Consider the following 208,850-nt stretch of genomic DNA (forward strand, 5'->3'; position numbering starts at 1 on the left):
AATACGAGCCAAAAAAAAAAAAAAAACTTAGCGGTGATGTTGAAAGATACTGCATTACTTTACAAGTGCTGTGGTAACGAAGTACCACAAACAGTGGCTCTAATGTTTGAAATCTGAAACTAGGTATCAGTGTTGATAAAGGCCTTTCCTTTTCATGGGATGGGGGGGGGTTGACAATTGAAACACAGATTTGGGCATGAGTTTTGTCTTGGATGAAACCTACAGAAGTAATTTCTCCCTTTTATTATAACCTGAAGATCAAATCAGTATCTGTTTGCTAAGGCTTTTTGCAACTCTGCAGCTTCTGTAGTTGAGTTACAAAGGACTTCCCAGCATCGACCCTGATAATAGGGACATAAGTGTAGATGCTGAAAAAAATTAGCTTGAACAGTAGACACTGATCGCCAGTCTTTAAGGTGTGGTTAGTTTTTTAAGAGTCCTTGAGCTGGTAGTACCTGCCTAGCAAGCCTTAAGTTCAAACTCCAGTATCACCAAAATAAGCCACCTTTTTATTTTTATTTTTATTTTTTTTCATTTTTTTTATTATTCATATGTGCATACAAGGCTTGGTTCATTTCTCCCCCCTGCCCCCACCCCCTCCCTTACCACCCACTCTGCCCCCTCCCTCTCCCCCTCCTCAATACCCAGCAGAAACTATTTTGCCCTTATTTCTAATTTTGTTGTAGAGAGAGTATAAGCAATAATAGGAAGGAACAAGGGGTTTTGCTGGTTGAGATAAGGATAGCTATACAGGGCATTGACTCATTGATTTCCTGTGCGTGGGTGTTACCTTCTAGGTTAATTCTTTTTGATCTAACCTTTTCTCTAGTTCCTGGTCCCCTTTTCCTATTGGCCTCAGTTGCTTTTAAGGTATCTGCTTTAGTTTCTCTGCGTTAAGGGCAACAAATGCTAGCTAGTTTTTTAGGTGTCTTACCTATCCTCACCCCTCCCTTGTGTGCTTTCGCTTTTATCATGTGCTCAAAGTCCAATCCCCTTGTTGTGTTTGCCCTTGATCTAATGTCCACATATGAGGGAGAACATACGATTTTTGGTTTTTTGAGCCAGGCTAACCTCACTCAGAATGATGTTCTCCAATTCCATCCATTTACCAGCGGATGATAACATTTCGTTCTTCTTCATGGCTGCATAAAATTCCATTGTGTATAGATACCACATTTTCTTGATCCATTCGTCAGTGCTGGGGCATCTTGGCTGTTTCCATAACTTGGCTATTGTGAATAGTGCTGCAATAAACGTGGGTGTGCAGGTGCCTCTGGAGTAACCTGTGTCACAGTCTTTTGGGTATATCCCCAAGAGTGGTATTGCTGGATCAAATGGTAGATCGATGTCCAGCTTTTTAAGTAGCCTCCAAATTTTTTTCCAGAGTGGTTGTACTAGTTTACATTCCCACCAACAGTGTAAGAGGGTTCCTTTTTCCCCACATCCTCGCCAACACCTGTTGGTGGTGGTGTTGCTGATGATGGCTATTCTAACAGGGGTGAGGTGGAATCTTAGCGTGGTTTTAATTTGCATTTCCTTTATTGCTAGAGGGGGCTGGTAGAGTGGCTCAAGTGGTAGAGCACCTGCCTTGCAAGTGTGAGGCCCTGAGTTCAAACCCCAGTATTGCCAAAAAAAAAAAAAAAAAAAAATCCTTTATTGCTAGAGATGGTGAGCATTTTTTCACGTGTTTTCTGGCCATTTGAATTTCTTCTTTTGAGAAAGTTCTGTTTAGTTCACGTGCCCATTTCTTTATTGGTTCATTAGTTTTGGGAGAATTTAGTTTTTTAAGTTCCCTGTATATTCTGGTTATCAGTCCTTTGTCTGATGTATAGTTGGCAAATATTTTCTCCCACTCTGTGGGTGTTCTCTTCAGTTTAGAGACCATTTCTTTTGATGAACAGAAGCTTTTTAGTTTTATGAGGTCCCATTTATCTATGCTATCTCTTAGTTGCTGTGCTGCTGGGGTTTCATTGAGAAAGTTCTTACCTATACCTACTAATTCCAGAGTATTTCCTACTCTTTCTTGTATCAACTTAAGAGTTTGGGGTCTGATATTAAGATCCTTGATCCATTTTGAGTTAATCTTGGTATAGGGTGATATACCTGGATCTAGTTTCAGTTTTTTGCAGACTGCTAACCAGTTTTCCCAGCAGTTTTTGTTGAAGAGGCTGTTATTTCTCCATTGTATATTTTTAGCTCCTTTGTCAAAGATAAGTTGGTTATAGTTGTGTGGCTTCATATCTGGGTCCTCTGTTCTGTTCCACTGGTCTTCATGTCTGTTTTTGTGCCAGTACCATGCTGTTTTTATTGTTATTGCTTTGTAATATAGTTTGAAGTCAGGTATTGTGATACCTCCTGCATTGTTCTTTTGACTGAGTATTGCCTTGGCTATTCGTGGCCTCTTGTGTTTCCATATAAATTTCACAGTAGATTTTTCAATCTCTTTAATGAATGTCATTGGAATTTTGATGGGAATTGCATTAAACATGTAGATTACTTTGGGGAGTATCGACGTTTTTACTCTGTTGATTCTACCAGTCCATGAGCATGGGAGATCTCTCCACTTTCTATAGTCTTCCTCAATCTCTTTCTTCAGAAGTGTATAGTTTTCCTTGTAGAGGTCTTTCACATCTTTTGTTAGGTTTACACCTAGGTATTTGATTTTGTTTGAGGCTATTGTAAATGGAATTGTTTTCATACATTCTTTTTCCGTTTGCTCACTGTTAGTGTATAGAAATGCTAATGATTTTTCTATGTTGATTTTATATCCTGCTACCTTGCTATAGCTATTGATGATGTCTAGAAGCTTCTGAGTAGAGTTTTTTGGGTCTTTAAGGTATAGGATCATGTCATCTGCAAATAGGGATATTTTGACAGTTTCTTTACCTATTTGTATTCCTTTTATTCCTTCTTCTTGCCTAATTGCTCTGGCTAGGAATTCCAGTACTATGTTGAATAGGAGTGGAGATAGTGGGCATCCTTGTCTGGTTCCTGATTTTAGAGGGAATGGTTTTAATTTTTCTCCGTTAAGTATAATGCTTGCTGTAGGTTTGTCATATATAGCTTTTATAATGTTGAGGAACTTTCCTTCTATTCCTAGTTTTCTTAGAGCTTTTATCATGAAATGATGTTGGATCTTATCAAAGGCTTTTTCTGCATCTATTGAGATGATCAAGTGGTTTTTGTCTTTGCTTCTGTTAATGTGGTTTATTGCGTTTATTGATTTTCGTATGTTGAACCACCCCTGCATCCCTGGGATGAAGCCTACTTGGTCGTGGTGAATAATCTTTTTGATGTGTTGCTGAATTCGGTTTGCCATTATTTTGTTGAGGATTTTTGCATCAATGTTCATTAAGGAGATTGGCCTATAGTTCTCCTTTTTGGAGATGTCTTTGCCTGGTTTTGGGATAAGTGTAATACTGGCTTCATAAAATGTGTTTGGCAGTTTTCCTTCCCTTTCTATTTCGTGGAACAGTTTAAGGAGGGTTGGTATCAGTTCTTCTTTAAAGGTCTGATAGAATTCAGCAGAGAATCCATCAGGTCCTGGACTTTTCTTTTTGGGGAGACTCTTGATTGCTGCTTCAATTTCATTTTGTGTTATAGGTCTATTCAGGTGATTAATTTCCTCTTGGTTCAGTTTTGGATGATCATATGTATCTAGAAATCTGTCCATTTCTTTTAGATTTTCAAATTTATTTGAATATAGGTTCTCAAAGTAGTCTCTGATGATTTCCTGGACTTCCATGGTGTTTGTTGTTATCTCCCCTTTTGCATTCCTAATTCTACTAATTTGGGCTTTTTCTCTCCTCATTTTAGTCAGGTTTGCCAGGGGTCTATCGATCTTGTTTATTTTTTCAAAGAACCAACTTTTTGTTTCATTAATTCTTTGTATGGTTTTTTTGGTTTCTATTTCATTGATTTCAGCTCTTATTTTTATTATTTCTCTCCTTCTATTTGATAAACCACCTTTTTGAAGATGTACAATGAAATGTGATTGATTTTTAAAGTGATGGGAGGTGGACATTGGTGAGGTAAAGAAGCAAGATTAGCCATGAGTGTATTTTTGAGGTAGGTATAGGAGCATTTTCTACTTCTGTAAATACATTGAAAATATTCCAAGCTTTTTTTTTAAATCTAGAATTTAAAAAAAAAATTTTAAATTTATTTTATTCATATGTGCGTACAATATTTGAGTCATTTCTCCCCCCTTCCCCTCAAGCCCTCTCTTACCCCCCTTCCCTCTCCCCCCCTACCCTCTCACTATCAGGCAGAAACTATTTTGCCCTTATCTCTAATTTTGTTGAAGAGAGAGTATAAGTAATAATAGGAAGGACCAAGGGTTTTTGCTAGTTAAGGTTAGCTATACAGGGAGTTTACTTGCATTGCTCTCCTGTACATGTGTGTTACCTTTTAATTCTTCTTGAACTAACCTTTTCTCTAGTTCCTGGTTCCCTTCTCCTATTGGCCTCTGTCACTTTAAAGTATCTGCATTAGTTTCTCTGCATTGAGGGGAACAAATGCTATCTAGTTTTTTGGGTGTCCTACCTGTCCTCACCCCTCCCTTGTGTGCTCTCGCTTTATCATGTGATCAGAGTCCAATCCCCTTGTGTTTGCCCTTGATCTAATGTCCACATATGAGGGAGAACATACAATTTTTGGTCTTTTGGGCCAGACTAACCTCACTCAGAATGATGTTCTCCAATTCCATCCATTTACCAGCGAATGATAACATTTCGTTCTTCTTCATGGCTGCATAAAATTCCATTGTGTGTACATACCACATTTTCTTAATCCATTCGTCAGTAGTGGGGCATCTTGGCTGACTTGGCTATTGTGAATTGTGTCACAATAAACATGGGTGTGCAGGTGCCTCTGGAGTAACCTGTGTCACAGTCTTTTGGGTATATCCCCAAGAGTGGTATTGCTGGATCATATAGTAGATCAATGTTTAGATTTTTAAGAAGCCTCCAAATATTTTTTCAGAGTAGTTGTACTAGTTTGCATTCCCACCAGCAGTGTAAAAGGGTTCCTTTTTCCCCACATCCTCTCCAACACCTGTTGTTAGTGATGTGAACTCTGGACTTCCCACCTGCTAGGCCTGTACTCTAGGACTTAAGCCACACCTCCAGCTTCCTCTTTTTAAGTTATCTCAGGGATTTTGCTACAGTAGTGAAACACTAACATAGGCATGGTTTGCCTTTTATTGGGACTATGAAGAAGCCAATTTCTTTTTCATCATATGAATTTTAGCATCTAGCACAGTCACTGATGATACAGGTGCATTCCCTGTCATTCATATTGACTTTTCTAGAGCACTTACGCCCTGTGAGGTTCAGAGGCATATATTAAGAAGCTTGTGGGTGTACAATTATATGGTAATAGTAATAATTTTAAAAACGTGTGCGTGGCAGGGCGACTTGGTGGTCTGGGGAGTTAGTTTAGTGTAGAGTGCTTGCCGAGTGTGCGTAAGGCTCTGGGTTTAAAAAAGCCAAAAAACCCCTACTGTGCTTGAGATAGCAGTATTATTATAGCTATAATATTGAGACAGGTATTTTGGTTACATCTAGTGTAAGGAATTTGTTGAATTTTTTGTTGGTAGATCTTGAAGCCATTAAAAATAAAGTTCATCCTATCACCAGAGTTTGTTGCAGAGTAGATTTTATTAGCTACCAGTTTAAATTGACTATTAGCTGTGAGACAACAGGACTAGATTAGAAATTCAAGCATTAGCATTTTAGTAAGCAAGGAAAAAGATGACTGCCATTTTTTAAATTTAGTGTCTTTGGTATGTTCAAATCCCTGCCTTAGAAAAGCAATATATTAAAACATTTTTGTTGATACAGTAGTAACACTGCAGTTCAAAAAATTCTATTCTGAAATTCAACTTATTTTAAAACCAAGGAAATTTGATAATGGTAATTTTTAAAATAAAGAACTTTCATACATTTAATGTTTTCTCAAGTTTTATGTGGAAGTCCAGAAAATAATGAAAATGTAAGGCTAGTTAAAAGATGGGATAGATTATTGTGACTAGCATCTTTTTTAATGGAGAATTACTGAGGTTCATATAGAAACAAAAGATAGTACTACCATAAATGATGCTGACATAGAGCAAACCATTAGGCAGCTTGAGAACTTGAATAATAGTGGGGTCTAAAGTGAAGTATTGAACACAGGAGTTCAGGCACTGCAGGTAGATGTGGATGTTTGAAGTGCCTAAATAGCTTCAACATAGTTGGCTGGGAGCATGCCGGTCCTGCCAGTCCTCTGCACGGTGCCATACATCCAACCTTCATCAATAGCTTGAACATTTACAATAGCATCTCCATCTTTGAAGGACACCTCATCTGCATCTGCAGCCATATAGTCGTACATGGCACGGAAGATTTTCTATTTACAAGATGAAAAAAAGGAAAATATTATATACTGGATTTTAATAACCCAACAACTATTTATAAGATCTTTGATGATTTTTCCATGAATTTAAGTCACAAAGGAAAATGTACAACTTCCAAGAAAGTAAAAGCTCATAAAATAAGAGAAAATATTGGCAAGGAATTAACATTAAAAATATATAAAGAACTCCAACTCAACAACAATGACAAAAAGGCAACAGACATGAACAGACATTTCTCCAGAGAAGATACACAAATTACCAATGAGTGCAGAAAAAGAAGCTCACCATTATTAGTCATCAGGGAAATGCAAATCAAAACCATGAGATACCAAGGTGGTGATTATCATAAAAAAGAATAGCTTTTTAGAAAAGTTCCAAGAGAAATTGGAACACTTATATAGCCAGTGGAAATAGAAAATGGTATAGCCACTTGGAAAACACTTTGGCTGTCAGCACATGTCAAATATGCAGTTACTATATGACCCAGCAATTCTACTCCTAGGAATGTGTATACCCAAGAAGAGTGAAAACATGTCTGCATAACTTGTACAGCTGTGTTCATAGCATTATTATTCATAATAGCTAAAAGGTGGAAGCGACCTACATACCCAACAACTGATGAATGCACAAAATGGGGTATACCCATTTTTGTAATGAAGGATGAAGTGCCCATATATGATACAACATGGATGAACCTCAAAGCATTAAGTACAAGAAGCCACGTATCAAAGTTCACATATTGTGTGATTTCATTTCCATGAAATGTCTCAAACAGGCAAATCTATAGACAAAAAGATTCATCGATGTCTAGAACTGGATGGAGCAGGAAAGGAGAGAATGGGGAGTGAATGCTGATGGACACAGTTTTTGTGTTTCTTTTTTAAGGTTGATGAAAATATTCTAAGATGGTGATGGAGCAACTTTATAAGTGAAATAATCCACAGATTGCATATTTTAATGAACTCCATACTATGTTAATTATATACCCATAAAGTTGTGTGATGGTGCCCATAGAGAGGAGAATGTGCTAGTTTTAAATGTAGTGGTCTTTTTCTCCCTTTTGAGGAAGAGGTCAATCTTGTATTTTAGAAAAGAACTTGAGATACCATAGCAGTATCACACATGTGAAAGTTGCCAGAATCAAAGTGGAGTCACTTTTGTCAAGCTCTAACTAATAAAGCAAGCCAGGAAGATATGAAGAAAGGATTCTTAGGCCTAATTGCCTGAAAGTAACTATCACAAAAGACTGACAGAATGATAGCCTTGCACAGTCTGCTGCAACCTTACACACACATACACAAAAATACTTTAAGGCTAGGTGCCTTAAAGTGCTCATATCTGTAATCCTAGCTATTGGGATGCTGAGATTGGGAGGATCGTGGTTCGAGGCAACATGGTCAAATAGTTCACGTGACACCATCTCTGAAATAACCAGAGCAAAATAGACTAGAGATGTAGCTCAAGTGGTAGAATGCCTGTTTTGCAAGCACAAAGCCCTGAGTTCAAACACCTGTCACACAAAAACAAAACAAAGCTTTAAGGACATCTACTCAGCAATTGTCTATTCAGCCTCAGACTGGTGCTACCCTTATTGTTAATCCTTGTAGCCAAGGATTAGTGTTTCAAAATATTTTATAGAGTCTCATTTTGCCTTTAAAGTCTTCCCTTGACTCATGCTCTGAATATATCCATAGTTTATTATGGCATGCATATTATCACAGTGCTCTTCTATTCCTCAGTAAATAATGTGGAATCTCTGTTATTTTGGATGTCACATCATCCATTTCTCTTGGGATTTTGGGAGCATACCAGTAGTAAAAGTTTCTAAAAGCTATCCAACACAATGTTTTTTGTTGTTGTTTATTTTTTTTAAATGTAACACCTTGAACATAAAAATGCTGGGAATAGTCAGATTCCTCCTTGAAGCAGTCACTGGTTAGTGGTTTGGAATGTAGCCTATGAATTTTTTCTTGCACTCTGAGATACACATACATATTTATATTAACAGATTTTCCCTTTCCTTCTGCATAAGTGGAACAATACTATAAATATTACTCTCACTTGTCCTTTCCACTTAATATAGCTTGATAGTCTTCATATAAATAAAGTTCTCTTTCTTTTTGACTGCTGCAGAGAATTTCACATCTTAGTAATATCACAAATTATTTAGCAGAGTTTACCACTCTCCATATATGAAATAGCATAATGAAGCCAACCAAAAAGTAAAAGGTCATGGAGGTGGGGGAAGGTTAAATAATGGAATGACTGTGATTCAAGGTACACTATATGCATGTGTGGAAATACCACATTGAAACCTCTTTGTACAATTAATTTATGCTAATGAAGTTTACTACTCTAATGTTTGAGTATGATAGTTCATTGTTTTCATTTGCATGTTCTGGTTACTAGCCATAGTGAACATCCTTTTTGGCCATTTTTATTTCTTTTGCCATAAATTGTCTATTCATATTCTTCTAAGTCTTTCTTACTTTGAGGGAAGAATAATTTATCATTGAATTCTAAAGTGTTTGATGCTGTTTAAATACTAAATTTTTGATATATATGCTATAAGTATTTTCCTCTCAGTTTGACATGTTTGTTTTTGTTACAGATACATTTAAATTTTCATGGTTCATTATACTTCTAGATTTTGGAAACAGTTTAGGAAGACTTCCCTACCTTTTTGCAATCTTGTTTTTACATTTAGATATTTGGTACATATATAGATCTTCACGCTTTGAGATGAAAAAAATTTTTCCTGTTTTCCTAAATATGTGATTTGGGCATAACTCATCTAATTACTCATCCCTTCCTTCTGGCTTGTAAATTTTTTGGTTTTCTTTGTTTTTGGGACAGGGTCTTACTATGTAGCCAGGTGGGTCTCAAATTTGCAGTTGTCCTGCCTCAGCCTCCCAAGTGCTGGGGTTACAGGCATGTACCATCAAGCCTGGCTTTGTAATTCTTCTATAGTCCATTTCTGGAACTTAATCTATTTTTGAATCTATTACCATGCCAAATCCATATTTATTATAATAACCTTATTATTTTATTCCTTTATTGTTTAAGTTCCCTCCAGTTGTTATTTTCAAAATTTGCTTGGTCATTCTACTTTTTCAAATAAATTTTAGGATTAGCATCCAAATTTTTTAAAAATTCTATTGGAAATTTAACTGGAATTGCCTAGAACTTATTGATTTAGTTCAGAAGATGTGACAAATCTAGAAAATTTATTTCCTGAAATGTAATGGGTCTCAACACATATTTAGGTCTTCTATGTCCTTTAGTGACGATAGTTGTATTCATATAAACATTATTCACTTCAATTTTAAAGATTTATCTTTTTTATATTATGAAAGAGATCCAGGATTTTAAAGTAAGAGTTTTAAAATAGTCATGTGAACTGTATAATTTGGCTTACCTTTTCATTCTACATTAATAAGGGAGAGCTAAGACGTGACATATATGTATGTGCACGTGCGTGTATGTTTATACATCTTTGAGAATGAGTCCAAGCAGCAGTTATTTAAGATACAGTGTAAAATCAGTGAGCCAAAGCTGATACTTTGCCCTATTTTATAATCACTGAATAATGCTTTCATTAATTTAGGTTTTGGTATTAATGAAAGATTTCTGATATTTAGTAAGATATGCAGTAAGAGAACATATGAAATAAAATGTCTGGTTTAAAAGAAAACATAAAGACCAGAATACCTGCAATCATTTTGCACATATCAAAAACAAGTGATTTGAGTAGGTGGTTATTTACTTACTCCTGCGGTAGATGGGTGAGATGGGATGGAAGATAATGTCGTCTGTTGAGTAGCAACTGAAGATGATCGTTGTTGTGGGAGCTCTGTAGTTTTTACATGTTTGTAAGCTGCAAATTAGGAAAACAATAGTTTATGAAAGGAACATGGCTAGATGTTTAATCTGTGTTTAGCAGCTGAAAAGTGGCGTCTTTGAACTCCAACTTAGTGATTTCTAAGAAGAAAGGATCTAATAAAATTGATGATGATGAACATCTAACTTCATGAAACTATCCACACTTCTAATCTTTCATCACTAGAAGAAAAGATCAATATTTTGTTTCTTTTTCAATGTAAAGAATGTCTTACAGAAACAATCAGTGAGCTGACTGGCCATGACTGTCAGCCACCATTCTCCACTGGTACCTGTTGAGGTTGCAGAGAAGAAGACGCCTCCATCACTGTAGGTGGATTGGTGTTGGTTGGCAGCTTCTGAGTGCTCAGACTTCTCCTCACCCCCACTGATACTCAAGGCACTGGCAGATCGTGACTGCTCCCGGCTCCGGCGCTGAGCTTGGGCTAGGAGAGGTTAGCAGAGATGAAATTTCTATGGTAGTAAAGCCTAACAGTAATTGTGTCTTGGTCATGGTTATTTTGCCAAGCATAGCTTTAAGTAGTTTTCCACAATTCTTCTGATACACAGTCAAACTCATTTGATAGATGCGAGTGTAAGTAAATGGCTAAAGCGCACAGGACGGCCAAGCGGTATAGCCAAGTTTCAAATCCAAGAATCTGTCTTTGACTACCTACTCCTTTCTACCACCTCGCTCACTTTCCTGGTTCACCAAGTTTAAGCTCCATCTTCAATGTCTCAGGCATCCACCATACAGACCTTTAAAATCATATATGCCATGGTGTAACCAGGATTTGTTTGTTTCTCTTCGTGAGTAAACAAGTGATTCCTTTACTGAACGGTACTACATATGATTCTGCTTTTTTAACATAAACAGAAAGTATGAAGCTGTGCAGTGTTTTTGCTGAGTGAACAGTAGTCCTTGACATAGGAGAGCTCAGAAAGTTCCTAAATGTCAAATCCATTCTCTTCCTTTGCCTTTGTATTTTATCATCATCATTCCTCTTAACAGATTCACTAGTTTCTTTTTTTTAGGAAAAACTAGAAATGATAATAATGGAGCTGAAGGAGACATGACCTAAGGAAGTAAATCAAATCTTTTCCTAAGTTGAACTTCACTATTTTGACTAGCTAGTCAGTGGGTAACTGAAAGTTAAAAACTTTGGAGGGAAGGAACTTCAGGGCCTAAAGGTCACTGACAGTCACTAAATGATGAGAGTTACGTGGTAAGCCTCGCGGCATAACATACCATTAATCAAATGTAAACTTCGGGACTGAATGTTGTCTTCTGCTGGATCATAGTCAAAAACTGAACCCGGGTTAGTACGCCAGACACGTAAACCTGAATGGAAGATCAGGGATCAGAACAAGTGGTCTGCTCTTTCAGTAAGCTGGAAACTAAAGCATGAATTTAAACAACAGGACTGAATCGTTCTTATTCAAGTTAGGCTCTGGTCCTCTTCTCAGAGGGGAGGTCTCACCTTTGCAAACTGCGATATTATTAGGGGCTTGCTTTCACAACTCATGAAGTAAAATTTGGGGCCCTTTGTACTTGAACTTGGTGAAAACTTTTGCTCTCAATTACCTGTAATGGTCTCGTAATCCTGGTCATTCCGCTTTTGTTCCATTTCCACCACTTTCCTCTGAATGCCTCGGTAGTTAATGTCACTGAAGTCCTGTGTGTTCTTCTTTACTCGTTCAGTGATAGGATCTGTTACCACTGGTGTGAAGCAACCCTTGTGTTTCTCAAAGTCTTCATGATATTTCACCTGAAATATCATGAAGAAATAGCTTGAATTTGCTTTATAAAAAGATGGCATGACCATCTTTCCTTTTTCGTATTCTAGCAGGCCAGCCAACCATCCCTAAAGAATTCCTGACTCACCGTTGAGATGTTACGTTGGGTTTCCCTCACCCGTCTCATCTCTGGAGTATCCAACACATAGGCAGCTTTGCCTTGTATTTGTTTCCGGAAGCTGTCAGAATAAAGAACCTATGGAGGAGAGACCATGAATGAGGAGAGACCATGAATGAGTACAAATCAAGGTGCTGTCTTAATTTTTAACCCTCAAAAGCTTTTCAACAGATGGAGATGAAAGAAGCTGAGTAGGGAAGCTTGAGTCAACTGACAGACCCAAGCCCCCAGCAAGACTTGAAACTACCAGTACCAGATCAACATGAGGGTGGGTAGGGCTCCCATCTGAAGACAAGGACTTGTTTTAAGACTTTGAAAATAAAATACTCATTTTCAAAGGAGAAGGGGATGGAGTACAGTATAATTTTGGAAAAGAGGAAGAAAGTGGCCTCTTGAATTTGATAGGAATTGTAGCACTATCACCAGCATATTCAATGGTATTTGGCACTAAGTCTGATAGAGAAGGGAATTTGAAAAACCTATCCTTTAAAACAAGGAACCATTTTTCCTAGGTAATATCCAGATTGCATAAACCAATATGCTAATACAGAAGCCACAGTCCTTCAGACACAAAACCCCAAAATATCAAAGCCAATGACAACATCAGTTTCCAAGTATCACTCATTTCATAAAGTACTTTAAAAACGGAGAGAAGATTGAGGATGTTAGGAAGTCAATTTGTTATAGTATGAAAAATTACCTCAGAGTAAAGTAAAAGAGGAGGAAAACCATTGGTAATTAATTTATGTTTAGTATGATTGTTTGGAATTGAAAAAAAAGCATAGTTGTGTTAATTTTAGTATAAATTTTCAGTTGAAGAAAGTGCATTTTTATGGTGTTAAAATGTTATTTTCCAAAATATTGCATTTATCTCTTTTTCAATTTTAGTGCATTTTTCAATTGAATGAGGAAGGCACATTTTTTTGATGTTAAGATGTTATTTTCCAAGTTGTTGCACGACTCCTTTTTAATCCTAGAAAATACCGAGCTAATGTTTTCTTGGTTGCGCTTAGCTCTCTCCATCTCTGGAGTAACAGGTGTCGGAGTTGCTTTTCTCATATTCTCTTTGTATAAAACCTAGGGGAGCCAAGAGAGCATCCAGACATCAGAGACCAGAAAAAACAGTTCTGAAAAAACATCATTTAGCTGGTGTTATGGTACAGTGACATCACACTTTATAAGAAACACCTCAGGAAGAGAAAGCCATTAAAACGTTAGGATAGGAAGCCAAAGATAAGGAAGAAGTAAAACCAGTGTGAGCTAGTGGGATTGGTTTGTTTTTAAGTGGCCAAGGAAAAAGTTTTAAAGATACACAGAAGTCTTGAAAACACTGTGAGATAAATTAGTGATCTAGCCCTAATGGCTAGGCTTGTTAAAGTTTTAATGATTATTTTTTTCTTCCCTCTCTGAAATACCGAGCTAAAGTTTTCTTGATTGCGTTTGACTCTTTCCATCTCAGGAGTGAAAGGGGTGGGGGTTGCTTTCCCCATGTTCTCTTTGTATAGCACCTGTGAGATACAAAGTTGTACCTGACAGTCACTAGGAGGCAATATTCACTATTAAGTAAAATATAATTGGGGGAAGGGGAACATTAGGTTTAATCTATTACTATTACTGAGAACAGCTCTCTAGAAGAAAGCTTAAAAGAAGTTAATGGCAATGGTAAATGTAGTATGATATTTAGAGGAGATTCAGATTTAACTGGTATTAAGTTTGCTTTTAACCTTGAGTGGGTTAAGAACAGGCCAAAGTGCAGGGGTTACTTTGTAAGATTAAAAGCACTTTTGTTTCTCAAGACAATACCGAGCTAATGTTTTCTTGATTGCGTTTGACTCTCTGCATCTCTGGAGTGACAGGGGTTGGGGTGGCTTTCCCCACATTTTCTTTGTACAAAACCTAAGTGAGTCCAACAGATCCAAAAAGCCAAAAAAGAAAAGAAGAATTACAGTTACTAAAGGAGAAATGAAACAGGTAACTTTTGATGAGACCTAAGGCACCAAATCATCTAAGCAATAAGGTTAGATGGAAATCGATATATTTCCAAAATGAAGTTGATTGTAGTTACAGTAAGACACGTGTTTACAGGATAGAACACTACCCTGAAACTTTTGTAGATTGCAAGGGAGAACTGCAGTTTTCCCAAAAAGCGGTAGCACCACTGTCATTTTACTGCTAGTATATGAGTATCAATCCCCGCCCAGATCATCTCAACAAGAGTTGCAGGTATGGGTTCGGATCACCCTGAGGTTGAAGTGGCTCAAATACAGCAGCAGTTCCTGGATGCGGACAGAGGAAGCAGAGTTTCTCCTCCTCTCCCTCTATCCCTCCTGCTCTGCCCCTTGCATTCTTGTTTAGTTGCTCACACTGAGCAGGAAGGAGAAATGTTTTCAGCAGTTACATCACCATCGTGGTAAGTCACAGGGATACAGTAATGCATCTTGATAACTTCTCCACCCTAATGTCTCCCCTCATTGTGATTCTAGGGAACCTGGAAGGTTTGGAGAAAATGGCACTTAAGAGGAAAAATTCCATTCCAGTACTGGTTCTCAAAACGGAGTCCCTGGATTACTTGGTCAGTACCACCTGAGAACTTACTAGAAATGCAAATTCTCTGGCCCCATACCACAGCTACTGAAGGAGAACCCATGGGGGCCAGACCCGGCAACCTGTTTAACAAACCTCCAGATGATTCTGATGCATGTAGTATTTTAGAAACACAGCTCAAGGACTGGAGAAACCTGCAGACACTGTAAATGCTGAATATAAACCCACATGAGCCCCAACTCCCCGGTAATCTATAGATACATATGATATCACAGAGCACACGCTTATAGGAAATGGTTTTCCAAAGTTAGCATGTAAAGACCAAGATACAGACAAAAGAACAATAAAATAACTGGTAAAACAAAAAGCCTTTCTTGTGACAATTTCCTTTTCAAGTAAACTGACAATTGCCCAAACCACTACTCGGTCAGAATTTATAACATTATCCATGAAGGGAAGGATCAGGAGCTATTTTTCCCAAGGTCTTTTTGTCCACATCTGACAGGGTGGGGCTAGGGAGGTAGGTCAGTTTTAAGAGGTCCTGAGTTTGATCCTCAGCACCACAAAAAATAAAAAAATAAAAAATCTGACAGGGTAAATTAAAACCTAAAGTTATTAATATGAAATCATGATTCCAATATTCAAACAAGAACCTCATTATACCTATGCTATCCCAAATTTCATAAGTTTAAAAAACAAAGAGACCTTGGGTATAGTGGAGAGTAAGTTTGGGGAGAGATGAGCAAAAGACGAGTAACAGGGAAATCTGTTACTTCTTGATATTAGAACTTTAAGCTATGGATTAAAGCAATTTTGTTATTATGGGGTTAAGGCTAGGAGTAGCCATACAGCAAAGGACAAATGTGGTCAAGAAATTCACAAACTTGTCTTTTAAAAGTAGGATTAATATGTATTATTTTAAATCATTAAAGTAGTGTTTTAAAATCATTTAAGAAGTATTTTTTTTTCTTTTCTTTCCAGAGTACCGAGCTAATATTTTCTTGATTGTGTTTGACTCTCTCCATCTCTGGAGTGACAGGTAAAGGGGTTCCCTTGCCCATGTTTTCTTTGTATAGCACCTGTATGACAAGAAAGCATCAGAAAAACAGACGTAAGTGACATTTCATTTCCTGTGAAGTTTTAAGTGTGAGGTCAATTTCCTTGTTACAAAATGGCACAGTAGTCCAAGGAGCCAGGAGTTATTTGCTGACAAGATGCTGTGTACTACTTTAGTGAAAGCTGCTGGGGAGAGGCTGGAGTTATCCATACTATTTATTTATTTATTTATTTATTTTCCCACTTCTGTGAGCAGGGTGCCTCCTAAACAACACAGGAATTTGGAATGGTTAGAACTGTTTCATTATCCACACAAACTAGAACACTATTTCTTTTTTAAAAAATGTTTTTAAAATATCAGAAGCAAAAGAACCACAAAATTAACTACATTATAGAAATGAGAAAGTGTCCTTTTGCGAAGTAAGACACATTAGAAGCAAAGGAAGGGAAGAGGGTTTTAAAAAATTCTATTAAGTATCGGTTTAATTGTGAAGTTAAAAGGCATCTCTTTCCCTCTATCTTTTCAAAATACCGAGCTAAGGTTTTCTTGATTGTGTTTGACTCTCTGCATCTCAGGAGTGACAGGGATTGGAATTCCCGTCCCCAGGTTTTCTTTGTACAGCACCTGTACAAGAAAGCATCCAGAAGAAAAGAGCAATCAATCACTTGGTCCTCAATCTTGGAGCAAGTGGGAGTGGGGTAGGAAAAAGGGAAAAAGGGAGAAAATGCGTTAGAGAAAGGGAATATCAGAAGCTTTGAGGTTCAACCTGTACGAGCCTAAAGACAACGGAATGCAGGAAAGAGCAACAAAAACTAAGAAATATGAAAAGAAAGTCTTGTTATTTTTGCTGTTTGAGCCAATCTCTGCAGTACGGGACAACAAAGAGCACTGTGAAAGGGAGAAATTAGTCTTCCTCAGCTCGTTATGAAGGTTGGGAGGAATGGTAACAGATAAGACACAGAAACAAAATCAAGGAAGTTATTTTGGATTTGGAAGCAATATTAATAAACTACATAAGGATGTTTGGGTTTTTATAAATATACATAGGAAGATACATACACGCTTTCAAAAGAAGCCAAAGTATTTAATTTTTAGGTTGGGTGAACATATTGGGAAGAATTATTTTTAAGGCAATTAGAGAACAGGATGCTAAAAAAAGAAACTTCAAAATATCTATATCTATATTAAGTACCAATAGAGACAGAAGAGGTTAGACTAGGGAACAGGGCCAATAGATCTTTACAGAATTTTTTTAAGGTTTATGTTCAGATCAGATTTGCCAAAGCAAGATAAACATGGATGCTCAAACACTGATAACGTTACATTTTTAAAAGCTGGAGTACTGAACACTTTTTAAAAATTAAGTCAAACAATTATGTTTAACTAGTGGGGAAACTGGCAGAAAATTGCAGCATTAAGTTGGAAACAGATGGGTCAAATTTTTTATTGGGATAAGTTGATTAGATTTTAAAAATCTAGCCATTAATATTTTTAGAACATTTAAAAAACTAGTTAAAGGGATTTTTTTTTTTAAGTTTCAAATACCGAACTAAAGTTTTCTTGATTGTGTCTGACTCTCTCCATCTCTGGAGTGATGGGGATCGGAATCCCTTTTCCGAGGTTCTCTTTATATAACACCTGTATGACACAAAAAAGCATCCAGGAAAAAACAAGCAGTCAAAACAGCCCCTTGGCCTGTATTGCAGGGAGCCTAGTTCAAGTTTATAGACATTAAACAGGAAAGAGAAATTCACCAAGCCCACTGCTCTGTGTAGGCACAGACCCCAGTAAGTACGTTGCAGATGTATTTGAAGCTCATCTTTTTACTCTAACCCAGTAGGAATGTTTACTCCCTGTGTCAGGAATTAGGGTAAATAATACAAATAATTTTATAAGAGCACTAAAATGCTCATATATAAATTATAAATTTTCTTAGTGTACAATAGAAAAATTGTTTTTTTTTGCTGACAGTGACTTGAGTGGTACAGTGCCTGCCTAGCAAACCTGAGGTCCTGAGTGCAAATCCCAGTACTCCAAAAAAGAAAAAGCATTTTTTAAACTAAATTACCAAATATTTTTCCTACATAGAACATTTGTCTTATAGTATAATAAATATTTAAAACTACTAACAGAATTTGTGCACTATGGCAAAATTGGTCTCTGTTTTATGGTCATGTCTATATTTTAACATACAGAATTAGATACGTCTATATTTTAATACATAGCATTTCCCACAGTAACTAAAATGCCTATGCATCACTGGACAATTTTACCTCATAAACCTGTGTAAAAATTAACACAAATGGTTACTTTAAAAAAAAAGTCCAGGACCATCAGTTTCAAATATACATACATAATAATACATTGTAATAGAGAAAAACAATTAAAATATAATTTTGAAAACTGATGTAAGCCTTTCAGAAAGTAATAACAAACGCACAGGGAAAAAAGTGAATAAAATATTCCAAAAGACAGACTAAAGTACACTGAAAATTTAATAAAATTAAAAGGTTGTTAGTGAATAGAATTAAAAAGAAAACAATGGGATCAAAGGAAGTTACTGATTTAATTGAATGAAAGAATCAAACTTAAAGAAAAGCAAACTTTAAAAAATATTGAAATTGAAAATCAAAAGTTTTGGATTAACCCTTTACCCCTTCCACCAAAGTAAATCTGGTTAAATTTTCTTAATGACATTTGAGTCTCCATCTCAGGCATAAATGAACCTAATATCCTTATACAGAAGTATTACAGACTATTTGGGTATTAGAGTTTTTCGGGAATAGCAGTTAAGGAAAACAAAATAACATTAAATATAAATGCATGATCTGACTTCTAAAATTGAGGCTAAGCAAGGTGTCTGCCTATCTTCTCAGAACTTGGAAGATAGAGGCAGAAGACCATCTTGGCCAGTATGAGGGCAAGCTCTGGGCTACGCAGTGAGACCTTGCCTTAAAAAAAAAAAATCAGAAGGCCCAGATTTCTATTTATGAAATGACTTAGAACAAGTGTCAAAATACACATGCCTTGGGTTCCAATACTGAGCAATTTTCTTTCTCTGTACTGTTTATCTGGGTAGGATCTATGTTAAAGTCACTATTATTCCCAGGCAAAAGCCACTGTTTGTTTATACATGGTGGCCTCAGGCTCAGTATCACTTCTTGTAGCACTAACACAGAAACATAAGATGGAAAAGTTGCAAGTAAGCAAGAGTTTCAGGGTTTGGCTGTTTTGGGACATCAGTGATCTTCTAAAGTGCCAGCAGTGACATAAAGGTAAAAGGAAAAGAACCAATTAAAAGTTTTAAAGGACTATTATAAAAAGCATAAAGATGGTGAGTAAATGATCCAGAAATCAAGATTCAGTTGGTGAGATTTTAAAAAATAAGAATTTGTTAAATTATTACAAGGGGACAAATAGGAAGGAGTTTTGTTTTACAGAAATTATTTTTAATGTGGAGTTAAAGGAACTTTCTTCCAAATACCGAGCTAAAGTTCTCTTGATTGCGTTTGACTCGCTCCATCTCAGGAGTGACAGGCAGGGGGGTCCCCTTGCTCAAGTTCTCTTTGTACAATATCTGTGTGCATAAAATCAACACTCAATTAGCCTGGATCCATCTTTTAGGGAGACTTGACCCTAAAAAATTCCTAAAAGTATTTTTTGTTTGTTTCTATGATGAAGTAAAATAGAACTAACTTTAAGAAGCAGAGCAAATATAGACCACTCTTAAACCAGTACAATGTCTGTATTTAATACACAGACTTGCTTGATTTATCTATGCCTCAAAGACAGGGATTAGGCCTTATCAAATAGCATTTAAGCTGACTGAAATTAATATCTGTAATCAAAAGAGTAAGGAAAGACTTAGAGAAACTGAGTAAATATTAAAAAGCTAAATAAATATTAGTTTTTAATGATCCTGAATATATTCCAAAGGAAAGCTCACTTATGTCGTGCATGGCATACAAAAATAGCTAAGACAAGTACATTTATATTTCTGAATTACTATGAATTGCTCTGTTGTCTGTTTTAGACTCATAATCCACCAAACAGTACAATAAGTACAAATAAAATTCTAATTAGCATTGTTCTTTTGAAAAAGGTATTAAGATTTCACTTTTGACTTGTGCCATACCAGTTAGAAACACCTATTATTAGAGGAGAATTGGAGGAAGGAAACATTGAGTATTTTAGGTTTTTAAGGAAAGTGATAAATAGCTACAGTTTAGAAAAAAAAGTTAAAATTTTACATCAATACCAAAGTAAATACTAAATTAGATTTGGGTTGACAAACTTAGGTAATATTTGATTATCATTCCTTTTATTTTGTGAATTTAGTAATTTTACTTTTGTTATGTGCTAAAGTATTATTTTAAATGTTATTTTAATAAGAATTAAGGGGTTTTGGGTCTTTTTTGCCCCCTAAGAAATACCGAGCTAAAGTTTTCTTGATTGCGTTTGACTCGCTCCATCTCAGGAGTGACAGGCAGGGGGGTCCCCTTGCTCAAGTTCTCTTTGTACAGTATCTGTGTGCACAAAATCAACACTCAGTTAGCTTGGACCCATCTTTTAAGGAGACTTGACTCTAAAAAATTTCTAAGAGTATTTTTTTTTGTTTCTATGACAAAGTCAAATAGAACTAACTTTAAGAAACAGAGCAAATATAAATCACCCTTGAACCAGTACAATGTCTGTCTCTGATACACAGAATTGCTTGAGGTATAGGCCTTATCAAATAGCATTTAAGCGAATTGAAACTAATGTCTGTAATCAGTTGTTGGTAGCACTAAATTAGAAAACAGAAGAGAAAGGAAGAAAAGGCTTAGAGAAATGGAATAAATATTAAAAGCTAAACAAATATTAGTTTAGTTTTCAATGAACCTGAATATATTCCAAAGGAAAGCTCACTTATATTGTGCATGGCATACAAAAATAGCTAAGACAAGTACATTTATATTTCTGGGTTACTGTGAATTGCTCTGTTGTCTGTTTTAGACTCATAATCCACCAAACAGCACAATAAGTACAAATAAAATTCTAATTAGCACTGTTCTTTTGAAAAGGGTATTAAGATTTCACTTTTGACTTGTGCCATACCAGTTAGAAACACCTATTATAACAGGAGAATTGGAGGAAGGAAACATTGAGTATTTTAGGTTTTTAAGGAAAGTGATAAATAGCTACAGTTTAGAAAAAAAAGTAAAAATTTTACACCAATACCAAAGTAAATACTAAAGTAGATTTGGGTTGACAAACTTAGGTAATCTTTGATATCATTCCTTTTATTTTGTGAATTTAGTAATTTTACTTTTGTTATGTGTTAAAATATTATTTTAAAAAGAATTAAGGGGTTTTGGGGGTTTTTTGCCCCCTAAGAAATACCGAGCTAAAGTTTTCTTGATTGCGTTTGACTCGCTCCATCTCAGGAGTGACAGGCAGGGGGGTCCCCTTGCTCAAGTTCTCTTTGTACAATATCTGTGTGCACAAAATCAACACTCAGTTGGCTTGGACCCATCTTTTAGGAAGACTTGACCCTAAAAAATTTCTAAAAGTATTTTTTTTGTTTCTATGATGAAGTCAAATAGAACTAACTTTAAGAAACAGAGCAAATATACATCACCCTTGAACCAGTACAATGTCTGTCTTTGATACACAGAAGCGCTTGAAGTATAGGCCTTATGAAATAGCATTTAAGCTAATTGAAACTAATGTCTGTAATTAGATGTTGGTAGCACTAAATTAGAAAACAGAAGAGAAAGGAAGAAAAGGCTCTGAGAAACAGAATAAATATTAAAAGCTGAATAAGTATTAGTTTAGTTTTCAATGATCCTGAATATTCCAAAGGAAAGCTCACTTATATTGTGCATGGCATACAAAAATAGCTAAGACAAGTACATTTATATTTCTGAATTACTGTGACTTGTTCTGTTGTCTGTTTTAGAGTCATAATCCGCCAAACAGCACAATAAGTACAAATAAAATTCTAATTAGCGTTGTTCTTTTGAAAGGGGTATCAAGATTTCACTTTTGACTTGTGCCACACCAGTTAGAAACACCTATTATTAGAGGAGAATTGGAGGAAGGAAACATTGAGTATTTTAGGTTTTTAAGGAAAGTGATAAATAGCTACAGTTTAGAAAAAAAAGTAAAAATTTTACACCAATACCAAAGTAAATACTAAAGTAGATTTGGTTGACAAACTTAGGTAATATTTGATATCATCCCTTTTATTATGTAAATTTAGTAGTTTTACTTTTATAATGTGTTAAATATTATTTTAAATGTTATTTTAATAAGAATTAAGGAGGTTTGGGTCTTTTTTGCCCCCTAAGAAATACCGAGCTAAAGTTTTCTTGATTGCGTTTGACTCGCTCCATCTCAGGAGTGACAGGCAGGGGGGTCCCCTTGCTCAAGTTCTCTTTGTACAATATCTGTGTGCACAAAATCAACACTCAGTTAGCCTGGATCCATCTTTTAGGGAGACTGCTCAAGTTCTCTTTGTACAATATCTGTGTGCACAAAAATCAATACTCAGTTAGCCTGGATCCATCTTTTAGGGAGACTTGATCCTAAGAAATTTCTAAAAGTATTTTTTTTGTTTCTATGATGAAGTCAAATAGAACTAACTTTAAGAAACAGAGCAAATATAGATCACCCTTGAACCAGTACAATGTCTGTCTTTGATACACAGAAGCGCTTGAGGTATAGGCCTTATGAAATAGCATTTAAGCTAATTGAAACTAATATCTGTAATTAGATGTTTGTAGCACTAAATTAGAAAACAGAAGAGAAAGAAAGAAAAGGCTTAGAGAAACAGAATAAATATTAAAAGCTGAATAAATATTAGTTTAGTTTTCAATGATCCCGAATATATTCCAAAGGAAAGCTCACTTATATTGTGCATGGCATACAACAATAGTTAAGACAATTACATTTATGTTTCTGAGTTACTGTGACTTGCTCTGTTGTCTTTGAATGAAAATGTTTTAAAATCATAATCTTTTAAGAAAAGCTGCAAACATAAAGAATACATCAAACAGCACAATAAGTACAAATAAAATTCTAATTAGCGTTGTTCTTTTGAAAGGGGTATTAAGATTTTACTTTTGACTTGTGCCACACCAGTTAGAAAACACCTATTATTACAGGGGAATTGGAGGAAGGAAACATTGAGTATTTTAGGTTTTTAAGGAAAGTGATAAATACTATAGTTTAGAAAAAAAAAATAAGTCAAAATTTCACACCAATACCAAAGTAAATACTAAATTAGATTTGGGTTGACAAACTTAGGTAATAATTTGATATCATTCCTTTTATTAGGTGAATTTAGTAATTTTACTTTTGTAATGTGTTAAATATTATTTTAAATGTTATTTTAATAAGAATTAAGGGGTTTTGGGTCTTTTTTGCCCCCTGAGAAATACCGAGCTAAAGTTTTCTTGATTGCGTTTGACTCGCTCCATCTCAGGAGTGACAGGCAGGGGGGTCCCCTTGCTCAAGTTCTCTTTGTACAATATCTGTGTGCACAAAATCAACATTCAGTTAGCCTGGATCCATCTTTTAGGGAGTCTTGACCTTAAAAATTTCTAAAAGTATTGTTTGTTTCTATGATTAAGTCAAATAGAACTAACTTTAAGATACAGAGCAAATATAGATCACCCTTGAACCAGTACAACGTCTGTCTTTGATACACAGAAGCGCTTGAGGTATAGGCCTTATGAAATAGCATTTAAGCTAATTGAAACTAATGTCCATAATTAGATGTTAGTAGCACTAAATTGGAAAACAGAAAAGAAAGAAAGAAAAGGCTTAGAGAAATGGAATAGTTTCAATGATCCTGAATATATTCCAAAGGAAAGCTCACATATTGTACATGGCATACAAAAATAGCTAAGACAAGTACATTTATGTTTCTGAGTTACTGTGACTTGCTCTGTTGTCTTTGAATGAAAATGTTTTAAAATCATAATCTTTTAAGAAAAGCTACAAACATAAAGAATACATCAAACAGCACAATAAGTACAAATAAAATTCTAATTAGCGTTGTTCTTTTGAAAGGGGTATTAAGATTTTACTTTTGACTTGTGCCACACCAGTTAGAATTCACCTATTATTACAGGAGAATTGGAGGAAGGAAACATTGAGTATTACAGGTTTTTAAGGAAAATGATAAATAGCTATAGTTTAGAAAAATAAAGTTAAAATTTCACACCATTACCAAAGTAAATACTAAATTAGATTTGGGTTGACAAACTTAGGTAATATTTGATATCATTCCTTTTATTAGGTGAATTTAGTAATTTTATTTTTGTAATGTGTTAAATATTATTTTAAATGTTATTTGAATAAGAATTAAGGGGCTTGGGGTGTCATTTTTTTTTTCTCTCGCCTAAGAAATACCGAGCTAAAGTTTTCTTGATTGCGCTTGACTCTCTCCATCTCTGGAGTGATAGCTGTGGGGGTTCCTTTCCCCAAATTTTCTTTGTACAAAACCTGTGAGATACAAGAAAGTACCCAGAAGACATTCAAAACAAGCACAAAAAATTGAGGGAAGGAGGGGGGGAAGTGGGTGGGTGAGGAGGGTTTTTTTAGTAAGTTATATTTAGTAAGGATAATGTTTTCGTTCTTAAGTATTTTAAGGATGAACTCTACAATGCTAATTCTGAGAACGGAAAAGTGCAATAGCAAGCTAAGTATATCAAGTATTCCACTCTTGTGGAAATGCTACACAAGTATTTCGATACAAGTTCTCACAAGCCAGTTGTTGAAAATGTTAAACTATAGTCAGAAGAGTGGGGTAGATGATTTTGGTCAGATAATAATACACACAGACACACAGAATTTGTTAAGATGTTATTTTTTAAAAAAAGGATTATAGGTTATTCTTTTTTAAATGGGAAACAGTTTCTTATTTGATATATTTGTAAATACCGAGCTAAAGTTCTCTTGATTGCGTTTGACTCTCTCAATCTCTGGAGTGACAGTGGTTGGAATGCCTGTTCCCAAGTTTTCTTTGTACATAACCTGTAGAAAATAATTAGAATACCCAAAAAGGCAAAATAACCATCCATCCTTTAGATTACAGTTGCAGGTAGGCTATTTGGTGAGTACTCATAAAAATAGTTCAGCTTTCAAATATGATGCTTAAGGACTAAGGAAACTCAAAGTAGTCATTTTACTAACTTGAAAACTGGGCACAAAATTTTGCATTTTCTATAGCCAATACTTAATGCATTCCTAAAATGTAGTAAATAAGTAGGTCACTTATTTTTTAATCTTGTGATACTCTATTCCTTTCAGGGTCATTGAAAATTTTGGTATGTATGTTTTGCGTGTTTGCATGTATGGAACTGGGGTCTGAACTCAGAACTTTGTGCTTACAAAGCAGGTACTCTATTGCTTGAGCCACACTTCTAGTCCATTTTGCTCTAGTTGTTTTAGAGATGGAGTCTTTCAAACTATTTCCCTGGCTGACCCTGAACATTAAGTAGCTGGGATAACAGACATGAGGCCCTGGTCCCTAGCTATATTTTCTAATGAAAATTCTTAGATGGCTCCTAGTCTGTGGGTACCCTAGCTATGAGGAAACTTAATCTATTTATTTTTAGGGGTGTCTCAAAGGACTAAATTTTAATAAAAGGAGTAAGGAACTTTCACTTTTTGAGCCTCTTGCCTCCTTCTGTTAATGTTAACTTTCAGCCTAAAGGAGTGAATTAGAATCTGTGATGTACTAGTGCATGGGGTGAGGAACAACACAAAAAAAACCCTACAAATTTGTATTATAGATTAATTCCTAGATGCAGTGACAAAATAGCCGTGGCATCTTTGTTTTGCTAGGAAAGTTTGAAAACCTACCATCTTGGTAACAAAGTTGTATTCTCTAACCATTTACCAAGCAAGGCAAGTCATGGACAACAGAATAAAACAAAATTAGAGAAAAGCAAGAAGTTACAATTCAAAACCGCACAGAAGCCGTGGGCTAGCTTCCCCAGATTAGTGAACACAAAATGAAGTTTGTACCACAAAGAAGCAAGAGTATAAACTGGGAATGAGGTCTAACTATGACTGAAATTCCCTATGGACTTCTGGAAACTGTAGTGCCCCTTTAAGGACCGAGGGAGGAGTCACACATTCCCAAGGCATTATAGGCCCTTGGTAGAAGGAAGAAGGGATGGATGGAACTAGGGTAGCAATGGAGAGATGGCCAGTCACACAAACACATGCTTCAGTGTATGAGGCACTACCGAGCTAATGTGCTTCTGAGTCTCCTTGACACGTTTCACTTCAGGCAGGTCAGGGATTGGAGTTCCTTGTCCAATTGCTTCTTTATACTTTACCTAAAAAAAAATGGGAAAAGGAAAGGTATTATATGCTAAGTAGTTATTCCAACATTTGCACATGTTTGAGTAGTAGACCTACATAGAAGTGAGGCAGGGGGAAGTTCTGGGGATTGAACCCAGGGACTTTATGTGCTAAGCACACTGCCACTGAGTCACATTCCTAACAACCCTACAATTTTTAAAATCACAATTTAAATAAGACAAACTCTGTACTTAGTTTGGATGGGGCCACAATCTGATACTGGGCCAGAGAAGAGGAGCACTTGATCTCTCCTCTTGTTTTGTTGTGTGTAGAAGTAGGGATCCCTACTTAGAGTGTAATCCTCTGTCACTCCTGTATACAGGAGTCTAATCTAATGATCTCTAAAATCATAAGTAGTACCAAACCCTATGTATACTTTTCCCTCCATATACACATATGCGAATTTATTGCCTTTTTCATCTTAACTAAGCACTTATTCTGGGAGCCATATCTTTTGCAATTAATGGTGAGACAGCACAACTAGCATGAGTTTTCTTTTTCCTTTTTCCTTTTTCACCAGTTCATGGATTTCTCCTCTAGCTCTTAGCAACTTCGGCATATAACTTGATTAAGTAGAGAACTTTCACCTTTTCATTTAGAGGAAGTACACAGCTTCTCTTTGCATATCTGATTTGCCAGCATCACTACTCTTGCACTTTGGGGACATTATTAAGTAAAATAAGGGTTACTTAGCCAGGTGTGGTGGCAACACCTGTTATTCCAGCACTTGGGAGGCTGAGGCAGGAAGACTGCAAGTGCCAGGCCGGCCTGGGCTACATAGTGAGAACCCATCTCAGAAAAGGGTTACTTAGCAGAAGCACTGTCCTACTCAGACAGCGACCCAATAATGGAAATAGTGAGAACAGCTAACATATACTAGCGTTAACATGCTAGACACAGGGATGAGTCACATTCTGGGTAAAATGGAGTTGGAAGCCTTATGAATTGCTTATTTTTGGATTTTTCTACTTAATATTTTCCAGTTAAGTTTGAGGGATAAGTAAAACAGTGGAAAGCAAAACTGAATAAAAGAGAACTACTGTACTCCAGTGTTTTTGTACCTAACAGTTGATTTGATTGGGATATATATATTCACATATATAGCTCCAGGAAGGTTGGTTCTTTTTTTTTTTTTTTTTTTGGTGGTACTGGGGTTTGAACTCAGGGCCTCACACTTGAGCAGCTCTGCCAGCTCTGTTTTGTGTTGAGTACTTTTGAGATAGGGTCTCATGAACTATTTGCCTGGGCTGGCTTTGAACTGCAATCCTCCTGGTTTCTGCCTCCTGAGTAGCTACGATTCCAGGCGTGAGCCACCAGTGCCTGGCTGATCTTTTGACTCTAGTATATTCTGCTTTCTCACAAGCCTCTGTTTTCCATAGTTAACCTCCCTGGGGAAACCGTCACAGGACTGTGCTGAGTATGTGATGACTGTAATGACTGTACACAGCGTATCACGACAGTTGTACGCAGACACTCGTTTTAGAATACAAGCTGTTTCTTGTGACAAAGGTTGTCAATGTAACTCAGAGGTCGTTGTAAATGGTCAAAGGGAGGCAGGAAATACTGGAAGCAAGTCCATTGTCTTTACCGAGCTAATGTGGTCCTGTGTTTGCTTCACCCTCATCATCTCAGGTGTCTTTCCAATCGCTGTTCCTGGTGAGACATCCTCTTTATATAAAACCTGGACATTCAGAATCAGGAGAGTGTTACACAGAAGAAAGAAAACCCCAGCAATTCCCGGAGAAAGACTAGGACACATGGCTTCTGTGAAAACAAAAGACACTAGCAGTGTTCCCAGGCAAGAGGCAGAGGATTGCATCTGACATCTTTCCTGTCAGTAAGCAGTACCTCAAACCATATCTACAGTGCCAGCCACTCTGTAGATCTTGAGATTTCTTTTAAGATTATCATACCATATTAATACAGGATGAGAAAAAACAAAGTGTTGATTAACAACAACAACAAGCCCATTAAAGAAATGCACAGTCAATCAGTTATTTGGGGGAGGGATAATAAATCACATTGTCAAAAAGAAATCCATCTTCTTGGAACAAGACAACACATGTTACTGCTTTGGGATTAAAAAGTTTAAAAAGAAAGAAAAGTTACTTTGTTAGACTTAAGTTGTGATTTCAAATGGTCTCTGGAGTGATGATTTTGGAGCAAAGTGTGGGGAATTTTAACAAGTAACCACTAGTATTAGCTGGAAAGGTTAGATGTTAATTGTCTGTATCAGTGTGAGGCTAGTGTATATTTTTTTAAAAGAGGAGAATGGAATTATTAGGTTAGCATTAAGTGGAAAGTAAATAGTAAATATACCGAGCTGAAATTCTTTTGATTTTCTTTAACACGCAGTATTTCTGGTGTGTCTTGAACAACTGTAATTTTTCCTTTACTGTTTTTAAGATCACACTGGTATTGGAGCTATGAAGAAAGAGTAAATACTTTGTTAAGATTCCAACATTGTTTTACATATTTTCATATGTATGTTCTATATATATGTTCTATATTGTGCAAAGGAAGTTAAAATCCTTTATGTAAAAAAAGTCAATGACACAATAATCACAGTCTAATAACAAAAGGGAAATTCTTTAATAAGAATTCTCTGGTGAAGCTAATTTCAGGGTGGGGGGCAGGTGGGTTGCTAGGAATTGAATCCAGCATCTTACACATGCTTAACCATGTGCTTTACCACTATAGTACACCCCAGACATAGAAATTAAGTTTTAAAAACTTACAATATGTAAGATTAATTTTTTAAAGTATCCCTTGCCTAGCTTTAACTTAAAGACATGTTACCAGTAGTGAAGCTGTAATAGTTCATATTGCCTGACAGGAAGCCACCCATCTAGTAACAGATGGGACTTCATGCTATGGGTTGGACTGAAATTCTCCAAGGAAAGAGTGGAGTAGTGGAGGCTACCTGACAGCCCTGATGCAGAGGTGGAATCCCCAAGTGTGTGTGTGCCCATCATACAAGTGGGTTGTGCCTTAGAGTCAATAAAACTTACAAGGCTGAAGTTCTTTTGGTTCTCCCGGACTCTTTGCATCTCAGGAGTGTCCAAAACAGTCTCATAATATGACATGGACTTCTCTGCATCTTCCTTGTACTTTTTCTGGAAATAAAGTCCAGGAAATAGGAGAGTGAACACCATAAGAATATAGGTCAGTGGAACTTAAAAATAGCCCTTCTGGCTCCATAGAGGGAAGGTCCTTTACATTTTTCCTGACTGTCCAAGTATGTCGGGAATTACTGATCAAAGGTTCTCTTGGTTAGTGAGGGCCATTCCTGTTCTTTCCAGGAGAACTAAGGCTGAGCATTAATAGGACGCACTATCATGACAAAGCTGATGGAGAGGCCTATGCTGGTTGGTCCACGTGAGGGAGGTCACTGCTGATGGGGTTCAGAGAGGGAGACTGAGATGCCTCCAATGACCCTGCTCATGGCTACATTAAAGTTACTTAGCCAGGAGACAGACAGATGGAGCAAATCCGGAGGGTAAGAAGCCTTGGCCTCCTCCTGAAAGCCACCGTAGCTGGTGGCAGGTACATTCAGGGATCCTGACTGCAGGATTGAGCAGTCCCAAAATGTAATTCTAGTGCATGACTCTGAGGCTTCAGAGACTGGAGGCTCTACTGCTTAGATTAGAACTGAGGTCACCACTATGTCTAAATGGACAAAGCATGGCTCTGAACCAGCCATCACTTTTCCTTGGGCTTCCCCAACTCCACCAGTCTTTGGCCAGAGACAGGTATCCACAGAGGTTGCTCTTCTCCTGGACACATACACAGCCAGTCCCACCATAAAACTTCAGTTATTCTCTGAAGCAGAACACTTACTGTGCCTTAGAGCCTTTTGTCATTTGTCACTATGCCCTTTACTTTTTTCTTGAGCTTTACTTAGCTCCACTTTCTCCCATTTTTCAGGGGAGTTTGGGTATGTAGGGATAAGAAGGAAAGAGACTAGCTACATTTGTAATGGGGATAAAATAATCTATACATCTAAATTGTATTACATATGAATTATGCTTAGAAATATTGACAATTTTAATCTTCGAAAAGACAAAGAAGCAGTTTCAGCCACTGAGAACCTAGATTTTTAAAAAATCTAATTGGAAGCCATTTAAAGCAGAGGTTTCTGGAAGGAATAGGCAGGCTACCGAGGACAGACGCTTTGTCCAGGAGAAAGTCACCCAAATGACTTTTCTTAGTTATGCAAGCTCATAAGGAAAAGAGCTCTCATTTTCTTGGGAAATGAATACAAGCAGTCCTCCTTTTCTTTTTACTCTTTTTTTTTTAAAAGCTGCTCAACTGATTTGCAAAGCTCGTTTACCTCACAGAGATCAAGTGATGGTTGTGTAATCAATTTGTACATGGAACTTGAAAGTATTTAAGGAGGAAAGGCCCCTTAAATACTTTTCACCCCTTGGCATTAAAAAATATTGAGTATTGCATTCTTCTCAGCAGCCCTCGGAAACTTCTCCAAAATAGATCATATCCTAGGGCACAAAGCAAGCCTCAGCAAATATAAGAAAATAGAAATTATACCATGCATTCTATCTGATCACAATGCAATAAAACTAGAACTCAACAACAAAAATAAAGACAAAAACCATGCAAACAGCTGGAAACTGAAGAACTCATTGCTTAATGAACAATGGGTCATTGATGAAATAAAAGAGGAAATTAAAAAGTTCCTGGAAGTCAATGAAAATGAAAATACGACCTACCGGAACCTATGGGACACAGCAAAGACAGTCCTGAGAGGAAAGTTTATAGCCCCCATGAGTGCATATATTAAAAAGACTGAAAGATCCCAGATCAATGACCTAATGATACATCTCAAACCCCTAGAAAAACAAGAACAAGCAAATCCCAAAACAAAGAGGAGAGAAATAATAAAAATGAGAGCTAAAATCAATGAAATAGAAACCAAAAAAACTATACAAAGAATTAATGAAACAAAAGTTGGTTCTTTGAAAAAATAAACAAGATCGACAGACCCCTGGCAAACCTGACTAAAATGAGGAGAGAAAAAACCTAAATTAGTAGAATCAGGAATGCAAAAGGGGAGATAACAACAAACACCATGGAAGTCTAGGAAATCATCAGAGACTACTTTGAGAACCTATATTCAAATAAATTTGAAAATCTTAAAGAAATGGACAGATTTCTAGATACATATGATCATCCAAAACTGAACCAAGAGGAAATTAACCACCTGAATAGACCTATAACACAAAATGAAATTGAAGCAGCAATCAAGAGTCTCCCCAAAAAGAAAAGTCCAGGACCTGATGGATTCTCTGCTGAATTCTATCAGACTTTTAAAGAAGAACTGACACCAACCCTCCTTAAACTGTTCCACAAAATAGAAAGGGAAGGAAAACTGCCTAACACCTTTTATGAAGCCAGTATTACACTTATCCCAAAACCAGGCAGACACCTCCAAAAAGGAGAACTATAGGCCAATCTCCTCAATGAACATTGATGCAAAAATCCTCAATAAAATAGTGCCAAACCAAATTCAACAACACATCAAAAAGATCATTCACCACGACCAAATAAGCTTCATCCCAGGAATAAAGGGGTGGTTCAACATACAAAAATCAATAAACGTAATAAACTACACTAACAGAAGCAAAGACAAAAACCACTTGATCATCTCAACAGATGCAGAAAAAGCCTTTCATAAGATCCCACACAGTTTCATGATAAAAGCTCTAAGAAAACTAGGAATAGAAGGAAAGCACTTCAACATTATAAAAGCTATATATGACAAACCTACAGCCAGCATTATACTTAATGGAGAAAAACTGAAACCATTCCCTCTAAAATCAGGAACTAGACAAGAATGCCCACTATCTCCACTCCTATTCAACATGGTACTGGATTTCCTAGCCAGAGCAATTAGGCAAGAAGAAGAAATAAAAGGAATACAAATAGGTAAAGAAACTGTCAAAATATCCCTATTTGCAGATGATATGATCCTATACCTTAAAGACCCAAAAAATTTGACTCAAAAGCTCCTAGACACCATCAATAGCTATAGCAAGGTAGCAGGATATAAAATCAACATAGAAAAATCATTAGCATTTCTATACACTAATAATGAACAAACTGAGAAAGAATATATGAAAACAATTCCATTTACAATAGCCTCAAAAAAAAAATCAAATACCTAGGTGTAAACTTAACAAAAGATGTGAATGACCTCTATAAGGAAAACTATAAACTTCTGAAGAAAGAGATTGAGGAAGACTATAGAAAGTGGAGAGATCTCCCATGCTCATGGATTGGTAGAATCAACATAGTAAAAATGTCGATACTCCCAAAAGTAATCTACATGTTTAATGCAATACCCATCAAAATCCCAATGACATTCATTAAAGACATTGAAAAATCTACCATTAAATTTATATGGAAACCCAAGAGGCCACGAATAGCCAAGGCAATATCCAGTCAAAAGAACAATGCTGGAGATATCATGATACCCTACTTCAAACTATATTACAAAGCAATAACAATAAAAACAGCATGGTACTGGCACAAAAACAGACATGAAGACCAGTGGAACAGAATAGAAGACCCAGATATGAAGCCACACAACTATAACCAACTTGTCTTTGACAAAGGCACTACAAATGTACGATGGAGAAAAGACAGCCTCTTCAACAAAAACTGCTGGGAAAACTGGTTAGCAGTCTGCAAAAAACTGAAACTAGATCCATGTATATCACCCTATACCAATATTAACTAAAAATGGATCAAGGATCTTAATATCAGATCCCAAACTCTAAAGTTGGTACAGGAAAGAGTAGGAAATACTCTGGAATTAATAGGTATAGGCAAGAACTTTCTCAATGGAACCCCAGCAGCACAGCAACTAAGAGATAGCATAGATAAATGGGACTTCATAAAACTGAAAAGCTTCTGCTCAACAAAAGAAATGGTCTCTAAACTGAAGAGAATGCCCACAGAGTGGGAGAAAATATTTGCCAGCTACACATCAGACAAAGGACTGATAACCAGAATATATAGGGAACTTAAAAAACTAAATTCTCCCAAAATTAATGAACCAATAAAGAAATGGGCAAGTGAACTAAACAGAACTTTCTCAAAAGAAGAAATTCAAATGGCCAAAAAACACATGAAAAAATGCTCACCATCTCTAGCAATAAAGGAAATGCAAATTAAAACCACACTAAGATTCCACCTCACCCCTGTTAGAATAGCCATCATCAGCAACACCACCAACAACAGGGAAAAAGGAACCCTCTTTCACTGCTGGTAGGAATGTAAACTAGTACAACTACTCTGGAAAAAAATTTGGAGGCTACTTAAAAAGCTAAACATTGATCTACCATATGATCCAACAATACCACTCTTGGGGATATACCCAAAAGACTGTGACACAGGTTACTCCAGAGGCACCTGCACACCCATGTTTATTGCAGCACTATTCACAATAGCCAAGTTATGGAAACAGCCAAGATGCCCCAGCACTGATGAATGGATTAAGAAAATGTGGTATTTATGCACAATGGAATTTTATGATGGAATTGGAGAACATCATGCTGAGTGAGGTTAGCCTGGCCCAAAAGACCAAAAATCATATGTTCTCCCTCATATGTGGACATTAGATCAAGGGCAAGCACAAGAAGGGGATTGGACTTCGATCACATGATAAAGCGAGAGCACATAAAGGAGGTATGAGGATAGGTAAGACACCTGAAAAACTAGATAGCATTTGTTGCACTCAACAAAACTAGAGACAAGGGCAGAATAGTTTCTTCTGGGTATCGAGGGGTAAGGGGGGGTTAAGGGAGGGAGCAGGGGTTGGGGGGTGGGGGGGAGAAGTGACCCAAACATTGTATGCACATATGAATAAAATAAAAATTTTTTTAAAAATTGGGTATTGTATCCTGAATTTGTGAATGAGCTTACTACACTGCTTGTGTTAACTCCGAAGTAAAAGATTTAGAAGTTATAAAATACACACTTTCCATTAGAAATTGAAAAGCAATTTTGTGGAACACAAACATTGCAATCATTCAAAGATAAATGCTAATCTGAACTGCGGACAGAGAGTAATCTCCTGGCCATATTTTAAGCCTTGAGGAAGCAGCTTAAGAGAGCCCCAGGAGAGCAAAGACCAGTGGAGTTAAATGACTAAGCCCTTCCCAGGACAAGCCTGTGTGCTGAAGGTTTCCTCTCATAGCCAAGGAGTGTCGGGCTCCCTAGCTCTCCCACATCCATGTTATGAGACTATACATGTTAAAATATCAATTTGTTAATTATGAGTTGTATCATGAAAGAGTTCTTTAATACCTTAAAATTCTTTCTTAGAATCTTTTGGGGTTTATTTTTATTCAGTGCTTGAAATCAAACCCAGAGCCTTACTCTACCACTGAGGTACACTCTTAGCCTCCTTATCATCTGTTGTAAAGCTGAACAGAAATCTCATCTCTGTCTTAAGCCTGCATCACTGGTTCAACTGGGGAAAATTGTCATTTGAGGGATTTATTTTGACTGGACTGGGTTTGAATTCAGGGCTTCATGCTTGCAAAACAGGCAGTCTACTACTTGAGCAATACAAATGCTAGAAAATTGTCATTTGAGAGAGAGAGAGAAAAAAAATCCTCCTCAGGTATTAATGGGAGGAATATTGCTCTCATGACTGAGGTAAATGAGAGATATTCTGATGATGTCCTTACCTGGCTTGAAAGGTTCTTGACTTGTTGGGCATGAATGATCTCCGGGGTATCAACAACAGAAGTGAAATTGGCTTTTTCCATTTCTGCTGATTGCTTATACTTAATCTGTAAAGGGACACCCATAAGTTGGGTAAATATTTATAATACATACATTTGTTGGCTTGATTTGATTAAGAGGTAACCAATGTTTCTTTTCCAAGAGGGTTCATTTGACATTTAACAGACACATCTTCCTAGCTTTGTGTTAAAGAGTAAGATTCAGAAAAAAGGTCTGAATTGTTCAAAGATTTACTATCCAGTTAGATGTAGGATTAGGTATTGATGAGGAGAGAGATAGTCAATACATAGTAAGGTGTGTGTTGTTTATATAAGAGCTGGCAGAATGACAAGCAAAAAGCTTTATGCCAATTAGTGTTAGACAACATTGGGTGCCTAAAAGATGCATTTTAAATTTAGGCCTTGAATGCAGGGGAAAAAAGAACTCCCAAAATATACTAAGCAAGGAATTCTTGGTGCCAGATGAGGAGTGGATTGACCACAAAAACAAGGCTAAGCTGTCAAAAGTTGGCCCCAGCTCCATGCAACAATTTGGCTCCCCAACTTCTGCTCTTTTCTCTGAATGTCACCAGTGGCTATAGACTCAGAAAGGCAGACAGAAGCAGCCTGGCAAAGGGTCCGTGTCTATTCCATTGGAATAGAGTACAGCAGGAAGGTTTTCAAAAATGTTATTGTATGCATTTGACTGTCATGAACAAGAAAATAATGGATATTATGTCTTTATTATCACAATTACTTTTTTGTTAGGCAGGTACTTTACCACTTGAGTTATTCAGCCCTACAATTGCTTTTTTGAAAGATTGACATGCATTAGAAATGCTGACCTGACTGGCAATGTCAGTAGCATTCCTGGCCCGCATAAAATCTGGAGTTTCATTGGCCATGGCATTCAGGCCTCTTCCTTTGACTTCCAGCTCCAGGTCTCGCTTATATTCTTTCTATGGAAGAATTATTTAAAGAAAAAAAAAGTCACCTAACTTCTACTAGTAGGCACTAACCATACAGAGTGTACTGAATCTGTACAACATGCCACCTCAGTTGTCACAGGTAGTGTTCTCTTGTTAGCATTTACCTTCACTGTTCCATGTGATTAGATGGAGGGAACCAGTCTGTGCATTTGAGATCAACATAAGCCCTCCTTTTATCACTCTTTCTTTTTTGCAGGGAGAGAGGGGTGGTTTTAGGGTTTGAACTCAGGGCCTTGTGCACTATATCAGTTGGGCCACACCTTCAGCCCTGCCTTTATCATTCTCTACTTAGAAAGTAAAAATAGAATGCAAATTTTAAATGTGGCTCAGTACATAAGTAGAATTAAATTTAGGTGCACACCACTCTAGTGTGGTATGATGTTTTAATTTAAATGAGCACACTGAATGTATCGAATAATATTAGATAAATTATTGACTTTGATGCAGCTACAGAAACATATTGTTAGTATCTACTCATCAGAAATTGACATATTTTATTTAATAAGGTTAATAATTATGCTGGGTATAGAACTTGAAATTCAAAACTCTTTGTTTCTCTCTTTTGCCGTAACTTGGGCAGGAAGAAGATGCTCTGTTCATTATATGCATGCACTTGGCTGTGGTCTTACCTCATTGAGGATTTGAGTAGCATTCTTTGCTCTTAGCATGTCAGGAGTATCTTCCATTTCAGTGAGACCCCGTCCACGGATGCTTTCCTCTAGATCTTTCCTATACTCTTTCTACATCACAAAATAAAAGCAACAAAACTGACAATGAAGCATGGATTGTTCTCTTGGGTGAAGAGTCAAAACAACAACAACAAAAATCCAACCCTTCCAATTTTTTAAACAGCTCATGGTTGAGTAAGTAAAGATAAGAATGAAGGTAAGGTATATGCTTTATCAGTTAATATCAAACATTAAACAAAAGACTGGAAATTAATATAATGCTAAGATAAGCAAACTTTTTATTAGGTATTCCATTAAAAAATTAGAATTAACAGGGGTAACAGATTAGGTAGCAGACCCAAACATGAACTCAACCTGAAACCTGCAGTTAGGTGGTGATGGACGTGGCAGCAGGAGCACATTGATGAGTGTCATTAGTGTAATTATTTGCATCAAGAGAGGGATAGAAAAGACCAAGTGGCCACTACCTCGCTTGCTATTTTGGTTGCATATTTGACATGTAATAAAGCTGGCGTGACCTCCAGGCCAGTCAGGTTTCTGCCTTTAATGGATTCTTCATACTCTTTCCTATATTCTTTCTAATATGAGCAGGAGGGAAAGACAAGAAAGAATCTGTTATAGTTCATTTCTGGATCCTGGGAAGAAAAATATTACATTTTTTCTACGTATGGTCTTTCAACTCAATCACAGTTCTGCTAATGGTCACACATTTGAAATATGTCTGATTGCTCTGGAAATATTTTGCTTATGGAGCAAATGACTCCAGGGAAACTCAGAGGGTGAGAAACCCGCTCCCACCGTCTGTCTAATGACTCACTGGGACTGGCCCCACCAGAGCGGAAGCATGGATACATCATCAACTCTGAATCCACTGTCTCTCCTGAAATGGTCCCACATTTTTCTAAGGTAACAAAAGATTTTATCTCAGAATTTGAAGTGATGGAGGATGGGGACAGAAGAAGAAGAACCCTAAGGCCACTGATTGCCAAATTGGCATTTTTCATAATCATGACTTTTTTTTTTTTTTTTTCCTTTTGAGATGGGTTCTCACCATGTAGCCCTGGCTGGCCTTTGAATCACTATCCTCCTGCTTCAGCCTCCTAGGTGCTAGGATTATAGGTGTGCACCACCATGCTTAGCATGACTTATTTTTTTCTTTTCCAACAAACATTTTACCAGGTACCTAGTATATACTAGCATTGTGTTAGGCTCTGGTATTACAATGCCAGCCCATGTCCTCTTTGGCCCTAAGGCCTAGTGGGTAAGGAGCAACTGACTTATGACCTATTTTTTAAATCACTGAATAGATTAAGTAGGCAATGAGGCACAGAGGAATACTATGGTTTTGTTTATGGTTGAGAAAAAGCACCCCACCCCCATGTCCTGTTCAATCCCTGGGCTATGCTGTGCAGAAAGACTTGAAAAATAGGTATTGGAAACACATTTTTTATGTATTTAACATTTTTTTCTTAATTTTTATTAGCATATATTCATTGTTGTTTAAAATCTTAATAGAATTTTAAATTTACAGAAAAACTGCAAGAAGGAACAAGGAACTCCCATAGAGCCTTTTCTCAGATTTAACAGTTCTTTGAAATTGTTTTAAGCTTTTGGTTATCTGGAATTTTGCACACCAGAAAATCTCCACAAACTACTCTTTTTACTAAAAACCATTTATCTTTATAGTTAGAGATATGTCCCAAGGAGGAGAGGCAAACAGACATCCAAATAAACCTGTTTCCCAGTGGAACAGACTTTCTGAAATTCAAAATAAGATTCCATCCTCTACTCAAGGTTAAGAATGAAAAAGGTTTTTTTTTTTAAGTGCCTCCACATACAATTCAAGAGTAGAAAGAGGGTAATTTGAGTTCTGATTTTTCTGGGGTCTTGCTACACATTTTGATCACTGACTGGCTTTTGTTGGACTTGCAGCATCCTACTAATAATAGGGAATACCCCAAACCAATGATGCATGTATGTGGGGGGAACTTTCTATTTATCAGAGAAAACTTCAGATTATATTCAGTAGATGTATTTTTCATGTTAAGAATGGTTAGCTGTGTTCCCGTTTTATAAAAATGGTTGTTGAAATAAACCAAATGGTAAAAATCTACTACTTAGAACTTAAAAAAAAATAACTGAACTGTAGGATTTCTGCGATGACAGATTTTCACCATCACATGTTAAAAAAATTCTGCCATCTACCACTTTTGGATAATAGGAGGCTGGTTACAATTGTGGGCAGAGCCTGTGTTCATTAGCTTAATGGTGTCTCTGCTGTGCGGTGTGTTATAGGACTTACTCCACTCTGCATCTGCTGAGACTCTTTGGCAGTAATGTACGTTGGTGTCTCAAAGTCCAGCATAGGCTTTCCTCGTTCCTTTTCATATTTTTCTTTGTATTTCACCTAGTGATGAAAAGTCTTGTTAGATAGCTCTTTATTAGTTAGCTCCTACACAGAAACAGTTTAAGGACAGGACTTTAATTGATGCACTATGTCCAATTGATTCATTTCATTGCCACTCAAAACAGTTTTTCTGATGTGTTTTAGATCTAGGACCTTTTTGTTGCCTGTGGAGAACCATTGATGTTTGAAAGGTGTAACCAGGATTTAGATTTAATTCAAGAAGACAAAAGAAGCACTGATAGAAATGTTGCTGTAAGGAAACCCATGGGGAGAATTACCAACATCTGATGCATACATGTGGATACCTTAATAAACAGTGTTAACCAGTATTTCTGACAAAAATCTCCATTTTACTCTCATAAACTTTTACTACAGACCCTGGGTCTTGATTTAATAGCTAGTACATGCAGCTTTATGAGTAAACAACTCTCTCTGGGTCATAACTGGTCATATGTTTAATGTAGCCAAAATAAATTGGAATAGAAATGAAAACTAATTTATGGGCTGATTGAATTACTAATAAACCTGACATTCTCAAAAGACTCTGAAGGCTATTTTAACAGTAAAATTCCTTCATCCTTATAACATGTGATTAGGAATGAGGGAAGCATATAAATAGTCACATTTCACAGAGGAGAAATTGAAAGAGAGGCAAAGGCCCCTGTTCACACAGCACCTAATGGCCATGCTTGGGCTCAGCAATCATGGTTATAACATGTATGTACCTGGGGGTACATGCTGCCTTATACAGGACGTGAGGACATTTCTAGTGAGTTAGCCCTCTGGCTAATGCCTAAAGAGGACATAAAATAATAGTGATTTTGTGATGAGAATTTCCTCTGAAATTCTTCAATTATTTTATAAATTTAGCAATTTCTTAAATATCCAGAGACTCATCAGTGGATCATGTCACTTCTCTGATTAAAATCCTCCCAAGACTCCTTATTATCCATTAGTATTTCCCACCCTAGGGCACATCTCCCTCCTAACATAACCTTCATGCTTCTACCCCTGCATAACCTGCATAACCTACAGCATGAGTATTTCTCCACTGTGTGTAAATGCTGTTAACACAATTTCAAAATGTTACTAAATTCAAAGCCCCTTTACCTTTGGGTGGTTTTCAAACAATGGCTATAAAAGCCTTATTCCTATGGCTGAATGCATGACAGTTTTTGACAGTATAGATGAAGGTGCATGGGATGGGGGGAGAACCAGGCTTGATCAACTCACTATACTCTGTAATTCCGTGGCCTCTTTTAGGTGAAGCTGCTCTAGATTATCAGGTATGGTGTGGTAGTGGCCTTTACTCTTCTCGTAGTTCTTTTTGTATTGGTACTGAGGGGAAGGGAGAAAAAAAAAGGCACATCAGTGGCAAAGCTGCTCAGCCGTCAATTTTTTCTTAGACATTTTCACAATAGCATTTTCAAGACCAAATTAAATTAGCTAACACTAAATGGGGAGTTATAGAAGGCGAACACTCATGTTTAGAATTATTCATTAATACCAATGTGAATATTCAGGTTGTATGACTTCTTCGAAGTAGGTGTTGTAAGTTAAAAGCTAAAAGCATAAGAAACTATGTTTATGTAGTTTTATGTCTTTAGAAGGAAGAAAGGAAATGTTTAATTAAAAATATTTTAAATAGTAGTTTATTTTGTGGGGGGGCGGTGCTGGGGATCAAACCCAGGTCCTTGAGTATGCGAGGCAAATGCTGTACCACTGAGCTATACCCTCTGTCCAAATAAACATTTCTACCGATTGAGATATGTTAAAGTCAATGGACATTTGGGTAGATTAAATGTAATTAGAAAGAATACACTCAAATAGAAGAATGTTGTAAGAAATGGAGTGTATCAGTAGCAGAGAAGGAGACCATAAGAGCTCAGAAAAGAAACTGAGTTGCAAATAGGGAAAGCAAGTGGTTTCTGGAATAAATGATGAAACTTACAGAACTGGCAAGTTGGCTTGTATTCAGGACATGGTTCATTATCAGAGATTCCTTCATGTCAGTCACAGGTTTGTGAAGTTTCTTCAGGTCGGCCTTATATTTAACCTATATGTTAAGGAGAACAAAAAGGAAATCACATAAATAGAAAATGAAAAATAGCACTAATAGGAATCACAGTAAGATAGACCATCATGAAACAAATGCTAGAGATGGTTATGAAAGCCACCCAAGTGGAAACAACCCAAGTGTCCATCAACAAATGAATGGACAAAACTGTGTACATATGATGGAATATTATTCAGCTATAAAATGGAATGAAGTTCTAATACATGCTATGATATGAATAAATCTTGAAAATATTGCACTAAGACAATAAGCTAGAGAGAAAAAGACAAATATTGTATGTTTCCAATTATATGAAATCTGGGTCTGGGAGTGTAGCTCAGTGGCAGAGAGTTCACCTAGCATGCTCAAGACCTTGGGTTCAATTCTCAGCACCATCAGAATAAATAAATAAATAAATAAATAAATAAATAAATAAATAAATAAATAAATAAATAAAAGAGTAAACTAGTTATATGAAATCTATAAAATATGCAAATTCATAGAGACAGAAAGTAGAGGTTACCAGGAGCTTAGGGGAACAGAGAATGGAGGCTGCTTAGTGAATTTTCTTAGGGATGATGAAAAAGTTTTAGAAACAGTGGTGATATTTTAACAACACTGCAAATATTATTAATGCTACTGAATTGTACACTCAAACCTGGTTAAAATGGCAACTATTAGGTTATACATTTTACCACAATCCAAAGACATACCTCACTTGCAAGATTATTAGCATCTTTCATGGTTTTGTAGAGCTGGCTGTCTTTCGGATTGTATTTTGGTGTCTTGCCTTTGTCTTTGTCGAAATTTTCTCGGTATTTAACCTAACAGCAAATGAAAACATCCAAATTAATCCTGAACATCAATCAGTTTGGGACTGAGGAATAGTAGAAAGTAAAAACCAAAGAAAATGTGTGCTACATATAAAGAGCTCATATAAAGAATTACCCAAACTGGGATACTTTTAAGAATAAAAGGGGACACTATTAACAATTATGTTGGGGCAACAGATAATCAGGTATAAAAGCAAGCAATATAGCATTGGCTTTGCTCATGTTTATGTTGTTCAGAGGTATGAAAAGAATCAGCCCTCTCCAATGCAAAACAAAAATAAGTTTCAGGCTAAACTGAAAGAAGCTATTTAATGTATCTGACTTGGAGCATTTTGGCCTTCCCAACGAGCAAAACCAAAACCACTTTCTGTCTACTCTAAGGAATTGAATGAAGGATTTTAAATGATATAGAAGGTTGAGAAGTAAGAATCTGTTAAGTTAGGAGAATTTGTCTTAAACTAGTAACTTGACTGTGTCATTTAAAATGTCAAAATGCCAAAATGTCAAAAATGCCAAAATGGCATAACTTCTGAGTAAAAAAGTTCATGGATTAATAACTTTAAGTATTTCATATTTGAAGGAATAATTGAGAAACTTTAGGATAATGAAGTAAATAAGATTAAATATACTTTTAGGACACATAAAAGTAAGGAGATACAGAAGAATGAATAACCTCAATTTTAAAAATACAATGTCTGACACTATTAAATGTTCAATAAATATAATATGATTGAATGAAAGGAAGAGATGGTCATTAAGCCTAGGCAAAATATGTAAGAAGATGGTTTATTTATAGGAGAATTCAACCAAAAAACTGGGTGACAGAAATTTTTCCTTATTGAAGAACAGACTGATGACTTGGTCAATAATACGGGAGGATTAAGTCCAGAAATAGAATTCCACTAATTATTCACAGTAAAAAGAATAAAAATAAGCTGTTTCTAGAGGTTAAACCAGCTAAAAGTGCAATATTTGACTTGGAAGGAAACCTACAGTTTCTGTTGTTGGTAAGATGAATGTCTTACACTTATTCAAAGCCAGCATAGCAGAATGCAGTCACTGGGATATTTCACTCTTGGCATTTAAACCAGTACCCTTTGAACTTCATCATTGTGCTGCCCTTCCCCAAAACATGATGTATCCAGAGAACAGAAACAAGAGACAAACCAAAGGCTACAAACATTGAAACCTGCCACATGGAAGAAAATGCATTCACAGTGCTCAGACTCATTTTGGTTGACTACATTCAGAGTGGGAATGCAAAGGTAAAAAACGATCATGCAGAATAGTACAAGGTACGACAGGCACACTGAGATAGGCATGGGAGCTGGAGGCTGAAAAACCTCATCCCAGAAAAACAAATGGTGAGCAATGCTGCAAAGCTCTTCTCTGAAAGAAATGCATTTGCAAAATAAAGAAATGGAAAGCCTGTGAAGGAAATTCAGAGGTGGGAGGATGGTGTCTAGATCAAAAGGCAACTTCTCCCTAGGGAGATAGATCCAAAAGACTAGGGACTTACCAAAGCTGTGACACACTGAAGAGAAAATAAACCAGATACTCAGAGTCAAATAGGAAGAAAAGAAGCAGGTGCCCATCCTCAGTGAGAATAAAAAGCTGATTCTTTTAGAAGGATTCTAAAATTCCTCTTTCTTTTAGAAAACTCATTTCTGAGTTTCTTCAATTAATTTCAAGTTAACTTAAATTTCCCCACAAGAGAAATTTATGCCTCCCTTCTCCACGAGAAAGCCACCAAAAGGTAGGCGCCAGTGGCTCTCACCTGTAATCCTAGTTACTCAGGAGGCAAAGATTAGGAGGATTGAGGTTTAAAGCCAGTCTTGGGCAAATGGTTCACAAGACCCTATCTCAAAAATACCCAACACAATAAAAGTCTGGCAGAGTGGCTTAAGTCACAGAGTGCTTGCTTAGCAAGTGTAAGGCCTTGAGTTCAAACCCCAGTACTACCAGAAAAAAAAAAAAAAAGGCCACCAAACAAACACAAACAAAGCCTAGTGTAACTGCGAATATAGATCTGAATTCAGCAATTTGGGCCTCACATTGACTGGATCGTTTCATTGTTTGTTTTTTGTGGTATGAGGGAATGGAGTCCAGGGCTTCTGTGTGCCTGGCAGTCAACCACTAAGCTATAGCACCAGCCCCTTGACTGGAACTTCTTAAGAAGATGAGGGCATGCATCAGATTCAGGACTTCTGGAGTTGGTAGAATGGTGTTGGACTAGATGATAAGGGTGGTAGCACTGCACACCTGTGATATTATGGAGTGATAAAGCCTGCTTTTTCCTGTAACTCATGGAAGTCTACAAGGTAACTGCAATGCCATGAGCCAGCAAGGGGCAGATATTGGGCCTTTTGTGGATATAAAGTAGTTGTGAATTAATTTTCTTTCCAAAGCTTAATTGTATTTAAGGGTCTAACATCTAAATGGTCAGGTCTCTTTGGGGTGTTAAATTATATATTGGTGCTTCTAAAGACTAAAGAATGTGCCTAAATTAGAAATTTTTTTGCTAAATTTTCTTGTAAACCAAAGGTGAAAAGGCTGTGAGGGAAAACATTAAGTAGCTCATTCTGTTGATTCACAGTATGCCTAAATTGAGAGACTACTAAGTACCAGTCTCTAATGTATGAAGCATCATCAATGGGAAATGAGTTCAGAAGAAGTAGAGGTTTTCTTTATGTGGTTGGAGGTGAGATTCTTAATTTGTTGTCATTCATCTTTTAACTTGATCAAGTGTTAGCGCCCTAAGATATACCAGGAGGTCATCTCCACATCTTATCTATCTTCCTATTCCAAGTATGCTCCTGAGAGAAGGTCCACTCAGGAAAAAACAGTATACCCTTTAACAAATTTCCACACCATTCTATACATGTTCCAACACAAAGTCATCAGGGTGATTAAGATGTGATGCTGTCATGATAAAAGCGAGAGCACACAAGGGAGGTGTGAGGATAGGTAAGACACCTAAAAAATCAGCTAGCATTTGTTGCCCTCAACGCACAGAAACCAAAGCAGATACCTTAAAAGCAACTGAGGCCAATAGGAGAAGGGGACCAGGAACTAGAGAAAAGGTTAGACCAAAAAGAATTAACCTAGAAGATAACACACACGCACAGGAAATTAATGTGAGTCAACTTCCTGTATAGCTATCCTTATCTCAACCAGCAAAAACCCTTGTTCCTTCCTATTATTGCTTATACTCTCTCTTCAACAAAATTAGAGATAAGGGCAAAATAGTTTCTGCTGGGTATTGAGGGGGTTGGGGGGGAGAGGGAGGGGGCGGAGTGGGTGGTAAGGGAGGGGGTGGGGGCAAGGGGGAGAAATGACCCAAGCTTTGTATGCACATACGAATAAAAAAACAATAAAAATTAAAAAAAAAGAATGACATCATGGCATGGATCAGAAATAAAAATGCTATGAAAGGCAAAACAAAAAGATGTGGCGCTGTTCCTATGCCCTCTCCTTTGTACTTTGAGTAGTAACAAGATAGCAAAGTTAGAACAGGGAGAGCCTACACATAGTTGAGGTCCCCAGGGCTGGAGCTACACCATGAATCTACCAAACCTGAAGCAAGCATTTCACAGGAGACCCCAGGAAGAGGAGCTCATAAAACATTCCTGTTAGGTCCTGTTCTTCCTAACACAGGATTCACTTGGGATCTGTGATATGAGACTCTTGATTTTTAAAAACAGCAAAGATTTCAAAATTTCAAAATCAAGATCATTTCTGTTATTGAAAAGATTGCTATATTAATAAGTTCTTGTTATGTTTCATTATTCTAAGGAATTCATTCCACTGTGTTTTGTTAATCATTTTGTATCTTGTTCTCAAACATTATATGATTCCACTAATTTGTAATAAAAGTACAGCATATGAATTTTAAATACAAAAATTGTAAAAATTCATATTTGTCATCAGTCATGTGAACCTTTTATCTTTTCATAATTTCAGCTTGCTTTGTTACTTTACATTAATACTTTGTATCTTCCCAAAGTTTGGGATTGCATATTTGATATTTCAAGGTATTGTATACCTTGATCAAACATTGGTCACACCGGACTGTAATTACTTTCCTGTACATATGAAGTCTGAGACATTTGCTTATCCCTAACTAAGCCTGGCAAACAGTATATGTATGTTGAATGAAAGAAAAAATATTCATTCACATGGCTGTTCTTTAAAAGTTAGCATTTCATGATGTTTGCATGTTAATAAGTCTCCTATGGGTGACTCAATTATGAACCAGCCCCTTTGGATGTAAATCTTACTGCCTGGGAAGAGGTCCCCTTTGTCACATGACAGTTAAGCATAGATGCCAACATGCACACCCATAAATGGAAAGTGGAGAATGAGAATGGCCTTGACTGGTTAGCGGGAAGCAAGACAAGGCCCTCAGCACTTTTCAAAGCTCTGCTGTGTGATTGAAGACCCAGAGTCCCTTTGGTTGTTAATGCTGCACTTTCATTCTGGGAATCGCTTCTTTCTGCAAGGTTTTTACTTTTCTCACATTAGCATTGTTCCTCGCTTATCCGCATTACCTGGCTGCTCAGCCTGGCGGCCTTCTTGGCCATCTCAATGTCTGGGCGACCAAGCATGCTTAGCCCATGGCTGCCTTCCTTGCGGTGCTTGGCTCTATACTCCACCTGAATCAAAGAAAACCAAAATGGGAATGCAGTCTTGGTGATGAGTGCCTTGTATTACTTGTTGGCAGTAGCCACTGGGGAGCAGGAACATTTTATCTACACCCTTACCTCACTGGCCTGCTTGGCTGCCTGTGTGGCCTTCTTGATGTCTGGCCTATCAGCCACTGTGGTGTAATGCAAGTTCTCTTTGGCATCTTTTTTGTAAGCAACCTTTATTTGGGAAAAAATGTTTACTCACAAGATACACTCAAGCAACTTTTTACTTAAAACCAAGTCAATTCCCACCAACATATTTTAATAACTACCAGATACAGAAATTAGGACGCCCACACACTAGCATAGGGCCATGCATTAGTTTGAATTCCACTGCCTCAGCTGGGCCCTTGAGAAGTTGGGAGAGAACATACGTCACTCTGCTTCTTGGCCACTTCCATGGCGTGTTTCACCTCGGGAGGCTCCTGCATGATGGAGTAGTTGGACTTTCCTTTCTCCTTGACAAACTTCTTTTTGTAATTTGTCTAAACAGAGTCAGAATTACTCATGTGAGCAGAGGAAGCAGAGAATAAAATTGATTTACTTGAAGAACTCTAAGAAGATCTCCAGGAAAATCTGGGGCTCCACATTTTGGCATCAGGTAGGGATTTAGACCTCGGTTCCACATTCTAGTTCTTCCTTGGTGTTTCTGCCCTTGAGCTCAACACTAGAAATGTCCAGCAATCTTTGGGGAACTGAGTATGAGCAAAGCAAGCTCTTTCATTCAAAATTTCTACCTCTTAAAATATGTATGAAACCTTATGAGACAAAATATAATAGCACAACCACTATGGTATTATTGGCAAGGCTACAGTGGGCAGAGATTACTGAGGCCCACAAAGGTGACTTTACCTCTCTAAAATTGTTTAGTAGTTTAATGATAGGAGAAGCCACTTCTAATTGGCACTGTTCCCTCCAATAGGAATAGTTACATCATACATTGCTAGCTAACATGTCCTATGGCAAGACTCACATCTGCCATAATTGCTATAATTGGAAGGCCAATAGATATTGGATCTTTTTTTAAACTAGAATTTAGGATTCACATATAGATATTCATAGTAAGAGTGATGCTACATAAAGAAAAGCATTGTAAGCAAGACAGGCAGTATATGATATTCCACCAGATTATAAGTAAAGTGGTATTGCTGCTGCCACGAGCTCTGTGCCTGGGTACTTACGTCACTGACGTGCTTGGTCACTGCCTTCACGTGAACTGTGTCCCGTGTCTCCGGTAGTGTTGTATATGAGCCCTGGGCCAGGTGCTTCTTGACATGGTCCTTATACTTATTCTGGGGGAATCCACAGAGAGCTTATGAAGGTGTCTGCCTAGAACCTTGGCCTTAGACAGAAGCAGAGCATTTGGGCTGCTGGAGGGTTACCTCGGACACCAGATTGCTGACGGTCTTTGCCAGGAGGATCTGAGGAGTGTCAGGCACAGCATGACAAGTTCCTCTTTCCTTGACGTGTTTCTCTTTGTATTTCAGCTGTGGGGGGGTGAAGACAGCATTTCTTTAGCTTCTCTTGGTATCCTGCACTTTTTAAAAATTATGTCCCTGAATCATTAGATTGTAGCTGCAAGAATAGCACCACTGACAAAATAGGACACTAAACTCAATAAAAGATTTGAGGCTTGGACATCCTGGGAAATATTTTAAAAACCCATGCTGGTTTTTCCTTATTACTTTCAAATTGAGGTCTTAGTAGCAATCAAAATCTCATGATGAATCTTTGTGCAGATAGACTTTGATTCTAAGCATTTTCAAGTATGTCATGTGGCCCTCCCATCAGCCCTGGGAGGCACTGATATCCCCCCTCCTTTACAGATGAGAAAAGAGAAGTGTAGGAATAATATGATCTCACAGAAAAGAAATGATTAAATTCCCATGTAGAATCCGACCAGGCTTTCAGATTCCTAATTTATGCCGTGTGGTGGTGCAGTATAAACCAAATCACCTGGGTTCAAAAGCCTTTGCATGACTGTCACCCAGATCAACATCACAGGTGTCCATTGAAGGCACAGCCATGTTTCAGATCACACCTGAGCTCCCACCAAACAGACATGTCCTTTCCTAAGTGTCCCTGGATATGGTGCCACAAAAGATGACTCTGAGTGAGGTAAGACATCATGGAAGGCACTAGATACTTACATCACTTTCTATTAAAGAATTTCTGAGGGCCAGCACCATGTCTTTATCATCAGTGACAGAAAGCTTGCAGCCTCTGAGGAACTCTCGGTCCAGCTTATATTCAAACTGTGACAGAAGAAAGAGGGAGTGGGTCACAGACACAGAAGGAAGGTGGGCATTTGACTCTACCGTGAGTCTTCTTGTGGGGACTACCATGTTCTCTGGGGAGGGGCTTCCTGGTCCTTCACTGTCACCACACGCTGGGCTCCACCTTTCCACCCAGGGACTGGGACAAGGCCCAGGCTCTTCCCAACCTCAGTCAGGACTCTGAGCCTCAGTGTCTGAGTCTCACACAAGTTTGGTCCTTGAGCTGCCTTCACTCTCCTCAATCCTTCCCTTCTTAGATCTTAGACAAGTTCAGGATGACACCCACAACCGTGCAGAGTAGGAATGACTGTGTTCACGGCTCTCTTTCTTACATCACTTTGCTGCAAGGATGACTTGGCAGCCTGGATGAAGTCCGGTCGGTCAGGTGTCCACTTCCAGTAGGCTTTGTTGGCTTCATACTGCTTCTTATAGTCTAGCTGTTTTTAATATGATGGAAAGAAATCACTTCATTCAGTAGGCTGGCTTCATAAATACACAGAAGACACAGGGGGACTCTGGCCTTTATACCTACCACAAGTCATGGTTCATAGTTTAACAGAGACTCCTAATTAAAGTTTCTGTACAATTTATACAGCTAGTTGTCCACTCAGAAGTCATCTTTTGACACCTTTTAAAACTTTCAAAGGCCTTCAAGTGAAATGATTCTACAATCTCAACTTTGCCAATTTAGCCTAGTACTTTTAATTTCTAACCAAATTCAAGTTTAGTCTAGTACCTTTAATTTCTAACCAACTTCAAGTTTATAGGTATTTATGTCATGCCAGGAACTTTTCTAACTGCTTCATAAATTATGAAATTTTATGAAATCAAATAAGTTATAAAGGCTTATAAAATTATCCACTTAATCTTCACAACAGCTGTCTGAAACATACAACTGAGGAACTTCAGAAGGGTTAAGTAGTCTGCCCATGGGGAGGCAGTAGTAGGTGGAGGATCTGGGATTTAAACCACACTGCCTGACTTCAGAGGTCCTTGCACCCTTCCTGGACTTTCCTCAGGTCTGGAGAACTGGCTGCCTGGGACCCTCTAAATCAGAGTCACAGAAGTATATGGAATTGGAGTGTCTGGGAGGGGCCACACGATCAGGCACATTTCATCTTTTCCTTGCTCTTTTTTTTTTCTTAAGTTGTAATTTATACACAGTATAATGCACATGTTTTTATGTATACTATTTGATAAGTTTTTTCAATTTTATTATGAAAATTTTCTAATATATATGAGTTGTTAGAATATTACAAATACCCATTCAACCACCACCTGGACTCCACAATATACATTTAACTGCATTTGCTCTATCCCATATCTACTCTTCCATTCCTCTCCCTATCCATCAGCCTGTCCTCAGGACAGCCTGCAAGTCACCTTCCATCTCCTACAGGTATCTCAGTTTGCTGGCGTTGACAAATGTTATTAGCATGAATGGCATTAATTAGATCATTATGGTTTCATTACACTATTTATGCATTTTTTAAAAATACACATAGTGGTTTTTTTGTGGTTAAGGCTTTAAAATGCTCCAGCCAAAGAAATCAGTCAGTACAGGGAGGATTTGAGCAGGAGGCCACAATGGCACCAAGAGGCTCAAGTGTTTTCTCCAGAATTGCTTGTGGGCACAGTGGAGCCCAGGAAAAGAGAATGAAAAAGATGCTTAGACACTTTCCAAAATGCAGCCTTTAGTTCAGAATTAATGTCCTACTTCTCAGCCATCCATCATGTCTTGAGGGAGGCACTCTTTTTCCATGTCCTCCAGAGGACCAAAGGCAGGATTGAGTTTTCAGCATCACTACTCATGCTTCTGGAGCTGAGCTCCTGGAGTTTAGTCTCCTTCAGAGATGTGAAAGGAGACAGAAGGTGATAAATCCCTATGAGGCCTTGCTATGTTTAAATGGCCCCTCTAAAATTCATGTTGAAATTTAATGCCATTGTGACAATATTAAAAGGTAGAACCTTTAAGAGATGATTAGGTCACGAGGACTCTGCCCTCCTCAGTGAATTAATGTTATTATTGTAGGAGTGGGTTAATTATCTTGAGGGTGGGCTTGGTATAAAAGTGGCCCAATTTTGCTCTCTTGGTCTCTTTCACATGGCCTGTTGCCCTTTTGCTTTCTGCAATGGGATGATATAGTAAGAAGAGCTGTGCCAGATGCTAGAGCCACGATCTCCAACTTCCCAGTCTTTAGAACTGTAAGCTGAACACATCTCTGTCCTTTACAAATTACCCAGTCTTGGGTATTCTGTTATAGAGCAAAAACAACAACAACAACAACAACAACAACAAAAAAAAAAACAGACTAAGACAGGCTTGGGGGAAATTACTAGAACTTACATTGGTGTTGACTTTGTAGGCGTCCTTCGCTGCTTTGATATGAACGGCATCTGGCTTAATGGTGCAGTTAGATTTATTTCTTTGGTAAACTTCTTTGTATTTCAGCTGTGGGAGGAAACAAAGTGATGAGATTAGTTTTTTATAGTTTTAAAGACCAAGAAATTAAAACTCTGACTGTAGTACCCAATGCTTCCTAAGATAGAATATTTTTTAAAAATCTGCTGTGAAGAAAAGATGCAGCTAATGCAGAGATGAACCTTCATGTCAGATCTTAACAGCAGATCCCAGGGCACACTGAGAGTGGTTACCTGTGTGGCCACAAAATTTCCCACCATGAGCTTGTGCTGAAAGGGCAAGTTGACAGCTATCCATGCCAGTCTTCCCTTTTCCAAGTGAGGAAATCCTGGGTTCAGAACATCTTGAAAACTGTTGCTGGTAGAGAAGGTTTCTCCCACCAGCTTGTCTGGACAGAATGGTAGTCTTGCTCTCCTTCTGTGCTCTCATAGCTCTTTTTGTAATGTCAAGTGCATTTGTTTATTTGTCTTTTCTTTGTATGAAGCAGAATCCCTTAAGGCTGAAGGTTTTATGCCATCTATTGTCTTGTTTCTAGTGTCCAGCACATAGAAACTCAATGAATCATTGTTGAATGAATGAATGGGCCAGTGGAGGCAGTCATCACTACTATCAGTAGTAGGGCTGCATCTAGCAAGTTCTGGTGTGTGTGGATTTGCATGTGAGGGAGGGGCTCAGGGAAGGCTAAGCCTCCACAGGCCCCATGGGCAGTCCTCTCAACTTGGGCCTGGGACTTGCAGCTTCTCCCACTTTTGCATCTCCTAAAATTTCATGGTCCTGAGGACCACTCTGTAGTTTCTCACTAATTGTTGAAAAGGATCCAGGTTTTAATTAAGGCTAAAGTAGACTAAGGGAACCACAGTAGGGTTTATTAAACTGATCCTAAGAATGGCAATTTTCTGGGCTGCACCACACCCTTGGTTTATTAATACACTAATCAGTATCATTTGGGAGAAGGTCTGGAAATTAATATTTTTCATCAGTATCCCAGAATATTCTTATAACGAGAAAGTCTGGGGAAATGGATGTAGAAAGTCTTCATTTTCTGTGGCATTAGGGAGTGGGCTTTTTCACATTAGGAGCCTACTTATGCAGTCTGTTTATGTTTGTAGGCAAAAATTTATTTTAATATATTTCATATTTCTAAGATGTTTATACATTTCTGCCTTCTTAACCGGTGCACTGAATGTATTTAATGTTTTTCATGGTGACTCAAGGTCAACAGTGTGTCATATTTATTCATCTACCCATAGCACCACCTGTAGTCAAGGCTTTGGAATAGGGATGGACCAGGCCACGGTTGCCTGTACTATTTTTCTGGTGCCCAGAAGCTCATGTAGCCATGGAATTATTTCTAATTTTGAATCTGCTTTTTCGACCAAAATGATGATAGTTTTCAACCACAGAATCAAGTCAAATATCTGTTTGTTTGTTTGTTTTTTATATAGGTTTCACTATGTGGCCTTGAACTTGAAATCCTTCTGTCTCAGCTTTCCAAGAACTGGGATTATGCACGGGCCTCCATGCCTGGCTAAAGGCAAGTATCTGAAAATTTATTTAAATTTAGTACAAGTTCTCCTCAAATTCAGAGTATTAGAATACAACAACTAGTTTGTTCCTTTTACTCAAGATAAAGCTTATAGAGTATTAACAGCAGTTATAACAATTGCACTTTTTAGAATGGCTTCAACAATATCTCTCATTCCACAGGGTTTTCTGCAGTTGGCTTTGCCATTTGTTTGTCTGGAGCAAATATCTGTTTCTTCCTACTACAGTTTGGATCTGGAATGTCCTCAAAGGCCCATGTGTTAAAGACTTGTTCCCCAGTCTATGGTGCTGTTGGGTAGTGGTGGAACCTTAAAAGGTAGGACCTCATCAGAGGTCTTCCAATCATTGGGGCATGTCCCTGACCTTAGCGTCTTCCTCTTTTCATCCCAGCCATGAAGTGAATGGCTTTGCTCTGTCATGTGCTTCCACCATGATGTGATACGCTGCCTTGCCATAGGCCCAAAGCAACAGAACCAACCAATTGTGCACTATGCCCTCCTAAACTATGAGCCAAAATAAAGCTTTTCTCTTTATAAATGAATTTATCTTAGGTATTTGTTATAGTGACAGAAAACTGACTAACACACCCTAGAATCTGAGCATGTAAAAAATGGGAAAATGATCCATGTTAGTTCTAAGAATAGTCCTTAACTGAACTGGAAGCTTCTACTTCCTGCCATTAGGCTTGGTGCCCAAGCCCAATGTGGAAATGCCACATGGAAGAACTCCTATCTATACAAAAAGTCAAGCTCCCAGACCAAAGCAGTCATCTACTGTCAGCCATGTGAGTAAACCACATGGCTTAACATGACTGTAGCCATTGTGAGTAGGAATCACCATGACTGTCACAGAGTAACTCAGTTTTTTCTGCATAGTTTTCCAGCAAGCTACACATAGTCAAAATAAGAGTGGTATGTGGAACTTTAAAACCCTGGTGCCAGGAATCTACTTGACTAGTTGATATTAAGATATTCCAGACACATTCCAGTTTAGAAGAAGTCCCTTTTGTCCTGTCACTACAGCCCCCACTTCTGACATATATTTGTAGGAATCCACTTGGTCTCACTGCTGCCCAGGACCATGCTTCTGTCACTAAATCTAGCCAATTACTTGTACTCTGTGTCATATGGATCTGTCTACCTTTTTTCTTCAGTTTCACAGCACCTTGGGAGTAGTTCTTATATGCTAGGACTGGCTTGTTTCAGAACAGCTACCTTGGGTGTCCTGGCCCAACTGTGCCTCAGGTGTCTTCCAATAGCATTTGGAATGGTACCACTTGGCTGTGCCCAGTCAACTCACAGAATCATAGGAAAATAGATTACTGCGGTATTAATTCACTAAATCTTGGGGTAGTTGTTGCACAGGAATAGGTAACAGAGCCAAAGGTTTGTTACGTCACATTAGAAAGATATCAAGATGAGAGGGACAGATAAGCCATCAGGTACTTACATCACTGACTTCATCTTTAACCTTGCGGACATGCAGCAGCATGGGTGTGTCATGGATTGTGGTGTAGCCTCTGGGTTTGGCCTTGTTGTATTCCAGTTTATAAAGTATCTGAAGGAGATGAAAAAGCATAAAAGCACAATGTTATGCTGTCAACTTACAATGTAAAATATAAATGCAAGGTGGACACAAAGGAAAGAGAATTCTATAATCCGACAGGCGCTTTCACGCCGTTTTTCCACTGGTGTGTCTACCAGTTTGGGTGAGAGAATTATTTACTGTGAAAAGAGTCCCGTGCAAGGCAGATATGCAGCATCCCTGCCTCCCTCCCACTAAATGGCAGTAGTCGCCCAGACACGTGACCATCTAAAGTGCCCCAGAACCTGAGCTTCTCGTCAGTGTTTCTTGTACTTACATCGCTGATTTGTTTGTTGACTTTTGTGGTACGCAGGTGTTCTGGAGTGTCCACAATTGAGGTGAATTTGTCCTTTGACTTTTCATATTTTTTCCTGTACTTGATCTAGATTATGGAAGAATGAGTTAACTCTAAGAAGGGAGATAAACAGCTTTAAGAATCTCATGAAACACCAGAGTAGGAGATGGTGTCGTGATAGCTTCCCCTTTGTAATCCTAACTGGAAATGCTTAATGAAAATTTGTATTTGATAGCAATAGTGTAGTAGAGTGGATAGATAATAACAATAGTGTTTTCCAATATATTTTATACACATGGGAACAGATGAGGCTCAACAGGCTAGAAGACTGAACTAAGAACACATGTACAATGAGTCTCAGAGCAGGACTAGAACTTTCTTCTCTGAACTCTGTCAAATACTGTTCCACTCCAATATACTATGGAGAGGATGCGTGGTCTCTAAGCTATTTTCTTCCATATCAAACATGAAAAATGTTAAATAAAAAAGAGTGTATACAGTTTGAAAAGTATTTTATCATTTAAAAAATGCATTTGTTTGTAATTTCCAAGTCACAGTATTTTTCATGCACATAAGCTGCGTTAAGCAGGACAGGCACAGCGAGCACAACACAGTTTCGCGCAGTTACTTGGTGATCATGTCAAGGACAAGGAGAAGTTCAGGCTAACAGAATGTTTATGGGGAGAGCTCATCTTCCTCCTTTTATGCATTGATTTGATGGCAAACTAAAGTGATTCAAAACAAGTTGCTGATACAAAACAATTGATTTAAACCTTTTTTTTTTTTTTTGGTCTGGGAAAGTGGCATTTTAATAATACTACATCTGGTAGCTTAACAATTGTCACTGTTTATTGCTGCTCTGATTCAGCCTTCAGCCTGTGACAGTATAGTGTGTGTCAGCCAACCTTGTAGGAGGGCAGTGTTGTCTGTGACACTACTAACAAGTGTGTGGGAAGACAGATACACTGGAGGTAATCTAGCAATTCAGCATCACACTCAAGGGATCATGGATATACACAATATTCAAAGAGCTGCATGGTTACCTTCTCTCCCAAATGATTGCAGTGATAACTGAGCAATGGCAAAATAAGATGAAAACATTAAATATTCAGACCTTTAAGTACTACTGAATCTCCTAATTATCTTCAGTCTCTAAGGACTCTTATTTCTTTGAGGCAAATACTGAAAAATAAAAATGAATCTTATACCAACTTGGAGATAATGTTTGAAGGAGTCTAAACTAATATCACGCGTTCCCAAAGCATCTGATGCACAGATGATGGGTGTCCCAGCCTCACACTGGGCCTCATTCAGAGTCCATTTACAAGGAATGAATATTTATGTAGCTTCTATGCAGCTTCATCATGGGAAAGCAGCATGGGCAGGGGGCAGGAGAGAGACCAGTGAAAGCACAAAAGGGAATACACCTAAGGTCTAAGCCTCTTCTTCACACCCGTCAGACATTACCTGGCTCCACATGTGTGTATTGTAGAGAGCTGTCAACATATCTGGACGCAGAATTTCATTACATCCTTGTTTCAGAAGCATCTTGGCACTAGATTTATATTTTCTCTGTCCATGCAAAGAGCAGTTAAGCACAAAAGAGACTTATGAAGACAAAAAAGAACACGGCTCTATATCCCAGTCACCTCTGAGTGAAGAGATGTAGGCATACACACTTTGTGTCCTCATGGAGCACGGTGGATGAAGATAACACCAAACAGAGTGGCTATAATATTTATGGTTGACTGTCCATAGTCCTTGTGAATGGGCAATGATATCACTAGTCTCACTTATGTTATCTCCCAAATTGCTTTAGAGAGAAGATGTCATTGGAATAGAAAAAGAGTAGGGAGTTCCATCTTTTTTCCTTCTATATTTCTTTTGCAATTCAGTTTGTAGTTTACAGTTACAGTTTAAAAACAGGTTCTTCAGAAAAATAAAGTGTGTGTGGGCAGAACCCAGCTTTTCTTTTCATCTTCACTACTGCACACGTGAGGACACAGAGCATGGACTTGCACACTCAAATAGCTCTCAGGCTCTTTGGGTGGCTAGACAGATACTTTGAACAGAACAGCCCAATATCATAGGCAGAACCTATGACATCCTTGCAGCAGACGGAACAACACCTCATGGGAAACTGGAGCACAGTCCTGTCTGGGCCAGCCATCAGCTGGCCCCATCACTGTACCTGACTGATCTGGTCGCCTACGGTCTTAGCCAGCAGATGTCTAGGCTCATCAACCACCAGATGGTATTTATCTTTCCGCTGCTCATAATCAGCTCTGTATTTTTTCTGCTCAAACATCATATCAAATTATAGCAAGAGTACAACTTCAAGGCTACACAAAAATGTCACAAGATAAATACTCCAGAGAGCCAGAAACATGTCATTTCTAGAAGTGGGTTCCCCCAAATGCCCAGGGCAATAGAAACAGGGAGGCAAAGAGAGTCAAGGGGAAGGAAGATTGCCTAGAGAAGGCTGGAGCCTGGGAGAGAGCTGACTTATGGAAGGAAATTGGAGCACCTTGTGCCAAAATATTCTCCACCTTCTCATATGATGCCATTAGCCATGTCAGGTTTCATGTATCTTACATCATATTTAAAATAAGGTGCCTACTTTAAGGTATAGGATTACTGTATAAGGCTGAGAGAGTCCAAAAACGTAGCTAATGCAAAAACATTCATGGAAATTTTTCATTGTCTTCTAACACTAGTTTTTTGTTTGATTAGTAAAAAAAGACTTGGAAATCCTTTATAAAATTGAAACAAAATATATCAAGACTGTCTTCCTAGAAAGTTACTGACAATAATTCTTCAGAGTTGTCCAGTCTAAAAATCTATTGAAAATGAACTAAATCAAATAAAAATAAAAACAAAACAAAAAGTTATTCATTTAAACAAATATACCATTGATTACATTTTCATTATGAGATACAAGTTACTAATCTTCTAACATTTTTAGACTTATATGAATCCAGGGAAAATCTGAAAACAGAAAATTAAGTATTATTTTAATTATAAAACTATCCAAACATTATAAAACCACCCAAGCGTAAATGAATTTATAGCTTGCCTACTTCAGCTATCTTGAGCCATATTTCAGTTACTGCAAAGATGGCTACAAGAAAGACTGAGTAGAATACAAAGGGAACTTTTGGAGGCAAATGGATACTTCTGTGCACTGATATGTGGGAATATCAACGGTAATATATTTGAATGTGTGAATCACAACAATCCCCCATGATGTGACTGTTCTAACCACTTCCATTTTGGGGCTTTGTGGAGATACTAAATTAACCTTTGACTTCAAGATCTCCCAAAGCAGTTTAGCTGACAGCCCACAAAATTCTTCACCTCCTTACTCTTGTACAAACAGGGCTGAGCTGCTCTGTGTTAGTGAAGGCAGAGGTGCGGATGGCTTGGAGGGCCTTCTCTCCACTCAGAAACTCCCCACTTTGCATCTTCTTATTTATTGCTGTGGCAGAGCCCATTAGATGGTGGATATTACACAGTCTTTCCACTTTTTTTGGAGGGGGTGGGATAGCGTTTGAACTCAGGGCTTCATGCTTGTAAGGGAGGTGCTCTGCCACTTGAGCCACACCTAATTTTGCTCTGGTTATTTTGAAGATGGGGTCTCGTGAACTATTTGCCCTGGCTAGCATTGTACTGTGATCCTCCCAATCTTAGCCTCACAAGTAGCTAGGACAGCAGGCATGAGCCATGGGCACCCGGCCTTTCCAAATCTTTATTTTGAATGAACACTTAGAATGGCTTTCCTATCATTCTATATTTTAGATTTTAATCAAACAACTCTATAGATTTCTTAAGGAAACTGAATCAACTTAATTGAATTAGTTCAAACATACCTCGTTCATCAACTGAGTTGCATACTTGAAATGTCTATTGATTGGACAGTCAGCGACATACTTGAAATTTGACTTCGTCCTTTCGAATACTTCTTTATACTTATACTAGAGAAAAAGAACATGATTACTTGATAACATAAAAGAATGAGTCATGGCTGTTTATCTTATATAATTGTAATAACTTATTCATAGTGCTAACAAGTTTTTACAGAGTGTTTACTTGTCCCCCAAGGCAATGGTGGTAGAGCTGGCTGGGTGTAATGAAAACCAGCCAGAAATACATCACAGAAAAACACTTTCATCGAATGGCTATCATAGAGACAAGTTTTTCCATGTTGGACAAAAGCTAAAAGAATTTCTTCTTTGTTTCTATATATTGTGATTATTTTAGTTTGAAAGTATTTTGATATGCACTTGAAGGCAGTTTTTAGTCCATTTATGTGAATATAGTTTTGCAAAGCTAATCAGATAATTACAGAGCAGGAGCAGGTTATGGTGGCCTATCTAGCCTGCCAACTGTTTTTAAACAGCCCCATAAGTTAAGAATGGGTTTTACAATTTGAAGGGATTATAACAAAGAAGAATAGGGGCTAGAATAAATGTAGCCCACAAATTCTAAAATATCTACTATCTGGCACTTAGAAGAAAAAAGTCAGCCGAATCCTATTTTAGAGCTCAAAGGAAGCAAATTCAACTACTTTATTTTATAAATAGGAAAACATACCTGTAAAAAACTTGATTGATTCAAGTGTCAAGTCATACATCCTTTGTATATTAAAATAACCCCACTGTATGTTTGCTACCTTATTAGCTCTACCAAGATAAATCACCCAGAGACAGTCTAATGGGGATAGAATTATGGAAGAGTCATGAGGAGCTGAACTGAGATGACTTTTCATCAAATAAGTTCAGATAAACCATAGTTGACGATGTTAGCACTAAAGAAATTCCTAAGGCGAGCTAACAGTTCAGTATATATTCCAGTTATAGGGTCTAGAAGCAAGGATAGGGAAAAAGATTTTGAAGGCTATTTATTTCCTTAGTGCTAATCTCTTTATAGGTTTATATTGAGTGGATGCAGCCATCCTTCTTGATGTACCTTGCTGTAGAGAGTCTTGTTCTGTTCTGCCAATGTGAAGTCAGGGGTATCATAGGCGTAGCAACCAATGCCTTTAAGCCAGTTCAAATCTTCTTTATATTTTACCTGGGAGAAGAAGAACATCATCAAGAAGTTTTGAAACTCTGTCTCCAGGCCAGGTGCAGTAGCTGTAATTCTAGCTGCTTAAGAGGCAGATATCAGGAAGATCACAGTTTGAGGCCACCCCAGGGCAAAAAGTTACTGAGACATTTCAACCAATATGTTGGTGTGGTGGTATGCACCTGTAATCTCAGCTACTTGGGAGGAATAGGTAGAAGGATTGTGGTCCACAGCCAGCCCTTGGCAAAAACATGAGACCCTACCAAAACTAACTAAAGCAAAAAGGGTGGAGGGTGAGACTCAAGTGGGAGAGCACCTGCCTAGCAAGTGCAAGACCCTGAGTTCAATTCCCAGTGTTGCAAAAAAAGAAAGAAAAAGAGCAACCACCACCACCTATCTCCAATAGCTATAGGCTAGGATATACACAAGTGGAACAAATAGAAAATATTTGTTCCTGAAGTATATGGAATAATAAAGGATTAAAAACTATTATTTAAAGGATTGAAAACTATTATTGAAAATAAGTTTGTGCTAAGCTTATGAAACACTGTATTGAGTATTTAGCAATTTTCAATTTTATTGCCAATTAAAACAATTCAAATTTATCAGGCATTCTCTCCTACAGAGCTTGGCAGCTCTATTCTCATCTAGAGAGGTGAGGTTTCCCCCTCAGTGAGCATTGTTGTGTGTCTTCATCGCTCCACAAAACTGCCTCTTCAGTCAATCAAAAACAGGCACTTCATTTATGTAATATAATATCAAATAAGGAGAGGAAAAAATAAGTTTATAAATGCAGACATATTTTTCCCTCTCCTAAACTGAGGTTTACTCACTTGGCCATTGAATTTTATGATTTTAACATCCATACATAAGCTCTTAAATCTAGGCAAGTATTTAGCTAGTTTTCATACCATGATAGAGTTAATAAGTCACGTGAGAATGTGAATTTCTGTGTGAAAATGATGTCGATACTCACATCACTGACTGCATCAGTTACTGCCCGGTGGTGGAAATGTTCTGGGCGGTCAGGAATGGACCTCCAGATTCCCAACTGGCTCATATAATTCTCCTTGTACTTCACCTGGTGTGGAAACAAAGATATATAGCTATAAAGTCTTACTCAAAGTTAATGTAAAAATATGTACTTCTCCCTGGAAAAAAAAAAGGGAGGTTTCTTTAAAAAATAAAAACAGGACTCAACACAGGTAGATTATCTTGGGACGTACTTTACTGATATCGTCTGTGACTTTGCGGTGATAAACAATGTCCAGAGCATCCTTCACAGTGTGGTATTTCCCTTTGGTCTTTTGAAATGTTTCCTTGTAGCGTAACTGGAGAGAGAAAAAGTGCACTGATTATGAAGAGCACCAAGTCAAATAACTGAGCTCTTTTAAGCTTGAACTCGTGTTTTCTCTCTGAGGTTTTCCCATGAATAAATTTAGGAAAAATTAAAAGGATCATTTCTGATCCTGAAGGAGAAAAAGGACACTAAGGCAAACTAATAAAATGCAAACAAAGTATGGGTCAATACTGGCGCCAGTTGCCAGTGGCTCATACCTGTTCCTAGCTACTTGGAAGGCTGATATCTGGAGGATCATGGTTCAAGGCCAGTCTGGGCAAAAAGTTTGCATGACCCTATCACAACCAGTAGCTGGGCATGGTAGTATGTATCTGTCACCCCCAAGCTCTGAGGGAGACTGAGAATGAGAGGATTGTGGTTTTAGGCCAGCTAGACAAAAAAAGTTCATGAGACCCCCATTTCAATGGGAAAAGAACAGGTTATGGTCGTATACACTTATCATCTCAGCTGTGGGGGGAAGTGTTAAAATAGGACAATCCAGGCTGCTCTGGGCAGAAAGGAAGACACTATTTCTAAAATAACCACAGCAAAAAGCACTGGAGGTATGGTTCATGTGGTAGAGTGCCTGTCTAGCAAGCACAAAGTCCTGAGTTCAAACCCCAACCTACCAAAAACAAAAAGAGCAATGTTTCATTCTTGGTTCTTTGGTTGTGACAAATGTATGAAGGTAATGTGAATTTTTAACAATAGGAGAAACTGGGTGTGGGGGTACATGGGAATTCTTTGCACTGTCTTTGCTACTTTTCTGTAAATCTAAAACTACTTAAAATAAAACTTATGCAAATGCAAAATAAATTAATCCAAATTTTATGTGGAAGGAGAAAAAACCAAATATAGCCTTGTTGAGGCCAAGACATACAAAGTACATGAAAAGGGGAGAAAGACTCAGCTCATTCCTGCTGTCAAAATGAGTTCTCTACTAAGCAATCTTGAAATTTCATTTTATTATTCCAAGATCAAAGAGCTCTGACTGTAACCTAAGAATCTCCTGGAAGATTCATTTCATCTACACAAGATGGATCCTTCTCTGAGCAGTCTGTTTTCAACCTGAAGCAGTTCTTTTGTTTTGGGGTAATTGAGCAAATACATAATGAAAGATGTCTTTTCTAAAAAATTTCTTTATAAATTTTGTTAATTTTTTTTTGGTGGTCTGGGGTTTGAACTCAGGGCCTCACACTTGCGAGACAAGTGCTCTACTGCTTGAACTACTCCACCAGCCCTCAAACTTTTTCTTTCTCAGATGGATAATCTCAAGAGATTACCTGTGGGCATGGCCATGGTTGATACACTGAATTTGGCACCAGATCCCACCCTTGTTACATTGGACTATTTTAAAGATTATAGTTATCAGAATTAGCTCTGAGGAAGCCCTAGGGATGGAGCTGTCCAATAGGGTATAATAAGCCCCAGGATCAATTTCAATGTGTGACTGCTCCTGGACAAAGAAAATTATGTTTGGGGCAAATTAATATTCAACATTCTCCTTAAGTGATAAGGAGATGTTGCAGGAAGAATAAACATATCTTCTAAGGCACTTCGACCTCAGCTTTTCCTGTCACAACAGGAGAAAGAAGGGAGGAACATACATCACTGGCATTCCAGTAAGCCTGCTTGGCTCTGATGAGGATCGGTGTATCTGGAACTGGGGTGTACTTGTCCTTCATCTTTTCATATTGAATCTTGTACTTTTTCTAAGGAATAAAATAGAAGGGAGAGACAAACTTAAGTTCAAGTGTTTTAACCCTTCTAAATTCACAACCAAGTTACAGATCCAGTGGAGGGACACATACATTGTGTCACACTCTTAGAAAATAGCTTTTTGGATGGTGATGAACACAATTTATAGTAATCAACTCTCTGATCAGAGGCAGCAGGTGAAGGTTTTAACAATTTTTTTTCTTTACCCCAGTGCCTCAATGTCAGGTCCTCACCTTACCTCACTGACCATGTCCTTCACATCTTTAGCATGCTGTAGGGCTGTGGTCTGGTTTCCAGCATGATGATGGGGTCTCTCTTTAGTGGCAAGTTCAACATACAGATACTGAAAAATAAGGGAATGGGGAGAGATATATAAAGATGAAGCATTTGGTATATAGTATCCAGTCCTCTTCATTCATTTCTAATCCCTAACTTCTTTTTGTTTGTTTGTTTGCTATTTTTGTTGTTGTTGTTGTATGTGTTTCTATTAATTTGTTTCTCTCTGTGCCTGACACTTGAAAACATATATACATACTAATAATCCTACTGCTGAGTGAGGTCCAATCTGAAACCATGTGAGAAGATCTGATAGATGGCTCAATATATTTTCCTCTCAGTTTTGCCTGGATGCATGAAATGTGGTTTTATTTGTCTGTGGAAAATACATAGATCCTGTGGAATGACGAAATGATCATATCATCTTCACTATGTGGAGCCACAAACCAGTCACTCAATGACACAGTTGTACTGCTCTTAGAAAAGAAGAAGTAACATCCCTTGGTTATAAAATGTAACTATAATGGTCCAAAAGAAAGCTGCATCTTGAAGTGTAGTGGTAATGGGCATAAAGCAGCAGCAAGGACAACCGAGTGTGAGAGTCTGCTACTGGCCAGGAGTGGCCAGGTAGACATAACCACCCAGGTGAGGCCAGCATGGCAGGTTTATGAATATCCATTAATAACTGGTGTTACCTGACTCTGAAGCTTCTGTCCACGCTTGGCTCTTAAAAGGTCAGGAGTGTCAGGAACTGAAGTGAAGACAGACTTCAGTTTCTTCCCTGTAGCTCTGTACACCAGCTAGACACAAAAAAAGTCGTCACCATCATTTCTGTTTCATTCATATGGCATGATCTCTGTAGGGAACTTTATTACTTATGCAGAAAGGGAAGGGGCCCACCAGCTATACATCTCAGTTTCCTCCTGATAAACCAATGGTTTCTCATTATTCACTTTTTTGAGACTTACTTCTCTTCCTCCTCTTGTATCAAAACCACAGGTATTACCAAACTCACCCAAATTTGGCCCATTCTGACTTGTTTCTTCTAGATCCCCTGTACAACAATTATTTCCCTCTCCTTCATACTGTCAACTCTTCCTGTTTTCCCAGCTCTTCTATTCACCTGCAAACAAACTCAAGCCCCTTCTTTCACTAAACCTTTTCAGGTCTCTAGCCAATGGTTTCCTTCCTTCCTCAGCTAAGCCACTTATGTGTTTCTTCTTTTTCCTCTCTTTAATTTCTCATTGGCTTGAGACCACACCAATGAAGTCATTCTCATTAAGACTAACAAAAACTTTACTGTATTTGCTGTAATAAATTTTGCACACTTTGTAGCAAAAACTATTACATTTCATTCCTGAAAACTCTGTTTTCCATTCCCCCATCCTCCACTATGTGGCCTCCAATCTCTTCAGGCAGTCTTCAGCCTCCCTTGATTGTTTTGCTGTTAGATGAAGTTAAGCATTGGTCCCTTCATTCTCGTGGACCCTGTATGTTCTCCCTGTTTGACCTCATCTCTCCACTATCACTTTGAGACTGATGACTTGCAAATATGAAAATCCAGTGTCTTACCTGAACTTCCAGCCCAAGTTTCAACCACTTTCTAAATGTAAATTATTTATCATGCTTATCATCTTTAGACTAAATCTGCTCCTTCTTCTGTTTTCTCTCTTTTGATAAATGACTCTTTGATCTCCCAGTCAAGATTGAATCTTAGGGAACCATCCTAGACTCCTCCCTTATACCATATCAGAATAGTCATGAACTCTGTGCTCCTAAGTTTGTGATTATCCTGAAATCTGATCTTTCTACTATCCATCCATCCATCCATCTATCCATCCATCCATCCATCCATCCATCCATTTGGAGTTATTGGAGTTTGAACTCAGTGCTTCAAGCTTGATGCATTCTACTACCTAATTCCAAGAGCATAAGATGCCTAATTAGTAGCCATGAAAGCTATTAATATGCAGAAATGGTCTGACAATACTTGGCTGACCTTGATGAAATCCGATGAGTGAAACCATAATACAGACTGAGGGTAGCATGAGAGAATGTCCAGTGACTGGTCATTCCACATTTACATATGTGGAATATGCTTACCTTTGCAAAGCATATTAGTCATTTGCAAACATGGCCATATAACTATGGTCAAGGCACTATGGAGACTCTTCTAAATAAGATGGGGTCTAATGCTCAAGGAACTACTAACTGTGTGGGAGGATTAGCTCTGTACACAAATAACTTCCATAAATCAAGAAGGTAGGTAGATAAAAACGAAACCAAGTAGTTTGGGATTTACTGAATGGGCAGCAGAGCCAGAAGTCTTGAAGAATTTCAAAATGTCACTGTCATTCTGGGGTCCCCAATAGCAGGCATTAAAAAGAATATAATTTGAAATATGTTCAGGTTAGAGACTACAATAATTCTGTAAGACAGAAGGACTTTCTAATCTATAAAATCATGTCAAATCTCTCATCAGCCCTAGTCATAGGAAGGGCATGTATCCAATATCCTCATCCTACCATAAAGGACAAGATAAATAAATTGGACTGAAGTGAGGACTAGCTTGGACACTGTGGCCACTGCACAGTTAAGGACAAAAGGAAGATCTTTTACCTGATGTACTTGTCTGAAAACAAGAGGGGTACCACAAACCTTTCTGAGTAATTCAGTTTGTACTGGTCATTGTGGCTCTCCTGCAGTTACAAGTAAGCACACTTACCTCACTCAGATGGGTCTTCAGTTCCTGCACTTTTCTGTATCCAGGAGTGTCAAGTACTACTTGGTATTTGTCGCGCATCTTCCTTGCATTATCAGTATACAGGTAATTAGACTGAGAAAAAGAAATAAAAGTTAATCAATCATTTAGGGAACTGCATGTGATACTGTCTCTCAAATGGCTGACACATGCAAACTGAGCAGACCCTCTCTGTATCCTGGGATCTTCCCAGGTAGGAACAAAACCAATTGTCATTTAACTATGCCTATCATTTTTTATAGGAAGCACAGCTTGTGTTAAATGTGTCATGGCCTGCCCAAGTAAGTTGATGGCATATTTCTCCTTAAAAGTAGCAGCAGGGTAACATTCTTTCCTCCCAGGTCCCTAGGCACTGGTGATGGGGTGCATGGCACCCGGGCAGGTGTATTCTTACCCAGAGCTTCCTCAGGTGCCGGGAACGGACCATGTCTGGAGTGTCATACAGGAAACAGCCAAGTCCCTTCAAGATCCGCAGGTCCTCTTTGTATTTAATCTGTGGGGCAATTAGAAAAGCAGCTGGGCATGAGCAACTGTAAATTAAAAAATGGGGTAATAATTCTTCTTTTTTGATATACGCTAATCCTCCTTAACCAGTTTGCTTTCTGTGGCTTCTGTTATCCATTATTAACTGCAATCTGAAAATACTAAATGGAAAATTCCAGAAATAAGCAATTCATGTTTTAAATTACTTTTATTATAGTATATTGTTACTATTCTAATTTATTATTATTGTTAATCTCTCACTATGCCAAATTTATTTATTTATTTGTATTTGGCTTTGTACATTAGAATTAATACATTAAATACATTAAATTAATACATTAAAATTTATTTTTATTTTTGTGGTACTAGGGGTACATTGTGATATTTATAAAAGTTCTTACAATATATCATAGTTGAATTCACCCCCTCCATCATCACTATGCCAAGTTTATAAACTAAACTTTATCCTAGGTATATATGCATAGGAAAAATTACCCACAGTTTGAGGCAGTTACTGGGGGTCCTGACAGGTACCCCCTGCAGATAAAAGGGGAGCACTGTATCATTCATTTGGGTTCAACATGTCCACCCTAAGCTCTTAGTTTGCTTGCACTCAAATAAATTACAAGTTAAATCTCTAACCCTAAGCTGAGGAGAGACTATTGCTCTTATTTTATAATCATATTGATAGGAGAAAAACACAGATTGAATGGATTGATCTTTTAGGAGGAAGAAATAGCCAAAGAGAATTTAAAAAATGGCAACAGTATGTTGCTAGAGGGGGCAGGAGCAGGGTGAGCAGGAGGAAGATAGTAAACATGATCACGAGCACAGGGCTTAAACAGACAGCAGTTGGTAAGGGTTACATGCTGCATGTGGAATGGTGATCACTGAGTGATTAAGAGCAGAGGAGGCTTTGGTTTCCCCAGTGGTCCTTTCATTACTGTTCCCATGACTGGAGAAGGGTGGAGTTCTGTTTCTACACTGTTTCCCTTCCAAGTAACAGTCACTTGGCTAAGTACACTTAGTTTTAAGTATACTTAGTTTAGAGCATACAATGGAAAAGGCTGTTTAAAGCCCACTCGTTTTCTTAAAGGCAAGCCTATCTCTTGGTAAGGTTTGTCCAGGAAGAGCCCTAAGAGACACTTACATCACTGGTGATATCCCCCACATAGCGGCAGTGCAACACTTGGGGGGTGTAGGGCAGGGAGATCATGTGACCCTGCATCTTGAAGAAGTCTGATTTGTAGATCAACTAAAAAAACAAGAACAGAAACACATGTGTTGGAGACCAACTGGTTGACATTCTTTCTAGGTTTTGTGGCTTATCTTCTCTCCTAAGGAAATACTCACCTCACTGACTGCTTCTTGTGTCTTCTTGACTTGGCGGATTTCAGGTGTGTCAGGTGTTGTGTGAATCTTGTCTTTCAGTTTATGGTACAATTGTCGATACAGTCTCTACAGTGAAGGAAAAACCATTCTGGGTGCTTAGTATAGGATGCTGAGGGCATCTGCTAACTAATAAACAATCAAGTACTCTACATAAATATCCAGGAGAGGAAAGAGTAAGAATAAATAAAATGATTAAGACAAGAAGAAAAATGATATTTATTTCATTCAGATGAAGAATTCTGAGCACAGTCTTCTATGGTCTACCAGATGGTTGCATAGTAGGATCAGATGTACAAACCAATAATTGATGTAGAAAACCAGGATGTGAGTCAAACTAAAGTAAAATCTTATTAAATATTTTTTAATACAAATGTCAAAAGAAGGAATTATTTCCTTAGAAAATCTTTGCACCATAGTCTATGGAATTGGATCTCTTACTAAATACAGAAAAAGACTGCCAAGGATACCATATCAAAATAGTGACAAAAGAACCCTTTTGCACTTTGTGGATGTATAAGTTTCTGCTAAAATACAATAAATTCTTAAATGCACTGCAAACAAAGCTACAGTCTTTGAAATGCAGTAATTCCCACGGAGAATCAGCACTCACATACCTCACTAGTGACATTGTTGGCTCTCCGGACATGGACAAATGGAACATCCTTGGGGCCAAGTGTATATCCATTTGCCTTGATGTGTTCATAGGCTTCTTTGTACTTGAACTGCAAAAGCAAGGTCACAACAAGATCAGTGATGATTGTATAAAGAGCTGCATTGTACTTCTCAATTAGAAAGGACATGCCACCTGTATTTGAAAAATGTTTTCTAAACATGAAATATAAGAAAAAAACAGGCATGGTGGTTCACATCTGTAATTCCAGCACTCAGGAGGCTGAGACAGGAGTGGGAAGGGGGGAAGGAAGAAAGGAAAGAAGGAAGGAAGGGAGGAAGGACAGATGGAAGAAGGGAAGGAATGAAGGAAGAAGGAAAGGATGGATGGAAGGAAGGAAGGATGGAAGGGAGGAGGGGGAAGGGAGGAAAAGAAAGAGGGAAGGAGGAAGGAAGGAAGGAAGGAAGGAAGGAAAACATTTAATATTGTTCCAAGTCTTGAAAATTATTTGTTGGATGATAAAGCCAGGTCCAGAAAGGAAAAAAAAATTAACCTTGCTAGGTGAAATCTGTTGTAGGCAGGTATGCAAAATGCAAGATAAACTTGTATTTTTAGCCCCAATGTGGCTAGGGAGTTAGAAAATACAAAGATGGAGTAAGAGAATATTTTTTATTTTTTTGGTGGAACTGGGGTTTGAACTCAGAGCTTCACTCTTACAAAACAGGCCCTCTACTACTTGAGCCATACCTTCAGTCCATTTTGTTCTGGTTCTTTTGGAGATGGAATCTTATGAACTATCTGCCCAGGCTTGCCTTGAACCATGATCCTCCTGATCTCAGCCTCCCAAGTAGCTAGGATTACAGGTGTGAGCCACTGGTGCCCATTAATTTTTTAAATTGATGAATGACTTTATAGACTAACATGTTAGATTCTTATAGCCCAATATGTTTTGAAAACATATTGGGCTATAGGCTACTGGGTCCTGTCTGGCCAACAGGGTTCATTCCAGGACTCTTAGGATTATTATGGAAGGGAAAGTTTGGTCTCCAGCCAATGGTTGGTTTATGAGTAAAGTCTGCCAGGCTAGACTCATTGGGGTGACTAAAACTTCTCTAGGTCTTGCCCTTAGTAAATGCATCAAATCCCAATCTGGTACTTTTTAAAAAATGGAGAAGGGTAGTAGCGCCAACACCTGGGTAAGCTACAAGTAGTGATAACCTAAGGTAAATAGTGGGGGAAGTACAGAGCCAACAACTAGGCAAGACATCCTTTCTTTTTGAAAGGATACAGTGATGCGTGCATGAAGTGGTATTTCCAGTAAATGGTTTGGGATTGGTCAGGATGCTTCTGATCTAAGGCCAGCAGAAGCAGAGGCATCTTGATGCCATCGGCCCTCAGCCAAGGCTCCCATCATCCCATCCTAACTCCTGGGCTACCCAGGCACTGCTGGGCTGCAGAAGTAGCCAATTCCATCACATTCCCAGAAAACATGCTGTCTGCTGTCCGCTCTCCCATCATTCTATCATGTTGAACCTTGAGGGCCTGGCTTGAGGATAATAGACTATTAATATTAGTTCCTTCCCACCCCAACTTCAGACCCCAACTGAATAAGGAGACCACTTACATAGCTGCTCATGTACCGGGTGTCCTTGGAGTGTTTGAAGTGAGGGGTATCAACCGGAAGTCTGTACCCAGTGGGCAGGAAGCGCAGGCTTGTCTTGTACAGATTCTGCCGGGATGAAGAACAGATGAAGTGATGGATGGCCTTAAATAACTGATCTGACTTAAATGCCATAGAGCTCATGCTAGATTTTTGATCAGATCATTCATGTACTCATTCTCTCTGAATTGATTTCAAGCAGAACTTAAATCCAAAATGAGTCAGATTACTCTTAACCTACTGCTTTTGAAAAAGAGAATGCTGAGTGAAATGGCTTATAGGAAGTAATTCTTCTATGCTTCCATGTTGACTACCCAGCTCCTAGCAAGAATTTAGAAAATATAGAAAGAACAGGAAGCCAAGTACCACCTCAGCCAGTAACCCCACATTCAGGTGACATCCAAGCCATCATCAGTGAGATAGTTATAATTATCAGGCATATCTTTGTATTGCTCTATTCCAACTTCCCACAACCCCCTAAACACAGGATCTTGACATCAGGCTATGGAAGATGTTAGGATACACATATTCAAGACAGAAGGAGTGAAGGGAGGAGTTTCTGTTTGGGCCCTTAAACACTCTGGGAAGATACAGGTTCCAGAATAGTGGAAAAATAAAATCAAATTACTTCTCTTTAATACTAGAAAATTGAGATCAATGCACCACCACTGAGTAATACAGGTTAAGGAGATTAAACATATGAGTCAGGCCCAAATTCTTTCTCTTCAGAATTCTAACAGCAAGGTCTACCTTTATGTTTTACTGTTAGACTTTTATAATTAAATATGCTCTCTTTGAAATTTGATTTTAAGCTTTTTGAAAGCAGAGATGGTATTCTGGTCCTCTTTTTTATAACTTGTAGATATTGCTCAAAATCATGCCCATTTATTGTTTGTCTGATTGCTTGATAAGAGGATCCTACCAACCAAGAGGGAAGAAGAGCTATGTTCTATTTTTGATTTTCCAGCTCATTGAATGGAACAGCTTTTATACTTTACAAGGTCATATCAAGAGGATGTCCAAGATGAGATTGCTTCCACAGGGCCAGTGAGTGGCCTGGATTTCTGCTGGGCAGTCTCACTGCTTACCTCGCTTTGGAGCTTGTATGCATGAAGGGCCCGGTCTAGATCCACAGTTTTTGTAGTTGGAGCCACTTTGCCTCTGATACTGTGTACATAGTCATAGTGGTAGACAGCCTGTGTGCAGAGAGAGAAAGAGAGAGAGAGAGAGAGAGAGGCTTAACTGCAGAAGCAATGTTAGAATGGAAACCCATGTCTCTCTTTAAAACACATAATAAAACAACAGTAACAAAACCTGGGACTATAGCTCAGTGGTGGAGCACTTGCCTAGCATGTACAAGGCCTTGGGTTCTATCCTCAGTACCCAAGGTACACAAAAAAAGTACCCTGTTTCCTTTGCCTAGAGAACACTGATATGTTACTGTGCTGTGTCAATAGGATCAGAGCCAGGCTATGGACACTTCACTGAGAAGGAGAGAGAAAGAGAGCTCAGGTGGACATTTTTCCACCAGAAGTGCCAAAATAATACTTTCAACCTTCTAACTCACTAGTGGGATCTAATATTTACTTATTAACTTGTGGGTTTAATTTAACAAGAGCAGCTCAGTGAGCCTTTACACACACTTCCCCATTTTACACTTAGCTCAGAGGGATCACACGCTTTTCCCAAGCCTCTGGTTACACATGGTAGAGGTTCTAGCTTCAGAGCCTGCTTGCTTTTTATTCTCTCATTGTTGGCCCTAATTATTAGATCTAGACAGTGCTGCTTATGAGACAAAGTGAAATACAAAAGAAACTTTGGAAGTTCTAAAACATAAAGTATTCCACATACAGCTCACTCACAACTCCACTCTCACCAACTATTGACACTTCAGGTGTTTGGGAGCCAAGGGCAGAATCTTAAGCACTTTCTCTAGCACCAACTCTGATTGTCAACTGGGAAAGGCTGGCACTGCTTGTCTTTGATTGAGTAGTGGCCACTGTCTTTGTTACAGCCCACAGTAACTCCCATAGGGAACACTTACATCACTGAGCTGCTTCCCACTTTTGACAGCCTGAACATAGACTGGTGTGTCAGTCACCAACTTGTAGTCATTCCTTGTCTTCAGCACATGAGCTTTGTATTTGATCTGCAAGAGAAGGAAAACAGATGGGTACCTTTTATTGTACTAGAAACTGTTGGTTTTCACAGAGAGCTTAGTAGCTTTTAATTCACAATATTCACATTCATCGGCACTTATTGAAGAAAGAGGATGTATCTGAATTTTATTTTATAGAAATCAATATAACCAATGCTTATAGTCAATATGGGGCTTCCAGTGTCTTCTAGGAGACTTGATGGCTATTCTTCTAGGAAAAATTTTCTTTTGAAATCCTCATTGCAATATTAATTGCTGGAAAAATCTACTTTTTACAAATAAATCTTATGTATAGTCCATAAACTCTTAACAGATGGAATTTTCCTGTAATGAGAATTATTGGTCCCATTAATATATCCAAAATAGTCCAAAAGATGGAGAGAAGAGCCAGGAGTCCCTTCCTCACCCAGGATCAAAGTAAGCTGGACCACACTGTTTAACAGGAATGCCAGGTGCATGGCTGAGAAACAAATGCTCTGATCCTTGTGTCTTTCTCCACCTCAGCTCTTCTCAGCATCACTTCATACACAGTTGGTCTATGACAATGTCCTGTTTTCCATATTCTCTCCTTGACTCCACACTACGTAGAAATGGAAATATTCCAAAACACGAAACAAAGAAACTCACATCGTTGCGTAGATCATAAGCGTGCTTTGCATGGAGGATCTCAGGAGTGTCCCAGACGTAGCAACCAATGCCTTTCAGCCAGGTTAGGTCATCCTTGTACACAATCTAGAGGGGATCAACAGATGAAGGGGATCAGGAAAAAGTCTTTAACATAACTTTAACACTAAAAAAACAGATGTACCCTGGACCCAGAGTACACAGGGGAATAAAAAGCAAATGGTGTCATGCACTCTGGCTGAGGATGCTGAAGAAAGATGTGCTCATACAGCCCTGATTCCAGCGACAGCTCCAGAATCATCAGGCCCATGGAGAGTAAGAAAGCAAGTGGGGAAAACAGCTGAGGTGTACATACAGCTGAGTCTGCTTCTTTCTGGGGTGGGACAGTGGGATGAAGCAGGGGCAGGGGACCTTCCCAAGCCATGGGCTTACATCACTGATCTGATCTGTGACTTTCCTGACGTGGCTGTTGACTTGCAAGTCGGGGTGGCAAATCCACTCATGGAGGTGAAGACGGTAGTCAATCTCGCTGACTTTCTTCTGAGAATCCTTGGCAGTCACCATCTCTACCATGTCAGGCACAATGTGGATTTTCATCTTGTTCTTTTCATACACAGATCTGTACAGGCGCTGTGAAGTTAAAATTACATGTCAAATATACAGGAAAACTGTGTCAAGTCAGCATGGATTATGTGCTTTCCTTCCATACAAGAGAAGTCAGGGTATCTAGTTTAGAGCAAGCAGCTGGGGCAAGATGGGGGCTGGAATTTTCTGACACATTCTACTTGTTAATACTAGGAAAACTTAAAAAGAGAAGTGATACAGGCTGAGATGATACTCAGTGTCTTTACATAGGCACAGTTAGTGCCACGTGCCTGTCAGGTGGAAAATGATTTGATGGACAGCACATGGCTTTCACTTGGCTTCCCTATGAAGAAAGGTCTTTGAGGTAACTTACATCAATGTTAAGCTTGCCAACTCGGAGGCACCGTGCTGTGTTTGGATCGTCATCGACACTCTTTGGTAAAGTATAAAGAGCTTTGAATTTTTCATATTCTTCTCGGTACTTGATCTGTAGAGAAAAAGTACAAAGGATGAAATATAGTTATACAGAATGATAGATTGATTTTGTTAAAGGAGCATGAGACAATGGAAAAACCCTGCACTGAAATCTGGCTGACCTGGGGACACCGCTTCTCTGAGCTCATGCTCCATCTGCACGGAGACATAGCACTCTTAGACACACCATGGGGTCTATTGTGAGACTTAAATCAGGCCATATCTAAAAGTGCTTTTAAACTGTAAAGCACTATAGAATTCTAATTATTGTTTTTAAGCACCTAAATCAACATTTGTACAGTTGCTGTTACTATAACCAACTCATTTTTAGGATTATGTAATTTCTATTTTATTAAAATTATTTTTGTGGTTCTGGGGATCAAATCCAGGGCCTTGCATATGCAATGCAAGTGCACCACCACTGAGCTACATTACCAGCCCAAGATTATGTGATTTTTGAATAGTCTCTTTTGTGATAATGGCTTTATTTTTCTCACTATCATAAGTGAAAGATCAAAACTGCTCATGAATGTCTTTGTTTTGAATAACTGAAAAGCCTATGCCTAAGAAACATCATTCTTGAATTTTAGTTTCCACAAACTCTTCAAAAAACAGTGCAACCAACTTCTAATTCTTTATCTGTGTTGCCTATTAATTAATGATCCATGATTGCATGTACTAAGTGGTGATGATAAGGCAGAGATGAAATCCAACCTTCCAGCACCTGGTGATAAAATACAAACTCTCTCCTAACCCAGAGACCCACATCTCAGTGAAAAAAGGGAGATGGAACATTTGTATCACAATTCCCACAAAGTCCTTCATTGACTAGAGACCAACCTAAATTTCTACCAGAATTTTCCAGAACCGAAAATTCTAGCTTCTCACATCTAACCTATTTCTCAGCTATAAAGAAGAGAACATTCAAATGAAATGGTTTTTTTTTCTTAAAATATTTTTAAAAACTTTTAAAGGATTAATTTCTCTATATCCCCATCTTGTTCCAACAACAGTTCACCGAGAATCCTGCCTTTCTATAACTGTTTTCATGACCCAAGGAAAAAGCCAACACTGGACTTTGTAAATCCTATGTACAAAACTCTTCTTTCCTCATGAAAAGTTTGCTTCTGTGGCCTACTCTGCTTATTTGGGAATGCTTATGTTATAGCTAGTTATCATATCCCTGATTTCATTTTGCCCCAAAGCCTGCATAATTCTATTGAAAACTGCCTATTTTGTACAGTATGTCTTCTTTCCTCACTTCTGGCTTACACAGAGACTATCCATCCATGTCATCTGTAGACAGCCAGCCTAAAAGGCCACCTCTGTGTCCTTCTTACTGGTATTTGTGACTGCCCAGACTGCAGGGCCCCTAGAGGAGGCACTGAGCACGCAGACTCCGATGACCAAATACTTGACTGTCTAGAGAGGTGCTGGGAATACCATTTGAATCAGCCCAAAAAATTCTTGGAGTGGGGAGGATGGGACAGCAGAGGGCTGTTGTGTTTGTGCTTGACTTACATGGCTGGCCAGATGCTTCTGGTTCTTGGCATGTGTCAGGGACAAGGTGCTGGAAGGCAGGACATAGCTGGTGGCTTTCACTTTATCCCATGCTTCCTTGTACAGGTTCTGGAGGGGTTAAAAGTATTGAGAATATGCAATACACTATGCTTAGCTCCCAAGTACTGTTTTCCCTTTGTTTATGTCCTTCTCAGACAGTCCTTGCCACCCCCAGGACTCCCTTCAATTTGAGATTTATTTAACTGTACATTCAAGAATTTCATAAGATAAAGTAGGAATCTGAAGATTCTAAAAACCTGGAGAAATCTTTAGGGATAGGGTGATTACCCCATTTAATCTCTTATTGTCACTGAAGGGGAAAAGGTGGCACATACAAAAAATAACTCAACTCACACTGCTAAAAAGACTCTTTAGATTCTTGGTTCTGTCATAATCCACTGTTTCTAGAACTGTGGTATATTTGTCCTTAGTCTGATGGTAATTTTCTTTATATTTCACCTATAGACAAAAAAAGAAAAAGAGAATGGCTTATTCACTCCTGTTGTTGGGAGATATGTAAAGATAAGAAATAGGTTTGACCCTAGAAAAGAAGGAAGAAAAGCACACCTCGCTGGCATTGATGCCACTCTGCAGCGCAGTCACATGAAGTGGTGTGTCTGTGACCATGCTATAGTTTTTTAGATTTTCTTTACCTGCTGCTGTGTATTGTATCTGTGAAGAAAAAGAAAAGTCACCAAGACTGGTAAACTACAGGTATGTCATCAGTTTCAGCTGTTTGTGCCAACATAGATGTCCCTTCACTTATTTTTGGGTTCTGCTTTAATCCTAAGAAGCAGACTGTCATTGGGTAGTTCTGTAGTCTTGCAGTCCTGTAGGCTACCAAAACAAATAGCTTCTCTTGACCAAGAGTGGGGTCTGGATATTTGCTAGGATCCCTTCTCATTTTGTTGCCTTCTCCATGCCCATCCTTCACCCATCAGCAGCAGCCCCTCAGTGTCAACAGTCTGTTAGACAGTCCGTTAGGGTCTGTTACCCTACCAGAGCTCAGCCGTGTGCTGGCACATGCCCCAGAAGCTTATTGTTCTTCCTTCAAAATGTATCTGCCTGTGGTCAAAGTATACTTTTCATCCTACTCTCTGCAAGTGAAACTGGTCAAGGTACAGATTCTTACCTCTCAGGTAATTTCCTGTAATAAATGTACAAAATGTACATAGCCTTTAGCCATAGCAGAGACTCCTGCTAATACAGACCACCAGGGGAGGTTTAGTTGGGGCCAGGGTGAGGGGAGGAATTTGGTTCCCTTAGATTATGCACCATTACAACAGAGTCTCAGCCAGATCAGAGAGACAGCCTGGCCAGCAGCCAGCTGACACATTCATGGATTCTGAGGACCCAGAAAGACCCAGTCTTTCTAGGGTGGGTGGTGGCTCACCTGACTCTGGAGGTCATATGATTTCTTAGCATGGAGGATCTGAGGTGTATCCCAAACATAGCAACCAATGCCTTTCAGCCAATTCAAGTCATCTTTGTATACATTCTGCAAGAAAGAAAGAACAGTGAACCAGCAGGGAAGGATAATGGGGGGTGAATATGATCAAAGTACTTTATATATATATCTATGATAATATTATAATGAAACCCTCTAAAAGCTGTTAAAAAGGGGGTGAGGGATAGGGTTAGGAAAGATGGAATGAATTTGATCAAAGTATATGATATGCCTATATGTACATATCAATTGATTTATGCTAATAAAAATTTTTAAAAAGGAGAAAGAACAGTGAAAGGTAACAAGTATTCTGAATTTACAATTGAGCATTTATAGATTCTTATTGGTCCTCGATGTGCTCAGTGTTTTGAGGACAGAGGGTGGGCCTCTCACCAGCTGAGAGGTCTTTAGTTTCCTGGCCTAAGAAAGTCAGGAGGGGAGAATTCCTGTTATTTAGAATCTAGTGTTGAACAGATTAAATATTCAACACAGGTATCCTTTCCACCAAAGAGTGGTTACTCATGCCACTTTGTGCTGAAAGTCACTGGGTATGAACACAGGGACAACTGGAGCATGGAAGGTTATGGCAGGACTGGGTGAAACCAATAACTAAGTCAGGCTGCAGAAAGGACATCATACATCACTTAAGATCTCCTGGGCATTTCGGGCACGAATAATGTTGGGTTCTTCTGGAAGGGATGTCCACTGGTGAAAGTAGTGCCGATACTCCAGATCGCTGAGGATGTACTGGCACCTTTTAGCCAGCACGTGATTCATCATATCATTGGGGATATGCACATTCGCTTTTGTGTCCTCATAATCTCTTCTGTAGTTCAACTAAAGAATAATGTTTTTAAAGACAGAAATTAGAAGAGAATTAAATGAGTGATTCACATCAATATCCCATCCTTGTGCAATGTCAGGTTAATACTGACCTTGTTACTTTCTCCTTTTCACAAATACAGAACCCTCACTGTGTGTTTGTTAGTACAGGGGGAAGGGGAAGGGAGAAAGACTGCAGCCACCAAGGGTGCACAGGTAGGGGTGGGAAAATCTCAAGAGTGACCCATTTTTGCCTCTCCATCCCTCACCTAATCTTGAGCAATGGGCTAGGTTATAAGTAGGCAGATACAAGAAAACATGGAATGAAGACCAGTGGAACAGAATAGAGGACCAAGATATGAATCCACACAACTATACCCACCTCATTTTTGACAAAGGTGCCAAAAATATACGATGGAGAAAAGACAGCCTCTTCAACAAATGTTGCTGGGAAAAGTAGTTAACCGTCTGCAAGAAACTGAAACTAGATCCATGTCTATCACCCTGTTATATTATCAATTCAAAATGGATCAAGAACTTAAATATCAGACCTGAAACTCTGAAATTATTACAGGAAGGAGCAGGAAACACTGTGGAACTAATAGGTATAGGGAAGGACTTCCTCAATAGAACCCCAGCAGCCCAGCAACTAAGAGAAAGAATGGACAAATGGGACTTCATAAAATTAAAAAGCTTCTGCACAACAAAAGAAATGGTCTCTAAACTGAAGAGACCACCCACAGAGTGGGAGAAAATATTTGCCAGCTATACATCAGACAAAGGACTGATAACCAGAATAACAGGGAACATAAGAAACTAAACTCTCCTAAAATCAATGAACCAATTAAAAAATGGGCTACTGAACTAAACAGAACTTTCTCAAAAGAAGAAATTCAAATGGCAAAAAAGCACATGAAAAAATGCTCACCATCTCTAGCCATAAAGGAAATGCAAATTAAAACCACACTAAGATTCTACCTCACCCCTGTTAGAATAGCCATCATTAGCAACACCACTAACAACAGGTGTTGGCGAGGATGTGGGGAAAAATGAACTCTCATCCACTGCTGGTGGGAATGCAAGCTAGTGCAACCGCTCTGGAAAAAAATTTGGAGACTTAGTAAAAATCTAAACATAGACCTGCCATATGATCTAGCAATCCCACTCCTGGGGATATACCCAAAGGAATTCAACACAGGTTACTCCAGAGGCACCTGCACACCAATGTTTATTGTAGTGCTATTCACAATAGCCAAGCTATGGGAACAACCAAGATGCCCCACTACTGATGAATGGATCAAGAAACTGTGGTATTTATACACAATGGAATTTTACTCAGCCATGAAGAAAAATGAAATCTTATCATTTGCAGGTAAATGGATGGAACTGGAGAACATCATTCTGAGTAAGGTCAGCCAGGCTCAGAAGACCAAAAATCATATGTTCTCCCTCATATGAGGACTTTAGATCTAGGGCAAATGCAGCAATGTGGTTGGACTTGGATCACATGACAAGGGAGAGCACATACTGGTGATATAGAAATAGGTAGAAAACCCAAAACATGAAAGTGTTTGTTGTCCCCACTCCAGGGGAGCTAATACAGAAACCTTAAAGCAACAGAGGTTGCTTTTAGGTTGCTTTTTATCATGAGAAGGGGATCAGTAAACAAGTGTAAAGATCAGTTAGAGATGAATCAACATGGGTCATAACACGTGTACACGAAAGCAATGCTATCCTCAACTCAACTAGCAAAAACTCTTTGTCTTCCTTATTAGCCTTGTGTCTGTTCTTCAACAAAATTAGTGATAAGGGCAGAACAGGACCTGCCTGGAACTGAGGGGGAGGAGGAAAGAGGGTAGGGGAAGGAGGTAGGGGAGAGAAATGACCCAAACAATGTATGTACATGTGAATAAATGAATAATTAAAAAAAAAGAAAACACGGAAGCTGTACAAATCCACACTGGAGTGAGCTTTGGCTTACCGCACTCCTCATCTGCTGGAAATCCAGACAGTGAACCACACCAGGGAATTCGCCAATGACTTTTCCAGCCAGGTAGTGGCCCTTCTGCTTCTCATATGTCTCTTTGTATTTCAGCTGTGAAATGGGTTCAATGTTGAGAATCACTGGAGTTCTCTAACCAGTCCCTTGCTCTCAATAAAGACCCCAAACCTATGAGAGGAAAACGTCATACTGACCTCACTGTTCACCAGGTCAGCATGTTTGGCTCCAACAATGGGAATATAGCGCTCATCCAGAGTATAGCCATAAGCTTTGGTTCCTTCCCACGCCCCCTTGTATAGTATCTAGAACAAAGAAATATGTATCAATAAAAGTTTGCACACAACTACTTTCAGATACTACTAAAACAATTGGTAAAGTTAAGGTAAAACCTTTTTGTTCAAGGAAATGTTTAAATCTTTATTTATAGCCTATAGTGTGCCTACCTAGAATAGGTCAAGCATCTGACTAAGTTAAATCTATAGGTTCTGAGATATTTTATAACAGAGTTAACCAGTCAGTTCTCATAAAAATGAGAAGCTTGAACCATCAAGGATTGCTTTCTATTGGGCATACAAATACACACTCCTCCTTTAAAGGAGTTGAATTAAGTTTTGAAAGCAAGTTTTCCATTTGTTAGCTAGAGATGCTTCTATATGATTGCTGAAGATGGTTCCTAGAGCCCTTTAGAACTTGTTCTGTTATTATCTATCTATCTATGTCTGTTCCTCTCACTTGTATGAGCTCCTGAAGAACTTGTCTCAATGAGTGTTAGCTCCTCAATGCCTCCCAGAGGGCCTGTTACCTCACAAGAGTTCAAAATATACCAACTGAATGCATGCTTCTCACTTTGAATAATATGCTACTTCCAACAAACAAGATGAAGTACGATGAAAGCAGTAAGTTGCTCACACAATTAGTCAAGGACATGAATTCTCACAAGAGCCTAAAATTAGGAACTGACTTGTTATGGCATAGGACTTACAGTACTGTAGAGTTTTCCCATGTCTTTGGAGTGGGAGATATATGGTGTATCTGGAGAAAATATATACTTGCCCTTGGCTTTATTAAATGTTTCTTTATATTTTACCTAAGGAGAGAAAACAAAACCAAACCTTTTGATTACTGTATCTATTTAAATTTTGATAGGATCTACCTAGCAACATACTAATCAGTCTACATTTAGAGATTAAAACTAACCAACTGATTAAATCTCAGTCCATTTTAGCTAATAGAATATAATATTTTGGACAAGAACATAAATATCTGAAAGTACACACTTACTATGACTTTGAAGTTACCAACCTTACAAAGATTATCTTATAATTGACCCCTCTCCAATTTCTAACAAGCAATTACCAAGAGTTAATCTAATATAATTAGTCTATGTATGTGCAAACAAACTTACATCACTTTGATTGACTGAGTTAATCTTGGCCAAAACAATCTCTGGAGGATCAACCACGCTTGTAAAGTTAGGGTAGTTGTCAAGAGCATCTTTTTTATATTTTATCTGCAAAGAAAAAGAGATAATTAAGACAGGTCTAGGTCTGGAGATGTGGCTCAGGAGGTAGCTTGCCTGCTATGCAAGTGCAAAGCCCTGAATTTAAACCCCAGTCTCTCTCTCTCTCTCTCTCTCTCTCTCTCTCTCTCTCTCTCTCTCACACACACACACACACACACACACACACACACACACACACATGCAATTAGTAAGACAGGTCTATCCCTACAGCCACCAACCCCTACATGGCAGATAAGGAGGGTAGGCAGTAGGTTAAAAAGGGACCAGATTTTGTGTACCTGATTCACCATTTCCTGGTTCTTAGTAACCCTCACATGGTCCACAGAATCTAGGGGAATCCAGCCAATGCCTCGTAGCCACTCCAGGTCAGCTTTGTAGATATTCTAAGAGTAGAAAGAGAAATGTGATGGGGTATAAATGACTCAGACACAGGATTAATTACAAAAAGAGGGGTCCAAATTTCTCTTGAGCAGCTACTGTCTTATGTGTTCTAGTGTAACTTCACCCAAGCAATATTTCTTGACCCTGTAACTGTGCATGTGGCCTGGTGCTTGGAGGTTTAAGGAACATGTGTAAGGCTAAGTACTATGAGAACAAGATCACTTGAGTGCTATGGGAATTAATGGGAGGGGACCATTTCTTCAGGCTGTGATAATAAGAAAAGATTTACTAAGGAGGTTGTGGTTTTAGATAGATTTGGTCCATTTAGGTATGTAGAACCATGTGGGTGTATTTAGATTAAATGAAAGAAATCACGCAAGTAACTACTCATGTAGTTGTAGGAAAGAGGAAAGCATCTCCTCCAGTGTGGCTACACTACTTCTGTTTCTACCACCACCACCCCTCCTGCCCATTGCTCCTGGATTTTCTCAGCCCACAACTTAAGCTAAATGAGTAGGAGCTGCTAATCTGATTAAATTCCACAACAGTCATTCTGCTGCAGCAACCAATGAGGTGGAGTGTTCAATTTCAGCATCTATGCTACAGGCAGTCTTTGACTTCCTGGTTTTCTTTTGGTAACAATGAGAAGACTCAGGGTTAGCTTTTCTGTGTAAGCAAGTAAGTCATTGCATCATGTTTCTGTGCTCACCTACAGATAAGGTAGAGATCTTAATTGAAGTTTTGGCACAAGCTATCTTAGCATTACCAAAACTCTTCATAAAGGATGCTGGCCCTCCTGTGACTTAACCAGTACTTTGTTTCTCTTCTGCTTTGAATTCTTGTAAGCCACTCCTTCTCCTTCTTAAATGCTTTGAGGAATAACTATCTCAGCAAAGCAGGAATAAGGCACTCTTAGGTCCTTGTCTATATCAACATCTAATATTTTCACAACCTCAACTTAACCTCAATTCTTACCAAGCAAATTATTTTAAATCAGCCGATCTTCACTCTAAAGTAAATGTGAGTGAGGAGTTGCTGATAGCAGAAACGGCACAAACACAGCAGAGTTTAAAAATATGACTTTGAAAGTTATTCACAAATGCAGTCAGTAGGCAGGGCTATTGATCAGTTGCTGTTCCTGTTCTTTCTCTACTTCAGATCCAGCCCCAAGTTTCAAAAGCAGATGATTTTGAAATGCTGCTTACCATTCTCAGAGTGCATTGTACATTTCTTGATAATGAAGAAATGAAAGTCACTTACGTCGCTCTGTAGGTCATAGGCCTTCCTTGCTTGAATGACATCATTTTGGTCAGGATGGCACATCCATTGGTGCAGGTAGTGACGGTAATCAATATCACTGACAAGGGTCTGTCCCTCCTTGGCAGCCACGACTGACACCATGTCGGCAGGTATATTGATTTTGGCCTTTGTTTTGTGATAGTCCTCTTTGTAGAGTCTGTCATTCTGAATCTGGCCTGCATGCTCAAACCACACCAGTTTAGGGTCATCTCTCATGGTCGGAACGCCAACATAGTGACCCTTCTGCTTTACATGTTCTGCTTTATATTTCAACTGATGGGAAGAAAGGCATAGATTCTGTCAGCTTTGGCACACTCGCAAGGCAGAGGGGCCTGGTCTTCTGCTAAGGAACATCAAAAAATTCAGTCCCCCAACTGCTTGTCTGACTACTCCCACCCCAAGAACAGATAACAAAAAGTGCTCAAAAATATGAAGAAATGGCTGGGCACCAGTGGCTCACACCTGTAATCCCAGCTAGTTGTGAGGCTGAGATGGGGAAGATCACAGTTTAAGGCCAGCCTGGGCAAAAAAGCTCATGAGACCCTATCTCGACCAATAGCTGGGCATGGAAGCATGCTGTCATCTCAAGCTACTTAGGAAGCTGAGATTGGGAGGATCATGGTTCCAGGCCAGCTGAGGCAAAAAAGTTCATGAGACCCCAACTCAACAGAAAAAACCTGGGTATGGTTGTATGTGCCTGTCATTCCAGCTATGGTGGGAAGTATACAATAGGAAAATGGTGGGATATTGGTCCAGGCCAGCCTGGTCAAAAAGTGGGGCCCTATCTTCAGAATAACCCAAGCAAAAAGAGCTGGAGGCATGACTCAAGTGATAGAGTGCTACCTAGGAATCACAAAGTCCTGAGTTCAAATCCCATAAAAGAAGAAGAAGAAGGCAGAAATTTTAAAGTAGGAAAAAAAGCCACATACTTATTTTGTAATTCTGAAAATAAATTATTTTGGTAGCTTAGAGATTTTACAGAAGGCAGGAAATATAAGAAAAAGTAAAGAATTCAAACAATAGCATTTGTGTTTTGTTTTTCTTTTTGCAATGCTGAGCTTTGTACATACGAGGCAAACACTCTACCACTGATCTGCATTGCCAACCCACAAACAGTAGCTTTTGAAGAAGCTAAGGAAAAAAAAAAAAAAAAAGCAGCTGTAACAACCTCAAAACACAAAACCCAGGAGAAAAGACCGAAAGGAAAACAGGTACTCCAGCCCTTAGCAGGCCCAGCCAGGTCTCCCAAACTGAAATCAACATCCCCAAAGTGGTATCTTATGTCTCAGACATTACTGGCATCCCTATGGGCAAGGTCCAGTTTCTAAAAGCTCGCTCATAGTAGGATACATTACCTCACTCTGAACATCACTGGAGTGATGGGCGTGAACAAACGGTACAGCATCTGGAGGCAAAATGTAACCTGTGGCCTTTTGTTTCTCCCAGCCTTCCTTGTAGAGGTACTAAGAGAGAGTCACAATAGGGGTTAAATGAGGAGTCAGAAGGGAGGGACAAGCCACATGCATAAATCTCCTACAGTTCCATTGGGTTTTCTGTCCCTACACAAAGTACCAGGCTTCCAGGTAAAATCCATACCTGGTCCAGGATCCGGGCAGCCTCCTGAGCAGTGTGCAGCAGGGGCGTTTCTGTGAGGGTGTAGTTTGATTTGATGGCATTCCAATCTTTCCGGTATTTAATCTAAAAGCAAGAGGCAGCAGGGCAAGTTACTTAAAGTTAATCAAACATCATTTGTCCAAGCAATTGCTTAGCACTAATAATTTCAGTGTTTAAAATGCCTATCTCAGGCAATGACTCCAAGGAGGTGCAAACTTTGGAAATGACATTTAAGAGGTTGTGTTAATTTTAGAACAGCCATGTACTCACATCATCAAGGATCTGACCACTTTGTTTTGCTGTCACATAATCCACTCTGTCATCCACAGGTGTAAAATTGAGAGTTTCTATTTTTGTGCGATATTTTTTCTATGAGAAAAAAAATCTGTTAGATAGTCATAGTCCCTGGTCTTGGTGAGCTACTTAATTATTTAAGGGTGATGTAAAAATAATTTATTATGGTATAGTTCATGTAAAGTTACGTAATATTTACACAATCAAAGTGGTCAGGTATAGCTGTGGTACTTTTGATAGATAGACTAAATTTAAGGATTCTCTATTAGAGTGCTATATATGAATGGTATCTTCTTGGCAATTTAAGTTTTCTTTTTAGCATTTTATTTTTTAATTAAATGGGGAGGCCTTCTTATACCTCCTACAGATTTGTGTGTGTGTGGTGCCGGGGATTGAACCCAGGGCCTCACGCATGCTAGGCAAGTTCTACCACTGAGCTACTCATCCCAGCCTTTCCACAGATTTTAAAGTAGTAAGGTTGCTTATCTCCCAATGTCATCTCATTATACAGATCATATCACTCAATCTATTTTTTTTAACTGGACAAACTTCTCACAACAGTACTGCTAGTGTTGACAAAAGAATTTTTCCACTTACACAGTTCCAAGCATCAGCGGGCATTATACTAGGGCTGTGGTCCCATAATGTGAAGGGAATAGAATAGGATTATTTTGGGGAAAAAATATATGCCTGTCTTAAATTACTGCAATTAAAGTGGTTAAAATCACTGCTCTGGGATGACTATATTTTGGCTCAAATCTTTTTATTCATTCTCTTTAGAAATATAGTTTTGGCAGGGCGAAATGCTGGAATACCTCACTGAAGATATCTGCAGCATGTTTGGCGTGATTGACAGAAACAGAATCACTTGGCATCCACCCAATTCCCCGGAGCCATTCCAAGTCAGCCTTGTAAACAGCCTGTGAAAACAAGAATTAATTTAGCAAGCTGGTCCCCTGGTCCAAGTTAGCCTATCCATCCGTCTGATGAAGAAACACAATTTAAGCACAATGTAAGTTAAGGATGACAAAATCAAGCAGTGAGTCAGGTAATATAAAAAAAATTAACAAACCCGGCACTCTGACAAACTAGAAGATATTTTTTTCTGTTTAATGTGTGTTAACCTCAATTCAGTTCCAGGTTATTGTTGCCAAGGGGTGATGCATAAATAGAGCTGCATCTTCTGAAGTATCCAGAGAAATGAGAAATCTTAGCTATGTGTACAAAAAATGCCAGATTTAAAAATTTTGGCAACTTAATTCAAAAGTTCTCAACAACTGTGTCAACCAAAAGAGCATACCTGTGCTTAGCTCCTATTCATGCGCTACCAATATTTTACTGGGTAAAACCTTCATTGCTACCTAAATTCTATCAAAATGATATTTTTTTCACAGTAGCTTTCTTCAACCTGATATAATGAAGATCTGCTATTCCTTCACACTAACCATGTATTTCTTGATACAAAGTCTAGATCCTTTTGGCTTTTGTGATTTTGATGTCACATTGTAAGGCTGAACTAATAGCAAATTCTTGGCTATACAGAGATGTGAAAGGATGACAAAAGGATTCAATATCATAAACATTCTAGGAGTCATGGTAAAAGGATAGAAGAGCTCATCTTATAGGGCAGCCCACTCACATCACTTTGCAGCGCATAGGCTTTCTTGGCTTGAATCACATCGTTCTGGTCAGGCATGCAAGTCCATTCGTGCAGGTAATTGCGGTAATCAATGTCGCTGACCAGAGTCTGGCATTTTTTAGAATGCAGGATGGAAAGCATGTCCACAGGGCTTTGGAACTTGGTTTTCCATTTGGCCCAGTGCAGCCGGTACTCTCTCTCATTCTGAAGTTTGCCAGCTATGAGGGCCCACCGGATCTTGTTATCATCCCTGGCTGTGAGGGTTCCCACATAGTGTCCCTTCTGCTTCTCATGGTCAAGCTTGTATTTATACTGGGAAGGGACAAACAGAACAGATGGATCACAGTGTGCCCTTCTGATGCACTGAGAGCTTTTGCTTAAAAAACAGGAAGGTCAACAGGCCACACTCACATCACTGGCAATCTCCCTGGAGGCCTTGGCAGCCTGGATAGGGATGGCATCCAGTCGAACATCACAGCTCATCTTCACTTCATCCCAGCCCTCACGATAAAGTTTCTAAAGAGAAGAAAAACAAGGTATCATTTGAGGTTTAAATTTACAAATAACTCCAAGGGCTCAAGTAGAACTAATGTCATACAGGTAGTTTAAAAGCCTGACAAGACTTCTTTCTTGGCATTTGAGTGCTAGCCTCGAGGTAATTGTTCAGGGTTTATAATTTCATGCATAATGTGAAAGAGTTTAGCTTCATTTTTATTGTGTTTTATTGTGTTGATGTACTGATAGCATCAGACATTAATGGGCAATAATGAATTTTTTTTGGCAGTACTAGGGATTGAATTCAGGACCTCATGCTTGCTAGACAGGCGCTCAGCCACTTGAGCCACTCCATCAGCTGAATTTCTTTAATTTGACTCACTTTTGCTACCTTCCCAATTATAAACCTTTTTACACTTGTGAGGTTTTCCTTTCTAATTTAGCCTCCAGGTGCTTCTTATTCATGATTCATGTTGCATCGTGTTTGGGAATGTTAGGACTTCTGCTGAAGTGCAATCAGATACAATAACTATTTGTTGTTTTTATAAAGAAATTAACTAAAGTAGTAATTGATCTGAAATATTTTAAGTGTATTTAAGTATATGTTCATACTTTAACATATACATTCTGTACTATGACAGGTAGACTCAAAAATAATGAATTTAAATGTATAATTTAGAAATCATATCAAGCAGTATGGGGACTTCTACATTGCGGAAAGAAGTTAAATTTCAATTATTGACAGTTTCACAGCTTTTGCATATCTGAAAAATGAGTGCTCAGATAAATTTTATACTTGTAAACAAGTTTTATATGGGTTTTCATTTAAGTTTTTGCATGAATTTTGGGTGGATCTATTTTAAAAATTGACTCATTTTCTGTAGAGAGAAAAACTACCTTCCATATTTAAATATGTTATACTACAGAATATCTAATACAAACACATGATTATGTTACCTTTTACTTTTATTTTTTGTTAATATACATCATTATACTATTTTTGTATAATGAATATTTATGAGGTCAAATTTTTTTCTGTTTTTATTAGCATATAATTGTTGTACAGTGGGATACATTGTGATATTTACATATGCGCTTACAATATATCTTAGCTATATTTATCCCCTATATTTTTTCTTTGAACATAGAAAAAAATCCAGGCCTAATTTTTAATGAGACCTAATTTCATTACTTAGTAACTTTGAGAAGATGGGAAAATTCCTTAACTTTTTAAGTCTCAACTTTCCCGTCTAATAAAAACAAACAATAAAAACAAACAATATCTTATTCATACAGTTAGTGTGAAGTTAAATGAGTCAACTTAATGTGAATTTATTTTATTTCATCAAATCACATACAAGTATTCTGCAAAAGTTGTGTTACCTAAATGATTGAAGCAATTTTGAATTGCAGATTTTATCAAGATGATAACAGTGGCAATTCCATGTGTGAAGAATGTTCGATTGCTTCTAAAATGTGAGCCATTCTCATTAATCTCAAAAGTTAATAGCATTACTGTGGCCTAGTTTTGAGTACTATGCTAATCTTGCTCATATCATGATATCAATGGTAGGGTTCTTGTATTTTCAACTCAGAAACTTATCAGGCAGTAGCAAGCATATTAGACTTTAGAGAACACTCCTGACAAAAATACCTACAGGTTGAATGGATGAGGAGTCCACCCTGCGATGAACTGACTGCTTACTGACTCAGCTACTTGAGAAGAATGCACCATACTGTTGATTCCAGTCCCAACTCCCACCCCTAAAACATGCATTGGTGCCCCAGATGGAAAAATTAATGCCCAAGTAACTTATTGCAATAGAATTGATGGAGAAATTTGGCACATAGTGAGGATCTTTGCTTGGCAGGCTCCTTCTCTCACAAAGATTTATTATTCTTCTGAAAGGGTACAAAGTTCTAAACAATGAGGATTTGCACTAAGATACTACCCACTGTTTAAAGTCATACTTACTCTGCACACGAGCAATCTCTGTGATCCATGATGCCAGCTTTCTTGAACATTCTTGAATTGTATAGCCAACCATGTAACTGAATTCTGCTTACTAACTAATCATTCTTTCCCTATTGATTCTCTTACTTTTTCCAGGCTAAAAATGATTTCTTCTGCAAATGAGAATTTTACCTGTTTCCAATATTTATCTTGTATTCTTACTCTTTTGTGTTTGTGAGGTGTGGTACTGGGGTTTAAACTCTACGCCTCACACTTTCTAGGCAGGTGCTATACCACTCGAGCCATTCCGCCAGCCCCTGGTTTTCTTACTCTTATATTTATATCAGTTAGAAGCCTTCCAGTTTAGCCAGTTAAATGTCAAATTTTAAATAGGTGACATTAATGGGCTTCATTAGCACTGTTTTAATACAGACTTCAATAAGAAGCTTACTTACTGAGGATGAGCTGGACTTTGATTTGGGATGTTATTTTTGTCATGGCAAGAAAATATTCATTTATTTTTTTAACTGGGATTTTATTTTAAAAATAAGAATGACTATTGGATTTTGTCACATGCTTTAAGCCTAATAAAATTAGTATATGGTTTTCTTGGTTTTGTGCTATCATTTAGGAAATGATTTAGGTTCTGAAAAAGGAACCCTCTTGGCATTCCTGAATGAGCCCCCATTGTTTGTATCACATCATTTGAATGTACTGAGGAATTTGTTTTATTAATACTTTAAGACTTTTTCACCATTACTGTTGGTCTACAGTTTTCATTTGTGGAACTATCTTTAATAAGTTTTGGTAATTGTGATGGCTTTCCTTCTTTTATTAGGCTTCATGGGTGTTTATTTTCTAAAGTTCTGAAAGAATTCCCCTATAAAACTATTGGTGATGCTGGCATTTGAGAAGAAAAAGGAAAGTGCTTAATAACTCTTAATTTCTAGCTATATGTTTTCTATATTTTTATGGGGGAAATTTTGGTAATTGTAACTTCATAGAAAACCTCTAGAGGTTTATGGAGGTTTTAAAATTAATTTGAAGGCTTTTATAAAGAATTATGATTATTTTGAGCTCATCTAATGTGTTATTATTAACTTTCCTTTCTGGCTGTACACATCTTCATTCTTCTTTCTCTTTGTCCTTATTTTCTCTCCCATTTTTCATGTTGACATTGGGCTCACCACTAACTGGCCTTGCTCAGGGACTCGCAGAGATCTGGTTTTCCTCACTCCTAGCAGGACCTGGTGGCAAGCAGTCCTCCCACCACACCCAAGTGATTTTCTCCCCCTCAGCTATGAAGACTCTGTTGTCATGTTATGGCACCAGCTGAGTGACTTTTCAAGAAAAAGAGTTTGTTGTGTACTTACATTGCTCACATTAAGAGCGTTTGCTCTAGCGAGATTAATTTCTGGAGTGTCTGGCATTATGTGGATTGAAGTTTTGTCTTTGTCCCAAACTTCTCTGTACTTTGGCTATGGCAAAAAATGACAACAATGAAATCAAGATTTGTAATTTTGCTAGTTTGAGTGCACAACTTTTAACTTTTCCTTTGGGTCTCATCCAAGATCATTTCATATTAAAGCAAAGATTTCTAAAATATTTTCATGTTACTCAAATTTAATATGTAATCTCTGTTAATACCTTTTGTTAATACTTTGAGTTTTTAAATTAATAAGCAAGAACAATGCTGTCAAAGTTACTTATTAAAATTGTTATCATCAATATTATTTTTATCCTAGAAATAGATTACTAGGTTAACTATCACTTATTTATAGCTTGAATTTGATTTTACTAGAAACAAAAGTGACTTACAATACTAATATTTTCAGCATTTGATTTAGCAAGGACAACTTCAGGTGTGTCAACAATACTTGTGTATTTGAGTTTCACCACAGGTGTCCGATAGACACTGTCACATAGGATCTCCTGGGCATTTTTGACTCTTAATACTTCAGGAGACCCTTCAGGCATCCAGCCAATACCACGGAGCCACTCCAAGTCAGCCTTGTAGATGGCCTGGGAGAGAAAACAGAGTTAGGAGAAGCAAGATCTTTTTGTTTTTTGTTTTTGAAGGTGGTGGTAAAATAAGGAAGCAGTTTTTTTTTTAATGTTATATTTCATCTTTGCAAGCAATAATTAAAAACAGAGCTCTGCCCTAACAAACACAATTCCTCATATGTCCAGCAGTGCCTTGTTTTGTCCTGTTTTCTGTGGCAGGGTCTGTATTAAGTGCCTATGCACATTCTAAAAGACAGAATGAAGTGAGAGCGCTTGGGGGTATGCGTCAACAATTTTTGAGTAATATCTAGGCAACCATCACACTAGCTAATGTGGAATTTAAAGCAATAGCAATGGGCTCCTCATTAAGTTCTCTATAATAGCAACCAAAATGGTCTTCTCCAAATTCCTAATTCAAATTTAAGGCTGCAACATTCACCGTATCCTATGGCTTTCCTTTGTTGTTAGAATAAAGATCGAATTCCTTCCCGTGCACTAGAAGGGGCAGCTGGCTGGTACTATCTCCACCTACTCTTCTAGTCTCATTTCATACATGGCTCCCTTTGCCCTCTGTGTTCTGATCATGCTCTGTCCCTCAGTTTGTTGTTTGCATCAGCCATTTTGCCTGTGTGATCATCCTGCAAAATTGTGTTTCCTCCTCTACCTTCATTCATACTGAGGAATAAGTGCTTTCTTCAAGAATTTTTCCTGACTTCTCTTTCTTAGTGCTATAGGGCACTCTTTCTCAGTCATCCCAATTTTCTTCACCTGACATTCTTTCACTAATACCTGTTTCTTTTTTATCAATGTGAACTCTGTAAAGTCAGGAGTCACGTTTTGTATTTTTCTTCTTTATTGGCTAGTGTGTCTTTCTTGCTAGCAAAAACCTGACATATAGCATACTAAATAATACTTTTTTAAAAGGATAGTTAAGGATTCAATCACTAGCTCCTCAATTTTGGTCTCCATTGAGTTTTACGATAAAATCTTCCCTTTTAATTGGGATTTGCTTTCCCACACATAGGGAAAAAGTTAAGCAACTACAATTGGTCTATGTTCATACCAGTCATTAATTTATAAGAAGCCATTGTGTTGTTCTGGAATGGTATGTTAATAGTTAGTTAAGGATACAAACATCAGGCTAAAATGGTGGTGTGGGGGAGTGAATAACACTGGGAAATCTCTACCTTAAGGAGAATGACATTATAATGTCTTAGTGTTTAAAGTATGGTGGATCTCCAAGACTCAGAAGTTTTCCTTTCTCATTTTTTATGACTGTGATTGACACCTCAGTATACTACTAGGACTCCTGTGAATGAATACACTGCAGTTCCCTAAAGACTGGCCCACAACTACCACGTGGCAATTCATTTCAAGTGATAAGTAACACTTGGTATAACAAACTCATTTATATTTTAAAGGTAGCCCTTGTAGCATTAGGAAACCAACTCCAGACAAGGAAAAAAGGTATCCATTCTACTCAAGAAATAAGTAACCTTAAGGAATCCATCATTTCTAAAAGATCAAATGGACATAATAAGTTTAAAATGTCCCAGTAAGTTAATGAATCACAATGTTGTGAAGAATATCCAGTAAAAGGAAACAAGTGAGTTTACAGCATGTCACTAATCTTCAAAAGCAATTTCAAGGAAGACATACCTATCCTTCTTCAATACATAGTTGAAGGACCATGGACATTCTTTCTTTCTTTTTTTTTTTTTAAGTGGGATTGGGGTTTGAACTCAGGGTTTCACTCTTACAAAATAGGCACTCTACTGCTTAAGCCATTCCTCCAGTCCATTTTTCTCTGGTTGTTTTGGAGATGAGGTCTTGTGAACTATTTGCCTGGGCTGGCCTCAAACCATAATCCTTCTGATCTCAGCCTCCCAAGTAGCTAGGATTACACCAACGCCCAGAGAACATTCTTATATTTAATATACTACAAATAAATCTACAGAAAATTCTGATAGCACTTATAATGATGAAAATAAAAACTTTCAGAACAAATCTGGCCATAGGCAGGCAGTTGATGGATTTGGCAAAATGCTAAAGGAATGTGCCTGTGTGTGGGAATGTATGTCTCCCAAGCATTGGAAGGTATTTCTGTGCCAAGCTGTGGAAGGCTTTCTCCTGGGGTCACACTTACATCACTCTGCAGGTCATAGGCTTTTCTGGCTTGGATCACATCATTCTGGTCAGGAAAGCAAGACCACTGGTGCAGGTACTGGCGATAGTCCACATTGCTTGCCAATGCCTGACCTTCTTTGGCAGCGTTGATGGACACCATGTCCCCTGGGATAGAGATCTTGGCCTTGTGATCATTGTAGACTTTTTTGTACAGTCTATCATTCTGCATCTTCAACACATTTGCTGCCCAAACCAGTTTCGGGTCTTCCTTGGCATTTCGACATCCAATGTAGTGGCCTTTCTGCTTCTCATAAGCAGTCTTGTACAGATACTGGTGGATGTGAACAGAAGGAAGAGTGGTGATTTTTCCAAACTAGCTTTTTGTAAAGAGCCCCTTCAAAACAATTCCTAAAGTGACCTTTATTTTGGACTGTTTTTCTTTAGCTGCATGCTCTAAGTTTTACACTCCTTATTACAATGGATTGTCTTCTATGTGCAAGTTTGGATAGACTATGAATGTCTCCAGGGCAAGCCCTGGGCTTCCGGTTCATCTCCAGTCAGCCTTGTCCAGTGCTCCCCAAACTTCAGCCATTTTTTGCCATGAACAATAACAATCTATACTCCCTTTTACTTTAAATCAAATCAATTCTTTGTTTAAATAAATTTACTTTTAAATTAGGAATTAATTTTTTAATTTTGTTAAAATTTATAACCCTATCTAAAGAGAGGCTAATCAGTATTTTTCTAGCACACTTTAAGAACAACTATGCGACTATTTAAAATACTTGTCCAATACTGCAGGAAACTATTTTAGGAAGCACTAATACTACACATGCCATCCTTTGGGTAACAATAGAATTCTTTGTACCCATTAAATCTCAGAAAGTTTATAAATTAACTGAGATTTTTGGGGAAAAAATCAGTATGTGCACTTAAACATAAGAATTGTAGAATCAAGAGGAGATGGAAGAGGCTTCTCAAATTGTTGTACCAATTGTCCTGGAATTTGGTATTTGAAAACAATATACCAATAACAATGGCCCATATTCTACCAAATATAATTCTTAGAGGATTAAGTTAAACTCCCTGTGTGTCTATTAGTGTTTGTTGAGGTTGGGCGAGGAAGAGCTCTTACGTCACTGGCAATATCCTGGGAAGCCTTGGCATGCTGGATCCCAATGGCATCTGCTCGTATGTCATAACCTGTCATCTTGACATCTTCCCAAGCTTGCTGATAGTGTTTCTGCAAATGGAGGATGCAATACCACAGTAAGTCTGAAGAGGGAGCGACTGAGTTAGCATTGCAGGTTAGTAATAGCTATTAAGAACATTATACTCTCCTGAAGATTTAGAAAATAGATTAGTTTAATACTGAACTTGACTTCCAGTAGCTTTTCAGTGACAGTAAATGAGTCCTTGCTCATGCTTGCTAGGCAAGTGCTTTGCCACTTAAGCCATGTCCCCAGCCTATTGATTGGCTTTTAAAAGGAAAAAGCAATGATGGTCCACTAAAAAAGAAAACTAAATATTACTACACATGCATCTTTAAGTTTTATCTTTTTTTTTTTTTAAGAAATCATTGCTTAGGTATAGGCAGGGACTTCCTCAGTAGAACACCAGCAGCCCAGCAACTAAGAGAAAAGATGGACAAATTGAACTACATAAAATTAAAAAGCTTCTGCACAATAAAAAGAAATGGTCTCTAAATTGAAGAGACCACCCACAGAGTGGGAAAAATATTCACTGGCTATACATCAGACAATGGACTGATAATGAGAATATACAAGGAGCTCAAAAAATTAAACTCCCCAAAAATCAATGAACCAATAAAGAAGTGGGCGACTGAACTAAACAGAATTTTTTCAAAGGAAGAAGTCCAAATAGCCAAAAAACACAAGAAAAAATGTTCACCATCCCTGGCCATAAAGGAAATTCAAATCAAAACCACACTAAGATTCCACCTTACTACTATTAGAATAGCTAGCATCAAGAACACCATCACCAACAAATGTTGGCAAGGATGCAGGGAAAAAGGAACCCTTATACACTGCTGGTGGGAATGTAAGCTAGTACAACCACTTTGGAAAACAATATGGAGGCCCTTTAAAAAACTAAACATAGATCTGCCATATGATCCAGCAATCCCACTCCTGGGGATATACCCAAAGGAATGTGACTCAGATTATTACAAAGGCCCCTGCATGCCCATGTCTACTGCAACACTATTTACAATAGCCAAGCTATGGAAACATCCAAGATGCCCCACTACTGACGAATGGATCAAGATAATGTGGTATTTATACACAGCAGAATTTTACTCAGCCACAAAGAAGAATGAAATTTTGTCATTTGCTTATAAATGGATGGAACTGGAGAACATCATCTTAAGCAAAGTTAGCCAGGCTCAGAAGGCCAAAAATTGCATGTTCTCCCTCATATGTGGATTATAGACCTACAACAGATGCAGTAATATTATTGGACATGGGTCACACACTGAGGGGAGAATGCACACAGGAGGAATAGGAAAAGGGAAGGAAACCTAAAACTTGAATGTGGTTGATGTGCTCCCTGTAGAGGACTGAATATTGCAGTCTTAAACTGGCAGAGGTCACTATGGGAAGGAGGCTAGGAAGTAGTGAAGAGGTCTGATAGAGATGAACCAATGTGGGTTTCAATACACAAGTACATGGAGACAACACTAGGAATCTCTCTGCATAGCTATCTTTAGCTCAAACTAGCAAAAACACCATGTCTTTCTTATTAACCCTTATGTTTTCTCTTCAACAAAATCAGAGAACAAGAAGGTGGAACAGGTTTTGCCCAGGGTGGGGAGGGGGCTCAAACTGTGTATACACATGTGAGTAAATGTAAAAATAAAATAAAACTTTAAAAAAATCATTGCCTTTCCTTCTAATTGAGCTACATCTCTCTCTTACAAAAACACTCACAGACCTATACAGCTACTTATCATTAGCTTAAAAAGCAGAAATAAAAGGAATGGGAAAAAAAGGCCTTTGCCCAGCTTCCTCTAGAGTATACTGCTGGAAGGCCTGGCTAGGCAAAGGTGTACTTGGTCTCTTACATTGCTAATCTGGATGGCATTGAGCTTGGACTGCAGCATCAGCGGGGTGTCAGCTGGTACGTTCACATTAGCCTTCTCTTTGTCCCAGGCATCACGGTACAATGGCTGGTAAAGATGAAAAGCAATGGGATGGTTGATTAGTAAATAAGTCAATTAGCACATGAGTAAAATCTAAAATAAAAAGTCATCATTTGATGCTCTCTGATATAAGCGTAGAGAGCACATCTTGTCTTCTTTTTTTTTAATTTGAAAGGTACCAAGTAAGGTGAAGGATACATTCATATGTGATGTAATATAAATTTAAATTGAGCCAGAAATATGCTAGTAAAATGGTTTATTTCCCACTTATTCACATCTAACTATGTAGCAGGTAAGTCCATCCTGTAAATAACTGTGATCATACACACTGCTAATCAGGACCTTGCTTTCTTGGCCCAAATAACTGCAATAATGTCTAATAGGTTACCCCTGGACTTCTAAGCCTATTTCATGATTGAGTAGCCATAAAAAAGTAGAAATTTTGTGATTATAACATTAAGAGATGGACCTATATTTTATTCTACATCTCAAAAATATGATAAAAGTGTGTATCAGAGTCTGGTCACACTTGTGTTGATCAAAGAGGCACCTGTGCAAATGAAATACAGAGATAGCAAATTTTGATTGTATGAAGATCTGTTGTTGCTGTTAGTATTGGGGTTTGAACTCAGGGCTTCATATTTGCTAGGCAGGCACTTTCCCAGTTGAGCCACTCCACCAGTCCTACATTTAGAATACTTGGTTGAGATTTCTTCAGTTTGTCTGAAAATGTCACCACCCCAGCTCACCTCACTGATTTGTAGAGCATTAGTCTTTGCCAGGACCACTTCTGGTGTATCAACAATGCTAGTGAATTTGAGGGCCTCAGGCCTTATACGATACAGTCTTTCATTTAAGAGATTCTGAGCATTCTTCACTCTCATCACGTCCACAGAACCCTCTGTCAACCATCCAATACCCTTCATCCACTCCAGGTCTGATTTGTACACATTCTACATGGAGAAGAGGAACATGTAGTACAGAAGAATGAAATTAGTCCACGAAATCTGATGCTTGCAAAATATACACCACCTCTACTTAAATCAGCTGGTGGCTAGTCTATGGCATTTAATGATAACATTCAGTGCTAATATTTTGCTGCTATGTCTTTGGACACATATCTAGGAGGAGTTCACCGTATCCTACAGGAATTGAAGCAAGGCCACAAGTAGCACTTGGTAGAATGGCAGAGAGCAATGGCATATAACTTTCAAGTTTATGTGCTCACCATTTGAAGTCATCTTTTATGTATTACTGGGGATACATCTATGAGAATTTTAGAAAAAGAGGTCTTTAGATGTATGTATAATGAGAAAAATACATACCTATATTTATATTTATCTTTCTGTGTCAAATAAATTTGAAATCCAGTATTTCCTCATGCGTATCTCTACTTCTGAAATTTAGACATCTGATCATGCAAAGGTAAGAGATCAGAGCAGCTGAGATTGAAATTTTCTATCTAATCATATGGAATAAGAGACTGGTTTTCATCTTGGGAAATACAGTCTGGCTACCGTGAGGAAGAATCCTTCATAAAATAGAAAATGTTAGGGATAAAACTTCTACTATCATGAATTGTATAGAATAGGTTCTATTAAGATTACTATTTAAATTATACCTCTGGAGTACACACAGTGATTACACACACAACACACATCTGCTTGGAGTATGGGATAACATACGCACATCACTCTGCAGTTCGTAGGCTTTTTTAGCTTGGATGACATCATTCTGATCTGGCAAACATGTCCACTGGTGCAGATAATTGTGATAATCAACATCGCTAACCAGGACCTGACATTTCTTGGCTTGAACAATTGACATCATGTCCAAGGGTGTATTGTAGATTCCTTTAGACTTCTCGTAAGCTTTCTTGTATTCTCTGTCACTCTGGATCTTAGCAGCATGTATAGACCATACCAACTTGGGGTCATCTTGCAGGCTGCGGAAGCCCACGTGATGGCCTAGTTGCTTCCTATAGCCTTCTTTGTATTTGTACTAAAGATTTGGGGGGGGGGGCGGGGAAAGAAAGACATGAATATAACATATTAAGAAAATTTTCATTTAAGTGATTTCAGAATACTTTCTTAAACTTAATGTAAATTTACTCAGAACTGGTAATCATATATTTCTGCTTACCTTAAAGAAATTGGAACTATTTCAGGTAGTTTCTTAGAGGAAGGAAATAATAATTTTTAAAAAAGCTAACATTTACTGGGTAATGATTGCATGACAAACATTATTATCTGATCATATGAAACACCTAAGTTTTTCAATCAAAACTGGTTGAATTGTGGCAATTATAACCACAGTTCTCACAATGTCTCTTGGAGGTAGATGGTAACATTGTTCTATATTTCACATGGAGCAAATAAGGCATGGTGAGGGTAATAAGGGTGCCTGGCAAGTGAAATATTAGGTCATACTCTCCCCAGAGTACTGAAGGTATCTCAGATAGGGAAAAGTCACTGAGGCTGTTAAGAAACATGCACATTTCAGGGATGGAAAGCAAGACTACTGGCTCAAATTGGAAGACGTCAATAAGAGGCGTGTGGACAAGGGTTTCCATCCAATGAGCATCTTAGGACTAGAGTGTGATGATACCTTTTTCTTTCCTATGTTTGGAAACCAGAGGAAAATTTGGACAGAAGGGAGGGAGAGAAAACTGGAATTAGTTATTAGAGGTGAAAATGAGAAAACAGAAGGCGAAAACATCTGGATGAATGAGATGAAGAACAGAGAGGAGCCAAGAGAAGGAAACAAAGTAGTGTAAAGACTTGGAGTTGTCAGAAGGGGTAAGCTTGGAGGGATCATCACCTTGACTCTTAGTGAGCATTAAAGTTAGTAGTAAATGAACTTGAAAATAACTAAAAGTATTCTATACAAGCCTCCAATGCCAAATGTTTTATATAAAATGAAACACATGATTTGTCATTTATACTGTGGAGAATGTCAGAAATATTTTGGAGATAAAATGACACCACTTTGGTTTCCTGCATATTTTACAAACTTTTCATAAGGATTCTTTATGATATTTTGCTTCTCTTAGAAACAATGCATATTCCTATATATGTTTACTTTAAAGTTTTTCATCCCCCATTTTAATATTTTTAAACAGAGAAAGTCTCTAACACAAGACAAAATGCAATTGTTTGCACAGACTAAAAAGTTTCTTGAAAACTATCCTCCCTATTTGATTTATGAAGGAGAAAAGCCAAAAGAAAACAGAAGGAAGTTACCTCACTGGCAATTTCTCTGGAGGCTTTGGCATGTTTTATTTCAATGGCATCAGCTCTTAAGTCATAGCCTTTCTGCTTGGCCTCATCCCAGTCTTTTTGGTAGAGTTTCTATTGAGGTAGAACACAGGTTTGTTCATAAGAATTGAAAATAAGAAATATGTTCAATGTAATCACAATATAAGTCATAAGCCATAATGTAAAGAAGACATCATAAGAAAAAAGCATTCATTCCTGAGTCTTTTTCTTATTAACAGTTTACTTTGTAAAGTATAGGATACTTCTTATTAAAAATTTAAAGCTAAGCATCAAACTCTATTAGTGTTTGAATATTTATATTTATCACAATATGATATACATTTGAAAATATCCCATTACACCGTCCGTGGAGATGAAGAATCAACAGTGAAGCTACAGACCTTTCATCAAGGTACCAGAGAAGACATGATAAGATTTTTCCCTTATTTTGCCCTTTGGCTCATCAAAGGCTTCTGCAAAAGGGATGTGACATAAATATCGCATATATTTTGCTCTTTGGATATAATTAAAAATGGCTTTCATATGGCTTTGAAATGTCAAACAAGAAAGCCTTAGATCTATCAAAAGGCCTAAGAGGCCAATGGATATTGTTGAGAGTTGACTGTCACTTGACTAAGGGTGTCATTGTTCCCAGTTAACATGCAAGGAAGTAAGCCATAGATACTGAACATGGGAAGATGGTTTCAAGGATGGAAAGAGAACATCAAAAGGACTGGAGTAACCCCACTCCTGCAGTCTAGGCACCCAGCCACGTAACTATGCTAATGTATAAAAGAGAGCATTTCTATTCACTTGCTTTGGGAATGATAGGTAAAGGAAAAAAACCTAGCACCAAAGCCATGGAAATTTCCAAGTCAGGCAATTTGCCCATCATATCAAGTGGAAATACAGCCCTAGAAAGGCTTTTCATTCCATGCTTATGCCTCTTACATTGCTGATTTGCAAGGCATTGATTTGGGCCTGCAGCATGACTGGAGTATCCGAAGGCATGCTGATGTTGGTTTTATCTTTATTCCAGGCTTCTTGATACAGCCTCTGTGGAGAGAAAAGAAATATTACTTTAACTCAGTAGTTGAGATTGGTTATCTGAAAGTAATCTTTGACAACTTTGTGGAAAAAGTGTTTTACATATATTTATGATGGTCAATTTGATGTGCCCACTTGGCTGGGCAATGGTACTCAAACATTATTCTCTATGTTTCTGTGAGTGTATTTTTCAGATGAGATCAACATTCGTATTGATTGACTTTGGATAAAGCAGAGGATCCTCAGCTGAAGACCTTAATACTCTGACCTCCCTAAGCAAGAAGGACTTCTGCCAGCAGACTGCCTTTGAGAGTCAACCAAAGCGCTTCCCTGCATCTCCAACCTGCTGGAGTACTTTGCAGATTTTGGAATTGACAGCCTGCATAATTGCACCAGCTGATTTCTTAAAATTTCTCTTTCTCTGTCTTTGTCCACATATACATATTGGATCTATCTCTCTAGGAAATCATGACTCATAAAATATTATACTATTTATTATTTAGGATTATGTTATGTGTCTTAGTATTAACAAAAGTTAAATAAACATTTATTTCCCTGAGTTACCATGGAGTGACATTTCAGTACTTCAAAGTATGCATATGGTGGGAAAAGAAGGCATGTTGTATTTGTCAGAGTTCAACTTCCAGGCATCTTTACTAAGCAAATCAAGAGACTCAGAATTGTTCCTGTCACTATAATTCTTTGAAGAGAGCAGTCTGTTCCCTCAGTTTCACTGTCATTATCTGAACACAATCTAAAACAATGAAAGCTTGGTAATAAAATGGTTCTTACTTCACTCATTTGCAGAGAATTGGTTTTTGCCAGGACAATCTCTGGAGTGTCAACAACGGTGGTGAATTTCAAAGCTTCTGGTCTAGTCCTGTAGAGCCTTTCATTCACCAGGTCTTGAGCACCCTTCACTCTGATCATTTCTACAGAGTCTACGGGCATCCAGCCAATGCCTCGCAACCAGTCGAGGTCAGATTTATACACACTCTAAAAGAAGTTAGACAAAAATATTTTAAATGTTAAACCACAGCACTCCTTAGCTACAAAATAAACTACAAGGGGTTGAAGAATAAGAAGCACAGGAGATACTGGTTCTACAAAAGTAAGACCCAAGCTTTTTGATGACTTAGGGTTCTCAGTATTGATGACAAAAATAATTTATAAAAGCATACTTATTTATACTAGTCACAAATAATAAATAGTATTAGTGAATTCTAAGATATAATTATTTGATATTGCAAAAAATTATATAGTTAAAAAAAATTTAAAGGGAAACTTTGTTGCATCTCATTCCATTTTAATTATTTAATAAATGATTCAACTAATGAATGGTTAGTGTTTGGGATCTAGCATACAGTGTCAATTATTTTAAAAATACTCCTATTATTTATATTTGTTTCAAATATATTTTTCCCATCAGCAATTATAAATTTCATAAAGAAAACAGTTTGGAATCAAAGGCAGAAATAAATTACATGACCTCAGTAGAGCTCATCATCTCTGTATTTTGCTTCCCATGATTTAACTGCGAAGTGCAGTTTATTAAGTAATATGAATGGTGCATCCCCCTATCCTCCTGGGTTACACACAGCCTACAAACCTGTCCACAGAGGTACTGATTGGACAATTAACAAATCTATGCCTTCCCACTCCTTCTTTCCTGAAGTTCACTTTACGTACATCACTCTGCAGGTCATAGGCCTTCTTTGCTTGGATAATGTCGTTTTGGTCAGGCAAACATGTCCAGTTATGTAGATAGTTGCGATAATCAACATCACTGACTAAGGTCTGGCATTTTTTGGCCTGCACCACCCCCAGCATGTCCACAGGGCTACTGAACTTGGTCTTCCACTTCTCAAAGTCCTTCTTGTACTCCCTGTCACTCTGGATCTTCCCTGCGTGTATGGCGCACATAATTCTGGGATCATCTTCAACGCTCTGGGCTCCGATGTGGTGGCCTTTCTGTTTCTCATATGCCTCCTTGTATTTGTACTAAAATGAGAGAAATACAGATTTTCAAATCAAGTTTAAGGACCATGCTCATGCTGACAATGTGAGATGGGTAAGAATTTCATACCTTGATCACTTTGACATCTCTGAACAATTTGTAAAAACATTTTATTAACGTATATTAGTTGTAGCGGGGGATTTCACTGTGACATTTCCATATATACTTACAATGTGCCTTGATTAGGTTCATCCTCACCATTGTCCTCCCCCCCACTCACCCCGCTTAAAATGACTGACAGGTCTCAATGTTCTATCTTTATACAAGTATATAAAGTACATCAACTACATCCACCCTCCTTTACCATCTCCATTCCCCTTCCACTCTGCTAGAACCCTCCCCCTACCAGGACCTGTTTGACATTCCTGCCCTTCATTATCTAAGTGCATATTCATTGTTCAAAGGAGCTTTGCCATGGTATTTCATCAGAGAATATACGGTACTTTGATTAGTCTAATCCCTTCTATTACTCTTCTTTACCCATTCTTCCCTTCTGAACAATTTTTATACACGTTGAATAAGCTTTTATACTATCATAAGACGACTATAATCATGTATCTTCATTGATTTCCCAGCAGTGACTCTAATTATATTTCCAAATCATATTTTCCTTCTCTGTGACAACTAAAGAAAGGGTCTTGGGAGGTAGGACAGGAGGACTGGGGAATACATGTGGCAGCAATTAGAAAGTGTGGTCCAACAGCCACACTGGGTTGCCCAGCACTGTGGAGATCAAGGGAAGCAGACGGAAGGTACTCACATCACTGGCAATGTCCCTGGAGGCCCTGGCACTTTTGATGGAAATAGCATCTGCTCTCAGATCATAGTCCTTCATCTTTGATTCATCCCATCCCTTGGTATAAAGTTTCTAGGCAGAAGATAAAACACAACAGAAAATGAAAATGTCTTTAGAAAGTTAATAGGCCAATTCCACACAAGAAATTGTATGGTGGAAAGAGCATTTTAACGACTTTTAAGAATGGCTTAAACAATAACCAGGAAATTTCTTACATGGCTGATATTGGCGGAATTGCTCTTGGCCAGCAGGATTTCTGGGGTATCTGGCATCACGTGGATGGAGGCCTTGTCAGCATCCCAAGCTTCTGTGTACAAATGCTACGGGAGGGTGGAAAGGAATGGAATATTCCATTAAAGACAATAACATTTCAGTTAGTATCAAGCTTAGCTCACATTTAAATATACATAGATCCTTTTAAGATTATTTGGAAGATAGGGAAGAAAGAGGGTAGAGTAAAATATGCTAACATTTAAACAGCTTTACAATAGTTTCATAGTTAATATAAAACAATGTAGTGGTCTCATTATGAATATTTTCATTCAGTCAATCATAGATTTACGACCTCTAAAGAAAAAGCTTGGTTACTGAGCTATGATACAGTAGAAATCCCTAGACATCAGAGTAAATCTCAAGTTTAAACTCAACTCTATTACTTCCAAGCTGTGTGATCTTGAGAGAAATAACCAATTCCTCATCTCCCTTCCTCCTTCCCTGTTTCTTTCCTCCCTCCCTTCCTCCTTCCCTTTTTCTTTTGTTCCTTCCTTCCTTTCCTTCCTTCCATTCCTTTCCTTCTTTTCTTCCTTATTTTTTTTGGTGGGACTGGAGTTTGAACTCAGGGCTTTGAGCTTGCAAAGCAGGTGCTCTACCACTTGAGTCATGCCTCCATATTCCTCCTTTCTAAGAGAGGGATAAGCATATCTTTTTTGCTGAGTAGTTTTAAAAGATTAACCATAATATGTAAAATGCCTGAGACACAGTAAGTTCTCAACAGTTTCTTTTTAGTGTTTCCTATAATTATTATCTTTATGGATATTGTTGGTAGGTATGGTGTAAAATAGTGTTTCTGGAGTTTTATACCCCAGACTCTGGAATTTGCTATCTAAGAACCAATTCCTATTCTGTTCTGAGCACTTCAGCTTACTATCTAAATGGCTGAAAGATATCCAGGCAGGGGTTGGAGAATTTATTTAAGTTTCAGTCTAAAGTGTACACGTTAAGGGCTTACTTGCTGCATAAATAGATTGGTAGAACTCTGGAGGAAAGAAGTAATCCTCTATTTTGTGTCAAAAAACTGCAAGCAACAATATCAGCTCATTTTCAAAAGTGGATTTCCAAACCTAATGTGGCAGAGCAAATCAGCTTACTAATTTGAGTTCTATACTGGCGCTGCCATGAAACACTGTGCATTGAGTGGCTTATGATCCTTACTAAATGGACAGAGAAAGCAGCAACCTGAGAGTGCGCTACAGGGGGTAATGTGTAGAGAAAGGCAACCCAAGGATGGTAGGTATCTGCAGGTTGTAGCTGAGGAGGGAGAGTGTGTGTCATCCCAGGCTGTGCTTTACACACACAGACTATCAGAAGGCAGTGTGCGGAAGAACAGGGAGCACCAACTAGAACTCATGAAAACGCTCTGGGAGAGGCCTGCACCGGGAATCAGCACTCTTCTATCCCCAGCTCTGGGGGTCTTTCAGGGTCTTTCCAGCTTTACAAGCCGAGTCCATGGAAGGCATGACTGATGCCAGGCAACCATCGAGTCCTCACCTTGCTCATTGTGAGGGCATTGTTCTTTGCCAGGACAATTTCCGGGGTGTCTGGAATACATGTGAATTTGAGCTGGTCTGCAGGCTGCCGATACTTCCTGTCACTCAAGATTTCTCCAGCTCTCTTCACCTTCTCCACCTCAACAGAGCCAATAGGAACCCAGCCAATGCCTCTGAGCCACTCAAGATCAGCCTTGTATATAGCCTGAAAACAAAATAATGTCAAGCATTTGTAGACACTGCCTAGTTACCCTGGTGCCCGATCCTGATTTAACACACGGATAATGTATAATTCTGAAATTTATTTGTGTAAAGTTTTAGGAAGAGCCACAGGATTTCCTTACTTTGTTTAGAATGGCTAGACAAATGCCTTGTCCCTGAAGGTAGTCAAATTTGCTGGTTTTAAGATCCATGAAAATCTCTTTAATAATATGATTTCATTAGTACAAAACCACTGCCTGCCTCCTGAAACAAGTGTTTATTCTCTGATATGACTGTCCATATCTCCTCATGTGGGAATACTTTTCTGTTAGAAGACAGTTGGCTCCTGTCTTATTGGGCATTGACCTTCACAGCCTGTGTGGGATATACACAGTGACAAACACTATTGATTGACTTCTTGTGAATTAATGTCTTTTCTGAGAACAAAAATGGCATCTTTGCTTACGTGATTTTATGTACACGCTTCCATGTCAAAGAATACAAATCCTTTCACTCTGACTTACTTTATTCCAACTCCCTTTTCTTGTCATAGAGCTCAAGTAAAAGAAGACTTTTTAATCCTTCTTCAATTTTCTTCCTTGAATTTAAATAATTGGCTCTAGGAGAACTTTTCTCAAAAGTAAACAATTCTTTCTTTAATGACTTTTTTCTTTTACAATGCCAACATTTTTATCATTCTTCCCAAGCCAACTATTTAGTCAAAGCTTGATCAAAACAAGGAACCACCATAGCAAAAATATTAAAGTTGCTAAAGGACAATCTACTGACTGACAAAAAAAAAAGTACTTAACATTAATTTCTAGGGTGCTAGAATTTTCCTGGAAAATCTGTCAAAATATATATGATTCATTCTAAATTTTCACTCAGAGGTTATAATGGATACCTCCTGTGAGGAGTCAGTAAAACGATGGTGAGATCAATTCATTTGGAAAATTGGCTTGTTTTAACCAGGAATTCTAAATCTTGGCATCAAGGAACTTGGATAGATAAACTATAGCAACCTTATTTTTATTAACTTTTCCCCCAGCACTGTGGATTGCACTTGGGGCCTCTCTCATGCTAGGCAAATACTTTATCTCTTGAACCCTATCCTAATATTTTTGTTTCTGAGATAGGGTCTCACTAACTTTTTGTTCAAGTTGGCCTCAAACTCTCAATTCTCCTGTTTCTGCTTCCCAAGCAGTTGGGATTTTAGGCATGCACCATCATATCCAGCGCTATGTTCATCAACTTCTAACTGAAGTGCAGCACACTTCATTCATGGGTATAGGCAGTAGATCACGGTAGTATTAACACCATGTGTGAGCTTGTCAGCAGTAGACATCACAAACATTTTTATATTTTATTACAGATGTTGGGGACTTCTTGAAATATTTATACCTACCATTTCTGTGAAGTTAAAGTAGTTATTACACCCCATAGCTAGTTATTATACCTATGGCTGCAATTATATAATGTATTAGCAAAAAACACATATATTACATCACAGATTTGGTTAACATTTTAATAACTATATTAAATATGATTTTTTTTTGCAATACTGGGGATTGAACCCAAGGCTTCATGCTTGAGCCACACCTCTAGTAGTCCTTGAATTCTTTTTTTTTGGTGGGGGGTAGTGCTATGGTCTGAAATCAGAGCCTTGCACTTGCTAGGCAGGTACTCTACCACTTGAGCCATGCCTTTAGTCCTCATAGGTTTCTTTTGACACCAATATTTTATGTATTTTATGAAATTACACAGAGCAGATGTTCATGGGTTTTACCTCTCTGTCAAAAGATTCCATGGCACAAAAAAATTAGAACTCCATTTTTAAGCTGTTTAAACACAGGGCTGAAGAATATTAGAAGCACTCACATCGCTCTGTAGGTCATAGGCCTTCCGAGCCTGAATGACATCATTCTGATCAGGCAGACAGATCCATTCATGTAGAGGATGCTTGTAGTCTATGTCGCTTACAAGGATCTGGCACTTCTTGGCCAGCACCAACCCCAGCATGTCCACTGGGCTGCTGAACTTGGTCTTCCACTTTTCAAAGTCCTTCTTATACTCCCTGTCACTCTGGATCTTGGCCACATGGATGGACCACATCATCTTGGGGTCATCCTTAATATTCCGGGCCCCAATGTGATGACCGAGCTGTTTGCGGTAGCCTTCCTTATACTTGTACTAAAGAAAGAAAGGAAATATGAATTTGATGATAAGAATCCACATTATTTCTTTGTATTTTCCCTACTACTATTATGAAAGAAAAAGAAGAATATCATCAACCCCATCTTATAGAGTAGAAACCTGAGGATCACAGTACAAGTAGCTAGTAAGGCCAAGCCTAGACTAGAGAGCTTCTTGTTTCTAACATTTTTTTCCTTTTCTTTAAACTACATCACCCAGTGTACACTGGATTTCTTTACAAGTAAAGGCAAAACATGTCGTGCAATCTACTGAGTATTTACTTAAAAGACATAGTTATTTTTTCTAAAACATGTTTGACACTAACAATATTTAGGGGAAAAATATTTAGGAACATCTGCCTTGTTATTAGAATTTATAATGAATTCCCTGGTCAAGGATGTGCATTATTTTTGGATAGAGCTTATATGTCACCAGGAAACATTCCCCTTAGTAGTCTGTCAATATTTTCAGACTTTTACATGGAGAAAGTTATGCCTTGGCGTTAAGAATAATACATCATGGTTTATTTTACCATGAGATGATCATGGTAACAGCCGGAGAGTGCTTTGTGAGTAGAATGAAGTGTAAGTCTAAGGTATGGTGCCCTTCCAGAAAAAATCCGGATTTCTGTCCTAAGGAGGCCTGGTTCACAGAGAAGACATGGATACCCTCAGGAGGTGTTTGTCATGTGGGTGCTAAGAAAAAAATCTCACTCGCTTCTCAGGTTGTTCTTAAGTTCTGTCCTGTTAGGGGCATTTTAGTAACAGAGGCTCACTGATAGTTACAAAGGATAAAATAAAACTGTAAAAATAGATCTATCATCTAGTCTTCTTTTAATGTCAGTATAAATAGACAGAATTAGTAAGAAAGAGCTTGCATTTATGTTGGTTGATTCATCTATGTATCAATCTCTTCAATTTCATAATCATCTGTATTGGCTCAATTTCTGGGGCTCAAAAATGGAAGCATTTTTAAAAACTATGTCTCTATCTTTGACTGAATAACAGGTACAACAAATATAGTATTTATTGTCTTCCTTCCTTTCTTCCTTTCCCTCTTTCTTTTTCATTTGCAAGTTTGTACATGGAGAACCACTAAAGGGAACTGAGACTTGGACAACTGAAGTTCTGACAAGAAGAACTCTTAAAGCTGCCATTGGTTGACATTCTTTGAGTAGGAAATGCTTCTTTCTAAAATATCAACTTACATCACTAGCAATATCTCTCGAAGCCTTGGCTGCTTGGATTGGAATGGCGTCCAAGCGCAAGTCATACCCTTCCTTCTTGGACTCCTCCAAAGCATGTTTATAGAGTTTCTGCGGAAAACAGAGTCATTAGTCAGCATTCCTTTCATAAAACATGAAGTTGGTTTTTGTTAAATTTTCTTTGTCCTTATTTAAACTACTGAAATAAATCCACAAAGTCACGTATTCAGATGGGTTTATAGATAACTGCTTCATGGATGCTCAAAGATTTTTGGGCACATAATGTGGGGGGACATCAGCATTTGCTTGCCAAAATTTTATATGCTCAAATAAGCACACACACAAAAATAGCTATTTTCCATTGCCACCATATGTAAGAGAACAGTCATATTAATATTAAAGAAGGAGAAAGAATAAGGACAAGATTTAAAAATTGAATATAATTAATTTCATGAAAAACTCCATGCACTGTTATTTTTTTCTCACTGAGCTGTCATCTACCAATAAGAAGCACAATTAGTATGCATACCTGGAGTTTAGGGTTATTGTCATTATGAAAACATTGGTTCTGATACACATGTCTAGAAAAATGCTTTCAAGTAACATTAAATGATAACCAGATCATCTCAACATAGCAAAATAATTATAATAACTTATTGAGTTCCATCCTAGTACCTGCTTATTACAGTTGTTGAACAGAATTCAGTTGTACCTCAGAATCCATAAGGATTAGTTCCAGGAACCTCTTCCCCATATCAAAGTCTTCAGATGTTCAAGTCCCTCATATAAAATGGTACAGATTTGCATCTAAAGCACCCACATCCTCTCCTATTCTTCAAATCATGTCTAGATTATTTTTTCTAATTAATGGAGTTCTTTATTAAATACAAAAAAAGAGTTGTTAAAAGTGTGTTGGTGAAATGCTGTGTTAATTTGAATTAATGGTAAGGAAGTTCCAGATTACTTATGATACATAATGCAACGTAAATGCTTATAAATAGTTGTTATATTATTTAGGGAATAAGAACAAAGTCTGCACATGTTTAAGGCAGATGCAATTTTTCAAATGCTTTTGGTCCATGATTGGTTGCATCTGTGGAGGCAGAACCTGCAGATGTGAATGGCAGTGATCTGGAGATGGCTTTGAGAGTATTGTCACTACCAGGATATTTCTCCATAAGTGTTTCACTTTCTGATATTCTGTTATTAGAAAGCCAGCCTTTTATTACAACAGCTCCAATAACTCACTTTTGCCTTTCTGTTCATTACAAGAGCAACATTTTACTCACATCACTGTAGTTTATTCGGTTGAGTTTGGCTAACATGATTTCTGGTGTATCAGGCATGACATGGATTGTTTTCTTGTCATTGTCCCAGGCTTCAGTGTATAAGCGCTATTTAAAAAATGAGAAAAATTATTATGTGTTCACAGACATTCTTCTCTTGATTATGTTAGTCATTTCTCTTTTATACAAAGCAGAAATAAATTTGCTAAAGCTGTCTAAATTCCTACCTGTATTTCTTATTAAAATTCTTTAAAAATGTAATAGTTCTGAAAAGTATTATTGGGTTGCAATATTTAAAAATGTGTCTAGGAAAGAATTATTGTATCACAGTATTATTTAACCTCAGCTTAATATTTTGAAGTTTCATTAAGTAACTATGATATTACAATAGAAAATCATTTAAAAAGGTATCATAAATATTACAGTAATCTTTGAAATGTGATAACATGTCAGAATTTTTACTTTGTTCTATGGTAACTTCTGAAAGCTACGGGTAAAGAGTGAAGACTCACCTTATTCATATTTATTGCATTGTTCTTAGCCAGCACCTGCTCCAGAGAGTCTGTTATACTGGTAAATTTCAGGGTGTCAGGACGCTGGCGGTAGATATTATCACTTAGTATCTCTGTGGCTCTCTTAGCTTTAACAACTTCAAAGGAACCAATTGGAACCCAGCCAATGCCTTTCATCCATTCAAGATCTGCCTTATACAAATTCTGAAGATCAACAGATTTAAAAAATCTATTAATTAGTGCTTCAGATTCATAGTCACAAAATGAGTCATACTCAAGAATTAAAAAGTACTGATGAACAGGTAAAGCTCCCAGCATACTCAGATACTTAGATACCTTAAGTATCTTTTTTCCTGAGCATTTTTTGGTGTAGAGGATTGCACCAAGAATGATGAAGGATTTTAAGCCATGGTCTTCAAGATTATTATAAGATTTTTATATGGGAGCAGTGCTTCCTTAGCCTTCAAAAATTTCTCCAGTAGCTCCAAATAAAACCAGGTACTCAGACCAATGGCATATGAGTATTGTGATCACAAAAACTCTTGCCTTAATTTCTGTCTTCAAACATCTCAAGAAAATATCAACTGTATAAAGGAAACATGACGTCATAAAGACATTAGGTATTTACCTAATTAGTCATTTTATTTTAATCTTAATGGGACATGGTAAATGTTAGCAAGTATAAGATGATTGTTTCTGAAAGAACCAAGAATGTATTAGCATTTTTCTACTAGTAAATATAAATGTTTATTAAAGTAATTTAGCACAATACATTCTTCCTTCCAGTCTCTCCATATTATCCTCTGCCAACACACACATTTCTACCTCTTTAGCCAAAAGTTGATAGTGATATACTTTTGAGGGCTATGTGTCATTTGATTCAGACAAGGAAAACCTGAATAACTAGAAAATGTGTACTTCTATAAAACTGATAACATTTGTTTTTTTCCTTTACTTATCACTTTTAGATGCGGAAAACACTATAAAATAAATTGTAGTACTTCCAATGGAAACCTCCTTTCAGACACTCAATTGTGTATCACTTGAAATAGACAAATTCAAGTCCCTTGGCACCAATCAGAACTCACAGACATGTTTCTATCTTTCACCATGCAGAGCCAGCACTAGGGATACTCACGTCACTCTGCAGGTCATAGGCTTTCCGTGCCTGAATGACATCATTCTGATCAGGCAGGCAGGTCCAATCATGCAGATGATGTCTGTAGTCCACATCACTGACCAAGGTCTGACATTTCTTAGCCAAGACAATACCAAGCATGTCCACTGGGCTGCTGTACCTTGTCTTGTATTTCTCAAATTCTTTTTTGTACTCACGGTCACTCTGCACCTTGGCAATGTGCAGAGACCACATTATCTTAGGGTCATCATGTATCGCTCGGGCGCCAATGTGGTGACCCAACTGCTTTCGATAGGCTTCTTTGTATTTGTACTGAAAGGGAGAACAAAACATAAGGAGGAGGCACTGGGGCTGTTCCATGCTGGTTTTTCTGGAGGATGCTTTTCTGTACTATCCTAAGACATCAGGAGGTTGCTCAAATGAGCTGTAGTGTTGCCATTCATTGGGGCATTGCTCCTGAAGCAGAGAGTGTTGTGCTGTTTGTCACAGCTCTATAGAACTCCATGACAATTCCTTTCTATATGACAGAGAACTGTATGCCTACAAAAAAAGTGATAAAAAATACACATTTGAAGGGAAAGCCCAGTTATAGTGACAAGTTGTGACAGTGCCTCCAAAGTCCTCACATGAGTGAGCCCACTGGAGAGCACACCAGGGCATGTGTTTACATGGCTCATTAAAATTGTTTTCTAGAGTAAGCTGAGAAATAGTTTCCTCTTCACATATAGTCCAGGAAGGATAGTTCAGTATAGAGGTTCAATTTTGCACCTTTGGAAATCTGTTGCACAACGATAGGAAAAAGGTGAAGATAACTGAACAACTGTACACTTGAAAATAGTTATGATGGCAAATTTTATCTTTTCTTGCCACAATGAAAAAAAATTTTTTAAACTACAAAACAGACAACGTTTCTACTGTTGGATGAAATATTTTAAGATGTTCAGGAATTTAGTATCTTCATTTTCAGGGCAAAGAAAAGTTGATCCTACGGATCCCACAGCAAGGAGACTTTTAGCCACTTTGCAATCCTATGCTCTCCTTGCTGTGGGGAAGGACTCGGTTAAGCCTGATTCTTTTCTGGCATCTTTGCCTTGAATGTGTCCTACACAGAACTTATGAGGTTATAATAGGTCAATATACATCCACCTAACTGTGAGATGACACTCCTATTAAGCAAAGACCAAAAGACAAAGGTCAAAGGAACCACACTCCAGTCTAGACTTTGACACTATGAGGCCTGTGAACTTGGGCAAGTTACCTTCTGACCTAAGTTTTAATTTATTTGCATACACAATATAGGGCATTATGGTATGTGATGACTAAAGGGACTTCCTGATGTATTCCTACATCAGGACTGAATCAATTCTTACATCACTGGCAATATCCCTGGAGGCCTTGGCAGCCACAATGGGAATGGCGTCACTTCTCAAGTCATAGCCTTCTTTCTTGGCTTCTTCCATGGCCTGGCGATAGAGGCTCTGAAAAAAGAAGTTGTAGTTTTTAGATGCAGAATTTACTTTCACTCTAAAACTATAGTATCGTTAAAAGAAGGCTATCTTTGGATGTGGAAATACACGTGCCTTAAACAAAAACAAATAAACAAAAAACCACTTTTTTTTACTTTCTATTTTTCCAAGCTATTAAGTTAAATGGAAATTTTGTGTTTAGCAAATTTTAACATCCCAGCTTCTCCTTGCATGAATCCTTATAAATTTTAGACATAAATAGTTTTCTAATATATTTATATTTTTTTAGCAGTTGCTCTTTTCATGAAACAACCAAGAAATACTGATTTACGTAATTCTAAATTTGAATTAGGTACAATTTTAACTAGCGGCCCACATTGTTATATAATAACATATAACACATCCACTATGGGGACATCTCCATGTTCAGAATAATGCTGAAGCAAGGATGAATTGCTGCTGAGTTGTTCTGTTCATATACATTTGTTCCCTAGTCATTGCTTCCAGTTGCTGGAAATTGTTACAGACATTGGGAATAGCAGGTACCAAAGATTTGAGTTAAAAACACGAAAATAATATTCTACTTATTTGTGTTTTCTTTGAATTGAGAAGCCTTCACTGTTCAGTTTCTCTGACAGGTCAGATGTAGGCAGAAGGCAAAATGCAGGGGTGCCATAGGATCATAGTCTAAACTATGCATTTAACTAATCATTGACAATATGCTTTAGCTCTTTAAAGCTTTCTGAAAACTCTACTTGTTTTTAAGAATTTTGACCAATTCTGTATCTTCTTAAAATATTCAATTTAAAACAATTGCTAATATTGATAGTAAATCAAAACAAAATATGCCAGGCATTGATGGCTCACACCTATAGTCCTACCTCTTTGGGAGGCTGAGATTGGAAGGATCACTGTTTGAGGACAGCATGTGTAAAACAGTTCATGAGACTCCATGTCCAAAATTACCATAGCAAAATGGACTGGAGGTGTGGCTCAAGTGGTAGAGCACCTGCTTTGCAAGTGCAAAGGCCTGAGTTCAAACTCCAGTTCCACCAAAAACAAAACAAAAAGCAAAATAAACTTTAAAAAGTTTGTTTTATACAAGGTGTCACTATGTACCCCCAGGCTGGCCTGTAACTCACGATCCTCTTGCCTCAGCCTCCCAAATGCTGATATTATAGGCATGCACCAGCATACCTGGGAAAATATATTTTGATAAAGCAATTTTTAAACATGAAATAAAAACACTTATTGGCTCTCTTGAGATTTTTGTGACTTACAGGAGCTTATGGTGCCTGGGATGAAAAAGATTTTGATGGGCACTCAGGAACTGAATTACTATTTGGCAGGATTTCTTTTAATACTCTCAGACATACATCATAATAACTATTGGGACAGATGTGTCTTTTTTCTTTTAAAAATAAAATCTTTATGTAATCATTCTTAGTCAAATATTTTAATGTATATTTGGATATTTTAAAATGTGTATTTTCCTTATTCAAAAATGTTTTGAATCTACAGAAAAATTGCAAGATATGGTACAATGACTACCCAATGTACCATTTATTCTCATATTCGCCATATTTGCATTCTCTATGTCTTTATGTATTATATTTCACTTTCCTTATTATTTTCACTGTTGAACCAATTAAGAGAAAATTATAATCATCATGAACATTACCTCTCAATGCTTCACAGTGTATCTCCTAATATTAGTTTTACATAACCCCATATATTTATCAAATTCTGGAAACATGCTATTAATACAATATTATTGTCTAATACACAGTGATTATTCAAAAATTTCAACAATTGAAATAATTGTCATCAGCAAAGAATATAAGTCAAATTTTTGGTCTAGTTTTTCTTCTCACCTTTAATCTTACTGAGAGTGACAGAAAAGTGGCTGTGGAAGGGGACGGACCACCCTTAAAGGACATGCCTCAGAGGGCATGTAGGGAGGTTGAAGTTACATTAACTAATTTGGTTCACATGGTCAGGGCTGGTATGATCTCTTGGAAAGCTTTTGTGAAACTCAAAGATGGCTGAGTCTTGAAGGCAGCTCATCTCTACACTCAATCAATCTACAACTGAATCATTTTATCTTCATTTTGTTTCTCCTTTCCTCTATTTAGAGATTTATTTTTTATGAGTTAATATTGTATTTCAGACTGAACACTCTTCTCTTTCTCTGAGTCTTCTTTTCAATTGCAAATATGGCAGATTATATACACCCTGGCGCAGGAATGAGCCAAACCCCTCCCCACTCATTGATTATTGGGGATCAAGAATTGTCTAGGTCTTTCCTCACCCATAGCTGAGTGCAGGTTTTAAAAGCACCAGGAAAGAAAGAGACCCTGTTTCTGAACAGATTCAATACCAGTGGATGATTCTAGAAAAATATTTAGAAATCGCTTATGGTTTAAAGGAAAAGCAATGATCCAAAATTCTTCAGGGCTCTATCCTTTCTCTTTTGTATTATTTAGTGTACTTTTCATTATTGAGACTGTGTAAAGACAAAATCTTAAACAAAGGAAAATTCTTTAAAAGTATGGCAGAAATAGGAAAAGGGGACCAGGAACTAGAGAAAAGGTTAGATCAAAAAGAATTAACCTAGAAGGTAACACCCACGCACAGGAAATCAATGTGAGTCAATGCCCTGTATAGCTATCCTTATCTCAACCAGCAAAACCCCTTGTTCCTTCCTATTATTGCTTATACTCTCTCTACAACAAAATAAGAGATAAGGGCAAAATAGTTTCTGCTGGGTATTGAGGGGGGGAGCGGGAGGGGGTGGAGTGGGTGGTAAGGGAGGGGGTGGGGGCAGGGGGGAGAAATGAACCAAGCCTTGTATGCACATATAAATAATAAAAGAAAAATGAAAAAAATAAAAATAAAAAAAAAATAAAAGTATGGCAGAAACAATTATAGCAAAATTTTTCATTGTTATGCCCCATTTTCAAATTAGATTAAATTAAGAACACTGGGCTACCAGCAAAAACCCTTGTTCCTTCCTTTTATTGCTTATACTCTCTCTACAACAAAATTAGAAATAAGGGCAAAATAGTTTCTGCTGGGTATTGAGGGGGGGAGATGGAGGGGGGGAGTGGGTGGTAAGGGAGGGGGTGGGGGCAGGGGGGAGAAATGAACCAAGCCTTGTATGCACATATGAATAATAAAAGAAAAATGAAAAAAAAATAAAAAAATAAAAAAATAAAAAAGAACACTGGGCTAATATCTGAACTTGGAATATGGTGCAGATACATTAATATTTAAATGAGTTAAGAGTCCTAAAGAGATGTTAATGTCTTTGAGATAAAATCCAGAGGGTTTCTACTTCTTAAAAATTTCTACACATTTCTTTTATAACTGGAAGATCAAATACTTCATCTATTATATTTTACTATTGAAGGATAAATGCCCAATATCTCTTCAAAGTGTAAGTGGGAAAAAATGTGCTAGAATCATATCTTTGGCCAAATTTCTTTAATTTCTTTAATTTTTCCAACATTTGAAAAAGGCACAGTGCTTCAAACACAACATTTTTCATTATCTTTAAGGCTAAATTATAAAGTTTACTTCATATGTTACTTACCCAAGAGAACTAGAAGAATTAAATGAGAATCCAAAAGAAAAAAAAAGGAGATTTTTGTTTATTTTACATTTATGGAGTGAAGTATTGGATGAAGGTACCATTGATTGGTAATGGTTTAAGAATTAATTTAAGTGGGCAATTTTGAAACCTAATCTTCAGAATGTAGTTCTTAGGGAATTAACATAATGCAATTTTAAAGAAAGTTCAACTGAAATTTTTAGAATAAAAAAATAGCACAAAATCCTCTCTCAACAGTCTGAAAAGAAAACCTACAAGTCACCTCAGGTAAGCAAAAAGGAAAGGCTTAGGAACTCCGTTACAATGTTGATAGAAGGTAACTCCATTGCTTTAGGTCAAACCAAACCTCACTGCATATGCTAACAGAAGTTCTGTGGAAGAGAAAATTATTCATTCAAAAGAGACTTAAGGCAAAGCCAATCAGATACAGTGACCAGTCTTGTCCTTGTATCTGTCCTATGATGCTGGCGAAAACACAATCGTGTCTGCTTTATTTTATTTATCATGGTTATTTGATATAACTGTGCCATCTCTTCAGGTCTACGTTACTATAACAAAAGTAATTAATAGAGGTGAAATAATAAACTTGATCAAATATTGAGAATGCATGCTTAAATTTTCCAGTGTTGTCAAGCCAAGGAAACTTCTGCCCTCTTTTTAAATTTAATTTGAATGAAGATACATAAAAATGTAAGTCATCAGGGTTTTTGAATCAACAGATAAATTCTTTACTTGAGTAAGAGCAATTGAGCAAGAAGCTATTTATGAAGCAGGATTTTTAGACTGCAAACATTTTAATTTTTTTCTTAGATTCTCATTTACCTAATAAACTTGGATGACAAGTTTAGCAAGGTTGGAGTAGTTGATAAAAGCATGTATTTTACTGTCCTTGGGCAATGTTGAAGAGGGGGAATTTAAAATTCTCATCTCAGTTCTTGTTAATAAACCTCAAGGTATTTTAAGACTATTAAATAAATCTAACTTTCATGGTGACTTGAGGGTAAATTTAAGTTTAGGAAGCAACTAGGCATATTATATATTTTATCTAATTAGTCATCACCAAAATTTTTAACTTCTTTTTGGTATTGGGATTTGAACTTAGAGTCTCACTCTTGTGGGCAGGGACTCCACCACTTGAACCATACCCCAAGAACAAATTTTTTTTCAAAATAGGGATTTTCTTGGTCCTTCCTATTATTGCTTATACTCACTCTTCAACAAAATTAGAGATAAGGGCAAAATAGTTTCTGCCAAGTAGCGAGGGGATGGGGTGGAGAGGGAGGAGGTGGGGGGGGAGTTATGGAGAGGGTGAGGGAAGGGGGGAGAAATGACCTAAACATTGTATGCACATATGAATAAAAAAAAATAAAATAAAGCTAAGAAAACAAAAACAAATACAAAATAGGGATTTTTATCCATTTTATAGAGGAGGTAACCAAAAAAAACAAACACTGAATAAATTTTTAAACAAATTCTAATTTGATAGACAGCAATAATTATCTTTAATTAGCATTACGTTTCAATTATTAATACTTGACTGTATGGGTTTTTTCCTTCCTAACGTGGAGACATTTTTGTGTTTATTTAGCTTTCTATTTTTTAATATAATGATATATACATTCAAGGTAAGCTAATGAGCATAAAAACAAAGCTAAACATGGTTTTATGTTCAAAAGTGTTACTTGTTTACATTCACATTTCAAAATTTAAAAAAGTACTGGAATTGATTCTTGATATTCATGTCACTGTCATTCCTGAGATATCTTTCCTATTTTTTTTATAGATGTAAAATATCACAAACATAAATGTAGTACCTGTATAATAAAAATAAAGCTAAGCTGTTGGTCAACTTGATGATTTAAATTTGTAATTTTGGCATTCCTACATCAGCAACTCAATGTGTCCAGATGAAGGAAAGAAAACAGATGCTCTTACCTCACTGTAGTTTATTTTATTTTGTCTTGCCAACATAATTTCAGGTGTATCAGGCATAATATGGATTTGGGCCTTGTCTTTGTCCCAGGCTTCCGTGTATAAGCGCTGTGAAGGATAAAAAAGTTATTGAATCAGAACAAAGTATTCTGTAAACAAGAACTTTCAATGAGGAGATCGTGACAAAACTGAGAGCCAGCCTCCCTGCCATCATACTGTGTACTGTTTGTTCACATTCTTTCTAACATCTTTGGTTTTATAGGATATTTATTGTAACTAAATATACTTATATACATTTATATACTAATATATGAAAAGAAAAAAGATATAATCAGCCAAACACACACACACACACCCTATTAGTTTATCCATACCTGCATTAAATTAAAAGCAAGTATTTTCTAAGCGTATATAAATATTCACACGTGTGTTGTGGTTATATTAACAATCCTTCCTATGGATTTGTTTGTTTGATATTGTTTGTTATTTATTAACTGCAAGTATACCTGGATATACCATTACTAGATTTTCTTTTAGTAGGGAATTTAGGTAGGCACTCTACCACTTGAGCCACTCCATAGCTAGTAGGGAATTTAATGTGGAGATTAGCATCTAACTTGTTCTTTCTATGCTTACCTAAATGGGTACCGAGAAAACAAGCAAACTTGATACCAAATAATAGATAATGCTCACAGACTACAAACAATTTGAACCCCAAAGAGCCATCCTATTTTTTACTGGATAGTACACAAAAGATACAAAGCAGAAATTCTACCTGCATATTTGGTAGAATTTACCAAATTCTTACCTAGAGAACTCAACCAAGTCACTATACATTGAATAGCAAGTTAATTGGATGAAACAGAAAAGACTAATGTCATCATAGGTATTCCTTCCAAATGTATGGTCCTGTTTTATTTTCCCCCAGATTGGGGGCTCACCTTGTTCATGTTGAGAGCATTGTTCTTGGCCAGCACCTGTTCCAGGGAATCAGTCACGCTGGTGAACTTCAGCTTGTCTGGACGCTGGCGGTAGATGTTATCACTCAGAATCTCTGCAGCTCTCTTGCACTTGACCACATCCACAGATCCAATGGGGACCCAGCCAATGCCTCTCAACCACTGGAGATCAGACTTGTAAATGTTCTGATGAGATCAAACATGTCACAACACAATTTTTAAAAAAAATTGGAAAATTAAACATTATGTCTAGATCTTTTAAAATAAGGCAAAATTGGATTTAGTCTAATGGTATTATGTTTTCTTTTTAAAAACAAGTAAGGGTTACTTGCAAAAACGAGGAACAGAGATAATACACATAAACCCTGTGAGGGTTCTGTCTAATCCTAGACCATGTCTATGTATTACTACATGTTACTACATGAGCATGGTTACCATGAATCTCAGGCACTCACATCGCTCTGGAGGTCATAGGCCTGGCGAGCATGGGTGACATCATTCTGGTCCGGCAGGCACGTCCACTGGTGCAGGTAGTTCTTGTAGTCTATGTCACTGACTAAGGTCTGGCACTTCTTGGCCTGCACCACCCCCAGCATGTCCACAGGGCTGCTGAACTTGGTCTTCCACTTTTCAAAGTCCTTCTTGTACTCCCTGTCACTCTGGATCTTGGCCACGTGCATGGACCACACCATCTTGGGGTCATCTTCAATATTCCGGGCTCCAATGTGGTGGCCCAGTTGCTTACGGTAGCCATCTTTGTATTTGTACTGAAATAAAAGTGAACATTTTGAACATAAAAACGAATAGAATAGGTGAAGAGTCTCATTAACTTAAAACTTTGGTTTTTTTAAACAAATTGTTAATTCTTAGTCAGGTGCCAGTGACTGTAATCTCAGTTATTTTGGAAGCTAAAATCAGGAGGATTGCAGCTTGAGGCCAGCCCAGACAAAACAGTTGTGAGACTCCATCTCAACCAACAGGCATAATGGTCAGGCTCCTAATTCTTATATTAGGATTGTGATCCAGGCTGGCCTGGGCAAAAAAGTGAGATCCTATCTCCATAACAACTAGAGCAAAAAGGGCTGGAAGTATGGCTCAAGCTGTAGAGTACCTGCCTCAACAAGTGCAAAGTCCTGAGTTCAAACCCCGTACCTTTAAAAAAAAATTGCTAATTCTTACAGAGAAATGGAATCTGATATCAACTTATCTTTTTGTCCCAAACTCTGATTAGACATCACAGCAATAGTCTAGTGGGAAGAGAGGTCAAACTACATAGTCCTATAGCTCGACCTTAAAGAAATGAAGGCAACAACAGTTTTTGAAGATTAATCAGCATTGTGTACAGTCTTTCCCTCATCTTGGGCCAGTGGAATCACTAACCCAGGAATCTTATGGATAGTTTTGAGAATGTTGTTACGAGGTGAGCAGATATTTTTTCCTCCCCATACAACCTTTGTAGGGCCCCTCCCAAATCTAACTCTGATGACTTTTGGATCACTTTAACTCTTGAAACAGACTAAACCATCTTTGCCTTTCATGCCCTGCTCTGTTGGTGATCAAATTTGGCTGAGGTTATTGTGGGATTCCTCAAGTAAGAAAATGAACTGGAAGTGAGCAAGAGAACATTTTGTTGGTAGCGGTCATCAGGGCTGACTCTGGGTATTTTCTCTCTAGGCAGCACTACTAAGAAATCCTAATATATATTTACAGCAGTCTAAAGTCTCTACCAAAAGGGACTCATTTCCTTCAGAAACAGCAGAAAAAAACAACCCAGTTCATAGTTCTTTGTATTGGTTGGTTGTTTTTGTCTATTTTCATTTAAAAAGAACTCAAAAGGGAGCACTTGAAGTAATTTTCAAAGAATTTGCAAAAGTACAGAGCAGGTTTGAGAAAAGGCAGAATTTCCTAGCCTGTGCTATAGCAGGTCTTTATCAAATTATTTTTCTTCTAGTATTTCCTTAGTGCTATGAGGGCTACATGCTCAAAATATGAAGATAAAGTTTTCATAATTATAGATAAGAAAAATTGTAGATTCTGAGTCACTTCTATGAAGTTAGGAAAACTCCTCCCTCATGGAACCTAGATATTAAAGTCTTTCGGAGTTAAAAATGGGTCTTTGCAAACAAAAAGTATTTGTTTTAGGAAAACAAGTCAATCAACGTGCTGTAACTGGCATCTGATGCATCTTCCTGCTGTCTCTCCACCCCGTCCATAGAAATATCTGCATATTGCTACTCACGTCACTAGCGATATCTCTTGAGGCCTTGGCTGCCACAATTGGAATGGCATCAACTCGCAAGTCATAGCCTTTCTGCTTGGCTTCTTCATTGGCGAGTTTATACAGACTCTAAAGAAAGTCAAGGAGTTAAAGGAAAAGGTTTGATTGCAACAATCTGGAGATTATCAAGTGACACATAACAATTCTGAAAGGACAGGAAGTGGAAACAATCTAAGTTTCTGGCAATAGTGAAAAGCAAAAACCTTAACAGTGCTAGAAATGAATGAGATATAATAATGGGTTTTAACATAGATTGACACATTAATATATTGTATATATCATTGTAGATTGACATATCATTTATAGATTAATATAATCTAGTAATATAGACAAAACATCAATCCATACATATTGCTAAGTAAAAAAGAAATGGTAGAATATGCTTAATAGTCATTCATTTATATATAAATTCTTTTATTCATGTCTTCATTACTTACAATTTTGTGACAATCATGTAACATTTTATAATGTTTAAAAAACAAATCAGAAAAAAAACTAAAGTATAATTTAAAACAGTTAATTTCACTATAGTCTCAACTTTAAGATTCTAAATTTTGGTTAGATTATATTAGTAAAACATGTATCTATAAAATTTCATTTTACTTATAAACAGTTATTACAGTGTTTTTGATGGAGAGCATTTCTTTCCCACACCTGAGGTTTCCTGGGTATAAAAGAAGCCCAAGTGTTTTACCTCTCACCTGTCTCTGTCCCTTTACCTTCTCTGTCCTAGAGAGTGTAGTGATTTGCTCACTCATCTGGCTGGTGGGAGTGGGAGAAATGGGTATGGTCAGCTCAGCTCTCCCCTTCTTCCTCCAGGTACCAGCCAAGTGCCCTCTAAGCAGGGCCTCACCTCTAAGAGGGGCGGGGCAGATCCCTTGCTCCTGTGCAGCCTATACCTGGGTAGAGAAATCTAATTCTGATATTTACTTGGTAGGCTTATTTGGCTCTCAGATAGGCCCTTTACCTAACTGTAGTAGTGACAAAAATGTGAGATTGTGACTTCTAATTCTACCCCTTTGTTTTATTTTTCAATTTTATTCAGGACCTATGTGGGGAAGAGGTGCACATTGAAACCACTTTGGTAGGGCTGCCACATTTAGCAAGTGAAAATACAGCATATCCAGTTGAACTTGAATTGCAGGTAAATAACAAAGAATGTTTTAGTATAAATAATGGGCCAGAGTTTTATCTGGCAATCCTACCTCTTGGAAATGCCAAAAATATTACTTAGTCTCACTGACACTGTAGGAATAGCCATAATGTGAAAAGACAGTGAGACCTGAGTTTGCCTGCAGAATCCTCTGAAACCCAGAAATGAAAGGTTGGATGGGCTGAGAATTAAAGTCACAATCATCATGACAATCTACAATGATATATATAATATATTAATGTATCAATCTATGTTAATGACATTAAAGTATGTATAGCAACACAAAATTGGGTCTTACCTCACTGTAGTTGATTTTGTTCTGTCTTGCTAACATTATCTCTGGTGTATCAGGCATTATATGAATCTGAGTCTTATCCTTGTCCCAGGCCTCTGTGTATAAACGCTATGAAAGAAAATACAATGCTGATTGAAAACCATTGTAGACAAGAACCACAAAAAGTCAAATTAAAATAGTGTTATTGATCTAATTAAAAAAAAGTAAGCCACATTTGGATATAAGGCATTCCATTGGAGGTTTGAGTCATATTGCTAGTTATTAAGGTTAAAACTGGAAAAAAAAATAAAGATTTAGAGGATTCCAAGCATGTAATCTAAAAGGTAAATGTGACCCTGCAACTGCACAGATAATTTTGAATCTACTTTGTCATGAAAGTACAATATCAGCTTGGGAAGTTTGAGGCAGGTGGGGCTCACCTTGTTCATGTTGAGAGCATTGTTCTTGGCCAGCACCTGTTCCAGGGAATCAGTCACGCTGGTGAACTTCAGCTTGTCTGGACGCTGGCGGTAGATGTTATCACTCAGAATCTCTGCAGCTCTCTTGCACTTGACCACATCCACAGATCCAATGGGGACCCAGCCAATGCCTCTCAACCACTGGAGATCAGACTTGTAAATGTTCTGATGAGAGAAAAAAGGCAGACATTTCATCAAGGCCAAAGTACTTAGTGTAAAGTTACAAATAGCATTGACAATAAAGTGTGGTTCCATTTTCCTTTCATAGAGAATAAGCTTACTATATTAGCAGACTTGAACAGGGACTATGACCCAGAGCCTCATAAAACTAAAAAGCTTCTGCTCCTTAATGCAGAGAAACTAAAGCAGATACCTTAAAGCAACTGAGGCCAATAGGAAAAGGGGACCAGGTACTAGAGAAAAGGTTAGATCAAAAAGAATTAACCTAGAAGGTAACACCCACGCACAGGAAATCAATGTGAGTCAATGCCCTGTATAGCTATCTTTATCTCAACCAGCAAAACCCCTTGTTCCTTCCTATTATTGCTTATACTCTCTCTACAACAAAATTAGAGATAAGGGCAAAATAGTTTCTGCTGGGTATTGAGGGGGGGAGCGGGAGGGGGTGGAGTGGGTGGTAAGGGAGGGGGTGGGGGCAGGGGGGAGAAATAAACCAAGCCTTGTATGCACATATGAATAATAAAAGAAAAATGAAAAAAAAAAAATAAAAAAAAAATAAAATAAAGCTGAAGTAGAGATGAAAAAAAAAAAAAGAAATGGTCTCTAAACTGAAGAGAACACCCACAGAGTGGGAGAAAATATTTGCCAGCTACACATCAGACAAAAGACAGATAACCAGAATATATAGGGAACTTAAAAAACTAAATTCTCCCGAAATTAATGAACCAATAAAGAAATGGGCAAGTGAACTAAACAGAACTTTCTCAAAAGAAATTCAAATGGCCAAAAAATACATGAAAAAATGCTCACCATCTCTAGCAATAAAGGAAGTGCAAATTAAAACCACACTAAGATTCCACCTCACCCCTGTTAGAATAGCCATCATCAGCAACACCACCACCAACAGGTGTTGACGAGGATTCGGGGAAAAAGGAACCCTCTTACACTGTTGGTGGGAATGTAAACTAGTACAACCACTCTGGAAAAATATTTGGAGGCTACTTAAAAAGCTAAACATTGATCCAGTACTACCACTCTTGGGGATATACCCAAAAGACTGTGACACAGGTTACTCCAGAGGCACCTGCACACCCATGTTTATTGTAGCACTATTCACAATAGCCAAGTTATGCAAACAGCCAAGATGCCCCACCACTGACAAATGAATTAAGAAAATGTGGTATCTATACACAATGGAATTTTATGCAGCCATGAAGAAGAATGAAATGTTATCATTAGCTGGTAAATGGATAGAATTGGAGAACATCATGCTGAGTGAGGTTAGCTTGGCCCAAAAGACCAAAAATCGTATGTTCTCCCTCATATGTGGACATTAGATCAAGGGCAAACACAACAAGGGGATTGAACTTTGAGCACAAGATAAAAGTGAGTGCATACAAGGGAGATATGAGGATAGGTAAGACACCCAAAAAATTAGCTAGCATTTGTTGCCCTCAACGCAGAGAAACTAACGCAGATACCTTAAAAGCAACTGAGGCCAATAGGAGAAGGGGACCAGGAACTAGAGAAAAGGTTAGATCAAAAAGAATTAACCTAGAAGGTAACACCCACGCACAGGAAATTAATGTGAGTCAACTCCCTGTATAGTTATCCTTATCTCAACTAGCAAAAACCCTTGTTCCTTCCTATTATTGCTTATATTCTCTCTTCAACAAAATTAGAGATAAGGGCAAAATAGTTTCTGCCGGGTATCGAGGTGGTGGAGGGGAGAGGGAGGGGGAGGAGTGGGTGGTAAGGGAGGGGGTGGGGGCAGGGGGGAGAAATAACCCAAGCATTGTATGCACATATGAATAATAAAAAAATTAAAATTAAAAAAAAAAGGACCCAGAAACATCTCCTAGCCATAATAAAAAGTTGTCAAATATTTCAGCTTGTTAAGGAGGGGTGTGATACCAACTAACATCTGTCTGTCAGTTCAATGAATTTTATTATAATATAACGTCCACCTGCACAGGGAAGAACACCAACAGAGTGAGAGAGGCCATACGTGTCCAACAAAACAAGCTATCAATAAATCAATTTTAGGCCTAGCCAAATAAAACACTGCAGCTGTTAAGGCTTCACTTTCTAAGAATATTAATGACATGTAGGAATGTTACTAACATATGATTAAAAGAAAAGACAGAACAGGAAACAATGTGGACAGATAAATTATGCAAGCAGGAGTGGGGTTTTTTGGTGGTTGGGTTGACGTGAATCATTCCTTCTATGTACTTTGTCTTATATATCAAAATATCTTTCAAACACCAGTACTGCAAAAATAAATAAAGAGGCAGAGAAGTTAAAGTGACATATAATAATAATGTGGCAGGTATAATACTGTCCAAGATTCAGGGCAATAAGTGACCATGGCTTTGGTTCAGGGTCCCAGTTCCTCCCTCACCAAGTTCTCAGTATAGGGAAGAATGGACTTCTTTCCAGAATCATCTTGCCATGTCTTTCCCACTTTAGTAATTTTTATGTTAAAATTTTTACATACCCCTTAAGTATTTGTAACTATTCCACAACAATTATGTCGGACCTCTGATCAGCTCACTGGAAGAGTTTCATCAGTCTCCACAACAGAATGGAAAATGTAAACTAGCATTTTGCAGACAAAAAGCCTAGTGGAACTGTCCTGTGCTGGTTATTGCACCCCAAAGAACAGCAGCAAGAATGAAAACAGTAGCATTTCATACCTCTGGAGTATATTTTAACTTTTAAATGCCTCCTGTATTATTAAGACCAACACACTGGGAAGAAAGCAATCCAGACAAGGAACTAGAAAGACAGATGGCAGGCAGTCTGTCAATGTGGTCACTTGATGGATGACAATCAGCCCTTTTAATTCACCTTTCATGTAAAGGCAAACCTCCCTTTCTTGGAGACAATTGCAAGGCACACAGCTCTGCATGTGGAAAGCTACAGACCAGATGTGGGAGTTTTTTGGGTGGGCTGTATGCCACCCAAAAACATACATTGGCTGTTTGTAGAACAGTCAATTAATGTAAATTATTGTGAATTTGTCTATTCTCCAACGCTCCCTAATGCTTAATAATTTCTCCAAATGTTTACAAAACACAATGTGAAGGAAGAGTGCTTTTTACACCTGGATTTGAGATGGTACATCTGCTTCCAATAGGCGTGAAGTGTAGTCCCTCCATGAAGAGAACTAAAGGACCAGGTGTCAGCAAAACCAATCGCTTACAGACATAGAGGAGGTTTTTCTTAATTATCAAGGAATAATAGACAGTGTTGTAGCTGTCATTTAGTGTTCTAATAACTACACTCTCCTTCATTTGGCAAGAAAGCCAACAACAAATTTCAGAGTAGTTTTTAAATAAAAATTTGTTATTGTATTTCCCCTTCAAGGGAAAAAGAAAATGTCTCCCTCTGGTGGATGCTGAACACTCACATTGCTTGATTCTAGTTTTGTCTTTATTAAGATTGAGTAAAGCCTAGTAACTTTGTTTCCTTAAAAAGGACCACCAATGTATTAATAATAAAGCAAAAGAAAAGGACCTGAAACTGACTCAAATCTCATTTACTGACTAATTAATATGTGTTTGAACAGGCCAACAGCTGAATATAAAGGAGAGCTTTTACATAGTTTAAAGTATTTTTACACATAGCTCTATTATAGATGCTGTACTCACATCGCTCTGGAGGTCATAGGCCTGGCGAGCATGGGTGACATCATTCTGGTCCGGCAGGCACGTCCACTGGTGCAGGTAGTTCTTGTAGTCTATGTCACTGACTAAGGTCTGGCACTTCTTGGCCAGCACCACCCCCAGCATGTCCACAGGGCTGCTGAACTTGGTCTTCCATTTCTCAAAGTCCTTCTTGTACTCCCTGTCACTCTGGATCTTGGCCACGTGCATGGACCACACCATCTTGGGGTCATCTTCAATATTCCGGGCTCCAATGTGGTGGCCCAGTTGCTTGCGGTAGCCATCTTTGTATTTGTACTGAAATGAAAATTCACAAGTCAGGCTTAAAGGCACACTCTGTACAAAGTCTTCTCACTTCACTGTAGTTTAACTGACTTTCACTGATAAGCACCAATACCAGTCAATACCCTGGCCTTTACCCTGAAAGCCTATAGATCTGGTAAAGTAGATGAAATTTATGTAATTGTGGTACATGCTCAAAATCACCTGTGGCCTGGTAATAAGGAGTGGTTCTGGAGGCAGGAAGCACACGAATGGGGGAGAGTTCACTTGTGGAAGTCAGGGAGAGGCCATTTTAACCATGGAAGCTGGAGAACGGAGTCTTGTATGTGGGAAGCATGTCAGGAAAGGAAGGAAGTTGGCAGCACATGTGTTTAGTAAGCTGTAAAGTGAGTGGCTGGTTTGTGTGAACATGAAGCACTCAGGCTCAAGTGCTGCCTAGGGTAGTGACAGAGAACTCATTATTTCATGTTGGATTCATGCATGCAGCAGCAAATTTTTGGCATCATTTTAAAAACTGATTAGTAAAGCTGACATAGCAACCAGGTAGGTTATAGCATGATCCTAATAAGATCGTGGGTGCTAGTTTCACATGGGCCAACAGTGTTTTATTATTTCATGCCCAGTGACTTGATCCAGGAATCTAACCCAACTAGTCCACATACATGCTTCTGGTTTCAAAACCAATCGAGTTAGAAAATATAGATGAATCAGTAGGAGGGGACATGGCACTGTGAAAAGGATTGAGCTTGTCTGGAGACCCAACCCCACCCACTAAGACTTTGATTTTAGCCAAGTTGCTTAAACAATTCACAAATGGGGATGATGAATGACTATGGATTCACGTAATTATGTAGTATAATGCTCTTACTGCAGAGTTCTGAACACTTCTTGATTTATTATTATTTCATCGTTGATTATTATTGACATAAATCCATTTGCTGGTGAGGTGGGGGCTAGCATTTGTAAACAAAAGTGAGTCACTAATCTGATATTCCAATATAAAGGACAGCATAGCATCATATTTCTGGTTAGTCGACCTTGATGTAGAGCAGTGGTCTATTCTTTAACAACCTTGAGGCACCAGGAAAACATGCTAGTTTTACTCTGGGGTCTCATTGCACAGCCAGGAGCTACTGCTAAGTAGCCATCATCTGAAGCTGATCAACTGCTTTCTCTTCATAATCTTACAAGGGTGAATTATAATACCAACTCATCATATACATTTTTCAAATATTATATCTTAAAATGCCAGATAAAGCCAGGCCCTGATTGTCACTGGGAGAACTTAGGTTTATGAATTACACTGTAAGCCCAACTGGTCATTTTCATGTAGGCACCTCCTTCCCTGCAGCTGCACTCTAGCATTCTATCCTTGAATGGATCTTTCTTCTTGGTGAACCAGTTCTTACCGAAGACACTGAGGTTAAAGCCCCTTTTGTAAACATCAAATTTTCCATTTCTCCCCAAACCAGGTTTCTGAAAAATCCCACACAAATATATCAGGATATATTTCCAAAGGTACAGGAAACTTCTTTGTAAATATTTAGTTCATGGGCTGAGGATGTGACTCAAGTGGTATAGTGTTTGCATAGCAAGGGCCAGGCCCTGAGTTCAATCACCAGTACCACAAAAAAAAAAAAAAAATTTAGTTCAGTGAAAATGCCACATGAGATTGACAAGCATTGCGAACTCACATCACTGGCGATATCTCTGGAGGCCTTGGCCGCCACAATGGGAATGGCATCGCTTCGCAAGTCATAGCCTTTCTTCTTTGCTTCTTCATTGGCAAGTTTATACAGGCTCTAAATATGGGCCAACAAAAAGGAAGACGAAGAAAACAATCAGTTAGATGTTGACATTCATATCCAAAAATGGTACAGAATTTCAAGAATTCACAGAATTCTTCACAGACAATGTTATTGTTGGGAGTTCCACGTCCTCTGCAGCTTTGCTAAAATTAAAACTGTGCTGCATCTGATTTTTATTCAAAAACTTATGCTGAATTCACTACCCACATATAATACGATGTAAATATATTGCATTCCTGGAAAATTCACACTGAAACTCACAGGCCTAAGTACTAAAAGGCAGATGCACTGCTGCTCATGGCACTGAATTCAAATCTGTATATGCTGTATTAGCTTTGTGCCTGTGAATGTTCTGGGTACTTGGAAATCCAAGATGAAGATGAGGACTCTCTCAGCTTTAAGGTTTCTGAGAGAAGTGATGAGAGAGTGATAATCTGTGGAACCAACTAGTGAGAAGTCAAAACCACAAGAGGTGATTTAAACACATTAATAAAAAAGAGCTAAAGAAATGGTCACTTATTATGAACTAAGAATCAGGGAAGGTCCTGCAGAGTGGTGACCCTTGAGCTGGACCTTTGTGATGAGTCAGATTTCTATAGATCAAGATGGCAGCCAAGGGAATCCAGAACCTCATCAATAATGCACATGGGAGAGAATGTGCTCGAGTGTTGGTGGAGTGGGATGAAGCCTCAGAGAGAAGTGCCAGGATTTGACTGAAAAGAATCTGGAGTTGCACAGTGTACACCTAAAGCCAACATAAAATTTGATGCTTAATTCAATAGGAAATAAGAAGAATCTTTGAGGAAATGTAGAACATAATAAATTTGCATTGTATCTTCCTGTTCTAAATGAGATGGAAACACAAAGAAGTTGAACCAAGTTGATGGAGAAAAAATAGAGGAAGGAGAGCAAACAGGTTATACACTTAGAAAAGGGCATTTTCCCTGGGCCTGACTCAACTAGCAGCCCTACTAGTGTCTCTGAGCTTTTCCAGCAAACACAGCTGTAAATTCTAGAAATGCTAAGCATTGAGTTAGAGGGGTTCCTCATCTCCTGAAATCCCTGCATATGTAATGTAGGCTTTCTTGTAACAATAAGGACTTATACCAAACATGTGGCTAAAAATTCTGCCCTTTCTAGTTTGAGAATAGGGCTTTCTGTCTTTAGTTTTTGGTGACAAGAGCTGGTTACACAAGCACAAAAAGTACACTCTGCACCCCCAATTACACTCTGCACTTAAACTAGTAGCTATTCTATTGAAATTCTCAAAGTTATATCCTGCAGAAGAATAATATTCTGTTTTTCTATGCTGCCAGAGAAACAATTCTTTACTTGCTGTTGTTAACAAAGCCAGGAGGAAAAAAAAAAAAACAAAAAAATACAGCAGCTGACAGAATTAGATGCACAAAGTCACTACAAATTTAAGCCCACACCTTCAATCTAAGAAGAAATTGCATAGAGATAAATGTCTCCTTTGAGCTGAGATTTAAGTTACCAAATGCAAAAATGTGGGCATGAGGAAACCTAGCTTTAGCAAAACATTTTGGAGTTTAAGTTGTCCCAAGTTTACATGCACTAGCAGCAACATAGCAGCCAGTACCCCCTGGGAGCACAGGGTCCAGAAATGAAGGTCAGATGTGATTGCTCACTGTATTCTAAACTGATCATTCTTTACTCATAGTACTTTGTTCAGTTCTCAGATGCATTTTACCAGGGATGTCACATGAGGGATGCCTAGGAATTTGGGGTGTTTCGATTATAAAGAGAACCTGTGTAGGGTTTCAGGGGAGGACTCCTGGGGCTAACTCCATCTCCGTGAGTGGGTATACTGGTTCTGCTAGCTCCAGAGGACTTTTGGATTTACAGAGAGAAATATTGTGACATAATACATGAGAAGCACTTTCTAATGGAATTTTCCAGGACAAATGGACTGATTTATGAGAAAGGCTTCTTGTCATGTAAGCAAAGACAAAATAACCTGTTGAGAGGGAGCTCTTGTATGGAATGGAGGCTGGCCTCTTGTCTGTCATCTGTATGTGTGTTATTTGGTGGTACTGTGATTTTAGTCCTTGACCTTAATCTTATACATTAAAAATCTTAAATGTTGACCCTGAACTACAGCTTAAGAACAATATATCATACATAGAAAACAAATTTACTAATGCTTTGCTTTAGCATTAAGAGGAGATACATATATATTTGGTAGATTACTATTCAAAAATTAATGAAAGAAATCTTACGGTTACAGCTGAAATCATTAATCCTTATAATTCATACTCCCTAAATGATAATTTCTATTAAGACTTAACATTTATGATGGTGATTGAGAAATGAAAAAGTTGCTATTTACATGAAGCAAGAAAAAAAATTCTGTATAAAGCTGCCATTTAGTATTATGACCCATGCAATAGATCAATTGATATAAAAAAAGTGTACACGTGTCCAGGAACTGGTATTTGCACTCACCTCACTGTAGTTGATTTTATTCATTCTTGCCAACATAATTTCTGGTGTGTCTGGCATTATGTGGACCTGAGTCTTGTCTTTGTCCCAAGCTTCTGTGTACAAACGCTATCAAAGAAAACATATAAATACATCAGGGAAAAAATGCAGGGTATATTTAATAGGAAATTCAGAACCATGAGAATTTTGTAAATAAAAAAAAGCAAGGTTATGGAATTTTATATACATTTTAAGTAATTAGTTTATAGTGGAAAAATTTATGTCTCCTGATAATCTGAAAATGTTAATAATTGCAAGAAAAGTAAAAGTACTTTTTACGCAAAGACTTTTACAATAAAACACCATTTTATCAAAATCATTAAATAAATATTAAAGTATAAATGACATATCAGATAGATGATAGGCAATATTATAGATTAGAAATAGAGAGAAAGATAGATGAAATAGATATAGGACAGATGTCTTTGTTTCTCTTGTCTGCTGCTCTCAGTTACATTTCATTTTCTTTGATTCAGTTCAGGAACCTCACCTTGGTTCTCTAACTTTTGACCCCTCACCTTGTTCATAGTGATAGCATTATTCTTGGCCAACACTTGTTCCAGAGAATCAGTCACACTGGTAAATTTGAATTTCTCTGGAGGCTGACGATAGATTTTGTCACTCAAAATTTCAGTTGCTTTTTTGCATTTTTCCACCTCTAAAGAGCCAATGGGCACCCAGCCAATGCCTCTCAACCATTGGAGATCTGACTTGTATAAATTCTGTTAACACAAAGAGTAGATAAATATTTATTCCTTCATTTGGAATGCATTTTCATTCAAAGGACAAAAAAAATCAATCAAAAGCACTCTTTAAAATATAGTTTGGTAAGCAGGTAGGATTCAGGCAATGCTCCATTTTGTCTGGACAGATAAAGGACTAACAGTGATAAGGAAGGTAGGCATGCTATTCCTCCCTTGCAGGAGCTGATAAGTTTGGACCCACCTCTCAGTTCACTGATTTCCCACCTTTGCTTGCCCTATCATCCCTAGTACTCACATCGCTCTGGAGGTCATAGGCCTGGCGAGCATGGGTGACATCATTCTGGTCTGGCAGGCACGTCCACTGGTGCAGGTAGTTCTTGTAGTCTATGTCGCTGACTAAGGTCTGGCACTTCTTGGCCAGCACCACCCCCAGCATGTCCACAGGGCTGCTGAACTTGGTCTTCCACTTCTCAAAGTCCTTCTTGTACTCCCTGTCACTCTGGATCTTGGCCACATGCATGGACCACATCATCTTGGGGTCATCATGTATAGCTCTGGCACCAATATGGTGACCAAGTTGCTTACGATAGCCTTCTTTGTACTTGAACTAGAAAAAGAAGATTGCTATTCATCTGTTTTGACCTTTAGTAAAACGCAATTTCTAGGCCTCAATTACCCTTATTCAAGAAAAATAATGGTTTCATTTGAATAAATAATATATAATACATGCATCTTACAAACCACTTAGAAAATAAATAAAATATATATACCCAAAAAAGAAAAATTAAAACATGATTCTACTACTCAGAGCTAACTTTTTGTGGTACATGTGTATGAAAGAGAATTAAGTTAGGATATGAGTCATACATTGTATGGATTTCTGTCTGATTTTTCAGTTATTATATAAGCATTTTTCTGTATCATTAAACATTCTTTTTAAACATGATTTTTAATGGCTATGTATGTTTTATTATATGGGCATACATTAATATTTTAATCATCTGATTATTGATCATTTGTTTTTAAATTATGATACTTTGATATTTCAGAAGAAAAAATTTTATCTCATGGATAAAAGAAATCACAGGATAAAAATTTTTTGAAATGTGAGCAAATCATCTATTAAAGAAAGAAAATATCTGTAGCCAATCACTGGGTGCAAAGAGAACATTTGGTCCACATGGATGTTTGGACTTTGAATAAGGTGTCCTATTTACTCAGTCCTTGTAGATTCATTATTTCACAGGGCACGGATTGGGTTTTGAAGAAACTGTATAATAAGTTTGATGATAAAAAAGAAATACATCGTGTGGAAAAAAATCAAAAAAGATATCTGAACTAGAGTCAAGTATCCAGTGCTTAGGAAAAGGCCATGTTCTGACATGCACATTGCTATGCGCTCAACCAAAGCTAGAACTTAGCTTTAGGGCTGAGAATTTCATTAGCATTATTTAAAATTATTTACTGAAAAAGTAAACTGTTAGCAACTGTTTTAAATTCATATCTTACTCAATCCACTATAAATCCAAGAGAAACAAAGGGATCTTCAAACTGAAGCTAAGGTGAAGAACTCAGGTGTACTTACATCACTTGCAATGTCTCTGGAGGCTTTGGCTGCCTGGATAGGAATAGCATCCAGCCGCATGTCATACCCCTTCCTCTTGGCTTCTTCTAGGCCAAGTTTATATACTTTCTGCAACAGAAAGAAGCGATCATAAATTTGATTTATAAAGTGCATTGTAAGGAAAATATATCACACACCACAAATGTATTGCTTACCTCACTGTAATTAATTTTGTTTTGTTTAGCTAATAAAACTTCAGGGGTGTCTGGCATAATATGGACAGCAGTTTTATCTTTATTCCAAGCTTCTGTATAGAGGTGCTAAAACAAACAAAAAGACATGAAAAGTATGGGTCAGTAAGCAAAAGTCTGACTTTTAATGAGGATAAAGTTTCTCTCTGTGGGCTAGCTTGGTGACACTTGCAGGTTTAGATGTCTGTGTCAGTAAGAAGTATGACACTTACTTGAAATCACTTTACTATCATGGAAAATAATCAATTGTGAATTTTCTTTAATAGAAACAGATTTCAGTGTTTCACAAAAAAAAAAAAAAGTACTTCCCTCATGCAAAGAAAGGGCTTACATGATTCATGGTAATGGCATTGTTTTTTGCCAAAACCATCGGCATGGAGTCCATAAGGCTGGAAAACTTGAATTTATCTGGGTGCTGACGGTAAACATGGTCGCTCAGAATCTGAGTAGCTCTTTTGTTCTTCTCATCCTCGAGAGAACCAGTAGGTATCCAGCCAATGCCTCTGAGCCAGTGAAGATCTGCCTTGTACAAATTCTAAAATTTTAAGTGACAAATCAGTAAATGTAAGCATATGTCCCTAAAGAAATAAAACTTTATATTATATTACATATAAATATACATATATGTGATATTTTAATGATGTTTGAATTCTTGGAAAGTTTTAAAAATTCTAGGTATGAATTATTAATCAAGAAAATCTAATCTGCTTCTAATCTGAATATTACACTGATCTATACAAATTTCAGATTAGAAGCATATTTTGGAAAACACTTAACAGAAGCAAGAGAAGGATTCAATTCTTCAATGGCCTAGCCAGTAATCTAGAGGCTTCCATAAAGGCTGTGGGATTCTGTGGCTCTTTCTTTGTGGCATAATGATAATGGTGCTTCCAGATGTTTGGGTGCCTGGATGGAACATGGGTATTAGTCTAGGGAAAGAGAACTCAGTTGTTTAAAATTGACTCCCTTCACTTTAGGGGAACTTGTAGGAAAGCAGGCACACTATGCAATTAAGGAAAGGAAAATGTTAGACTCACATCACTCTGGAGGTCATAGGCCTGGCGAGCATGGGTGACATCATTCTGGTCCGGCAGGCACGTCCACTGGTGCAGGTAGTTCTTGTAGTCTATGTCACTGACTAAGGTCTGGCACTTCTTGGCCAGCACCACCCCCAGCATGTCCACAGGGCTGCTGAACTTGGTCTTCCACTTCTCAAAGTCCTTCTTGTACTCCCTGTCACTCTGGATCTTGGCCACGTGCATGGACCACACCATCTTGGGGTCATCTTCAATATTCCGGGCTCCAATGTGGTGGCCCAGTTGCTTGCGAAAGCCTTCTTTGTACTTGTACTAAAGAAAAAATAAATGTCTCACTCCTTTACAAACTAGCTGATGTTACCATCTTTGTGGCAAATTGAATGCATATTAATTCCAAATATCTTACTAAGTTTAGAGAGCTTCATGTCTTTTTTTTTTTTTGACAGGAAAGATTACAGGCTAACTTCAGCTACTAATTCTATACATAATAAGCATACCCTCCATTGTGTCCTCATTCTCACTGCATGCCTGGGATAATTTCACTCTGTTTTAATTTGCTACCCCATGGAAGGTTTTGTTCAATTTGAAATTATATTGGGACTGCTTTGAAGTGATAAATTACAATCCAATCAATATCAACATGGGCTAAAGTCTTACTTCACTGGCAATTTCCCGAGATGCTTTTGCTGCCTTGATTGGTATGGCATCAACAGGAAGATCGTAACCTTTCTTCTTCAGCTCTTCATAACCCATTCGGTAGATTTTCTGTTGGGAGATGAAGATCATTTTAGGAAACACCATTCTTCATAAACAACTGCAGCATAATGAATTCAATGTGCTAAATGTTTTAACCATCCATGAGAATGGTGTCTGAGCTCTAGACTACTCAAATGTAATTGTAAATACAGCTACAGATTGCTAATGATTCTGCTTTAAACTTTAAAGCTTTTCGATTACCTAGATGCACAAAATTAAATGTCAGTTCTTCCCAAATACCTATGAGAATGCAACAGAAATTAAGTAATAGAGAAATGAAATGTAATATCATTTAGGTGCTGTTTTCCAATTAACACTGAGTATCCATTTTTCTCCTCTATTGCAGAAAAATTATGCATAAGGAGCTATCACTTCAGTGTGGTCAATGCCTTTTGAAAATGGTGTCTGCCTCATGATTCAGGACCATCCAAAGAAGTATCACCTCTAAGGTAAGATAAGAGTCCTTCCTACTTTTAAAATTTTACTATTTTTAAAATAATGAATTAAAAACCTAACTATAATATTTTTTTCAGATTTGTGGCATAATTAAATAATTGAGAATATAATTTAATTGTACTTTTATCTAGAAAATGAATTGTTTACGATGCCTATTGATCTTGGATCAGTGTTTACATTTTCAATGTTAAGGTCATTCTACTAGAGCTTAGAATTTGCTTTTTGAATATTTAATTGTTTTTGGTGGTACTGGGGTTTGGTCAACTTTTTTTTGTTGTTGTTGCTGGTGGTAGTGTGGTTTGAATTCAGGGCTTTGTGTTTGTGAGACAGGCACTTGACCCCCTGAGCCACTCTACCCATAGTACGGGGGTTTGAATTTAGCCTTGTACTTGTTAGGCAGCTGTTCTACCACCTCAGCCACACACCTATCCCTGAAAATATGTAGTTTTTACATGTACAAATTTCAGGAGATTATGCTAAAATGACAACAAAAATAAAAGTGAACTTCTCCTGCACGGGTTTTGTACGCTCACTCATTCAAAATTTTATTGAATATGCGTCAGTCATGATGCTAGATAAACACTGTAGATACAGTAAGAGTTGTCTCCACCTACAAGGAACATCTGCCCACCGAGGATACAAGGGAGAGTGACATAAAATATTTCATTATGATGAGATGTGCAATAATGAAATGCAAAATCATGAACAAAGAGAACAATCCTCCAACTCTGCATTTTGATGATCAATCTATAAGCCACTAAATAAGGAATCTAAGTCACATGTACTTTGTTAATTAAAATGACTCTCACAACTCCACTGACTGTGGCAATTCTACTGAGCTGTTTAAAAACGCATGCTGTATTTGGAAACTTACATCACTTGTATTAATTAAGTTTGCCTTAGCCAGAATAATGTCAGGTGTGTCAGGCATGATGTGGATTTGGGTCTTGTCCTTGTCCCAAGCTTCTCTATAAAGTATCTGAAATGAGAAAGAAGAGATTTTCAGTGATACTGTTCATGTATGACATAGTTGGCTTCAAATTAGATTATTGAATTCTTATGCATTAAACATAATTGATAACATAAACCAACAACAAAAGCAGAAAACAGATGCAGTTTTCTTGACTTATCTAGGATTTAACCACCTTTCAAATATAGATTATGGATCACCTTTCCAAAGTTATAGTTAATCCTGCCTATAAAAAAATCAATCCAGGTCATTAGAACCTTTGCCAATATTATCAAATGGAGCAGAGTTTTCCTTCTTTTGGGTTATAAAAGTCTTCCTTAGTATTTAATTGGGAGATACCTTTTATCTCCCAATTAGTGAATCTATTTATAGTTATACTATACAATTATCTTAGAGGATAAGTAAAGTGAGAGAGATTTTAGAATTCCCAAAAGGATTGTTTAGGAGTTTATCAAAATTGCTTGGATGTCTGAAGGCCAGGCTTATGTCAGTTTTCAACAGCAGATAAAGGGGATGGAAACAAAAATCTCTGATTTACTGAAGCTAAGGGATGAAAGTTTGAAAAACAGGATATTTACACAGTGTCAGAAAATCTCTCCACAAGATACATATCAATTACAAAGGATAAAAGGATAATTTGACAGTGATGAATCTAGCAATACTACTTTAACCAAGTGGTCAAAGTTAAAATAAACCACATATCTCCGATAAGATTACTAAGGAGGACACAATGTGCGATATCCTAAAAAGAATAATCTGAACCAAATCATAGGACTCACCAGAAGATTCAAACTGAAGGATGATTCTACAAAATAACTGGCCTGTATATTTTACAAATTCAAGAACTTGGTAGTCAAAGAAATAGTTTGGAAATAATTAGGTATATAGGAGACTAAAATATGGCAAGTGAATTCAATATATGGATGATCTTGGATTGGATGCCAAACCAGGGAAACTTTTTTTTTAACTATAAAGGACATTAGTGGTAAAATTGAGTACATTCTGTAAACTAATATTGTGTCAACATTAATTTCATGATTTTTATTATTCTACTGTGGTTACGTAAAAGACTGTTCTTATTTACAAGACAGCCACACTGGAGTATTTAGGGGTAATATGGCAATTTACTTTCTCATAAGTATAGATATGGAAAAGAGAAAGAAAAGGGATGAAGAGAAAGAAAGAACACAAATGTGTAAAACTGTTTGCATAATCTGGGTTAAAAATATATAACCTATACTGTTTTTAAACATTCATGTATGCCTGAAATTATTCCAATATGATTTTTAAAGTTTCATTGACACCCTGACTTGTCAGTTTCCCTTTGAGATGTATAGCATGAGATGTTTGATGTTGGCATTTTTCTTCTTTTTGAACTTGCTTACTTCAGTGCATGCAGTCCAGAGAAGCTAATTAAGACCTTCAGGGCCAAAACAAAGCAAGGCTCATTAACTTTCACATGCATTTATCCCAGTTTTGCCTAAGAAAAACCTTTCTCAACTTTGTAACTATTGGTGTTGTACATTGGATGATTCTTTGTTATAGAGGGCTGTTTTGTGCATTGTGGGATTTTTAGCAGCATCCCTGGTTTCTATCCACTAGAGGCCAGTAGCATGCCACCTCCAAGCTGCAATAAGCAAAAATGTTTCTAGACATTGTCAAATGCCTCCTATGGGAGGCATTCCCTGCTGAGAATGACTAAACTAGACTATTGCTTCAGTGGCATGTGTACTTTTATCCTATGTAACTAGAAAAATACTAATATTGTTTATATTGGGATAGCTGTATCTTTCTACTCAAAAAAAGAGATGGCCGGCTCAAGGACCCTAGCTGGTTATGGTTTTGCCTGGGTGTTCTGAGGCCTGAGGGGATCAAAATTCCAGCATCTCTGTAACTATGGCACATTGTTGGAGATATATCAATCAACTTTATGATCTAGGGTTTCTCTCTTGGTCACGTTATTAGTTCAGAGCTCTTTCTCTCACTTCATGGAGGGAAAAGAAACTAGGATTCCAAAAAAGAGAAATCTTTTGCATAAATTTATGCTTTAGCAGTCAATCTGCTAGGTTCAAATCATCATCATAAAAACCAAAAGAGAAGAAATGGATACTTAGACATTCATTATGAAGCTGACAGGCCAGATTCCCTTCTCTGCACAATTGTAAGAAGTTTGTGAGGGGTTGATTAGGAAGAGAAGAATTCTAGTTTATTAATGCTTACTATGAGCTGAATATGGGCTTCCATATATTAATTACATTCAAACTCCTAATACATAGAATATTATGTAATGTCTATATTTAGGTCCTCTTTCGACACAACAGTTATTATTTTATAACTATTTAAACCTTCATACTGGTTCTGGAATCTCAGTGTGCATAATTCACCTTTCTTTAATGTACAGGATCAGGCTTTTTAGTTGAGTAGTGGTGAGTAATCTTCCCTTCTCTGCACAAAATTATTCTACACTGCCATCTTTCATTTATTTTATTCAATAAATATTTGCTGAACACCTCTTGCATGCCTGTGCTCATGTTAGTGCTGGAGAATAAAGTAATTTGAAGATTGAATATAGACTTACTTATTGTGCTATGGTAGTATCATTTTATCTTGATTCAGCTAAACTAAATACATTATGATCATTTGACAGAAAATACACTTTTTTGGGAGGGGGTGTTTTGAGACAGGGTCTTGCTATGTAGCCCAGACTGGTCTTGAAATTGTGATCATTCTGTGTCAGCTTCCCAAGTGCTGTGTGGGTCACTACGTGTGGCAGAAAATATATCCTTTATAACATTTCCATTGTGCCTAGATAAGGTACTCAGAATCTCTCCTCTTCATATAGTCTATCCCAACCAAAAATAAAGTTAAATCTTTAACGCACTCAAGCTTCAAAGAAAAAAAGTTTGCTCAATAAGTTTTTCATTATATTCTGATTAAATAAATAAGCAAATTTGGGGTGACTAAAATTGGCACTAATATTATTTAACAAACCAATATAAAACATCATGCTGCTCTTACGAAGTGCAGTAATCCTCTGCTATTCTACTCGTTTATTAAGCAAATGTTATTGAGCAAAAGCCAAGAAGTAAGCACTGTGATTGTATTTTACTAATTTCTAAAGAGTTACTCACATCACTCCTATTTTTGGCATTTGTTTTTGCCAGAATTATGTCCATGGCATCAGGAATGCTGGTGAACTTGTTTCTGTCTGGAGGCTGACGATATTTCTTTTCACTGATGATTTCTGAAGCCCGTTTGTTCTTTTCTGATTCCAGAGAACCTAGGGGATTCCATCCTATGCCTTTCAGCCACTCAAGGTCAGACTTATACATATTCTGTGAAAGGACAAAGTAAGCCATCAAAATCCCATCCTTACCTGGGCCCTTCTCTTAAGTGACTTCATATTACAAAGAGCTGTATTTAAATGTTTCAATGATAATTCTTCTTTCTAATTTCTGCTTTTCCACAAGTAAATGGCTACTAATATGAAACATGAACTATCATATCAACCACTGAAATTAATAGACACTCACCTCACTTTGTAGTTCATATACTTTTTTAGCTTGGATGACATCATTCTGGTCAGGAAGGCACGTCCACTGATGTAAGTAGTTCCTGTAGTCCACATCACTAACCAACTCCTGACATTTCTTGGCCAGCACCACTCCCAACATGTCCACTGGGCTGGTGTACTTGGTTTTCCACTTTTCAAAGTCCTTCTTGTATTCTCTTTCACTCTGCATTTTGGCTACATTCATAGACAACACAAGCTTTGGGTCATCTTCCACACTCCGGAATCCAATATGGTGTCCAAGTTGTTTACGGTAGCCTTGTTTGTATTTAAACTGAAATCGGAGGAAACCCAGTTAATTTATTAACACAAAGAAAGGCCAAGTTAACCTCAATTTGCTTTGTTTTTATATTTATCTCCCAAACTGAAAGGAGAGGAGGATGTCTATGTTAACTTAGAAAATGTTTTCTTGTTTAAGTAAGCCCTTTTAAGTGGAGGCTTCCAAAGAAACCTAATGTAATTGAGTATTAAGAGAAGTCATCATGAGAAATTAATTCCAACTAGAGGCAGAAATATGTGCTAGACATCGTGTGACCTTAGGAAACATTTAATAAAATCATTGTATTATTCTTATGGGAATGATAATCTTATGGAAAAAATGGCAGAAAAATTGGGAAGGTATATGACTTGGTGAACAGGTTTAAAAGTGTAGATTAATTCATTCAATAGCAGGAGTTTTAGTGGTTTGTCATATGGTTATATCATGATACCCAACTTCATTGCTATGCATACTAAGACTACTCAGCACCATAAGTAGCTGAACTCTCAATATGGACTATCTGAAAAAATTGCCTATAAAAATAGTGCCATAAATTCTGCATGGAGCACAGATAAGTGCATATCAGAAGCTCATTTACTCTATAAACCTAACTTTTGAGATACTCTATTTTATTACCATATTATGGTTGTACTGGGTATAATTGTGACATTTTTAGATGTTCTTACAATGTATCGTACTTAAATAATCCCCTCTCCCCCCATTTCTGGAATAGTTTCAACAGGTCTCATTTTTCCATTTTCATACATGAGTACATAATATTTCTACCATATTTCTACCCTCCTACACCCTTTCCTTATATCCTCCCCCTCCCACTAGTATCAACCCTCAAACAGGACCTGTTTTATCATCCTGTTCTATGTTTTTGAAAAAAGACATTTTTGTTTGTTTAAGATACCTATACAGGAAGTTTCATTGTGATATTTCCACATATTACAACCTGAATTGGTTAACACCCTATATTTTTCTCCTTCCTACCTTAGTCCCTTTCTAATGGTGATTTCAACAGATATAAAAATTGAGATACTCTATTTTAAGAAGAGTTAAAAAAAAACAGAATAAACCATTAATTGAATGGACTACTCAAAGAAGACTGAAGAATTTATAAAACTGAATTTTGGATAAATAAAGAGGATAGAAAAAGATGAAGGGAACATTACATTCTGGAAACTAAAAATAGTTATCCACATTAAATCATCTGAGCCACATAAATACATCCTGTACAAGTCAAACTATTACTTACATCACTAGCAATGTCTCTTGAAGACTTGGCCAGCTGTACAGAAATTGCATCAACTGGGAGATCATAGCCTTTCTTCAAAGCTTCTTCCCATCCAAGTTTATAGAGTTTCTAAAAATTAAAGAACTTTCCTTTAGCATTATTCATTCTATATTAAAAATCCCAGTAGACTATTAAGTCAAAGTTTACATAAAGAGTGGATATCAGATTTTAACATCATCTACCTTATCTTTAAAGATAAGGATAAAGACAAAACAGGCTGTTTGATAGTATAGAAAAACTCCTAGCTTAGCATTGGTGGCCTGGCTCGGATTCTATTTTCACTGACTCTGAGATTCCCTGGTGGTGTATTTGAACATTATCCAGCAACAAGATAGCCATATCAGGTTTATCAGATACTTTTCTTCCTGCTGTTAACTACAGTTACCCTCATCTGCTTTGCATACTAGTATTATGATAATAAAAAAAGTAAATCAGATCACAAAATTTTACTTATGTGATAAAATAGATGAAATGCCTTTTATGTTTCAATAAACAAGTTAAACTTTCTGTGTCAAATTCATTGAATGGATGTAGTTAAAATCTGGGCAGTAATGAAATCAGCAAATAGTCATCTGGTACATTCCACATGCTAGGTACTGTGCTGAGAGCCTTACATGGAATCACTCATTTGGTCCTCATGACAATTCAATGTCATGGACACCTTTATGGTCCTAATTTCAGGAATGAACATACTGAGGTTTAGCCGGGTATGTGATTTGCCCAATATTAAACAACTGATAATGCCAAGGCCAAAATTCATACTAGGTTCATTTGATGCATTTTTTTTGTTTCAATAATTGCTTATTGATTTCCTACCTCATACGAGACAGAGATAAAATAGGCACAGTTCCTGCCTCCTGAAACCTACAGCTGGAGTTGCAGCCCTTGCTCTTAATGACCTCTTGCAGCCTCCAAGGCTCCCCACTTCGCACCATTCCCTTCCATTGCCTCAGCTTCTACATCAGTTATTCACTATGAGAGCAGTTTATAAGTTAGTGAGTTTTAAGGCAAAACAGAAAAGTAATATTTATGTATTTTTACCTGACTGTATAGGGTCTGATTCTGCTTAGCTTGTAAAATATCTGGTGTATCAGGCATCACATGAATCTTGGTTTTATCTTTGTTCCAATCAATAGTATATAAATGCTAGATGTGAGAAAAAAAGACATTTGAAATCTGAATAACTGTTTAGGACAAGCAGAAAGAAAGTAACTACAAATGGTACTTGAACACACTCAATTTGAAGTAGTCAACAGAAGTTAAAGTAAGATATGATTCAGAAGAGATATTAAAAACTAATTCAGATTGTTTTTTGAGACAAGGTCTTGCTATGTAGCCCAGGCAGACCTCTAACTTTCAGTCACCCTACCTCAGTCCCTTGTACTGGGATTAAACACTGTGTCACTGTGACTAACTTCAAACTCAGATTTTTAAAAACAGTATTTTAGATATTTTTCATCATCCAAATGGAAACGAATTGAGGAGACTTAAGATACAAGTACTAAAAATATAATTAATTTCTAGCCCAATTATAAGGACCTTAGGAAATGGCGTAGAGCAATATTCTTGGAACTGTTCACCACTGCCTAGAAGTGGTGGGCCTGAGTTCAATTTCCCACACAAGGACCAGAGCCTGCTGGTCTTTCCTCACTTGGGAGCTATGCAGAAGGGCAACTGTCCTCTGTACCTTGTTCATGGTATGTGCATTCTGCTTAGCAAGCACCATGTCCATGGAATCGTTCAGCTTCTTAAACTGGAAGTTGCTGGGGTGCTGGCGGTATTTCTGATCACTGGCATATTCAGTTGCTTTCTTGGCCTTCTCCACTTCTAGGGAACCAGCTGGGCTCCAACCAAGCCCTTTGTACCATTCGTTGTAGTCTTGCTTATATTCATTCTATAAAGAAAAGAGACAATTCTACTTTTAGACCCAAATGTATGGCACAGAAATCTCTCCCTTCCCATGCTAGCGATCCAACCATCACCCAGCTAGAAGACAGCCTTACGTCACTCTGGATGCGATTCATATTCCTGGTCAGCTCGATGTTCATTGCATCTGGAAGAAGGATGTACTTATGAATGAGGTGCTTGTAGTTAGTGTTGGTGATGTTGGCTTGGGCATCCTTGGCGGCTGTGACACTAAGCATGTCGGCAGGGGTGTGGTAGCTGGTCTTTGTCTTCTCATAGTTTTTCTTGTACTCTCGGTCAGATTGCATCTTGGCTACTTGCATGGAGTGAACTAATTTGGGATCATCTTCAAGACTACGGAAACCAACCATTTTTCCCCTCTCCTTTTCATAATGGTACTTATATTTATACTGTGAAGAAAATATAATGAGTATGATGAGAATTTTTTAAGTTTCTTTTTTATTGTTGTGCTGGGAGTACTACATCATAGTTGAATTCACCCCCTCCATCATTCTCCTTTAACCCTCCTCCCCCCATTCCTGGAATAGTTTCAATGGATCTCATTTTTCCACTTTCATACATGAGTAAGAGCAATTCTTTTGAATAAATATCATTCAAGTATCAATGTTCTGTATTCCATAAAAACGCTACTTACATAGTGCTCTACGGTTCACAAAGCACATTTTTGACATTGAGCCATGTAACTCAATCCTCACAATCATACTTTGTGAGGTGGATAGCAAAGTTGTCATGACCACCCCCATTTTATAGATGAGTATATGTTGAAACCAGAGAGAACTGAATGACTTGTTGAGATGACTAAAGTTAGGACCTGGATCTTGCGATGCTGCAGCACACTGACCTATGCGTACACTCTGCTGTTATAAGAATAAGAAAGCAGCAAGTAAGAGAACAAACAGGATGGTCTAAGCAGCTTAGTGTTGCCCTGAGAAATGAATGAGCCAGTCATTAGCTGATGAAGATAGGCTCAATTATGAAATATACAGGGGAACTGTAGAGTACCTTTATATTTGTAGAGTTCCTTTCCTTTTAAGACTCTTTACACTGGCCACAACTTCTGTGGGACGGGGTTGTCATACACGGAAAGCTCCTTATTCTGCCTGTCTCCTCATGGGGGTGAGTGTACAGGTTATGGAGCAGGAGTCAGGGAAGTCGAATTACTCCAGTGTAACAGAGGGAAAAGAATTTGGGATTCTCAGGACAGTAACAGAAGGGGGCTGTGTTGTGTAGGTAGGAAGATGAAGGAAAGAGAGAGAGGAGAAAGTACACTGGGAGTGGCCAGCTTTCCTGTGCTCTTTCAGTGATTTGAAATGTGTTCCTACCATCACCCCATCATTAGTAAATGCTCTCTGGCAGTGGATTTCTTGGTGGAAAACCAAATGAAAGAATGGTGTTTCATGTAGGAGATGTGTTATGACAGTGCTCTGTGGATTTATCAGCTTTCAGGGGAAGGGGGAGCTTAAATCATGGCATTTGCCAGTTTCTGTGGTACAAATTCTCCCACCTCAGCAATGGTTTCACAACTTGTTTGCAAATTTTCTGACTATTCAAAAATTAGCCGTCACAATCTCCAAAGATCAGCACTCCCAGAACAACATTAAATGAGGGATACTCATTTAATGGAAGTCAAGGGGCTGGTGGAGTGGCTCAAGTGGTAGAGTGCCTGCCTACTGAGCGTGAGGCCCTAAGTTCAAACCCCAGTGCCATGAAAAAGATAAAAAAGGAAGTTATATCCTATAAGGCAGAAGGCAGGAACAACAACAGCCTTTTACCACAAGAACTTGGTAAAGGGCTTTGGATTCCTACAAGCCATCACATTGGTGACAAAATTCAAAGTAGGTTCACGTAGATTTCCAGAGGTAGGGATCTGAGAGCTGTGAGAGTCCTAATGTGGCTAGCATTCTGTGTTTTGTTTTGTTTTCTTTTGTTTCTCCTGAAATGCTAGAGAAAACACATGAGCAGGGCTAGGTAGCACTCACAGAACCCAGGCTCATGGGTTTTTCTCCCTCCTTACGTTATTCACTCGGTGTTTCTAGAATTCAGCTCTTATTATTATTATTTGGTGGATTGGAAACCCCACCAGATGATGGCTTTCCTTCACACTTACATCACTTGCGATATCTCTTGAAGCCTTGGCAGCTTTGATAGGAATTGCATCTGTTCTGAGATCATAACCTTTCTTTTTGGCTTCTTCCAAAGAAAGTTTGTAGATTTTCTGCAAAGAGAGGCAAACGGCAACAGTTTTTTTCTAAATGAGGGAGCCTCTATTTATTCTAGGAGAGTAAACTAGCTCTGTGGCATCCTTTATTTTGGGCAGAAGGTTTTTAGCTGAATGTTCTCATAAGTAAACCACAGAAAAAGCAAAAGGCACTGATCTCTATCAGGTTATAAATGTACATTAAAGATGTGAAAATTCAGTATATTTTTATTGATATATTTTATCAAGTAAGAGTAGAAGGACGACTATAGAACAGCCATCTTCACATATCAAAAGAAAACACTGCTTTACAATCGACTTTTTCAATTATATAATTATGTGGATTCTATAATCAAAAAAGTCAGTAATTCCAATTCTCTGTGGAATTCAAATAAAGAAAAGACAAGACTGCTAGGATTAGAGGATTTCCTAACAACCATGGTCAGGATGAGAAAGGAAACTAAATAAACATCAAAGCATTTTCTAACAGGTGTTTTATATTACTTGTGGTAGGATCTCTCCAATTTCTTCAAGATGTTCATCCTCCCTTTTCTTTTAACCCCTTGCTCAGGACCATCTCAAAAGCTTGATGGAGGGGCTCTCTAAGAATGGATTCTGGGATTCTAGTGAGAGTCTTCTCTTCTCTTGACTCCTAAGCTCTACTTTTCCTGCCAAGTCTGCTAGTTTGATGAGTGCCTACTCCCAGTATTAGCAGAGCAAGATTAGAATGGGATGATTTTCATTTATGGATTTCCACTATCATTTTAGAAACCTTCACCCTCATAATTGAGAGAGACATTGCTGAGTTAATTGGTCTTTACTGGTTCAAACAAGCCAGAAAGAAAGATGACAAGAGGGGAAAATATACTTACGTCACTCATATTAATTGCATTTGCCTTCGCCAGAATAATCTGGGGGATATCAGGCATGATGTGGACTTTGGTCTTGTCAGCCTCCCATGCTTGTTTATAGAGGTGCTAGGGGAAAAAGTGTAAGGTAAAATTCAAATCTGAAAAGAAGTTCATTTAGCACATGCAGACCATCATACACACGTCAATGTTTTATGTGTTTTTAAAATATATAAAATAGGATTCAAATTATTTTTAATGAAAAATGTGCTCATTCAAATAATACAGTGAGAAGGTGTAAGACAAAGTAAAAGTGTCCTGTCTCCTTATCTTAAGCTGGAGAAAGCATCTCCCTCCTAAAATTGTCTATGCATATTACCACACAGGCAGTCACTTTAAAATATAAGTAAAGACATAGACTACAATGTTCAACATCTCACTTTGATATGTTAGACATCTTGGAATCTTCTGAAAATAATTTACTTCATTCATTTAAAAGCTGCATAATATTTTATTAGAAGGCATAACCCAACTGATCTCACCATTTCTCCATTTAATTGTAGCTTCCAGTCTTTTTCTGCTATCAGGAACATTGCCATGATCTTTGTGGTGGGCCAGGAAATGTGCCACCCAGATATTCAACCCCAGGAGGACATGTTGCTCCAACTCCAAGGCTTAGCATTAATCAGCTCAAACTTCTAATGTAATTTTCTACAACTGCTTAGTGTTAAGGTCCAAATGTTCCCCCTTTTATAATTAATCAAAGACATTTCTAATTGATTCACATGATAGAACCAGTGCTGCTATAATTACTTTTATTATTTTTAACTTTAAAATTAGATGTCTAAGTTTGATGTGCTTCTTGGTGTTCACAACACCTTATGGTAAGTAAATATAAAAATACAGTAAGGCTTTTCTAAAGGCTGGAATAACTAATGGTACCAGGAAACAGTGGTATAGAACAGTTGCTCTTATAATTGACCAGAATAGGTCCTGGTTCCAAATCTGCCACTGCCATAGGAGCCAGTGTTCTGTGATTCCATCAAAGCAGATGGAAGCCTGGTTGGGCCACCAGCTGTTACCAGGCCCTCTGCCCACTCAGTGTCATCAAATTCTACACAACCTCACCTAAGGCAAATGAGATTCATTTGCAATAGGCATATTAAAAGAAAGGGTCCCTAATTATTTTGTTTTGTCAATAAGATGGACAGTTTATCAAACCCCTTGAAGTCCACTAACTGGGAGTAATTTCTATGTTTTTTAAACTACCAGACCATTTTTCAAGATAAAGTAAACTCTGAGTGTGAACTTTTATAACTGATTTAGCAAAACCTATAGATTAAATAAATGTAAGATATACCTGCAGTCTCTTTGATACATATGGAACACTATATTATTGAAAGACTTACTTCATTCATAATTTTTGCATTATTCTGGGCCAAAACCATGTTCATTGAGTCCATCAATGTGGAATACTTCAGAGTATCCGGGTGCTGGCGGTACTTCTTTTCACTAATAATCTCCATGGCTTTCTTGTTTTTCTCAGCTTCCAGGGAGCCCAGAGGGAGCCATCCGATGCCCTTCATGAAGTCAGTATAGTCAGCTTTGTACTGATTCTGCCAAAGAGCAAAAAATTCAATGATGAGAAGAAAGTGAAACATACCACAAATGAGTGTGTTCAATATTCTATAACTTCTGCTTCAGTTTTCAACCAATAACATGTTGAACCTAAGTAGTTTCATCTTTAACCTTTTCTCTTCTTTACATCTGCTTGCATGAGAAATTAAAAATAAACAGAAATGCCTTGGTGATTTGTTTTTTCTAGATGCATTCATAAAAGTGCTAAGAAACAGCAAATAGATTAATCTGCGTATGGTTATAATCTCCTTGACAAGATGACCTGTTACAAAAACTTCCAAGTTCCCTTGGTTAAGAGATGACATTTAGAAGTCCCATCGATCTCTTTAGCTGTGAGTCTTTGATCACCCAGCACTGTTCCAATTCCCTCAGGCATGTCGGAACCTCATTGGTACTTGGTACAAATTTGTTTTTTTCCTCCCTCAGCTCTGACATGTCTCTCTACAACTGTATGCAGTTGCTTTCATCTAGGCACTGATGTATGTCAAGTTTACATCTCCAAAGAGAAATCTAGGCTTGTTTTGGTGTGTTCTCCTTTTGAATTGTAAGCTAAATACACTCCCTCCAGTCACCAAATGGTCTCTTTAGCTGAATTCTTAGCTCTGAATCCTGTTATACTCATTCCAAAAGCTGCCTAAGAGATCAACTCCTCAATATTTTATCAGGAAGAAGGGCCACTGTAAACATAGAAATAGTGGAAGGAAAGCTGGTAGGGAGTGAGATTACTCAGATTACTAATCTGATTGCTTGCTTTCCCTTTTATTCTTCTATCAGGAGCTTTTAATGCATCTGACCCTCTTTGCTGGACTAAGTCCTTTCTGAAACCAAATCTCATTTGCTATTATTGAATTCAAAATCCAACAGTGCTTGTAGCAATGTGAGTAGAAAGTAAGACTTTAGTTTCTGGAGTAGATCTCCTTTTGTTAAAAGAAAGAAATTCAATCTAAGCCAACAAGTGAAACACCTCATTAGACGTTACATGTACATTTCTTTCAGGATTTTCAGTGTGTCGTTACTTATGGTCACTCATGCTTTGCTGGTTTTCTGGAGTGCATGCTTTCACGTACGTCACTCTGAATCTGCATTACGTGCTTGGCCAGCTCAAGGCTCATGGCGTCAGGAAGCATGTTGTAGGTATGGATTACGTTCCTGTAGTTAGCATTGGTGGCTATGTCCTGCGACTTCTTGGCTGCCACCACACTGAGCATGTCCACTGGGGTGTGGAAAGAGGTCTTGGATTTCTCGTATCCCTTCTTGTATTCCCGGTCCGACTGCATCTTTGCCACCTGCATGAAGTGCACCAACTTGGGGTCGTCTTCTAGGCTCCGGAAGCCGATGTGTTTCCCTTTGGCTTGTTCATAGGCTTGTTTGTATTTGTACTGTAGACAGAAAAGAAAGCATGACATTGAAAATGGTGAGGGAGAGAGAACAAAATATTATTCGCCAGGTGCCATTAGCTTTGTCAAGTGTGAAGGATTTTAGACTTCCTCTGAGCTTAGTCAGGGAGGAGTCACCAGGGACAGAGAGCGAAGGTTGACATTTCATCTTGGACTTAAATCCACTGAAATAAAACAATTTTACAGATAATCAAAGAGATGTGAAAATAAGCTGGCTTTGGGGAGTTGGAGAAAGCAGGTTGCATGGCCCACTGGCTAAGCACAGAGTAGAAAGCCTGGCCAAGGGTCTCCTGGGTAAAATATGTAGAGAACATCCTTAGAGTTATCTACAAATGGTTTTGAACACTTGAGAAGCAAGTTGTTTTTACATTAAACAATAAGCAAGTGATTAGAGGGCACATGAAAGGAGGTGTCTTGTGTGTTACCCAGGATTGCGTTTCCACGAATGCTGAGTGGAGCTGACCACAGGTACTGAATACACATAAGCTTGGTTCATGTGCTCTCATTTGCTCAGCCCAAAGACAGCCCAGGGGAAGCACTTACATCACTGGCAATGTCTCTTGAGGCTCTTGCAGCCTTTATGGAGAGAGCATCAGGCCTTAGGTCATATCCTTTCTTCTTTTCTTCTTCCCAGCCAGCTTTGTACAGTTTCTAAACAATGAAACAGAAAAACAGCAGCACCTTGTTAATTGAGTTTAAAATGGGGATCCTGATTCCAAAGTGGTTGGCACATAGAAGACAGACATCCCCTAAGCACCAGCTCCACTCAGCCCTCTCCCCACTTGTTGCTGTTGATATACTTACATCACTCATGGTGATTTGGTTTACTTTGGAGAGTAAAATGTCTGGAGTATCAGGCATGACATGGATGGTGGTCTTGTCTTTGTTCCACTTTTCAGTGTAGAGCCTCTACAACAAGAAGGGAAGGTAGGTGATTTTACTGCACAAGTCTGTAACAATGCGAGCATGTGGAAGAGTTTTGATGTCCATGAGAGAAGAGGTTAAATCTGATCATGAAAAATGGATGAAACAGCAAGATGGCTAAGGAAACTGGAAATGCAATGAGAAATATAAGGAAGTCTTCTTCTCCCAAGCAACAAATGCCATCTTGTCCCCCCCTCACAACTGTGTGGAACTTTGCAGTTCAGTCACATCCATAACCTGGTGTCAAGAAGTAGCCTGAGGGCCAACATAAGAGCAAGCCCTCTAGAAATGATGAAAGCTATGGTGTCCCCAACCGCCATCACCACCACGGCCATCGAGAAGATAAAAATGCTGAAGAAGATGCATGAGCACTGCAAGAGCTCCCTGGTGAGGCTAGTAGGTGGGCGCTTACCTTGTCCATATTCAGCTTGTTGCTCTTGTTAAGCACCTGCTCCATGGTGTCCATCGAGTATGTGAACTTCAGCTTCTCAGGGTGCTGGCGGTATTTCTTCTCACTGAGAATCTCTCCTGCTTTCCTTGCCTTCTCCACCTCCAAGGAGTCTATTGGGATCCAGCCAATCCCTTTCATCCAGTGGGTGAAGTCAGATTTATATAGATTCTTTACAATGAAAAAGGAAATGTTCATTTCAGAAAAAGTCAGGGTTTGGGTCTCTTTGGCTACATGGCTTACTCATTAATCAAAAAGAAAAACAAGGTTACGAAGAATGCCTTATTTTTACTCCCCATGGTCTTTAAAAAATAGCTAATTATAAAAACAATTGCATTCATGGTGGTTTTAAATAAGAAATCCTGGCATAACAATTCCTTTAAATAATTAACTTTCTTAGTTAGGTGTGGTGGCATACGCCTGTAATCCCAACACTCAAAAGAATGAGGAAGGAGGATTGTGAGTTCTAGTCCAGCCTGGATTAATGCAGTTAGACACTGTCTCAAAAAAAATTACTTTCTTGAAAAAATGAAAAGTTCACAGAATTTTCCATTGGAAGGATATTATATATCACCCATTTGACATCTTAATTTTTTCACAAAATACGTATGTTAGACCAAACATTCAAATATGCATGGCAACAACAGAGCTGCTAGTAATTCAGATGAGTGACATCCTACAATTTCAAACTCTGTAGCAGACCCCACAGAGAGCAATGAGTTGACTAGGTTTAGGATGGAGTAAACAGCTCTCGTTCTGCCCTCCCACCACAGAAATGGATAACTAACTCTAATGCCGGCCGCTCACAGGTACATACATCATTCTGAATCCGCATGGCATTCTTGGTGTGCTCCACGTTCAAAGCATCAGGCAGGAGAGTGTAGTTATGGTAGTGTTGTTTGTAGTTGGTGTTGGTAACAACCTCCTGAGATTTCTTTGCTGCGGTCACACTAAACATATCCAAAGGTGTGTGGTACCTGGTCTTACTGGCTTCATAGCCTCTCTTGTACTCACGATCTGACTGCATTTTGGCCACATTCATGTAGTGGACCAGTTTAGGGTCATCCTGAAGACTAAGGAATCCAATTTGCTTGCCCTTGGCTTTCTCATAGGCCTCCTTATACTTGCACTATTTGAAAGAGAAAGGTAGACAGGAATTTGATAGGGTAGAAGATTGATATAAACTGAATTCATAAAACTAAGCAAAAGTCAAAACCAATCTGAATGTAGGTAACATCTAAGTATTTTTTAGTATTTTAAAATAAACAATAGCAAAATATTTCTAGTCTTGAAACCTGCTCTAGATTGTTCATAAGTAGACTCTTTGCGTATGCTTGAAGACTCCTGAAAAGCTTATTAAGCACTTGATGTATATTTTTTACCTTGCTTTCATTATTATTTTGATTTTCCTTCAAAGTACTTGTATAGTAATGACTAAAGTCAGCAAGACTATAATATAAATTAAAATGTTAAACTTAAAATGAGCAAGTGTATACTTTACAAAGGCATTTATCACAATTCATAGAGAAAATACAACTTAATTTATCAAAAAGTAATTAATTTCTTGTTATTTAGCCTATAACTTTTTCCTGGTTTCTCCTATTTCACTAGATATTTTTCTTTGTAGAAATTAAAACAGCATATTCTTGTTTGATTTAGTGATATTTTAGCATGCCAAGAAATTTTTGCTTGACAGAATCAAAATAAAAAGGAGATTTTAAGTTCACAATGACATTCATGAGAGTTGTTCACAATTTTAAAAAGGTTTTTTTTCTTTGTAACAACTGTACTCAGGTTTTTGTTTTGTTTTGTTGCTGCTGTGATGCTGGGATTGAATGTGCTAGTTTTGAAAGATGTTTTAAGTGCCTGCTGATAAGGCTCAGAGGTAGAGGGCTTGCCTAGCTCCACACACAAGGACCTGGGTTCAATCCCCAGCATCACAAACATTACGTGAAGCAATATAAAAAATTAGGATGTTAGGAAACATTTTAGTGTTATACTTTCTTTGTTTGCTTCCTCATATATGTCTCATACACAATATACAGGTTATATACATATATGTATATAGCATATATACATATAACAGATTAGATGTTATATATATGTGCATATATATATATATCTTTACAGCGAGAGAGATGGATAGAAAGAGAGAGAAAGAGAAAAAGAATTTATGACTTTCAAATTAGACTTACATCACTAGCGATATTCCTTGAGCTTTTTGCAGCAACAATGGGAATGGCGTCTGGCCTCAGATCATAACCCTTTGCAAGGGTTTTCTTCCAATCTGCTTTATAGTGAGCCTTCAAAACAGGAAAGATTATTTTACTATTTGAAATTATTAAAAGAGGAATGAAACAAGATGCCAAAATGTTTCCTATCTATTAAAAGATTTCATCATTAGGCTATTACTTCATCTTTGATATCTCCATCAGCTTCTTTTTAAAAATTTCAGACAAAGCTATCTCTTAAGAAATGAATAGTTTTATCCAGGTTTGATTATACTTAAAAATTAGAATTTACCGGTATTTTTTTAAAGGAAACAATAGGGTATTTATTTATTCATTCATTTATTTTTGAGAGGGAGTCTCAAGTCAAGCTGGGCTTGAACTCGGATCCTCCAACCTCAGCCTACCAAGTAACTAGGATTACAGGCATGCATCACCACACCCCATTTCATACAGTTGATTTAAACATCATCACCAATTGTGTTCCTACACTACCCAAGAGATAGACTAAAGTTTTAAAAAAGTGTTTTTGAAGAACATTGAACTCTTGGAAGTTTTAATAAATAACTGAAACAAAGGAATACTATGCTTTCTAACCTTGCATATCTCATTTTGTTCCCTTTTTCCAAAATGACTCTACTTCCAAGGCTGATTTTATTAGCCACTAATGAGTCACAAATCCACAATTTGAAAAAGTCTTCCTTAAGCAAAATTTTATGGTAGCCTCTCTCATGCTGCGTAAAGTCCCTTCCAGGCACTCCAAGGACCCACGCTCAGTTAGTTCCTCTTGAGCGTCTCAGTGCAGGAGTTACCCAGAACTGGGAAGGAGAAGCCCATGTAAGCAATGTTAGACCAGCACCAGCCAACTACTCACATCGCTCACATTGAGGGCGTTGACCTTGGCTTGGATAAACTGAGGCAATTCAGGGTCTATCGTGTACTTGTGCTTCAGTTTCTCCCCTTCCACCTTGTAGTTCAGCTGTAAACAAAGAAGGAAGCATGCCGTGTCACACACTGACGGAGTGTGAGCTTCACTGACACTCACTCCTTTTATTTTATTTTATTTTATTTTATTTCATTTTTCTTTTATTATTCATATGTGCATACAAGGCTTGGTTCATTTCTCCCCCCTGCCCCCACCCCCTCCCTTACCACCCACTCCACCCCCTCTCTCTCCCCCCCCCCAATACCCAGCAGAAACTATTTTGCCCTTATTTCTAATTTTGTTGTAGAGAGAGTATAAGCAATAATAGGAAGGAACAGGGTTTTTGCTGGTTGAGATAAGGATAGCTATACAGGGCATTGACTCACATTGATTTCCTGTGCGTGGGTGTTACCTTCTAGGTTAATTCTTTTTCATCTCACCTTTTCTCTAGTTCCTGGTCCCCTTTTCCTATTGGCCTCAGGTATCTGCTTTAAGTTTCTCTGCGTTAAGGGCAACAAATGCTAGCTAGTTTTTTAGGTGTCTTACCTATCCTCACCCCTTCCTTGTGTGCTCTTGCTTTTATCATGTGCTCATAGTCCAATCCCCTTGTTGTGTTTGCCCTTGATTTAATGTCCACATATGAGGGAGAACATACGATTTTTGGTCTTTTGGGCCAGGCTAACCTCACTCAGCATGATGTTCTCCAATTTCATCCATTTACCAGCTAATGATAACATTTCTTTCTTCTTCATGGCTGCATAAAATTCCATTGTGTATAGATACCACATTTTCTTAATCCTTTCTTCAGTGCTGGGGCATCTTGGCTGTTTCCATAACTTGGCTATTGTGAATAGTGCCGCAATAAACATGGATGTGCAGGTGCCTCTGGAGTAACAGTCTTTTGGGTATATCCCCAAGAGACTCACTCCTTTTAAAAGGAAGGCATCACTGCGTTTTCACACACAAGGCAAATGCCTGCACTGCCGTGAGGGGGGACTCAGACATCTTTGCCTACAGTTTAGTAGAGGAAACAATAGACATGTAAACTGTGGACTATAGCTAAAATTTTGATGTGTTGTAATTAGAATGACTACAGCAGAAAAACGAGGATGGTCACATAGTCTCTGTAGGAGTAATATGTATGCTCAAACGTGGAGAAGGAGAAAGAGGAGAGTTCTAGGCAGAAGTAGAACATTCAGGGCCCTAGGGTTGACCATGGCTTGGACACCTTCAGCAACAGTCAGCCTCAGGGCTTGAATATGGAAGACTAGCCAGAGGGAGGGGCGGGCTGTGGGATGCAGGGTCTTTAGCCAAGTTTATGAGTTGAGATTTTAAGTTTAAGGAGAAGTTCCTAAGAGGCTTTGCATATAAAAGAAATGCGGGATTTATGTCTTCAGATGGAGGCCCTGTTTGTTTTTTGAGACCATAGGTGGGGAGTCCACACAAGAGGTCATTGTACTTATCCACATGAGAGTCAAGGAAGCAGGAACTAGGGTGGTAATGGTTGAAAGACAACACTCCAGCAGGTCAGTTGAGAGAGAGTTGGGACACTGACTCAGCATAGGTACCAGATGAAGGGGTTCCCACAGGGAGGTGCAAAGGGTGACCACAAAGTTTTTGTCTTGAGTATCTAGGTAGACATTGGGATGGGGAAGACTTAACACAATGAGAATACAGTTTCCCTAGCTAACTGGAAATGCAATAAGTGACACATGTTCAATACAAAAGAAATCCAAAGAAACTACAGCATTGATGACACTGAAATAGAGTAAACCCTAAAGGCCTGCAGTAACGTGAGAGCAGGGAGCAGGTACTCCCCTGACAAATAGATCCACCGATAATCCTCAAATATAAGGCAAGTGAAGTGTTCCCTAACTTCCAAAATCTGGGGCTACATACAAGCAAACAAACAAAAACTTTTTTTTTTCCTTTGCTTTTTACTCACCTCTCTCTTTCTGATGGCTGCATTTTAACAGAACTCAGAAATTACTAAAGGATTTGAGGTACTGAGTATTGTAATTAGCCTCTGACAGAAAGAACAAGGGTCCTGGCTCAGAAATAAGACCAAGAATGGCTGCAAATGGACTGCTCATCCCTCCCCAGAGGCCTCATACCAAGATTGCCTCTCACCACACTGAGCTGTTTTGCAAGGGGATTAGCACATGATTCCTTCTCCTTGAGAACCTAGGTAGAACTATTGCAATTCAGAGTAAAAAGTAGATTGTTTTGCACTTCAGAGAGTTGCAGATGATAATGGTAATAAATGTCTTTTCATGTGTAGAATGGACAGGGGTCAGGTTCTCTACATTCAGAGAATAAAGCAAATTTGGGACAACCCCTTTTCCCTTACCTGTTTTCCCTGTCTGTGTTCAAATTCCAAGTTGCTTCAAGTTAAAACCTGTGTTTGGAGTCTCTGAATGCACTTTGTCTGCTAACATAGATGCATCCTTGCATATTGAATTAAGAAGGGTGGAGGAGTGGCTCACTAACAGGGGTTTATTCGTGGACAAACCCTTTTGAAGGGAAATCACTTACATCACTTAGCTGCTTCGTGTTCTGCTGAGCCAAAACCATGCCCATGGAATCAGGCACGCTTGTGAACTTGATGGTGTCTGGATGTTGTCGATATTTCTTCTCATTTAATGCATCACCAGCTTTCTTGGCCTTCTCAACCTCCAGAGAGCCAATAGGGATCCATCCAATGCCCTTGAAGAAGTTGTTATACTCATCTTTATACACATTCTGCAAAAAGAGGAAGCTGCTGTAAGTGGGTATCCTAGGCAATGTTCAAGGATGGTTGTGGGATCTGCAATTCTTTTCCCTGAGCTCACGTCTGTCTATGTCGGTCACACAGCTCATTACCTGGAATTGGGTAGTAGGAAAAGCAGTTCTGTTGTTAAAGTGCAATTACACAGCACAGAAGGGAATCTAGGTCACATATTTCCATGGGCACTGCTCAGTTTTTTTTCTCTCTTTTGACAATACATTGGACTTTCCTTTTGATTTCACTGAAGACTCTGAGATATTGAGTTTCATACGCATTGTCCACCTACGCTATTCCTGATCTCAGCTGGGTACAGAGAGATGTTCATTGATCACCAATAAATGAATATAATTTCTTCCCTTTACAGAGGATGATTCTTATAGAAATCCATCTCCTGCAGAAAGAAACACCCTGAATGTTAAACACCTCCCTTGCAGCTCTCCATGAATCAGGCAGCACAAAGCCTTCCCAGTTCATTTTAGATGACTCATTACATAGATTTACATGGGTGACTGTGTGACCTTGAGTTAAAAAAGGAAAGAAAAATGTTCCCGAATTCAGAAAGCATCAAACATTCTATTTTGCATTTTACAACATTACCATTGAAGCAGGGCCACGGTAACACCTTTGGCTGAGAATCAAGGTCTCTTACATAGTTAGTGGGATGTGGTTTTATCTTTTATCCCAAAGTTAATAAAGACAATGCCAATGATTACAACACAATCACAGAAAGCCAGCAGAGACACAGCTTATTTTCCATGCCTTTAGTAGGTTTTTATCAAACACTGCCTATTCTAAGGTGCATTTCTCAAATATCTTACTGCCTCTGAAGCCAAATAAAATAGACAGAAGTGATCATTCTTTTAGCACATATTCCTCTTGGGTCTGTTATGTTGTACATACTTACATCGCTCTGAATTTGATTGGCATTCCTTGTGTGCTCGAAGCTCAGGGCATCAGGCAGGTAGGTGTAATGATGCAATGGCTGTTTGTAGTTGACATTGGTAGTCACATCCTGGGCCATCTTTGCGGCTGTAATGCTAACCATGTCCCCAGGGGTATGATAGCTGGTTTTGGTGTTCTCATAGTTCCTCTTGTATTCACGATCCGACTGCAACTTTGCCACATTCATGTAGTGAACCAGCTTAGGATCATCCTGGAGGCTTCTAAAACCCACATGCTTCCCCTTTGACTTCTCATAAGCTTCTTTATATTTATACTGCAGAGACAGAATTTGGTTAGCAATGTCTTAGGTACTGATAATACTAGGTGCAATAATCATATTCATAGGAAAAGATACTCAGTACTTTCTGGAAGACTGTTTAGAAATACAAACCATACTCTCCTCTAGAAAGTTCAAAGTGAAAATATTTATTTCAAACTCTGCTGGGGCTTCAAGGGAGTGCCATGATAAAGTCAGAACCATTTTTCTTTCTTTTCTTGCAAATCCTATGGGTGATTTGCATGTAGAACTGTGTTTAAAACCAATCTTTACTCGTAACATGAACATAACACTTTGCAAATATAAGACCAATCTCTCTTGCCTTCACAGGGATAAGAATTTTCCTAATCCACTATGTCAGTTCACATCATGAATATTAGTACCAGTTATGCAGGTAGCTGGGCCTTCACTCACCTCGTTTATCAACAACTCCTTTTCAAGCTCAAGGATAAAGCATTACAAATGAATTAAGGAGCCACACTAGCACAGGAACTGCTATGGGGGTCTCTCATCAGTAAAAACCTAATCAGAAAAAGTTAATCTGCTCAAGGTCTCTCACCGCTAGGAGTAGCAATGAGATGTAGATGGACCTATCCTGCAATAGGTTCAAACCTCAATTTTTATGCAAGAGAATTCAAATCCACATAAATTTTGTGAACACTGAGCTCCTGTGGTATAAGCATGGATTCACAAACAAGGATTTACAGGTGAAAGGATTAGCCAGTAATTACTAGATACCTTAGAGAAAGGACCATGCAATTGCTTTAAAAAAAAAAAAGTATGAAGTTAAAGACTTTTACTTTCTATTTAAACTAGAAATGTATTTCATAGTGATGTGCATTGTATGCAAACTTTGAGAACGACATTTTTAGTTTCATTCCCTACAATGAAAGCCATATAGTCTTTCTACCCCTAGCTCCTATGAGGGAAGCACACACAGTTGATTTCTCTCTTCTCTTTTCTCAAACTGAGATTGTAGTCTCTGGAATAGTGTGTGCCAGTGAACCTTACAAGGTATTCATGCTATTTGAAATTGTTTTTTTGATATGGAAAAAACTTAAGTGCGAAAATTACAGATGAAATGGGAATCAATTTACTAGAATCAAAAATATATCCTAATAAAAGCTTTCTCTCCATTTGGTTTATAAAAATTTATACATCTCTATCATATTTTCAGTCTTTTTAATACAATTATAATGCAGGCAGTCATTTAAATTTAAAATGTTTGTGTCAGTCAGGGTGTTCTCACTGAAAAGAAATGTGGGTGGCCAGAGAAATGTGTCAATGAAGGTAATTTGAGTTATGAATCAGGGGAGAAAGCTGCTGTCAGATTTATGACAGCTCTACCAAGTGGGGTCAACTGAAAAGAATCACAAAAATATTGAAAAATGATAGGTTTTCACAATAACATTTCATGGAGAATTTAAATATCACTCATTCAACATATCATTTCCAATGAGGTATCCATTGAAACAAGCACACATTTGATTACTTTTTAAAAGGCAGTCGCTCAGATTTCACCTAAAATTTTTACTCACATCACTGGCAATGTTTCTTGACGCCTTGGCTGCAGTGATGGGAATCGCATCACCCAGGACACTGTTGCCCTTGGCTATTAAGTCATGCCAGTCCCGTTTGTAACAGACCTGAGATGGAAAAACAAAAAGTGTGTCAGCATGTTGTGTGCTATCAACTAAGGTGATTCCCTGACTTCCAGGGTCATTTTGTTCCTTTCCAGATATAAGCTAATGGAATCCCCTATCACAATATTCTTCCATGAAGTCACATTGGCAAAGTGTCACATTCTGTGTCTAGCATGAAATTATTGGACTCTGCACTAATTATTCACCCACATCTAGTTTGAATACATATGGAAAAGGAACACTGAAAAACTAAAGTGAATCCAAGGAGAATAATAATCATTCTGTGAAACCAGCTAAGTGAGGACCAACGAGAAAATGAAGCTGCTTAATCTTGTGAAAGGAAAGTCAAGAGAAGACTTGGTGGCCAACTTTAGAAAGTTTAGGGTTGATATGAAAAGAATTTCATTTATTCTCATTTTTCTGGAGGATAATAACTTCCCCCAGATGCAAACTAAGATGTTTTAGAGTAGGTGGGGAGGTCTACATAAAAAAGAATGCTATATTCTGTGGAGTTTTCATACCTCAAAAAGACCAACTCCACAGGCAAGAACCTTCTTGGTGGGGTATGCTCTACTGGGGTGGGGTGGGAAATTGATTCAAATAATTCTCAGGGTCCTGCCTTATTCTGTGACTAATTGTCACATCTGGGTTTCATACCCATCAAAGACCTTACTTACATCACTTATATTGTAAGCATTACACTTGGCCTGGAGAAACTGAGGAAGATCAGGATTCAGAGTGTATTTATGCTTCACATCTTCTCCTTTAGCTTTGTATAAGACCTGCAATACACAGGCACAAAAATGAAACACACTGCATGTTGTGAAAAGAGGAAAATCCATCAATTTCATGCTTAAAATGAGTTATTCCTAGCATAATCGCCTATTTTTGTGGTTAAAAATTGTTGAAGGCATTTTTTAAAAACATCTTATTAGCTTTAGGAAGAACCAACAATCTGTGCATTAAAACAGACAGAGGAAAAAAATCCTTAACAGAAATTTTGGGCTGCCAGAGTTGAAGGGAAAGTAAATTCAAATATGAAACACTAATATGAATAACAGAATTTGCTAAAGCCAGATAAGTTTATCCTTTGCCAGGGGAGTTAATAGTTCGTAATGTTTTTTCTTATTGTTGTTACTTCTTTTTTGTTTGTTTTCTATCTCCAGAAAGGAGATGGATCTCTAGAAAGTTAGAATGGGTCAGTTATTTCTATTAAAAACTTTCCAGTTACAATTGTTCCAGTGAAAGCATACAGTAATTCCCTCATAACATAAAGGCATTTATATATGAAGTCAGCATGCTCAAAAGGTTTACCATTTCATATTTATCTTATTTTGTTCATTTTAAAGAATTACCTAGACATTCACTGAAAGACATCAGAGTATATGGTATAGAGAACTTATTGTATCTTCCTCTTGGTAACAGAAACAAGTAAATAGAGCTAGAATCACTGACTGAAAGAGATTTTCAGTCTTTTAATTGTCATTTAGCACACACACACCCAGGTCACAGAGATGTTTATGTGGAATATGACCTGTAGAGTAGTGTGTGTGTACTGTAAGTAAAATCCAAAATGGTTGCTATCTAAATTAATCCATAAATGATAAATAGTTTCTTCTAGGAAACAAAGAATTATTTTTAATTTATCAGTGCCTTTAGAAACAATGCCTAAACATTCAGAGGATTTCTGAATTCTACCTTCTAAACATATCCTTCTCTCCTGGTGCTATTGCCTTGCTCTACTTTAATGAAGTCTTGCCTCTGATTTCTGTAACAGACTCTAATTCTACTTCTTGCTCCAATCTCTCTGCTCTTACAGTCTCCACACGTTTCTGCCAGGTATCTTTTTAAAACAGACCTGCTGATGTGACTCCGTGAATTAAAAACCTTCAACATCTCCAGTTACCTAATACCATAATGTCCAGATTCTACAAATTAGTATAAAAGAACCTCCATGGTCAGATTACATCCTGAACAATTTCCTGACCGTCCATTCATTCTTTCTTTACTGTGCCCATCAGTGTTCCTTTGCCAGCAACGGGCTTTCCCTTATTTGCCAGGAAAACTCTGAATGACTCTCCCAATTCAACCAACTTCCCTCAGACTTTCTTAGCAATACACCTCTCTTGCAGCATTCATCTCTCTGTGTAGCAACACTGTTCACATCCATGACTTGTCTTATGCTCTTGTCCTATATTCTTGTGAATTTCTATATCCCACTAATCCTCCCCTGCTTCATCTTATGCTATTGTTACATAATATAGTGCCTTACATGTAGGAGGTACTCAAAACCTTCAGTAAATGAGTTAATAAGTGAATGCTTTTGGTGTCCTTTTAACTCTTCCATATACCAAACCTTCCTTTAGAATTTTTTTACTTTAGCTAAAGCATACATACTGCTCATGGGGAGGTGGATAGACCACTCGTCTCCACCAAAACATAAATTTCTCATTGTGACATAAATGACTTAAAATGTCTCACTGTGTATGAAGTCTGAGGAGCAAATCCATATATTCATTTGTTTTATTTTTCCCATATTAATGTCTTTTGTGTGGAAAGCAAACACAAACAATTCGACATAGAATTAAATACAAAGAATTTGCCACAATAAACCGTCTGCGATTTAAGCTTAAATTCTATGTGTGTATGTGTGTGTAATATTAGAATAGAACTTTTTGCACCATGTCAAATGTATCCAATACCACAGTCTTTTAAAGGCAGTTGAAAAGGAAAATGTTTTTTAAAAAGTTAAAGAAACATTTTCGTGCCCAAACTAAAAAAGTGATTTTATTTTTAAATTAAAAATACATATAAGTTTAAAATGAAATAAATTTAATATTGGCTGAGAAGAATTAAAGTGTTGAGTTGATTATATAAATTATATACATATATGTAATATATGTATATAATTTTTTTGGTGGTATGGGTTTTGGACTTAGGGCCTCGGGCTTGTTAGGCAGGTGCTCTACCACTTGCGCCACACTGCAGCCATTTTATTTTTTAAAAGTCTTCCCTCCACATCATCTGCCCTCTCTTTTGTTGTACTCACATCACTGACTTGCTGGGTGTTCTGTTTTGCCTGGACCATCACTGGGGAGTCCACGATGCTGGTAAATTTGAGGGTGTCTGGATGTTGCCTGTACTTCTTTTCATTCAGGGCATCACCCGCCTTTTTAACTTTTTCTTGGTCAAGACTGCCAATCGGTATCCAGCCAATGCCTTTCATCCAGGTGTTGTAGTCTTCCTTGTAGGCGTTCTACAGCAATGGGAGAAAAGCGGAGTGAGGACCCGGCAGAGGCTCTAAACAAGGGGGTGATCTTGTGGGAGTCATGGTACTTACGTCACTCTGAATCTGCATGGCGTTTTTCGACACTTCTAGGCCGAGGGCATCAGGCAGGTAGGTGTAGTGATGGAGGGCGTGCGTGTAGCTGGCACTGCTGATAACATCCTGCGCTTTCTTGGCTGCCACAACACTGAACGTATCGTGAGGAGTATTGTATCTGGCCTTTGTCTTTTCATAGTCTTTTCTATACTCCCGGTCTGATTGTAACTTAGCCACGTTCATATAATGAACCAACTTAGGATCATCTTGGAGACTTTGGAAGCCAACCATTTTCCCCTTAGCTTTTTCATAATCTTTTTTGTAATGAACCTATTGGAAACAAAAGTGGACATATTTTAAAATGAAGTTTTGAAGATTTTAATGAACAAGGAGGCCATGATTCAAATTAATTCAGCTTTCCAGAAATTACTCTATGTCAGTATTCAATTAGCTCTTTACTTGTTTATAAGTTGTCCATCAGAACCCATAGAGGACTCATTTCAGGACTCCCCCACCTCCTGCAGACACTGAACCCCCCACATACTCAAGTCCTTTAGTAAAGTGGCAGTAATTACATATAACCTATGCACGTTTTCCTGTATATTTTAAAATCATCCCTAGATTACTTATACTATCTACATAATGTAAATGACCTAAGTACACTTTCCTATATACTTTAAATCATCTCTAGCTAATACAATGCAAATGCTATGTAAATGGTTGTTCTGTATTGTTTGGAAATAATGACAAGAAAAAGCAGTCAGTATATGTTCATTCAGTGTGGGTGTAACTTTTTAAAAGAATATTTTGAGCCACAGTTGGTTGAATCTGTGGATGTATAATCTAAAGATATGAAAAGCCAACTGTACCCTGGTGGGGGTAGGGGGAAGGGGGGAGAAATGACCCAAACATTGTATGCACATATGAATAAATGAAAAAAAAAAAGAAATGTAACCTGGTAAAATTAAAATGTTATAACCCATTTGAATGTCTGTGGCTACTTCTGTACACCTAAGAGAGGTTGGTTTAGGGATATTACCATAGGTTGTGTCAGTGACAAAATAATTTTCTATACTTATGGAAATTCCTTTCCACTTAAACACTGGGAAAGAATAACGAAAAGATAGTCAATCTCTACCAATGACGCTGTGCTGATAGAGCTCCAGGTAGCTGGTTATTTGATTAGTCATAGAATTTTAGCAATAGTAGAATTTTCATAGGTTCTTGGTTATTCAAAGTAGTGAACACTAATTGGCTTTGAGTTATAAAAGGAGGGAGACTGAGCTTTCTCAGAGAGACCGAGAGATGACTCTGGGAAGCAGAAGCAGAGATAGGAGGGAATGTGGTGGTACATGGGACATGGGATAGCTGGAGGAAGCACCCACAGAGAGAGGGGGGTCAGTGAGAATGTCTGGGAGGAACAGCTTTTCAGGACAAAGACATTTGTTGTTTAGTTATAACATATTTACGTGTGTACAAGCTAAACCTCATTTTAATTAGTAAAGTTGCACTTGGAGTCGTAGCAGGAAGGAGAGCAAAAAATAGAAAGAAGCAAGCAGGTCTGTGTCCTGATAATGTAGCAGGGTGGAGGGGATGGCATAGCAGGGAGACAAAACTTTAAAAATCTAAACATGAAGAAGGTCACATAGCACTGGGAGTAAAGTAGCCAGTAGAGTTACATGCAACCATACATGGGTTAACCTTGCTTTTTGCTTCTGTAACCTGCTTGCAAGGGTATAGAATGTGAGATCCCTTTGTTCTTGGGGCTCAGCCTCTGGATGTGAATCCACTGAGCTGCTGCCGGCACACTAATAAATACTGCTTCTTGAAAAGCCTCGGTGTCCTATGTCTCTGTTCAAGATTCCTGTAACAGAGTCTTTCTGGAAATCAAAAGAAAGGACTGGCCCATCTCTGGGTCATGCATAGCAGAAAAAGTAGATCTACCAGGGGAACCTAGGTGAGTTCAAGTCAAACCACCTTGTGCAAATTGGGAGCCAGAGGTCACAAAAACAAACCCATCAGTTGTACAGTGCTGAGCATAGCTGCCTTCCAAATACAAAACCCTCAGTATTTGCAGAAATTACAGGAAAAAGATTCTGCTTCCTCTAGGACCACAGGTGGGGGCCCTAGCTAATTTTATTAAAATCTCAAAGAGTAAAGTGACTTCAGTTCACATCTGAGTTAAAGAGAAAAAGGATTAAAAAATAAAACTTTTAACTTTAGTGGAAACTAGTGACTATTAGGGACTGTGAAACTTGAAGCAAATTCACAGTCTCTAGATGTAATAATGGGAAGGGAGAAGAGAGGCAAATCACATAAATTAAGAAAGATTTGAGATAAAGTTTTACCATCAAGAGGCTGTTAAATAGTAAATTGCTTCTTTATTTCCTTAAGAGAAGCAATGTGAATTTGTGCAGGAATCTAGATGAAGATTTTAATTGTAGGCACTTGATGAGAAGTCATCCGTGGAAGGTGAGGCCAGTCCTATCTTCCAAAACAATTTGGGTCTGTTTAGGGAACTTTCTTTCCTGAATAGTTTTCAGCCACATTTGCTTCCAGGCAGGGACAACAGGCATTATTGAGACTTTGGTGTAACCTGTTAGGCTTAGAAGCCCACCTGACCACATTTTGTAATTACACCTGAGACCCCAGCTGGACTTACATCACTTGCAGCCTGCCTGGCAGCTTTGGCAGCTTTGATGGGAATCGCATCAGTTCTCAGGTCATATCCTTTCTTGCTCAAGTCTTTCAAGTCTGCTTTGTACATATTCTGAAAGAAAAAACACCATTCAAGTGTAACTGCAAGGCCACATTAGTAAAGGGAGAACCCATACATCCGCCTGAATCCACACACACCTCGCTGATGTTGTAAGCGTTAACTTTAGCCTGGATAAACTGTGGCAGGTCTGCAGGCAGGTTGTATTTGTGTAGAATTTCCTCTCCTTTGGCTTTATAAGCAACCTAGATGAAAAAAAGCACATAAACGAAGTAGAAAGAAATGTGTAATGGCACAGGAAAATAATTTCACAGTGAACCATATTGCACAAAGTAGTTTTAGGAAAGACACTGTACCATCCCCATATTCAGCTCCAAATATCTGTGGGCATTCAAGGTCACATATGTTAAGGTGTATCTCAGTGCTAGCTCTGTCTCAGCAAAGATCCCTTAGCATGAACTAGGAAGCTCTGGACCAAGGAAGGGGAACTTAGCTCAGCAAGGGGACCTGATGAAAATGAAAATGTTAACCTGCAGATACTTTCCTGAGTATAGGAAATGCTAAATAGTGTGGAATACACCAGTCACTTACATTATTTTTTGTGGGAGATTAAAGGGATGTAGGAGAGGTTTTGACTATACGTGATTTTTGTCCTAGCTCTCCATGTGACATAGTACCTATATTCATTCCTTCAGGTGTTTCCTAGAGATAGCTTCTAGTTGTCATTAGAAACCTTTACCTTAAAGAACAATGTCAAGTGGCTGGTAGGCCAACCAATACAGTATGCAGTGGGGCTCTTAGATTGTAGAATCAGTGACCAGTGATCAGTATATTCAAAATATATTTGCATTAGCTAACATTTATTAAAGTAAACACAGAATGATCACTTACATCACTCCTCTGGGCCTGGTTAATTTTAGACTGTATTGTAATTGGAGCATCTTCAATTGAGGTGAACTTGAGTGTGTCTGGATGTTGGCGATACTTTTTCTGTTCGGTGAATCAAAAAAAGAAAATTATATTAGTTTTCAAAGAATGTTAGCATATCAAAATTCTTGAATTTCATTTTGGAGAGACAAGACGATTTTTTTCCCCTGATTTTAAAACATAGAAATACTAGAGGCTTGATTGGCTTAAATAAAAAATTGAATATAATACCAGAGACAGTGTTTTAAAATTGGTTTAATTTTGGAAGGTTTGGAGTGTACAGATCAATATAACTCTAAAGAACTAGACTTATACTATTTCCTCAATTTCTTACTTATTACTGAAAAAGGGTACTCCCAGCTAAGCCAAGTTCAGAAACACCACAGAGTTCTCCAGGGATTAACAGGAAAGCAAGCAAGGAGATTTGGGATGTATCTGCATGGCAAATGAGTTCTCAGGAATGTCATTTCCCTGTCTCTCCATCAGCAACTAGAGGAAGCTGTCTTCCAGTTGAGGGAGGATGAGCTAAGAGTTGAGGACAACAGCCAGGGATAATGACTAAGACAGGGCTTCTACTTTGCTAGCCTTACAGAGGTTCATACATAGGTCACTAAAGTGCTGAAGTGGAAGGAAGGGTTACTTTGGGAAGGTAGCCCAATTGGGAACCTGCAACTTCTAGCTACCCTTATTCCTGTAGTCTGCCATTTTTATTTGTCCAGTCCTCATTCTTTGGGCATATTATTCATCCTACCTTTGTATACATAGCATCATTGCTTTTTTAACATCAGGTTTCTGAAAACCAACCCAGAAAACTTTTTCTAAAATAGTAGGCAAGTTGGCAAAACTGTCTCATCCCAAACGAAGAAAAACACAAAGTGACAAGAGCAATAAAAACTTGAACATAGAGGACAACTGTCATTCAACATCTTTGTCTTTCTCGTAGTCTACTGTACTTGATGACACATTTACCTGACAGCAATGAGTTTTCAGCTACTGGCAGAGACATGGGTAACCTCAAAAATATTATAAGAGGCAAGTCAGATACAAAAGAAATTTCTAGAAAAGATAAAACTACAGACCTAGAAAGCAGATCAGTGACTGCCTGAGTCTAAAGACAGGGGTGGGAATTTTTTGAGGGGCCAGTAGCATTTAAAACTCATTTGTGGTGATGACTGCATAAATACACGAGTATTTTGAAGCTAGTCAAGGTGTACACTTAAAAATAGGTGAATTTTAGGGTATGTAAATTATAGTTTTTAATAAAGTTCTTAGAAGTTGTTCTATTGCCAATGGTTAGTGTGACTGTGGCAATGCTCAGGGGTGTGCTTACCCATTTGGATAACTCATGAGAGTGGTAAGTTCCCCACTACCAGCACCTTCAGCAACAACAAGTAGAGAATGAGGCAGAAAAGGAGGCATTTCTCATGGTTTTGAGTTTTAACACAACACATTCACAGACCTCTCTCTCTGACAAAGCCAGTGGCTTTACCTCATTAAGGATGTCTGAAGCTCGCTTTGCCTTCTCCATTTCTAAGGACCCAAAAGGCACCCAGCCACAGCCTTTCATCCAGCTGTTGTAGTCAGCTTTGTATTCCACCTAAAACACCAAGAGAAAGAAAAGCTTAATTCTTTCCTCAAAGTCATCCTTATTACATAAAATCATTAACATTTCACCAAAATGTGCTGAAGATTCCTGAGCAGCTACATGAAGGCCGTTATATCCATTTCTTTGGTGAGAGATTTTTTTTTTCATTTTTCTTTTATTATTCATATGTGCATACAAGGCTTGGTTCATTTCTCCCCCCTGCCCCCACCCCCTCCCTTACCACCCACTCCTCCCCCTCCCTCTCCCCCCCACCCCCTCAATACCCAGCAGAAACTATTTTGCCCTTATCTCTAATTTTGTTGTAGAGAGAGTATAAGCAATAATAGGAAGGAACAAGGGTTTTTGCTGGTTGAGATAAAGATAGCTATACAGGGCATTGACTCACACTGATTTCCTGTGCGTGGGTGTTACCTTCTAGGTTAATTCTTTTTCATCTAACCTTTTCTCTAGTACCTGTTCCCCTTTTCCTATTGGCCTCAGTTGCTTTAAGGTATCTGCTTTAGTTTCTCTGCATTAAGGGCAACAAATGCTAGCTAGTTTTTTAGGTGTCTTACCTATCCTCACCCCTCCCTTGTGTGCTCTCGCTTTTATCATGTGCTCATAGTCCAATCCCCTTGTTGTGTTTGCCCTTGATCTAATGTCCACATATGAGGGAGAACATACGATTTTTGGTTTTTTGAGCCAGGCTAATCTCACTCAGAATGATGTTCTCCAATTCCATCCATTTTGGTGAGAGATTTTAACAGCCCTAATGTTTCTGCTTTTCTTCTAACTGGCATCTATTCCATTTTATCCTTATTTTCAACTCAATGGAAATGTGAAGAGCTCTAATTCTAATCCAGAAAATGCTCAATTCAAAGTTGTACTTCAAAAAATAAATGAAATTATTACGTTTAGATATTCAAATGTAGATGTTTACTCTCTGGAACTCTAAGTATTATTTTTTATGGTCAAATTAGGACCATTAGGTCACAAGAAGGTAGATAATTTTGTCCATTTTCAAATTAGATTAGACTTGACAGTAGTTATTTGCTCTAAGTGTTTGCAAACATCGTACTTCACATATATGACCAGCTTAGGAATGTTTCTTCCATGATTAACAAAGCACTTCAAAACAGACATACACACTGATTTGCTTAAGAGAGCACTTATTTGGAATTGGTTTTACTTGGGAGATAGCTATTTCATCTATTAGAAAGAGCCACTGTGGTTGTCTAGCCATTAATGGTAAGGATAATAATACAGAAAATAGAATTACTAGTGATAAGAATGTGAAATTGTGCAGTGATCTTTTCCAGTTGGGAAAACAGTATGGTGGTTCCTTAAAAATTTTTAAAAAGTAGAACTTATATATGCTCGCGATGGAAAACTAGAACCACCATATGATCTAACAGTTCGACTTCTGCACACACACACACACACACACACACATACACTCAAAAGAATTAAAAACAAGACCTTGAAAGAGACATTTACATACTCGAGAGCTTAGCAATACCATTCACAATAGCTAAAAGGGGATACCCATTAACAGAAGACTGGATAAACAAAATGGGGTTTATATATACTATGGAATATAATTCATCCATAAAAAGAAAGGGGATTCTGACAAAAGCTATAGCATGCATGAACCTTGAGGACATTGTACTATGAAATAAACAAGTCACAGAGACAAACACTGCTCAAATTAGAAATCCTTTCAGTTCCTACCTGCAAAAGAAGGGATAGAGAAAACCTAGTTACTCACATCGCTCTGCAGTGCATAGGCCTTCTTGGCGAGGTCCACATTGATGCTATCAGGTGGGTAGCTATAATTGTGCAAGATGTGCTTATAGTCCACATCGCTGGCAATTTCCTGAGACTTCTTAGCCTGAGTGACTTGGAGCATATCAAGAGGTGCTGTGTAGATAGTTTTTGACTTTTCGTAGTCTTTACGATATTCACGCTGAGTAGGAAATGATCATTTATTACCAGGAATCCTCAATGGATTTTCAGAAAAGTAAAGTAAATACAATTTAGAGAAACACATACAAACATCTGAGTAGCTATTTTACCCTCAACTTTGTTCATATGTCACACATGGTTGAAATCCCTTAGAAAACCATACATGGATGAATCTTTAGAGCAGCTGTCACAGAGTCACCGCAGACATCAAGAACAGGCTACAGACTCTACTTCAACCAGGGATTATTTTATTATAGAACAGGGTTTTTGAAGGATCACTATCCAGCATTATTCCTATTAAAGTGAGATAACCTTTGAAGAGATTTCTAATCAAGGAGCTTTTTTTAATTAATAAAAATCACATGACAGTCATGTTATACCTCTGGTTTTATTAAATGCCTACATCAAAAATAGGACTGTGGACTAAACATATTCTTAGCTTTCTAGAATCACTTTTATTTTATTTATTTATTTTAATTTTTTTAAATTTTATTTTATTATTCTTACATTTACTTAAAGGTATATACATTATTTGGGCCACCTCCCCTAAAATCCCCTAAAATCATTTTTAAATGGATAGTTACTACTTTTTCAACTGATGTTATATACTTGACAGTAGATAAACCCCAGAGAGAATAGTAAAGGCTTTTGTTTTTCTACACCAAGTTTAATTTTGGTAACAATTTAAAAGAAACTTCAGATTGCAGCAGTTATAAGACCTCAGAGGAGGAAAGTTTGTGGAACAGAGCTGTTAGCCTAACCTTGGCCCTTATGTACCATATTCTCATAAGCCAAATGTCCTGGCTGGACCTCAAGATACACCTTCATTGTCACGTTTTCTGGAATGGTTAGACAGGGTGCTAATTAGGTCAAGTTCCCAGCTTCATCATATCAATGTCAAACATCCAAATGGCTTTAGAAGATTCTTTTCTATATCTGCAGCTTAGCATGTAGCCTGGACATTATGTGACAATGACTCATTGACTATCTCAGTTGCCAACATCAATCAACTTACAAGTGTTTATTGATTTATTTTCTGCCCAGTGTTCTAACAAATTTGGTGATTAGATAAAAAAAAATAAAGTTATGTGTTGTGTCAACAGAAGTGCCGACCTTTGTGAGTTGAGAAGGTATAAGGAACGAGAGAACACATAGTGTTACATATGTGAACACTGACTACTGACATAATACTGAAGAAGGCATGTGTAGATCATTACATGAGCACATGGTTAAAATTAAAGTAAATGATACAAGGGCAGAGGTGGAGAGCTTGCCTAGCATCCTGGATCCATCTCCAACACGAGAAAGTAAATAATATAAACATCTCTTGCTTTCTCATGAAAAGTTAATATTTGCAAGCTATGTTGAATATTGCTGTTACTCATAGGGATCCTTTAAACATTTTTAAAATCACAGTATATACTATAATTTGCGATAGCAGATATTTGCCTCTCTATAGTAAAAGTTATAACTGGAAAATGATAGATGGATCACAGATAAAATACAAGAAATCTACGAATTCCTTGAAATTCAGACAAAAGGCATGAAAAAAAATTCTTCCAGATAGGTAGTGAAAATGTTTTAAATCATGTTCTTAAAGGGGCCCATAATCAATAGAGCATTTTTCCTAGACCTAGGCCAGTACTAATTACTGAAGGCAATTAAAGACATTGATAGATATATTCAGATTTACATCTGTGATTCATGATTTTCTTCTAAAGATAGTTTTAAAATAATCATTTTAAAGGTAATTTTCCAATTAGATTAAAATAGCTAGTGATATTTTCCAAGAAGCTTTGAGAACTATAATTGATATTCTATTAAATATTAATGTATAGTTTTCAAAATGAAACAGACAACAAGTACCAATCAATAACTTCTTTCCCCAAATGTGAGACATGTAAGAGCCTGGGGAATCACTGCATTTCCAAAGCTCTTCTCAGCAATTTCTTATGAATAAGAGAGAGCCCGTGGGTATGAAATCCTTTTATGTGCCACTCCCCTCTGGCACCATTATCAGGGAAGCCATCTTGGAAATAAGACAGACACTCACATCACTCTGGTTTTTGGCCGTCTTCAAGGAGTGCAGCATCTTAGGGTCATCATTAATGCTGAGGGCTCCAATCATCTTCCCTTTGCTTTTCTCATAGTCTTTCTTGTACATCACCTGCAAAGACATCACTCATGCTGCATCCCACTCAACAGGAAATGTCCCTGAGGCCACCCTGCGAGACCCAAAAGCCATACTCACAGCACTGGCGTTCCTGCTGTTGGCTTTGGCCGCCAGCAGGGGAATGGCATCCACTTTAATGTCAAACTTCTTAGCTTTGCTCTTCTCCCAGTCTTGCTTATACACATTCTAGACAGGAAAATTGCAGCAAAGGAAAAACAGTACTGAACACAGACTAAATAAAAAACTATTGAAAATTTGTATATATCATCTTATTTTTCCTATAAATACTTTATTTGCCAAGTAGTAGTATAAGTACTGATTTTTCTATCATCCAGTTTCTTTTTCCCTACTAAATAGGAATAGTATATACTCCTTTTAATATTCTGGAAACTTTCTAAAGACTATTACCCTGTATAAAGTGACAATCACTTAGAGAAGGTGAAATGTGACATTTACATGGGAGAGATCTTGAAAACTCTAGGGATATGCAGAAGGAATGCTCTGACAGTAACACATTGTAGAAAATGAAATCTGAGAGCTGAGAGTCTTAGGAGCAGGTAGGCCTTAAAAGCTCCACTTTCACTCTGGTAACAATCTTAATAGTTCTTTATTTCCGTAACTCCTACAAAACTTCTTTTCATGCACACCACACAGGCTTCTGTGGCTTTGGTACTTACATCACTCAGGTTATAGGCATTGACTCTGTGTTGGATGAACTCTGGAGCATCTGCTGGTACACTGCACTTGAACTTCTCACCTTCATGTTTTGCTTTGTAATTCAGCTGGAAAATGTTAGAGGGTGCTGCTATGGGTTATGTGTATCCCCCAAGTTTCATGTGTTGGAAACATAACCCCCAAAGTGACGTATTAATGGTATTTGGGAGACGGGACCTTTGGGAAGTGACTGGGTCATGAGAGCTCTGCCCTGATAAATGGATTAATCCACCCATGGATTACTGGGTTATCACAGGGCTGGCTTTGTTATGAAAATGAGCTACATGGCTGTCTCACCATATGATGTCCTCCATTAAGTTATAATGCAGCAAAGAAGCCTTCCTGGGATGTTGGCCCTATACACTCAGATTTCCCAGTCTCCAGAATCATGAGCTAAATAAACCTCTATACTTTATAAATAACCTGGTCTCAGGGATTTTGTTATAATCTCAGAAAATTGCCTGGACAAATATCCAACAGTTCAGGTTAGGAATTTTCTTAAATTTATGTAGGATGGTGTATGTTCTTAAGCCACTGGTGCCTTTTTAAGAAAATACTTCAAAGAGGTATTTATTCCTGTTAAAGTTCACACAGGATCTGAATTCTCACTCTCTCTTTCAAGAACTGTGGTAATAACCAGGCTTTGGGCTGTTCTTTTTTGACTGCCATCATACTACACATCCAGGAAAACATATCTGATCAACCAGTAGATTGGGCCTGGAGGGTATCAAACCCCTAAACCTATGAAATTCTGTAATTAGAGCAATAATGAAAGCAGCAATAATTCCAAAAATATTTAGTTAAAATGTGTAACTTCTTACTAAAAGTATTAAACATAGAAATTAATGTATTTTAGAAAAAGGTGGCATAGGCGGAAGGAAGGGAGTGTGAAGAAGGAATGAGGTTACTGAATTTGTAGCTAAAGACAAAATGCATAAGATTGAGAAGAACTGCGCATAAGAACCTCCAAGACCAAGCAACAAGGGGCTGAACCAGGCAAGGCGAAGAGCGCTGGTGACTAGACACCATGCACAGCACCATATTCCTCTGCATTTTGCTAAGTTCAGCTTGGTCAATGCTATCTGTGTTTACTGTGCTATTTGTGTTTACTGTTCTCTACTGGTTCACAAAACATTAACATACTAGCAAAGTAGCATATGAACTGATATGACTTGTAAGTGACAGTGGTGCTGTTCTCCTCCTTGTCAATTGCATATGAGCTAATTTGTATGACTAAAACACATTTTGTAGTAGGACCAACTACCAACTGCATCTTGTCCTATCTCGAGAAGGCAGTGCTACTACTCTCCAGGACTTAGCTGCATGAGCATCTTGCTACTCACAGTGTGATCTACAGTCTCAGCAGCACCTTGCAGTGAGAATATGGGGTTCCCCCAAACCCACTGAGTCAGGATCTACATTTTAACAGGGTCACCAGGTGATCATATGAATGTTGATGTTTGCGATGCATGCTCCTCTTCCTCTTGTCCCCGCATGATTGGACCATTTTAGCCTTAGGCTTTCCTTGACCATCATCCAGTCACCCTTCTAACATCATCCTGTTTTAATTCTGTAGCGTCATTCTCTAGTAAGTTTCTTATTATTGCCTGAAGTCTTGGCTGAAGTCTTGGGACTTTATAAGAATAGGAATGTTTGCCTTTTTCCTATCCAAATGGATGCCTTGTCTGGCGCTGTTAAGTTGACCTGAAGTTTAATATTCATTCGTGTGACAGATCTTGATGAGTAAGTAAGGTATTACTACTAAAAATAGTGAGTTATTGAAAAAATATTAGCTATTTTTAATGTTGCTTAACATAGCTTTCCTTAGGTTACAATTCAATCTACCAGCTTTGTTTTTTATTAAACAAATTCTGGAAAAGGACATTACTGGGATGGTAGATAAGTCCATGAAGATTAAAAATGTAAATGCTGATATTTTAAATAAGCCAAACTTTCTGGGTCACCCACCCTTGCATAAATCAAAGCACTTACATCACTGAGCTGTTTGGTGTTGAGCTGAGCTTGCAATAGTACAGGAGTATCGGTAACTGCTGTGAATTTTGTCTTATCTGGATGAACTTTGTAGGTATGCTAGAAAAGAAGATGTGTCCTTTAATGAAATTGTACAGTGTACCTTCTATTTTTTGTTCATATACCCACTAATGTATAAAATGGTTCCAGTCAAAGATTGTTTTGATCTTTGAAAAACAAAAATTTGGCTGATATGTTGCTACTTCCTTTATTTTTGTCTCCTTTTCACTTCTTCTCTCCCTTCCTCTTTCTCATGAAGTTGTCTCTATTTTTTCTGCTTTATCTCAGTCACTATATCAATCTTCCCAGTGCTAAAGCTCTACAATGGCTCTCCACTGCACTTGGTGTTTAAACTACTCCTGTACCTTCATTTAAGAGCCCTGTAAAATCCACCCTCCTTCCTTCCTACTATTCTCCTCCTCCCCAGCTGCCTCCTCCTTTCAATGCTTCATTCTTTCCCTAGGCTGTTTTTCGTACTTCTCTACCTTTGATCTTGGCATGGCTGGACATACCAAGCCTCATACCTCTGGACTTCCCAATCGAAGGTGGGCCCCCCCCGCCCCGTTACTCTCTCTCATATCATCCTATTTTAATTTTTTATCACCATTTTATATGTTTTATCATTGCCTGATATATTTCTTGTTTTTGCACTTCTTTTATTTATTGTCTGTCTCTTCCATTCCAGTGGAAACTCCAGAAGAGGCAGACCACCTTGTTTCCTGTTCCTTCCCAGCACAAGGACTGTGTCTGGCACATGCTAGCTCCTCATATACATTTGTCGAGTGATGAGCACCTATCTCTCACAAACCCAAATATCCTCCTTTTGTCCCAAATTTATGCACATATAAACCAATGAAAACACAGGTTTAGAAACCTGAAATTGTTTCATAGCCACTAGACTTCTTCATAGTAATTTTGTGTTCCCCAATTCCACCCAAAAGCAAAGTTTTAAACTTAATATCTCTGCTAACCATGGTATGTTAACATTTAAACTCCTGCTAAATTTACCACTAGAGGTCACAAGAATCCCGAATCCAGTTCTAAAAATTCAAGGCAGCTGACTTACATCTTTACACTGGTCTAGCTTCTTGATTGCTTCATATTCTTGGGTTATTGTCTGAGGGAAGTAACATTTCCCTTTATCTTCTTCATATTCTGCCTTATAACTTTTCTATAATGAGCAAGAACAAAAATAGATCAGGACTGCTATTGTTCCCAGACAATGTCCCTACAACACATGAATAATGATCTTCAAACTTACATCACTGTTTTGAGCGGAAACTTTCATGCAGTGTGCATGATACGGGTCCTCAAAACTGCCTACATAATGTCCCAAAATATTCTTTACATATGAGTCTTTATAGTTAGCCTGCAAAAGAAAACATGCATAATTCAAGTTAATAGTTATTTTTGAAGCAATAGGAAAGACTTCCCATCCCAGAGGTAACCCCAGCCTTTCAAACCTCGCTGAAGTTCTTCAGCAGAGTATCAAGTTGATATTTGGGGGTCTCACAGTAATTCATGCTCTTTGCCTTTGTCTTCTCATAGTTTTCCCTGTATAATCTCTGTCAAAAGAAAAAGAAATTAAAGAGGAAAATACCTCATGGACATAAAGAGCCATTCATGTCATTGCTATACTTTAGCCAATCAGACAGAAAAGTTATGGTTGAGATTCTTGTCTTATAATAATCTCTTCTGCTAATAATCATAATGTTTACATTACCTGTCCTAATAGTTCTCAGACTGAAAAAGTTACAGCAAACTAATGCTGCAACCTAAATTGCTTCTTAAAATCTTTTGTTGCCTTTGAATGTGTTTGAAGGAAAATGAATTTTTTTTAAAGCTTGTATAAAATGAGGCATAAGGAATAAGGAAGATTTCAGATACTTAAATACAGGCTTCTGGAAGTTGGCTTTTCTCATGAGGCCTACCTAACATTTTACTTTATAGCAGCAATGTAGGAAACAATTTTTTTTTATCTTTTAATGTTTGTGTCATTTATTTCTTCATATTTTCTTTTAATTTTATTATCTAGAAATCCACAAATATACTCGATAAAGACAATAAATGATATGGAGGATAGATATTATTTCTTTCTTGTTAGGAATTAGAAGAGTGATTTTGGAAAGAGGTTTATTTTTAGTAAGGATTTTAAATATCTAAAATGAGATCAACATTTTATAAAATTATTATTTTTTTTTGCAGTGTTAGGGTTTGAATTCATGGCTTTGTCTGCTAGGTATGTGCTCACTTGAGCCATGCTCCCAGCACAATTCTTGAAGTAAAACATTTTCCTTTTGATTTTTTATCTGATTTTTCCTACTCTTGATCTTTGAATTAATTTTTCTACTCATTTTTATCTTTCTGCATGTGTCTTTGCAAACAACCTTAATCAGTTCAGGGCACTGGATGAATACATGCACGTACATATACTACATACACATTCTGAGCCTATTTCTAGGAAAAATGCTAAAGAAAATGATATTGTTAGCACCTTTTTCCTCTTAATGAAACAGGGTGCACTAAGGAGGTTAAGGAAACCTTTGCAATATTCACTGCCTTCTTAAAACACAGAGACGTCAGTAAGCATAAGGACGTTCATTTTCCCTAGTTATTCAGCATTTCACATTTGATTTGCCATCCTGAATCTGTGATTTCAGTTAGGCTAGCATCCAATCCAAGGTTATACTAAACAGCAAATGTGGCCAAATCTGAAACTAAGAGTGACTGACAAAGACACTCACATCACTCTGGTTTTTGGCCGTCTTAAAGGAGTGCAGCATCTTAGGGTCATCATTAATGCTGAGGGCTCCAATCATCTTCCCTTTGCTTTTCTCATAGTCTTTCTTGTACATCACCTGCAAAGACATCACTCATGCTGCATCCCACTCAACAGGAAATGTCCCTGAGGCCACCCTGCGAGACCCAAAAGCCATACTCACATCACTGGCGTTCCTGCTGTTGGCTTTGGCTGCCAGCAGGGGAATGGCATCCACTTTAATGTCAAACTTCTTAGCTTTGCTCTTCTCCCAGTCTTGCTTATACACATTCTAGACAGGAAAATTGCAGCAAAGGAATTGGCAAAAGTGACACGCATGTCACCACACTTAAGTGTAACAAATTACTTTGTTCTTAATATAAAATAAGTGAACCCCTTTTATTCCCAGGAAATCATGTATATATTAGATATTTCTCCTCAAGCTGGAGGAGCTTCTAATTGTCCAAGAACAGACTTCTCTACTCTGCATTAGAATTTTTCATCAAATTAACTTAATTCTAGTTTTTATACTGATATTTCATTCCTGACACTGAATATTCTACAGTTAACTTACTTGTATGATATAAAGGCATCACTTTCATTTGATCACTAATTCTTCTGCAAAGGTTATTTCATGAATCATTATAATACTCACTGATGCTAGATAATCTTAGTATTCATTTATAGAACTGTTGAAGAAATTGAGAACCCCCAAGGATAACTTGACTTTTCTGTGAAATTAAGTTCAGAAAATGAAAGATGGCAGTGAACACCCAGCCTTCTGCCCTTTAAATGCTTTGTATCCTCAGTAGTGTAAATCTCATACATGTAGAAACGTATAATTTGTGTGAACGAAGGACACTATAAGCCTGGGAAATGAATGAAATGAAATTGGATCTAAAAAGACCAGGTCCTAAAAAAAAAAAACCCTGAATTATGGCATAGTATAAATAAATGCATGGCTAAAATATCTAACTTTAAAATATGCAACTAAGCATACATGGGTGGTGATATTTTGAGGGTTGGTTAAAATATATTAAGATTGCCTAATTGAACATAGCTTCTTACAAGATGGCTATTTAAGGTGAATTTAAGTTACATTGGCAGAGACATAGGTATAGGCTACAAATATTCATTGTTCTTCCCATCCTTACCACCGAAACATTCATTGCATTGCAAAAAAAGCGATTGCAAAATGAAAGCACAAGTTGTCAGCATACCACATGGTACAGCGTAGAAGGAACTTACATCACTCAGGTTATAGGCATTGACCTTGTGCTGGATAAAAGCAGGAGTATCAGGAGGTATATGGCACTTGAACTTTTCGTTTTCATGTTTTGCTTTGTAATTGAGCTAAAGAGAGGGAAGTAGTGGGGGCAGAGAGAGAGAATCAATTAATTCAGAAGAATTGTTTCAAAATACAAAACCTCTTTTTGTGTGACACATTTAGTGAAGTAACTGACAAAGCTGTTAAGATCGAAAGGGAGGTCTAGTGCTTGAATAGGCCACCCTGAATTACCGAATCTGTGTACTGGACCTTGACAGCTGTTAGCACGTGTGTCGCCACGACAGGACCCTACTGAATGTGGTGGTCCTTGCGCATTCCCTTTCCTGCACAGATTCTGAGACACTCTGCTTTGCCTTTCCTTTCATAACCATTTCTAACAGATAGCTTGATTGCTGATGCTCTATTGAAGGCTTCAATTCTGGCCACAAATCTACTGAGGTTACTTTTATTTTTACCTTTTTAGTTCAACAAAAGTATGGAAATCCATACTTAAAAGTGCATATGAAAAACCTTGTCTCAAAGACTTCATTTTCCACAGACTCATTTGGGAGAGAGAAAGCCCATATTGTGAATATCTGGGCCACAGTGTAACCTAGCCACATATCTCTTTTCACTTAATTTTTTAAAATAGCCACAAATTCTAAGAGTATTTGCCTAGAATGAATAAGGCTCTGGGCTCAATCCCCAGAACTCCAAAAGAGCAATGAAATTGGGCTTCGTGTACAGAGTTATGAAATGTTCTCTTTCATGACTGGATTCCCTGGATATTTAGAAGAACTTACATCACTCAGTTGTTTGGAATTGACTTGGGCTTGCAACAGAACAGGAGAGTCAGTGACTTGAGTGAATTTTGTCTTGTCTGGATGCACTTTGTAGGTGTGCTGTGAGGGAGCAAAGGAATCAGGTTTAGCAGTATCTGTCAAGTCCAAGGTCACCTGTGGGTCAAGCAAGAACAACCCCAAACCCCTCAAAGAAACTAGTGGTTAAGCATTTATTGTTTTTCTAAGTGGACAGCAATTTGCCTGTTTCTTCAGATTCCTGATAACTCTTTAAGAAAACAAGCTAGAATTAGCTCTTAAAACATAAGGATGCCAACTGGGAAAAATGGTACATCTACTATAAAACAGGTTTTCTTCCTTCCAATTTCCTCATTGAGATATAGTTCTAAATATGTCAAAAATTTAAATATTATAGGGCAGTAATGTTCACAGTGCATACTACAGACTTACATCTTTACACTGATCAAGTTTCTTGATTGCTTCATATTCCTGAGTTATGGTCTGGGGGAAGAAGCCTTTGCCTCTGTCTTCTTCATATTCTGCCTTGTAGTTTTTCTATGAGGAGGAAAAAAATTATACATAAGGATGTAACCATTGCCTTCATTCCTAAAATGTGTTACTTGGAAAGTTCAGCAATTGTCTCAGGACTCACATCACTGTTTTGGGCGGAGACCTTCATGCAGTGTGAGTGATATGGGTCCTCAAAGCTGCCTACGTAGTGTCCCAAAATATTTTTCAAGTAGGAATCTCTATATTTAGTCTGAAACACAAAGTATATTTCATGTGTCAATTAATTAAGTGATTTATTACACGTTGGTCTTTTTTTAACAGGAGTAATGGTAGAAGTGCTTACATCACTGCTAAAGTTCTGCAAAACTGTATCAAGCTTAAATTTGGGGGTCTCACAGTAATTTATGCTCTTTGCCTTTGTCTTTTCATAGTTTTCCTTATACAGTTTCTGTAAAAAAAAAAAATCAGTTAAAATAGATTCCTATCACTCCCACACTGATTATAACACTTGTATTTTTCAACATTAAACGAAAGAAGAAGAAAAGACACTGCCTGTCAATGATCTTAAAAACTGGCAATCAAACACAGGGTGTCATGAATCATAGGCTTTTTCTACTAGCAATTATTGAAAAGCCTAAGTTTATAACATTTTCAAAAAAAAAAAAAATCAATGTACCACCTCTGGCCAAGCCCTAGTTGCAGAGATTCTTATGTATCTCTGAATTGTTTGTCTTTCCTCCTCCTCCTCTTCCTCTTCCTTTTCTTTCTCTCTTTTTCTCTCTCTCTCTCTCCTTCTTCCCTCCTCCCCACCCCCATCTCTCAAATAGTGCATTTATTCTTCTCTCACTGATGATGCGATAGCAAACATAGAAGTTGCTGTTTGACTGGTTTGTGTGTATGTGTGTGTGTTTAGCAAACATGAAAAAAGTCAATATAAGCTGAGAAATACACAATCTCTCTCCTCCTTCTGACATGGGAGAATATCTCTTATACAATTACCCTTAAAAATGAGGCTTAGTGGAGAATTCAAACTATGAGTCATTACTAACTCCTTCTTTGTTAGGTACAGCAACTTGAATCCATTATTGGTTTTAAATGCACAGCTCAGGAAGCAGGTTATTGTTACTTTTTCATGTTGGGTTTTCAAATTTTAAATGATTCTATTCCTTTTTAACGTGTTTATACTCCTATTTTTTATCAACAAAGTTGATCTGAACCTAGGATTTTGTAGGTTTGATATATATGTCCTTCATTTAGGAAATGGAAGTGCTTTGCCTGATTTCTCAGCAGAGCTATTTGTACTGATCCATTCATACCCTCTCACTTGCCATGTCACTCTACCACTCTCCAAACACATGCACATATATTTTCTATAGTGCTGACTTATTTCGAGGGTAATGCTCTCTACACAGACAGCTACATAAAATCCTAAATGTTAAGAAAACTTAATACAATCTAACCATAAGGAACAACCTCAAATGATCACATTTTCAGTTCTGTGTGCATGTGCATGTGGTCAAATTGGTCTCAGGCCATCAGTCTTTTAATGTTAAAGTCAGGCTCATTTATCTAATCTATTTCACATCGTATGACATAGTCCAGCACTTAAGAATCTCACAAGTGTAAGGCAGAAATTCCCATGAGGATGTAGGGAACATTCTTTTAAGTTTTTGGTGATCTTCAAGTGATGGTTTCTAGGGCTACCATCTGTGTTTGGAAGATTCCTTCTCAAAATACAGCACATCTATAATGTGTTCTTTGCCCACACAAGGTGCCCAGATACCAGGGCTCATAAGAAGATGAGGATTCCCTTGTCCTTTGAACTAAGTCCACAGGCATGCAAAAACTGAGACACATAACACTCAGAGGCCCTGCCTTCCCAAGGTTACATAGTTTCAGTGCAACAGTTCCTCCATAACCTTACAGTATTTGCAAAGTTACACATGCAGTAGTCATACAGAAGGAGAAAAACGGCAACTCTCTGGCAGCTCAGGTTTAAAAATCACTTTTTGAGAAGAATACACTTACATCACTTAGGACATTTCCTGCCACCTTCAGCTGCCTGAGCAGTGGGTTCTCTGTAGCAGGAAGTACATTATAATCTGCTTTGTCTTTATTCTTTTCATAGTCTTCTTTGTATTTTACCTATAGGATGAAATAAAGTGATAGAGTAACTCCACAGGTTACTTTTGTCCTCATCTCCGTTATGGCTATTATGGCATAGTTCCACAAATCAATTTCCATTTTAGAAAAATGGCAGCTTGACATTTTATAAACAAAATACTTATAGTAACTGATAACAGCAGCAGAAAAACTGCATAAATTTCCTGGATACTTTTCTTTTCATTTACTTATTCATTCAAAAATATCCATAGGGAGTTGATTATGTACCTGACTCTGGAACAGACATAAGAAATAATACCACATGGTCCCTGCTCTCAAAGAGAGAAAGATATACAAATAATGGGAGAGAAAAAAGGCACAAAATAATGACAGCACACCATCTCCAGATGCCTGCTGTTATAGAGCCTTCACTCAGCTCTTAACTTCCAACTGCCTGTCTGCCAACACATTTTTAAAGAAAAGAATCTCCAAGCATCATCAGCCTACCCTTTTGTGCCTTCCTTACCTGTGACTGTGCAGTGAGCATACACTTGTTGAATGCAAAAGCAGGAGAAGGAAGGAGATGGGTTGGAATGAACCTTAATTTTCCCACCTTGCACTTTTAATTCCAGCTATGGCTGAAGCAATAAGTTGGAGTGTGTGTGTGTGTGTGTGTGTGTGTGTGTGTGTGTGTGTGTTGGGGAGAGATTCAAAAGTCCCCATAAGGAGCACATCTATATAAGTAGAAAAAACTGATCTTACTGTAGGCCATTTCTTCAGACAGTATAACTATAGAATCCAAGATAATTCACCAACATTTAAGAACCTCAGCTTCATATACAAAAACAGAAGACACACAACTGAAGTTCAGATTCACTAGCCCTACAGTAGACACTGTTTCACATGGGATCTGTTATAGGCATGCGAGACATAGATAAGCCTTTCTATCTTATAGAAGTCTATGCTTCCTTGACAAAATACAAATGACCAGAAAGGAAATTCACAAATTGTGTTTTACCCTCTCAACCCTCACCTGGAACACATAGCCTTCTCTGCTATATGGATGAATTGTCAGAGCTTGTGACAAAGTCACTCCTTCTCTAAGGCACCTAATCTCTTCCCCTTTCACCTACTCAAGGTTGTCACTCCAGCAATTTCTACCCCCTCCAACATCAACCAATTTTCCCTCTTCACTGGATTTTCCCATCAGCATAGAAATGTTATGGTTTTGTTTTCTATATAAAAATTTTCCCTTCCCCCCACTTTTCCACCAGCATCTACCCCATTTTCTTCTTTTCTTTCCGGGAAAATACTTTAAAGGAGTTGAATACACTCCTTTCTCCAATTTTTCTATTCTCATTCACTCATGAGCCCTCTCTAAACTGACTCAAACCAAACTGTGCTTCAGATCAGCAGTGACAGTATGTTAGTAAATCTACTTCAGAAACATTTAGTACGGTTGACAATTCCCTTCTTCCTTCCCTTGCTCCCTAAAATGCTACTGTCTCCTGACTCTGATCCTATTTCATCTGCTGATGTGTTCATATGGAAATACTCCAGGGTTCAGGCCTTGACCAGTTCCCTCCCTTGGTGCTCTCTAGTTTTATGACATTAAATACTTCACATACACTAATGGCTTTCAAATTTATATAACCTTCCCATATATACACACACACACACACACTCTCATATAATCAACTGGCCTTTTAACATTCCCACTTGGATATCTAAAAGGTACTTCACATCTAACATGTGAGATGAGCTCCTGTTTCACCTCCAAAAAAAATCACCCACTCCTTCCATAGTCTTCCCTACCTTGCTAAAGAGAAACCCCATAAATCTAGTTGCTCACATCCAAAGCTTTCTCTTATAGCCCACATCCAATCTATCAGCTAATCAGGCTGGCTCTGCTTTCAAAATATTATCACCTGCCTTGCAACCCTCCTGTTCCAAAGCAGCACTGTGCTACAACTTCTAAGTTATGTAATCTTCCGCTTTCTGTCCTCTGGCAAAGCCAAGGCTCTTGTAACCATCTTGCTTTAGAAAGTCAAGGAATAAAACTCTCTTCCAAAGTCACTTTATAGATATATGAAGACATCCATGGATTTATATACCTTGTTTGTAATCAGGTTTTGACCACTTAGTAGAAAAATAAGAAAGATAATGATAGTGTTGATTGTGGGAGTGTCTATCTTTGTAATAAGGTTGCTAATTGTTTTTTCCTGGCAAGAGATAATCCTGCTAGCTGAGACTATAGCTTTTCTACTTCTGAATAGCAAAGGCCCTTTATACCATGAAACACTGAAGACTGAAATTTGGTGTTGTTAATACCCATCTGTGATTTTAAAAAAAGTCTGAGTAGCCCTATTATAATTCCAAAATACTCTTTATATTGTTGTTTTTATCCTTCTCCTCCTCAAATACCTGGAATCCACTAATCCCAATTTAAGTAATTTTCCCAGGAACCTAACCTCCTTTTTTTTTGTTTTAAATTATAATACCCACAGCTGTAAGAAATTCAGCCCACTAAAACCGTCAAGTCCAACACAATTTCTTCATACCTTGCTGGCTGCCACCCCAGCTTTTTTATTCATTTTATATTCTGGTGTTTCAGTCTGCATGAAGTAGATCTGGTCTTTCATGCTCTCAAAATCTTCCTGATATTTCCTCTGTAAGACATTGAACACACTGAGAGCTTCTGTGGCAATAAACTGTCAAGGTTTACGTGAGAGAACAAAGGGCATCTGTGTCACCCAAAGCCACACTCCCTCTTGGTTGATGCAGGTCAGATTGCAATTACAGAATGTGGTGCCATTGCAAAAATGATTAGCTACATAGCAGAGAATAGGCTGGGGGAACAATTAGAAAGACAGAAAGGCCTTCCCTGGCTACTAAGAAAGAACTCTTAAAAGCCAGGAGTAGAAGCTGAAAAAGAAAAGAACAATTAGATTTCTGTTTTCCAGTGAAAAGAAACTAAACCAGTTTTATAAATGTAAAGTTTGGTCCCCCAGGCAAAGAATAAATTAAAAAGAGCCCCTTTAATGCACACTATTGTAAACAATAAAGGGATCTCATCCTTTGTTCCTGTGAAAATTGAGGTAGAAACAATGGAATTTAATGAAAATAATATCCAGTGCTCTGACATTACTCTAAATATCACAGGTAGCCAGAAGTCATAAAGGAAAGGAATCCCCTCTCAGGACATCTGGCCCTACCCTCCTACTTACTGTGCTAAGGTTATCAGCATTCATTCTGGCATTGGCAATTTCAAAGCAAGGTGTCTCACTCCATTTGCCTTTGATTTTGTTTTCATAGTCTTCTTTGTATTTTTGCTAAAGGACAGAAAGAAAAGAAACAGAGATGAGCAAAATGCAGCCATTGATAAATAGTAAATCAAGTAACAAAATATCTTGACCAGTTTATTTATAGGTCCTTAACAAATATCTTCACAAAATCTTCCAATTCAGTATCAATTTACCCAACAAAAAGGTTGGGAAAGGTGAATAGAAAGAAATAGGGAAAGCACTAACTCCTCCTCCTTGCTGAGCTCATTGACTTAGTTCACTCATAACTTGCTCATGTTCCCAGATGTTTGAGGATGAAGTTAGAAGTTACCTTCTATTTATATTTCAGAGTTACAACAAAATCTACCAGTCCAAGGTTTCTGTGCCAAATGGACTTAGCCATTAATTTGTAAACTTTACCAAGCCCCCTAGTTAACCATCTCAGAAAAAGTCAGGCCTCAGGCTAATGAGTAAGACCTCCTCACTCATACTTGATAAGAAATGCAATATTCAAAAACTGAACCACCCATCTTAGCCCACCACACTTCATCTGAATCCCAAGCTGATAGCTCTTTGAAGGAAGGTGTTGTGTCCTCTTCATTTTCATATCCTCAGAATTTAACACCAAAAGTAGCATGTAGACATTACCTCACACATCTTGGTTCAACTATACTAAACTAAACTGAGATGATAACATGGTTTTGAACTATCTTGGCCTAAGTGTTCTTGCAACAGAATTAACCTAGCTGAACCTGACTGCATGAACCAAAGCCGTAGATTAGAGCAATTCTCTCCACATCTGATAGAACTGCATTAGAGACGTAACCAATGAGTCACAAGTTACTTGCATGCCCACACCTCTCCCACACTCTTCAAGGAAAGAGAAAGTGGTACTCTGGCATACCTTCAGTAGAACAGGTACTAAGGGTAAGTGATGTGCAGAACCCATGAGTTGGAGTTATAGAAGGCAGCACTCTTTCTCAAATGCCCTATTTCCTTTCTTCTCAAAAGGCTGATATGCTAATTAATCACAAGAGGCTTGCATGGCCCTGGACCTGGTTTCAGAAGTGGGCTCAACAGGGGGAGAGGAGGCTATGGCTTGTCAACTGCAGAGGAAGCTTCCTTCATTCCTCTTCATTTTCAGGTAGGAGGGTATTTTGTGTAATATATGAAGACGGGACCCCCATATCAGGTCTCAACATCCAACTTTCTGCCCTTACCACTTCTTTCCCACTCTGTTGCATTTGGAGCTAACTAATGAAAACCTAGAGGAAAGAACTGATTTAACTTTCTCTAGGATTTATTTGGGTCAATTACAAGCTCTGAAATACCATCTGTAGTTGAGAGGATAACCACATGTAGGTACAGTAAGACAGTTTCCCCAAACTGTAGTCTCTCCTCCTAAGAAGTCAGCTAAGGGTACTTCTGTCAGGTCACAAATTAGGCCTCCTAATGTCTTGCTTAAACACATGGTTTCATTTTCTGCTTTCTACAGCTGCATCTGTAGTTTTTAATGTGGTTATCAAAAAGAAAGGAAAATGAAGCCAGTATTTAACACTCTCTCTTTTTCTGTGAGTAGCTAAACACTGGGACTCCTGGTGGCCCCATTCACAGGAAAGTTATCCTTTCAGAGTGGGTGGAAGGGGTCCCAACTGGTATTTTTATTGCCCACAGTGGGCCCAGGATTGCCTTCCTGACTCAATCAAATCTCTTCTGGTGAAATCAATGGGACTGTTCCTGATTCTATGTGACAGAAGAGTTCTCCCAGTTTCAGAAGATCAGAGCTTCATGCTGGGTAACACTATGCCACTGAATGATTTTCTTCTTTTAAAATATTCTAGATTCCAGTTGAGTATCAACTAGAAATTCCAATTAGAAATCTTACATTTTTCCTATTGCGAGTCTGTAGAGGAACAGAGTCAGGCACAGAGAAACTAAAGGGACTTTCCAGGGTTGCATTCAGAATCCAACTTTCGTCTGGTCATGTGTGCCTAGTTTCCATGCCTAGAATGTTTGCTGATATCATTGACTTTGTCTGTCCTCTGTATTAGAACCACAGAACGCACCATGCTAGCCAGCAGAGGGCGCTAGCATGAAGTTCATGATTTTGGCCAAAGACAAAGAATTTATTCTGAAAGGCATAGTAAGGAAAGCTGGTAACTTGAATGTAACATTAATATAACCAGTGCAGATGTGTGATCATTACCATCTGAACTGGAATCTGGAAGACAAAGGATGGATCTGGAAGACATAATTTGGTAAGGAAATGCCAAGAGTTTAAATCATGAGAAAGTTGGTAAGGGAGACTTTTTAGCCTATTTTGTAGGAATAGAGTATAGGATGATATGAAACACAGGTCCAAGTAGCTTGATAGTTGAGATGACTTAAAGGGAAGAGAGTCCCAAAGATAAGTCACCTTTGGTAGCCCTATACCTCTCTTGTTGGATGACTCATTGTTGGATAGACTGCTATCAAGCCCAGGTGATTCTCCCCAGCGTGACTTATTTTGGATGCACAATAGTCATTAAGACCTTGACAATCTTGGTAAGACTAGGATCAGTTACATCACTACAGCCAAATCCAGTGACCTTTATCCACAGCTACTGTCCCCTTAGCTCATATTATTGTTCCACAAGGGCAAACCCAGGTCTGGTAATTCTTTCAAAGTACCCAACACTGTGTCACCCTCAGGTGACAAGTAGTGCAGTCCAATAGACAGAAAATATGAGCTATCCTAGTAGCTGTATTTTTTAAAATGTAAAAAAGGAATAGTTGGGAAATTAATAATATATTTTACTTAGCCCAGTAAATATAAAACATTATTCCAACATGCAATCAATATAAAAATAATTCGTGGGCTCTCTCACATTTTTTTTTCTTTTTATAGTAAGTGGACAGGATCCAGTGTATATTTCTCATATATAGGATGGTCAGTGTTAGTGGAATGAATGCTTATATTCTCCCAAAGTTCGTATGTTGAACCCTTAACCCCCAATGTGATGGTATTTGGAGGTAGGGCCTTTGGGAATTTGGCAGATTTAGGTGAGGTCATGAGGGTTAGGCCTTCTCAGAAGAGTGAGAGAGATCAGAGATCACTGTCTCCACCACGTGAGGTACAATGAGAAGGTGACTTGTCTGCAAGCCAGAAAGGAGACCCTCACCAGAAACCAAATACTTGATCTTGGACTTCAGTCTCTGAAACTGTGAGAAACAAATGTCTGTTGCTTAAGCCACCCTGTGTGTGCACATTTTGTTATAGAACCCAGAGTTAACTAATATGCTCAGCTTGGACTAGTCACATTTCAAGTGTTCAATAGTTTCCATTTGGCTCATGGCTATCATATTGAAAACCATAGCTCTAATCTAACCTGCAAGCCTAAATTAGTGGAGAGAATAATTACAGAGTTTGAAAGTGATTTTTAAAAATCACTTTCAATTATCCATACTGCATAGTCAAATAAGGTAAAAATATGTTTCCTTAGTAAGATATTTTTAAAATGTACTTTCAATAAAAATTTAAAATAGATTTATTTCTAAATGACCACTTAAGAACAACTTTTCTTCAAATTGTCCTCCCCAATCTTATTTACAATATTAACACATTCAATAGCCATCTCTTTATGCATAGTTAATTTCTGCTTAGTCCTGAGGGAAATGTCAGGTTCTTGGTATTCCTATTAGTGAAATTTCACTCTACTTATTAGATCCTTTATCCAAACAGCCCCTGGTTATACAGTTAAGTAAGCTGTAAAATCAGATACCAAATAAAAAATATCTCTGAATATATTTCATCATCTATATCTTTTCCTCTACTAAAGAAATACTGCCACATCCTCTCTTCCTCCTAAATACTTAAAAGAGAAATCTTGAGGTTCCATCAAAATTCAAGCAGAAGGATCATGGCTCAAAGCCATCCACGGAAAGAATTTTCAAGACCTTCATTTCAACCAATAAAAAGTTGGGAGCAGTGATACGGTGCCTGTCAGCTACATAGGAAGCATAAATAGAATTGTGGTCCAGGCTGGCCTGAGCATAAAGTGAGACCCTATCTCAAAAATAATCAAAGCAAAAAGGATTGGAGGTATGGCTCAAGTGCCTAGCAAGTACAAGACCCTGAGTTTAATCCCTAGTATCATCAAGAAAACAAAATTCCAGCAGAAGACCAAACTGAGACTCAACTCTTTGGAGGACAATGAAAGGTATTTCAGAGCAGCAGTATCCCAGGAGGAAGTGGTCTGATTTGGACCAGTATTAAAGAGGACTTTAGCATGGGCCTATTCAGCAGTTGACCAGTTGTCTCTTTGCATTCCTTGTCAGAGCTGCATTCCTCAGAGCTGGTGTATCAGCCTAAATATAGGCAGACTAAGCTTCTCAGTGGGAACTTAAATGTACTGAAGTGCACTGCCTACTGTTGTTGTCCAAGCTATGTCTGAAAGCCCACTCATGCATTCTCATTTGTCCACATCAGACCGATGGGATATCATTAGATGGGGTCTTTCCACCAAATTAAACCAGATCCTCCATGGAAGGAAAGGTACGGTTACTCAGTTACCCTGTATCAGTTGCACAAGAAGAATGTCAAATGACATTAACATAGGCTCTGTTTTCAAAAGGTGACTTTGTCATTTAAAAATGACTGAGTCATCAAGCTGGCTACACATTTGCTAACACAATTTACTCTGTTGCTGGATGTATTGCTTTTGCTCTAGAGTTTTGGAATCATGTGCAAAAAGTATTCTACGTTTTGAGTTCAGGTTCACCATTAGTTTCTCAAATGGTTGAAAATTATTAAGCAGAGTTTTCAAGAGACAGTGTCCAGCTCTTACTTACTTACCTTGCTTACTTGATTGGTCACTTTCTTGGCAAATTCTATATCCGGAGGATCAGGCAGAGATGTGAATTGAGTTTGCTGTTCAGTGTGACCTTTCTTGTAGGCAATCTGACAAAATAAAAGACGGAGATGTCCATGAGTCATGGAAAATTATACTATTTTTCAGATTCCATTTGTTGGCATTTTAAAAAGACAATGTTTTCATCTTTGTTTGAAACCTTCAATTTTAGTGCAACATATTACCTTAATTGTCCTTCTCAATGTTACATGCCCTTGTTCTCAGAATTGCTAATTATTTCTAGCCAGACACTCTACCACTTGAGCCATACCACTAGCCATTTTCTAGTCATTTCTAGTTCTTTGCATCTTCTCTCTTCTCCAGGACTCTTGGCCTTCAATCTGTCCTTCCATTTGTTTTCACAATATGATTTGTAATTGAAATTTTTCTTTTAATCAGCATTTTCAACTCTCAAACTCTTATCTTTTCTTCACAATCACGTAACAAACCCCTGAGTCAACTCGATCACTTACTTCCTCTGCTTTTATACCTAGAATGCTGAGTGCTATGGAAGAAAACCATACCAATATATGGATGGGATAATGATGACATGATAAGTAGGATTAAGAGAGAGATGAGAAGAAAGTATAAGAGAGGGAGGCTTTGAACCCAGGCACTTAGCTTGAAATCTCTATGCCTCCCTAGTTGTCTGTTCTGTGAACAACTTGCTTGGGTCTCTGTGTCCAACACTATGAATTTTGATTATCCAACTGAAGCTTGAACATCCCATGATGTGTCATCTCTGGTCAGTCCCTACTCCCCATGGTGAGTCGAAAACCCCAACACTGTCCATAGGCTCCCAATCACCCATGCTACTCTCAGATCCTTCTTTTACAGAGGGAAGAAAGGCTGAATACTTATATTTTGCCTCATCCCTGCCTCTCCCAACCCCCTGCCCTGGCTCTGAGGGAAAGGGAATGTCTCCTAGTCTGTACCACTGCCTCCAGCTGTCCTTTGAACCCAGCTCCATCAGTCACCCTTCCTTTTCTCACCACTTCAACCCCCTCCTCCTTAACTCCTTCCCTTCAGTCTGTGAAAGTCTTCTGTTGCCTTAAAATAAGTGTTGCCTGCACGTCATGCATCCTCTTCACTTGTCCTTCTTCCTTCCTTCCTTCCTGACCCTTCTGGGTTTTTCTTACATCTTTCCTCCAATAATGCAAAATTATTCATACATAAGAATGTGTTTTTGTTTTTTGCTCTGTGTGTGTGTGAGAGAGAGAGAGAGAGACAGACAGACAGACAGACAGAGACAGAGATTAAATCCAGGGCATTGTGCATGCTAGGCAAGTGCTTTATCACTAAGCTACACCCTGTGCAGAAAAACTATTCATAGATTTCTCAGACACATGCAATCCTCCAATTCTCATCTATGCTGTTCCTTCTCTTTGTAACATCCCAACTCCACCCTCCCCACGTGCCTGAAAACTGTCACTCCTTCTCCACATCTTAGAACATCTTTCCTGACTCCTTCCTGATTGTCCCTTTTCTGGGAACTCAAGCAACATGGCCCTTGTCTCCTTTAAGGAGGTTCTCTGATGACACTGGAACTAGTTGTTTACTCTGTTCTGCCTTTGACTATGAGCTCAGGGATGGCAGAGGAATGGCCTCTCATTAGGAACTTCATGGCCTGCATGGTGCCTGATCAGAGGGAGGGCTCAATGACTGACTTCTGAATGTGTGCTTTACACACTGGGGCCATGAAGAACAAGTCTGAACAGAATTGTCCTCCCAACTTCCATCATACAACTGTGAGACTTTAACCAATCATTTTCCCTTTCACATGGCAATACTTTTATTTATATATAAAAAAGAAATTGGATAATTCCAAGGTCCTAATCATCCTATGCTTTAACTAGATCTATACCTTGTCCTAATAATATGTATGTAGTGCCTCTAACAAAAGTTTTCATGAACATCAAATCAACTGGGGTACAAAAGATACTTTTAAAAATATATAAAATGTATAAATCGCACTGCTTATTTTTTTAAGTAAGTAAAGACTTTATTTTAGGCATAGGGCAACTGGAATTTTCCATAACTGGCTAAATCCTTAGGGAGAAGTTTAACATTCAAACAAGAGAAATGCTTATTAAGTATGACATCCTGTCAAGAAGTTTCTGAGAAATCAGACCTAGAAGTCCTATTTCTCTCAGGAACCTTGTTCAGAATTCTGTTTAGTTAGGAGTTCTGTGCTCCAGATCTGCTTAAAGACTCTTTTCGTGTTTGCACAGTATTTTGTTTCTGCTGAGATAATGAGGAAAGCATAATAAGCAAAGTTACGAGAGGCCCAGGAAAAAGGCTTGGGAGAGGGAGAGGGAGAGAGAGAGGAGAGGAGAGGGAGAGAGAGAGGGACAGGAGAGGAGAGGGAGAGGGAGAGGGAGCCTCTAAATCCAAGCCCTTAGCGTGAAGGCTCCATGCCTACCCAGTGGGATGTGCTGTGAGCAGCAGCAGGCTTACAGCTCTGTACCCAACGATTGCAGAAGCTCATGGTGCTGACAATAGATTAATAGCTATGTTGGTAATCTGATACTTAGTATGTACTTGGTCTGCAATAAAAATAAAAGCTATATCTTAACTGCCAAGTCCCCCTGAGGAAGAGTGGGGGAAGATTTTACTTCATTTTTGTATACTCTTTGTCATTGTGTCCCGTGTTGTAATATCTCAAAAATGTAGCCAACTTTCAGTGTTCCAAGTCCGTAACACCAGGGTGGCATGGAGCTAATCCTTCATCTCTCTGTTTTACGGATAAAAGGAGACACTGGGAGATTAAGTGTCTTCTTGGATAACCTTCCCTTCCCTAGGCTTATGTAACATGGCATTTCCTGGTTCCCCTTCAACCTCTCTGTTTGTTCCCTTGTCCTCTTCCTGGCTCTTTTCCAGATGTCCTACACTCAAGTGTCCTCTAATCCTCTGCCCTTGGCCACATGTTCCTCTGCCTCCTCATACATTTCATGTCTTCAGCTATTACTTTTGTTCTGATAACTTTTAAATATCAAGTTCTTATCTGCAATGGTACTATATTTCTAATTTATCCATAGGATGTCTTGATTTGAATGTTCCTTCCATTATCTTAAGTCTTTTAAGACATTAACACATCTTTACAAGAGGTACCCCTAATTCACCCAGATGACCTATCTATGGTCATCTATGACTCCATTCTTCCTTATCTTCAATATCCAATGTTATTAACTCTTGTTAATACTTACCTCCTTCAGACTCCTTTCTTCTCTTCCTCTGACCCTATCATCATTCTGACTCATCTATATGAGTCAGATTTGTACAGACAATAACAATTTCTAGTTTTCTCAGTCCCAATTCACCATACTGTCTATCAAAGGTTCCCAGATTCTGCTTTTGTCATATTGTCTTTCTCTCCAGACTCTCATGATGCCTCTTCTTGACTATCCTATTTTCACAGAGATATTTTGTCTGCTTTTTAATGTCCTGCTGCCAGCAATCTCACAAGTGGCTTCCAAAAGAGGCAACCACATCATTCATTTTTGTTGTTCTCTGATGTTCCAGACTCATTTCACCTTTGTCCATTTGTCCCAGTGCTCCCTCAATGTGAAATGTGTTTCTTCTTCATCTCTACCCCTGTCCTCTGCATTACTACCTCACACGACCTTCTGTGATCAATTCTGTGTGCTCTTTCTCAAGGCAAGAATTAGACTACTGTGACTGCTGTGTTTTGCTTTCATTTTTTTTCTTGTTTGATGTATACTACTTTCATCTTGTCAGCATAATGATAAAATCTCAGGAGAGAAGATAAAAACTTACAGTACTTTTCTATCCTGCCAGGTATACCTGCATAATGGACTTTCAATACATTGATATTGATCATTTGATAAAGGCCTCATAATATGAATTCATGAGATACAGAACCAAAAGGCTCATCTTAAAAGAAAAGCAGGAAGTGCCTCCACACTAAAATTGGTACCAAGTCCTAGATGACTTCAAAATCTTGTTATGCCTACTTTCTTTCCTAATTTGCCCCATGGAAGGGTAAGAGTTTATCTGAGCTGTATTTTAACTAATCATGTGGAAAGTAGGATAGCAAATGTGTCCACTAAAAATTTGCATGTGATATTAAATGAGAGGCAATAAAATTCAGACCTCAAAAGTTGGACATGCCATCAAATGAGTATGTATAACTTCAGTTCAGGGCATGAACAGGACCCTAAAATCAATTGGAAGTAAATCTCAGTAAATCATAAGTGGTTTGTTAAGGCTGTATTGAGAAAAAGAAGTTTCAGGAGTCTAGTTGATAGCTGAGTATCAAATAACATGTCATTTTATAATGCAGTGTTCTGCTAAAGTCTAGAGCAGTCACCTTTGGATTTTTCAATGTCTCCCAGAAAATCCAGGGGTCAAGAAATGAAATACCTCAAAACAAGGGCACATTCTAGGCCTCAATGGGGCTCTCTGCTGTGTGTGGCTGTTCTCAATGCTGAGGACTCTTGAGTCTTTTTAGTTTCTCTTATTTACCATTTTTAAGGTCTATGGTATTAGAATTCTATCAAGTGGGACTGCTGAGTTTTTGCTAACTCAGAAATATCCTCTGTGTCTACCACTACCAAGAGCTCTTTGTGGATAACTACATAAACATGTTTCAATAAGTGTATCAGTCAGGTCCCCCATGCAGAAAAGACAGATACAGTACAATTCAGACTTGATGATTAGGTTTAGCAGAGCAAAGCCTCTCACCAACATTGTTTACTTAAAATGCACTTGCAAAGGTGTCTGTGATTCCAAAGAGTGGTTTAGAAAATGTCCACTGCCACAGAACCAACTGGAAATAATGATTCATGCTCTGCTGGGAAGAACATTGGTCTTGAGATCACAAGTCTGGGCTCTGCCACTATGTACGTGACCTTAGCCTCAGGTTTCTCACCTTAAGAAGGAGAGGTTGGACTAAATTATATCTAATAGAAAGTATAATTCAGATTCAAGTTAAATCAGATGTCATAAATTATGATTCTGGATGTAGCCCTCTGTAATAATGGCTTGTAGTCTTTTTGAAAGAAAAGTTGCAAAAAACATCTGATCAGAAGATGTGACCCAAGTTTCCCTGACTCCACATGCCAATGGTGCCAAGTGCACCTGACTTACATCACTGAGAGCTTTCTGGGCCTGGGCGACCCTCCTCAGTTCCGGGCTGTCGTGATAGGGGTAAAACAAACCTTTGTCTGCCTCCCAGTCTTCAGTGTAGAGTTTCTAAATCAGAAGAAGAAGAAAAGGTTTGAGAAAACGGGACCATATTCCGTAAAGTACACAATTTTTTACTCATTTGTCAATGGCATAAGAAATGAAGGGTGAGGTGAGAGCAAAGGTATACAAAATTCACAGAAAAAATCCCCCTTTTCATTCAATCCAACTCACTTTTAAAAATAGTTTATTCTGCTTCTCCTGAAAAATCTTATTTTGGGGGAAAGCAGATGTGTCTATCTTTGTTTCAGTTCCTCCCTGTGACTTTACCTGCCTCCTGCACCAAGTGATATAAGTCTGGTATAGGAATCAGGAAGCATTTTCCATAGCTGTTGTCACAAAACTAACCTCTAATAAGAATAATAGGCAGAGATATACAAAGGTAGCACAGGGTCCATAGAAAAGTAAAATTCTACTTTGTTGATCTCTTAGCTTCATTCTCTCCATGTTTTCCCTGCTAGGTTGCTCAGGGTCCCCAAGGATACTGCCACTCTCCTTGAGCTGGGGCTCCCCTTTGCCAAGCCCTAGGCAGCTCAAAGCTACTCACAAAAGATTGGGGACAGTATTTCCGACTGTCAAGTTTATAAGGCATTGCTCTCAAGCACATGGTGGGATGACAGAGGAAGCTGGATGTGGTAATGCGGCAGAGGCTCTTACCTTGCTGAACATGGCTGTGTTCTTAATAGCCTGGACAAGTTCGGGAGCATCAGGGGGAAGCAGGTACTTATCCTTGGTGTCTTCCCAGTTCTGCTTGTATAAAACCTAGGCAGAAAGAACAGAAGACATGTGGACTGATGGCTCATCTACACATGAGGATTTAAAGAACAGTGATGAAGGTGCCCATGCACCAAAAGCAATACACTGACCAATTGACATCCTCTGGCATTTTCCCTGCATTAGTAAACTTTGTCTTGAAAAACCCTAATCTTTTTAAAGTAATTCATGATTCTGATTCTCTATAGATTTCTTTTAAAGCTTGTACCTAATCAGTAATTGACTCGTTTCTCTGGCAGACATGTTTCTTTTGACTTGCATGATATTCTAAAATATTTTTCAATGAGTTACCCACATTTGAAATTTCTCATTTGCTGGGCATGGTAGTTCACAACTGTATTCCCAGCTAATCCAGAGGTGCAGATTGGAGGATGGAGGTCTGAGGCCAACCTGAGCAAAAGTTAACAAGACCCTCTCTCAAAAACAAGCCTGTCTGAAGGCATGGCTCATGTGGTACAGTGCTTGCCTACCATGCACAAGGCCCTGAATTCAATTCCCATTAGCACAAAACAAATGAACAAAAATAAATAAACAATAAGACTCCAGCAACATTGGGACTGCATTCTGTGTAGCGTACAGAATGAGGAGTCACGCTGCAGCTGCCTCTTTGGGCAAGTCATGAAATCTTCAATTCACCTGAGGCTTCTATGGGCTACTTCAGTCATCAGTGGAATCTCCCCATGGATGAGGGCATTCAGTTCACACGGCCTGGGGGACTGGTGAGCAGGATCGGGCTGTCTATTCTCTAATCTAATGCTGAATACCCCGCCATCCATGCATTGTGGCCTTACCTTACTGACTTGCTGCGACACTTTCTTTGCATGTTCAATATCTTTTGCTTTTTCATCTACATGACAGATAGTTTTAGCAACATCACCATCTATTCGATACTTCACCTGCAGAAATAACACGTGATTAGAGTTCATGTGAGTATATTAAAGAATATCTTATAACAAAGAACATTAACTCAGTGCCTCGAAGTCTTAAGTCTGCATCAGAAAGCGAAGTTTCTGCATCTTAGCCAAGAGATTGATCTTCAAAGATCCACAGAGTACCTGCCTCGACTTCTTGTCTGTTTTCCTGGCTGAATTTCCAGCCTTGGGCTGTGTTCTGATGTAGAAGACCAAACTGCACTGGAGCTTCTATCATAGTCTCCTGTTAATTTCTAAGCCAAGCTTTGGGAAGTCGCTTTGGGCTTATGTTTTCAGCAATGTAATCTGTAGCCAATGTTTTCTCTCCATGTCTAAACTTGCTCACGGTAATTTAACTCCTTATCTCCTCTGCATGTATTTAGAGTGCTCAGTCCCCAGTATGAGGCACAGGTGTGAAACTTCTTTAGCAGTGTGGCCCACCTCACTGAGCTGATCCTGTACTTTCTTGATTCTGCGAAGTTCTGGAGTATCAGTTGTGCTGGCATATGGCTGTCCTTTGGCTTTCTCAAATTTCTCCTTGTATTTATTCTGAAAGGAATATCAGATGTTAGCCTTGGAACCTACAAGATAGCAACAGAAACTACAGGCAACACACTCAGCCCCAGCTGATTTTGTAAAATAAATCCTTCAAGTTACAACAATTATCAGTTTTAACAGCTTTCATTTTGTCCTATGCCCCCTCAGCAAAAACAAAAATAGATTTGTTAATTGCTCTTCCTAAACATGATTGGATCCTGGAGATAGTGGAAATTTATTACAGATAATTGTCTTGGAAATGCCCTAAAATGATTCTCTCAATTTTTTTGAATGTGCAAAAAAGCCTGAACCTCAATTATTTTTGAAAATAAATACAGAAAATGAGTTAAGTCTGAAAAGATTTGATTGCTAATACAATGCAAAAATATTCAATTCAGAACTTGCAGCTAAACCTCAGTGTTTTGGATAGCTGAGACGCCAGCTAAATTAATGGAAAGTCTGAATTATGGAACATTTTGTAAAGGAATGCGATTTTGTTATTTCTGCTAAATATACAATGAAGTCTTGCCTTAATAGTAATGTGCATAATGTGTACTGTCCAGGCTTCAAAGAGTATTCTTGAGTGGAGTAGCTAGCAATCTAAACTATATTATTGACTTAGTTACCAACCACTTCAAAATTATAGAATGCTGCTACCGTTCTGTTCAGAATATCAGAAACTCTAGGTTCATAATGATTGAATTAATGAGATTTTATGACAATAAATTAACAAAATAATTTTCTATCTTTGCTGAATACTGCAGTGATAAAGGAGGCAAGAAATTAGAAACCTAAGTCTTAGGTTATTCAGGGATTTGAAAGAGCAATTTACTCCACGTTTTCTAGGAGTTAACACTTACCAAGGTGACTATTTATTGGCCAATTACACAGGATACTTTTGACAGCTTTAGTCCTGTATAATCCAGTTGCCCTGAGCTACATTTCACTTCCTCAAGATACCTAGTGAGACCTCAGCCCCCCAGAAAATATCAACAAATCACATCCATTAAAATGGGTTTTAATCTGCTGCCAGTCAGTAAAACTTACAGGGCTAATCAAGGGACTTTAAGAACCAGACACCAGCAAGAGCGATGATTCTTGGCCAGGGGTGAACACGAGAATCACCTGGGAAACTTTCAAAACTCCTCTGTGCTGATGAGCTTTGGACCAATTAAAGTAGAATAACCTGGGTATCAGTAGTTTTAAAGCTGGCAGGAGACTCCACTGTGCAGCTGTGGTCAAAAACCCCGGTTCTGGGGAAAAGTTGAATGTTCTGATCCTCAATTTCAAGAGGGGTCTTTGGTTTTCTCAACTATGAGTTCTTCCTCACTACACACCTCCTAGAGACCTTTTTATATACTGTTAGTTATTCTACTTAAGAGGCTAGTCTGCTCAGACATAGTTCAAACATGTTCCTTAGCTTCTACAAACTGACCTCAATTAAATCCACATGATTTCATTATCCTACACAACTTGATTGAATACCAATAAATGCTTTAAGTGCCATAAGTTTCCATAAGAATGCTTGCCCTGATGCGGCAATAGCACAAGTGAGGTACATGAAAGGAAAATTCAAAAGTCACAAGAAAAACCTTCTGTTTCTGTAAGATAAATTTTTGTTTCATACAAGGTTGAAGAATAAAAATCCAGCAGGCATTCAAAACAGAGTCCATCAAGGTTAGTAACTTCTGAATAATAAAACCAGTTTAATAGAACTTTGAAACTTACTGAACTAAAAAGATCCTGCATTTTCTGACTATGCTCAATGTAGGGGGTCATGAACTTGGAAGAATCCACCTTCTTCCGGATGACCTTCTTCCTCTGCACCGGCTTTGTGGGTTCTGGCTGAACCAGTGCTGGTTTGGAAGTTTCTGTTTGGTCATAGTCAGATATTGTCCTTGTTGTCGTAGTTTCATAGACTTCTGTTATTGTCTGAAAATTTGACATGTAGTTCAACATTGTTATAAAGTAAAAACCAATGCACCATTCTTTTGGTATATATTATTCTAACTTCTAGTCAGCTTTACATTCCTGGCGTTACTTTTCCACATCTAAAAATTGGCCAATGCAGGAAGCTACACAGTACATTCATATGAAGACACGTTAAGTTACATAAATTGTGACATTGACTGGAAATTATATTTGCAAAAAGATACTGAAAAACCAGAAATAAACTATTCCTAAACATTTGAAAATTTTCTTAAGTTGTCTGGATAAAGTAAATGTAAACTTGAGATTGAGGGACAAAAGGTTAAGACAAATGAATAAAACTCAGATTCTTGACTTCAATATTAACTTTTAAATGAATAAGAAAAAAATCAGTTGCATTTTCTGTAGGCATTTAGGCATTCTTGTCTACAGTATGAGACAAAGAATAATGAACTTTAGAGAAAAGTGAATCATGTCAATATTGCAAGTGATTACCATTTTCTTGGCTTAGTCAGCTAATTAATGTGAAGTGGAATGCCATGTACACTAACACATGCTTAGGTGGATAAAAATAATGGTGACAACACAATGGAGTAATTATCCTCACAACAGTCCTGTCTATGTAGTAGGTGGGGAATGACTGTTCCTTACAAGCAGGCTATAGTGGAAAAAACTAAGACTCAAAGTTTGAATCTGTTCCAAGGTTAAAAATACTGTATGTATCAAAGAAAGATAAGTAGCCAAATCTTCAATCCATCTCATAGTACCAGTTCCTTTATAGCAAATATCTGTAGCAAAGGAAGAGTTCCAGCATTAATCAAGAAAAAGAAACCTAATAAGGAAATTGAACGTCCATGACATCACTGCAAATTGGTTGTTCTCTGCCATTACTAAAGCATGAGTGACTATGAGAAACCAACCAACTTACAACATCTGCAGATACTAGTTTTTATGCAGTCACTAGCTCTCTGAGCAGGCCTCGGGGTTAACTATGCATAGCACTATTCATCACTCTCAAAGGGGAACAGCTCCAAGCAGAAAATGAAGCATGAGAGAGGTATTTCATCTTGGAAAGCAAAACAACAAAAAGAGTTCCAACTTGAATATTTATGAGAATGGCTTTCTCAGAATTCTTAATGTGCCAAAATCTGAGTAGCCTTTTTCAGGGAATTGTCAGGGACAAAGCCTTGGGGGCACCATCCCTGGTGGCAGAGATGGTGTCCAACAAGTTACAACTCTACACGATGTCTGTTTTGGTCATAAGTTCAATGCCATCCCTCTTGCTGCAGCCAGAGATTGATCATAGCCACTGACATCCATACACACACACACACACACACACACAAATACCACAGGGGCCAGACACAATGGCCCAAGACTGCAATACTAGCTACTCAGGAGGATCTTGGTCCAAGGTCAGCTCAGGCAAAACGTTTGAGACACCCTATCTCAACCAATGGTCGGATGTAGTGGTGTGTACCTGTCATCCCAGCTACATGAGGAAGCACAAATTAGAGGATCGTGGGCCTAGGCATAAAATAAGACCCCGTCTCAAAAATAACCAACTCAAAAATGATAGGGGGTACAGCTCAAGTGGTAGAGTGCCTGTCTAGCAAGTGCAAGGCCCTGAGTCCAGCCCTCAGTACTGAAAACAAAACACATGAGCAATGGGAGAAACCATTCCTTGCCATCTTAGATAAGCTGAATAGCAAACAAGTAATGTTTGTCTTTTTGCACCAGCTTCTGGGCACAGGCAGCTGGATGGCCTTCCCTCAGACACTCCCTTTGGCCATCTTTGTGGCCTTGGGGGTCTGATGGAGCAGAAGGCTCATCCTGCTTCGAGAATCAGTCCATGCAGGTGGGGGTTGGGCCTTACCTCTCCTGGCACCTCTTCGTAAATTGTCTCCTCCGTGTAGTACTGTAAACAGAGCACAAAGGCATCATTATAAGGACCCAGGCAGCAATTACCTCTCCTCTGCCTCAGCTGAGCTACTGAGTGACTACTCTAGCTTAGTTGCTTTGGAATCTGTGGGAAGGAATGAGGTGAGAAACCGCCTTTGGGGCCCATTTTCACCTTGTAAAGCTTTAGGAAAGCTAACATGTTGCATCAGACTGGACACAAAGATACAGAGTGACAAACAAGGTGTCTGATGCTGGTTTATAATCAGAGGAAGCTGTTTTCCTGGGACAACTGTCATTTTTTCTTTACGGTACCCAGCATAGAATTTGCTTAGAAAAGAATAATGCAATAACAATATCCTGAGTGTGGGGTTTGGGCAAAGAAAAACTATGATAAAACTCAGTGTTGACTAACAATAAAACAAAAGGGAAACTCCAGTGTGGGTAAAATTTTTAATGGATTGTATCATGGAAATGACAAGATCCAAGTCCATAGCCACATCTCAGTTGCTCCCATATCGCCCTGGTTCCTAGGTGTAGGAATTTCTTCTGAAGTGATGGCTGGCTCCTTTTCAGTAGTGTGATGGCTCTAGCAGGATGTTAAGATGACAATTTGTAGATGTCAAAGGAAGGAAGAAAAAATCAGAAGACTCCTCCCCCTCAAAAAATGTGGGGAAGTTAGGCTACAATTTGCCACTAATGGCTGCAAGGGAGCCTGCAGCCTGGCTCTGTAACTGAGTCTACTTTTGTTCTCCTCCTGACATCAGCAGCAATAAATAGATGAAGATAGGAACTGGCTGACATTTTGTTTCAGATGTGTAAGGAAAATGGAACCCAGCCCTAGCCTCACCAGCTCTGCTGGGCGAATGAGAAGGAAGGCTCATTTAGGCCAAGGCACACAAGGAAAGGGATAAAAATGAAATCCTTGGCTCATTTTCTCAGTCAGAAAGATGCATAACACTTACACTTCCTTTCTCTTATTTTCTATACCAAAACATGTCCTTGGGGGGTAGAGGTATAGAGCAAAACACAAATGTAAAAATCTCCCTCAATGGCCTTCTTTTGCTCTTATTTCGGTAAACTCTCTAAGTATTTAACTATTGCCAATATGCCATCTGTGCTATTTCACCTGTGGTAACAACTAAATAAAACTTAATGTGCTCTGCTTTCTTTACTCTTGTGCTATTTTTCAAATTTCAAATTGATTTTTTCTGCATATCCTTACACACAGCAATAGTAATCACATGCTCTTTCAAAATACTTAGGGCTTTAGCTCATGAGAAATGCCATCTGAACACTTTAGGAAACATTGCTCAATGCTAATGACACATGGAGCCATTCCAGTGGTCACGCAAAACATGAGTGACTTGAAAAGAAATACTAAACTAAAATGAATAACTCCAAACTATTTTGGATTTTTTAGCATCCATGAAAAAGGAGCTCTCATGTTTGGTAATAAGCTTATAAAAAGACAACATTATCCAAATGGTTGGCTTTAAGTTACATGCCACGTTCTTTGTTAGTCATGCCGCTAATTAGACAGTACATTCTTGCTTTTTTCTCTTAAGTTTAAGTTTAAGTAGAGTGTGACAGTAAAATTTTACTCCAGATGCCCAAAATCCCTAGGACATGTATTTTTAAAGCTGGTTCCTCTCTGTCTTTTGAACTCTTCCCTGACCAATTTTCTCGAATCTTCTATTCTCATAATCTTTTCAGAGACCAAAGAGACCTCACTTCAACACTCCCTGGCAGGCATTCTATTAGTTTAGCACCTGCTGGTCAGACCCAGAAGCAGTAATGGGAACAAAATGGCAAGGATGGGATGCCTAAAAATAGTTCCTTCCATTTTTATGACTAGTTAGATCAATCAAGTCTAGCAGTAAGGATAATTTCCAGTGACAAGTGAACACAATTATTTTAAGAAAGCAAGGTAATACTCAAGTTGAAGACTAAAAAGGTTTCCTGGTATTATCATCATAGGGAAGACAATTTAATATATAATTATAATTTGATTTATAATTCATAACGTGTTAGTGCTTGATAGTGATAATTCTGACCCACAGGGACATACATAAAATGCACACTGGTGATAATATTGACCAAAGAGGATATGCCATCAGCATTTAAGCCAGAGAGGTGAATACTATACTCTATGACATTCATTCTGTTTTTTTTTTTTTAAATATCCTTCAGTAATAAAGGTAATTTTAAGCTGAGTGAGGTGACACAGATCTGTAATCCCAGCACTCAGGAGGCTAAGGTAGGAAAAGGTTCAAGGTCAGTCTGAGCTGCATAGTAAGACCTATCTCAAAAAAAATCAAAAAGTAATTTTATTTATGGAATATAGTAAAATTTTCTTCATCTAAATAGAGACTGGTCACCAAAGACAAACTTTGGCACTTTCATCCGGAATTCTCTTTGAGGTGGCTCTTATAGTTAATTTCAGACTTATTAAAAAGCACAGATTTTCAAAACTGCCTCCTAGTCCCTTTGGCACTTAGACATTTTCATATGTTTAAATCATCATTAACTGGAAATTATTAAACACTTTCATGTTGGTGGCAATGTATTTATGTGTATTATAGCCCCAGGCCTTTCAATTTTATTTCTAGAATGTGAAGCTGGTAAAGAAAAGCCAAAACATGAACAAAACAAAATGATATAAAATAAATACAAAACAAACAATTAGCAACTTTGTAAAATGTGTCAGATGTCAATTTGGAGGAAAACTGTAAGATACCCACTCTGGTCTTTGTTCTTACTAAAGATTCAAAAGCAAAAGCTAGTCCTGTTGATTTGCACACATATAATGGAGTCAATGGGAAAGTGACTGTGACACTTGCGACCTTCACAAGTTTATTAATGTATATGAGTGTGTCTGTGGCGTGTATGTGAAATCTCATATGTACAGTGGTTCTGAGTGCAGCCTGCATGGCTCTACACATAGTCAACTAGGTAAAGCAAAGAGTGAGGAGGAGCTCCTTCATTCTGTCGAAGCTCAGGCACTGAGAAACAGCCCTGTTTTCAGAACTCTCCTTGGGGCTTCAGTCCCTTTGATCATTCAGATTGGGAGGTGGGAAAGAAACTTGTGTGTGTGTGTGTGTGTGTGTGTGTTGTGGTGTGTGGTGTGTGTGTGTGTGTGTCTTGGGTTTGAACTCAGGGCTTTGCATCTGCAAAGCAGGCACTCTACCACTTGAGCCACACTTCCAATCCATTTTGTTTTGGTTATTTTAGAGATGGGATCTTGCAAACTATTTGCCCAGGCTGGCCTTGAACCATGATCCTCTTGGTCTCAGCCTCCCAAATAGCTAGGAATGTAGGCTTGAGTCACTGGCACTCCACTGGGAAAGAAAGCAGTTTTATAAGACAAAGTAAAACTTGACCGTAATGTACATTTTGTTTCTTTGAGAGTTTAAAGAAAAGCAAAACTGGGAAACAGTGATATTTCCTTTCAATTTTAAATCCCACATAATTATAGTGAAACTGAACGTAAAATATACCTTTCTTAAGCTCTAATGATGGTGCTTTGTAAAGTTATAATAGACAATGTATTTTTCAAATGATTGATTCACCTACACAGCTTTGATTGTCACTGCATAAAATAGTTTGCTGTCAGAGTTGGGGCTGTTTAAAATCTTACCTCCACCACCTCCTCATATTCTTCGTCATCCGCCATTTTCCCAGAGTGGTAGTGGCAACCTACAAACTTTCCATATTTCATACAAGTGAAAATACATTAGAATCTATCCTCAAGACACAAATGATCTTATGACACATTACAACAGAATTTAAAACCAATCTAGTCTACATAAACATATATTTTTGCAGGCTAAAGGAGAGAAGAAATTTACAACAGAGGGCTACACAACAAAAGTTCAAATTTCTCCTTATTTCCTTGGTAATGTGTTAAATATCGCTACTTCTATGTGATCAATTTAAAATTATAAAAGAAAATCAAGGTGAAGGAGAATGTTCAGACTCAAAAGACAAATAATTTAAATTTCCAAACACTTAGAGAAGAAACATTTTCAAGCAAAACCTTTAGCAAAAGAAATATCAGAAGTGGGAATTTTTTCAAATAATGTCAAAATTCCAAGGGGCCTGACTTGATTTCTTATCCTGCTCTAGTATGCTGTTGATAAGTTAAAAAAAAAAAAAAATAGAAACCTCAAGGCAATGGGGCTATTTTCTTCCAGAAAACCATTGGCTTATACGGATTTTTTTTTCCTTTCGTTTCTGTCGCTCTTGTTCAACCCTGAAAAATAACAAAGTTTTAAAGCGTTGGTTGGAGTACCTGTAAGATTGCAGGTCTGGGGCCTACGTTTCTAAGTCAGGAGCTAGGAAAGGCTCTCTCAAGGACCTTCCAGTTTGACGCCAGCAAGTGGGACTTTCCGTACAAGTGGGTGATGGCTTGGAGCAGCTGTGCCTTTGCCCAAAGATGCTTGCTGTGTAAACCAATACCCTGCAGTGGCTGGTTTTGTTAAGCTAGCGAAACTGCCACTCCTCTGAGGCAAAAGAAGCCCAGTAGAATAAGATAAATATAGGAACATTGGACAGAGATCCTTTCTCACCCTTAAATTTTTAGGAAAAAAAAAGTGAAGATAAAAAATGGAAAAAAAAAATCTTGTAAGACAAGAGAGGCGATCTGGTCAAGCAACAAACTGGTTAGTTCAGGACTTGACTAATCATACACTCTGCGTGTCAGATATTAATAGGGCCTTCGTAGGGCAGTTGGGTTATAGATTCTCTGAGCCACATTTCATCACTGTTTTCCCCTAATAGGACCCACAACTTTGAAAAACACTTCAATGGACGTTGTGGAACATTCTCTCAGGGGAACATTACAGAAAAATACATAAACTGGCCTTACCTTGGAGCTTTCAAGTAAACCTCCACAGCAGCAAATCCTCTCCCAGCCCTCCCCTCCTGAGAACTCCAGGCAAAAGCCTGCGTGGTGCCTGCTCTCCCAATTATCATGTGGCCAGAGCAGCCAATCAGGTCTGGAGTTGCTCAAATTTCAGAAGCTAAATATACTGCGTGATCTTCTGAAAAACACCTGTTCATCAATTCCACTAAAGGATAAAGGGTAACAAATTGCTTGCTTAGAACTATTCAAATGTAATAGGATTTTACCTAGCTTCCAACCTCTGGGGCTCAAATTCAGGTTAATTTCTCATTTTCTGCAGTCTCATTCAGTATCCTACTCATATACAAAAGAATTTAGAGAAAATAAGGATGACTTTGAGAAGTTTTGACCCTTCCATAACTGTTGGCTTTCTTCCATTCATCCAATCTTTATGCGGGTAAACATATTTATGGTATAACAGTCACCAGGTGACCCACATATGCG

The 208,850-nt window shown here is 38.0% G+C and overlaps 1 protein-coding gene across 45 annotated transcripts; it reads right to left on the reverse strand.

The window, feature by feature from the left end:
- Positions 1–5,641: 5,641 nt before the first annotated feature.
- On the reverse strand, positions 5,642–208,504 carry Neb (nebulin). 45 transcript variants are annotated; one of them, XM_074070741.1, is made up of 168 exons: positions 208,371–208,503; positions 207,668–207,755; positions 207,141–207,206; positions 203,478–203,519; positions 201,401–201,604; positions 199,577–199,684; positions 199,016–199,120; positions 198,108–198,212; positions 197,355–197,459; positions 192,191–192,295; positions 187,300–187,404; positions 186,634–186,741; positions 183,998–184,114; positions 182,313–182,417; positions 182,112–182,219; positions 181,910–182,014; positions 181,463–181,561; positions 180,641–180,745; positions 179,577–179,684; positions 179,379–179,492; positions 178,098–178,199; positions 177,896–178,003; positions 177,701–177,805; positions 176,596–176,694; positions 174,567–174,671; positions 173,968–174,075; positions 173,770–173,883; positions 171,520–171,717; positions 169,656–169,763; positions 168,131–168,229; positions 167,380–167,484; positions 167,186–167,293; positions 164,542–164,853; positions 164,251–164,457; positions 161,879–161,983; positions 161,097–161,204; positions 159,244–159,555; positions 158,108–158,314; positions 155,522–155,626; positions 154,615–154,722; positions 153,237–153,548; positions 152,384–152,590; positions 151,852–151,956; positions 151,591–151,698; positions 150,718–151,029; positions 149,422–149,628; positions 148,037–148,141; positions 147,075–147,182; positions 145,045–145,356; positions 144,729–144,935; positions 144,083–144,187; positions 143,003–143,110; positions 141,445–141,756; positions 141,043–141,246; positions 137,816–137,920; positions 136,387–136,494; positions 135,730–136,041; positions 135,024–135,227; positions 134,657–134,761; positions 134,463–134,570; positions 133,173–133,484; positions 132,692–132,895; positions 132,138–132,242; positions 129,558–129,665; positions 127,567–127,878; positions 123,692–123,895; positions 123,276–123,380; positions 121,786–121,893; positions 120,002–120,313; positions 119,529–119,732; positions 118,591–118,695; positions 112,947–113,054; positions 111,577–111,888; positions 110,439–110,642; positions 109,930–110,034; positions 108,644–108,751; positions 107,122–107,433; positions 105,044–105,247; positions 103,492–103,596; positions 103,241–103,348; positions 102,153–102,464; positions 101,256–101,459; positions 100,368–100,472; positions 99,402–99,509; positions 97,849–98,160; positions 96,909–97,112; positions 96,082–96,186; positions 94,135–94,242; positions 93,019–93,330; positions 90,687–90,890; positions 90,242–90,346; positions 86,831–86,935; positions 86,420–86,731; positions 85,596–85,700; positions 84,757–84,855; positions 84,469–84,570; positions 84,228–84,335; positions 82,834–83,145; positions 81,471–81,575; positions 81,076–81,180; positions 80,653–80,757; positions 79,865–79,972; positions 79,650–79,763; positions 77,486–77,683; positions 76,793–76,897; positions 75,967–76,071; positions 75,754–75,858; positions 75,361–75,468; positions 73,739–73,852; positions 73,213–73,410; positions 72,784–72,888; positions 72,043–72,147; positions 71,087–71,194; positions 69,963–70,067; positions 68,343–68,450; positions 67,690–67,794; positions 67,487–67,591; positions 66,248–66,346; positions 65,818–65,928; positions 63,788–63,892; positions 63,055–63,159; positions 62,705–62,809; positions 60,985–61,089; positions 60,735–60,839; positions 59,660–59,764; positions 58,561–58,665; positions 56,159–56,263; positions 54,674–54,778; positions 54,262–54,369; positions 51,193–51,297; positions 49,178–49,282; positions 48,720–48,824; positions 47,952–48,056; positions 47,751–47,861; positions 46,944–47,054; positions 46,645–46,746; positions 46,432–46,536; positions 41,762–41,872; positions 40,944–41,048; positions 40,226–40,330; positions 38,888–38,992; positions 37,053–37,163; positions 36,526–36,636; positions 35,753–35,866; positions 34,872–34,976; positions 29,166–29,270; positions 28,474–28,578; positions 27,743–27,835; positions 26,037–26,129; positions 24,724–24,816; positions 24,193–24,285; positions 23,217–23,309; positions 22,131–22,223; positions 21,175–21,267; positions 20,226–20,318; positions 19,277–19,369; positions 17,338–17,430; positions 16,324–16,416; positions 15,722–15,814; positions 13,995–14,087; positions 13,607–13,699; positions 13,176–13,268; positions 12,162–12,269; positions 11,862–12,045; positions 11,526–11,618; positions 10,570–10,722; positions 10,168–10,274; positions 5,642–6,390 (listed from the first exon to the last, which is right to left on the reverse strand). In XM_074070741.1, exons 3-168 carry the CDS (start codon positions 207,174–207,176, stop codon positions 6,217–6,219), a joined length of 22,842 nt encoding a protein of 7,613 aa, XP_073926842.1. In that variant the 5' UTR covers positions 207,177–207,206; positions 207,668–207,755; positions 208,371–208,503; the 3' UTR covers positions 5,642–6,216. The 45 variants fall into 45 exon arrangements, with proteins under 45 accessions (XP_073926842.1, XP_073926839.1, XP_073926883.1 ...); XM_074070738.1 differs by lacking the exon at positions 56,159–56,263 and adding an exon at positions 56,883–56,987; XM_074070782.1 differs by lacking the exon at positions 19,277–19,369 and adding an exon at positions 56,883–56,987.
- Positions 208,505–208,850: the final 346 nt, after the last annotated feature.

The sequence above is a fragment of the Castor canadensis genome, chromosome 4 (genome assembly GCF_047511655.1).
Source record: "Castor canadensis chromosome 4, mCasCan1.hap1v2, whole genome shotgun sequence".
Classification (NCBI taxonomy): Eukaryota; Metazoa; Chordata; class Mammalia; order Rodentia; family Castoridae; genus Castor; species Castor canadensis.

Bases quoted from the DNA above. Each gene is read 5' to 3' on its own strand.
- Neb (XM_074070782.1), bottom strand. From the start codon at position 207,176: ATGGCGGATGACGAAGAATATGAGGAGGTGGTGGAG. The intron at 94,243-96,081 runs GTAAGAGACCAA...CTCCATTTGCAG, and splicing joins ATGCCATCCAGATTAGCAAT to AAACACTATCAGCAAGCTTG. The intron at 21,268-22,130 runs GTATTTCTTAGG...TTGTGCACACAG, and splicing joins ATCAAGAAAACTTTAGCTCG to ATATTGTACAAAGAGAACTT.